Source organism: Podarcis filfolensis, assembly GCF_964270895.1.
Source record: "Podarcis filfolensis genome assembly, chromosome: 8".
NCBI lineage: Eukaryota > Metazoa > Chordata > Lepidosauria > Squamata > Lacertidae > Podarcis > Podarcis filfolensis.
Window position 1 is genome coordinate 24,835,992 of NC_139611.1, and position 254,585 is coordinate 25,090,576.

A 254,585-nucleotide genomic window follows, 5' to 3' on the forward strand; every position below is an offset into this window, starting at 1 on the left:
AAAAGTAGCACATTTTTTTTTATGAATGGGGGGAAAAACATAATTTGTTTTGCTTTAAATCATGCAGCTGTTACCTTCCGAGCCTTTGGATTTTTTACGCATGAGAGGAAAAGTGAATAATACCATACACACAAATGCCCTGAAGCTTTGAATGGTGAATTATGAAGTCATTAACATTTGCAAAATAAACATAATAGGCTTGTACAAGCCTTATGACACATTGCACAGGGATGGGAGAGGAACTCAGAATTATTTGAGCAACATTAAAAGAGCTGGATAGAGAAACTGCAACCATAATGGGAAGCAATGGACGTGCTGTAGCCTCCAGAAACAGGTTCTGACTTTTTCTCATTTTGTGTGCTGTGTCCATTTGAAGCTTTCCAGCTCTCTTGCAAAACAAAGAAACACAAAACACAGATCAGCAGCCTGGGCTTTGCATCCAACTAAGTTTACTTGGAGTAGACCCATTACAATTAATGGACCCAAGTTAGTCATGTCCATTAATTTCAATGTGTCTACTCTGAGTCAGACTAAGGTTGAATGAAACCCATGGAGACTTTCTTATGTCCTCCTCAGAGTAGACCTATTGAAGTTAATGGACATTACTAAGGTAGGTCAATGAGTCTAGGGCCGGATTTAGGTTTGATGAGGCCCTAAGCTACTGAAGGTAATGGGGCCCTTTATATGTCCAGCTGTCCTTTGTCAACAAGAAATTGTCACTATTTTTTGTGTTGAATATATGCTATATGGTAATTTATGGACCTCATATGTATCTAAAGCCATTTGCACATGCAGAATGTAGGCACCCAACATATAGAAATGAGCAAACCAGTGATATTTTAGGGAGCAGGCTAGCAGGCAGGGCCCATTACTTACATCATAGGAGCCTACACAACACAAAACACTGTTGCTGTATGCAGGTTTTATTTTATTGGTTTTTTATCTTATATTTCGGAAATGTACATCCAGTGGGTTTTTTCCTTTACATTTTTTGGGGGCCCCTAAGAGAGTGGAGCCCTAAGTTATAGCTTGTTTAGCTTATATGTAAATCTGGCACTGAAGGAGTCTACTTCTGAAGCGAGGTGAGCACCGCACCCCATAGTCGCCTTTGACTGGACTTAACTGTTCAGGGGTCCTTTACTTTTACATACTTCCGAATAGCGCTACTATTGCAGACCATCATTGGTGTGAATTGCTCTGTCATCACTGGAGAAGCTGAATGGAGAGGGGCAGTCTCTGATTGACATCTGACATAAACCTGCCAAGTATGACCCCTAGTCTAGTGTCAGACTAGAACCTGGGAGACCAGGGTTCAAATCCCCACTCAGTCATGAGGCTCGCTGGGTCAGTTATTGCCTCTCAGCCTAGCCTACCCCACAGGATTGTTGTGAGGATTAAATGAGGAGGCGTACCATGTGTGTAAGGGACGTGGGTGGTGCTGTGGGTTAAACCACAGAGCCTAGGACTTGCCGATCAAAAGGTTGGCGGTTCGAATCCCCGCGACGGGGTGAGCTCCCGTTGCTCGGTCCCTGCTCCTGCCAACCTAGCAGTTCGAAAGCACATCAAAGTGCAAGTAGATAAACAGGTACCACTCCGGCAGGAAGGTAAACAGCTTTTCCATGTGCTGCTCTGGTTCGCCAGAAGCGGCTTTGTCATGCTGGCCACATGACTCAGAAGCTGTACACCGGCTCCCTCGGCCAATAAAGCGAGATGAGCGCCGCAACCCCAGAGTCATCTGTGACTGGATATAACGGTCAGGGGTCCCTTTACCTTTACCTTACCATGTGTGCCCCCAGGAGCTCCTTGGAGAAAATGATGGGACAGAAATGCAAGGGGGGCGGGAGTGGAAAACAAGTTGTCTTTAAACACACTTTACTTCTCTGTTACTCATTGATGCTCATACTAGGGAGGATGAAATCTGTTTCATCTTCTGCCTACTCCCCCCCCCCCATTTAAAATTTGGCTCATCACATTTCTGCATCAGCTCCCCGGATCTTTTAAAATATGCCTGCATGGCCTAGTATATGCATTGTCTGTACATTATGTTCACTAATACCACCTTTTTTTTTTTTGGTAAGCTCTTTCTCCTTATATACGCATTTTGGTAGATTATTTTAGCCAGACAACTGCATTGCAAAATTGGAAGGAGTGCCAATTTCTTTGTTTTGGGTTAAGGAACAGCAAATTATCTCCTTTTGCTTTTTGGTACTGTTTTTTTAAAAACCTTTTTAGCTGTTTCGACGGTATGTACGCAAAAGGTGATGTTATGATTGCACAGATTATGCCTCTTAGCATTAAAGTTAGGACAAAACTACTTTCTCCACCATCCCAAGCTCAAAATGGCCCTCAGTTCTTTGCTGTGGGAGCATCACAAAGATGGGCTTTCCCGTTATTATTCTATTAATAAACAAAATAAACCAAAAATGGGCTTTCAGATTATAATGTGGCAATGATGGGCCTGCATTCCTGCATGATGTTGTTATTCTGTGAACTGCCCTGAGACTTTTGATGAAGGGTGGTATATAAATTTAATTAATTAATTAATTAATTAATACATAATTATAGGCTCTCTTGCTTAGCCGCTTAAAACCATACCTGCTGCTCTCTGTGGAGCTAGGAATGGATGGGTGGCAACTAAACATCTGCTAATCAACAAAAAATGGAATTTTCTGTGCCCACAAAGCCAGATGAGCCAAATTTTCAATAATTGGCAGGCTACACAAAGTTCTGGAGCTCCATTTTCTTTTATAGTTTCCCAGGCAAAGCCAAGGCACAGTAATGCCCTCTAGTGTTGGTTTCAAATCTCTCTCTCTCTCTCTCTCTCTCACACACACACACACACACACACACACACATACACACACACAAACTGTATTCTGACTAGTGACTGGCTGGCCACCAGCTAATAATAGCCAACTGACTGACTGAGCAAGAATGAGCTGTTGACTTGGTGGTGGATTAGCTCAATATAAACATCAAGTCAGAGTGTGGCAGTGATGAACAAGGCAAATTCCGTGTTTGGAATTCCTAGGAAAGGAGTTGGAAATAATCTTGTCAGAATAGCAATGTCCTTGTACAAATCTTTTGTGCTGTCAAATTTGGAATACAGTGTACAATCATTATCACCATACATAGGCTCCGACGGCTAGGGGCTGAGGCAGTTTTGGCCTGGAATTTGTATTTCGGAAAAGAAGCATAAACGGTGAGTTTATGAGTTTATCCCTCCCTACAGCAGCCAATGGCTTCTTGCTTGATTGTAGCTTGGCTGTTTAGATTTCCAAGGAGATCCTCTGCAAAGGACTCCAGGGGCTTCTAAACTGCTTCCTATTGATTTCCCTACTAAGATAGTTTATCACTCCTTGTTACTTTTAAAAAGCAATGTAATCTGTGTTGTGAACTGAATAGGGTTTATTAGACAAACCAAGCCCAGCCAGTCTAAAGGTGGCTATATGGCATCACTATTCATGTTTGGTGATTTTTTCCCCCTTAAAAAATAAAATAAAAGCCCTATATTGAAAGTGTCTCTTCCTAGAGAAGAGTTGACACCTTCAGCCAGCATCTCCCAAACTTGGGTCTCCAGCTGTTTTTGGACTACAATTCCCATCATCCCTGACCACTGCTTCTGCTAGGTGGGGATGATGGAAGTTGTAGTCCAAAAACAGCTGGAGAACCAAGTTTGGGAAAACTTAAGCTAAAGCAGATCTGGACTGACTGCAGAAGAACACCAGGTTGTCCCATAGGAAGACCCAAATGCGAGCAGCGTTAAGGGATCCGACATCATTGGATGACATGGCTGCTGTCAGGACCTTGCAATGTGGGGACAGGGACTCTGAGAATGAGGTCCAGGCTCCTTTGCCAGGAGGAGAACAGATGCAAGACACAGGCTTACCACCATCCTCTGATGAGTGCCCTGCATTGCCTGTCTCCCTTTGCCTCACAGAAGTCAACGGCTGCAAAAGAGGGCTCTTTAAGAAGCCAATTGGTTTCTCTGTAGGGTGATGGAACCTACCACATTCCAGGTCTGGCCAGCCTGGCTTCAGCTAGCTCTAGCTCCCCACAGGGACAGCATTTCCCTGTAGCTGCCTTAGGAGGAGAACACTCTGAGCAGCAGAGCCTTCTTGGGGCTGTCTAAGGTACTGATCCTGTTTGCCTTACCTGTTCCCCCTACAGCAGGCTTCCTCAACCTCGGCCTTCCAGATGTTTTTGGCCTACAACTCCCATGATCCCTAGCTAGCAGGACTGGTGGTCAGGGATGATGGGAATTGTAGTCTCAAAACATCTGGAGGGCCGAGGTTGAAGAATCCTGCCCTACAGCTTGACTCTGGTTCCCATCAGCACCTACTGAAGTTCTTTGCTCGGCAGGGTCCTTGCTTCTGAGTGGAGATGCTGAGGGAGGGAGGAATCCCAAACTGGCCAAATCCACAGAGGAGAGGGTTGTTCATAGAACTGTAGAGTTGGAAGGAACCAGAAGGGTCATCTAATCCAAGCCCCCCTGAAATGCAGGAATCTTTTGCCCAATGTGGGCCTTGAACCTGAGATGAAGAGTCTCATGCTCTACCAACTGAGCCATGAAGAACTCTAGCCATTGTGGCTACTAGTCGCAATGGCTATGTTCTGCCACCACAGCTTCAGGCAACAATGCTTCTGAATACCAGTTGCTGGGAGCCAAAGGAGGGGAGAGTGGTCTTGTGGCCGTATGCTGGTTTCCTGCAGGCATGTGGTTGGCCACTGTGATATGTGGGTGGCCACTGGACTAAATGGGCCATTGGTTTGATCCAGCAGGTTCTCCTTATGTTCTTATGGAAACCAAAAGGAGCACAAGTCATGTTCTCACCACTGCTGTCTTCTCATATGTTAAGGCTGGTCCATAGGCAGGAGTCTTTGATGAGCCAGGATTGATGGGACAAGCCAGAAGTCAAGGACAAAGTACAAACTAGGAAGCAGGATGGAGGAGCAAATCAGGAGCCAGGACTAAAGCATCTCACCTTTCACAGGTGTTTCCAGCTATCCCAGAACATTCTGAGCTACTTAACTGCAACTTCCCAGTTGTGACTGGCTGCCCACTTCAAGAACTACCATTAGTCATTTTGGCCCGTTGCCCCTCTCTTGTCCATACCCAGAACACTTCACACCAATCAGATAGTATTCTCATAACAATAATAAAGGTAAAGGTAAAGGGACCCCTGACCATTAGGTCTAGTCGTGGCCGACTCTGGGGTTGCGGCGCTCATCTCACTTTATTGGCCGAGGGAGCTGGCGTACAGCTTCCAGGTCATGTGGCCAGCATGACTAAGCCACTTCTGCCGAACCGGAGCAGTGCACGGAAACGCTGTTTACCTTCCCGCCGGAGCGGTACCTATTTATCTACTTGCACTTTGAAGTGCTTTCGAACTGCTAGGTTGGCAGGAGCAGGGACCGAGCAACGGGAGCTCACCCTGTTGCGGGGATTCGAACTGCCGACCTTCTGATCAGCAAATCCTAGGCTCTGTGGTTTAACCCACAGTGCCACCCGTGTCCCATAACAATATTATGACAATAATAATAATATTATCATATTATTATCATATATTATTGTCATAACATTATGGGGTAATTCTGTTTTCCTAATATGTCTTCATCCAAAAGAATATGTGTCACCTTCTTAGTGTTGGGGAGGATCCTATCTCACTCTGCATTTTTGGAATCATCCTTCTAATTACACACACACACACACACACACCCCTGACCCATGTGAAAATTGGAACATTGTTCTGTGGATAGAGGCACATAATCAGAACCAGGGTCTGGACTGTACTTAAAAGGTAGGCTGTAGGACATGGGGGGCAGAGATATATTTTCCCCCCTGTACAATTCTCCAGGATTGAGGCTGCACATTATGAAATACAGTCACTTCTTGGAAGCATTTTAAATTGGGAATTTTTAATTTTCAGAAACAAGGAGCCCTCCAATCACCTCATAACTACTTCCTACTTTTGCAAACTAACAGAAAGGCAAGAATCGTTTTTTTTAAGAGAAACAACAGTATGTGACTCAAAGGGATCTGTTACAATCTCACCCACTGAATGAAGTCCTGCCCACAAAATCCTCTTTACAATCTGACCATCTCAAAATCTGCCTATAAACGAGATGAAATTGAGCAAGGTTTGGAGGGGCATTGGGCACTGGGGACATGAAGCTGGCACAGGACAGAAATAATGTGATCCATCCATCATGACACCTTGTTAGTTTGTTTGACACCTTGTTAGTTTGTTTGCCTGTCTATTAATTACTGGAGGACAGGCTGATAGTAAAATATGCATAGAGTAGAGCCATCAGCAACAGCGCCACCTGCAGGTTTCAGGAGCTAGGGATGGAGGCGGAATCTGTTTTGAATGGATTCATAGACAGAATTTGGCTGTTCTGACCTAATCAAGTATTCTTTTCTATGGACTGCCTCATCTATCAACGGCCTGCTTATGTCTCAGCTGTTTGTGCCTTGTCAGGTTTTCTTTTCTTTTTGAATCAGGGTAATGATATGCAACATTATAGACACACAAAATGCATGTTCTGTGTATATCAAATGCTGTTGTACTCCAGATCCAATCAGTCTGAAACAGAATGGCTAATGGTCAAGGATGATGGCAGTTGCAGTTCAGAAGCAGTCAGTGAGACACAGACACCCCTCCCCTGATTTAGAAGTCAATGCATCCCCTGGGTTCAGCTCCACTGAAAACGAACTGGAATACAATTTGATGTAGGAACAGATGCGGAGCTTGACCCGACTGCTAACTGACTAGTCTCCTAATGAAAATAATGGATTTTTTAAAAAAAGGGTTCTACACTCTTTGCGGTGGCTTGGAGGCACATAGGATTTGGGCAACTAATTCTGTTTAATCCCTTCCAAGAAAGCCCCAAGGCTGTAATATGCAGATGAGGAAACATGGACAATGAAAATCAATGATTCTTCCTCATTGCTTATTTGCGTTGAGAAAGTTGACACAGCTGAGCACAAATGCACCACCCTAGGCTGGCAACCTCATCCGAAGTCAGATTAATTCCACACCAGCAACAATACACATTTGAAAGCTGCAACATAGGAATCCATCTGGTGTGAGTTCTAGTTCTGTGATGAAAACAAAAATATGAAAACCAGTCTATTATATATATGACGCCAACATCATGCACTCTGCTCAATTGGAGTGTATGTATCAGGAACAATTCCCTCTTGGATATCCTTTGCTAAAAGGTTGTTGCTTGAAATTTAATTCCCCAGGCACCCCCAGAATTCCCTAGTAAAGGGATGGCGGACCTGTGGCCCTCCAAATGTTCCTGGCTCCTCAGCTCCCACTATACTTCATAATTGGTCCTGCTGGCTGGGACTGCTGGGAATTGGGGTTCAGGAACATCTGGAGGGCTGCAGGTTCCTCACTCCTGCTCTAAAAATTAAATCTCTTTGGTGGGTGGATGCATCTTGTCTCTGTCATGCATTTTCCTTCATGCATGCATGCATGTGAACATTGAGGCACCATGCTAGCTCAAAGGGCAAAATGGCAGGCTGTGCAATGGGCATTTCACACCCTGAGGTATGTTTTGTACCGTGCTAGTGTTGAGTCTTTGAGTATGAGCAGCTTTTGGAATAGACAATTAGTGGGTTGGCAACAAGCCAAGTTAAACAGAGTACGTGAGAAAGTCTGCTTGGGGACAAGGAAGCCTAGCAACAGGTGTTGATTGGCTAAGTTCTTCCTTATAAGCAGTATGACACAGCAGTTTTGTTATTGGAGTGTTGAGTTTTGGAAAGGAGTTCGAATCTTGTCTGTGTGTATATAGTAACTTGTACAAAGCTGTGCTTTACTCTGCTGTATATAATAAAGCTAACTAAAAATCAAGCTACTGGTCAGCAAGTTCTCTTCCTGTTCGTCGTCCTGGAATTCACTGATTTGGCAGCTGGTAGCAAGAGTTATGGTTGAGATCCATCAACAGCTAGCATATTGTCAGGCAACCATTTTGTGCTAAAGCCTAATGCTTTCACCCCAACAATTAACAACAACAAAAAATCAATTGGGTTTTACTGTATTTTTCGCTCTATAAGACGCACCAGACCACAAGACGCACCTAGTTTTTGGAGGAGGAAAACAAGAAAAAAAATATTCTGAATCTCAGAAGCCAGAACAGCAAGAGGGATCGCTGCGCAGTGAAAGCAGCAATCCCTCTTGCTGTTCTGGCTTCTGGGATAGCTGCGCAGCCTGCATTCGCTCCATAAGACACACACACATTTCCCCTTACTTTTTAGGAGGGAAAAAGTGAGTCTTATAGAGCAAAAAATACGGTAATTTGGTGGGGGATATGCAATGCTTTTTTTCAGGGGGTACTCAAGAGTATTGGTACCTCTTTTTTGTTGTTGTTAAAATGTATGGCACTTACTGTAACAACTTCATGGTGAGTACCAACACCTATTTTTCTAGATGCAAATTTCTCCAAAGAAACTTGTATTTAGAGGGTATGAAGGATTGTTAAGGTTGGTTATTCACATGAAACATAAAATTTCACAACAAGGCTGCACAGTCTTCTGGCTCTGCTTGTCAAGGTGCACAAATAACAAGCAAATCCCCCAGAAGTTGCTATAAATAAAGCTCTATGTACCAGTTCTCTAAAGTAATTGATGAAGCATATTTCCATCCCCATGAAATAACTAGGTGCGCTGCTAGCATCAAATATATGACAAGGGGTTTGCAAACAGTACCAGCGTTAGATAATAAACATAGAGTGAAATTGGATCCCAAGTTATCTCCTGTGATGACATTAATCTCCACAACCGCTTGCTCCAAAAAGTCTTTTACTGCTGGAGAGGTCAACCAGCGATGCCAACAAAATACCTCTTTCATTGCATTTCTGCCAACACAGAGAATTACCATTGCCCTGAATGCAGGCCATTTGAACTGGTGTATAAAACCATTGGTGCATGGTCATAACAGAGTTCTCTTGGATGTTAGCAGAAATGGACGTAACAGGCTTCACGTGCTGCGTTTTACACTAGGGATCTGGCCCCGGCCCCCAAATCTTCCTCCAGATCCACTTCCCATACTGGTATCTGGACTAGATGGGCCATGGGCCTGATCCAGAAAGATATTCTTGTGTTCATACGCCTCTGCATCTTTTCTTAGAAATAAGCCCCATTGAGTTAAATGAGACTTGCTCATAAGGAAGTGTTAAATCAGTGCTTTCTCCAAACAGTGGGCTGGGATCCATCAGCTGGCCTTGAACCACTTTCCGGAGGGCCTCGATGCCACAGGCTGCCTAGTGCCTCCCCACTTCCCCAGCCCTGCCCTATAGCTGTTCCATAGCCTTTTGGTTGGACCAACACACCAGGAATTCCTTGCATACTGAGCAAAGGTCTCTGGGAGACAGAGAAACTTAGGATAGAGGAGGAGGAGGAGGAGGAGGAGGAGGAGGAGGAGGAGGAGGAGAAGGAGGTCTCCTTCCTCTGAAAGGAAAGGCCCAGAGGAAGTGTTAATCAGAACGTGACATAAACCGGTAAATTCATATCATCATCAAACAAACAACCTGGGGATGGGAAGGAAGGGAATAAGAGAGAGAAACTGTGAGAGGAATGAGTGAATGGGAAAAGGCCCTGACTGAAAGAAATTGCAGTTTGGGGAATAAGGTTCAAATTGTGCTTGAAAGGAGAATGAGAGAAGAAATTACAGGTCATGAGATAAAACAAACAATCTTTGATAGGTCTTTGGGGTGGATAAGAAGGGGACTGAAATATACTCAGAGTCGAGAGTGGATTTTATGCTCTTTATTCAGCTCATAGTGGTGAGGAGGAATGGAAGTTCCCCCAGAATGTCTGCTTTATATACATTATTTACACAATGGGCCCCACGTGATTGGCTAATTCTGGGATTCACCTGTAGGCCAATCAGGTTGCAGATTCACTTCCACCTGGAGCTGGATTGGGTGGCTCCTGTGGACCAGTCAGACTGCTGCATTCTGAATCCTATTGTTCTAGGACCAATCAGACTGCTGCCTTTTGGATCCTATTCAACTCAGTACACAACAGGGACAATCTAAAATAAAAAGCCTTCTCCACTTCGAGCCTGTGGGTCAGCAAATTATGCCTAAAATTGAAATGTTGAAGGTTGCAGTACCTCCAGAGAAGATATCTGCCCTTAGCTTGAGGAAAGCTGGGCTATGGAACCCTTTGCCACAAGGAAAACGCTGGAGCAAAGAATTTAGCAATCTCCCGAGATGGATTTGCTATCAGTAGAAAAATATTGTCATAGTGGCCAATTCATTCTGCCAAACTCTGCCACCATTTTCTGAGTGGTGCTCTCAGTCATTTCCAGCTACCTCAAGTGGGTCCTGGGAGTGGGTCCTGTTTTAAGGGATTGCAGCCTTGCGGGGGGGGGACAATTCCAAGTCCTCACCCACAAAAGCTTTCTCATTCTTGGGGGGGGGGGGAGAGGAGATGCAACCCAGTGCCCTCCCCTTTCATCTCACCTCTTGGCACTGTTGACTGCAGCCTCTGAGGCTGCTTTCCATTAACAGAGATAAAGAAGCCCGTAGACAGGCAGTGTACATAGTCAAGAGACTGCAGAAGAAGGTGGGTATCCTTGGCTTTAGCAAAAGCTGCCACATTTCCCAAAAGCTCATAGCCTCCCAGCATGCTGCTTCTCATTCCACCCTACAACTGCCAGCAATGGCAAAGACTTGCCGCAAGCCACGGAATATCCGTCCACAAAGGAAACAGATGTGTTGATGAGAAACAGAGTCAGGAGTCCTCATCTTAAAAGTCGTGTTTTGTTGCTGTCGATGAGCAGGTGATGGCAGAATAGCGACTCGGATTTGTGCAAGCTCAAAAACCGGTCCCGTTTGGAGAGGTGACAGTTATCTCCTTGCCCTGGGGAAAACTTCCTTCCTGCTGTGCCATTATGATCTCTCCAGAAACTGCCCCGATGAGCCAACACTTTTCAGAAGACATTTCTGAAGGCCAGGAGAACAACAGTAGGTGGAACCTGATCCAGGTGGACAGGCAGAACTACCTGCTGATTGGCTGGAGTAAGAAGATAGGGAGGAGAAGACTTACTGAGAGCAGACTATGGTTGGTGGATCAGTGCCCCATTTGCTTTAGCAGACCGGCTTCTGCTGCATCCTAGGAAATGTCTTGGAAGACACAGGCTGTATGTACACAATATCTTTAAAGCACATTCGAAGCACTTTCTTTCCCTCAAAGAATTCTGAGCACTGTGGTTTGCCCCTCACAATGTTATAATTCCCAGTAACCCTTAATAAACTACTGGACCCAGAATTCTTTGAGGGAGAGGAGTTGCTTTGAATGTGCTTGAAATGTATAGTGTGCCCCAAAATTATATGTATAGGTTTTCACACACACACACAGCTTGAAGACATTATTCCTAGATAAAGGAAGAGGGGAGGTTATCTCTCCCACAAAATGGCTCTTCCCTTCCAGAACAGTTTTCCTCCATTTCCTCATCATTCACAAATAGTCTACAATTTGTCCCTATGGCAACCTATAACCTTAATTTCTAACTTTAGAAAATGCCCAGCCAGACCTGTCCAACTCTTCTTCTTTTCCTACCACTTTTAGCTTTCTCTCTCTCTCTCTCTCTCTCTCTCTCTCTCTCTCTCTCTCTCTCATTCTTCTTCTTTTAAGTGTCTCTCTCATTCTCTCTCTCTCTCTCAGTCACAGAACAACAGTGGTGGAAGGGATCCCCAGAGGTCATTTGGTCAAATCCCATCACAACATTGCCAAGGGTGTGTGTGTATCATCGAGAGTGAACTTGAAAGAAGCTAAAAGTTGGGTCAGCTTGTATACAGACATCACTTTACAGAATTTGCAAATAAGAAAGACAAAACAGAGAGGCTTTCTAATGCATCAGTTCCACTTGGGAAACGAGAACAGATCAGTTCTCCACAATCCAGGCAGAGAACTAGAATTTTGGAAGCAACATACATTTGTTTCAGGGGTGTGACAGAGCCAACGGTTACACGGGTTTCCCACATGATTGGAGAAATCCCAATGCATATGCGTGGACTCCCAGAAGATCTATCCTGATCTTTAAATGGTGCATTCCCTTGGGTGCAACATTCTGATGGCTACATGCCAATAGTGGTCCCTGAGCCACAGGCAAATGTAGTTACGGCTAGAGGCAACGAGTGCCAGAGAAAGAGATGTATTTCTGATTATTTCCCTTGTGCAGGAGGCCATGTTCCAGATGCACATAATTCAGAGGTTTACACATATCAGTCAAGGCAAGCAAGAGGTATAAACACAGTTCAGGAACACATTACTTCTTCTGACTACGGGTTGCTGGGAATCAGAAGTAGTTAAGAGTGTTGTTGTGCCCATGTTCAGCTTGAGGGCGTCTTGCAGGCATCTAGTTGGCTACTGTGAGAACAGAATGCTGGGTGAGATGGGCCTTTGGCCTGATGGAGCTTCCAGGCTCCTATGTTCTCATTCCATCTAGGCAAAAACTGTCAGGAAGAACATGGAACAGGGCTGGTGAGATTGTGGCAGTGGACATGGTCAGGGTAGAGTCTCGAATGCCAGAAAGAGAAGCAGACAATGGGGGGGGGCATGTTCAGGTCCCAGGCCTATGTTCTCGCACCCCACCCCTGTTTATATAAATCCTCATAGGGAAGGGAGGGGGCTTGCATTATTTTCAGATATATACAAACAAACCACATGCTGAAGAAATGCCACCAAACTTTCCGGAAGAGAGAACTTACATAAGAGTGGACGCACTGTGAACTTGCTGAGTTTTGAGATTTCTACCATCCCTCCCCTTGTGACTGGTATGTGTCGGGTGAAACCTCAGCCCTGAATTGGAAGCCACTGCTCTCAGAGTCCAGCTCCCCTCCTTCTCCTCTCCCCATCCTGGTGGTCTCCTTAATTGCAAGATGCAATTAATAATTGCATCACTTTGGGGACAGATGGTCTGGCTTTAGAGAGGCTTTATCAAAAGTTCCGGATTGGTCCAAACTGCTACAGATCAATTTGGGTCCACACAACACATTCTGTAACGGTCTGTTGCTGCATTGACCTTAATCTGGTACAAACAGGCACAAATTGGCCCGGTTTGTTTCATGATTCAGACAAGTAAGTTGCACAGCCCTCGTTTCTGCACCAAAAAAGGATCTCTTCTCCAACTGTATTCTCCTTGTTATAATAGCAACCATGATTAGTGGTGTTGATGCAAAGGGATTAGATTTGCAGCAGCCAACAATAACACAGGCCAGGAAGCCCCTGGTGCAAGCTACATCCACAGATGGTCCCTGCAAGAGGAGAATTTTGATTGCATGAAGCTGGTTGATTCCAACCCACATTCAGGCTTCATGCTGATCCCTTTGGGTTATGCGGATCAATGCGCTTTTAGTCTGAGCATCTTAATAAACTCAGATTTCTGATCAATTTTGTACCAAAACTCAGCATGTGGAGAAATCAACGCATGTCTTGAGGGGATCAAAATCCATCTCGAACCACCCCAGCTGTCCCATTACCTGAGGGTGTTCTTGAAAGCTGCCTTTTAGGGCATCTCTGTGATATCTGAGGCTGCAGGAGAGTTTCAGATCTTGGATTTTGAAATTCATGCACCCCTTTGTAAGGTTGATGTATACAACCTGATGGTAAAGCTGGATTGTACTGAAGGCTCCTTTCTGTAGCACAGGAACAGTTTCAAAGCAAGCTTAAGACTTCAATCCTCTACTCACTCACCTGTGAGGAAGCTCCACTAAACTCAATAAACCTTACTTTTGAGTAGGTAAATAGACAGAGAGATAGATGATTGCATTGCAAATCACATCATTTCCATGTGAAAGGTATACCTTGATGTCTTTTGTCCAGGCTGCAATGTGGAACATGCTTAAGAGAGAGTGGGTCTATTCTGAGGGACTAAAGTTGGATTCAACCCAATAAACTCACATTGAACCTGGAGAGACAGACTTCTGGGCAAACTGTCAATTGCACTGTCGATGCCTGATGGTTTGCAGGGCAACATGCCAGGGGTAGGTGGGAGGAAATCCCTTCCCTATAGAGCCAGGGAGGCTAACCTGTGGCCCCTCCAGCTCCCATGATCCCTGGGGCTGATGGGAGCTGTAGTCCACAGCATCCACATTCCTGCTGCAGAACTCAACAATAGAGGGGAGGGAGGATAGAGATGGGAATGCAAGAGCAGCAGGAGTTGAACACAGCAAAGACTTAGGCTTCCTATGTGGTGCCCAACCCATGGATAACAGTGACGGAGCTGGTCTTGGGCTTAGTGTTGTGGCTAACTTTCCCCCAGCTGGACTCATGTGACGGGGAGAAATCTCCGTTTATATCTCAAGGCGGATCTATCAAATCTGCTCGTTCCAAAACAATATGAGAAGCGCGACACAGTCATCCTTTGATATTCATCATGGACCCTCTGGGTCTTTCTTGGGATTGTGAAATGTACTTGCAGTTGAGAGTGGATTTCATGCTCTTTATTCAGCTCATAGTGGTGAGGAGGAATGGAAGTTCCCCCAGAATGTCTGCTTTATATACATTATTTACACAATGGGCCCCACGTGATTGGCTAATTCCGGGATTCTCCTGCAGGCCAATCAGGTTGCGGATTCACTTCCACCTGGAGCTGGATTGGGTGGCTCCTGCGAACTAATCAGACTGCTGCATTCTGAATCCTATTGTTCTAGGACCAATCAGACTGCTGCATTTTGGATCCTATTCAATTCAGTACATAACAGACTGACAGTCACATTCAATCCGGAGCAAAGTTCTGGGGTCCACATGCAAGTGGTGGGAAGGGCCAGAGGCAAAAGCAGGCAGAGCAACAAAGCTAACCTTTATCTTTGTACAGTGGCTGTATACCCCCTCTCTATCCTCCATCCATTCAGGCAAACAAGAGGCATGGCCAGAGATCAAGGACACAGTCCCACCAGGCAAATATACGAAAGGAGGGTGCAAAATGGGCGTCTGAGGGGTGCAGCCTGAGGATAGGGGCCTGCCTGGGGAGAATCCCAAGGGATAGAGAGGGCTGCATTTGGCCCCCAGGTCTGAGGGTCCCCCCCTCTTCTGTAAGTAGTTGTCTTGGTTCCATAAAATGTATTCATTAGTGGTCTTCAGTTGTTTTTACATATGCATCCTCCGTTCTCCCTGGGTTTTTTCTTTCTTTAGGTGGGAAGTTTTCTTGTATTTTAATTCATTTGCACCCCATCATAGCTGTCAACTCTTCCCTTTTCTTGCGAGGAATCCTATTTGGAATAAGGGAATTTCCCTTAAAAAAAGGGAAAGGTTGACAGCTATGCACCCCATCCTGAGATCATAAGAGGAAGGGTGGGATCAAAGTATACTAAATAAATCCAGAAACAAATAAATCTTCAAGGTGCCATGGGACCCTTGTTTTGGCCACCACATGGGCACCCCTCTGCAAATCCTACACATGTCTACTGAGAAGTAAGCCACATTGAGTTCAATCAGGCTTATTGGGCAATATCCAATGTTTGTCACACTCTAGAGCCACGGAAATCATAAAACTTAAATAACATAGGCTCATTTTTATCTATTTCCCCTTTTTTAAAGACTCATTTTTTAATATTTTTACCTTTTGAGGGGGCTTGTTTTGTTTGTTTATCTTCCTTAGGCACATTTTTATTTATTTATCTTTGGGGCCGTTAACCTGGATTCTGCTCCTTATGCATTGCATATTAAGACCTGGTTACTCTACTGTAGTACAAAAAAAGTTATCCTAGGCTTCCTGAATTGTTTGTTTGGCTTTACAGTATTTCAATCTATTGGTAACATTTTGCAACAAATCGTATTTTCTTTACAGAGTTCTGTGTTTTGATAATTCTGTGTATTGAGAGCTGCTGTTGGCACCGTTTATTTTGGAAAAGGGGGCATGTAAATAAACTAAGCTAAGGCTGAAGCTACAGGAACACTTACCAGGAAGGGAATTCTCCTCTGGAACAAACAGGCACAGGACTGCAATCAAACCTAACAATACCAAAAGCTTTCCACTTTATTTATATAGCACCATCTGCATGGATGTCTATAAAGTTGCTTGCCACAAAAGCAAACTATTTTTAATACCATTAGTAATCTCGGCATTTTATTTACAACACTGATGAATTAATAATCAATATTGATGCAGAGTTTTTTAATAGCTTCACACGGCACCTTCTAATGGAAGAGCTGAGGAATCTGCGGCCCTCGAGAGGTTAGACTCCGGTTCCCATCATCCCTGACCATTAGACTTAGCTGACTGGGGCTGATGGGAGTCAGAGTCCCAATAATGACATCAGAAGGGATGCAGTTTGTCCAGCAATGCGCTTGGTTGCGCCACTGCCCTCAGAAGCTCAGAGTGGCCATGTTACCCCTAGGAAGACAGGGCCTTCTCTGTGGCAGCCCCTAAGCTGAGGTGTGCCTTTCCATAGAGGTGTTCCTGGCTTTTGAGGAAAGCTGAAGACACACCTCTTTAGACTGGCCTTTGACACCTGAAATGTATACTTGTAGGGCCCACTTTAGTTCTGTGATTCTAAGTTGTTTTAAACAGTTTTTCATGTTGAGCTGGGACCTTAGGATGGTGGGTGATAAACAACGCAATTCATAATAATAGATATAAAGAGGTTAAATATTTTTAATTGACTCCAATTAAATTACCAAACAATAATAATTTTAAAAATCCACAAGACTGCTTCCATAAGGTGGGGCTTCCCTCACACTTTGATTTGGAAGCTGCAGTTAAGGGCAGAATGCTGCAGCACAATTGCTGACAGCAGGGAGCTATTGTCAGCACGGAACACCTGTGCTCAGAGATCTGCTCTGGATGCTGATTTGCTACTGGGCCAGGTTCAAGGTGTCACGATTAGCTTATAAAGCCCTTAACAACCTGGGGTCAGTTTACCCACAAGATTGTTGTATCCCACATGTTCCTGCTCATCTCCTTTAATCAGTGGAATGGGCCCCACCACGGGTACCACGTAATTTCTGTTCTGCATTTGTAAGAACTTGTTCTTTTCATATGGTAGTACCTTACCCTTTGGAACTCCCTGCCTATTGAGATCAAACAGGCGCCTTCGCTGTCCTCTTTTTGGCATCAGATAAAAACTTGCCGATCAGAAGGTTGGCGGTTTGAATCCCCGTGACGGGGTGAGCTCCCGTTGCTCAGTCCCTGCTCCTGCCAACCTAGCAGTTCGAAAGCACATCAAAGTGCAAGTAGATAAATAGGTACCGCTCTGGCGGGAAGGTAAACGGCGTTTCCATGCGCTGCTCTGGTTCACCAGAAGCGGCTTAGTCATGCTGGCCACATGACCCAGAAGCTGTACGTCAGCGCCCTCGGCCAATAAAACGAGATGAGCGCCGCAACCCCAGAATTGGTCACGACTGGACCTATTGGTCAGGGGTCCCTTTACCTTTACTAAAAACATGCCTGTTCAGACAGGCCTACCCAGATACTTAGAAAGCAGCAGTAATTTTGATCTGTTTTAATATTTCAACTTTCGTATGTTTTCAAGTAGGGCCGTAAACTGACTTTACTGTTTTATCCTTTGTAAACTGCTTTTGATATTATTATTATTTTTAAAAAAACAATCAAGAGGTGTATAAATTGTATGAAACAATTAAGTAAATAAATAAAAACAACTGCAACAGATGTTTGGGGGACATCATGGGTGTTTACCCAGGGGGTGGGCAGCTGCCCCCTCCTAAATCAAGTAAATAAATAAAAAAGACTTAACTAGAAGCAGAAAGATTGTAACAGATTTTTTTTTTCTGAGGTGTCAAAAGAAATGTAAATTTAAAACTGTGGTTGAGACATTTCATTGCGAATCTGCTAGACAGAGCGAGACAGAGGGTGGTGGCAGGTGGGTGTCCTTGCCACCCCCAACATAAATCCTGGCTACGCCCATGGGGGGCCATCTGCCAGGGCTGCTTCAGCCGTGATTCCTGCATGGCTGGGGGTTGGACGAGTTGACCCTTAGGGAACCCGTGCAAACTTCTTCCAGTCTAACGCATGATAATAAAATAAAATATAAAATAAAATAAAATTAATGATGCTGTGCAAAAGCCCATAAGGCAGCTTGCATCATCATCACCTAAAGCCAAAGGGAGGGCAGTGCCCAGCGGAGCCCCCTCTCTCCTATGGGGACCCTCGGCGCGTGTGCGAGAGGCGCCGGACCCGCTTCCCTCCCTCCCGCTCGGCTCAGCCTCCTCCTCCGACGGTTGCATCGCGGGCGAAGGCAGGGAGGCGCCGCCGGGCCTCCTGCCAGCGCCCTTCGCGCCTCTCCGACGCTCCTCGCCGTTCCCCCCTCCAGCTCGGCGGCCAGATGGTAGGCTCCATTTAAAGTGCCCTCCCCGCCTTTCTCGCCGCTGCTTTCCCTGGGCGAGCGGCTGCCGCTGGCCGCGCCGCGTTGCAGGCGAGGAAGGGGGATCCAACAGGTCGCCTGCCCGGGCGGAGGTGCCCCGGTCCCCGGGAAAAGGCCCGCTCCCCAGCCAGCCAGCCGACCAGCCAGCCCGCCCGGGGTGCGCGATGCGGCGTCTCTCGCGGCTCCTGAGCCTCCTGCCTTGTCCGTCCCGCAGGCCAAAATCCTGAGCATGATGGAGGGCAACCAGCAGCTGGCCCTGCGCATCGACGGAGCCCTCCAGGCGGCCGGCCAGGAGGTGAGCGCCTTGCGAGCCGAGCTGACAGCCACCAGCCGGAGACTGGCCGAGCTCAGCGCCTGCTCCGGCGCCGGAGGAGGAGGCGGAGGAGGAGGAGGAGGCAGCGGCAGCAGCAGCAACAGCAGCCCCAACGCCACGGAGATGGCCGCGGCCGGCGGCGCCATGGAGAACAGCCAGCCCAGCCTGCAAGGTAAGCGGGGCTCTGTGCCCAGGCGGGGATCGGGGCCGTTTTGAGGAAGGGGGGGATGCTCTTCCCAATGAGCTCCTTTTTTGAGGTGGTGGGTGTATCTGTCTCTTTTTTTTGGGGGGGGGGACTAATGTATCTGGAGCATGTGTCTTAAGGATGGGAGGGGAGGGGGTCGCTGATCACCTCCGAACATCCTCTCTCTCTCTCCCACCCACCCCTCTTTTTGCTCGGCTGACACTCAGCCGGGTCTTATGCAGGCTGACTCGGGAGTAAAGTGTTGTTCGTGGCAGTCCTGGTGGCAATCGCGCGTTGGGGTTGCAGGCGCCCCCCTTTGTGCAGTGGGGTTTATTTCTCAACTCCACCCCCCACCCCAAACATTGCCTGCAGAGAATTGCAGCCTAGCAGAACGATCCTCTGCTTTGCTTACTCCAGAGCAAAGCCCGGTTGCAGTCAGCGGCGAGTTAAGCGTGCGAAGGGATGCAGCCCTCTCTGCACGCCCCCCCCCCTTTGCAATTGCATACATGTGCTTGCACGGAAGTCAGTACCCCCCTCCCAATGCTCAGCAAGACTTACTACCCAATAAGTCTGTGGAGGATTGCAAACTAGGTTTGTGTTTGTGCAAACTTTGGATTCCTCAAGGTCTTTTTCAACATCACCCCCCCCCCCTCTGCCCCAATTCCTGTGCATTATTTCCTGGAAGAATGCCTCCATTCTTGGCTTTCCCCTGGTTTCTTACAATATCTTTAAACTTGCTTTAATTCCACTTCTGTTTGAAGTTTCCCCCACCACCGTCCTTTTCTAGGGAGGCTGCAATTCATTGTTTGCATCTCTAATGTATTGTGGTAAGTTGCTGTTCACCCCCCTTCCTCCTCTTCCATCCTCACCTTGGATTTCATCCAGCTAAACAATCTTTTTGCAAGAGAAACGCGACCCTGTGCTTTGCAGGGCGAATTGTGGTGCAGGGTTGTTTATGAAGTGGACTGCTATCGTGAACCACCTTCCCTTTCTTCAGACTTCTGCAATAATGTTAAGAGAGGTGGTTTGCGTTTGTACGAAGGAGGTGCTGTGTAGAGTGTCTGGATTGAAACAGGACAGAATTATTTGACACTAGGCTGTCCTCTCTGCCTGCCTGCCTGCCTGCCTGCCTGCCTGCCTGTCTCTTGTTGTATTCAATGGGACAGATGGATCAATGGGCAGCCTTCAAAACTGGCACCTTGGAGAATATGGCCTTTGTCCAGCAGCTTTTCCTCCTGTGCTTATGCACGATGATGTCAGTGCTTTAAGAGGTGTGACAGCAGCGTTTCGGTGGCGTTCGGAGGCACGTTCTCCTGCTTTGTTTGCACCTTGGTCATCCGTAAAGGCAAATGTGAGGTGCTTTTGAAAGCCGCTCCAAACCTTGCAGTGGACCTGCTTAGACACAGGGAGTCCTGCAAATACCGTGTTGGAGTGATGATGTCATGATAGCATTTCTGGTGTGTGTGGCTCTGGTTAAGAGCAGAATCTTCCTTTGCTTTCCCCCACCCCCACCCCCAAATTAAATTGCTGGCAGAGAGTAATTAGTTTGAAATGCAGTTATCGAAATGGTAGGAATTTTAAGAATGCTTTCTTCTCTCTCCCCCCACCCCCCCTTCTCCATTTCAAATCAGCAGTTCGTGTTTTCTGTTTGCTTTCCTCTGGTTTCCAGATTTGCCCCTCTGTTCACGTTCCAGTCAATATCTTGAATCTGATTCAGAAAGTGTGTTGTTGTCATTCCGATTTATTGGTTGTGAGAGGAGGGACAGGGAGAGTTAAGGAAGCCGGGCGACCTGGCATTGCGATGAAAGCAGCTTGATATGTGATGGTGTAAAAAAAAAAGAAAAAGTGCAAGAGAGAATAGATGTGCAAAAGGCAAACGGACAGTTAGGTATGTGTGTTATAATGAGGAAATGGCTGGGAAAGTGCCTCTGGCGGGTCTGACTTCCCTGGTATAAAACAGCCGCTCCGCATTTCTGCATTCTCCCCCCTTGCTTGTGGAAATGAAATAAACTTAAGGAGACTTTGAAGCAGTGTGTCTTGTAAATTGCACAGGAATAGCTCTGCGATGTAACAAGGGGCTCTTCAGGCTGTTCAATGAGTGATTTATCCTCTTAATTTTTACATCAGAGTATGGAAATGGGAGCTGAACGGCTCCTGATCATCCCTTTAGTATCTCTTTCACTTATTTGTTGGATGGGAGGGAATCTCCCCCACCTCCCCATTATGCAATAGCGATGGAAGTAGTGGCTGGTTGTGACTCCTAAATCCATTTCATTAATGTGATATATCTAACCTGCTTTCCTGATGTTGAGGTATGTTCAGCTCTCCGCTATGCCAGCTGCAGTCCGTACCCCTCACATTCCCACATTTAAACAGCTAGAATGTTTAAAAGTGTGTGGGTGCCCTCTGTGCCGCAGACAGGCTGGCTTCACTGATTATGAATTTCAACTTGCAAGGTGATCCTGGGTAGGTTCAGTCAGAATTCTGCAGTAGGACTGTATCTTACTGGTAGATAGGATTGGAGGGGTGGGGGAGAGAATGTGGATTTAGTTTGCATTTCAAGGCAAGCCTGCCTAATCTTCACTTTCTGAAACAATGTGTGGTTTGAAACAGAGCCATCATCCGAAATTTGCACTTTGCTGAATTTTGCAATTGAGATCTCCAGCCAAGTATTGTGCACAAAGTGTGCTTAAAAATGCATATATAAGTGAGAATGAATTCTATTAGGAGAAATTGCTCTGCAAAAAAATGGTGTATTGGGGGGAAATTGCATGTGTGCTGAAACATTGGTGGCTTTTCATTTTGTTGTTAAAATCGCAAACAGATGTGGAAGACTGGAGAACGGAACTCAAGATTGAGAGAATACGAAACTGAAATTGGCCTATTTGCCCACCATACTGGCTGAACATCTGCTCTTTGAGCAGGAGGTTCCAGGTCCCAACATCTCCAGCTTCTTCAGGAAGGGCTAGAAATGTCCCCAGTCTGAAACACTTCAATTCTGATCCGGAGACAGTATTGAGATAGATGGACCAGTTGTCTGCCTTCCTAAGAAGTAACATCCACTGAATTTGGTGAGGTGGACTCCCAAATGACTGTGCAAGGCATGGCAGCCTTGGGTGGCAACCTGCCAGTGGTGTAGCGTGAGGTGCAGAGGTTGAACCAACATTTGCAAAAATGTACAATTCTGTTAAACACACACAGTCACTCATGCATGCAGACCTGGCCTGTATCTAAACATGGCCAATGTTGTACCCTCCCAATGATGTTGGACTACTGACCACTGGCCATATTGATTGGTGCTAATGAGAGTTGGGATCTAACCGCATCTTTAAGGTATCATGCTGGCTACCGCTGATCTAGACTAATGAAGCCTGATTGCTGTGAGTAGGGTTGAGAGTGTGAGCCTGGGTCTGTATGTGTTGTGCACTGCCTGACCTCTGTAGAAATTGCAAATTCCTCCTCTGCTTTGCATCCACCTTGCATACAGAAGGGAAGGGGGACTCTAGGTGCAGTGATCTCTCCTTCCCACAGCCAAGGTGCACTCACACACGAAAGCTAAGCTCATTTGGGATGGTGTTTCCCAAAAGAAGAAAACCAAGCTGGGAAACATGTTGGCTCAGGCAGCACACCTGGACCAGCCAAAGGAAGCCCTCCAAAGTTTATGATAAATGTATATATCTCCCAAGCAGGATATTCCCAGTGGGCACCACTAAATTATGAAGAAGTCAACGTTTTTTAACATGTAACTGTGGTCTGATAGATTAAGGGTTCTCAAGTCCCAACCTTTTTGGCATGGCAACCCATAAGTCTAAATTTACTTGCTATGGTGACCCAACAATTTATTACCGCATGAATTTTGAATCTGAGACCTTCACTGCTTCCAGCTGCCAGAGAGCAGTTCCCAAGTGTTAATGTAAGACTTCAGCCTTTCTGATGTTCAGTGACAAGTGTCAACACAGCATTGCACCATGCCAACAAGACAAAAGTTGTAAAAGGCATTCCTCATGCAAATGATGTATTGCAAGGAACAATGCTTTGGGTTTTCTGATAAAACCTGGGACCCATTTGCACAGGTTTTGCGAGCCACATGTCGGGGAATGCTGCGATGGACCACTTGGACTGATGGTCTAGGTCAGGCATAGGCAAACTCCGGCCCTCCAGATGTTTTGAGACTGCAATTCCCATCATCCCTGACCAACGGTCCTGTTAGCTAGGGATGATGGGAATTGTAGTTCCAAAACATCTGGAGGGCCATAGTTTGCCTATGCTTGGTCTATGTAAAATTTGCACAAGAACCCCATACAACCAACTACCCAGAAGCTCCCTCTTGAGTTCAGTGAGATTTACTCCCAGGTAAGTATAGGATTGCAGCATGTCTGTGTAGGGAATGAGTGAGATGATTGACTTCCTGTTGGCTTCTGCTGATTGTGCTTTGTGAACATCTGAATGGCTTGAATTTAATTTACAACTTGCAGAGCTAGATCCTGGTGTGTGATTACAGTGCATTTTTGGTTTAGAGTTTTGTTGTTGTTGATTGTATTATTTGCCTTTCCAAAACGTGTGTCTTACATAGTAAGTGATTCAGCATCATCTGGGACCAGTCCTACCATTAGATAAGACTGGGCAACCTGCTTCAACTGGCAGTTTTGTGCTACTCTTAGAAGTGTTTCTTAAAAGGCATAAAATTTATTATTATTATTCCCGCCCATGAACTGTTTATTATGTCAACATACAGGCAATACAAAGTAGTTCATAATATATAGCTCGCACAATCAAGCCTATGTTTGTGTGAAATAGATTTTCAGTTCCTGTTATCAAAACCTTTTGAAATATCTATCACAGTGCACCAGAAGGTGAAATTTAATCCTCTCCCCACCCCACCCTGGCCTAACTGCAGCATGGTTTTTGTTGCAGTTGTGCAGGGGGTAGGGTTAAATTCTTCTTATGCATTGTGTTGGCAGAGAAACATCTCCCTGTCCCGACATGTCCCTGTACAGTGGTACCTCAGGTTAAGAACTTAATTTGTTCTGGAGGTCCGTTCTTAACCTGAAACTGTTCTTAACCTGAGGTAGCACTTTAGCTAATGGGGCCTCCTGCTACCTTTGCACCGCCGAAGCACAATTTCTGTTCTCATCCTGAAGCAAAGTTCTTAACCCGAGGTACTATTTCTGGGTTAGCAGAGTCTGTAACCTGAAGGGTCTGTAACCCGAAGTATCACTGTAGATAAAGGGGTGGGGGACCCACAGTGTGATTGCAAGTGTTTCATTCAATTAGTGCTATTGTATCCATCCATTCTGTTACAATACAGTTTTATGAAACAACGTACATATTTTTCTGGAACAGCAAACTCTGTATACATGTTTGTGGGTGTGGGAAACATAAGAGACATCTGCTGCACCACGTCTCTGCCTAGGGAGGCCCTTTGAGAGACTATGCAATGTTTGGTGAAGTGCAAACTTGTGTTCCCCAGACATGACGGAGGGGTCTCTTCCCTCGGCCCCCTCCCCAAATGAAGGAGGAGGAACTGATGGAAGCTAGGAGAGAGGTTTCTCAGTGGCATAGCAACTGTTGTGCAGGTCACAGTTTCAGTCCCTGGCATCTCCCAGTATGGCTGGGAATGGTTCTCCTGAAACAACCAGAGAACCTCTGCCAATCAATATGGACGGTACTGAGCTGAATGGACCACACGTGTCTACAGTCTGAACCAGAAAGATAACCACAGCATGGAACTCTCTCCAGCAGATGCTGCTCTCCCATCTGATTTGTAGGGGGAGATACATTGGTACCTCACCGTTATTGCAGAGATTAACTCTCCTCTTGCTGTGTTTTTCCATTTGCAGTCTGAATGGAGGGTACAAATTCAAAGAGGTTAGGACTGCCTATGGCTACTAATCATGATGACCATGTTCTAACACTGACAGAAGCAGTAATGCCTTTGAATGTCAGTTGCTCAGAATCGCAAGTGGGGAGAATGCTGTTTTACTCGGGTCTTGCTTTGTGGGTCTCTCATTCTGACCCAGAAACTCCATTGGGTGCAGAATGCCGCAGCGAGACTCCTTACGGGGTCCTTGCTGCGGGATCACATTCATCCAGTGCTACATCAGCTGCACTGGCTCCTGGTGGAGTACAGGGTCAGGTTTAAGATGCTGGTTCTAACTTTTAAAGCCCCATACGACCTGGGACCTGTCAGTACACCTTTGAGCCGATGCCAGCTACTGGGCTCAACAACTGGTTCTGCCCTGGTTCAGGCAAACTGGAGCACTTCCAGAGATCTTCCACTCCTGGAAATTAGGTCTAAGTGCACTGGACCCACAACTGTGAGTTGTGCGCACCAAACTCAGCGGAGTATGAACACAGAAGAAAGCATAACTTCTTTATTTTCTAATAGCTGCTACAAACTAAACACTAAAGAGCTACTGGATTGCCTGAGTGTTACAGCTCTCACTCAGCCATCTAATCACTACATAGATAACACTCAGACTCCCTACAGAGTCAGGCAGGAGCAGAAGAAGTGAAGAGCAGTTTCCGCCCCCTCCTTTCTGAAAAAATCAGGAGATTCTTGCAATGGGAGGGGGTGAAAATATCCACAGGACCCTCATACCTACGGGACTGCCTCTCCTGGTATGCCCCGTGGAGGACCCTACAGTCCGTAACCAATAGCATCTTGGAGGTCCTGGGCCTCAAGGAGATTAGACTGGCCTCAACCAGAGCCAGGGCCTTTTCGGCCCTGGCCCCAGCCTGGTGGAATGCCCTGCCGCAAGAGACCAGGGCCCTGTGGAACTTGGCGTCTTTCCGCAGGGCCTGCAAGACTGGGCTGTTCGCCAGGCCTTTGGTTAGGGCCCAGTCTGACCCCTCTCCTCCTACAAGACCCTATATATAAGAGACCTCTCTAACTCCTCTCACCAGCTCGTATAAATAGCTGAGCCTGGTGAGTACCTAAGGTTCCCAACCCCTATAGTCATAATTTGATGGTTGCCTTCTGATCTTATTTGATTTTAAGCTGTATTTCAGTCAATTGCTGAATTTTATGTTTTAATGTATTTATATTTTGATGTTAGCTGCCCTGAGCCACCGCGATTATGGCTGGGAAGGGCAGGATATAAATAATTTTTTTTATTATTATTATCATTGGAGGACCTGGTTGGGCACTGTGGGAACAGTATGTGCTGGACTAGATGTACCTTGGCACTGATCCAGCAGGCTCTTCTTATGTTCATACCTTCCCTCTAGCCCAGTGGTTCTCAACCTGTGGGTCTCCAGATGATGTTGGACTACAACTCCCATCATCCCTGAGCTCTGGCCTTGCTAGCTAGGGGTGATGGGAGTTGTAGTTCCAAAACATCTGGAGGGCTGGAGTTTGCCTATGCCTGGTCTAGGTAAAATTTGCCATTGCTACTTCCAGCAAGATTCAACGTACATCCTTGCTTGGATCTGTGTTCCTTGTTGGGTAGGGTCTCACCTAGTGGTGGCTTGGCTTGGGACGTCCAAAGGTCTTCAGAGTGTCTCTTCGTTTCAGCATTGCACCCTTTGTTTTCAATGCTGTGTCTGTGTGCATGCAGTGTGCACACATTACATGTGTATGAGCATCTTGTGTGGCCCCCTCCCTCTTTGCCTGCAGGCTGCATTCCCCTCACCCTCTTCCTTACCATCAGCTGTGCTTGCATCGCCAATGCTCGTCAGTGCAAATTGATTTAGAGATTCGTTTAGGGGATTCGTTCCATCAAAGTTGTAATATTTAGCTGTTTCCAGCGTGCAGGGAGTTCTAGCCATTTAAACAAACTAATCTAACATCAAATGTGTTTAGTGCGCCGTCAGGATTTGCCCAGCAAATATTAGGCCTCTGCTTTGTAAACAGGTGGGCAAGTCAGGAACTGGGGTCTGTGGAACTATTGCAAAATAACTGGAGTTGGTTTTCTGTGTGTGTGCATATGTAAAACCAATTAGCATTCCATAAAATGGTGGCAGGATCTGGTTCCCAATGCACTGTGCATCTCTGGGAATAGATTCATACGGGGGGGGGGTACCTCCTTCCCCTCTCTGAAGTCATCGTGTTGGAACCAATCACAATATATAGGGCAGCAATCCCCACCAGTGGTCAACACATTTTAGCTGGTCAACCCAAATATTGTTCTTGCCAAAGGGCAAGGCTTGACCTCTGAGCTTGTCCTCCACTAAGGCTGATCCAAGCCATTTTATAGCCTGAAGCAAAGGGCAAGATAGTGCTGCCCTCCCTGTTCCACATACAAGACTGACAGTTGATTTTTTTCTTCAATGCTTAAGTTAGGGGCAGTTTCCTCCACTGTAAAGGTAAAGGTACCCCTGACCATTAGGTCCAGTCGTGGACAACTCTGAGGTTGCGTGCTCATCTTGCTCTGTAGGCCAAGGGAGCCGGCGTTTGTCCGCAAAGAGCTTCCGGGTCATGTGGCCAGCATGACTAAGCCACTTCTGGCAAACCAGAGCAGCGCACGGAAACGCCGTTTACCTTCCCACCGGAGTGGTACCTATTGATCTACTTGCACTTTGATGTGCTTTCAAACTGCTAGGTTGGCAGGAGCTGGGACCGAACAACAGGAGCTCACCCCGTCGCAGGGATTTGAACCGCCGACCTTCTGATCAGCAAGCCCTAGGCCAGGGTTCAGCAACCTTTTTCAGCCATGGGGTGGTCCACCGTCCCTCAGATCATGTGGTGGGCCGGACTATATTTTGAAGGGGGAAAAAAGAACAAATTTCTATGCACCATAAATAACCCAGAGATGCATTTTAAATAAAAGGACACATTCTACTCATGTAAAAACACACTGATTCCCGGACCATCCGCAGGCCAGATTGAGAAGGTGATTGGGCCGTATCTGGCCCATGGGCCTTAGGTTGCCTACCCCTGCCCTAGGCTCTGTGGTTTAGACCACAGTGCCACCCATGTCCCTTTCCTCCACTGTACCTGAGGCTAAAAGGATAGCTTAAATGGTGCAGTTCATGGGGTGTATGCAGCTGGGTCCTCCAACACCTGACCATCACTCTGGCTCTCACTTGACCACCACCACCCTGCCACAAGTCCTGCTGCCTAAGGTGGCTGCTCCACTCTGCCCAATGGTAGAGACAACCTTGGCCACATTTCTGAAATGCTGCGTGTGATTAGAGGGAAACCTGCTTTAGTGCCACAGTTCCCCAGCCCAGGGACTACAGACTACAGACTACACTAATTTGCAGGAGGGCTGGCTGAAAAAACACGACCCTTTCATTGCACAAAGGTGCTTCAGTCTGTTTAAGGGAACCAAAGTTTGAAGCCTAGGATGCAACCACTAAGTCCCGTTTTGCATTTTATCTGCGCAATGGTCTTGTGAGGTAGATTAGACTGAGGCAGGAAGTGGGCAAAAACAGTGAAGAGTAAAGTGAGTTCAAAATGTGGAACTGCACATACAGTGAGTATTTTCTTTTAGGTTATAAAGTTTGGCAAAATGTTTTTGTTTGTGCTCTGCTGAGAGTTGTGAAACAGCAGTGCTCAGAGTATTTGTAGCAGTATATAAATGTTCCATCGTGATAAATTTGTTAGACTTGAAGATAGCACAAGACTTATTTTGTGGTACATTATTTCACAGGTTCTTTCTAGGAGAGGGAGTGCTATTTTGGAAATTGCACCAGAGCCCCCAGCCACTTTAATCTGGCCTTGGAGCCCCCAAACACATAGAAAGGCGTCCATAGCTTTTATCCTATTGGATCAAAATTAATTGCCACACACTGATTGACTGGATCAATGGAAGGTTTCAGCCGTAATTTTTATCACCCACTTTTTCCATATTGCTTCTTCGCATGCACATTTTAATTTTATTTCCCAAATTAAGCAAACTGCACATACATAATATATCTGCTATGTAAAGTGAGAGACAGAATCTCTGCCACCATTTGCAGAGAATAAAAACAAACAAAATATCAGCAGTTGACTGTATTTTGAAGCCAGAATCAAATGGGAAGAGTTCGAGAAATAAATAAAATAAATCCCAATCATGTTCTGTCCAGAGTTCTGAAAATGATGGGGATCAAACATTGTAGGTGTTTTGCCAGCTTATATTGCATTGTCCTAGAATCATAGAATCTTGAAGTTGGAGGGAATGCAGGAGTCATAGCTGGAATGCAGGAATCACAGCTGAAGAAACTCTGAAAGGTCAATGTCCAACTTTTGCTTAAAAATTTCCAGTGAAGGAGAGTCCCACTACCTTCCAAGGTAGTCCATTCCGCTGTCAAAAAAACAACAGCAACAAAAACCCTCAGGAAAGATCAGTTGAAGCATTCTGCCTCCTCCATTGGCACCCTTCACCTGTGTAATTCATATCAACTTCTTTGTTTAAAACAGGGGTGGATACCCTCAGGCCTGGAAGCACATGCAGCCTTCCAGGCCTCTCAGCCTGGCTTTTGGGACTCTTTCCAAGGCTACACCTCCTCAGCTATGTCCCCTCACGACTCCTACTTTGCACGCTCCTTGGGTGTTTTTGTTCATGTGTCCTTGAACTCTGATAACACCATTTGTTTGCCTGGTTAGAGGATAGAGGGGGGGTGTGAGTAGCTTACTGTGCAAAGGTAAAATTTGCATTTGTTGCCCTGCCCACTTTTGCCTCTGGCCCCGCCCACCACTGGGATGTGGCCCCTGGAAGATTGCCTTTGGGGGAATGTGGCCCTTATGCTTAAAAAGGTTCCGCATGCCTGTTTTAGGTTCAAATGCAAGCATGTTTACTTCATTTTGCACAATGGCCTGTTGGCTATGCAAATAAAGTCTATTTCTATTTCTTCATTTTGCCAGTGTTTCTTCTGTTGCACCTGATCTCGGTGGGCACCCCAGGCTCATCTAGCCTGGCATGAGGGCATGGTGTGTGTGATCAAACCCTGGAAAATGTAATTCAGAGGAGTGTGTCTAACTCGGTGGTGGAGACATCTGTGTTGCATGTAGAACAGGGGTAAAGGACTTGTGATTCCCCAGTTATTGCTGAACGACCACTCGCATCAGCCACAATGACCACAGCTATGAGCTGTAGTTGAAGAACATTTGGAGGACCAAAGGTTTTTCCAAACGTGGTAGAGAATAAACCTGAGATCTTCTACATAGGGTCAAGGAGCTGGTGATGGGGGAAAGACCTTTCTCTGAAGAGCCACTGCCAGTCAGGTTAGATTGATGGAGAAGAACCAATGCTGTAGGGCTCCGGCGCTCATCGCATCCAGTCTGTATGGTCAATGGTCAGGAATGATGGGAGCTGTAGTCCTGGAAGTAGATGGACCAACAGCCTGACTCTGTTTTAAGCCACCATCGTATGTCTGTAGTCATCTCTTGGTGCCAGCCCAAATTGCCGGGAGCATAATTGGAAAGTGTTTTGACAGAATAGACACAGAATCATGTGGTGTTATTGCAGGAACTTGCAGGCAGACAAACTCACAAAAGCCTCTTGTATACTGTTAACAAGAAGGAAGTTTGCCCCTCCTTCCTATTTATTATTTTTTAACCTAACTTATTTGCAATTTTGTTCAGTATCAGATTTCACAAGTTTTTTTGGGGATGGGGGGGTGGGAAATGATTCTTTACGTGTTTGTATGTGTGTGAATGCACACACACAAATTGTTTTTCTGTTTCCTCTAAGGATTGCTTTAAAAGGATCAGGTTTGCTCCGTGAGAAGCGGTAATTTGATGAACGACTGGAAAGATCAGATTCCTTTGGATGCATTAGCCAGTCAGAAAAAAATGTGGAAACAATAGAATTCCTTGGTTGTATTATCTGAATAGCAGAAGGTCTTGTTTGCTGTCTGAGGACCAACCGGCAGTAGTGGTGGAAACCTCTTTGCTTTTTAGTTATAAGATAAGCTTAACATGTATTGCACAAAATTGTCAGCAATTTAATGCTGGTACTTGCAGGGAAAGTAGAGGAAAACCCTTTTCTGTGTGGTCCCAGAAGTGCTTTTGTGAAGAATCCGTTTCAATCTTCAACTTGCAACTTAAAGAAAGACAGAGAGAGAGAGAGAGAGAGAGAGAGAGAGAGAAAGAAAGAAAGAAAGAAAGAACAGCATAAAAGAAAGAGGGGAGAGGTGCTGGAAAACGTGATGGCAAAATAGAGTGAGGAAGGAGATGAAGCCCAAATATAGTGTTTTGCTAAGGGGCAACTTGTCAGAATTGGCCACTGGCCAACTCCTGATAAACAGGGCTAGCCCAGGATATTTGCCCACCTGAGGCAAAACAGAAAATGGCACCCTCACCTCTTTCACCTGTCAGGGTCTGGTTGGATGAGGAAGAGTTGTGGGAGGCACTTGCCCAAGAGGCCCCCAGGAAGGGCACAGAAGATGACGACTTAGATCCTGGATCCTGGTGGTAGGATACTGGCCACACCTCGGAGGAGGGGACAAGCTGGGAGGTACTAGAAGCTGAAAGCATGAGGCATCACAGAGTAGCAGACGTAGGCAGGTGGCCCAGCACAGGACAGGGTGATGAGGTTCCTAGTTTGGATGCAGACTCCAACAGAGACGACAGAGGGGAACCAGATCTGCATCTCTCCCGCAACACCAACAGGACAGGCTCTGCTGAAGGCTCTCGGGCCCCGCTGGCTTCCAGAACGTGAAGGATGTTCCATGTTGCTGAGCAATGAGCCAGGCAAGAACAGAGAGAGGCTCCTGCTTCTTGCTATAGCAGAAGATTATAGGGGTGGAGCCCAGAAGAAGAAGAAGAAGAGGAAGAGAAAGAAGAAGAATTTGGATTTGATATCCTGCTTTATCACTACCCGAAGGAGTCTCAAAGTGGCTAACAATCTCCTTTTCCCTTCCTCCCCCCACAACAAACACTCTGTGAGGTGAGTGAGGCTGAGAGACTTCAGAGAAGTGTGTCACCCAGCAGCTGCATGTGGAGGAGCAGGGAATCGAACCTGATTCACAAGATTACGAGTCCACCACTCTTAACCACTACACCACGCTGGCTAGAGAGCAAAGGAGGGGCTGTACACTAGTTCGAGCAACTTCTTCATGGGGGGGCGTTAGGGTTTGAGCTTGCAGCCAAACCACCTGGTGCTATGACTGCAAGCTCAAAACCCAACAGGGTGTTGCCTTTATGAGCTTCCTTGTATTCCCCCTTTTCCTTAATAAAGAAACTAATTGCAGGCTAGCCTCACGTCTCCCTCTCTGACCTGTGGATGACCTGATCTTCCTGTCGCCCCTTGACACTGCTGCTGCCGCCGCCACTGCCTGACGTGATTGGAGGAGGCCCAGGGAAGTCCCAGCATGTGACAGGGGAATCAAAAGGAGGCCAGAGAGGAAGAGGAGGAGGTGGCAGCAGCGGGCAACAAGTTCAGGGGCAAGTTGTTCCCAGATTTGCAGCCCTTCTCAGCTGTCCCCAGCTTGCCTCCTGAGCTGACTGCCTTACTGCACCTCATGAGCAGGCCAGACCTTTTGCAAAGAGTGGGGAAGGAGAGAAATTGCAGAACTCCCCCCACCCAATCTTTGTTTTCTCCCTGAAATCACTTAGGTGTATGCATGCAGATCCTGCTTCTGACACCCAGTGGGATGGAAAAGGCTTCATTTCTGCACGAAATAATAAAAAAATGACTCATAAAATTAATATAGAAGCATAATAAGTGGATACAATGTCAGCCAAGTTGGGTTGCTTAAAAGTTGTAATTCTCATGTGCCCTGGGCATGAGTCAAAAGTAAGATTCTGTTCTGGTTGCTGTTGCCAATTCCTTCTTTCCCAATAGTCCCAGGCCACAGATCGTAATCTCACCCAACTCTTGCATTAAAATCACCCAGGAGGATAGTTTTATCCTCCTTAGGTGTCTCTGATAGGATGGCATCCAGCTGACATCCTGTTGGTTTTGGTGAGTTTTATTTGAAGGGTTGAAAGTCCCTCATTAATGCCAGTAGGGACTTCTGACAAGAGCTTCACAAGATCGTTTTCAATAGCAAAGCCTACTCCATGTATTCAGCATTCTTGTTCAGGTAGACCTTTCCAGAAGAATCTGTAGCCTCCTTTTTCTCCCTTCAGTTGTCCCTCTCCTGCTCTCTGAGTTTTTTTTAAGCACTGCAATATCAATGTTAGTGTCGCAACTCTCTTTCAGTGATGAGTCTTGCATTTGGAACGTTATCTGTGTTGTCCAACAAAGTCCGTATATTCCATGTTCCAAAGATCAATTGTCTGGGTGGTGACCCCACTGGGTGCGGTAATCCAGTCAGGGGAAAGGGGAGGCAGACTATGTTTAGGGCACCTTGTCTAGCCCCTCCCCCTTTTTGAGGTGAGCAGAGTGGATCCTAAGTAGGGCTGCTCAGTAATGGAAAGAGCTGCCGAGCTGCTCAACTGCCTCATTCCTTGAGTCAGAGCGACTGAATCTGTATCCACCGCCCATGTGCTGGTTCATGACTAAGGGCTTCCAGATTTCACAGTCCTGCCCCCGTTACCATTTGCTGATCGCCACGGGACTTTGGGTTTGAGTTTGGGATGGGTTTTTGGAAGACGCCTGTGTGTGAATTTGTTTTATGTGTGTAGATCAGTGCACGCTGACCAACGCACAGTCTTTGCAATAAGGCTCTATTCCGATGGCATGAGTATCACGACGACCCGTAGATGCTTATCTGCTGCAGCCTTTATCTGACTTCACAGCTGTTGTAACATACAGCTTGTTACCTTCCACCTGTTCTGCCGTTGAGGACTTCTTGGATCATTCTTTGTCTAGCTCCTCCCCCTTGATCTTACTGCCTTGGTACAAGTCTCCCGACAGTTTCACTCACAAGGATCATAGGAACGTTCAAGCTCACACACCACAGCAAGGCATAGCTGTCAACATTTCCCTTTTTTTAAGGGAAATTCCCTTATTCCGAATAGGATTCCTCGCAAGAAAAGGGAAAAGTTGACAGCTATGTGGATCAGAAATATAGGCATTGTATCCAAGCAGGGCCTTGGTCTAAGTATTTATAAACTCATGTGATTTTTGCATAGGGTTCCATCAAAAATGACATCAGAGATCATGGCATGCTAAGTTTCCTCCATGCGTCTTCATGACACCACATCACTTTAATGTCCAAAACCAGCTCAGAGTCACAGACAAATTGGTTCTGCGCTGTGGAAGGTTTCCTTAATCTATGAATGACGGGTCATTCTGAAATTACTTTCGGTAGCGCTTTCAGCCTGGGAATGTTCTTTCGTGGTGGCAAGTAGGTGGAGCAGCCAACCCCAACTTTAAATATCCCCTGTCTATATTTTTAATCAGATAATTGTGTCAATTAATGCTTTCAGCCTTAATTATGACTCTCTTTTCTGTTTTGCTTACCAGTTCAGCAGAGAACATGCATACATGGCAATTGTTCGCTTTAATCTGGTAGTCGGCTGCCAGCATCCGTTACTACCTGCAGCTTCAAACAGCCAACACCTTAATTAGCTAAGTTTGCTGAGCACTTTGAAGATATAAAGCCCCATAAATAGTGTGTGTGTGTGTGTGTGTGAGAGAGAGAGAGAGAGAGAGAGAGAGAGAGAGAGAGAGAGAAAATATGCACGCTCTTGCTGACATTTGTGATGGTTGTTTTAGGTTCTTTCCTAAGTAGGTTTCACTTTTTGCCCGTTGCTTCTGGCTTTCAGCCAGAGCACCATTGGCTGCAAGTCTTCCAGCATAAAAAGTGTGAGATAAAGTATGCTAAATGAGCAGAATGTGTGTGTGTGTGTGTGTGTGTGTGTGAGAGAGAGAGAGAGAGAGAGAGAGAGAGAGAGAGAGAGAAGAGAGGGGAGAGCAAGTAAAAGAGAAGCAAGGGTTAGGAGGAAATTAGCTGCTGTTGCTCTCCTGGAATACTTTAGGGATACTCTTAGCATTTTGCAGCTTCATTAGCATCAGGGGTGCACTTAAGCCACAATTAGATGCTCCTGGAGATGTGTCACTGAAAACATCACTCCCCACCTCTCCTACCAAAGCAGGGGTTGGCTACCTGTGGCTCTTTCCTGTCTTCCATGCATCCTTTGGCCTCGTTTCATGTGGAGGGCAAAATGGGGGAAAGAGGGGTGGCAGGAAGAGAAAGTGGGTGGCACAGAGAAAGAGAGGAGGAGGAGATAGGGAATGGGGCTGGAGGGAAAGAGGTAGTAGCACAGGGTGAGAGGAACAGGACCAGGGAGAGAGAAATAAATGTGACTGCCCACTGCAGATCATTGTGGGGGAATGTGGCCCTCAACAGGACAGAGTTTGCCCGGTCCTAGTAAGGTAAAACAGAATGTATGGATTTGTGTGTGAGGTTCTTCCCCACTCCCACCCTGAGCGTGTCCCTTCATTGACCGCCCCTTGCAGCACAGAAACTTACAGTGTGGTGAAGTCACATTAGGCATTTTGCAATGCTCAGTGTAGACAAAGTGGATGGACTTCCCCCGCCCCCTGCTCATAGTGCTAGAACTCAAGGTTTTTTTGGGGGGGGGTCATCCAGTACACAAACTCCCACACTCACACACCCCTCAAATCATTTAAAAACCCACCAAAGCAATGAAGGACAGGGGAAAGAAAGTGCTTCATGCAGCGTGTCATGAAAACTGTGGAACTCTCCCCCACAAGACGGTGGTGATGGCTGCCATGGATGGCTTTGAAAGATGATTAGATGAATTCACCGAGGATTAGAAGAATTCACAGAGGATGAGGCTGTGGAACTCACTTCCACAAGACGGTGGTGATAGCTGCCATGGAGGGCTTTGAAAGAGGATTAGACAAATTCATGGAGGACGAGGCTGTGAACAGCTGCTAGCCACAATGGCTATGTTCTACCTCCACTGATGCCTAGGAATGGTGATGCCAGTTTTGGGGGGTCACAAATGGGGAGGAAGCTGCTGTACATGGGTCCTGCTTTGAGACTTCCCATGGGAAAGAACAGGATGCTGAACAATTCTGGCCTGATCCAGCAGGCTCTTCTTGCTTTCTGAGCATGTCAGAGAGACACAGAGACAGAGAGAATGAAGTTTTACAGGGCTGTTCCCCCCGCCCTGCCCCATCGACACTCAACATCCTCCATAATGTTTGACTTTAGCTTTCCTCAGTCTGGTGCCTTCCAGATGTTCGGGACAACGTCTTCAATCTTTCCCCACAGCACACTGCTGAGACAATTTCTCTTATCCCAAAATGATCACGAAGGAGCATATTAGTGCAACTGTCAGTTGTGCCGTGTGGATCGAAGCAGAGCATACTCCTGTGGATTTGGGTGTGTGCACACTTAGAAGGGGGGGGAACCCACATCAAAAGAGCAGCATCGATACAGCATGGTGCTTCTTTGTACCTCTGCATCTTAAAATTCCGTTCTCATCATTTCTGTGTTGACAGTGGAGGGAGCAAGACGAGAGCTTCTGATACTGCCACTGTGTCGCAAATTCCCAACATTGGTGATCTGACAAATGATGTATGTTTTAGAGCGAGCCTGCAATTACCTTTCTATAGGACGGCCTGATGAATTGGTTGATCTGAAGCTTCTCTCTCCAAACACCTGGAGAAATGCCTATTCTTCTGGAGTGGTGGCTGTCATTGCTAAAAATCTGATACTGCGGAGGCCGCTGGAGAAACTGGGGGGGGGGGCTTCAGTGCGCTAATGAAAAGGTAGACACCAGCCAGTGACGTCTGGTGCCCATTGGGACGCGTAGGCTGGACTGTAGGGAGACCAACAGTAGGGGAGAGCCAGAGCTAATTACAGGCAGAGCCAGTTGTATCCCCATCCTCCTCCTCGCTGACCTGTACAAGGACAACACTGAGACTAAGGAGGAAGTAGCTGGCCGGCAAGGCCACTCCTGGGATGGGTTGCAAGTACAAAGGCAAGGCAAGCGGGGGCTGGTTGAGGTTGGTGGGGCAATGCCCCATCCTCCCTAATGGCTCAGCCTCTGCTGAACATGGTCTCTTACCAATTTGGTGGGTTGTATTCCGTTTTAGTCCTACTCAGAGTAGACTCATTGGAATTCATGTTCACGACTCACTTAAGTCCAGTCATTTCACTGAGTCTGTTCTCAGATGGATATAACCCATTTAGCATTTTTCTTCCTTTGAAAGCAGAATTTTCAGAACATGGATAGCTCAGTTTCTGGAGCATCTTAATCTCGGGGTCATGTGTTCGAGTCCCACATTGGGCAAAAGATTCCTGCATTACAGGGGGTTGGACTAGATGGCCCACACGGTCCCTTCCAACTCTACAACTTTATGGTACTATGGAAAAGCTAAAAACGTATATCAGCCTTTGCCAGCTGCGGTTCCCTCCCCTTGCATGTTACTTCAATGCCTGCATGGCGGATGAGTTTTGAAGTCCAGCTAATCCCGCCATATGACCCTTCTCTTTATAGAGGGTATTTGTTGTTGTTGTTTAGTTGTTGTTGGTTGGTGTTGTTGTTTAGTCGTTTAGTCGTGTCCGACTCTTCGTGACCCCATGGACCAGAGCACGCCAGGCACTCCTGCCTTCCACTGCCTCCCGCAGTTTGGTCAAACTCATGTTCGTAGCTTCGAGAACACTGTCCAACCATCTCATCCTCTGTCGTCCCCTTCTCCTTGTGCCCTCCTTGAGGGTATTTACTAATGTCAAATAACTACACGGATACATAATTCTTTCTAACAAAATTTGCTGCTTTGAGACAAACAAATTGGCATATTCTGATATATCCTATCTAAACACAAACTATCGATGTCACCTTTTTTACACAAATAACACTCAAAATATAATTAAAAGTTCGGTGCATTAAGACAAAAGCTAAATTGTTCAACGCAACTGTTATCTACTGGTTTTCCTTCCTTTACTTTGTATATGAAGATAGTTTCATTGTAGATGCCACATCCCAAATCCCCAGCAACCTGTCCAGTCTTCTGACCAGGGCATTGGGTTGGGAAAGGTTTCTACAGCTAGGAGGCAAGGTTCTGTGGATCATGACCTTGATGTAGCTTAGTTGCATATGTTATATGCAGAAGGTGCTAGGCTCAATCCCCAAACAATTGCTGTTCAGGATTCCAGCCCTATCAGTCCCTATTGACAATACTGAGCTAGGAAGACCAGTGGTCTGACTTAGCATAAGATTGTTTCCTGTTCCAGGGATAGATTTGTTTAGGAGGATCTCAAGGAGTGGAATCTTACTTTAGTTTTGCAAGTGTCATAGCTATGTGCTGGAGGGTGTGCTTTGCCTGCAGCAGGTTCCAGGTTCAAACTCTGGCATCTCTAGGTCAAGCTGGGAAAGCCCCATCTGAAATCCTGGAGAACACCTTCCAGTCAATGGAGCTAGATGGACTCATGGTCCAGTCTGGTATACGACACCTTTGTGAATGTGGTTGAACCTGCTTTTGGATGAGTCTGAAAGAGTGTCATGGGCTGGCTGGATGCAGAGGATTGGTTGGAGGCACCAACTGGGGAACCCCAAGGGAAGAAGGCTCAGAGCCCAGGGAGTGGTATTGGGATGATGATGGGTGGTCAGAGGGAGAAGAGGGAACAGACTGGGAGAAGGAGGTGTTGGAAGCAGAGGAGGCAACAGGGTTTAGTGAGCAGGAAGAAGAAGGGGCAGAGAGCAGTCCTGGTTCAGAGGCTGGAGAGGAGGAGAGACAAGAGACCAAGAGAAGGAAGGCTGCTGAAGAATCTAGGGAGCCTCTGCCTCCTGCTGCGAGCTGCTTCCCTTCTCCCTGGTCTCCTGGAACACAGAGAAGTGGAGAGGGTAGAGCAAAAAGAGGCAAGATGAAGGAGCCTTAGGATGATGGGGAAGGGAACAAGGGAGGAGCCTTAGAAAGTGGTGGCAAGGCAGGGACCTTCAGTCCTTGCAAGTGCCGCATTGGGACAAGCATCCCAAGAGTTGCTGTGCTCACTAGGCTGTTTTGGTTCTTTGAATGAAGAGTTAAGTTCAGAGTGTTGCTGCTGCTATTACTACTACTACTACTGCTACTACGATCTTCACCTGTCTCCAGCTCCTTGTTAGGCTTGTTAGGGTGGGGGTGAAGTATGGCCCCAACTGCTTTGCAAAACACAATCCAGGTGTTACGTTGCTATGGTTAAGAAAGTGAGAGTAGCCTTCAGAGTGGCTCTGACAATAGGACAATGGGCCCTGTGCAGGATGTTGCAATAACTCACTGCAGTTAGTGTGTGTGTGTTTTCAGTGCCTAAGTGCTCCCATCATGTAAGGTCATCAGCAGTTGGGAAGCCTCATAACAGAGAGCGAAAATTTAATTTGCTCTCCAAGCGAGGAGTGGTGGGGGAGGGGGGAGGAATACAGGAAAAGATGCCTTTCATGCCAGCTGCCTCTTTGACATGTTGTGTTTCCTTGCCAAGCACAAGATCCAGAGAATAGTTCTGTCAATGATTTGATTGACTCCCCCCCCCCCCCCCCCGCGTTTGGAATGTACCTTCTTAAGCCTAGATCTGAGCTACCTTTAATATGGAGAACACACATTCATGAAACAGCTCCCTTATGGTTGTTGAATGTAAACAAAGGCAGATGACAGTACAGAGTAGGGACTGCAACTCCAACCCTTTCAGAGATAGGTATGATTGTAGGAAGGCTTAACCTCCTGTTCAGAGGCAATGCATTTGTACAAGTGGGAACTCTGACAAAATGTTGCAGGCCTGGAGTAGGGACCCAAATTGAGATGTCTCCTCCCTTCCTTAATAATATTTTTAGGAAAATGATTGAGGGCATTCCGCTTCGTGGCTCTTTCCTTTACCACAATGTTGAAGCTCTTTTGTTTCTGTATGCTTCACCTGTGGAAGGTGACATCTGCCATCATGTCAGGAGTTCACTGAGCCTCTTGGGCTTGCCGATCAGAAGGCTGGCGGTTCAAATCCCCGTGACGGGATGAGCTCCCATTGCCCTGTCCCATTTCCTGCCAACCTAGCAGTTCAAAAGTAGATAAATAGGTACCACTGCGTTGGGAAGGTAAATGGCGTTTCCATGTGCTCTGGTTTCTGTCACGGTGTCCTGTTGTGCCAGAAGTGGTTGAGTCATGCTGGTCACATGACCTGGAAAGCTATCTGTGGACAAACACCGGCTCCCTTGGCCTGAAAAGCGAGATGAGCGCCACAACCCCATAGTCGCCTTTGACTGGACTTAACCATCCAGGGGTCCTTTACCTTACCTTTACCTAAGTAGATGACTCTTGGAGGGGTACCTTCCAACTTTTATGATTTTATGACTTCAATATATGTTTTCTAAAAAGAATTCTGCCTCCGTATATGGTGTAGAACTCAGGGAAGGAAGGTTACCTGCCACAGGTAAGCCTCTGAACAGCAGTTGCTGAGGGTCACAATCAGGAAAGGGCTGCTAACTTCACACCTTTGCTTGAAGACTTCCTGCAGGTGGGACCCTAATTGTTGATTGCTCCACCCTTCTCAACCTGAGAAGGTTGGGTTGAAGGTAGTATCTGGGTTTTCATGGCTTCACGGCCACTGTGAGGACTTTTCTTCTCCCTCCACCTTGGACATAAGAATAGTCCCATCTTCCCCAGCACCGGTTCCGTTCCACTGCAGAGTGAAGCTAACATGTCAGAAATGTAACGTAGGGGAGCTGGATTGGCTCACGGAATTGTAGAGTTGGAAGTCCAACCCCCTGCCATGCGGGAATTTAAAATAAAGCACCCAACCTCTGCTTAAAAACCTCCAGTGAAGGAGAGAATGGTTGCATTGGAACTACTTCTTTTGATTTGTCGTCTTAGGAGCATCTCAGACAGAGTCCTGGTCTGTTCCTGTCTTGGCTCTTCCTGGTGAAAGGAAGGAGTGTTTTGTGGTGCTGAAGACCAAAGCAATAGGCACACTAATTTGCTTGCTTTGGTATTTTTTGCTGGCTCTTTAACAGGACTTTAGAAACTTAGGTTGCAGCAGGTGGTGAATGCAACCCCCTATATCTTTCTAGCTGTGTCCTTTAACTGTGATAATGCCCCTCACTTGCCTGATCTTTGCAAACGAGGTAAGAATTGCATCTATTACTCACCCACTTTTGCCTCTAGCTCTTATTGCTTTGGGCATGGAGCACACCCCCCCCCCCCAGGGAAGGAACCTTCAGGTTGCAAAAAGCTCCCCAACCTTTCATCTGGAAGATTCTGCAAATTCCACCCCTCAGCCTCCTTCCATTCCAAGGGAAGGTTTTAATTGCCTCTCGGCCACTTCCTTACGTGGCTCCTCTCCAGCCTCTGATCAGTAGTACAAAGAGTTGTTTTCTTCTTAGCCTGCGCTGTCACCGTGCAGCCGTTCCCTGATTTTGGCTTGGGGCCTCTAGATGCGGCTGTAATGATCATAATAACCATTTTAATTGGACATTTAAAGATGCTTAACTGCTTCTTTGGGTCAGGGGGGGGAAAGCCCCGCTTCGAAATGTGGGAGGTTGGCACTCTGTTTGCAGCTATGTGTGCCTGTTTGCTGCGGGGTGGCGATGGCCCGGCTACACAATAATCCTTGGGGGAAAGTTGCCAGCAAATGTTAACAATGCAGAACAAACGTACACAGACACCCTCCCCTCCAAAATAGAAGCATTTAAACTCCATCCTGTAACTTTGTCTCTCCATGTGTAAGCTTCCTGCCTAAGCTGCAAACATTGTAGCCTCTATTTGCTTCTACAATCATACCTCGGGTTACAGACACTTCAGGTTGTGTTTTTTGTGGTTAAAGGTAAAGGTAAAGGGACCCCTGACCATTAGGTCCAGTCATGGCCGACTCTGGGGTTGCGGTGCTCATCTCGCTTTATTGGCCGAGGGAGCTGGTGTACAGCTTCCGGGTCATGTGGCCAGCATGACTAAGCCGCTTCTGGCGAACCAGAGCAGCACACGGAAACGCCATTTACCTTCCCGCTGGAGCGGTACCTATTTATCTACTTGCACTTTGTGCTTTTGAACTGCTAGGTTGGCAGGAGCAGGGACCGAGCAACGGGAGCTCACCCCATTGCGGGGATTCGAACCGCCGACCTTCCGATCGGCAAGTCTTAGGCTCTGTGGTTTAACCCACAGCGCCCTGCGCCAAAACCCGGAAGTACTGGGACAGGTTCTGGGTTTCAGCGGTCGTGCAGGCGCAGAAGCACTAAATTGCAACCCACGAGTGCGCAGACGCAGGTTGCGAACACTGCGGGTTACGAACATGCATCCCGCACGGATCACGTTTGCAACCCGAGCGTCCACTGTACGTAAGATGACGCCCACCATTTTCCTGACAGGGGAGACACCAGCCACATTGACAATACAACCAGAGCATGGAGGAGGGTGGTTATCATCCTGACACGGTCTCCAGCCTCCGAGCAACGAGGTGGCTCACTTCCTGCACAGCCGCTGAGCTTGGAACACCTCTGAACACCTCTGAAGTTGCTGCACTTTTTTCAGAAGTTCGAGCACTTGGATGCAAGAGGTCCTAGCTTCAGACTCTTTCACTGAATTCCTGAGAGCACTTGTGGATCACTTCGAGTCATAGAATTGTAGGGATGGAAGGGAACAACGAGGATCAGCTGGTGCAACTCCCTGCAATGCAGGAATCGTTTGCCCAATGTTTGAGCAATTGTTCATCAGTCCAAAGCAGCATCCTCTGTGGTTTCCAAAAAATGAACTGGGAGCCATTGAAGTTATCATAGTGGGGTAATACAGCCAAAGGGACAAGCTCCAGTCAATATCCTGGCTGTCCTAATATGAACCAGCTGCAGATCTTTTTGCCTGTTTTTCAAAGCTAGACCCTTGATTAGTGTCGTCATGTTTAAATGGTAGGGACGGATAGTTCAAATCTCTTCCTGGTGCACGTGTGTTCATTTTTTAAAAAAGTGTTCTGTTTTTCTCTTCTAACTTCAATTTAAAATAATAGTGCATTTTATCACAAAATAGTCACGTATTGTATATACCATGTGCTGTCTTCCCCTGCTCCCCAAATCTTATGCCATCTTTTATGTGGAGATTTGTGTCAAGGGGCTAACGAGTAATCATAAATAATTAAATGTTAAATATAGGGGGGGTGTTATCTCTATGGCAATGTACATACCTAGTTCTAAATGTATTTGATCAATGTGTAACTTTTTTTAAAGAAAGCATTTTGGGATTTATTTGTTGCTGTTTTTTGAGCCAAGAAGCTGTTATTGTAAATTCAGAGAAGTGCCGAAGGATAATTACGTTCCGATTCATCTATTCCTTCCAGAGGTGAGAATTTGGTCAGTTTGCTGAACGGGCTTTTCTTGCCCCACAACTAACCACAACCGCATCTTGCTAAAGCCAAATGCCATTTACCGTTGATTTCTGGTAGATCTTGAGAGACTTATTATTAGACCACAATCTGCTGGAAAGATCTTCGGTGCGACGTCGGATTTATTGGATGGAATTTTCCACATTTGCGCCGGATGAGGGAAGTAATATTATTGCCTTGTTGTTTTAAAGGCAAAAATGGTGATTCTTCTGGGCTGAATATAGGGGGTTTACATCTTCATAGGGTGGCATTATTGGCTTCTTGTCCTGGGTCACTGCGGAGTGGAGTCTTGAACAGCTGCAAATCATGTCCCGGGATTCCTTTGCCTCTCTGATTTATCAGATTCATTAACAAGCTGTTCTGAAGGGGTAAACAGTCTGTTAATTAGATTTACGTGCGATTACTAAATTGGAAGCAGTTGTATTATGGGTAGGCGAGATTCGGTGCCAAGTGATGCAGAGGTCAGGATTGTGGTTAACAAGTACTTCCCTACTTTCCCTCCTCCAATAGTCAGCTTAGCATTCCCTGCCCATTGAGCATGCTCTGTCCTCATTGGTTTGTCTTGGAGTTTGTTTGTTTACACTCTTAGGATCTACGTGTGTGTGTGTGTGTGTGTGTGTGTGTGTACACACACACACACAAACATACATACATACAATCCCCACTTTTGTGCAGAGGTTTCTGATTGTTTAAGAATCCACATTTTTGTTTTGTTTTGTTTTTAATTTTGGTGAAACTGCTTCTCTCTCGCACCCCCCACCCCTTGCTCTGATCCTTCTTCTTCTTCCTCTTCTGAGATGAATTTTGAAATAAACTGCACTCTTGGGTATAATTAACAGAGTGTGTGTTCTGTATGTAAACAGTGGAAGAACCTTCAGGAAACTTGGGAGTCCTCTGAGGGGAAGCTCTGTGAAAGACAACTTCCAGGTTGAAGCATTTTTATTTATTTTTTTTCCTAGAGAAAATGCCAAAGCAAAAATGGGCGAAGTTGCCGCTGGGTGATTTTATTTATGCACGGAATGCATAAATAAATGTTAAGAGATGACTGGGCAGGGGCAGTGATGTATTTGGATATAAGCTGTCTCCAACAGTGGAGGCAGAATATAGCTGTGATAGCAGCTGATAGCAATATGCACCCTAAATTTGCCTTACTCCCCTGGGTTCTTTTGGGAGAAGGATGGTGTAAAAAACTGAAAAAATAAATAAAACAAAACATGAAATAAAGCCACCAAGTTTAATGGTTTTCACTGCATCATCCCGAGGCAGAACCGTGTAACTGTGCTCTAGTGCATCCTGAATTTTCTACCATTCAGCTTCATTGGATTGATTTATTTCATAGAATCATAGGGTTGGGACACCCAAGGGTCATCTAACCCAACCCCCTGCGATACAGGAATCGCAGCTAAAGAATCCCAGACAGATGGCCACCCAAAATGCTGGTTGAAAACAACCAAGGAGAAGCCACCACCTCCAAGGAACTCTGTTCTACTGTTGAGCAGCTCTTACTATCAAATTTATTTATTTCATGAAACTTACACAGTGGCGTAGCGTGGGGGGTGCAGGGGGGGCCGGCCGCACCGGGCGCAACATCTGGGGTTAGGGCAAATCCACTGGTTAGGGGGCGCAAATCCACGGGTTAGGGGGCGCAAATTACTTGCCTTGCCCCAGGTGCTGACAACCCACGCTACGCCACTGAACTTACACACTACTTGTAAGCAAACAGACCTTAAAGCAGTTTACAGAAAAGGATAAAACAAGAGTTCTAATATTACTGGGGGTGGGGATTCTCTTAACTTGCTCTCTCCATGCCATTTGTAGTATTACACACCTCTAACATGTCCCTGCCTTACTGAGAATTATGTAGAGGTGGAAGGGACCCTTAGGATCATCTAGTCCAGGGGTCTGCAAGGGTTTACCTCACCTGGGCAGTTCACTCCAGCGGAGACCCCTCTGTGGGCTGGATTTCTGGCATCTGCATCTGTGCAGATGTGATTTTTTGTGTCTGCATCTGTGCAGACACAATTTCCGGCCCCACGGAAGCGAGTCCCCGAGCTGCGGCGGTTTAGCGCAGTGCGCGGGGACTCGCTGAGCAGGCGGCTCAGTTCAGGGGCAGCTCAGGGGCCGGTTAAATGACCCCCATAGGCCGCTTGTGGCCCATGGGCCTTAGGTTGCCTACCCCTGATCTAGTACATGGGTAGGCAAACTAAGGCCCACGGATCAGGCCCAATCACCTTCTAAAGCTGGCCTGTGGACGGTCCGGAATCAGCATGTTTTTACATGAGTAGAATCATGTTTTACATGAGTAAAATGCATCTCTGGGTTATTTGTGGGGTCTGCCTGGTGTTTTACATGAGTAGAATGTGTCCTTTTATTTAAAATGCATCTCTGGGTTATTTGTGGGGCATAGGAAATCATTCTTTCTTTCTTTTTTAAAAAATATAGTCCGGCCCCCCACAAGTTCTGAGGGACAGTGGACCGCCCCCCCCTGCTGAAAAGGTTTGCTGACCCCTGTAGTCCAGCCCCATGCGATGCAGGAATATGTAGTAGTCCCAAACGGGGGATCAAACCTGCAACCTTGGCATTATCAACGCAGTGCTCCAACCAACTGAGCTGTCCAGGCTGTGCTTGCCTTTGTCCTGAATTTTCAATGCCGCTCACACCACATAAAAACATAACTTTAAATTCACAGTATAAAAGGTTGAAAGCAAACCTATAAAAATAAAATAAAAAGCTAATAAGTGATGGCATTAAAATAAAAGGCTGTTAGAAGCTTGCAAGCTTGAGTGGGATGTCATCATCTTGGGGGAATGGTTCCTCTGCCTTGGTCACCTGAAATTAGAAACCTTTTCCAGCCGAAGGGCGAGGCAGTTATCTTTCCACAAGGGCTGCCATTGATGCCGAAATCCAACATTGCCTGAGCTCTGCAAGTGCAGCTTTCTCCGGATTGAAGTGCAGAGTGTTTGAGGACCAGGACATTTGCTAGGAAACCAAAATGCTTATTTACAAAGCTACTGTACTACCAACTTCACTGTGAAACATGGACCACTCATAAATGCCAACTCCAACCCCCTGAAAGATTCCATCCACGGTGTCTCCAATAATTTTTAACATCACTTGGGAAGACAGGCGAACTAATGCCAGTGTTCTGGAAGAAGCAAAGATCACCAGTGTCGAAGCAATGATTCTTCAACATCAACTTCGTTGGACTGGTCATGTTGTTTGGATGCCTGATTATCATCTTCCAAAGCAACTACTCTATTCCCAACTTAAGAATGGAAAGTGTAATGCTGGTGGACCACAAAAGAGGTTTAAAGATGCTCTCAAGAAATCTTTTACAAATGTAGTATAAACACTGACAACTGGGAAACACTGACCTGCGAGCGCTCCAATTGGAGAATAGCCTTTACCAAAGGTGTCATGTACTTTGAAGAAGCATGAACTCAGGACGAAAGGCAGAAACAAGCTAAGAGGAAGGCACATTTGGCAAACCCTCACTATGACCAACTCCTGCCCAAAAACCTATGTCCCCACTGTGGAAGGATGTGCGCATCCAGAATTGGCCTCCGCAGTCACTTACGGACTCACTGTTAAGACCATATTCATGGAAGACAATCTTACTCAGCTATGAGTGATCACTAAAGAAGAAGCATGGCCAGAAATGAGTGGGTGGAGCCATGGATGTGACTTTCACCTCCGTACAGTAGGTTGCATTTCAGCGCCGCAAAAGCCAGAGGTTTCAACACACAGTCTTCTCTCTCATCCAAGCAAGCAAGCAAGCAAGAGGGAGAGTCGCAGTTCAAGGACTCTTTGCAGGCCAGCAAAAGCACTCAAAGGGAAGGTGTGGAAAAGGGCTGGAGTGGAGAATCCTGAGGGCCAAATACTGAAGGACCACATTTGAGGCTGTCTACCCCTGCATTAGAGCCTTGAGACAGATGGTCCTGGATGTGAGCTTGCTTTGACAAGGATGTACTGCATTTGGAGATGCTGGTCAAACTCCACCCTCCTACCTTCCCAGCCTTATCCCACTTAGTGGCATAATAATGCTTAGTGGAGTAAGAATTGTGGGTGGAAGAACAATTCAATTATAATAGTAATAATAGCTCTGTACCCTTCCCCTTAGTTTAACCACTCATATCTCCCAGCATATGTTTAACTGTTGAGGTGGTGAATAACTTTTATTAATTTCACATTCATTTATAGGCAGACTTCTGTAATGCCAACCGAAACAGAACCATCCTTTGAAATCCATACCTTTCTGAATTTTGCAATGTATTCTCCACCAAGTAACATGGACAAAAATGCACAGGCTAGGGTAAAGTGTGCATAAAAATTCATATATTGGTGAAATAGGATACGAAATGTATTACAGTAGGGGAAATTGGTTTGCAAAATTGTGTGTATTAGGAGAAATTAGCACTAAAATTCTGGTGTATACTAAGCAAGGGCTTCTTTAAAATAAATCAATTGCAAACTAATGTGGAAATGCAGAGACATAAATTTAAGACTGGGAAATTGAGAAAAACTGAAAGTGAAAGATTTGCCCACCCCTGGGCGGGTTTGTGATGAGCATAACATAAGGAATGAGTGGGGGAAATGCTCCCTGGGTAAATTTGAGGTTGCGTTCCGTCTGATGATATTTTGTATTTAAAGATTTTCAGCATGACAGCATGACAATCAACTTTGAGCACAACACAAAGAATACAGAGCCTGCAATGTGTGTATGTCTTTCCTAAGCTGCTTTGGGAGACTCTTGGGGCTATAAAGTAGAATATACAAGCGTACTCAATGAATAAATAGAATTAGGGAAGGACATTGTACTAGAGCTGTAAAAAAAAGAAGAAGAATGACTTTAAGCCCCCAATACACCTTACTTGTGAGAAGGAGCAAAGTAATAATAATAATGATGATAATAATAATAATAATAATAATAATAATAATAATAATTTATTATTTGTACCCCGCCCATCTGGCTGGGCTTCCCCAGCCACTCTGGGCGGCTTCCAACAAAGATTAAAAATACATTAAAATGTCACACATTAAAAACTTCCCTGAACAGGGCTGCCTACAGATGTCTTCTAAATGTCAGATAGTTGTTTATCTCTTTGACATCTGATGGGAGGGCGTTCCACGGGGCAGGCACCACTACCAAAAAGACCCTCTGCCTGGTTCCCTGTAGCTTTGCTTCTCACAGTGAGGGAACCACCAAAAGGCCCTCACCGCTGGACCTCAGTGTCCGGGCAGAACAATGGGGGTGGAGACGCTCCTTCAGGTATACTGGACCAAGGCCGTTTAGGGCTTTAAAGGTCAACACCAACACTTTGAATTGTGCTTGGAAATGTACTTGGAAAAGTGTATCGAAAGAGGCTGTTGGGGAAATGGGACCACTTTTTGCAGTGTGTTAAGGTGCTGAGAGGAGATCCCCGTCCCCCTCTCAGATCTACAATTCCCAGAGTGGCTAAACCATCAATCCCTCTTCACAAGGAACTCTGGGAATTGTAGCTCTGAGAGGGGGACGGGGACTCCTAGCACCCCTCAGAACCCTTAACAAACTGCAGCTCCCAGGATTCTTTGGGGGAAGCCACGACTTGCCAACAAAGGTCCATATAGTTAAAGCTGTGGTTTTCCCAGTAGTGATGTATGGAAGTGAGAGCTGGACCATAAAGAAGGCTGATCGCCAAAGAATTGATGCTTTTGAATTATGGTGCTGGAGGAGACTCTTGAGAGTCCCATGGACTGCAAGAAGATCAAACCTATCCATTCTGAAGGAAATCAGCCCTGAGTGCTCACTGGAAGGACAGATCCTGAAGCTGAGGCTCCAATACTTTGGCCACCTCATGAGAAGAGAAGACTCCCTGGAATAGACCCTGATGTTGGGAAAGATGGAGGGCACAAGGAGAAGGGGACGACAGAGGATGAGATGGTTGGATAGTGTTCTCGAAGCTACCAGCATGAGTTTGACCAAACTGCAGGAGGCAGTGGAAGACAAGAGTGCCTGGCACGCTCTGGTCCATGGGGTCATGAAGAGTCAGACACAACTAAACGACTAAACAACAACAACATGACTGTTTCAAGAGTTATCATAGTGTTTTGAATTTACAGTGTGGAGGTGACTTCTGTTGGGGCATGTCCTAAGTAAGGGAGCTTGGGTTTTGCTCATGGGCTGCCCGTGAACATCCTCTTGGCCACTGTGAGAATAGAGGGCTGCAGTAGCGTAGTGTGGGGAGCGGGGAGGGGAGCAAATTTATGAGGGGGCGCAACTAGGTTCCCTCACAACAAGTTCCCTCATTGAGACTGGAGCTGGGGGGAGAGAAGCCGCCCCTGAGTTGGGCCTTCAGGGCTGGGGCGCTTCCACCTCGTGGTCAGCAAAGGGACTGCTGTACACGCCCCACCCTTGGACTGGCCAAGAGGGAGGGAGGGGGAGGGAGCTGTCACCACACGTCAAGGGGGACAAGCGCTGCTGGAGCCATGTGCACTGCCCAGAGTGCCTCGCTGCAAGCACAGGAGGGCAAGGCAGCACAGCAGTGTCCCTGGCTTCACGTTTCTCTGCCTTATCTCTGTTCCCAGGTTGGGGCTGGTCCGCAAGTGGAGATTCCCTTTGCTGGCTGGCAAAGGGACTGACTGTTCCTCAGTCTATGGGGAAGGGGCAGCTCAACCCTTTCCCTGCCCCGGAAAAGGACAATAGGGATTTTGAAAAAGAGTGGGTATCTTTTATATTACATTTGCAGAAACAAAGGAAGAATATTGACCAGATGGTAGGATTTAAATAAACATTTACAACTTTATGGATGGGGAACAAATAACGTAATAAAAGGGAAAATATGATATTTGTAGAAAATAGCAGAATATAATAATGAGGACAATAAATCAGAAATGGAAGTTGAGGGAAGTCCAAAGGGGGGGGGGAGGGAGAGATGTTGTGTGGATTGTATGTTATAAGTATATTTGTAATGAGAAAAAAGAAAATCAATTTAAAAAAAACAACACTTGCCCTGCCCCGGGCATCGCAACCCCTGCTACGCCCCTGGAGTGCTGAGCTAGATGGGGCCCTTAGAAGCATAGAACTGTAGCGTTGGAAAGAACCCAAGGGACATCTAATCCAACCGTCTGCAGCGCAGGAATCACAGCTGAAGAACCCCTGACAGATGTCCACCATCTTCCCAGGGAGTCTTTTCCACTGGTGGATGGTTCTTACTGTCGGTAAGTTCTTCCTGGTGTTTAGTCGGAATCTTTTTCCTTGCCATGTGAATCTGTTGGTTTGGGTCCTACCCTCTGGAGCAGCAGAAAACAAGCTTGCTCTGTCTTCCAGGTGACAGCCCTTGGCCTGATCCAGCCAGGCTTTTCTTAAGTAAGTGTGCATAGGGTTGGGACCTTAGCTAAGGTGACTTTTCCGTAGGGAGACCTTTGCATGCCGTAGACAGAGGTGTGCTTGACTCTTCCAATGTCTTAGCAACTGGGGCGATGTCGGCAGAAGGTGGTCAGAATGCGCCGGGTTTTTCCTCTCCTCCCCGCTCCCAAAATGAGCTGGATTATCCTCAAAGCCTCTTGCCTGCCGGATCATGGAAAATTCCTCTGAGAGAGCAGCCGTGCTTGATCAGGCGCCAAGAGAAACAGGGCGCCGCCAAAGCTTTGTCCGTAGGGGCAATGACCACCGGAGATTGCTGCGAGGATCTTCCTACAGCTGCATATTAATTCCTGCCAGCAATTCTAGAGATCCAGGCATCAGAAAAATCACAGCAGAAAACAGAGCAGCCTATGACTGAAGGAAACAGTTCCAAGATAGAGGGCTCATTCATTCATCCTTTCCTTCCTTCCTTCATTGTGCTTATGTCCCACTTTTCAGGCAAACCTCACAAAGCTGTTTTGTTCAAGGTCAGTTCCTCTTACCTGAGGGATGGCTCGGCTGGGGGATCGAGGAAGAGAGAGAAAGTGCATCTGTAAGGGAAAGGGCTGGCTGTGTTGCAGAGGTGGGGAACCCCCTTCCCACCCAAGGGCTGCACATTCCCGTTGGGGTGATATTCCAGGGGCCTCATGGTGGGATGGGCAGGGCCAGGTGCAGAAGCAGGTGGTGCAACGAATTCAAATTCTACCTTTGTAGACTAGTTTCTACACACGCTGCTCTCTGTGCAAGAAGCATTATCGGACTGCAAGGACACAATCTAGCCAGGGAAAATCACCCGAGGGGCAGGCGAAACAAGGCTGGGGAGGGGTGTGGCCTTAGGAGAGGTGCTGTGGCTGGGAAGGGCTTGTGACATCAAGGGAATCCCAAGGGCGCGATAGTGACGTTTGTCATCAATAGGTATTTAAATGCAAATGTGGTTTTTTATTGTCATTGGGTTTTTTAAAAAATAATAATAATTGCATATTATATGCTTTGCAAGGGGGTTGGACTAGACAGCGCTTGGGATGCATTCCAACTCTTTGTTGTTGTTGTTTAGTCGTGTAGTCGTGTCCGACTCTTCGTGACCCCATGGACCAGAGCACGCCAGGCACTCCTGTCTTCCACTGCCTCCCGCAGTTTGGTCAAACTCAAGCTGATAGCTTCGAGAACACTGTCCAACCATCTCGTCCTCTGTTGTCCCCTTCTCCTTGTGCCCTCCATCTTTCCCAACATCAGGGTCTTTCCCAGGGAGTCTTCTCTTCTCATGAGGTGGCCAAAGTATTGGAGCCTCAGCTTCAGGATCTGTCCTTCCAGTGAGCACTCAGGGCTGATTTCCATAAGAATGGATAGGTTTGATCTTCTTGCAGTCCATGGGACTCTCAAGAGCCTCCTCCAGCACCATAATTCAAAAGCATCAATTCTTTGGCGATCAGCCTTCTTTGTGGTCCAGCTCTCACTTCCATACATCACTACTGGGAAAACCATAGCTTTAACTATACGGACCTTTCCAACTCTACAATTGTATTAATTTTATATTCCTTTTTTTTTTAAAAAAAAGTGGTTTATAAATATTGTCATTTATACACCAGTGTGGTATCGTGGTTAGCGTGTTGGACTAGAAGCTTGGGAAAGAAGATAAAGTCCCTACCAGAGAAGAATGGTGGATCAAGTTGATGGATTATGCCAAAATGGCTAAAATGACCAGAAGAATCAGAAATCAGGAAGGCCAAAATTTTAATAAGGAATGAGGAAAATTTATAACTGATCTTATAAAAACCATTGCAAACAGTTAAAATCGTTAGTAGGATTGGAATATCACTTGTAGTTTAATGGTGAATTTTGGGCACAATGGAGAAGTAAAAGATTTGAATTATCATAAAAGATGCAGGAGGAAATGATTAACAATGGGACCCACAAAGGCGAGGAGGGAAGTTCCGGAAATTCTTTAGAATCTTGTTTTTATGTTGGACGTGCCACTGTAAAATTTTAATCTGAAAAGCCAAATACCGTATTTTTCGCTCTATAAGACGCACTTTTTCCCTCCTAAAAAGTAAGGGGAAATTTGTGTACGTCTTATGGAGCGAATGCAGGCTGTGCAGCTATCCCAGAAACCAGAACAGCAAGAATGGCAACGAAAGTAGCGATCCCTCTTGCTGTTCTGGCTTCTGGGATTCAGAATATTTTTTTTCTTGTTTTCCTCCTCCAAAAACTAGGTGCGTCTTATGGTCTGGTGCATCTTATAGAGCGAAAAATACGGTAACTTTTCTTTTTTAAAATAAAAAGAAGCTTGGGAGACCTGGGTTTGACCCACAACTTGGCCACGTAGCTCTCACTGATTGACCTTGGGCCATTCACTGCCCTTCAGCTTAATTTACCCCACAGGGTTGTTGTGAAGATAATATTGAGAGAGGGAGAGCATGTGTGCCCCCAAGAGTCCAGAGGAGAGAGAAATAAATAAACAGGTCTACCTGTCCACATGGCCTTCTGGCTCATTGACTGCCTATGAGAACCGTCAGCTTTTGAAAAACTACACAGCCAGTCCATCTGGCAGTGATTCTTACGCACCGCAGGCAGCAAGCCAGCTTATAAGTATCTGTGCTTTGATCTAGTGCATGGATTTTTAATGGTTATCAACCAATTTTTATTTTTTTAAAAAAAGACCTTGCTTTAAGCGTTGATGATAATAGTCAGCAGAGTTTTTGGAGACTCACATTAACCAAATATTTCCATTTTTCTTCCTTGAGAATACGAGGGAGAGCTGATGTAATCGCCGCCTCCCCAAACACGCACATACGCCCAGTCCAGGGCATCCTTTCCTACATCTGCTTTTTCGCCTTCTTAATTACCTTCTAAATGTACCTCTCGCCACAGCTCTGGTAATTTATTTTTTATTTTATTTTCTCCTGGCGGATAAGCTCATTAGAGATAATCTTGTTTGCTGGATTTGCTTTCTGCAGAATGATCCGTGTTAATAACTCCCTTTGAGGATTTTTGTCTCTTTCAGAAGTGGACTGTGCTACATAAGGCTGGGGTGGGGTGGAGAGAAAACTAAATTTATTGACCTGTTGGTTATTTTTAGAGGAGCCCTGTTAGATCAGACCAAATGACCATGTAGTCCGGAACCCTACATTTAAATATCAAGAAGCTGGCATTAGGGTATAATGACCCCAATAACTTGGGACCAAAATATTTGAGCGCAAGAAAACCCTTGCTAGATCAGGCTGGAACAGCCCATCCACATCCTGTTTTCATAGTGGCCAACCAGATGCCTGTGGGAAGCCAGAAAGCAGGATTTGAGCATAAGAGCTCTCTCCCCTCTTGTGGTTTCCAGCAATTGGTATTCAGAAGCGTTTTGCCTCTGACTCTGGTGGCAGAGCATAGTCATTGTGGCTATACATACCCAATTCCCTCAAGAGCCAGTGTGGTGTAGTGGTTAAGAGCGGTGGACTCGTAATCTGGTGAACCGGGTTCGCGCCTCCGCTCCTCCACATGCAGCTGCTGGGTGACCTTGGGCTAGTCACACTTCTCTGAAGTCTCTCAGCCTCACTCATCTCACAGAGTGTTTGTTGTGGGGGAGGAAGGGAAAGGAGATTGTTAGCCGCTTTGAGACTCCTTCGGGTAGTGATAAAGCAGGATATCAAATCCAAACTCTTCTTCTCCTTCTATTCCTCTTTAGGCTTTGTTTCCAGGCCTTTGATTACCTTGGTCACCTTCCTCTACACATGTTCCAGCTTGTTAATACTCTTCTTAAATTGTGGTGCCCAGAACTGGACACAGGACTCCAGGTGTGGTCTGACCAAGGTAGAATAGAGTGATACTATTACTTTACTTGATCTGGATACTATTTCTGCTGTCAGCGTGGACCAGCCCTCCCTGTCCTTTGAGAATTCAGAAAGTCAAGTCAGAGGGAATTCTTCCCACAATAGCTTTCTCCAGGGTCGTGAATTCTAAGTCACCCTTGTGATCTGATTTTCATTTTTCCCCCATGTGTTGCCTTACAAATGGCTCTTGGGAGCAGGCTTTTTATTTATATTTATTATTATCTTTATTTTTAAAAATCCACTGGTATTAACATAATGACTTCTGCTTAAATGACATTCACATAATGATGCTAAATACAGACTCTCTGGATGGGAAATCTGCAAAGATAATGTTTGTCGTTTGACCTTCAACTCTGACATGAGAATGAGACAGAAAGAGAGATTTTTGGAAAGTGGGGTTATATAATGGTCTTTATTTCTGGACCTGAACCAAGACTCCTAGTGGTTAGCTAATGCCAGCGCTGGTCATTCCACTCTGTTACTTTCTTTTCTTTTTTTTTAATTGGAAACAGTTTATGCCCTATACCAAGTTTAAACAGGAAGCTACTCAATTCATCAATCACACGTACTTTGTAAATAGAGCTGGGTTGCTTTTTATGCTGAGTTCCAAGCTCTAGCCCTCCATTTCAGAAGCGTCTGAGGCCTGCTCCTTCTCCCTGAAATTAAATTTGGAGCCACTCCATTTTTTTTTAAAAAAACCCATGCATACATACATATTTATTTATTGTTTACTTGCTATTTTTATTAGGTGCTCCATCACTGCCATCAGCCGGGCGACATAAAAAGGGAATGTATACACGTTGTGGAAAAGGAAGAACTATCCACATCGGAATAGTTTGTCCTGCCCCATTTAAGGATGCTTCCCACAGAGTTGTAGAGTTGAAAGGGATCCCTAAGGGCCATCTAGTCCAACCCCTTGCAGTACAGGAATCACAACTAGAGAGTCCCTGACAGATGGCTATCCAACCTCTGTTTAAAAACCTCTGATGAAGAAGAGTTCAGCAACCTCAGAGGTGGTATGTTCCACTGTTCTTCCTAACGTTTAGTCAGAATCTCCTTTCCAACTAAGGTTTGAGGCCATTAGTTCAAGTCCTACCCTCTGGAGCAGCAGAAAACAAGCTTGGTCCATCACCCCGCATGTCAGCTCTTTAGGTATTTGAAGAGGGCTATTACGTCACCTCTCAGGCTCCTCTGCTAAACATACACAACTTTCTCAAAAGGCTTCGTTTCCAGACCATTGTCCAGGTTGGTCACGCACCTCTGCCCATGTTCCAGCTTGTCGATATCCTCCTTGGTGCCAAGACTTCTCATTCAAATTCCTCCCCAGATTTTGGCGCTCCAGAGTACCCAGTCCTGTTCTTGAAACAGAACTTGTGCTGTAGGAATTCTCTGTTTTATGCTGGTATTGTTAAACTTCTTAATTTCCCCAGAGCACTCTTATTTGCCTGGTTCATTCGTGGCTTTTCACTCTCCCGTTGCATTCATGTCTTCATTCCCATGTGCACCCCCCCCCCTTTGTTGCTAAAGTTGGTATGGCTCTTGCCATATTATAACTTCCTGTATTTATGGACTGCTTTTCACTGCAGATGGTCACCAAGCGGTTTGCACAGCAATCAACAACAACAACAAATCCATTAGTTGTACTTTTGGAAGGGGTGTATCTGATTCTTGGATGGGCAGAAAATGCCCACTACATGTCAAGACTAACTAGATGAGGGCGAAGCCAGGAGCCCTGGAATCTAGAGAGAGCAGGCAATGTGTTGTACAGCTGGGCTCACAAAAATCTTTTAATTCTCAACGTCAAACTGGCAACTCTCTCCAGGTTTTAGGAATCGCTGCTCTTTTCCTATCCTTTCCCCTCCATTAGCGAGGATCAGCAGGCATTGCCGACTTCTATGGAGTCAGACCATCTAGCTCAGTATTGTCTACACGGACTGGCAGAGTTTCGGAGTTTCAGACAAGAGGTATTCCCAGCTCTACTTGGGCATGTCGGCAATTAAACCTAGAATGAGCCACATGGAAGGCAGATGGACTGAACAATGAAAGCAGATGCTCTACCACTGAACAATGGCCCTGCAATCCTGCACACACTTCACCAGGAAGTCAGTCCCACTAGATTCAGTGGGACATCTTGTATTTATTTTTATTTTATTTGTTGCATTTATATACCACCTTTTATCTTCCAAGGAGCTCAAGACGATTTCCATGCGTCTCCTCTTCCCTTTTCATCCTCACAACAACCCTGTCAAGGTAAAGGTAAAGGTCCCCCTGACCATTAGATCCAGTCTTGGCTGACTCTGGGGTTGCGGCGCTCATCTTGCTTTATTGGCCGAGGGAGCCGGCGTACAGCCGGGTCATGTGGCCAGCATGACTAAACCGCTTCTGGCGAACCAGAGCAGCGCACGGAAACGCTGTTTACCTTCCCGCCGGAGTGGTACCTATTTATCTACTTGCACTTTGACATGCTTTTGAACTGCTAGGTTGGCTGGAGCAGGGACCGAGCAATGGGAGCTCACCCCTTCGCAGGGATTCGAACCACCGACTTTCTGATTGGCAAGTCCTAGGCTCTGTGGTTTAACCCACAGCGCCACCTGCATTCCATGGTAGTAAAGGTAAAGGTAAAGGGACCCCTGACCGTTAGATCCCGTCATGGACGCCTCTGGGGTTGCAGCGCTCATCTCGCTTTACTGGCCGAAGGAGCCAGCGTACAGCTACCGGGTCATGCCAGGATGGCTAAGCCACTTAGGACAAGCTAAAAAACAGTAACTGGCCCAAGATCACCCAGTGAGCTTCACAATGGAGTGGGGATTCGAACCCTGGCCTCCCGGGTCATATTCCAGTGCTGTAACCATTACGCCACATAGGTTTGTCCTCTTGAAATGGGGAACTATCTTTATTAAGAGTTGTTGTTGTTGTTGTTTAATCGTTTAGTCGTGTCCGACTCTTTGTGACCCCATGGACCAGAGCATGCCAGGCACTCCTGTCTTCCACTGCCTCCCGCAGTTTGGTCAGACTCATGTTTGTAGCTTCGAGAGTGGCATGATGCAAACGAACACCTTTTGCAGTTACGTAGAAGCAGGAATTTCAGCAGGCATTGATTTCCTTGATTCCAGGAGGCATCCCGAAATTCTATCTTCCTTGCAACTGTTAAAGATGCAGGAGGAGCCTTGACCCCTTCTGCATTGGGACAGTTCAATCTGGATGGGGCTTCCCTTTCACCTTTCTCTCCCAAGGATTTGTCCCACTCACCCCGGCCTGTTACAAATTTCTTAATCCTACCTTCATGTTGATGAAACTCTGGTCCCTGTGCAGGAATGTTGTGTTCAGTCAACAGAGAACAGCTTTTCAGACACAATGAGCTTTTAGTGTCTCGTCGTTCAGAACATGCCGCATATATGCGTTTTGTTGCTGCCATGACAGGAAAAGCGGCTGAATATATAAGGAGCTGCAGGAACTCTCTTGGGATTATTAATGTCCCATTTGCTTGCATTTAAATTCACTTTCTCTCTCTGTCTTAAAGCACCAGATAAACGTTCAGGGCTGGTGTTACCTAAAAAAAACAACACAGGCTGTTTATGTTCCACCGTAATGGCAGAGAAATTGCATCAATTTAAGTGTAATGTGCTGTGGGCTTGATACTAAGAAATCTGTGGGAACGGCAGTCAAATCCACATGAGGAAGGAGATGGGGATGATAAACAAATAAATCCGAGCTGAAAAAAGAAGAGGAGGAATTAACTTTTCTCCAGTACCCACAGAATAAATTTAGTAAGATGTGTTTTGATTTCAAATAATTTATAACCCGCATTCCTATTTGGAAATACTCCAAAGTGGCCAGCAACTGATTGAATAGACCAACTGATTGTAAAAACCAGTCCTGAACGACACAGTCCAGTCCATTGCCAGATATACCGGTAGTATGTTGAAGGGTACCATGGGGTTCTCATAAAGGCTATGTTCAACAGCAAAGGACATAACTTTGTTCGCAGTCTTAAATGCGGTTGCTGGGAATAAGTGTGACTTCCTTCTGAGTAAATATGCTAAGTGTTGCACTGAAAAAAAAATCTCATATGTTTAAATTTGTTTTGTTTATTATTTGAATTCAGAAAAGGGGACATATTGGGCAAGTCCTACCATAAGGCAAAATGAGGCAGGTGCCTCAGGTGGCAGATGGAAGGGAGCAGTGGTGAGGTGTTGGAGGACAGAGATGCTTGAGCCCTAAGCTAGTCTCTTGCCCTCAGCTGGGTTGGAGGACGTTGTCCTGTTGAAGCACGGCTTCTCTGTTGAATTGGGGAGACACACTCTTAATAGTGCTGCATGCTCCTGAGATGTCCACAACTCCATTCCACACACAAACACGCCGACATCGCACTGTACAGCTCAAAATTCCAGTGTTAGGGCGCATATTGCAAAAAGTAAAAATAAAAGGTGCATCTGTAAATAGTGTCGGTGATGGCATATATACAGATTTGGAGATCAAGGCGGAATCCTGCCGAATGGCAGCCTGAACGCAGCCTTGAGTGTGTCGCCCGGGAATGTGGAGAGTCTTCTCTCTTTAATGAACACAACCTTTAATTTCCTCAAGACTCTGGAGACGCTGCGTGTCTTCGTGAGATAAGAGAACAAAGTGCAAGGGAGGAAAGAGAGGATCCGTTTGCTTTTCCAAATGCTATGAACATTTTTTTTAAAAAAACGCTTTAATGGAAAATCCTTTCGTATCTTATGCTTCTAAAAAAAAAATCAAAGCATGTTTGTTTGGACTTTGAAGTGTTTACAGCGCCAAGGAAAATGGACAAGGATAGTGTAGAAGCAGGGGGCAGGCATCCTTCCCCATCCTCCCACTTCTAACATAAGAACAGAAGAAAGTCTGTTTGGATGTGGTCCAGCACTCTGTTCTCACAGTGGCCAAGCAGATGCCAATGGGAGGCCCACAAGCAAGACTTGAATGCAACAGCCTTCTCCACGCTTGTGGTTCTCAGCAACTGATATTCAGAGGCACAGTACTTCTGACAACAGAGAGCCAAGCAATCAAGGCTATTGGCCATTGACAGCCATATCGGTTGGCTTTGATTTGCTCAGTTCTCCTTTAAAGGCACCCAACTTGGTGGCTGTCACCGACTTCAGTGAGAGTGAACTCCACAGTTTGAGCTTTGTGGAGCAGGGCTTTCTCTTGTCTGTTCTGAACTTTCTGATCTCCAGCTCCATTGGGTTGGCCCGGCCAACTTTCTACAGTGGTACCTCGGGTTACATACGCTTCAGGTTACATACGCTGCAGGTTACAGACTCCGCCAACCCAGAAATAGTACCTCAGGTTAAGAACCTTGCTTCAGGATGAGAACAGAAATCGTGCTCCAGCGGCGCGGCAGCAGCAGGAGGCCCCATTAGCTAAAGTGGTGCTTCAGGTTAAGAACAGTTTCAGGTTAAGAACAGACCTCTGGAACGAATTAAGTACTTAACCTGAGGTACCACTGTAATTTTAATATATTAGAAAGGGGCTTAGTTACGTGGTTGAGTCAAGCAGTGGCTTTACCGTTATAAACCTCTTGTGTTCATAGAATACTGTTTCCCCACCTCTGAGCTAAGCTAATGTTGGGCCAAGCTCCTGGCCAGGCCACAGATTGGTGGGGGCTGGCTTTGCTGTAACGAAGCAAGGATCCATTGGGATCGAGGCAGTTGGAGACATCAGGGTTGACTCTGAGGTTTCCGGCATGCAAAGCATGTGCTGGAAAGTAAAAGGTGGTTAGAACCACCCTCTTTCCCGGCATCACTCTTTCCCCAGTCCAACTGAATCTCCCTGCCTTGCTGTGAGCTATGGATTAGCAAACACATGGAGATGATCTCTGCTTATACGGTTAAAAATGATACATCAATCTCTTCCCAAGTACACATTTGTGTGTTTAATGATGGCTCGCACGCATGTAATTAAGATGCAAATAATGAAAGTAGCAGTAAATGCCATTTGCGTGTGCCCACGTTTCAAGTCTTTAAAGAAATTGTACCCCTGTCTTCCAGATAGGATGTAGTCACACCTCCCTCCTCACTTTCAGCTGCCTTTCCAGTAGCTGCCTAACGCACAGGGATGGGATTGGTAGCAATTTTTCAGTTTCTCTTCTTCGCTCTCCCTCCCACCCACTTGTGATCCAACTATTGTTAGTTTAGCGAGCTATATGTTAGGTTTCCTTGCCAGAAGCAACTGTTGGAAAACAAGGCGCTGTGAGATGAACTTGCTAAGACTACGGATGGATGAGAAATTTGTTTAGTCCACATTTTAAAGCAAAGCAAACTAATTTGCTGGCCCCAGACGGTTCTGTGGATTTGGAACACTGCCGTCAGATCTCACACTTCTCCCAATGTTACAACACAGTTTTGGTTCAGAAATGCATTTAAAATGTGTGCTTTTCTGGGAGGTGAAATGCTAGCTTAGGGCGGGGGAGGCATCAAAACAGGTACAAAAAAATGTATTTAAACACAGAATGTTTATAACATGTGCATAATATACATAGCCTCTGTGAGTATGTGTGCTTTATTTAAAAAAAAATCAATGAAAATTGGGACGGGATTGGGCATGTGCGGAACGGGGATAGAATGAGAGAGACTGATCTGTCCATCTGCAGGTGGGGCGTCTGAAGATGAATGATGGATATAGTCCATTTCTCTGAGACCCATGGAAGGAGGATGTCATTTTGATTTTGCATTCTCAGCGGGAGAGTAGATAGAGTAAAATCGCGTATACTATACAACTTCAGTTTAAGATTGCTTCTGTACCCCCTCTCTGAAATCAGTGGCTCTGAAGAACAAAGCCACCGTAAAGATGAGAAACAGGAAGAGACCAAAATGTGTCACATTTGTAAATCCCTAATGGAGGAATTGAATGCTGACCTATGACAGAGAAGGGTGCTTAGGACAGGGGATATCAGTGGAGGATACAGCTATCAATGGCTGCTGGCCACGATGGCTATGCCCTGCCACCTCCATGGTCAGTGCAATGCTTCTGGAGGCCAGTTGATGGAAACCATAGGGAAGGAGAGTGCTCGTTTGCTCAGGGGCTGCTTGTGGGTCTCCCATGGGCATTGGTGGGCCACTAGGTGATGAAGAACAGATGGGCCACTGGCCTGATGGAGCAGAGTTTCCCTTATGTGCTTAGCACTTGCCTTTGACAGGAATGGAGGAATGAGACGTGTCAACCGGGGAGGGTCTCCTGGAGGGTTCCTACTCTATGGATTTAGCAAAGCAGGGAAACATCCTTGCCTGTGTTCAGCGCCCACATTCATTTTTGGCCTTGCCCTCATGAAGGAGGTCTGTTTTGAGCAAATGTAATATCCTTGAAGAGACATAACGCTGGAACTTTGGCTTTTGGTGCAGAGGTCAGCGAGGGTAGTGTACCTATGTGAGGGGGACGAGTTTTGAAGCTCTTGCAGATGTCTAATGTTCCCTGCTCCATAGAAACAGTGAGGTGGGCCGTTCCTATTGTGCAAGTAGAATACTGTGGCTAAGAGAGGCCTGCCCAAGGCGAGTGAAAGTAGCATCTAGACCAGAGGTTGGTAACCTTATTTGAGGATGGACCAGTCAACGCTCTGTCCATCAGAGGATGGGCCGGAGAGTGTGCGCACACATGCTCTTCCGGGTCAGAGGAGTGCCTGTGTGCGTGTGCACATGCTATTTCTGGCGCTCCTCTGACCTGGAAGTGCTTCTCCGTCCTGCATGCATGCGCACATGCTATTTCCGGCGCACATTCAGGTCGGAGGAGTGCTCATGCGCATGCACACAGGTGCCATCAACCCAGAAGTTGGTCCCTGCGCTGCACCGCGCTGTGCCAGTAAGAGCGGGGGGGATGGCTACTACCGGCCCATGGGCCTTAGGTTGCCAACCCCTAATCTAGACCTTCTAAATTTCAAACCCAAACACAATATACATGGAATGTCATCTCAGGAAGATTCCAGAATGTGTTGACGACCTGCACCCACAACCTTGTTTGCTGGACAGTCCTTTGTGTGTTTGTTTATTTTGTTTGTTTGATCTACAGAGCCTGTGCTTTCTCTCTCCATACTAATTATCTAGCCGGGGGGCACCTTGTTTTATTCAAAGAACATTAGCAGAACAGGGACATTATGCTTTCAGCTTCCCTCGTCGATGCAAAATACTTACATTTTTGCTCCTCACACCTCACTGATCCCGAAAAACCTCTTAATCACATCCTAATACCCGTCATTTGCTCAGAGTATTCCCCTCCCTCCAATAGATGGTGTTGGTATCTATCCCATACACTGTCCCTGGCTTCAAAAAAATTATAATTATCCCCAGAGGGAGTTCAGGCTGATGTAGAAAGGTAGGTTGATAGCCGTTTATTATCGCCTCACTTTGATCCATTAGCCTCTCTTTCTAATTTTGTTGAGCAGGCAGGGCCATTTAGGAATGCCAGATCTAAAGCTCCCCACCCCCTTTTCCAGCAATATTGAATTTTGGTGGAAATTTCAGCTGCTTGGAGCAAAGTGCTGGCATTGTGGTGGTTGGGTGGGGGGTTCTGTTACTTGCAGTAGGGCACCATCAGCACATTGCATTGGGGCAGGTGCCCATAGCCCTGGCCTGCAGAAGGAGCAGGAGGTTCTCTATGCCATCCTGAATGGCTTGTCATAAGACCATTAAGCCCAGAGTGCAAAATTACTTCACTGCTTAGTCCACCAAGGCTGTGTGCCCATTGCTGAAGTTCTACACCAAGCTGAGAATATGATGTTTCTGGCAAAGACTTCAGCTTCCAAAGAATGCCAGCATTTGTTTAAAAAGAAAGAAAGAAAAAACAAGTTTCTAGACCTCAGGACTTCCAAAATAGTCTTTAAACCCCTTCTTGACCACTGGAATATCTGTAGGAGTATCTCTGGTTGCCCTCTGAGTTGGTGAGGCTCATCTGATGTCGACACAGAACTGAACCTTCTGTCTTATTGGACCAGTCCTGCGGAATGCACTTCCAACAAAGATTCAGCAGGTATCTTGAGTATTAATTTTTAAACGTGTGCTGAAAGTATGCCTATGCCTCCAGACTCATGCAGACAGTCCAAGAAACCAAAGCTTTGCTTACAGTTAGCCAGTGATCTGTGATTGTTTTTATGTGTTTTCCTGTGTGTGTGTGTCCTGACGATTTCCCGCAGATTTTCTGGTTTTCTACGGATTGACATTTCTTCCAATTCAATGGTAGAGAGTTGGGTTTTTTTTCCAGGGAAAGAAGTGGGACAGTCAGAAAACCACTCACCCCCCATACTTTCTATGCATGGAACAAGCAGAAGTATCAGTAAGCCAAAAGGATCAGTCCCAGCCAGCAGTGTATTATAGGAGTTGTAGACAAACAACCGCAGGTTAGCTATCCCTGTAGTTGAGCAAGAAATCATCTCACTGCAGATCCTTTCAACCAATGAATAAGAGCTTGGTCCTTCTTTTAACTCAAAGCTGGTCAACCTCATTCTGTGTGCAATAGCAGACCTTCCAAGTGTCCCTATTTTGCAGGGACAATCCCGAATTTACAGAAACTTTCCCGGTTTCTGCTTTGATCCCGGAATGTCCTGCTTTTCCTTAAAGGTAAAGGTAGAGGGACCCCTGACCATCAGGTCCAGTCATGACCGTCTCTGGGGTTGCGGCGCTCATCTCGCTTTATTGGCCGAGGGAGCCAGCGTACAGCTTCCGGGTCATGTGGCCAGCATGACTAAGCCGCTTCTGGTGAACCAGATCAGCACACGGAAACACCGTTTACCTTCCCGTGGAGTGGTACCTATTTATCTACTTGCACTTTGTGCTTTCGAACTGCTAGGTTGGCAGGAGCTGGGACCGAACAACGGGAGCTCACCCCGTCGCGTGGATTTGAACCGCGGACCTTCTGATCAGCAAATCCTAGGCTCTGTGGTTTAACCCACTGGAGAACTGTTGGAGGGTATGCAGTAGAATTATACATAAATACCAAAGAAGAAGAAGAAAGAAAAGGGAAATCCCTTAGTAAACGAGGAAGACCTGAAGGGGGTTTGGAAGAGATTGGGGCCAGACAGAGAGGTTGTTTCCTTTCATAGGCATTGAGAGAGAAATAGAGAGGGTGAAATGGTAAGCAAGCATCCGTTTTCTTGGCTGGCTCTTGCAGATCAGTGTTCAGCAAAGCTTGTAATTGCACCACCACGATCAGAGGAACGCTGCGTCTCCCGGGGGGTGGGGGGTGAGGATGCAGAGATTTCGGGAGCCTGGGGTGGTAGGTGGAATATGATCCATATTCCTCCCCCCCCACCCTTTTGGGCTATGACATGTTGTATATTGGATGCTTCAAAACAGCAAAAGCAACATCTGATTATTAATAGGCACTCGAGCAGCAGACGAGGCGCTGCTGGTGGGCTGCGCTTAATGGGGGAAGGTTTGAAGTGCTGCACGCCAGGAAGCTGTGTGGTCTTGCTCTGCAGGCCATTGTGCATCGTCTGCAGTGAGCTTGGGCAGGGGGCAGCTCCTTTGAATCCCATCGTATATTGCAGGCCTGGTTTCAGCTGTTGGGGGGGCTATCGCTTCTCGGCCTCCTTTAAGAATGAAAAGCTGGATTGGTATTGAAAAGAAAGAAAGAAAGGGGAAAGGGCCAGAGCTCTGTAGCGGAACATCAGCTAGTGATTAGAGCAGGCATAGGCGATCTCCGCCCTCCAGATGTTTTGGGACTACAACTCCCATGATCCCTAGCTAACAGGACCAGTGGTCAGGGATGATGGGAATTGTAGTGCCAAAAACATCTGGAGGGCTGAGTTTGCCTATGCCTGGATTAGAGTATCGGAAGCCTGGGTTCAAATCCCTACTTAGCCACGAAACTCACTGGGTGACCTTGGGCCAGTCACAGGGTCTCAGCCTAACCTGCCTTGTTTGGGTTGTTGTGAGGAGAAAATTGGAGTGGGGAAGAGAGCTTGGAAAAGAGGGAACTGAGAGGAGATACGATAACCATCTTCAAATATCTCAAGGGCTGTCAACTGGTAGAGGGAACAAGCTTGTTTTTCTCCTGCTCTGAAGGATTCAAACCAATGGCTTCAGGTTAAAAGAAAGGAGATTCCGACTCAACACCAGGAAGAACTTTCTGGAAGTAAGAGCTGTTTGACAGTGGAACAGTCTCCCTCAGGAGGTGGTGGACTCTCCTTCCTTGGTGGTTTCCAAGCAGAGGTTGAGTGGTCATCTGTCATGAGTGCTTTAGTGGAGATTCTTGCATTGCAGGAGAGTTCGACTAAGTGACGCTTGGGGTCCCTTCCAAGTCTACAGTTCTATGATTCTATAGATGCCACCTTGAGCTGCTTGGAGGAAAGGTGGGAATATTAATGTAATAAATGAAATATAGATGCAGACAGTCCCCGGTTCAGTGTCTCCAAGCAGGACTGGGTGTGTCCTCAGTCAGAACCCCCAGAGAGCCATCATCTGTCATTGTAGAATACCCTTAGCTGAAGGGTCTGATTCAGTATGAGGCAGATTCCTGTGTTCCTATTACAGAAGGGAAGTAGCTAAGTAGCATACGCACCAACTTCCCTGGGGAAACGGACACCCCAGTTTTCCCTATGAGAGGACAGCAGCCAAAATGGACTGCACGATCTTGTGCAATGTTGAGCTGCACTTTTTTCAGACGTGCACATTTTGGGGCACTGTGCCCACAAAAAACTCTTGGGGGGGGCGCAATCTCGTGCGGGCCACATGATTCACACTGGTGTGTGACCCCGGATGTTAGTGTCCTAGTTTTGTGTTTGAAGGTACGCAGTGGTTGAGCATATAATTGCCAATAACCTGATATTATTCTGTGTAAACTCCTTCTAAATATCATTGTATTTATCCAAAGAAAGCCTGCGTCTGTCAGCTGTCCGTTCATACGTATGTTGCCAACGCCGTCGTGTTAAGCTGTTGATTAAAGGAAATTGTATCTCTGTTCTTCCAGTTCATCAGTACCAGTTGGCCACTGTTAGGGCACAAAGGATCCATTTCCACTGCCATGTTGTCAATTTCCATACAGTGGGTATATCGTTCAAGAGCATATGTGGCAATCCTGCAGGATTCTCTTTCGGAGGCTGTTTATCAGGCTTATCAGGCTTGCTGACTCCAATCACCTCTTTATTGCCAACCTTTTATTTTATTTTTTTGCAAAGGCGTGCTGTTAAAGTAGTGCATCGCCTGCTGGAACGTCTGCTTATCTGTTTCAAAATGTGTGTGTGTGTGTGTGTGTGTTCTGCATCTGCATCCCTTTCTTTTGCTGCTCCAATCCCACTTGGGCTGTCAAAGTGGAGGAAACGCTGTCCCTGATTGACTTGGATGGCCTTAGAGTCTTGCATCTCCACTGATCTGCTCGCAGTTTCCTTTGTTTGCTTCATTGATCCCTTGTGTGGCCTCTGGAGGTCACAGGGCGTCACATTCATTAACCCAGCCCTTGTTCTGTATACGTTCCTCCTAGCCGCTTGCTTCTCATAAATATGGGAACCTCAGGAAACATGGCGGCTGATATTTCATCTATGCAGTCAGAACAAGGATTGGGGGAGAAATTCATCTTCTCCTTTATGTTTTGCTCCAGCCGACCTGAATGGCTTCTCCCAGACTTACACAAGGATTGGAGTGCAGCTCTCAGTCAGATGATACGCTTCTTCAGATTTTGTGGTGCTATCCTGGTTCAAAAAAATGTCCACAGATTTCTTATCACGATCATTAATTTGATTTCTTACCTGCCCTTTCACCATAAGGGCCCAGGACAGTTTCAACAGCATGAAAATACAATATTAAAACAATTTGCTTTCAAAAGAATAGGGTAGATCCTAGGGATATCAGTCTATCTATTGTATCCAATGTTGGTCATGGAATACATCCATAAAAAATAATGGGCATGACTAACTTTGGCCAATTAAGCTCAGTGGGTTTACTCTTGAGTAGAACTAACAACCCTTTATCTCAGGTGTTACGAGTAAAGAAGTGTGTATTATGTGGGACCCATAGGGTGAAGAGGTTGTGCAGATGTGTATTTTGGGGGGAGGCATCAGAAAGCACACAAGATTCACGTTCTAGAGAATGATGTGTTTATACTGCTTAGAGATATTTGAAAGGTTTAGTAATGATTTATTGTAATGGTTGAGAGCGAATTGTTATTATTGGGCGAAATTCTGAGAGTACTATTTTTTGATGGTGTACTATTATATTGTAATGGATTTTTTGAACATTATTTGATATAAGTTGCTTATGTTAAGTTGTATTTTTTACTGTGAGTTATTTGTTCTGGATCAGACTGACATGAGATGTGTGAACTTTGTTGAACATTTTGTTGTTTCTTCAGCATGCAAACCTTCTTGTGCATAACATTATACAAAGACGGTATACAAATTAAAAGAGAAAATGAAATGAAATATTAAGTGGTATGTAAATGTTTTTACATAAACTAAGTGTGTACAATTTAAATGTTTTTTAATAAATAAAATGCACAATTTCTGATTCGGAGGCTATATTTTATTTTATTTTCCGTTTCATTTACTTCCTGCCTTTATGCCCAATAAACTCAAGATGGCGGACAGGGTTCTCCTCTCCCTCATTTAATCCTCACAGCAACCCTGTGAGGTAGGTTAGGCTAAGAGGCAGAGACTGACCCCCCAAAGTCGGAGCTCAATGAACTTCATGGCCAAGTAGTTTTTTGAAGCCTAGCTTCCCAAATCCTTGTCCGGAACTCTTATGGCTACACTACACTGACTATTGTGCATATGGAATAGACCATTTTCATGAGATTTGAAATGGTGCAAATGAGACCCATGAATGAGATTTTGGAGTTGTGGTAGATTGCTCAAAGATGACGTCTCCCCAGTTTGTGGTGCAGCGGTAGAAAAAAATGTAAATTCCATGCTAGGGATCATTAGGAAAGGAAAACAAAACTGCCAATGCCATCGTGTCCTTAAACAGATCTATGATGCAACCACACTTGGAATACAGTTTGGGTCACCTTGCCTCAAAAATGGTAGAGTTGGGAAAGATTCAGAAAAGAAAAGGTTGCAGAATTTGGATTTGGAGAAAAAGCGAATAGGAGGAGACACAATAGAGGTGTGCAAAACTGTGTGTGGTATGAGGCTAGAGAAAAGTTTTTTCCCTCGTAACGCTAGAACTTGTCCTTCACCCCAGTAAGGCTCCCCTTTCTCACATACACAGCCCAGCAAGACGAGAAGAATCCACCAACAGCATACGAATCAATATGGCTAACCTGATCCAAAACATCTACCCACCCCACTCAAACATGAAAACAAAGTTCACCACAGCCAATCACAAATGAACAACCGCACCCTAGGCCAACCCCCAACCTCTCTCAACACCAGAGGAAGACAAGCGAATAGCAAAGAGAACCTGCACAAGCGACTCTGACACAAAACCCCATACGTACATTAAGTAAAATAGAAACATCGCCACCCAACCTCACCCCCACTCGTCATTCCCTCCTCCACTTCTTTCCCCCTTTTCTTCCTAATGCAACACTAATGTCTCAACAAATGAAACTGATCTGTAGAAAATGTAATTTGAAAAAAGAGACATTGCACACACTTTTGTAAACCAAGAAATCTTTAATAAAAACACATTAAAAAACAACAGCATTAGAACTTGTGGCTCTCCCATGAAGCTGAATGTCAGAACATTTGGGACGGGAAAGACAAGATACTTCTTCAAACACCACATGATTAAACTTTGGAACTCACTTCCACAAGAAGCACTGATGGCCACCAACTTGGACTACTTTCAGAAGATTAGACAAATTCCTAAAGGATAAAGGTATTCATGGGCACCATCACTGAGAGCTATGTTCTTACCTTCACTGTCAGAGACAGCGTACTTCTGAATATCAGGTGCTGGAAACCACACAAGGACTGAGTGCCTTTGTGCTCTGGTCCTGCTTACAAGTTTCCCGGGACTGGAAATCAGGAAATTCAACGTCTGATTGGCTGCTATGGGAACAGGATCCTGGGCTAGGTGGTCTAAACTTTCCTGATCTAGAAAGCTCTTCTTCTCTTCTTAAGTTCTTGAATTTCATTCCATGATATATGGGACAACAAGCTCTTCGAATCTCATCTTGGACTTGGATGAGGAGTCTGTGATTTTTGCAACTTGGGACTCATTTTCTTCCTAGCGTATGCACATGCTAAAATACCCATGCCACGCTCCTTTCCGTCTTCAAGCCTTGTCTGGTGGGGAGAGGTTTGTATCTGCCCCAGGGAGGTCTGACAGGTATCCAATAGGCTGCCGATTGGAGCTCCGTCCTCTGTACCCCACAGGGAGAAAGGACCCTTCTTCCCCCTCTTGTTTTCCATGTTTGAGCGTGTCTTCATTGTCGCTCAATTCGTCCCTGGGAACAGATGGCCTCATTGTCTGCACTGTTTATCATCATCCTGTAAAGTACAAGGCTGTGAACCAGCGATGGAGGAACAAGGTTTGCTCCTTTGTTATCATGTCTGTTTCTGGTGTTACTCCCCACCCCCACCCCTTTTTGCTTCCGATTGTCCCTGTCATTGAATGCTTTCGTGTTTTTCCTTGATTTGGCAAAGGGTAGAAGGCAGCGGGACAGGGTGGGTCGGAGAAGATATGGGAAAGGACTAAAACGCAGTTTAATCCTGCGCTTTGGAGAGTTAAATGGCTGGATGGTTAAACAGAAGGGTTGAAATGCAGGACAACCCTGGGGTTGTTTTGTTTATTTGTTTTTACAAATAATTTCAGCTCAACGTTGCTGCAGCATTGGTTTGCGGGTGTGATTTCATCGATGGGTTTCTGGCCTTCAGTCTCGTTTCTGGATTTTGGACAGGGCATTGTGCATGTGCTGTTTTGCTAGAGCTTTCTGTTCATTTTCCTCTCCCCCACTGCCCACACATTGATTTAAAAAGTTGCAAAAGCGCATACCAGCCTTAATGGCATTGCGCACCACCAAGATTATTCCATGCCCCATGTTTATCAAAGCGTGGGAGTGTGTGCGCGCACATATAGGCCCATGAAACACTGCACAAGAAGAACCTTGTTGCAATGCAGTTACACTCCCCCTCCCACCTTTTTTTTCCTCGGTGGTGTTTTTAATCAGTGTACACATGTGCATCAGTGCCATAGATTGGAAGAAAACATGCAAATGGAATTTAAGCGCTGGGAAAAAAACAACCATGCATGCTCCAGGTCCCAGAGTTAATTGTAGAATTTCTGATTAATAAAAACGGGAGCTCGGGAGATGGTGGAGAGCAGGCCAGCATGAACCCATGGGACAACAAAGGAAGAGAATTAAGGAAATCCTCTCATCTCTACCCGGCTTCAGACTGCAGTGTGTCTTCTTTTTAACTCTGTGGTGGGCTGGAACATGTTGAGATTTTAATCCCCGCCCCCGTACTTTACATGCAGTCCAAAGCTGCAGTCCACAGCAGTATTGTTAAGTCCTAAGGTGACAAAGAACTGATGGGCTCTTAATATTGATATGTGTCTCTGGGGCTTCCAGAGGACCACAACTTGGTGAATAGAACACAAGTTCTGCACAGAAGGTCTCGGGTTCAATTTCTGGTAGGTTTGGGAAAGTCCAGTCTGTGAAGAACATGTAAACCAGGCTTTCCCAAACTTGAGTCTCCAACTGCTTTTGGACTACAACTCCCATCATCCCTAGCTAGCAGGACTAGTGGTCAGGGATGATGGGAATTGTAGTCGCCAAACAGCTAGAGACCCAAGTTTGGGAAACGCTGGTGTAGACCTTGCTGAGCTATATGGATCAAAGGTCTAACTTGGGTCCCAGGCAGCATCCTACATTTCTAAGTGGGGGGGGGGTGGATAAAAAATTAAAATTTAATATAAACATGATTTCCGCCCCCAGTACAGTTGTTGTTGTTTAGTCGTTTAGTCGCGTCCAACTCTTTGTGACCCCATGGACCAGAGCATGCCAGGCACTCCTGTCTTCCACTGCCTCCCGCAGTTTGGTCAGGCTCATGTTTGTAGCTTCGAGAACACTGTCCAACCATCTCGTCCTCTGTCGTCCCCTTCTCCTTGTGCCCTCCATCTTTCCCAACATCAGGGTCTTTTCCAGGGAGTCTTTTCTTCTCATGAGGTGGCCAAAGTATTGGAGCCTCAGCTTCAGGATCTGTCCTTCCAGTGAGCACTCAGGGCTAATTTCCTTAAGAATGGATAGGTTTGATCTTCTTGCAGTCCATGGGACTCTCAAGAGTCTCCTCCAGCACCACCCAGTACAGTAGTATGTGCTCATTTTCTACAATCTCACCTTGTAAGCACAGAATGTATTATCCAACCCCCAAGTCCAGAAACCCAAGAATCGTAGCTTGAGTTTCTTTGAAAGAAGTTTCTGGAACTTAACGACCATGGAAAAATTGGCTTGCAGTCAAACTTGCCTGGTAAGATTGCAGAAGGTAAACACCTGGCGGAGAGCTGCTGGAATTTCTAATGGTTTGTAGGTGCGATTACTTTGCACCTCTTTGCTTCTTCCGACTTACAGAGGCTGCATTTGTTTGCTTAATTAATGTAACATGTTTAATTCAAGTGAGTTCATTCAGAACCCCCCCTTTTTTCCTTGGATAAAGATTTGGGTGGAACGAGATGAAATTCCATTGCTTCCCCACTAGGGAGTTGTGGATTCCAGAAAGAGGAGCTCCTTCGCCACCAGTGCTTTGATGTGCAGAGGTGAACTGAGAGAGATAGGCCTGGGATATAAAAGCAAAGAGAGTAGGGGTTCGGAAGGTGGTCCTCACAGAAACAAATGAATCCATGGTGTGGAGAGAGAGAAAATATTTTTCTCCCTCCTTCATAATACTAGAATTCTGGGGCACCCAGGAAAGTGGAATGTTGGAAGATTCAGGGCAGCCAAAAGTACTTTTTCATACAGCGAACAGCTAAAGTTATGGGATTTGCTCCTATAAAATGTGATTATGGCCACCAACTTGAATGGCTTTAAAAGAGTATTTGACCAACTTATGGAAGATATGTCTATCAACAGTTATCAGCCACAATGGCAAGGTTCTGCCTCCACTGTTGGTAGCCGGTGCCTCTGAAGGTCGGGTGCTGGGGATAATGATGGGGAGAATGTTCTTGCATTCAGATCCCTGTTGCATGCTTCCTGTGGGCACCTCAGTGATTGCAGAGGTTTGGACTAGGTGAAGAAGAGGAGGAGGAGGAGGAGTTTGGATTTGATATCCTGCTTTATCACTACCCAAAGGAGCCTCAAAGCGGCTAACATTCTCCTTTCCCTTCCTCCCCCACAACAAACACTCTGTGAGGTGAGTGGGGCTGAGAGACTTCAGAGAAGTGTGACTAGCCCAAGGTCACCCAGCAGCTGCATGTGGAGGAGCGGAGACGCGAACCCAGTTCCCCAGATTACGAGTCTACCGCTCTTAACCACTACACCACACTGGCTCTACACCACACACCTCGGGGTCCCTCCCATTTCTACAATTCGGCAATTCAGCTTAGCCTGTGAGTGAGTGACTGGCCCGAGGTCATCCAGTGAGCTTCAGGGTTGAGTGGGGATTTGAACCCTGATCTCCCAAATCCTAGTCTGGCGATCTAACCACTACACCTCTAGTCCACCTCTGCCTCTTTTCACGGAAGCGCCACCCCTCTTTACCCAGGCTTCTCCGCGTTCTGGTGTGTTTACATTGCCCTCCGACAGTGCAGCTCTGCAGTAAATGGTCCTGTAATTCTTTAAAGGATTGTAGCTGTCAGCAGCTGAAGGAACTACGGCGGAATTCATTTTTTCTTTTTAAAGAAAAAGTTCTGAGTCGGCAAAAAACACACACAGAGCAGAGATGGATTGCGGCCGGTTTTCCCAGAGCTCTGCTGAACATTTGAGATGATGAGGGTGTCAGGAAAGCCTCAAGTTGTGACTTAGGAGCTACCCTAAACTAACCTGTCTGGGTAATAAACTGCTTCTCACCCCAAATGCTGATCCCTTGCTGGCTTTAGTGTTCTGCTAAACACACAAATACCGGGACGAGTTTCTTTGTAAGATTACCTCATAGAGCTGTTTTTGGACTGCAACACCCATCTGCATCCACAGGAAGGACTGTAGGGTCTCATTCCTGTCCTCGGGTTTTAAAAGCTGCTGCTGCTGCTGCTGTTGTTATTAATATTCATTTCCAAGGTGCATAAAATATTCTGCTGCATGTTGATTCAAAGATAGGAGAGTCCCTGCCTGCAGGACCACAATCAAATAGACACAGTGCTAGAGGAAAAAGCAACGAGGAGGGCAGAGAAAAGCAAGCGCTAGAAGCCCAATGAAGGTTCCCGCTTGCTGGAAGGCAGTCAGTGATAACATGAGCTCCCTCCCCCAAAAAACCAATTATTGTTATTTTGTAAATAGTTTTTATTGATCAATTTCCACATAACAAATTATCAAACCATATAATTACATACATTATTTCCCCCCCCCCTTTTCCCCTTCCCTCCTCCCCCAACCAAGGACTTCCCTCAGCTCCTCTCCCTGATTTCTCTTCACATATTTTCTCTACATATTATACAATTGTACATATCCTTACATGTCTATCCATCATATTATCAACCAGTAAATTTGTGTATGTTTATTCAAAAGCTGCCAAGGAGTCCAGTTCATTTTGTTGTCTTTTTAAATAGTTTGTAAAAAGTTCCCATTCCTCCTTAAAGTCACAGTTGTCCTTTTCTCGCAGTTTGTATGTCAGTTTAGCCAGTTCTGCATAGTTCAGCAATTTCTCTTGCCACTGTTCTTTCGTCGGGGTTTCTTCATTCTTCCACCTCCAAAAACTAATCTTAATATGGAATGGGGCCCTGTTATTTTATTCCAAAGTTTGAACTTCTGTGTGCTGCCAGCGACATCAAGAGCACAGGGGAGCTCAGCTAACTTTTGCTGTAAAAGAAGAAGAAGAGTTTGGATTTGATATCCTGCTTTATCACTACCCAAAGGAGTCTCAAAGCGGCTAACAATCTCCTTTCCCTTCCTCCCCCACAACAAACACTCTGTGAGGTGAGTGAGGCTGAGAGACTTGAGAGAAGTGTGACTAGCCCAAGGTCACCCAGCAGCTGCATGTGGAGGAGCGGGGAATCGAACCCGGTTCACCAGATTACGAGTCCACCGCTCTTAACCACTACACCACACTGGTTCTCTGTAAACCTACTGACTGCTTCCAAGTCCTAACCCACCCCCTGACAGCCACCCCTTCCCCACAACTTACCTGGTAATGGGAATAGGAATGGGGCAGTGGGGCTTAGGAACTAGGTCTGAGCTCTCCATTGTGCGCAGGAAAGCCTCCACCGCAGCACACCAGAGGCCATGAACTCCAGGTGTTATCACAGGTCTCTTTGAATGGGAAGGATGCCAAATTGGGATGGGGTGAGCCCAAACTTCAGAGGAGCTGGGCTTGGCTTGTGATGGGCTTGGCAGTGCCAAAGTGGGGAAAACGAGCCGCATGGAAAGGTGAGAAGCTGTCTTTATACTGAGTCGGACCTCAGGCCTGTTCAGCTTGAGGATGTCTTCTGCCTTCCTAGTTGGAAGGGACGACACTCGCCACTTATGAACAGACTGACTTGGTCTGGATAAATATGATAACATTTGGAATGAGTTTATGCAGAATGTAGTACACTATTAGCATCTACATAAGCATTAGGTTAATAACACTATACAGTCATACCTTGGGTTACAGACGCTTCAGGTTGCGGACCGCTGAAACTTGGAAATACCAGAACGGGTTACTTCCGGTTTTTGGTGGCTGTGCATGCGCAGAAGCGCTAAATTGCACTTTGCACATGCACCGAACCACAACCCAAGCATGCGCGAACACACCGCTGTGGGTTGCGGATGCTGCGGGTTGCGTATGTGCATCCTGCACAGATCACGTTCACAACCCGAGTGTCCACTGTATCAGTTTACCGTATTTTTCGCACCATAGGACACACTTTTCCCCTCCTAAAAAGCAAGGGAAAATGTGTGTGCGTCCTATGGAGCGAATGCAGGGGGGAGGCAGGCGGGAAAAGCCCCCAAGAGCTGCACACAAGCTCCGTGCGCTCTTGCGGGCTTTTCCACAGGAGGGAGAAGGGACTGAATGGCCGCATCAGTCCCTTCTCCCACCTCCCAGAAAAGCCAGGAGAAGCCGCGATCTCTTTAAAGGAGTTGCGCGGCTTCTGCCGGTTTTGCGGGAGGTGGGTGAATCCCCCCACCTCCCAGTAAAGCCAGGAAAACCCTGCGCAGCGTCTCCCGGCAAGGAGAGGCTGCACGGGGCTATGGATTCTTTAGCCCCACGCAGCCTCTCCCGGGAGGGAGAGGCTGCACGGGGCTAAAGGGGAAGCCAAAACAGCGAGCGGGATCCATCGCGCTTGCTGCTTTGGCTTGCTCCATAGCTGGGCGCAACCCCTCCGGCAAGGAGAGGCTTCACGGGGCTAAAGAGGAAGCCAAAACAGCGAGCGGGATCCATCCTGCTCGCTGCCTTGGCTTGTGCCATAGCCGCACGCAACCCCTCCGGCAGGGAGAGGTTGTGCGCAGCCTGTACGCTGCTCTTTGGGGCTGGGGGGGATTTATTTTTCTTGATTTCCCCCCCTAAAAACTGGGTGCGCCCTATGGTGCGAAAAATATGGTATATAAGAATGTACGTATGGGAGTATCTTATATTTCATTTCTGTATATATTTATTTTCTTTCTTTCTTACAGTGTACATATCTTCGTTTTTTCTTTCTTTCACTTCCCCTTCTTTTTTTCTGTATCACTTTATTTTTTATAAATGAAATTATTTCATATATATACATATATACAGTGCTTTTTTCTGGGGGTACGTAGGGGTATGCATACCCCTAAACATTTTGTGAGTCTAAGTTTGACCTCATTGAGGGGCAGTATTTCAGTATGAGTAGGAAAATGAGAGTACCCCCTAAACATTGTTTTAGAAAAAAAGCACAACACACACACAGTCAGAAGGGACCCTGTGGCTCATCTAGTCCAGCCCCCTGCAATGCAGGAATATGCAGCTGTCCCATATGGGGATCAAACCTGCAACCTTCTACTTTTTGAATGTTCTATTAGTTGAATATAAGAACAACATATAATCAAATACAAGCAATGAAATACAGTTTTCCCCTACTCCCCCCCCCAAAAAAAACCAGACCCAACTACGTCCAGGTAATTACATTAGTAATATAATCAAATCAAAAATTATTTCTAGGGTTGCTGGTTTAAAAAATATCATTCCACATGCTCCCATGTGTCTTAGGTGGTTTAAATGCATGTTCTTTCTTTGATGCATATGTAGTAAAGGAGGGCCACTTTATGTAAAAGTTATGTAGTTTCTCACATTGTTTTCTTTCACATACCCTTTCTGTTAACAAATTAATTATGGATGGAAAAGTTATCAGCACCATGCTCTAGTCTAACCAACGGAGCTATCCTGGCTGATCATAGGGCTCCTCAGGTCTTGGGGTTGAGTGTGGCCCCCAGGCCTCCCTCTCTGGCCCTCAGGACTCTTCCCAGGCTACACAGCCCTCTGACCCTGCGTCGCACGCCGGCTGGGAATTGTGTCATTTAGAAAGGTTTCCCCACCCCTGGTCTTCACTGATGGGCAGTAGATTTTTTCCCCAGGGTTTGGAATGGGCATCCTTTCCCACTGAGGTGCTGGAGATTGAACCTAGTAATAATAATAATAATAATAATTATTATTATTATTATTATTATTATTATTATTATTATTATTATTTATAATAATTTATAATAATTTATAATAATTTATTTATACCCTGCCAATCCGGCGGCTTCCAACAAAATATTAAAATACAGTAATGCATCAAACATTAAAAGCTTCCCTAAACAGGGCTGCCTTCAGATGTCTTCTAAAAGTCTGGTAGTTGTTGTTCTCTTTGACCTCTGGTGGGAGGGCGTTCCACAGGGCGGGTGCCACTGATACCTCTTTCGAGCAAAGCAGACCCACTGCCACTGAGCTGTGGATGAGTAGCATGTCAGAGGCTGCAACCTCTGGAACTCCTACATACTTGAGTATGTAGCAAGGGGGCTTGTGCTGGACCCATTAGGAGCCTTTCCCAAACCTCAGAGGAGCAACAAGCCCACCTTGCAATGGGCTTGGCCAGTTTCCCCAAATCCCGCAAACGCCGCCACCTCCAAGTATCTTCTCGTCTCTGAGTCAAATCGCTTGTTACCATTTTTTTTATTATTACGTTGCCTGAGCTCTCTGCGTGCTCTTTAATCGCCTCGTGTGATGCGTTGGGAAGAGAGAGGGGCCGCTGATCACAGGTATCAGCTGCGCAGACGACTTCAGTCAGCCGCCATCTAAGGAGCAGGAGACGAAAGGGAAGGGAAGAGGCGCACTCTTGGGACGCCCGCTATTGTTCATACCAGTTGACACGGCCCATTAATAACCCCTTTGCCTTGAGCGCTGTGGAGGTTCGCTGTGATGGAAGATGAATTTGAAGTGGCATTGATTCCTGACGGGCTGGGCCTTTGCTGCCCCTTTCAGCTGTCGCTGGAGGAGGAGGAGGAGGCTGGGGTCTCCGCCAGCGGCGCACTCCTTCGCCTCTCTATGTGGTGCCGTCGAAATGGCCATGCCGTGGGAGGCTGTTGGCATTACTAATGCATGGGCTGATCAGCCACGCTCATTTTCTCCTCGTTTGGCTCTGCCTCTGTGAGCCACTTGCTCTTTTCTGTAAGTGACTTCTCGGGGATAAGGCATTTCAGAAGTCCAGGGTGGTTTCCTAGAATTGTAGAGTTGGAAGGGACCTTGATCATCATCTGGTCCAACCCTCTGCAGTGCAAGAATGTATATGCAGCTGTCCCAAATGGGGATCAAACCTGTAACCTTGTCATTATCAGCACCATGCTCTAACCAACTGAGCTATCCAGGTATCTTGATTTCCTTGATTTCAGGCTGGGCCCCAGGAATCTCCCAAAGAGAGAGAGGCAGGATGCCCTCACTGATTTGCCCTCACCTTTAATTTTCTTTCATGGGGCAGCCCTCTCTATCTCATCCTCAGAGCCTTCCCCAGCCCCCACAGTTTGCCCTGTTTCGTTCCCTTGAAGTGTTTGCCTGGCTGGAATGTGTCCTTGATGTTGCCCCCATTGTTTGCCTTCTGCCCACCCTCTGTTGGCAGGTAGCCCCCAGATAGTTGCCTTGAAGGTAATGCACCTCTCGGGTTGAGAGGATAAAAAGGTTCCCCAGCCCTGCTCCAAACAGATCAGGAACAAAGTAGCTGTCGATGAAGGGCTGGCCTGTTATGATGGCAATTGTCTGGCGCCAGTTGACAGCCTCGCAACCACATTCCGTGTCTTCCCTGCTTTTAGTAATTGGGCCAGAGCTGAGGACCACTTAGATATCCTGGTGAACCCATTTGCAAAGCGCTCCCCTTGGGCTTCCCACAAACCTCGCCACATCCCACTGGTCTTGACAGCCTGTCTTCACAAATTAGGGGGAAAGCGGGCGAGAATGCGAATGGCGGGGTGATGAAGGGATGAGTCACCCATCCAATCTGCACATTTAAAATACATGAGGCTCTTTCGGGGTGGGAGTTAGTGACCTGGAAACTGCAGATGGACCATCGAGAGTCAGACGGTGGCGACTGCTGTTTGTGCAGCCTGCCCCCCACCTCCCCAAAGCAGGTGTTGCTGCAAGAAGAAAGGGACTCCCAGGGAAATGGATCTCCAGCAAAAAGATCCTGGGCTTAGGCAACAATGACAAAAGAGTCCCACCCCACCTTGAAAAAGATTCTCCAATATATTGCTGTATGAACTTCTTTGAGCAAAAATAATCCGCTTTGTCAGATGTAGCCAGGGCAGATTTTTGCAAAGCGGGGGCGGTATTAGTCAGATTTAAAATACCGTGGTACCTCAGGTTACAGATGCTTCGGGTTATAGACTCCGCTAACCCATAAATAGTACCTCGGGTTAAGAACTTTGCTTCAGGATGAGAACAGAAATCGCATGGCGGCAGTACGGCAGCAGCAGGAGGCCCCATTAGCTAAAGTGGTACCTTAACAGTTTCAGGTTAAGAATTGACATCCGGAACAAATTAAGTTCTTAAACCGAAGTACCACTGTACTGCATTCATTTTAGTGTGGTTTTCCCAAGATTTTCCTTGTGTGGGATTCTTTGTTTCTTACTTGTTTTAGATTTTTTTTTTTAAAGGTAATAAGTAACTAAGCGTCAAACTATGCATTATGCTTAATGCGCAACATGCACCTTTTCTTTATTTGCAGTCGTGTTGCGGACCAATTTTTGTGGAGTTTGCATATGCAAGGAGCGGGAGGGGTATCGCTTCCTATCCATGACCCCCACCTCCTCCCTGCAAAATTAAAAAATAATCCCACACTCCAACATGGCTTAGGCACTGGGTTTATGACCAAAGTTTCCTTTGACAGTAGTGGGAACTGTGTCTCCCCCCCCCCAAATCTCAAAGCTGATGGGGGGTGTCCCAACAGCTGGAGAAGCAATCCTCCGAATGTACTGCAGTGCTGATAACAACACCTGTGCATCTGTAAGCAATTAAAAAGTAAGAAAGAAACATAGTGGCACAATTTGCACCAAGAAATGTTTCCAGAGCACTGGCAATGATGCCATGCAAGATGAGACCACCTTTGCAATGTATGGATTTTGCCAGGGTCCATTGAGCTGCTTCAGGTAGCTTGGTGGGTGTTATCTGCCCCACAGACCACAGGTTTTCCTCCCCTTGTGTGTCACATGTTGTTGTTGTTTAGTCGTTTAGTCGTGTCTGACTTTTCGTGACCCCATGGACCAGAGCACGCCAGGCACTCTTGTCTTCCACTGCCTCCCGCAGTTTGGTCAAACTCATGCTGGTAGCTTCGAGAACACTGTCCATAGAATAGAATCATAGAATCATAGAATCATAGAGTTGGAAGAGACCACAAGGGCCATCGAGTCCAACCCCCTGCCAAGCAGGAAACACCATCAGAGCACTCCTGACATATGGTTGTCATGCCTCTGCTTAAAGACCTCCAAAGAAGAAGACTCCACCACACTCCTTGGCAGCAAATTCCACTGTCGAACAGCTCTTACTGTCAGGAAGTTCTTCCTAATGTTTAGGTGGAATCTTCTTTCTTGTAGTTTGGATCCATTGCTCCGTGTCCGCTTCTCTGGAGCAGCAGAAAACAACCTTTCTCCCTCCTCTATGTGACATCCTTTTATATATTTGAACATGGCTATCATATCACCCCTTAACCTCCTCTTCTCCAGGCTAAACATGCCCAGCTCCCTTAGCCGTTCCTCATAAGGCATTGTTTCCAGGCCTTTGACCATTTTGGTTGCCCTCCTCTGGACACGTTGCAGTTTGTCAGTGTCCTTCTTGAACTGTGGTGCCCAGAACTGGACACAGTACTCCAGGTGAGGTCTGTCCAGAGCAGAATACAGTGGCACTATTACTTCCCTTGATCTAGATGCTATACTCCTATTGATGCAGCCCAGAATTGCATTGGCTTTTTTAGCTGCCGCGTCACACTGTTGGCTCATGTCAAGTTTGTGGTCAACCAAGACTCCTAGATCCTTTTCACATGTACTGCTCTCAAGCCAGGTGTCACCCATCTTGTATTTGTGCCTCTCATTTTTTTTGCCCAATTGCAATACTTTACATTTCTCCCTGTTAAAATTCATCTTGTTTGTTTTGGCCCAGTTCTCTAATCTGTCAAGGTCGTTTTGAAGTGTGATCCTGTCCTCTGGGGTGTTAGCCACCCCTCCCAGTTTGGTGTCATCTGCAAATTTGATCAGGATGCCCTTGAGTCCATCATCCAAGTCGTTGATAAAGATGTTGAATAAGACCGGGCCCAAGACAAAACCCTGTGGCACCCCACTAGTCACTCTTCTCCAGGATGAAGAGGAACCATTGATGAGCACCCTTTGGGTTCGGTCAGTCAGCCAGTTACAAATCCACTGAGTGGTAGCATAGTCAAGACCGCATTTTACCAGCTTCTTTACAAGAATATCATGGGGCACCTTGTCAAATGCCTTGCTGAAATCAAGGTAGGCTACATCCACTGCGTTCCCTTCATCTACCAGGCTTGTAATTCTGTCAAAAAACGAGATCAGGTTAGTCTGACATGACTTATTTTTCAGAAATCCATGCTGACTATTGGTGATCACAGCATTCCTTTCTAGGTGCTCACAGACTGTTTGCTTAATGATCTGCTCCAGAATCTTCCCTGGTATTGATGTCAGACTGACTGGGCAGTAATTATTTGGGTCCTCTCTTTTCCCCTTTTTGAAAATAGGGACAACATTTGCCCTCCTCCAGTCTGCCGGGACTTCGCCTGTTCTCCAGGAATTCTCAAAGATGACTGCCAGTGGTTCTGAGATCACATCTGCCAGTTCTTTTAATACTCTTGGATGCAGTTCATCTGGCCCTGGAGACTTGAATACATCTAGACTAGCCAAGTATTCTTGTACTATCTCCTTAGTTATTCTGGGCTGTGTTTCCTCTGCTGAATCATTTGTTCCAAATTCTTTAGGTCGGGCATTGTTTTCTTTATCGGAGAAGACTGAGGCAAAGAAGGCATTGAGGAGTTCAGCCCTTTCTGTGTCCCCTGTTTGCATTTCACCATCTTCTCCTCTGAGTGACCCCACTGTTTCTTTGTTCTTCCTTTTGCTATGAACATACCCATAAAAGCCTTTTTTGTTGCTTTTAACCTCTCTAGCAAGCCTGAGTTCATTCTGTGCTTTAGCTTTTCTGACTTTGTGTCTACACGTGCTGGCTATTTGTTTGAATTCCTCTTTGGTGGTTTCCCCCCTTTTCCATTTTTTGTACACATCCTTTTTTAATCCTAACTCAGTTAAAAGTTCTTTAGATAGCCACCCTGGCTTCTTTAGGCACCTTCCATGTTTCCGTCTCGTTGGTATTGCATGAAGTTGTGCTTTTACTATCTCCCTCTTAACAAACTCCCAGCCATCATGAACTCCCTTTCCTTTTAGTATTACTGTCCATGGGATCTCACCCAGCACTTCCCTAAGTTTTATGAAGTCGGCTTTCTTAAAGTCGAGAAATTGAGTCCTAGTATGCTTGGCTGCTCCTTTCCGCTGTATAGTAAACTTCAGAAGAGCATGATCACTCGCGCCTAATGATCCTTCCACTTCTACCCCACTAACCAGGTCATCAACATTGGTTAGGACCAGATCTAAAATGGCTGTTCCTCTTGTTGCTTCTCCCACTTTCTGGACAATGAAGTTGTCTGCAAGGCCAGTGAGGAATCTGTTTGACCTTATGCTCTTGGCTGAGTTTGACATCCAACAAATATCCGGGTAATTGAAGTCCCCCATTACTACTATCTCCCTTCCTTTTGCATGCTTGGCCATCTGTTCCAGGAAGGCATCATCTATGTCCTCCGTTTGGCTTGGGGATCTATAGTAAACTCCCACAATGAGGTCACTGTTATTCTTCTCTCCCTTAATTTTGACCCAAATGCTCTCACTTTGGCTTTGAGGTTCTAAATCTTGGATCTCTTCACAGGTATACACATCCCTGACATATAACGCCACTCCTCCTCCTTTCTTGTCTGGTCTGTTTCTCTGAAATAGATTGTATCCCTCCATTATTACATTCCAATCGTGGGACTTATCCCACCAGGTTTCAGTGATTCCTATTATCTCATATTTAGTTTGCTGTACCAAGAGCTCAAGCTCATCTTGTTTATTTCCCATGCTTTGCGCATTAGTGTACAGACAATGAAGTCCATTAATCATTCCCCCGTGTCTCTTATTTAAGGATTTTTTCCTCCCACCACTAGGTCTGCGTGCTGTTTGCTCCATTCGGTCTATGACATTTGGATGATCATCTTCATCAATTGATAGACTCATACCTTCAGGAGCACTGTCTCCCTCCCCCACATTAGTCAGTTTAAAGCCCTCCTGATGAGGTTTCTGAGATTTTTGGCAAAAACATTCCTCCCAACCGTTGTGAGGTGCAGCCCATCGCTTGCCAGAAGTCCATCTTCAAGAAACTGCAGTCCGTGATCTAAGAATCCAAACCGTTCCTGTTTACACCATTTGCGAAGCCAGTTGTTCACTTCCACTATTTTTCCCTCTCTCCCTGGGCCACGTCGTTCAACTGGGAGGACAGATGAGATGACAATTTGTGCATTTAATTGCTTCAATTTCCTGCCCAGAGCCTCGTAATCTCTTTTGATCTTCTGGAGGCTATTGCTTGCAGTGTCATTGGTTCCCACATGAACCAAGAGGAAGGGGTATTTGTCAGTGGGTTTTATGATTCCTTGCAGTCGTTCAGTTACATCTTGGATCTTAGCCCCAGGGAGGCAGCACACTTCCCGAGACATCTTGTCAGGCCCACAGATCACTGCTTCTGTTCCCCTCAGTAGGGAATCCCCTATCACCACTACACGCCTCCTCTTAGGTCTGGTCGGGGTTCTTCCGTGAGCTGTCCTTTCCAAGGTCGCCTGCACATTCCCTGAGGACTAACTTTGCTGCTCGTCTTCATATACCTGATCGACTGTAATGAGGGAGAGATCCTCAAATGGAGTCTGCTCTTCGTCTTCCATGCTAGGGGAGAGGACCTCAAAGCGATTGTGTATTTCTAATCAATCAGAGCGAACCCTGGGCCTCCTACTTCTTTGAGTCACGTTTCTCCATATATCTAGCTCCTGTATTGGTGAACTAGCCTCCTTCTCAGGGGAGTCCCCTGTCTCCTCCTTGGTGGAGACGGTGTGCTCTGTTGCTTCCAAGAAGAGCTCCAGCTCTCTAATTCTTTGGAGCGTCTTTTAAGAGGGCAATCAACAAGCAATTGCTGCAGGTAAAGCTGCCTGCAACCTTTGGCAAGATGGCAAACATTGCGCAGGAACCGCAGGCGACTACAGCTGTTTTGTATCCAACCATCCACCCATGTATCCAACCATGTTTTGTCCAACCATCTCGTCCTCTGTCGTCCCCTTCTCCTTGTGCCATCCATCTTTCCCAACATCAGGGTCTTTTCCAGGGAGTCTTCTCTTCTCATGAGGTGGCCAAAGTATTGGAGCCTCAGCTTCAGGATCTCTCCTTCCAGTGAGCACTCAGGGCTGATTTCCTTCAGAGTGGATAGGTTTGGTCTTCTTGCAGTCCATGGGACTCTCAAGAGTCTCCTCCAGCACCATAATTCAAAGGCATTGATTCTTCGGCGATCAGCCTTCTTCATGGTCCAGCTTTCACTTCCATACATCACTATGTGTGTCACATAGCTTGATCCTTTGAAACCTAGGGTCCTTCCGCATCAGCACAGAGTTTGCAATGCTTTCCCTCCTTCCAGGAAGACTGAACCCTCCTCCTGTGCTTTTGGTGCAACTGCCTCTGCACTGACACAGCCCTTCTGCTTGGATGTTCCGGTTTTTATGCGCCTCCAGTGTTTTGCAAAGGTCAAGATGTAACAAACGACCTGCAGGCAGCAAGGCTTGAGCTTGTGAGAACAACATCCCAGCCCACTCTCAGCATGTGATATTGCATCCTCCTGGTGCTTGGAACATCTCCTTGTTCATGTATCCGCTACCAGGTTTTTCTCAGTGATGCTTCCTTACCTAAAAGATTAAACAAAGTCACATGGGGGGAGAGAGAGAGAGAGAGAGAGAGGGCCCAGTTCTAACAAGGACTATTAGCTATGCTATCTGAATGGAACCTAGAAACTTAGGATGCTGCTGTTATCTCAACTTAAATCGGTGGTCCATCCATCTCAGCATCATTTAAACAAATTTTAGGCTTGCAGGATCTACATAGAAAGCTGTTTTATATGGAACCACACCATTGGCCCATATTGCATTGATCAACTGGGCAGCATTTTTGATTGGGTACGTATGGCTGCTTATCAGTGTTGGTGCTGACTTATAAAGCCCTAAATGGCCTCGGCCCAGTATATCTGACGGAGCGTCTTCACCCCCATCATTCAGCCAGGATACAAAACGAAATCTTGATGCAGAAACAAGCACAATTTAGGTTTGTGGGGGGGTGGGGGTTGCAATGCTATATCACTGCAAATCTGCATGTCAGCGTTGTTGAGAGAGGATAAAAGGATGGATCTGAGAGCCCCAGCAGACAAGCACACACGCTCCAGTTCTGGAACTAATTTTAGACATCCTCCAAGTCCGGCTGGAATTCCGGAAGAGTGGAGCAATTTAGAGGAACATCAAAAGGAACAACGGAGGGAAAATCCTCCCATCCCTGACCTTTCCGTGGTTGATATTTCCCTCTTCCTTTCTTTCCTCTCTTTGCCACTTGAAATTGTGGCTCCTTTCCGCGCTCTCTCCTGTGTCCACCGCTAAACATCAAAGACAGTAGGCACTTTAATTTTGCATATCTGCTTCACCCATCAGTGCTTCTGTCTTGACATCGTCATCTGCCATTTCTTAACAGCTGTTACCTTCCCCTTGCTGACCTTCTTTCCTTTGATGCTTAGGTTATTGTCTTTCCACTGTTCCTTTCTTTCATTCCTTGTGTGATGTTTGGTTTAAGATGGCTAGACTTCTGGTTCCAAACAAAGCATTTTATTTTATTTCCCCCCACAAAGGTAGGACACTTCTAGCAGGTGATTCCCTAGACCAGATAGATGGGAGGTGGGCTGCTTTTGTTGAGGTTACACTCCCCCCTAAAGGAGCAGGGACATCTGGATCCATCACAGTTGCCAGAGGCTCAGGTGGACTCAGTGACGCAGAGTGCCGTCCATCAGTTTTGGCTAGTGGCCCAGCTATGCCCCTATCTGGACAGCGATAGCTTAGATTCTGTCATCTGCTAGCCGTGATGGCTGGGTCAGAGCCAGTATTTCTCCCAGTACAGTGGTACCTTGGTTCAGAAACACCTTGGTTCTCAAACGCTGAAAACCCGGAAGTAAGTGTTCGGGTTTTTGAACGTTTTTCAGAAGACAAATGTCCGATGCGGCTGTTGGCTTTTGTTTCCGGAGCACCTGCACCAATCAGAAGCTGCGCCTTGGTTTTTGAACATTTCGGAAGTCAAACAGACTTCCGGAATGAATTAAGTTTGGCGCTTTTGTTTTTGCTTTTTTTTTTTTGCATTTCTAGGGCTTTTTTGGTTAATTTGTTTTTGTGACTGTGTGGAACCCAGTTCAGCTACTGATTGATTGATTGATTGATTGATTGTGTGACTGCGGAAATGGATAAAAGCCCCCCATCCAAACAATGACTATCATCAGTGCAGTTAAGAAAAATAATTAATTTTAATTGTTATCATCTACAATAATTTCTTATTTATTTTATAGTACTGTACATTGATTATTGCTTTCGTTTTATGAATCAATGGTATCGTTAGATAGTAAAATTCATGTTAAATTGCTGTTTTAGGGGTTGTTTTGCATTACTTTCATTGGGAAAGCGTGCCTTGGTTTTGGAATGCTTTGGTTTTGGAACAGACTTCTGGAATGGATTAAGTTTGAGAACCAAGGTACCACTGTACTAGCTTCTAGGAATCATGAATAGAGAGTTGCTGATGTTCTCGGGTCCAGCTTGCTTTGGGGTTTCTCTTTACGGCATCTGCTTGGCCCCTGTGAGAAACAGGATGCTGAACTTGACAGAATTTAAGAGGGATGTGTTTGTTTGTTTGTTTGTTTGTTTGTTTTTACAACAATTTATTGTTTTTCCAAAAATAACCAAAAAAAATATAACAACAACAATATATAACATGAATACACACACACATCATACGTAAATTTTTAAGACATCATTTTGCTTGACTTCGCTCCACTCCCCCTCTTGGTTTCATTGTTTAATACTTGTTCATGCACGTCCATAAAACCTTATCTTCTTAATAATCTGATTTTAAACCCTTTTCATCTTAATACAAGTGACTTTTAAAAGTTATACCAGTGTATAAATCTGTACACAAAGCTTACAGAATATGCAATAAACATTTACCACTTAAAAAAAAAAAATCAGAGTCCTTTCTTTCTTGGGTTTCAAGTTATCTAAATTGTCCAGCATAGTTCAAAAGTTTATTTTGCCAATCTTCTTCTTCTTTGACAGAGGCTTCTTCCTTCTGAAGGAGCTACCTGGTCTAGGCCTAGCGTCCACTCTCAAGTACAGGATCAAGGTCTTTAGCTCTGTATGTCCATCAAATCCTGTACAGAATTTAAGAGGGATGTTAAGGAGGTGAGTTGGTGAGTCGACTGTACAGAATATCAAAACTTCTCAAGAGCTACTTGCAGGGAGTGTCAAAATTATAGAGCACCCACATCTGGCCATGTTACCCCACTCCCCTCTTTATTGATGGAGGCTGTTACAGATGTGCTGTTCCATCCCTACTCCTTCCTAAACATAAAAACACCTTGTTTAATTTAACAACTTGAAATGCCTCAGGCCCTCAAAAGGATCCCAGTGTACATTATCTACATTTTCTCTATTCACTCTACACTCTTTATATATGTATATATTCCCCCCTTTCCTTTCACATAACAACACCCAGGACATTTCCCCCCTTCATTTAGCTTCTCAACACCCCCATAAGGTATGTTAGAGTGGCTGAGAGTCACTCCAAAGTTCACCCAGTGGTCTTTGCACCTAAATGGGTATTTCAACCCAAGTGATCTTAGCCTTTGTCTCACAGTGTTTCTCGAACTTAGGTCTCCAGCTGTTGTTGGACTACAACTCCCAGCATCCCTAGCTAGCAGGACCAGTGGTCAGGGATGATGGGAGTTGTAGTCCAACAACAGCTGGAGGCTGAAGTTCGGTCTAACCATTGCACCGCACTACAGTGGTACCTCAGGTTACATACGCTTCAGGTTACAGACTCCACTAACCCAGAAATAGTGCTTCAGGTTAAGAACTTTGCTTCAGGATGAGAACAGAAATCTTGCTCCGGTGGTGCAGTGGCAGCGGAAAGCCCCATTAGCTAAAGTGGTGCTTCAGGTTAAGAACAGTTTCAGGTTAAGTATGGACCTCCGGAACGAATTAAGTACTTAACCCAAGGTACCACTGTATTTATCATTTTTAAAATCTCTGTCTGCTTTCCCAGTGCTGCATAGGCCCACTGTTAGACCTACCCATCGCCTTCACTTTTGCATATCTCAGTTTGTTATGCCCCTATATTCACGTTTTCCTGAGTTTCAGCATGGTTGCGAAATACGTATACTTGTGTTATTCATCTGACAAATTTCTAGAGGGTATGTATCTCTTAATTAGCATTTCCTGTTCTTGCCCTCCTTTTGTTCTGACTGATCAAACTCAGTCTGGTAACTGTCAACTTGGATATATTGCAAGATGGATTAATATTTTTGCTCTGCATCTCAGTGTGCCCAGAAGAAAACATAGGTGGGAAGCGTGGAATGCTTTGAACAGTTGTCCAAGCCTCAGCTGGCATTTGTACTGGCCTTTGTTTTTCATCCTTCTGTGCAGCTAAGGCATCTTGATAGTTTTCCATCTTCTCATCTCGAGCAACACAAGCTTTGAGTCTTCCTTGGATCATTTTTGGCAGTTCTTCCTCCAACTAGCTGTAACTGCAAGCTGTAACATATATATCATTATATGTTGCACATATTTTTCTACGTATTTATTCTTTCATATGTGCGTGTTGAGCACAATTTATCTTTTGGCTCTTGTTTGTTTGCTGTCATACAGGAACACTGATTCCACTGGATCCTGTCCCCACCCCCGACAATCTCTGTCCTTGTTTGTGCTCACCTCTGTTATGTCCAGGGTCATTCTCGAATCTTTGCTTGCAAACCTGTTAAAGGCAGCCAGCAATCTTTGCCCATTTTCTGAGCAGGTGGCAAGTTGGTTGCTTTGCATGCAAATAGGTGTGAGGTTTGTTGTGCTGGCTGCTGATGTCACAGTGGTGCACAGAGGCAATTTACTCTATTCCATTTTCTCAATACTCCTCTCCTTGTTTTCCATGCTGGGCATTCCACTCTTTCTGAATTCTCCCCGAGCTGCGATAATTTCCAAAATTAAACCTGGAAGTGGAGCGTGTGTGCTTTGCCACAGTGCCAGTTCACTCAATTCATTTCCTACTTTGACTTCCTCTCATCTTACGCGTGTGTTTTGATAAAACTCTGCCCAAAAGGGACATTACAGTCGTACCTCAGAAGTAGAATGGAATCCATTCTGGAAGTCCATTCGACTTCCAAAAATAGATCGCAAACCGGAACACTCATTTCCGGGTTTTCGGCGTTCGGGAGCCAAAACGTTTGAGAACTAAACTGTTTGAAAACCAAGGTATGACTGTAATCTGATTGTGGTATGCGATTGCCTCAAGATGCTGTTTGTGCAGGGTTTTTACTAAAAGACCCGTTTTATTTCTTAAGGTTTCTATCCAGCTTTTCGTGCAAATACTGTCTCCCAAAGTGATGCACATCTTGTAATGACAATAACAACGGGAAAGCTTTGTCTTCAAGTTTCGGGGAAACTGCAGAGCAGATTTGGGTGGGCACAGCAGTAGAATAATAAAATACAGTTTTAGGGACCGCAATGCAGGGATCTTTTGCCCAGTGTGGTGCGTGAACCCATGACCCTGAGATTAAGACTTTCGTGCTCTACCAACTGAGCTATACCAGCTGTCACTGACTGGGGGGAGTCCTGTGGCATGAGAAGAAGCTATTCCATTCTAAGTGCTGCCTGGTGCCTATTGGGACGGATAGGGCAGAAGGCAGGGAGACCAGCAGTAGGTGGCGCCAGAGCCAACAGCAGGCGGAAACAGGTGGATTTAGTTCTTTTGCTGCCCTTGCTGCAGATTCTACAAGGCCAGCACTAAGGGACCAAGAAGGAGAAAACTGGCAAATAGTGCTACCGCCTCCTGAAGAAGGCCGCCTCCTATGCAAGAAGGCAGGCAGGTGGGGGCTGGTGCCCCATTTGCTCTAACGGACAAGAAGTTATAGTGCAAGCGGATTGCAGGTGGCGCTGTGGTCTAAACCACTGAGCCTCTTGGGCTTGCCAATCAGAAGGTCCACAGTTTGAATCCCTGTGTCAGGGTGAGCTTCCGTTGCTCTGTCCCAGCTCCTGCCAACCTAGCAGTTCGAAAGCATGTCAAAGTGCAAGTAGATAAATAGGTACCACTGTGGTGGGTAGGTAAACAGCATTTCTGTGCGCTCTGGTTTCTGTCACAGTGTCCTGTTGCACCAGAAGCGGTTTAGTCCTGCTGGCCACATAACCTGGAAAGCTGTCTGTGGACAAACGCCTGCTCCCTCAGCCTGAAAGCGAGATGAGCGCCACAACCCCATAGTTGCCTTTGACTGGACTTAACCATCCAGGGGTCCTTTACCTTACTTTTTTACTTTTATACTGCAAGCATCTGTGGGGTAACAGGTTGGAGAAGGCTGCGTTACAAGTTCCCTCACACGATTATATTGCCTTAGCCTTCCTGTCAGATGGGCAGTTCTCATATCTGGACCTGCAAAAAAGGGATAAGGACGTAAGATCAGACCACGGAGAGCCATGTAGGGTGCAATCCCATTTTATTATTGTCATTTATTTATTTAATTTGCATACCACCCTTCATCTGTAGATCTCGGGGAGGTTTGCAACACGCTTTCCCTCATTAGCCGACCAGACGCTTCCCTCCGAGCAGAGTGTGGAGGCAAGAGCCCCTGCTGAGTTCTGAGAGCCATCACAGGTGATTTCTCCAGAGAACCGTGACCCAAGGGTCATCTAGTCCAACCCCCCCCCACAATGCAGGAATGACAACTTGAAGAATCCCTGACAGATGACCTTCCAGCCTCCCCAAGGAAGGAGAATCCACCACCTACAGAAGAATCAGAATACAGTGGTACCTCAAGTTAAGAACTTAATTTGTTCTGGAGGTCCGTTCTTAACCTGAAACTGTTCTTAACCTGAGGTACCACTTTAGCTAATGGGGCCTCCCGCTGCTGCTGCTGCACTGCCGCCGCGGCGCGAATTCTGTTCTCATCCTGAAGCAAAGTTCTTAACCTGAGGTACAATTTCTGGGTTAGCGGAGTCTGTAACCTGAAGCATCTGTAACCTGAAGCATCTGTAACCTGAAGCATCTGTAACCCGAGGTACCACTGTATTGGATGCAGTTAGGCGGTAGTTTGCCATAGGTGGGGGTTTGATGGAAGCTGGTGAGCACAGTGGTGGTGGGGGGTGTTCCTTCCCCACCCCCATTGCTTCTGTCTCGGCCCCCCTCCCTCACATTACCCTCGTCTAGGAGGAGAAGCAAGCTGTTTTCCATGAGATGCCATGAGCTGCCGAAGATGTTTTTCCAGAAACAATACCTTCTTTCTCCTCCCCCTTGCCCCCTCCCCTTTACTATGTCTGCTGTTTTAACCTCATGGGGGTTTCCTAATGAGCTGTTATTTTCAAACCCCCCCCCCCTTCCATGGAAAGAGTAGATAATAACCAGTTTGCAGTTGCTTGTCATTACTCCGGTCTTGACATTCTGCATTCCACTGAGCTGACATTCTAGTTAAAGCTGAATCCTGGCTTTTGTTGTGTTGGCTCCCCAACCCCCCTCCCACATTTCCCCTCTTTTCAACCCCCGCCCCCATATCTTTGACATGTTGCTGTAGGCCAAATTAATTTCTTAACGTTTTCCCTGGCAGTCCTGTTGAGTGAATAGGCCCCGAGAGAAGCTTGTCTTTAGCATCGGTAAACAGTCCGAGGCTGCTTGAATACACACACATGGAAGAGACTAAAGGACGAGGAAGGAAAATTGGGGAGGGGGCATTGTAAAAGTAATTAAGGGTTAATTATCTCCATTTTAGGGACGTGGGTGGTGCCATGGATTAAACCACAGAGCCTAGGACTTGCCGATCAGAAGGTCGGCGGTTCGAATCCCCGTTGCTCGGTCCCTACGCCTGCCAACCTAGCAGTTCAAAAGGACATCAAAGTGCAAGTAGATAAATAGGTACCACTCTGGCGGGAAGGTAAACAATGTTTCCATGCGCTGCTCTGGTTTGCCAGAAGCGGCTTAGTCATGCCAGCCACATGACCCGGAAGCTGTACACCGGCTCCCTCGGCCAATAAAGCGAGATGAGCGCCGCAACCCCAGAGTCGGTCACAACTGGACCTAATGGTCAGGGGTCCCTTTGCCTTTACCTTTTATCTCCATTTTGGGGGGTGAACGTTCATCCCTTACCCACGTTTGGGTCTAATTCTCTTATCCACCCAGGGCCCCTTTATTAAACCTCAAGCCCAGGGCTTCTTGGAAAAGTGAAGCCTTGTAGGTCAGGCATTGTGGTCAACACAATCATAGAATTGTAGAGTTGGAAGGGGCACCAAAGGTCAGCTAGCCCAACCCCCCTGCAATGCAGGAATCAACAGCTACAGCTTTCATCCAACCTCTGTGTAATAACCTCCAATGAAGGAGAGTCCAAGAGAGGCCGTTCCGTTGTTGAGCAACTGTTACCATCAGAAACTTTTTTCTGATGTTAACTTACAATCTCTTTTCTTGCCATTTGAAGCAAGAACTGGAATTCAAAGTTTGGAGCAGAGAGAGATTGGCTGAAAATAGATGTTAGGGCAGAACATGGGGAGCTGCCTTATCCAAGTTTAGACTATTGGTCTACCTGGCTCAGTAGTGTCTGCTGTGACTGACAGCAGCTCTCCAGGGTTTCAGACAGAGAGCCCTTCCATCCCAGTCCTCTCATGGGATGAGCCAACATCCCACCTGAACCTCACCTGGCCTCGCCTGGTCTTACGCTCCAATGGAAGCCATTCCTTGCTGCACACCAGAGCGCAACAATCAAATGCCCCTGCCACCTGTTTCAGGGAGCCATTGGATGCCCTCTGGTGGCCCCCAGGCTTCTCTCCAGCTGGGATGGGAGCTCATTCCACCATCTGCCATCTCCCTCCCCCTCTGTTGGCCACCAGCCTCTGCAGGAGGGAGTGTTTGGGCTGCCTCTCCTCGTTCCCTCGTTCCAGTTACCAAAGGCTGTTTAATACTGAAATGCCATTGCACTTTATCAAATGGTACTGAATATAAATAATAATTTCAGGTAGTTAAATGGAGTATCATTGGATTTCAAACACAAACATCATTTTATTTTATTATTTCAGGGGTGCACACCCTACTGTTTGGTTAAGGTCATTAGCAGCAGAAATAATAATAATAATAATAATAATAATAATAATAATAATAATAATTTGTTTGTTTATACATACACCACCCATCTGGTTGTGTTTCCCCAGCCACTCTGGGCAGCTCCCAACAGAATATTAAAAACATGATAAAACATCAAATATTAAAAACTTCCCTAAACAGGGCTGCCTTCAGGTTTCTTCTAAAAGTCAGATAGTTGTTTATTTCCTTGACATTTGAAGGGAGGGCGTTCCACAGGGCGGGCGCCACTACTGAGAAGGCCCTCTGCCTGGTTCCCTGTAACCTTGCTTCTCGCAATGAGGGAACCGCCAGAAGGCCCTCGGCGCTGGACCTCAGTGTCCGGGCTGAACGATGGGGGTGGAGACGCTCATACAGGTATACTGGACCGAGGCCATTTAGGGCTTTAAAGGTCAGCACCAACACTTTCAGTTGTGCTCAGAAATGTACTGGGAGCCAATGTCGGTCTTGCAGGACCAGTGCTATGTGGTCTCAGTGGCCACTTCCATGTTCTAATGAGCTGTAACAAAGCGAGTTGAAATATTAATAATAACAGCAGAAAATCCAGAAGTTTTTCTAGCATTGAAGTGCTCAAACGTTGGTAATATTTATTTAAGTGACTGAAAGCAGCCTCCTACTTACGGTAGAGGAATTCAGAACAGTGTCTCGGAGATCAGCCTTGGTGGTCAAACTTGCTCAAAGATGAGAAAGGAAGAACTTAAGGTATTTGTGGTGCCCTCTAAGTGTTGTTGGACCACAGTTACCATCACCTCTGACAACTGACTACTCTGGCTGATGGTGATGTGAGCTGGCTTCCCAAGATCCTCTGAAAGGTACCACTCTGGCTACCCTGGTTCAGAGAATACCCAAGGAATATTCAGCATCAAAAATTTTAGGGAGACAAATTTTTGGGTGAGCTTATTCCTTTCATTACTGTTCGCTGCTGCCGAACTCCAGCTAAATGATGATAACATTATTACCACGGGGTATATTTTACCCTACCCTCCTTCGAATTATTTTTGGTTGTTATTGGCGATAGACAGACAGATAGACAGACAGACAGATACACCAGAGATCCTTGATGCTGTAGTCTGCAAATGGCGAAACCAAGCTGTCTTTATGATAATGTGTCTCTCTCATCGATTTATATCTCATTAGAAAAAAAATTTATGCCCTACAATAAAAGTTGATAGTCAGAAAACAGTGGAACTTTATAACCTGTTAAATTAAGCTAGCCTTTGTAATGTAATGTAAGGAGGAGGGAATTTGCCTCAGGAGCTCTTGCATTCAGCCTTTAAAATGATGCAGAAAGGATCTGTCTGGTTCGTTCTCTTTTTCACCCTTCTGATTTTTGTAGCCTGGATTGCATATACGTTCCCCCAGACTGAATGCTGAAGGTGTGAAAGGAAGGGGTTGCCACGTTCCTGGATGGGGAGTACATGGCAGTTGGGGGGGAGACAGAGGCAAAAGTGTGCACAGCAAGACATGTTTTGAGTCTTAGCTTTGTACACCAGGACAGTTTCTATTTACATTCACACATCCTCCGCCGAGGCAAGCAAGAGGTATTATCAGAGTTCAAGGATGCATTCAAGCTAGGCCAGTGTTTCCCAAAGTGGGAAATACCTACCTCTGGGGGTGGGGGTGCTGGAATGATCTGGGGAAGCAGTGGTAGTCTTGGGTGCAATTTGGGGGTGTTGAATGAAAACAAGGGGCAGTGGAAACAAGAAGAAAGGAGACAAGAGGAGAAGAAAAATTGAAACACCGTACAGGTTTCATCTGTTGTGTAATGACTCTTTTCAGCAGGTCAGGCGCCATTGCAGGATGGTGACAACGCATTCCCTTGAACTAGCGGTTGGGCTGGAGGCGAGGGGTTTTCCAGGGCTTGGGTGAACGAAGAAAAGAAACCCAAGTGCAAATAGCTAATCGTGGTGATTTAAGAATGCTCCTGATGAAAAGAGAGCCGAACATGGATAGCAGCACACCAGGATTATTTTAAATGTTGTTCATAATTTTTATTTTAATACAGTCATACCTTGGGTTCTCGAACACCTTGGTAGTCATACGTTTTGGTTCCCAAACGCCAAAAACCCAGAAGTAAGTGTTCTGGTTTTTGAACGTTCTTTGGAGCCCGAACGTCCGATTGATGGCTTCCGATTGAGTGCAGGAAGCTCCTGCAGCCAATCAGAAGCTGCACCTTGGTTTTTGAACGTTTTCGGAAGTCGAATGGACTTCCAGTTAGGATTATGTTCAAGAACCAAGGTACAAATGTATTATCCTTCATTATCTTAATTTTCTGTGTGTGATGCGAATGTTGCTATGGTTGATTAAAAAAATTAATTTTATAATTTCAAGCTTCAAGGTGTCTTATTTACGACAACATCTTTCTTTACTATGTTGTAGGATGTAGGGAGAAATATAGGTAAAGGTAAAGGGGTAAAGGGACCCCTGACCATTAGGTCCAGTCGTGGCCGACTCTGGGGTTGCGGTGCTCATCTCACTTTATTGGCCGAGGGAGCCTGCGTACAGCTTCTGAGTCATGTGGCCAGCATGACTAAGCCACTTCTGGCGAACCAGAGCAGTGCACGAAAACGCCGTTTACCTTCCCGCTGGAGCGGTACCTATTTATCTACTTGCACTTTGACGTGCTTTCGAACTGCTAGGTGGGCAGGAGCTGGGACTGAGCAATGGGAGCTCACCCCATTGCAGGGATTCGAACTGCCGACCTTCTGATCGGCAAGTCCTAGGCTCTGTGGTTTAACCCACAGTGCCACCCACGTCCCCAGGGCGAAATATAGATATATGTAAAAGAACACAAATTTGTCACTGCATCTTTGTTTGCTTAAAGGAGGCAGATTTCCAGGGGGGCACTGAGTAATTATTATTATATTTTAAGGGGGTCGTAGGCCATATAAGTTTGGGAACCTCTGAGCTAGGGAAAAACAAACAAGGGGGAGGTGCCAAGCAGAGCCAGTGTGGGTGTGGCCAGGGCAAAGGGGCGTGGCCTGAGGAAAACCCCAATTGCCTGATGAAGAGGCTTGCGGTGGACCTGAGGTTCTCTACCCTGCTAGCTTGTCATTACACCACTTAAAACCCAGTTAAAGTTACAGAAAGGACAATGCAAAACAAAGCAAATGTCCATTACAGCCTTTGATTTATTGCTCCTGAAAGAATATATAATCTCTCTCCCTCTCCAGATGGATGGTTTTACCACTTGGTATTAACAAGGGACTCAGTAAAAAAAAAAAAGGTGTTTGTCAGATTTCTTCTGTTTTGATAACCTTTGCAATTTGAAGGATGTTTCGTCTCCCATGTTTACTTACCCGAAAATGCCTTCTCGGATTATGGAACTATGCGCAATTGCCTGAAGTCACGGGGCTTCTCGGCAGAAACAGTTTTGCTAGGTAGCACAAGCACAGCTCTTGCAGAAGCTTCTTAGCATTCCCATTTTAAGCACCAAGAAAGGGAGACAGCTGAGAAAATGAAAAGTAAATGTTAACTCAGTCTGGCCCATATTTCCTGAGGAAAAGTGTTGGGACTCAGGAATCGAATGGGTTTATTCAGATTCAGAAACCTGGAGACTTTATTAGACCCAGAGCACGTGGTCCAGTGTAGGTTGGCAAGGATGGAAAACAAGTCCAGTAGGGAATGAGTTAAAGAGCATTTTTAGTCTGGAGAAGGTTTTAAAAAGAGGGGGCATTTATTTATTGCAACAATTTATGTACTGCTTAACCCATACCCTCCAACATTCCTTCAATGAAAATAGGGACATCCTATTTCATCATCATCACATTATTATTATTATTATTATTATTATTATTATTATTATTATTCCACCCATCTGATTGGGTTGCCCCAACCACTCTGGGCAACTTTCAACATATATAAAAACATAACTTTTTAAAAACTATAGGGATACAGGGCTGCCTTCAGATGTCTTCTAAAGGTTGTATAGTTACTCATCTGCTTGACTCTGGAGTCACATAACTCCACACCTTCCAACATTTCTGTGATGAAAATAGGGACATCCTAAGGAAAAGTGTGACATTCTGGGATTAAATCAGAAGCCAGGACAGCTCCTATAAATCCGGGACCGTCCCTGGACAATAGGAACACTTGGAGGGTCTGTTAACCCCATAGTTTCTAAGGGATGTGTAGTGAAGTTAAGAAAGAGATGCAAAGATAACTCTGACACCCAAAAAGCTTGCTTAAAATGCCAGTTGAAAATAATTTTTTGTAAGTCTGATCTTAGTGGCAATGCCTTCACTACTGCTGGTAGTAGTAGTAGTAGTAATTTACCATCCATAGCTAACACAAGAGAATTGCTTCCAGTTCCACGTTTCCTTGCATATATACACAGATTGCATGCCGTGGTTCATTTGCAACAAGTGGTGTAGAGATGATAATGCAGAGGAACATTATTATTATTATTTTATACCATTCCCTTTTGGGTGGAGGAGCCCAAGAGATACTAGAAGACTGCTTCTCTGTTCAAACCGGTTTCTGCTTCAGGTTGCGAACGCACGATTCGTCAAGGTCGCTTGCTTTAGAAACGGGAAGTTTCTCTCGGACTTGCATGAACGAGCACGTTCCTTCGGCTTCTGGGGAGTTTGTGCTGCTGATCTGCCATGATTGTGCGTTTATGAGAATAAAGGAAGCTGATTGTAATCACATCAGCTCTTGTACGGTGCAGGAAGAGGGTGTCCGGTCCGTGTAGCGGCGCAGCAGGCTGATTGCCAAAGAGAAATGAGCGGAGGAGGGATACGGCGGATCACAGCGTGGCAGTTTACCAAACGGCACGCGTAATTGCAGAGTGTAAGAGAACTAGGTTTGACATGATTGCCTTGTGTTTATTTTGGGGTTATTGTCTTTTTTTCCCCTTGACTGTTTTAGACATTTATAAGCTAGTGCAGCTAATTTCTAACTGCAGCGAGTGTAATAATAGGGTCGTTCATCATCGTGGAGGGCACCTCTATGGAGGCTTGGTAGCCATGATACCTAAGTGGAATTCCCATGTCCAGAAACAGGTATACTCCTGAATATCAGATGCCAGGAGCCAGCCACAAAAGAGGGTGATGGTTTAAGACACCTGGCTCCCTGGGACATCCCGGAAGCATCTTACTGGCTGCCATTGAAATAGGATGCTGAACTAAAAGGAGTGTTTGGACTTCATCCAGCAGGGCTCAAAGATTTTGTTCGGTCCACTTACATTTTAAAATGATGTTACTAATATTATGTTGTATTATTTGTGCAATCTGTAGCCAAAATCATTATGTATTGGGAAAAGGAATCAAATAGAAGAGGCAAGAGCATGTGCAGCAGGGAAAGAGACAACAAAACAAATCCTACAGTACCGTGAATAAATTAAAAGGGGAAATGCCATAATTAACATTGTCATTCCAGAGATTTGAAAACAAGGCCCACCTCTCAAAAAAAAAATGTTTTCTTGATTATTATGTATTGCATTTCTCTTATACAGTGGTACCTCTGGATGTATGTAAGTTTTATCCTTAAGATAGTTTGCCAGGTTTCCTTAATCCATCAATTACAGTAGGGGAACCTTTATTTTTCTATATTTTGTGCAATACACGGTTTTGCTGTTGTTAGCAGTGTACCACTCAGCTATGACTTCAGAGTGAAATATCAAGGGAGCTATTTGAGGGTTTCTTGGGAGATCATACTCTCTACTTATTCGTATAATATCCAGTACTTCTGCCTTTATTCTCTTACACCTTCAACAATGCACATTTCAGCCTAAAAATAAAAATAAAAAATTAATTCTGTGTGGAGTTAAGTAGCATTGGAATATTGTTCATCCACATTTTTAAGCAAAAAGCCCGTTATTTTTTTTTAAAGCAAGCTCAGGATCATTCGGGAAATAGAATGGAACAGATTTATGAATGAATGGAAGTGAAACATACACAGCCTAGAAATGGACTCATCCATCCATCCTATTATTAACTATTTGATCTGAAGGCTGGTGAAGGGACTGTTGTATGGAAGAATCAGTGTGAAAATTGATCACCACAGTTGGTTGTGGGTTTATTTGTTTGTCTTTAAGGACAGGAGTATTTCATCCATGTTCTGCCTCTCCTCGATACCTGAAATGGGGATGCTTTCTAAAATCTGTTCAGGAGTTGAAGCACATGCTGTTTCCATAGGTCACTCAGAAGGGGAAAACGTGTTTTGCATAAGGAAAAAAGGCTCCCTGGTATCACTGGTTAATAAGATCTGGTAGTAAGATAGGATTATTAATAGTTTCTGGCTGTTCTTGCAATAGGATACAGCTATCAGTGTACCTCGGGTTAAGAACTCAATTCATTCTGGAGGTCCGTTCTTAACCTGAAACTGTTCTTTACCTGAGGTACCACTTTAGCTAATGGGGCCTCCCGCTGCTGCTGTGCCGTCGCCGCACAATTTCTGTTCTCATTCTGAAGCAAAGTTCTTAACCCGAGGTACTATTTCTGGGTTAGCGGAGTCTGTAACCTGAAGCGTATGTAACCTGAAGCGTCTGTAACCCAAGGTACCACTGTATTACTAAACTACAACACCCATCATCCTTGACTCTTCGCCATGCTCCCTGAGGATGGAGGAGGGTTGGAGAACATATAGAGGACCACAGGTAATCCGCTCCTAATTCACATCTGCCCCAGCCACCTGTGTTAGCAATATACAGAAGTTTTTTTAAAAGTAATCCTGATTGTACAATTGTATATATGATTGCATCAATACTCCTTTTTGGTCTTTTGCACACACATGCTCCCACACATTGGTAAGGCACCATAGGCAAAGAATACTGATACAATGGTTCATATTGCTACATTTGGTGGGGGTTTGCAGCATTTTGACAATGCCCCCATATGCAGGCATGCACCAGCAACACGCAAAGAATCTTCATGCCATCGTATATATTCAGTCACATTGAGCTTGCTTTGTTGCAGCCAAGGTTCGTATGCACCTTGGTAATGCAGAGGGAGTGAAAAGACAGAACTGGCACTCTATATAAAAATTAAGAAATCATTTTAATAGGCTTCCTTCAGAGGTGAAATAATCGTAGGGCTAATTTCAGCACAGGACTAGAATGAACTGGAAGGCATCTCCCGATTCATTAACTGCAAGATTATCCGGAGAAATGTCGTTTTTGAATGCTCTCAGCAAGAGAGATCCAGGGCGCGCCTCACTGAGCTGCAATCCTTGGAGCTCCTTGCGGGATGGGGGATGGTTAAACTGTGGAACTCATCCCCACAGGAAGCAGTGATGGCCATAAACTTAGATGGCTTTAAAAGAGAATTAGGAAAGAGGGCTGTCAATGGCCATTAGCCATGATGATGATGATAATGATAATAATGATAATGATAATAATAATAATAATAATAATAATAATAATAATAATAATAATTTATTATTTATACCCCGCCCATCTGGCTGAGTTTCCCCAGCCACTCTGGGCGGCTTCCAATCAAGTGTTAAAAACAATACAGCATTAAATATTAAAACTTCCCTAAACAGGGCTGCCTTCAGGTGTCTTTTAAAGATAAGATAGCTGCTTATTTCCTTCACATCTGAAGGGAGGGTGTTCCACAGGGCGGGCACCACTACTGAGAAGGCCCTCTGTCTGGTTCCCTGTAACCTCACTTCTAGCAATGAGGGAACCGCCAGAAGGCCCTCGGTGCTGGATCTCAGTGTCCGGGCTGAATGATGGGGGTGGAGACGCTCCTTCAGGTATACAGAATTGAGGCCATTTATGGCTTTAACGGTCAGCAATTGTGCTCGGAAACGTACTGGGAGCCAGTGAAGATCTCTCAGGACCAGTGTTATGTGGTCCCGGCGGCCCCTCCCAGTCACCAGTCTAGCTGCCACATTCTGGATCAATTGCAGTTTCCGAGTCACCTTCAAAGGTAGCCCCACGTAGAGCGCATTGCAGTAGTCCAAGCGGGAGATAACTAGAGCATGCGCCACTCTGGCAAGACAGTCCATGGGCAGGTAGGGTCTCAGCCTGCGTACCAGATGGAGCTGGTAAACAGCTGCCCTGGACACAGTATTAACCTACTCCTCCATGGACATCTGGGAGTCCAAAATGACTCCTAGGCTGCACATCTGGTCCTTCAGGGGCACAGTTACTCCATTCAGGATCAGGGAGTCCCCCATACCCGCCCGCCCCCTGTCCTCCAAAAACAGTACTTCAGTCTTGTCAGGATTCAACCTCAATCTGTTAGCCGCCATGATGACTGTGCTCTGCCTCTGCAGTTGGAAACAGCAATGCTTCTCAACATCAGTTGCTGGAAACCCCAGGAGGGGAGAGGGCTCTTGCTATTGGACCCCGCTTGCTGGTTTCCCACAGGCATCTGGTTGGTCACTGTGAGAACAGATGGACCATTGGCTGGTCCAGCAGAGCTCTTCTGATCTTCTTACAGGATCCGGCCCTGGGGGGGGGGAGGAGAGAGGTTGCTTCTACCCCCGGCATACGTTGGATCATTTAGACACACTTTTTAAAATTAAGATTCGCAAATTTGATCTAATGGACAACTCCTCTCTGGGGCTGTCATTTGCGTGGCAGCGAATACAGTGTGACGTTTTTAATAGCCTGTAATGACTAGAATAGGCCAGTCGCCAAATGGGCCGCCACAGCAGATGCTTCAGTGGGCTAATTTGGTTGTAACATGCCGGTGAAGTGATGTGCGATTGGCAGGCAGGCATCGAAGAGGTGGACATTTAGCATGTGCTGCCGCTGAGAAATTCATCTGCTGTTTTCACTTGAGAGCTCTGGTCAGAGCAGAGTGCGGCCCCCTAGGCCTCTCTCTCTGTGGCCCCCAGGTCCTGCTTTTCGGCTGGTTTGAGTGTTTTTTGCCAGGCTGGAATGCGTCCTCCAACTCTGCTTGTGCCGCTTGCTCACATGGATGGAGGAGATAGAAGGGTGTGAAGGAATCTGGGAGACAGCTCAGTCAGCAGAGCATGAGACTCTTAGTCTCAGAGTTGTGGGTTTGAGCCCCACGTTGGACAAAAGATCTCTGCATTGCAGGGGGTCGAACTAGATGACACTCATGGTCCCTGTGGCGTTTGCCTCCTAGTATGGGTCATAAGGAAAGGGTTAAAATAGGTGTGATGTGATTGGCCAGTGAGAATGCAAGGGGGGAATAAAAGTTAGAGTGCGAGGTTTTGAAAGAGTTGAGGTTTGGGAGTTGGGAGTTGAGGTTTGGGAGTGGAAGAAGGAAGAGGGAGGATTAGGCGGTGGGTTGGTAGAGTTGTATTGTGATATTGTATTGTATTGTATTGTATTGTATTGTATTGTATTGTATTGTATTGTATTGTATTGTATTGTAATAATAGAGTTGTATTGTGAGAGAGTGAGAGGAATTGTTAGGTGCAGTCAGATAGATAGTTGGGATAATCAGTTTGGAGTTGTTAGGAACTAAGAATAAGAAACTGCCAAGTAAAATTAACTGAAACCATAAGCTTGTTCCTGCATTTAAAAATAAACTTGATTATTTGTTTATGTTAACAACTGTCTGGACTCCGTGTGTCCCCGTGAGATACGGGGTAGTGGCAGTGGAAAAAGCAATCGCAGTGGCGGCAGAGTCAATAGACCGTCAAACGTCCGGGGGCCCTGTGTGTGATCGCCACAGGCCCTTACATTGTATCGTATGAAACTACCTTTCTGAACAAAGATGAAGCTTATATTAATTGCTGATCCCATCTCTGCTTCCCCTGCCTGCTGCTGGCATGTGGGCCCTGGAAAGTTGAGCAGAAGAGAACATAGACAAAGTTGGGTCTTGGAGGACCACATTCATCCTTGGGGCTGAGGTTCCCTTCTCTGCCTAAGATCAGTGATGGCCACACTTGTCCCTCCGGCTGTTTTGGGACTACAATTCCCATAATCCCTGACCGCTGGTCCTGTTAGCTAGGGATGATGGGAGTACATTTCTGAGCACAATTCGAAGTGTTGGTGCTGACCTTTAAAGCCCTAAATGGCCTCGGCCCTGTATACCTGAAGGAGCGTCTCCATCCCCATCCCCATCGTTCAGCCCAGACACTGATGGCCTTCTGGCGAAGTTACAGGGAACCAGGCAGAGGGCCTCCTCAGTAGTGGCGCCTGCCCTGTGGAATGCCCTCCCATCAGATGTCAAGGCAATAAGCAAATACCTGACTTTTAGAAGACATCTGAAGGCAGCCCTGTTTAGGGACGCTTTTAATATTTGATGAATTGTTGTATTTTAATATTTTGCTGGAAGCCTCCCAGACTGGCTGAAACCCAGCCAGATGGGCGGGGTATAAATAATAAAAAATAATAATAATAATAATAATAATAATAATAATAATAATAATAATAATATCAACTGGAAGATGCAAGTTTCCCTCCCCTTGGACAGAGGCTTATAAAAGGATGTGTGGTTTGTAGTGAGCATGTCAGCGAGAGTATCCTTCCTCTTTCAGAGCCATCCAATTTAACTGAAGGGCAGACGATTCTAGACAGATCCCTTCCCAGACCCCAAAAGTAATTCTTCATGTAGCACACGGTTAGCTTATGGAACTCACTGCCTCATGATGTGGTGGTGTCCATTAGCTCTGATGGCTTGAAAAGAGAATTAGACCTCCTGATGGCTCTTACGGAACCTCTGTGCTCCCGGCAAGTTTATCTCCGAAGGCTGAGATCCGTTGCCTGCATTCTCCCCCTGTTCGTGAGATTCCCAGAGACATCTTGCAGGCCACTGTGGGAAGCAGGATGCCACACTAGACGAACCTTTGGCCTATTCCAGCAGGGCTCCTTTCATGTGCTTACATTCCTGCGATTCCATGTTGCATTTGACGAGGGGGAGTCGCTTGCATAAGAATGCTCGGCGGCTGCGAAAATTAAAGAGTCGAAAGGTCCTTTGATGCGCTCTCCCAGCACATTGGCTCGATGCAAATTAACTTTAAATTGTAAAATAAAGTAGAACATGAAGAAGCAGAGGAGGAATCAATTTGCACGGGTCTTGTGATATTGAACAACGGTGACACTGCCGGAGGGCAGCAGTGTATCTGATATTCTGGGCTGGTGGCTATTGATCCTCACACGCAGCTGCCTGTTAATTTTCTTTTGGATGGTGAAGCCACGTAGGGTAATCTTCGTGCTTCGTTCCTGTCTTGGTGTTTATTTGGTAGCTGTTTGGGAAAGGGCTTTTTTTTGTACTGACTACAGCATGTACGAAAGCTGTAACCGTTCCTGGACTGGGATAGCTTGACCACAGCAGTTCAGGCACTGGTAACGTCAAGAATAGATCACTTCAACACACTCCGTGTGGTGCTTCTCTCGCAGTTTATCCAGAAACTGCAGCACAATTGCTAGCAGGAGTTAGATCCTATCAGCAGAGCCCAAAGATCTGCACTGGCTGCTAGGGCTGGGAGATATATCAATATTTCATCCAAAACTGGTTTGAAGTCCATATCATGATATCGGTTTCATAATTTTTGACCTGGCAGTATATCACAAATCATGATGTGTGTGTGTGCTATGCAAAAATCACAAGGGGTGGCGACTGTGAAGCCAGCCAGTGCCTCTACAGTGGACACTGCAGGAGGCACGTTCACAACCCGCAGCGTTTGCAACCCGCAGTGCCGCGTCTGCACATGCACGGGTTGCGATTCGGCGCTTCTGTGCATGCGCGAGTGCCAAAACCTGTTCCGGTACTTCCGGGTTCGCTGCGGTACGCAACCTGAAAACGCACAACCTAAAGCGTCTGTAACCCAAGGTATGACTGTACATAGCTCCATTCTTATTTCAGACTTTATGATATGTCAGTATTTTGCGATTTATAGCTGCTGATATATCGCGATGTTGAAAACCAGATACCACCCAGTCCTGCGGGCCGCTGATTCATTAGCAGGCCAGATTTAAGGTGTTCCTTTAGCACTGGTATCTGAAGCACTTAATGGCTTGGGATTGCTCATTTTACTTTGGGCATTGTCCCCTACTTGCCCTTTGAACCACTTCAATCTGTGGAACCTTCCCTTTTCCAAGTGCCACGCCATGTTTCCCATTTGTGACGAGTCGATCTTTTAGTGTCCTTTGGAACTCCCTGCCTCTTGATATTAGGGAGGGTTCTTGCCATATTGTTTCATGTGCCTGCTGGGAAGCTTTTCATTTCAGCAAGCATACACAGACATACTACGATCTAGTTACGCGTACTCATTTCAAAGGTTTTGCTAATTTTTCCCTGTGTTTTAATGATAATTACCTTGTGTGCCATATGGAGTCTTTGCTTGAATCTCTTGCCACTCATTTTCACTGGATGGTGGTGCTTGTTGTTTAAAAGCTCTGTGGATTTTAGCAGTATTTTATCTATGAGTTGGTTAAGTGCGCAGTTTAGAGATTAAACAGTTTGCAAATCTTTCTAAATAAACAAAAAAACACACAAAGGTGAAGAAGCCTCATCCCTGGATTATTCTCCTCTTCCTTTTGAATAAGTCTTTTATTTTATTTTCCTGCCTGTAGACACATGTACAAGACTAGATATCTGTTTAATATTATGCTACTCTTCTCTGTATCATTCCAGTTTTAGTATCTGTTATGTAAAAGCGAAATTATACAGGAGAAATTATTGCCATTGGTATAATTTATCTCTCTCCCCCCCGCCCCCCAAAAAGTGCCTAAGTGACTTACAAAAAGTTAAGAGCCAAAGGCATAACACAAAAAAACAAAATGAACACATTACAATAAAACCATTACAATATCCCATAAACATTGTCTGCGAAACTTCAACAGCAGGGAAAAAAGCAATAAGCTGCAGAACATTTATCACACTCCATCAGATGCCTGGGGAAAGAGAGGTTTCTACTGGCACAAAAATTGCCTCCTATAATGGCGACCCAAGGAGCCAACCGTGCAGAGGGGAAGGTGGGGGGTCTTTAAAGAGCTCTTGCAAGGATATTTAATGCTGTACCGGAGACCTGCAACGTAGGTGCATTTAAGTTGTGCTCATTCAGGTTTACGTGCTTGACAGTTTAAAAAAAAAAGGGAAGGGGGCAGGTGTCCAGGGGGGAAAAAGCTTTGGCAGTCTCACATGCCATTACACTCAATGTGTTTTGACTATATGCAAAATTGGCTTTATCTGCTATCCTCAGAACGTCACACACACACACACACACACACACGCCAGTATGTCTAAAAGGTATTCTATCCTGCTGGGACTTGGCCTCTCAGGAGCAGTGCAGATAGAGTACAGGCCAAGTCTGGTCAGGCAAAAGTTTTAGGCAAGTCTCCTAAACATGGCAGGGCCTAGTCAGCTCCTGGGGACCCTGCTGGCTGAACCTTGGAAGGGGTTGTCTCAGCTATGAGCTGGAGACCACCTGAGACCTCAGGTAAGGTGGCAGGGCCTGTACAGTGGTACCTCGGGTTAAGAACTTAATTCGTTCCGGAGCTCCATTCTTAACCTGAAACTGTTCTTAGCCTGAGGTACCGCTTTAGCTAATGGGGCTTCTTGCTTCCACCACGCTGCCGGCACACGATTTCCGTTCTCATCCTGAGGTAAAGTTCTCAACCTGAGGTACTACTTCCAGGTTAGTAACCCGAAGTGTCTGTAACCTGAGATGTCTGTAACCTGAGATACCACTGTACTATATTTTCCCCACCACGTTAAGGAGCAACCAAAAAGATCAAGGGGATGGAGCAACTCCCCTATGAGGAGAAAAGGCAAGTAAGTGAGTTAGAAACTCAGATATATAAGCTAGGCACCAAACGGCTCCTCAAACCAGGGTTACAGTTGACAATAAGGAATGCCTAGTTGCCATTGGGGGGCAGCCAGACAGCTCGAAAGCCGTATTTTTCAATACATCGTTTTGTTTCCTGAATTTCGTTTTGATTGCACAGATAATATATAATGGATAGAATTCTACAGGTTGCATTGCTAGTTTGTGAAAACAGTCAAGATCCAAGGATCCCCAGGCATGCGCCTCCAGATGGTGGAGACATCAGATGCCATCCTGGACCCCAGGCATCTTCGCTTGGTCGCAAGTGGCCGATAGCAAAATGCACCTGTCGAATTTTGAACGCTGGTGGTGACATTATAGAAGTTTCCAACAACTGGTTGCACACTCTCTCCAGTGATGGAAGGAGCACATAGCTATTGTGGCTAGCCGCTGTTGATAAGCTTCTCTTTTGAAGCCATCCAAGTTGGTGGTCATCACAGCCTCTCATGAGAGCAAATCCCAGAGTTTGACTACGTTGCTGTGTGAAGCAGAACTTCATTTCACCCGTCACAAACCTTCCAACGGTGTGTGTTGAATGTGATGTCTGATCCAGCCCTGAGGAATGGTGGTTCGTGGTAGGCAGGGGTGCGGACTTGCTCGTCTTTTAAAATGACCCAGTTTGCTGTTCTGTTCATATTTAGAAGGATTAAAAAAACCAAAAAAACACCACACACACATACACACACACACACACACACCCTTGCCTTCCCCCCGCCTCAAAGACACTTTAATCCGTTATAGCTGACGATCATTTTCTGTGTAATTATAGTGATTACAGAAGCGGTAATGGCGGTGGTAGGGAGTTGCTAGTCATTCGACTTCATTTCCCTCCGGGAGAGTAGGTGGTTGTGCTGAAGAAAGCTGCTATGCCAATTTGAAGCTGGGTGATCTTTGCTCTTCCACGGAGATAAGAGGCACAATTGCGTCGGTATGGTGTCTTGAAGCCAAGCACTGGGTAGACACCAGAAAACAGGGAATAGGGAACAGAGAACAGGGAAAGGGAAACTCATCCAGCTATGTGAAGGAGCAGAGAGAGAAAGAGAGAAAAGTCTTTAGTTGTGATTCCTGCATTGCAAGGGGTTGGACTAGATGCCCTTTGAGGGAACCCTTCCAACACTACAATTATCTGATAGTTTACCAGCTGAAATAAGGCACTGCTTCTAGCTGCCCTTCGCTGGAACCAGGAGTGCAGCCTTCGGTAGGGTTTGCCGCCTACCGAAGGAGTGCCTATTTGCTTGCACTTTCTCTCTTTTTTGCAAATAACCCAAATGACTACAAACAGGCTCACCGCAAGGATTTGCAGAGCTACAGGCAACCCGGCTTTGAGAGCGGGAGCGGGAGGATAATAATTGAGGTGGCTGGAAGCCGTTGAGAGCGGTGACAACAGTGAAAATTGTAATTGAGGGAGTGTTTTAACGGGACTGGGAAGATTAAGCAGGAAGGGCAAAAGGTTCGGCTTGAAATTAAACGAGGGAGTGGACAGCTCAGGGGGTTTGTAATGGGATATGGAGGCTTTCTGCTGCAGGTCACTGGTTCAGCTCATGCCTCGGCTGCTAATCACTTACGATCATTAATGTTGCTAGGCTGCACAGGATCGATCTCCCCCCAAATGGATCTACAGACACATCCCTTTAGGCAAAGAAGGAAAAACAGGAGGAACCAAAGTAAGGCAGAGGCATTGCTAGGCCAGGGGCCAAAGGCAGTGGGGCCCAGATCTCCTGTCCTCCCCCTGCCCTTATATAATATAATCTGTATTCGGGGGGGGGCCATGAAGCAATGCAAACAACAAATAATGTGCATTAGTCACCAAGTAGAAAGCAAAATACAGTCATGATGTGTAAAAGGCAGAAAATAATAGAAGTATATTAAGTTCAATAACCGTGGCCAAAAGGTGCATGAGTTACAGTGGGTGTCTAGATTCCTCTAATAAATAAAAGAAATAAAGATAAACCAATCAGTGTTGAAAGGCTCCTGTTTTTTCCTCCATGCATCGCTCCATAGCACCATGCAAGTTTATGAGTCAGTGCCAAGTATCATACCCTTTTGCATCTTGTACAGCTGTCTGCACCTTTCCAGTGTCACCCCAGCTGCCACAAGGAGGTGGTTTATCAGATTCTTAACTGGGAGTATTCCTGAAAGCAGAGCAGAGCTATTCTATTTCAATACCTCTGTGATGGAGATCTGCAAGGATTGCAAAAGTGTCCTGTCCAAATTGCTGAGCTTGTGGCAGTGCTATTATACAAGAAAAAGAGGTGTTGGAACTCAACATGAACTCCTCTTATAATGGCAATGGTGCCCACCTGAGACGTGCTAGAACTGAGTTCTGGCCGGGGGAAAATAGCCCTGGCTTTTGGGCACTCCCACCACATATGGATCAATGTACCAAAATGTTGTCTTCCTCTCCAAGGTTAATAAGGAATTATGAATACAATGGTGCCACAAAGCTGCCCATGCCCCATCAGAAATAGTCCCTTGAATATTTGTTGTTGTTGTTTAGTTGTGTCCGACTCTTCGTGACCCCATGGACCAGAGCACGCCAGGCACTCCTGTCTTCCACTGCCTCCTGCAGTTTGGTCAGACTCATGCTGGTAGCTTCGAGAACACTGTCCAACCATCTCGTCCTCTGCCGTCCCCTTCTCCTTGTGCCCTCAATCTTTCCCAACATCAGGGTCTTTTCCAGGGAGTCTTCTCTTCTCACAAGGTGGCCAAAGTATTGGAGCCTCAGCTTCAGGATCTGTCCTTCCAGTGAGCACTCAGGGTTGATTTCCTTCAGAATGGATAGGTTTGATCTTCTTGCAGTCCATGGGACTCTCAAGAGTCTCCTCCAGCACCATAGTTCAAGAGCATCAAATCTTCGGCGATCAGCCTTCTTTATGGTCCAGCTCTCACTTCCATACATCACTACTGGGGAAACCATAGCTTTAACTATACGGACCTTTGCTGGCAAGGTGATGTCTCTGCTTTTTAAGATGCTGTCTAGGTTTGTCATCACTTTTCTTCCAAGAAGCAGACATCTTCCCACAATTCTTTGAGCCCTCACATTGCAACCCTGGCAGCAACCCTTTCTTCTCCAGCCCATAATAGTGGCAAAATCAACCACATGATTCACTCCGTTGAGCAGGGATGGATAACTTTCCTGTGCTCGAGGGCCACAATCCTTTCTGGGCAACCTTCTGAGGGCCACATGGAAGTGGCGGATGACGCCAGAGGCAAAAGAGGTGTCAGCTCTGAAACCTTATCAAGATGTCAGTTGTGGTCAGAGACCAGCTTGTTAAATAATTTGCTCAGAGCATGCAATGTCTTTGCATGCCAGACACCAGAGCCCATCAAATATGATTAGATGCTAGACACCATTGCATGCTAGCAATCAGATAATTCAGTCAGAACCCCAGACGCCATTGCATGCCAAATGGTGAAGGCGTTCAAGCAGAAAAATCAAATATCTTCAAATGCCAAAGATGACGAATAGGCAGCATCAGTCTTTGCAGAGGAAAACGTTGAGTTCTTCTGTGTGTCTCTCCAAATTTGAAATTCTTTCAAGTAAATGCTTTCTGTGCCATCACCACTTTCATCATGTTGCAAGTTTCTTAAGAAAAGGGCTGTGAATTAAAACAGAACAACTTAGTGCTGAGTCTCCCATTTCCCCGTGCTTCCCCTGTTCCTTTCTGACTACTAACCTGCCAAACGTAAAGGAAATTAAGTGTAATTGTTTGCATGAATAATGGTGGCTGGTGGTTCCAGGGCATGCTACAACCAGCCGAGCCTTCCAGGGGCAGAGAAATTACGTTATGTATTTCCATTCCATTAGCCACCAGGCCTGCGGAGGAGGAGTGTTTGCAAGTTGCAGTATCGTTTTAATTTTTTGCTGTTTAAATGCCTCCGCCCTGTTATCTTTTCTCTCCCCTGCCTACTCCCCAATAAATTCTGGCTGCAGCCAGTGCTAGTCCTATTCCAAGTAGATCCACTGTAATTAACAGACATCAACTTAACGCCATTCGTTTCAATAGATCTACTCTGAATCAAATTTAGCTGGCAATGACATCTCCCACTTTGCCTCAATTTCCCATCTTCCATGCCTGCTGGGCTGTGCAAATGATGCTCAAATATCAATGCCAGGGGTGAGGAACCTCAGGCAGGGTGGGGTGGTGGTGTCAAATGTGGCCCTCCAGGTCTCTCCATCTGGCCCTATGGACTTTCTCCAGGCCTCACCTCTCTCTGGAGCTGTTTCACACCCTCCTTGAGTGGTTATGCCAGGCTGGAAGATGTCCTTCGACTCTGCTAAGGTGCTTTGCTTGGATAGATGGAGGATACAGAGATGTGAGAGAGCTATTTGTAGAAACAGCCTGTTGCAGGAACCTGGACAGACCTATAAGGTTAAGCCAGGCATCCCGAAACTCGGCCCTCCAGATGTTTTGGAACTACAATTCCCATCATCCCTGACCACTGGTCCCGTTAGCTAGGGATGATGGGAGTTGTAGTCCCAAAACATCTGGAGGGCTGAGTTTGGGGATGCCTGGGCTAAGAGCATAAAGAATGGGTACTTTGATTCATTGGATTATATTGACCTTGCTTACTTGGGGAGCAGGGTTGGGTGTTCATTTGCATGAACGTGAGCTTTCAAAACATAAAGAAAATAACAAAAGCGTGTTTTGTCGTCAGTCCCTCCCCATTTGTTTCTCGGCCCACTTTTGCACATGAGACCGTGTCAGCATCTTAATGCCTCAGCTCAGAGATCTTCACTGGTTGCTCATTTGCTTCTGGGCCAAGTTTAAAGTATTACTCATGGTATATAAAGCCCTAAACAACCTGGGACCAGTTTACTTGCAAGATTGCCTGACCCCATGTACTCGGCTACTTCAATCTGCAAAACTGCCACATAATACATATCCTGCATTTTCAAGAAATCCATCTTCTAGTGTGGCAGTGCCAACACTTTGGAACATCTTGCCTATTGACATCCAGCAGGTGCCTTCACTGTATTATTTTCAGCGCTTGCTGAAAATATTTATTATTATTATTATTATTATTATTATTATTATTATTATTATTATTTCCATTTATATACCACCCTTTCTCAGAAGATCCCAGGAGGGCAGTCTACAGCATTAAAAACACATTACAGAACAAAATAAATGGTCTCAGAGACACCCAAGGCCCAGTGTACAGAGGCCCAGAGAGCTACGTTTGTCCATTGGACCTGTGGTGTTTTCAGCCACGTCAAAATGGCTTGCTTGACTCTGAACTCCAAAAGGTGAAGGATGAAATTCAGAAGAGAGGCAGGGGGATGCAAACCTTCCTTGAGACTGCTGGTCGGATGTTTGCAAGGAAAGGCTCTCAATGAATTGTGTCTCTGGTTTGTTTGGTTCTGGCTGATACGTTTTGCTTCTGATTGTCAGCCTGTCTAGGCAATTATTTGTCAAGGCCATTGGAGTCCATGAAGAAGGCAGAGATGAGCAATGGAAGTGACAGGCACTCAGCGGTGGGCTTTGGCTAGAAGTCAGATTGTGTCATAGATGTTGCCACATGTCCATCAACGGGACAGTTACATGGATAGATACAAATATATCCATACAAATGTTTTCCATTGGTTGTCACAAAGAAAGGCCATTGCTCACATTTTTATATATATAGGAAAGGTGAGCTATATACTCACCCAGATACTTTGTGTGCTTTGCTCAGGACTTCTGCAAAAGTTCCGTTCAGGTGAAATATCTCTGCGGATTTTTTTTAAAGGATCTGATTAAAATATGGACAGCGATTCTTAGGGTGGGGCGGGTGGGACTTTTCAAGTCTTTTACTAGCTACCGGCTTCTTTCTGATGCAAAGTTGGAGGTGAATTTATTTGGTCAAAAGGATCTCTAGCAATTCCAAAAATAAGAGTTCGGACTTTGGTTTACTGGGAGTTGCATCAATGTTAGAGCCCTGGTCTAAGGGTTTAGACTCCAGGGATACCAACAGAATATCCTGGTTAGTTACACTGTATGTGGATTGGAGCCTCTATATTCCACAAACACACACAAAAATTATTGACATGAACTGCTGCCTGTATACATCTATTAAAGTAGTCTAGCCTACCTCACAAAGAGGGGTGGGGGAGAGTAGAAAACATACACAGCCTTGAGCTTGCAGGTGGAAAAGCAAGACACAAATATATGTCAGTTATCCTGTGGAACTCACTCCCAGAAGTTGGCCACATATAGGGATGGCTTTAAAATAAGATTGGACAAATTCATGGAGGAATCACCCCCCTGATCCTGCTAGTTAGGAATGATAGAAGTTATAGTCCAGCAATAGCGGGGACCCAGGTTTGAGGAACACTGGTCTAGAGTCACTGGCCAGCAGCCCTTTGGGGTTTCCGACAGAGACTCTCTCTGTCTCTCAGCTCTGCTTGGAGGTGCTGTGGGGAGATTGAACCCCACAGACAACGCAGGTGCTGTGTTGTAGACCTGCAGCCTACGATGCCACAAGCAAGGGACCCAACGTTTGCAGCCTCCCTTCCCTCCTGGTGACGTCACAGACGATCCCGGGGTGCGTCTTGTGGTGCAGCTGCATTGTGCGGCGAAATGTGTGGAGCTGTTCTCAGCCTTGCCTCCTTCTGCCTCTCTGCCTCCTGACCCCGTCATTTTCTGCATCAGACAACGGAGCAATCCGTCTCTCCACCCTCCTTTTGCTCTCCGTGGAGAGATGATGCTGAGATCTCATCATTCCCAGCCAGCGCGTTGCTTGTCTTTGAGGGACCAGCTGCCTGCTGTTGTCGGGCGTGTGTGTGAGCTGACTGAATATGACACACAGTTTAGCCCCTCAGCCAAAATTTCCTCTGGGTAATGTATCTCATTCCAAACACATCTGTTGATTGAGATTCTGGCTCAGCCGGGAGGGAAGGGAAAGCTGGTTTCGGAGAAGGTGGGGTGGAGAATAAACTGAAACCTTGAACCTCATTTGGGAAGCTTGTAATTCGGCATTCTAACACATATTTAATGCTTGAAGGAATGTGCGCCTTGCTTAAATGCAAAAACCTACAATGCCTGGAAAACGTGGAGGAATTTCTTGACTGTGTTCCAACCCGCGTCAACACAGTTTACGCATTTTTAGGAAAACTGGCATATGTGGGATTATTTTGGAGCTGAACTCAATATTTCAAAACGTAAACATTTTACTCAGGATGCATTTGTATTTGTAAGGGGGTGGGGTGGAGAGAAAAGCAGTCTCCTCTGTTTGCAAGCTCCCCCAAAGCATTTTGTTCAGGCCAGACAAGAGAAAAAGGGCTTCTTCATTCAGCACACAGGGAGACAACGAAATTCACTACTTTGTCCTTCCAAAAAGACATCTGGTTGGCCGCTGTGAAAAACAGGATGCTGGACCAGGTGGACCTTTGGCCTGATCCAGGAGGCCTCTTCTCATGTTCTTACTTAAAGGGCAGTGTCTGTGGTCGGAAGCTGCACTCCTAACTCTCCTCCCCACCCCCCAAAAAGAAGGCTGAGGATCATTGGTAGAACACATGCTTTGTATGTAGAATCACAGAATTGTCGAGTTGGAAGGGACCAGGAGGGCCATCTAGTGCAACCCCCTGAAATGTGGGAATCTTTTGCCCAATGCAGGACTCGAACCCATGACCCTGGGATTAGCAGTCTCATGTTTTACCAGTTGAGCTATCCCAGCCTTATAAGTCCCACGTTCAGTCCCAGCATCTCCAGGTAAGGCTGAGAAAGACTCTAGCCTGAACCCGTGGACACACACACACACACCAGTCGAGACAATACTGAGTTTGATGAACCAATGATCTGATCTGATTTGTTTGTTTGTTTTTATTAAAGATTTTCTTGATTTACAAAAGTATGTGCAATGTCTCTCTCTCGTATTCCCCCCCCCCCATGTAACATTTTTACAAATCAGTTTCATTTGTTGAGACATTGGGAAGAAAAGGGGGAAAGAGGTGGATTTGTTTTGAGGCAGCTTCTTACGTTCCTCCAATAGGATGTTTCCCGTTTTCCTTTTGGAGAAAGCAGTAGCTCAGTCGAAGAGCATCTGCTTTGCATGAAGAAGGTTCAGTCCCTGGCATTTCCAGGTAGGGCTGAAGAAAACCCTTGTCTGAAAGCCCAGAGACCAATTGCCAGTCAACAAGACTGAGCTAGATTAACCAATGGCCTCAGTCAGGACCTGACAGCTTCCTGTGTTCCTAAAACCATGGCACCATGCTGAAGAAAAACGTTCCGATGCATGAATCAGCCTGCAACCGTCTCAGGTGCTCTTGTGCATACCAGATTGTATCAGAGCTAGTATAATGTAGCGGTTGGAGTGTCAGACTAAGATCTAGGAGAGACCAGGGTTCAAATCCCTACTCGGAGTCCATGATGCTCATTCCATGACCTTGGGCCAGTTGCACTCTCTCAGCCTAAGCTACTGTTGTAAGGATACAAGAGGGAAGGGAGAACCATGTAGGCCAACTTGAGTTCCTTGGAGGAAAAGTGAGATATAAATGTAATAAAACTAAATAAGTGAGTCATCAGAGATTAAGTCAGGTTTTCAGGATAGGGTAAGTTGGTAAAGTTCTATCTGGGAAATGGTAAAATATAACTGTTTGGGGGAGATTTGTAATGGCCCCTAGGCCACGGATTAGATGAATCTGTCCATTTCAGCTCATCTTACTTCCTCATTTTTCCAATCTTAGGTTCAATTCCACGTTTCCACATCAGTTTGTTATTATTTTTTAAGTCCGCATGAAGATTCATCAACCTTTTAATGAAAATTTCTCCTAATAAATGTGGCTGCATGCAATTTTGCCTAATACAGTGGTATCTCGGCTTACATACGCTTCAGGTTACAGACTCCCCTAACCCAGAAATAGTACCTCGGGTTAAGAACTTTGCTTCAGGATGAGAACAGAAATCGTGCTCCGGCAGCAGCAGGAGGCCCCATTAGCTAAAGTAGTGCTTCAGGTTAAGAACAGTTTCAGGTGAAGAACAGACCTCCAGAACGAATTAAGTACGTAACCAGAGGTACCACTGTATACATGCCTTTGCAAACAAATATACTCTAATGGGGTTTATTTTTGTCTGATATTTTCACTCTGATATGCATTTTATTATTATTCTTAATTACATTTGTATACCACCCTACATCTTTAGATCTCAAGGCTGTGCACACCATAAAAATGCAAGATAAAAACATGCTTTACTCCAATATACCTCTTTTTGTATACATTACCTGCCTGGAGAAGGCAGGTAATGCAAAATTCCATAGGTGCTTTCATTCCTATACTGTATCAGAAAACGCAAATCAGTTGGGTTCGCTTTTAAATGTGACTGAACCGAAATTCTCCCCCCCCCCCAGTTCCCGCCACTCCCCGTGATACAGCAGTTGCTTTGTTCATTGTTCCACTGCTCCAAATCTTTACTCTGCTGGTCCCTCACCTCTGCCTGGTTCCTCTGTCTTGACTATAGAGTAATTCTGCAGTCATTAGAAGCAAAAACCCATTATTTTCCCAGCTCGATGTTTTGATCTGTCGCTCTCAATTCCCCCTGCCGTGCCGTCTCGAAATTGCTTCTTGTGTGTTAGGCGGCCTGCTGCTTTTCGGAGCCTGTTTTCCCAAATCTTTCAGCTCTTTATTTTTTAATGATACTGATCACCACCTCCCTGTCCAGAGCGATTGTTCAGGCTGGCAACATCTGTCCTGACTCATTGATCCCGTTGTCTAACACAGGTCTCCTGCTTTCCTACACAGAGTTCCCAGCTGTTTGGGGTGGGTGGGTGGAGGCGACAGCAGCCCGCAAGGGCGGAGAGGTATATTTAACAGTCAGGCAGTGGTCTGAAAGGCTGGTGAACATAGAGCCATAAAGTGAGCCATGCCAGATCAGACCATAGACTCATTTTGTAGCTCTGTGGTAAGCACCTGCAGAAAAGCTCCAGGGTCAGTCTCCGAACACATAGATCAGCCCTCTATGGTTACAGAGGATCTCTCCCAGCCCTACCTGCTAAGGATTGAACCGAGTGCTCTACCACTGAGCTATATCACGCTGTGACACGAAAGAACAAACCGCTTCCTCTTGTGTGTTCTCTTCTGTTCTGACTCTGTGAGCTTCCATCAGAGAGCATCCATACCACCACGGAGGACAGAGCAGGAGACTCTTAATCTCAGAGTCCTGGGTTCGAGCCCTGCATTGGACAAAAGATTCCTTCATTTCAGGGGGTTGGACTAGATGACCCCGGTGGTCCCTTCCAACTCTGCAATTCCATGATTCTATGATATCCAGCAGTATGTAAGCATCAAGAGCAAGCAGCTGTTGCACTGATGTAGTTGCCAATTCGTTTCAGCCAGGCTTGCATAAGGAACTCCGCAGGGGACCATGCGCTATCACTCCATGCCACTATGTGCTTGGACAGTTCCTGTTCACCAAGGATGGACCCTGTTTTCCAGTCAAGTAAACCCTAGTAAATCTAGATTCCTAGTAAATCCCTGACCCATTTCTTTTGCCTTTTGAAAGTGCCTTATTAGAGTTTTGTTAGGGTGGGCTGCTGACATTTTCCTCTCTTTTAGAAAAAAATAAATAAATTCCAACCCCTTTCCATGGGTCTCCAGCAGGCTGAGAGCAGGAGATTCCTGATCTGCAGTGTCTGTGTGTGAAAATGCACATGGGTTTGCATCTAGAAGGCCACATGTTCCCTAACCCAGCACTACCCAGTCTGTTGGATGCCTTGCTCCATCGACTGCAGCAGACTGCCTTGCATTGATTTAAAAGCCAAGGGAGTGTTTTGTTTTGTGGCTAATATAGTGGAAAGACATAATTTCTGCACAAATTGCTTATTTTGAACAGCTCGTGGCTGGGGCTGTCACAGTCAACAGACAGGCAGCAGGCAGCTGGCTGCATTGAACTGGGGGTGGGGGTAGCCTGCAGTTCCCCCTGTGCTGGACTACAGCACCCATCATGCATAAGCATTGCCCGCACTTGCAGGGCCTGATGGGAAATGGAATCCAACAACATCTGGGGATGCCCAGGTTCCCCAGCCCTGCTTTCCTATTAGGAATCCCTATACACCTGAGATCAGAAGGATGCCTTTGTTTGTTTGTTTGCTTAATGTGTTCATATCCTAGCTTTTTTTCCATCAAAGGAGCTCAAGGTGGCCAACATGGTTCTCCCCATCCTCATTTTATCCTCACAACAAACCTGTGATTAGGTTAGGCTGAAAGGCAGTGCCTGGCCCAAGGTGACCTTTGTGCTCCAGTGGAGATTTGAAACCCGGTCTCCCAGGTCCCAGTTCAGCGCTCTAACCACTACACCGCACTGCCTCCAAGTTGGTGGTCATTGCTACCGTTATGTTAGAGTGAATTCTCTAGTTCATGTGTTATCTGAAGAACTGATTCCTTTTGTCTGTCCTCTGGCTGAAGAGGAGAAAAAGCAAACTTAGTTCCTTGGGTGTTCCTTCTCCCTAGGGCACTTCCACCTGGCTGCAGGGCCCAATGTCTGAGGACACGGGCAGGCATATCCCCGCGCAAAAGTCCAGCACAACATCTGCCGAGCGCTCTTGGATCTTGGCTGCATCTGTCTCTCCTCTCGCTGATTGCTCTGTGGACTCTCGGAGTTTACAATTCATAAAAGGCGAACGCTAATCCAGCCCAATAATCTTTGAGTATTATCCACCACCCCTGGGGCAGCACAGGTTTTGTTATTGAATTATGAAGCGTACATAACAACAGCCAAATAATCCTATCAGTGCAGGTGATATGGATGCAACATGATTCCAGTGGCGATAAGTGCCAACAGACCCTCTTTGTTTCGCAGATGTTAGGAGCATCAAACCTTCTTATTTCCTGGCACGCAAAGCAGGGGCCGGGGGCTTTATGCCAAAGGGACTGGAGCCAGCCTGTCCTGCCTTGCATGGTTGCTTGGAGAGATCCTACCGTACCGTGGCAGCAAGAAAGAACAGTTGGCGTGTGATTCATTGGAATCCAGAAATCAAGGGTGGCATAGCCGGGCATGTGACAGCCCCTTGGCAAGACACACTTGGAGGGAGGAGGCAGGCTCAGTGAAGAAGAAGAAGAAGAAGAAGAAGAAGAAGAAGAAGAAGAAGAAGAAGAAGAAGAAGAAGAAGAGTTTGGATTTGATATCCCGCCTTTCACTCCCCTTCAGGAGTCTCAAAGCGGCTAACATTCTCCTTTCCCTTCCTCCCCCACAACAAACACTCTGTGAGGTGAGTGGGGCTGAGAGACTTCAAAGAAGTGTGACTGGCCCAAGGTCACCCAGCAGCTGCATGTGGAGGAGCGGAGACGCGAACTCGGTTCCCCAGATTACAAGACTACCGCTCTTAACCACTACACCACACTGGCTCCACAGTGAAGGAGGGGCCCTGTGGATTTTGTCTTGCAGCCAACCAAGAGCCAACATGGATGGCAATACAGAATCATAGAGTTGGAAGGGACCAATTCAGGGGTGTCACCTAAAGCATCCATGACAGATGGCCATCCAACCTCTGCTTTTAAACCTCCAAGGAAGGGAGTCCACCACCTCTTGTGGGAGTCTGTCCCACTGTCGAACAACTCTTCCCATCAGAAAGTTCTAGTCAGAATCTCCTTTCTTGTACCTTGAAGCCACTAGTTCAGGTCCTACCCTCCGGAGCAGGAGAAAACAAGCTGCAAGTTGCCTTCCATTGAGTGTGATCCCTGGTTCATCTAGCTTAGTATTTTCAACACTGACTGGCAGTAGCTCTCCAGGGTTTAATACAACAGGGCTTCCCAGTGAGCTTCTACAGGCAAAGCACATGATTCTACCATGATGTTACGGTTGCTCCAAGCAAACACTGGCAGCTGTCTTGTACTGAGTCAAAACCTTTGGTTCATTTGGCTCTGTAATTGTCTACACTGATGGGCAATGGCTCCCCAAGGTTTCAGGTAGGGGGTTTCTCCCACCCCTAATGGAAACACTGGGGACTGAACCTGGGTCCTTCTACATGTAACGAATGTGCCTTGCCACTGATGCACAAATCTTCCTCTGCCGAACTAGGTTCAAGTGGTTCACTGTGCTACGGTTCACACTAGGAATAAGGGAGAAATTTCTTCCGTTTGCATTTTAATTTGTACATCCCAATTAAAACATAAGTGAACTTTGAATGCAGATGTCACAGTTCGGCTATTGGTGGTGAAGGAAATTGCACTATTAACCAGTACAATTAGTTTGGTTCCTCGCCCCCCCCCCCCCAGTGCTATTCAAGGAAACACACAAATACATTTCCCGAAAAACAATATTGTCTCCAACTCAGTCCTACAGAGTTTTGGAAGCACCCCATAACAATACCCTCCAACGTTTCTCCAGTGAAAATAGGGATGCCCTATTCTGTTGTTGTACTATTTATACCCCACACATCTGACTGGGTTTCCTCATCCACTCTGGGCAGCTTCCAACATACATGTATATAAAAAAACTAAACATTTAAAAACTTCCCTAAACAGGGCTGCCTTCAGATGGCTCTGGGGCCGCATAACTCCTCCAACAGGAAATAGGGATGTCCTAAGGAAAATCAGAAACCGGGGCTGCTTCTGTAAATCCAAGACTGTCCCTGGAAAATAGGGACACTTGAAGGGTTTGCCATAATTTTACAAGACCCGTGTTTTGAAAACCACATGCTTCCATGGTCCAGTCCTTGTGCAGGCCTAGGAGTAAATCTGAGAAAAGAAGTTGCAGTAATTCAGCAGAGAACGGGGGATGTCACAACCCTTAATCAACTGCTCTGTCTTGCTGTCACACAGTACCATGTCAAGCGGGAAGGGCATAATCCTGCCACACTGCCTTCTCTTGCTTGCCCTGCACCAGCAAGGCCTTTCACTGTACTGGCAGCAGATAATTATTTGTCCTACCCTCCTTTTTCTTTGAGAATTGCTGATTTCATGGCTGTTACCTAGAAGGGACCGCTCAGCTTTTTCTCTCTTTTTTTGCATGATTCGTCTGCATAATTTGCATGAAAAGCCTACATGGACAGGGTGTGACCCTCGGGGACTCCCAAGCTCTCTGGAGCATGCAAGTTGCATTTCAACACGTTCCTGCTGTGTAGTTGTTGCAGTGCAGGCAGGGTTTGGTTTTTCTAGGGATGTTAGGTGATTAGTATGAGCGGAAGGTTTTCTAAAGCAATGTTTCATTAGCGTGCAGGAACACATTGCACATCAGTGAGATGCTGCTGAAAAAGGATCTTGAATACAGCCGTACGTAAGACCACATCAAAATTGCTTTGGGGGCTGTGTTTTGTCAATGCTCACTTATATATATAAGTAATATCAAGGGGTGGGAATGGAAACAGAAATGAAGGGATGGTCTGGAAATCTCTAGCAAAATTTGCAAAAATAAAAGTGTATAATTTGCAACGCATCTTCTCTTTTTTCCCAATTTGGAAGCAAGTTACTCCAGCAAGGTATTCCCAATAATTCAGCAACTGAAAACTTGTGCCTAAGTTTACTTTCATCCTCTCAATGCCTTTTACTTTTGTGTTGTGCTTCTTAGATTATAAACCGGGTATTCACCTAATCACATTGAAATTTTAAGCTTGTTTTGGGGTGAAGGGGGGTTTCTGTGGGGGTTTTTAAATGCTTTAAATGAATAAGTAAACCAGAACAGCAAAAAAAAATCAAGGAGGAGTTCAAATGAGTAGAGTTTTGGAAGCATCTCTTGAAAAAAGAAAAAAAGAAAACCACCACAGTAACAAATTTAACAAACAATAATAGTAACAGTAAAGAAGTTAGCAAACACCCTGTGTAAAGTGCTAGTGATATTATATTCTCTTGGATAGGTTTTAAGTTAAAGGTAAAGGTAAAGGGACCCCTGACCATTGGGTCCAGTCGTGACCAACTCTGGGGTTGCGGCGCTCATCTCGCTTTATTGGCCGACGGAGCTGGCGTACAGCTTCCGGGTCGTGTGGCCAACATGACTAAGCCGCTTCTGGCGAACCAGAGCAGCGCACAGAAACACCGTTTACCTTCCCGCTGGAGCAGTACCTATTTATCAACTTGACTTTGACGTGCTTTCGAACTGCTTGGTTGGCAGGAGCAGGGACCGAGCAACGGGAGCTCACCCCGTCACAGGGATTTGAACCGCCGACCTTCTGATCGGCAAGTCCTAGACTCTGTGGTTTAACCCACAGCGCCACCCGCGTCCCTTAGGTTTTAAGTTACAGGAAGGTAGATTTTGGTTGAACATTGGCATAAACTCCCATGTGGGGGTGGCAGGAGCAAGGTAAGAGGATTTAAGCAGAGGGAGGGGTAGGGCTTGCTTCTAGTTCACTTGCACTTGCTTCTAACTCTGGATTTGCTGCATCAAGCAGAGGGTGGAACTCGATGGCTCAGTGCTGTAATTCTGTAAACTCTGGGGAAATGATCTATCTCCAGCCATTTGATGGCCTCTCTGCAGCCAACCTGAAGCTGAGCTAGATTGTGACATGGTCTGGCCTTTATTTTTTTAAAAAAAAGCCAGGCTGGAGAGTCAAGATAGATAGATTTGGAATCGGGGAGGGGGGGCTTTTACCTTGTTGCCTACCATCATTGGTGGAGACACACCCCTCCTCCCAAATGTTGTTTGTAGTGGGATAAAACCACTTAAATAGTATCCCCATAGCTCAGTAGCAGAGCAACTCTTATACATCCAGAGGGTCTTGTGTTTGATTGCCAACAGCTCTACGTAAGTCTGTGAAATCCTGGAGAGCTTCTGACAGCCATCGTGGACAATACTGAGCTAGATAGGCCAGTGGTCTGACTCTGTGTAAGGCAAGAAATGCATCCAAATTTATTTGCTATATTTTATGTGCTGCTATAGAGTGCCTTAGTCTGATGGAAGGAAAGTGTAGGTTGTAGAGCATTTGCATGCAGAAGGTCCCCAGCATCTTAAGGTAGGGCTGGGGAAAGAGAACCACTGGAGAGCCCCTGCCAGTCAGTGTAGGCATTATGGAGCTAGGCAGACCCAGTATTCTGAATCGGCAGCTCCGTGGAAATTGGCCCTGATGCTCTGAAGGGATGAGAAAACAGAGTTATTCCCCTTACTTTCTTCTTTAATCTGCTAAATTGCTTACAGTGAACGGAATCCAGCAAATTGGATTAATCAAGACTTTGTTTTCTGTCTTGATAGATTTAATATCTTTTCATGAAGAACAAAGAGTGGGGGGGATTAACCAAGAGATGCAACCAAGGAGAACTCTGGATTGAGCTATTTGATTAAAATGCTCTTGGGAGGCAGCTGTGACACATCAGTGTTGCAGCTTCCTAGGTAACATGTCATCCATCCTTCCCCCCTCCCTTATATAAAACCTCCCCAAATTCTTTTTGCACCCAGTGAAACCAGTGGCACTTTGTCCTTGTTTGTTTTGCTCTGCCAGATTCACCGCAGAAACCTTGATGAGAATGAAATGCCAAAGTACAGAGGTTAAAATGGTTCAGAGCCACGTTCATTTCCATCTAGGGCATCATATGGGAACAATTGTGTTTTCTGGTTTTTTAGGTCAACGGTGTATGCAATTCCATAGGGATTGTTCCATGAGGTCATCCAAGGTTATGGAATTCCCCACCACCCCCCTTGTTCAGAAAGACTTGCTGGTTTGTGGGCCATTGGTATAAAGAATTAGGAATGAGATGTCACATTTAGCCAGTCTTTTGCCACAAGCACAGAGCCATAGAATCATAGAACTGTGAAGTTCGAAGGGTCCCTATGGATCATCTAGTCCAACCCCCTGCAGTGCAGGAATTTGCAGCTGGTCTCATACAGGGATCGAACCTGCAACCTTGGCGTTATCAGCACCACACTCTAACCAACTGAGCCGTCCAGGCAGAGTCAGTTATACCTTTCATTCCATGTGAGAATCCCTTTCCGTAAAACATCTCAAAGCAATATCACAGTAAAACCAACAATACAAACAATTTCTGAAAGATCCCTGTCTGTAAAAGCAATTCTGCCTGTTAAGACAATTCTGTACATACAGGCAATTAAAAACCAATTCCGCATATACAAATGATTGTAAATCCAATACAGACTGAGGGGTGGGGGAGAGAGAATCTCCACTTAGAAGGCTTGATGGAGCAGGAAGGTCTTCAACAGGCACTTTTCAAAGGGCAATAGAGATGGCGCCTGTCTGATGCGTAATGGGAGGAAGCTCTAAAGGACAGGCTCCAGCATGCCGAAGGCTTGATTCCTGTGTGGTGCAGACTAGACCTCCTCATAGGAGGCCTTCTCCTGCAGAGTACAGTGATCAACTAACTGTGTATCAGTTGAAGAAGTCCTTCAATGCTGTCTTTAACTAGGAATGGAAGAACCTTCCCATATACCCATGACGTTGTTGTTGTTGTTGTTGTTGTTGTTGTGTTGTTCTTTCTGCCCTATATTCCACAGCTCCTGAAATTTGGTTTAATAAAGCGTATCATGTTTGACAGCTTCAGGCTGCCCTCCCCCACATCCCCCCCCCACTGCTCAGAGTTGGAGGACAACCTGGTGGAGATGTTCTCATCCCCTCACCACCACAATGTTCTTCCAGACCAGAAGACGGGGGTTTGCCCATCTTATCGGACATAGAAGACTCTGTCCCACTTCTGCCTTAAGCCACGTTCCCACAGCATTTTACTCCACTCTTTCCTTAACTGATGATTTCCTCATTATATTTGAGCTTCTGCATGATCCAAAAGCCACTGCCAGAAATACAACTCAATATAGCACAATTTTAGCACTTATTTCCATGTTACTTGCTTCTAGGAGAAAAAAACCATTTACAAGTAACACAGAAATGAGCTCTAAACTTGCTCTACATCCCACCATATTTCTGAAAGCAACTGGCTTGTCATATGAAAGCTAAAATATAATGGGAAAATGTTGAAGAAACAGAATGTGAATGCAGCCCTCATCACCTTATTGTCACAAGAGCCAAGGACTCTAGAATAAAGCAATGGCCCTTTTCAGATCCCAACCCTTTTTTCCAGCAGGAGTGGTACCGACAACACTTCCTGATTGCCCAACATCTATAACAAGGGTGGGAAACCCTTTTCAGCTTGAGGGCCACATCTCATTGGTGTGTGTGACTATGTCAGGGACTGGCTGGATGCTGAGGAGTGGTGGCTGAATACCAATGAGTGGACACTGGGGAAAACAGGGTTGGAGACTGACTTGGATGAAGGGATTGGTGATCTGGGGGAACCCGTAAACAGCCAGAAGACAAGAGTCAGAGGCAGGATAAACTGTAGGATTGGAGAGGGAAGAACAGGTGTGGGTGGAGGGAGAGGTTGGTCAGCCTGGTGTCAAGAGCTTCCACACTTCCACCTCTCCAGGCCCACTGTCTCCCAGGGCCAGGTGAGGATTGAAGTGGGAGGAGCAGAAACAGATTACACCCTCTGTAACATTTTTTTTAGAGAAGTGTCAGTTCCTCCTCTGAAGAAGATTCCTCCAGCGGGGCCATGACAGAGAACAATAGCAATGAGGTATCCAAATCAGTGTGATTTTGAAAGGGCCAATCCACCTTCTTGATTCAAAATGGCTTCTAGTCACAGACAAACATAGTCCAAAAGTTGCTCCTTAGTCTCAGGAGTCATCGTTCCAAATTTAGTTATCATAGAAGTGGTTGAAAGCAAATAGAACAAACAGACTGACAAACAACATTCTAAAATACAGAAAGAGAAGGAAGAGGAAGAAGAAGAATATATAACGCCAATGGCCTTTGCACCTTGCTGAAACAACAGCTCCTCACAATACTGTATAGTTGAGAAGTTTTCTGCCAAGGCTCTGTCCAAGGTGCTGATAAGCTCTGCCTTGCTCTCCCAGTCTGATTCTGCTCTGTTTGCCACCTTGGTGACAAAACCTCACTTACCCTCACTTCAGCTACTGCAGCCTGATGTTACCAACATGACTCTACCCCATCTACTGGGGACTGTGGGGTGGGTGATTCTTGGTGGTCCATCATGGTGGCCCATAAGGGTGGATCCAGTTTCCCACCCCTGTCTATGTAGGCTGTCAGCATCTCTCCAGCGCTTGAGACAGGGGTCTTCCAGCTCTTGTTGTTGTTTAGTCGTTTAGTTGTGTCCGACTCTTCCTGACCCCATGAACCAGAGCACGCCAGGCACTCCTGTCTTCCACTGCCTCCCGCTGCTTGGTCAAACTCATGTTCGTAGCTTCGAAAACCCTGTCCAACCATCTCATCCTCTGTCGTCCCCTTCTCCTTGTGCCCTCAATCTTTCCCAACATCAGGGTCTTTTCCAGGGAGTCTTCTCTTCTCATGAGGTGGCCAAAGTATTGGAGCCTCAGCTTCAGGATCTGTCCTTCCAGTGAGCACTCAGGGCTGATTTCCTTCAGAATGGATAGGTTTGATCTTTTTGCAGTCCATGGGACTCTCAAGAGTCTCCTCCAGCACCATAATTCAAGAGCATCAAATCTTCGGCGATCAGCCTTCTTTATGGTCCAGCTCTCACTTCCATACATCACTACTGGGAAAACAATAGCTTTTACTATACAGACCTTTGTCGGCAAGGTGATGTTTCTGCTCTACCTGGAGATATTGGTGATCCAGATAATCTGCTCTGGTGGGGGTTTTTTGTAGTTGTTGCTGTTTTTAACACAGATAGATGTGACCCTGGTGTTTGAGTCCCTTCCCTCTTTCTCTGTTAGCTAAACCAGCCCCAGAAATCGGTCCACATGGCCTGCCTGGCATATGAAAGCTCTGCAGATGATGTACTTTGCCTGCATCTCTTTCCATTCCCAGGGGTGGACCACCAATGCAATAAAAACACTTTCTGAAAAGTTTAAAACATATATCTGTGAAGCTCTGAAGAAACTTGATGTGAAAATCCTGGCTTTTTTCTTTTCCTTTTTTTTTTTTTTGAGAAAAAGGGGTTGAATTAATGATTACAGAACACATAATTGTTCCTGCAGCTGTGTCTGATATTATGAATGCCACATGAATGGGTAACAAGCTTTCCCTTGGAGGCTTTCATTCAGGAAGAGGAGAGGGTTATTTATTTATATTCCCCCAAAGCAGTGAATGAAATACTCAGTTTCAGATCCAAATCTATGGAAGGTTTTCAGCACCTGCAGCTGAGGTTCACATGATTTGGAGGAACATGCCGTTCATAATTTGAGCATCTTTATTTTTAAACAACACATGATGAGATCGCCAAGTGCAGTCTTGTCGACGGCGCCTTGCAATTAGCTCTCGAGGCTTGAGTTCGAATCAGCACTCTGCTGTGTCTTGCGTCTCCTTTGCTTTGTAAAAACAAATACTCCTGCTCTGCCTTTCAGTTAAACAGATGCGCACGTGTGCACAGAGCCAGCTAAGCAGTAAACAAGCAGCATGAAAATGATCATCAAATTAAGGCTGCAAAACATATAAAGTTGTCAAAAGTTCCACAGCCAAACCCCCACCCCCGCACACACATACATTCCAAATGATTCATAATTTAGCCCATAAAAATAATAGATTTATAAAGTTGAAAGGGACCCTGTGGGTCATCTAGTCCAACCGCCTGTAATGCAGGAATCTTTTGCCCAACATGGGGCTCAAGCTCTCTACCTTGAGATTAAGACTCTCATGTTCTACTGACTGAGCTATACCATAGTTTTACAGTAGGTTTTACATGGAATTGGGCCTAACCTGGCACAGTCTCTCTTATTTGGACCATCTCAGAACTGCATTATGCACGTATATTTGAAGTGAAGTGCAAATTTGATTTTCACCCAGTTTCATCACATTTGCCAAGGACTAAAACTATTATTATTCTGCAAAAAAGATGACATCATCATCATCAGTAAAGGATAATCTCTGCTTTGCTGGGGTTTATTATTATTATTAATCAGGTTGCATCCAACTAAGTTCTATTAAGAGTGGGGCCATTAAAATCAATGGGTTGTATCATTGCTTGTCCTTCTCATGGTAAATCTACTAATGTTAATGAGCACAGCAAACTTAGCTTTAATCATTTCAGTGGGTCTACTTTGAGTAAAACTTTGGTGCCTGTCACCCAATGGACCTAAGTTAACCGTCTCCTTTAATTTCAGCGGGTCTGCTATTTAGCTATGATTCCTGCATTGCAGAGGGTTGGACTAGATCTAGATGACATTTTGGGTCCCCTCCAACTCTACAGTTCTTTTATTCTAAATCTATAATACTCTGAGTAGAATTAAGTCTAATAAAACCTAGTAGTAGCTGTAGTATTTCCACTCCTTGGCTCAGCCGTCTGTTATTCTTGTTGTTCATCTTGGGGTTTATTGACATTTCTAAGTTGAACTTCAACTGGGAGATTCACAGGGTGGTGAACAGCAGTCCAATAAAACACAACATAGCAAAGCATCAACATTTTTTTTGGTGGGGGGAAGCATAAAGCAATTGCTAATTATGCATTTCCCTCCCTCCCACCCCTGACAGTGTCTAAATATTTTGGTGCCTTTTGTTCTGGAGTAATGCAGGGGGCGTTTTGTTCAGAATGGGGAACCCTCACCGGACCATGGCCTGTCAGGAAGATTGACAGCTGCATTACATGGAAGCCCTCTCTAGGTATGAGTGATTAAGATGTCAGCTTCTGTTGTGGGCATCGTACATCATAGCACTGCACTGGCACCAAATTAAGGGCAAAGGGAAGCAGTGACACTGGAACTCTGGCCTCCCACTCCCAATCAAGATATGGCTTAAAGGTGAGATCAAAGCTTGAAATCGGTGGTGGAGTTTCAGTTTGGTTTTCCAAGGGACGGTGGTCAGCTTGAATATTTTCATTCTTTTATTTGTACCCCATCCATCTGACTGGGTTGCCTCAGCCTCTTTGGACAGCTTCCAGCAAAATACAAAAACACAATAAAACATTAAAAACTTCCCTATACAGGGTTGCCTTCAGATGTCTTCTAAGTATAGTTACTTACCTCCTTGACATCTGGTGGGAGGGGTGTTCTACAGGGCGGGTGCCACTACAGAGAAAGTCCTCAGCCTGGTTCCCTGTAACCTCACTTCTCTCAGTGAGGGGACTACCAGACTCCTCTGAGATGGACCTCAGTGTCTGGGCTGAACAACGGCGGTGGAGACACTCCTTCAGGTATACAGGGGCCAGGCCATTTAGGGCTTTAAAGGTCAGCACCAACACTTTGAATTGTGCTTGGAATTGTGCCTTTGTTTGTGGCATACCCATGGACCCATCTAAGGCCCTCCGCTCAGAACCAGATCATGTTGTGGAAGGTGGAGGGGCAAGAAACATCAGTCCAACCCAGTAAGGGGATTCATAAGTTCTTAAAGACTTTGCCTCAATAAAAGCAGTGTGAAAATGCCAGCGGCTAACGGCGTTTCCATGCGCTGCTCTGGTTCACCAGAAGCAGCTTAGTCATGCTGGCCACATGACCCGGAAGCTGTCTGTGGACAAACGCCTGCTCCCTTGGCCTATTGAGCGAGATGAGAGCGCAACCCCAGAGTCATCAGCGACTCGACCTAATGGTCAAGGGTACCTTTACCTTTAACTAGGGAGGTTGCTAATGGACTGAAGCTTGGAGGGACATAGCTCAGTGGTAGAGCATCAGCCCCACATGCAGAAGGTCTCAGGTTCAATCCCTGGCATCTCCAGGAAGGAATGGGAATATTCCCCACCCTGAGACCCTGGAGAGTCTTCTGGTCAGTGTTAACAATACCGAGCTGCATGGACAAAAGTCTGATTCAGGAGAAGGCAGATGCCTTTTGCCTGTCCTGAATCTTCCAGCATTCAGCTTCATCAGACGGCCCCTAGTATCATGCAAAAGGGAGAAAAACATCTCCCTGTCCACTTTCTTTATACTAGGCATGTCCAACTCCCATGAGACTGTGATCTACTCCCAATATAAAAAAAAAACAAACCTGGCAGTGATCTATCCATTGTCAATGGAGGGAGGAGGAGCATGCCTGGGGTAGATAGATTGCCCAGAGTTGTTGATCTTTTTGTACACAATGAGGATCCCGTGATCTACTAGGATCAGCCAGGGATCTACTGATAGATCACGATCTACTGCTTGGACATCCCTGATCTGCACCATGCACATCAGTTTATGCATCTTTGTCATGTGTCTCGCTCCCACCCAACCTCACTCACCATTTTGGTCAATGGAAAATCCCCAAATGTTGCAACCTTTCCTCACAAAGAAGTTGCTCCAGCCTATTGGTCATCATGCTGATTGGGCTTTGTTGAACCTTTTCCAGCTCTCAAAATGCACATCCATGCATACATTTTGAGACATTTTAACTGTGGAGTGCCATGCTTCACAGTCTGTGACTTCCAGCAGACAGCTAAATTTCCGTCTGTACATTATTGCTATTCTTCAGTGCTATTTTTCTAGAAAAAGAGGTACCAGAGCTCACCATGAACTTCTGCCTTGTTCTCTTAGAATGGCAATGGTGCTCACTTGAGAGGTGCCAGAGCTGAGCTCCAGCTGAAAAAAAAAGCCATTTCTATCCCAACTTTTTCTCCGAGGAGCTCAAGGTGTCATCTACATGGTTCTCTCCCCCCCCCCAATTAATCCCCTGAAAAGTAGATTAAGCTTGGTGACTCTAGATCACCAAGCTCCAGATGGGATTTGAACCCTTGTCTCCCAGGTCCTATTCCAACACTCTAACCACAACACCACATTGGCTTGCAGCTAGGCAGAGGAAATCATTGTGGAACAAGTCAGTTCATGCAGGAACTCTCAAAGATTGAATTTCACAAGAGGCTCCAGAGTGAAATACCTCCCTCCAATCTGTGCCCCCGCCCCCCATTTCCTTTCCTTTTTCTGTCTCAGTTTAAATCTTTGGATCCTGATTCCTGGTGACAAATAAAGGAACTGCCTGCAAATGTCCATCTTTATCCAACTCGACATGACACCCATGTGGCAAAGCATCTGTGCCCCAGTGGGGCTCCTGCTTTTTCCTTAACGCAGCTGAGAACTTTAATAACCTCTATTAGGAGCTGGTTTTGCAAAGTGCTGCCTGCTTTGCATGGATTTAAATGGGCTCGCTCCGGGATGTGCCACTCGAGCAATCTTGTTCATTTAAGGTTCTGTTTGAAGAATCATCAACAGATGCTCTTCTCCCAAAAAAAGGGGGGGAGCCAAGTGGTTGGGGACAAGCACACAAAAACAGGCTGAGTCTAGGGTTGAGAGATCCAGCTGGGTGTATTGGCGAGGGAGTGTTGGACTAGGACCTGGGAGATCAAGGTTCAAATCCCCGCCCAGTGTCGTAGTCTGGTATTGCAAAGGAGCTAGGTGGCACCGAAAGGATAGCAACTTGCACCAGCAAATGTGCCAAATGGACGGAGACCTTTTGAACATCTACCTCGAGTTTGCCTCTTCTCTGGCAAGCAGGCAGGACCTTACTCGTGTGCACCATTTAGAGATTTTAAATATTATGCAGTTTAGAGATGCTTTTAACATAAAATTCAATAAATAGCCAAGCAACCCAGGGCTCAAAACCAGGTTTAATCTCCCTCAGCTTTCAAGACTAGAATTTTGTTGTTGTTGTTGTTGTTTTAATGGGAGGGATAATGAAAACAGATTCTGAACTAACACCCAGGTACTGGGTTTCTTTGGTTTGGTTCTGGATCCAAGGAATGTACCATGTTCTTGAATGGGGCTGACGGTGGGACCGCTGACTGCTTCTTCTTCCAAAAGTTCCCTTCCATTTCTTACATTAGGGAAAGACAAATCGCAAGTCACTGCCCTTTTGCTGCTTCTTTGAAAAGGCAAGAAGTGGCCTTACAATTCATTGGCTGTGAAAAGCAAACATTAGAAAGCAGAGTTGATGTCGGGGCAGGTGTGTGTGTGTGTGTGTGTGTGTGTGTGTGTGTGTGTGTGTGTGTTGTTGTTGTTGTTGTTGTTGTTAATGATTATATTTGCATTTGCAGGCTTAAATCCTAATTAAAAATGCCTCTGCATGCATGCATGCCTGTGCTGGGGTTGGGGGGAAGTATCTTCACAATCAAACATCAACCTCTACTTTTGCTTTTTTTAAAATGAATGAATGAATGAATGATTGCCACCAGCAGATTTGTTTGCTAGCGATTTGGAGGTTCCTTTTGGCAGCGTCCCCAGTGCTTGTCTTTCTCTTTCCACTCCCTGCTTGATCCTCCGCTTGCCACCATGAGCAGCGTGTGAAGTGTAGCTTAAAGATCAGAGAGCACAAAATGCATTTCCACAGACGGCAAAAGGAGAACCTTATCGGCGGCTTCCACACGGTCCCTGAGAATTAGAAGAGCCCAGATAGGTGCAATCACAGAACACAGGCGAGCTTGGCATTTCACAAATGGAAATAGCAAGGTACTAAACACAATGCCATTAGGGGACAAGGGAGAAATTAGGCTCGGTTTGCGTTTCAGTACGGACCTACCTAATTCTAACTGCTCCACACATCATGCAGATTTTGAAGCACAGCTATCCTTCCGAACAATAAGGATGCAGGTGGCGCTGTGGTCTAAACCACTGGGCCTGCCGATCAGAAGGTTGGCGGTTCGAATCCATGCGACGGGGTGATCTCCTGTTGCCCTGTCCCAGCTCCTGCCAACCTAGCAGTTCGAAAGCACACCAGTGCAAGTAGATAAATAGGTACTGCTGTGGCAGGAAGGTAAACGGCATTTCCGTGAGCTCTGGTTTCTGTCATGGTGTTCCGTTGCGCCAAAAGTGGTTTAGTCATGCTGGCCACATGACCTGGAAAGCTGTCTGTGCACAAACACCGGCTCCCTCATCCTGAAAGCGAGATGAGCGCCGCAACCCCATAATCACCTTTGACTGGACTTAACCGTCCAGGGGGTCCTTTACTTTTACCTTTTTACCTTATCTTTCCAAATGGAATATGACTCTGCATTGCTCCTCTGGCTTTTGAGATAGAGTTTTCCAGCTCAAAGATGTGCGCACACACACACACACACACAAAAATGAGCATCTATGGAGGCAAGTGTGGGTAAAAATCCACAAAATGGCATGCAAACATACATACTGTACCTGATTTTATTTATTATTTATTTATTATTTATATGCCGCCCATCTGACTAGGTTCCCCCAGCCACTCTGGGTGGCTCCCAACAGAATATTAAAAACACAAGAAGATGTCAAACATTAAAAACTTCCCTATTGTTTGCTCTCAAGTAAGTTCAATATAGTAGGGATGGGGAGCCACATCCCTCGGGGCCAAATGTGGCCTTCTAGGCCTCAGTATCAGGTCCTCGAGACTCTCCCCAGGCAGCACTGTCTCCATGGCAACCCCCTTCACTGGCCCTAAGTGTTTTGCCTGACTGGCCGATCGAACCTGAGACCTTCTGCCTGCCAAGCAGGTGCTCAGTCCCTGAGATTCTTCCATCCCTGAATGATTATACATGAAAAATGTGGGCCGCATCTCTCTGTGTGTTTCTTGGTGCTTATTTTAGATTTCTATGCAGTATCAGGAGGGGAAAAACTAGTGCAGATTAGGCCCTCTGATTGGGGGGGGGGGGAGCTGACAGGAGACAGAGAGAGAGAGAGAGAGAGAGAGAGAGAGAGAGAGAGAGAGAGAGAGAGAGATGAAATTTCTAGGGCATAAAAAAAGTTGAGACTCCATTGCAGGTTTCAACACTCGTAAGAGGGCTTTGGGTGGAACAAAAAGTGAGCCCTGGTGAGCAGTGAACCCAATTCAGAACCCCTCTCTTGGTAAAGTGAACTATTCCCCTGCCCCAAATGTTTGTGCATGTGAAATAGATGGATTTTTGCAAGCCCGGTCCCCAAGTCATTGACCCATTTGTGTTCCTAATGACCTCTTCAGGAGCACAAGAACAACAGTCAGTCACTATTCTTAGGCACTCCTGTTTGCTTGCCTTCAGGAGTGTTGTGGCTCAAGCCCACAGAGAAAATCTGGCCACTGGGGCTTCTCCATCTGGCCCTCGGGACTCTCCCAGTTCACCGCCCTCATCTGCCCTGCTTTGTGCCCTCTGTGAGTGATTTGCCCTACTCATAGAACCCCTGGAAGGCAATAGCAGAGAAATATTCTCTTTGCCCTCTGCCTAGACTTGTTATCTGTTGTCTTCCAGCAGTGCGTAGCTATTTTAACACACATAAACACACGGGGGGGGGGGGAGTGATAAATTGTCTTTAGTGAAATTACTCTGCCCTGCCTATAGCAGGTGATTGGGAAGTGGGACATTGTGGATGAATAGGGAACATTTCTGCAGAGGTTAAATTTCTGCTTGGTGAACGGGTGATGAGCTGCTGAGATGCTTCTCCCTTTGGGCTTTTAGTCCTGACTCAACACTTTTCCCCCCTCCCAAGGGTGATTATGCAGAAACTTCAGAGCAGTAAAATCCACACCAAGATTCTTTATATAAACCCTCCAGGAAGCTCCCATATGTTCTTCTGACTAGCCAGAAATACACTGAAAATGCAAAATTAGGACACGCTTACACCGCAAAACAGAAGTGTACCTTTTTTTAATCATACAAAGTGTATTTTTTAAAAAAAAAAAGTTTGGCTTTTTGTTCCTACAGAATTCAAGTTCTCTCCTCCTTTTACTTGTCATGCTCAGTGTGGTATACCTAAAGGAAGAATGTGTACTAGTAGAAAATAAAACATATCCAGTGAAAGGCAGTGTGGTATAGTGGTTAGACTGTTGAACACAAAAAGAACCCCCCCCCCTTGGTTCCTGAAGCTTCCTGGATTAACCAGATACAAATGAGTTGAAGGATACAAATTGGGAGGGGAGGAATCATGGACACCACCTTGAACTTTCTGAAGAAAGATGAGGCATAAATAGAATTAATTAAGCAGGAAGATGAAAGACAAAACCAATGTGATTACTGGTGGGAGTTCAATGCAAAAGAAAAGAAAAGTTGATAGCCTTTGTGCATATGACTGAAACAAGATTATTTCAGGATGTTTTTGCTGTAATGTTTGCCTTGTGTGTGCATCCGTAAAAACGTAATGCACAAAAGAATCTTGATGAAGTCATACCTACAAGAGTATCACAATTGCCCTTTTTGCAGTGTTTTATAAATGCACATCAGCAGTGGCGTCGCAATGGGGGGCATGGGGGTGGTACGCCCCGGGTTCCATGTTTGCAGGGGTGACAAGAAGTCACCCCATGGGGGCTTGGGGCAGCATGAGCAGTCATCGCACCGCCGCAGCCGCCTTTGAAGAATCCTCCATTTGCAGCTGTAGCCGCGAGCAGAGGATCCGGGCGCCAGCAGCAATCTACTAAGTACAGCACATATGCGCCATCGCATGCATGCACTGTACGTAGCGACGCCGCACATACGCTGTGTAGAGGTTTGCCGCCGGCGCCGCTCCAGAACCGTATGGACGGTGCCGGGATCCCTGGAGAGGCGCCAGTGGCAAACCGCTACACAGCGCATGTGCAGCGTCACTGCATACGGCGCATGCGCCATACGTAGCACCGCCGCACATGCACCCTACGTCGTGACACCTGCCCCAGGTGTCACGACGCCTTCCTTCGCCCCTGCACATCATTTTTTTTTTTATAATATTTTTATTTTTCCATATAAACACAATACAACAAACATAAACATACAAAAACAAAAACAAAACAAAAAACATGTATCATTTCATATCCTAATTTCATATCCTATCTTCCCCGACTTCCTCATGCCTCCCCTTTCTGTATTCCAAATTCTTATCGATTGTTCAGCAAATCTTCCCTTATTTTAATTTAAATTTAGACTATTCTTCCTTATTCTCCTTATCATAACCATTGCTAATAGTAACCATTTACTTTCCAGTCCAACATCATTCTAACTTTCGTTAACTTTGTAATATTTCTTTAAATAGTCCTTAAATTTTTTCCATTCTTCTTGCGCTGCTTCTCTTCCCTGGTTTCGGATTCTGCTCGTCATTTCTGCCAGGCCCATATAGTCTATCACCTTCATCTGCCATTCTTCCAGTGTGGGTAGTTCTCGCGTCTTCCAGTACTTCGCAATGAGTATTCTAGCTGCTGTTGTAGCATACATAAAGAAAGTTATATCCGTCTTTAACACCCCTTGGCCGACAATACCCAAGAGAAAGGCCTCTGGTTTCTTGGGGAAAGTATATTTAAATACCTTTTTAAGTTCATTATAGATCCTTTCCCAGAATGCCTTAATCTTCGGGCAAGTCCACCAAAGATGAAAAAATGTACCTTCAGTTTCTTTACATTTCCAACATTTGTTGTCAGGCACATGGTAAATCTTTGCAAGCTTGACTGGGGTTATGTACCACCTATATATCATTTTCATAATGTTTTCTCTTAAGGCATTACATGCCGTAAATTTTATCCCGGTGGTCCACAACTTTTCCCAATCAGCAAACAAAATATTATGACCAATGTCCTGAGCCCATTTAATCATGACCGATTTAACCGTTTCATCTTGTGTATTCCATTTCAGCAGCAAATTGTACATTTTGGACAAATTCTTAGTACTGGGTTCTAACAGTTCTATCTCCAATTTTGATTTTTCCACCTGGAAGCCAATTTTACTGTCCAGTTTAAACGCTTCATTTATTTGATGGTAGTGGAACCAGTCTCTCACCTTCCCTTTTAATTTCTCAAAACTCTGCAATCTCAATTTGTCCCCTTCCTTTTCCAAAATTTCCCAGTATCTTGGCCACTTGGACTCCATATTTAACTTTTTAACTGCCTTAGCCTCCATTGGCGACAGCCACCTTGGAGTTTTATTTTCCAGCAAGTCTTTATATCTGACCCAGACAAGGTCTGACCCAGACCTTGTCATACCACAAATATGCATGCCACCCAAAAATGTTATTAAAACCTTCCAAATCCAAAATGTCTGTGTTTTCAAGAAGTAGCCATTCTTTCAGCCAGCAGAAAGCTGCCGCTTCATAGTAAAGTTTAAAGTCTGGCAGGGCAAACCCCCCTCTTTCCTTTGAGTCCGTTAATATCTTAAATTTAATTCTGGGCTTTTTGCCCTGCCAGACAAATTTAGATATGTCTTTTTGCCACCTCTTGAAACAATCCATTTTATCAATTATTTGCAATGCTTGGAACAAAAACAACATTCTTGGCAATACATTCATCTTTATAGCTGCAATACGGCCTAACAAGGAAAGCTTTAAGTTGGACCAAATCTCCAAATCTTTTTTCACTTCTCTCCAAGTTTTTTCATAATTATCTTTAAACAAATTCACATTTTTAGCTGTCATATTTATACCCAAATATTTCACTTTTTTAACCACAGTTAACCCTGTCTCATTCTGGAACCTTTCCTTTTCTATCTGTGTCAAATTTTTCTCCAAAACCTTTGTCTTAGACTTATTCAATTTAAATCCTGCCATTTGACCACTTCGCCCCTGCACATCAGTTGCATAGAGAGGGAGGAAATTCTGCAGGATCTGAGTGCTACAGCAAACTACGCAATACTCCTAGGGCTTGAGTTAGCATCAGACATTCTCCTGGATTTAACTGGAATTCAGAAGAAGTGGAATGAATTAGAAAAACATTTAAAAATATGTCATGGTTTCTGGTTTGGGCCCTGCTGAGGAGCCCGCAGAGGCAGCCAGGCAGATTGGTAGCTTCAGAACCATGGAGAGCACCTAGCGTTGGAAGCTGATGGAGGTCTTTTGAGCCTCTACCACCTCTCCTAAGCTCCCCTCTCTTTGGAGAATTGGAGTAGCTTAAAGGGCCAACCCTCTGGCCTGAAAACAGGCATTTCCCCTACTCTTTTGCAGTGTTGGATTTGCAAGGCATTGTGGGAAGCATTTGGTTCCTTAGTTCCAGAGGAAGGAGCCCCTAAGAGTCCTACTTTTGGTTCTGCAAGCCCTGGTCCTGTGGCTTCTGCCTGCCAGCCTTGAGTTCAGTGGTCTACTGATCACCAGGGTCAGGTTCAGAGTCAGTTCCTTAGCTGATGACCCTAAACAGCCTCAGCCCAGTATACCTGAAGGAGCATCTCCACCCCCATCATTTAGCCCAGACACTGAGGTCCAGCGCCAAGGGCTTTCTGGCGGTTCCCTCACTGTGAGAAGTGAGGTTACAGGGAACCTTGCAGAGGGCCTTCTTGGTAGTGGCACCCGCCCTGTGGAATGCCCTCCCATCAGATGTCAAGGAAATAAATAACTATCTGACTTTTAGAAGACATCTGAAGGCAGCCCTGTTTAGGGAAGCTTTTAATGTTTGAAGTTTTATTCTGTTTTTAGTCCTCTGTTGAGAGCCACCCAGAGTGGCTGGGGAAACCCAGCCATATGGGTGGGGGATTATTATTGTTATCATCATCATCATCATCATGACTTCTGGTGGCTCTATTCTGCATTGGTCAGACCTCATCTGGAGTCCTGTGTCCAGTTCTGGGCACCCTGGTTTAAGAAGAAGGAAACTGACAAGCTGAAAGGTGTTCAGAGGAGGGCACCCAAGATTATGATGGGTCTGGAAATCAAGTCTTATGAGGAATGTGTAATATATCTCCAAGTATCTGAAAGGCTGCCACATGAAGGATGGAGCAAGCTGGTTTTCTGCTGCTCCAGAGGGTAGGACCTTCAAGTTACAAGAAAGGAGATTCTGACTAATTATCTGGAAGAACTTTTCAACAGTAAGAGCTGTTTGACAGTGGAAAGGACTCCTTCGAAAGGTGGTGGACTCTCCTTCATTGAAGATTTGTAAACAGAGGTTGGATGGAAATCCATTGGCGATTCTTTAGCTCTAGTTGCTACGTTGCAGTGGATTAGACTAGATGTTCTTTGGGGTCCCTTCCAACCCTGTAATTCTGTGAATCAGCAGCCTGGTCACTGCTGGACTCTGGGGTCATGACAAATGGGGGAAATTAGAAAATTTAAACTGATGTTGCTGGATTTCTTCCCCTGCTTATAGGGGTGTCCTGGGTAGAGCTGTCTCCTCCTGACTGTGATGACCTGGGATTCGGACTTGGATGCTGAACCTGAGGGATCCCAGCCTGCACAGGATTCCCCGCCTCCAGAACCAGCTGAGCTGGGGCTGGGGCATGAGCCTGAAGGGTCCTCACCTGTGCTGGATCCTCAGCTGAGTCTACTCTGGCTCCTGAGGTGATGGAGGACCCATTGCCTGCAGGTGCTCCACTCTCAGCCCCGTCAGAGGAAGCTGAGGTTGCCTCTGGGTCCGGTAACCCTCCAGCCTCTCCTGAGCTGCAGAGGCTCAGGGCAGAGAGGCGGAGGGAACTAAGTTCCCGCAGGAGGAGTGCTCGCCTCCCGGCCAGGAGAGGCAAGTCACCTTAGGATCGAGGCCACCCTATCCCTCGGGGCAGATAAAAGCCGGCCAGCCCCAGTCACAAGTTGCGGGAGCAACATTGTTGGTTGCTAGTTCTTGCCTGACCTCTGGGCCCGCCCTTCTCCCTGCTTGCATGCCTGTTCCTGGCCCGACACCCTGCCCTGCACCCAGCTTCAGCTACTACGGACTGCCTCCACGTTGCACCTTTGACCACGGACCAGACTTGGACCTCGCCTCTCTGGTAACCCACGGGACCAGCACACTGACTTTGTTGGGTGACCCTACTTCTAACACCTGTTGCGTGCTATATTATTGGAGCTGGAGCAGGAGGAGGGGAAGTTGCTGACTCAAAGAGGAGTCCTGAGGTTGAAAAGCAGCCAAGGCAGATGCTGGCTGGCTGGCTGGCTGAAAGGATTGATTGGGATTCCGTATGCAGAACACAAGCTGAGGGGTCAATTCAAGCAGGAGAGGAAAAGAGCTTTCCACCTGCAGGAGAGAAAGCATCGTCTTTTGCAGCTGGTTAGATAGAGGATCAGCATCAACCTGCTCTCCTTTTGCCCACATTGCTATAAGCGGCGGGGGCGATGGGGACTGATGGACCAGCAGTCTGATCACGCCTGACAGAGGGCAGCATTCGAGATGTGACAGGTCGCAAATTTGTGCTGCAGGATGACATATCTCGTTGCCCTGGAAGGCATGCGTGGAATTTGTAAATCATTTGAGAACAATCATCCAGCAGAAAGGTCATGGTGAAACACACAATACCTCACCATACAATGGGCCAATGAAATGTTTTAGCTCTTGCAGTGGGGGGATGGGGGGGTTCTAGCTTTGTGGCCAGTCTTCCTTTGAAATCTTATTTGTTTCAAGATTGTTTCTCTTCATGCACTTACTCTCACCCCCCACACACACACAGAATTAAAAGAGGAACCCTATTGAATGTAAAAAGTGAGGGAGGAGGGGAATACTGTACAAATTTCCAACACGCCTTTCCAACTTAGGTAAAGGGACCCCTGACCATTAGGTCCAGTCGTGGCCGACTCTGGGGTTGTGGCGCTCATCTCGCTTTATTGGCTGAGGGAGCTGGCATACAGCTTCCGGGTCATGTGGCCAGCATGACTAAGCCGCTTCTGGCGAACCAGAGCAGCACATGGAAATGCTGTTTACCTTCCCGCCGGAGCGGTACCTATTTATCTACTTGCACCTTGACATGCTTTCAAACTGCTAGGTTGGCAGGAGCAGGGACCAAGCAACGGGAGCTCACCTCGTCGCGGGGATTCGAACTGCCGACCTTCTGATCGGCAAGTCTTAGGCTCTGTGGTTTAACCCACAGCACCACTCCTTTGCACCTTAAGGACTAGAAATTTACTTAAAAATTCAACATTCCCCCCACCACACACACACACGTCATCAGTGGAAGCCCTGAACAATGAGTTCCATATTCACAATGGGGCTTTTCCCTACCCTTGTGATCCCCCATGCTCCCTGAAATTGGCTCATGGGGTTGGGAGAGCCTTCAGAACATCCCATGCGGGGAGGAGAGGGGGGACTGTTACATCTGGCAAGGTGTGAGTGGCCGAGGGTTACTTTGCAGGCTCCATGAAAGAGTGGGTGTGGCGATCACACAGGGTCCCCGGACGTTTAACGGTCTATTGATCCCTGTGCCACCACTGTGCTCGCTTCCCCGCTGCCACCAACCAGTTACTCTCTGGTAAAACACTGTTTCCAGTCAGTTGTTAAAAGTGAACCAAAAAAGCAAGTTTATTTTACTAACATTAACAAGTTTTGGGTTTCTCAGATAATATTCCTGTCAGTATCTTAACTTTAGTTTCCTTACCGGCCTATACCTTCTGACTGATTATCTCAACTGTTTGACTGACTCCTCTTAACAAATTCTCTCCCTCTCTCACACCAGACTAGCCCAGCCCACAGACTTATCTTCTCTGTCTCTCCTAACTCCAGACTGTCTTCTCAACAACTCTAACTCACTAAAAACCTCTGTGCTTAAATCTTATACAGTGGTACCTCGGGTTAAGTACTTAATTCGTTCCGGAGGTCCATTCTTAACCTGAAACTGTTCTTAACCTGAAGCACCACTTTAGCTAATGGGGCCTCCTGCTGCTGCCGGAGCACGATTTCTGTTCTCATCCTGAAGCAAAGTTCTTAACCCGAGGTACTATTTCTGGGTTAGCGGAGTCTGTAACCTGAAGCGTATGTAACCCGAGGTACCACTGTACACCGTTAACTGTGCCACCTGGGTTCCCATTGGTTAGTCATTTTACAATTAGTTAACCCTTTCCCTATGAACCCAGTATGATGTCACACACATAGGGGGGCAAATGCCACAGTGGGGATTGGGACCTGGGGTTCCCAGGCCCCTACTCTCTGCTGCTCTAACCACTGCACCTACACTGCTCTTTTCCGCCCTGATCACAGTTGCAAAACGAGTGCTTTCTGCCTGGGTGCCCTGGTGTAGTCTGGAACCATCAGGCAGCAAAAGATTTCCCTGCCTGGAAGACCACCTGTTGGTAAAAAGCAGGCACTTCTTGTCTAATCACTATTAAAACTTTGGCGAAGCCTAGGAAGGGAGCTTCTCCTGGGGTTAATGGATGTGTAATGGGTTTATTCAACTATAGCGAAAACAACCGCAATTGCTTAAGAGTCCAGCACGAAAAGAAGTGCCCAGATACAGAGGGAATCTTGTTTCTCGCTCGAGGAAGCTGTGCTTAAAACATGCACGGTATCGAAGGGTTTGTCTTGCATTGCACCTAGCCTCCAGTTCAGCTGGTAATTGCAAGATTACAGTAACTAAGAACTAGCACCCTAGTTTGCATGGTGCCTTTTTCAGACTGTAAGCCTGTGGGAAGGGACTGGCGTTTGTAAGCAGCTCTGGAGTCAGTTAGGGGGTACTGAGTTGGGTTGACCCAAGTTACATAATCAAGAAAACAAATTTAATGAGAGGTGGGCTTTGTTTTTACGTTTCTGGCATGGCAATGGAAATGATATTTTTCATTTTAATTTATTCGCACTACTATATAGGATTTTTATGGAGCCCCCTTCCCCATTTCACAGGTCACTTGACTTAATTTAATTCTGAACAATGGTTTTGGCTACAAATTGTCAGAATATACAGTGGTACCTCGGGTTACAGACTCCGTTAACCCAGAAATAGTACCTCGGGTTAAGAACTTTGCTTCAGGATGAGAACAGAAATTGCGCCGCCACCGCCATGGGAGGCCCCATTAGCTAAAGTGGTACCTCAGGTTAAGAACAGTTTCAGGTTAAGAACGGACCTCCAGAACGAATTAAGTTCTTAACCCGAAGTACCACTGTAACAGTAATAATATTGGTTTTTAATAAAAATAATTAAAAAGACAGAGAAAAATCAGAAATCTATTTTCTAAGTGCTCAACTTTTTCCATGCATTTCCACCCTATTGCTCTTCTGCTTGTTGGTGTTATTTTCTAATTAACATGAATTGTTTTATCTATTTCACCAATGGGTCCTCGCATCCCCCCCCCCCCCCCGCCGCCAGTTCCCCTTGACCACCATTCTCTGGTCTGATCTTTGTTTTTAATTCTGCAAGCCATTTGCGTTGTCTGATTACAATGTGTGAAGACGTGAAGGATCATATCTAATGGAAGCAACTTTAAAGGCATGGATAAATGCGTGTCATTTTTTGTGGCAAAGAACAACAACATTACACCTCCCTAAAAAATCCCTTTGATGGGTTCTGAGCAGGAAATGACTCCAGGTTGCTCTGTTTTCTAGGGCTGTGATTCAGAGTGTGTGTGTGAGTGAGAGAGAGAAAAAAAAAACATCAACATTTGTCCTTCCTCGTTTGCTGCAGCTGTAACGAGGGTGGGGAATTAACGAACCTCATGACACGTCTGTCACCTAATAGCATCCTGATGAATGTACCGCCCAGTGTCCTTTTCAAAATAATTACAAGTTATCAGCTATCTGGTGCTTGCTGGGAGATGGAAGTGTGGTTTGTGGGGCAGCTCCTGGGTGTTGGGAAAGCAATAATTTGGTCTCCTTGAATTATGATCATCGTGGATTACAGGAGCACCAAGAGGCGCTCATTGTTTCAGGCACTCAGCAAATGCATCTGGCAAAAAAAGCATCCCTCCTAAAAGCTCTTATTACCCTTCCGGGTCCTTTCCAAGGTCCTTCACAAAAACAGCTGGCCTTCTCCATTCCCATACAAGTCCATATTGCAATGAAAGGGGGGGGATGCCATGTCATTAGAGTTCACCTCTTCCCACATTCATACGCACAGGGCAATGTGACCCAGGCAACATTCACCCTACAGCTCTGACTTGCACTGAGTCAGACCCATCTTTGCCTACACTGACTGGCAGCAGCTCTCTGGGGTTATAGGCAGAGCACATTCCCTACACTGACCGGCAGCAGCTCTCTGGGGTTATAGGCAGAGCACATTCCCAGCCCGACCGGGAGATGCTGGGGATTAACTCTAGGACCTCCTGCAGTCCCAGCAAGTGCTCTATAAGACTGAGTTGTGGGTGCTCCTAATAAACATAGGAAGCTGCCTTACGCTGAGCCTGCTGCGAGTGGTCCACCCAGTTCAATATTGTCAACACTGGCTGGCAGCAGCTCTCCAGTGGTTTTCCCAGCCCTACCAGTAGGTGCCCCAGATTGAACCTGGGACCTTCTGCATGCAAAGCAAGTGATCTAGCACTGAGCTACAGCGAGTCCCCGCGTGAAATTGCTCCTTCCTTACTTCCCCCTAGGCATTTTATTTGTTGATTTGATCTGGGTGCCTTTTGCAATAGAAAAGCAGGATAAAATCATAGGAATGTAATCGTAGAACTGCTGTATACCTAGTCAGACCAGTGGTCCATCTAAATGAGCTTTGTCCACCCACACCAAATGGCAGCAGCTCTCCACAGTTTCAAAGCCCTAATTTCAAGGCACTGGGGACTTGAACCGGGGACCTTCTACATGCCAAGCGGATGATGCTTTGAACCGTGGCCCTTCTCTAGGGCTGGGCAATATATCGATATATCGAGAGAGAAAAAACATCAACATTTGTCCTTCCTCGTTTGCTACAGCTGTAACGAGGGTGAGGAATTAACGAACCTCATGACATGTTCGTGTCCATATGAAGCTCATATTGTGATAACAGTTTCATAAATTTTGGCCTGGCAATATATTGTGAATCATGATCTGTGTTGGGTCTGGGTGATATATCACCCAAAGCTAGTTCGAAGTCCATATTGTGATATTGGTTTCATAATTTTTGACCTGGCAATATATCCTAAATTATTGGGGGGGGGTGCGCGTGCACACACACACACGCATGTGTGCGCTATGCAAAAATGACAATGCAGGCAAAACCGTGAAGCCAGCCAATGCCTCTTCATAGCTCCATCCTTACTTCAGACGTTGTGATATATCACTATATTACAATGTTTAGCTAGTGATATATCACAATGTAGTGAAACCATTGGAGGTTTTCCAACAGAGGTTGGATGGCCATCTGTTAGGGATTCTGTGATTTTTTTTCATTGCAGGGGGTTAGACTAGATGAACCTTGGGATCCCTCCTCACTCTACGATTCTATGTTTGCTTGGTTACAGAGAAGAGAGGCATCTCATTCCCACAGGGAAAGCAGTCTGCCAGTCCAGACTGCCATTAGATTTATGCGAGGGCAGCTCCTTTCGGCCTCTTAGAGGAAGCAAGTTCCCCTTGCCTTTTCTCTCTGGTTCTTCAGCAGCTGATCTCGGCTTGTAAAGGGGCAGGCAGGGGCCAAGAGGCAGAAGCATTTCTGGCTTGTAAAAAACAACAACCCTCCATGTCCTTTAATGAGCCATTTAACTTCCCTGTCCGCACCAGTGTCCACGTTTTGTAAAACAGAGTCGAAAAGCCTGACTTTCCCAAGGTGGTAGTGGGTAGGAGGATTGGCAAAAGTTAAAGGGAGAAGGGATGGACCTAAATCAAGACCCTCGGGAGAACATCTGAAGGAGTTGAAGTGATGCAAGGCAGCAAGAGGCTTCTGCAACTCGTGAGAAAGAGAAACGAAAGGGCAGGATTGCAGGGAAGAGTCAGGGAGGCAGTCTGCATGGTCTCGGGGGTCTCCCAGACCAAACGTGGCCTTTAAGACACTCCCTAGGCTGCACCTCCCCTCCAGCCATACCTCCTTTGCCCAGGCCAGATCCCTCAGTGACGTAACTTGTTGTCCAGAAGGAAATGTGGCGCTCAGGCTAAAAAAAAGATTCATCTCCCCTGTTGTAGTTCAACAGAATCTGGAGGACGCCATTTTGCCTTCTTTTGGAATCTGCAGCAGTGGCAACAGTGGAGATGAGAGGGGCAAAGAGTATACTCTGTGCCCAAGTGGTCCCCAAAACTGGGATCAAGGATGCAACAATCATTTAACATACATCCTCTGAGCCGTTTAAGCACCCACGTTCGCTCCCACATGATGAGCAGAGCGTGGGGAGGGTGGGAGGGAGCCAGAACCGAAGACAGTAAACTGTAGACATAATGACTGTGCAGCACGATTCATTGTTGAACCCACGGAGTGGGTTTCATGCTTGATTTGGGTAGTCATTTTCTCTTTATCTCCTCAACTGTTTTGCCTCCATTTTATCTCCTTGACTCTCTTAGCTGGTGGTGATGACAGGCTGTTTTTCGAGATTTTGCTTTGGTTTGATGTTAATTGAGGGACGCGGATGGCGCTGTGGGTTAAACCACAGAGCCTAGGGCTTGCCGATCAGAAGGTCGGCAGTTCAAATCCCCGCGACGGGGTGAGCTCCCGTTGCTCGGTCCCTGCTCCTGCCAACCTAGCAGTTCGAAAGCATGTCAAGGTGCAAGTAGATAAATAGGTACCGCTCCGGCGGGAAGGTAAACAGTGTTTCCGTGCGCTGCTCTGGTTCGCCAGAAGCGGCTTAGTCATGCTGGCCACATGACCCGGAAGCTGTACGCTGGCTCCCTCGGCCAATAAAGCGAGATGAGCGCCGCAACCCCAGAGTTGTCCACGACTGGACCTAATGGTCAGGGGTCCCTTTACCTTTACCTCTGATGTTAATATTTTCACCAGCCACACCAGTATTTTAATGGTTTGGCCAGTAAAACTGAGTTAAGAACCTGGACCGGGAAGAGACTGATGGATTAGGTTAATGGCCCATGTGGTCCATCTTCCTGTTCTCACAGTGGCCAAATAGATGCATCTGGGAAACCTACAAGAAGGACCTGAGGGCAATGGCACACTCTCAACCATCGCTTCCATAGTTTCTAGCAACTGGTATTTGGAAGCATTTTTGCCTCCAACCATGGAGGCAGAACATAGCCATTGTGGCCAGTAGCCATTGGTAGCCTTCTCCTCTGATCCTCTTTCAAAGCCATCCATGTTTATGGCCATCATTGCCTCGGGTTCCATAGTTTAACTGTACTCTGTGTGAAGGAGTTCTGTTGTTCTCTCTAATGCCTGAAGAACCATCTTGTGCCCCTGGTTTCTTCCACCATCACCACCACCATGACTCCCAGATGCACCTCCAGTCTTCATCCCTAAGCCATCAAGAATTGCCTTAGCTCTACCTACAAATAGCCAGATTCTGCAGTGGCTCCACCCATTTGGCCTTTATAAAAATCCTAGATTCAAGTAGTTGTTGAGACAGAAACCAAGGCCACGTTTTTGCCTGGGCATCTCCATTTCTCAATCTTGGACTGTGGGATAAAGGGAAGCACCCATGAGCTTGTATGGAGCCTGTTTCCCTCCCTGGCAAACTTCAGGGAGTCTCCTTGCACAGATGAGATTGAGAAGGGCTTCTGGGGTGGTTGTTTATTTAACTGCAGCATCTAGTTTCCTAGAAAGGAAGCTGCTTAAAGAGTCCCTTGATGGTGCTCTCCTGAGTTTACCATTGGCCGTAGTGGCAGAGTCCAAAACCTCTGGAGAAAACATCAGAAGATCCCTGTTGGATCACGCCAGTGGCTCATCTTGTTCAGTGTCCTGGCCAGATATTATTATTTCCTGCCCCCCAATAATTTTTATTAATTTTTTCCCAAATATCTTAAACACAATACAGCTTAACAATATTATTCTCCTTTCAGTCTATATCTTACCTGAATTAACCCTCCTCCCCTCTTCTGGCTTCTCTACATTGCTCTTACTTAAGTGCGATTACTATATATACATTCTATAAATGTCTATAATCCCTTAATAAATTTTTGTATTATACTTTAGACATACATTCCTTATTATATTACAGCATTACATCGTGTGGTCTAACCAAATGTTTCCAATAAACATTATGAGTTTTATTTCAATCCTGTGAGTGTCTTTATTTATGTACTGTTTTCTCTAAGTATACCATAAATTTGGACCATACTTTTTGGTTCTCATCATCCTGCTGTAGGATTCTTCCAGTTAGCCTTGCTATTTCCGCATACTCCAATACTTTCTGTTGCCATTTTTCAGTTGTCGGAATATCCTGTTGTTTCCATCTCTGTGCGAGGAGTAGTCTTCCTGCTGTTGTGGCATACAGGAAGAATTTCTGATCTTCCTTTTTAATGTCCTCTCCAAACATTCCTAGCAAAAATGCCTCTGGTTTTTTTATAAAAGGTGTGCCTAAATATATTTTTAAACTCATTATACACACTATCCCAAAAAGTCTTCCTGGCCAGGTATTAATATGGGCCTCGTGCAAGCAGGACCTGAATTGCAGCAGCAACACTCTCCCCACTTGTCATTCCCAGGGACTGGTATTCAGAGGCATTTCCTGTCTGCCGTCGCCCTCCCCGTTCTCTAGAATCCTGCCACTTTGTTTCGCAACCATGGCTTGGGGTAGCAACGCTGGCCGCCAGCCCACTTCTGCTAAACGTTTCCTTTCCACTGCCTCTCCTAGGCACCATTAAGACAGCGGTTCCTCTCCCCCTTTTCCCACGAGGACGACCCTTTAATTCACTTTGGTGCCATATACTCGCATTTACGTGTTGCAAGCAAGCGAGAGTCCTTGTTCTTGCAACACTTCCAACTTTTAAGTGACGAGAAGTGCATTGTGCATGTGGGGGGGAAGTCTGCTGCTTGATCGAATCAATGTCTCTCACTTTGGCCAGCTTGGGATGTGTGCGCAGGAAGCAAATGGCAGCCCCAGTTGTTAGCTTTCTTCCCCATCGGAAGTCGCTCTGTTGCTGAAGCCACCTGCAGAAAGAAAGCCTTTCGCACCAACACCTGGTCTCTGGGAGTTGCCTCACTCTCTGATCAACGAGGACATAGCATTTAGAGGTCGGGCGAATTCTGCCCCTGCAAAGCTCCCTCAGCAGCGCTTTGCAGGCACCAAGAATCAACCAGTTGCTATGGTTGCAAAGCCCTGTGCATGACTCTGGGTGAACCCTGACCATCAGCTGGTTGCCATGGCTGAACTCGAGTGTTGTGCAGCACTTTGAAGCTCTGACAGTCAGCTCAGAATATAGGAAGCCGCTTTATCCCGAGGTAGACCATTGGTCCAGCTCACTTAGTGATGCCTGCACTCACTGGCACTGTGGTGTTTGCCCGTTCTTTTTAAAATGTCTGTACAGGGGGAGAGAAAGAGTTAATAGGTAGACCAGGAGAAAAGGCAGAGGTGGAGCCTACCTGTTTATAAAAGGGCTAAGCCCAAGGTTTGGGTTGTTTGGTTTTAGTTGGTTGGTTGGGAAAGCAGTTGGCAGACAGTTGGAAATAGAGAGACAGTTAGTGCAGTTGGTTCTTGTGTGAGGGGAGTAGAAGAGTTAGAGACAGGATAAAAATAAGACTAAGAAGGTCAAGAGTAACGTTTTGAATGCAGTTAAAGTTTATTTGTGTCTGCAATAAACTACACTCTTCTTTGTTAACTTAAGAACCTGACTGAGAGTGATTTACCGGGGAGGACCTGGTTGGTGGCAGCGTATTAGTGGTGCACGGGTCAATAGTTCATGAGATGACCGGGGGCTCCGTACGAACGCCACAGGCTCTCCAGGGTTTCAAACAGGGGACATTCTCACCCCAATGTGGAGAAGCCAGGGGCAAAGGAAAGGGGGTTCGGGGTGTGTGGTCTGCCCCGGGTGTCATCCTTGGGGGGGGTGACAAAATGGCACACCGTGGGGGGCAGCACTTACCGCAGTGCACCCAAACCATGCATCTCTCCTGGGAGTGACACGGTGGCTCGGGGCCCCACAGTGTGCCCAAAATGGCAGCATGGGGCTTGCATCCACAAGGCAGACTCCGTGGGCAGCTCACTGCACCGCCCCCTGGGTGGATTGCCGCGGTGCCCCCAGGTGGTGCCCCCATGCGCAGGCCCAGACAGAGGGGGGGCCATATGGGCCACTTGGCCTGGGCCTCCAATTCCAAAGGGGGCCTCGCTCAACATATTTATCTATATTTTCCATTTTGTCTTTATATGCAGATACGGTTCAAGCCTTGAAATAAAATTATTTGTCAGCATAACTTTTGTGAAAATTATTTATATACTTACTTATTTATAAGACTTCAGTTATCCCCAGGGTAAAAAAGGGGGCACATTTTCTACCTGGCCCGGGCCTTTGCCTGGCTCTGCAAGGCCCTGCCCATGCGCAGCTGTGAGGAGGTGGGAACCTTTAGTCTCAGCAACTGGTTTCATGGAATAAGACCCAGAGGGAATGAGCTGCTGTGCTTATTATGCCTGACACTCAGCCAAGTCTGTGAAGAACGTGTTTTTGCTACTAGAAAGTTAACACCAACTTTGAATTGTATAATTTTCCGACAGGCTCACTCTGTGACACCTGACATCATTGTGGTGCCGGATCACTGAGAGGTGGGGTTGCCACACCTACTGGTCAAACTTGGGGTGGCAGAGGGAGAGATCAATAGATTCACCCTGCTGGCCTGATCCAATACCCCACTGCTAGTCAAAATACTTGCACTTGGTTTCTATGAGTACTACCTCTTAACCTTAAGGTTCCCAGGTTACTCTTGTCTCACAGCTCTTAAAGGAACAGGCACCACCTTCTGTTGGAGGAGTGTAAGGCCACCTCACCCAGTTTCAGGAAGCTACCTTAAAAAGAAGAAAGTCTCCCCAAAACTTTTCTTGTAGCAAATTGGGTGTCTGTGCCTTAAGGGGCCCGAGATGCCCAGGAAATAGATTTGCTTCAAGTGTCCATATATTAATTGCAGTAGTTGCTCTTTCACCAGCTCCATGAATTTGGAGCTAACCCCAAATAATTTCAAAGCATCAGGAAGCTGTTTGGCTTAAGGGGACTAGCAACGCAGTGGTTTGGCTGTCGATTGGAGGTCACTGGTTTGACTCTAAACCAAATTAGCATTGCTTCCTTGGATAGTTATTGCCGGTTCCACGAGGGCAGCATGAGAGTGAAAAAGGTATTGCCTGTCAGGCGAAATCCCAAGTTTCTAGATTAAAAAGATGTTTCTAGCTTCAAAGATGGCACCACCATTTGGCCTCTAACTATCTATGGCCTTTTAGAAGTGGGTGGGGTGATTTTAATGCATTTCCCCCTTGGTTTAAATGTATCCATGTGTGTTGTTTATTTGCTTGGTGGTAAGTTGCTTTGGGGACATGGGTGGCGCTGTGGGTTAAACCACAGAGCCTAGGACTTGCTGATCAGAAGGTCGTCAGTTCGAATCCCTGCAACAGGGTGAGCTCCTGTTGCTTGTCCCTGCTCCTGCCAACCTAGCAGTTCGAAAGCACGTCAAAGTGCAAGTAGATAAATAGGTACTGTTCCGGCGGGAAGGTAAACGGCGTTTCCGTGCGCTGCTCTGGTTCGCCAGAAGCGGCTTAGTCATGCTGGCCACATGACCCGGAAGCTGTATGCTGGCTCCCTCGGCCAGTAAAACGAGATGAGCACCGCAACCCCAGAGTCGGCCACAACTGGACCTAATGGTCAGGGGTCCCTTTACCTTTACCTTTAAGTTGCTTTGAGTTGCCTGGGGCAAGGAAAAGCAACTAACGAGTTTAATAAAATACAAATAGACTTGCTGGATCAAGCCAAAGGAGGCCCATCCTGTCTAGAATCCTGTTCTCACCATGATCATTTAGATGCCCCAATGGGAAGCCCATGAGCAGAACCTGGGTGCAACAGCAGCACTTTCACTACTTGCAATTCCCAGCAACAACAGGAATCTGGAGGCAGTGGAAGGAGATCATAGCCGTGCGCAGCCATCCTCCTTGCACACACTCAGGCACACATGCGATGACCGATTGCCCTACAGTTTTGCAATCCAAATAGGCCCGCCAGAAAAAAATCTTAAAAACAAGAGGCAGGCCTGCTAAAGGTTACCAGGCAAATCGAAGATACAAGCCCGCTTGAGTCTTGGCTTGTAATCCCGAGCATTACTGCATTAAGGAAAGCGATTCGTGATAGCTTACATAACAGGCTGTTGCTTCCTCGCAGTCCCTCCTAACAGGATTTATTAAAGGAGGGGAGACTTAGAGGGAAAAGTGTTCTGCTCATTAAGCCTGCCCCTTTGAGACATCAAGTTCATGCTCTTTTTAAATGTCTCCAACACAATCAATCCAGCGAAAGCAGAATCTGCTGCCGTGAGTCGCTCTGGCAGCCCAAGCCTGTTGCGATTTCTGTGGAGGGTGGTGGGACTCTCGTATCAGAATAGACAGATCTGTCAGTTTCGCTTTCTCGCAGTTTCTCATTCTTCCTTTTAAAAGAAAGGAGTTTGTTTTAAAATACAGTCAACACAACTTATATGCGTTGAACCTGCACAATTTCAATTTTATGCAGTCAAAGGCCAGACGCAATCACGCAGACTGAATGCATGGAAAGCGGAGAGCTTTTTGTGTGGGGTTTTTCCAATGTGGAAGGAGTTTTTAAGTTCTCCCTCTTGCTTAGTGGGCTATGACAGGGTCTAGCAAGCTTTCACAGGACAGCCCCGCAAGATTTCATAAGAGCCTCCCAGAGCCTGGTAAGCAAGTCTGAGAGCTTAAAAGCACTGTGCCTTGCTTAGGGGCAAGGTCTGCTCAGCACATGACTCTAGAAGGTAAGATTGCTTGCACAGGGATGATTCCAAGGGGGTGCTCTGACGGGACATGTTTTTGCTTATATTCCATTCCAGGAACATAACCCCCACACGAGTTGCAAGTCCCTCTATGAGAAACAAAATTACAATCAACAAACTTTCCCAACATCCCCTTTTCCTCCCCATACAACCAGTTGCCAGCGTTAAGGTGAGAATTAGGATGCTGTCGTTTCTCATTTTTTTCTTCAGTAATTCAGTGTGACTTACAAGTGCAGTTCAGGAGAATCTGGGGCTACTCCAGTTTGTCTGTACAAATGGTCAGGGGCACAGTGAAGATATTCAAAATCATGTAGACTGTATTTGTAAAGAAGCAGCTGTCGAGAGTTTTCCAGTAAGTTTAAAATGCTTTAAGTAAGTTTAAAATTATTTACTTACAGATTCAAGGTCTTAGTCATGCATTGTTCCCTGCAGCAGCAAGGATAATACAGGCAATATACTCTTGTGTAGAAAATACAGCAAGATAGCTTCAGCCATGTGCTCTAAGCTCAGAGCTAGCTTAGAAATGTCTGTCCTCACTGGCTACATGCTGCAGAACAAGTTTGTGTTTCTAAATTAATTGTGCAGAAACCCTAAGATGGCTCTGTTAGAAGTCATGTGCCCATCTGGACTAAACATGATCTCCTTAGATGTCCTTCTTCAATGGTTACATTGTGAGAAAGAATATGGACAAAGGAGGGACCTTGACTTCCTTCCATGGTGAGGGGGCATCACCTAACTGAGTCTATCTAGCGATAGCAGTTGTACTTAATTATGTTTGACTGCAGTGTCTCACAATGTGGTGGTGGCACTTCAAACAGCACTTTTGAGAAGTGCTTTAAGACAGCCCCCAGCTCAATTACTTCTCAAAAGCACTGTTCGATGTAGCTTGCACATTTCTTCCAGGGAACCAATGTCCCTTGGCATCTCCCAACAGGGTGAAGCTGCCTTTAGCAAAAAGGACTGGTGTTTCTTCATTTGTAGCCTTGTCCCCAAATGCTGAATCAAGTTGCCTACCCCCGAGCTGCTCCACTGGAAGCAAAAGCAGTTCAGGGGATTAAGGAGAAACCTGTTGGGTCCCATTCCAAAACCATGTAGCGCTGTGACTTCATGGAAACATTGAGAAAGAAGATCTAATTATTATTATTTTTAAATCCTCTTTTGCCATCTGCTGGCAACCACTGGGCAGTGTTTGGCTTGCCAGTGCCAACCAGTGGGAATTGTAGAGCTGGAAGGGACCCAGAGGGTCATCTAGCCCAACCCCCAACCTGATTGGACATATAATGGTTTTGTATAATTCTGTGGTATAACTGCACTTGGAATACTATGTGCAGGCAGTGTGGTATAGTGGTTAGAGTGTTAGACTAGGACCTGGGAGACCAGGGTTAAAATCCCCACTTGGCCAGTCTGTCGCTCTCAGCCTAACCTACCTCACAGGGTTGTTGTGAGGATAAAAAAGGAGCGAGGGGCAGAGCCCACAGGAGAAAATGCTGGGAATAAAGGCTTGCATTCAACTAATTCCTGCTCAGAGCAGACCCATTAAAATTAATGAAACTAAGTTAGCCCTGCCTGTTAATTTCATTGGGACTACTCTGAGTAGGCCTAGTGTTGCAGTCATTGCTAGTCGTGCTCAGAGGAGACCCACCGAAGCTAATAGGTCAATGTAATGAAGACATACAAAAATGCTTTATATGAAGAGGGAAGATTGCCTTGCAAAAATGTGTTTATTGGGAGAAATTTGCTCAGAGATAGAGGAAGAAGGAATGGGACTAAGTGCTGGCACATCCATGCTTTGCATGCGAAAGATTCCAGGTTTCAAATTTTATTTGAAACCATGAGGACTACCATCTTTACAAGACGGACCATAGTGTCTTGCATGCAGAAAACGTCCCAGGTTCAGTCCTTAGCATCTCTGGGTAGAGTTGGGAACTAGACATGTCTAAAAACCTCGGAGACCTGCTGCCAGTCACTGTGGACCAAAGGCTGCTAACTTAATGGCTGTTCTGATGTTGTAGGACTGCAATTCCCATCACTCCCTGACCATTGGTCATTCTAACTGGGACAAGGAGAGTTGGAGTTCAGCAATGTCTCTTTATATGAGCAGGTCTCTCATGCCCAAGTGCCGTCCTCCCTGACTGGCAGCAGCAGCAGCTCTCCTGAGCTGAGAAATGCCTGTTCCTGGTTGTAGTCCCCAAAATCTGGGACTGCACATGAGTGCTTAGCTGTGATTCCTGCATTGCAGGCAGTTGGGCATTGAGTCTTGGGGATCCCTTGTAATTCTATGATTAAACAGAGGTTGGGTGACCATCTGTCAGGGATAACTTAGCTGTGATTCTTGCATCACAGGGGGTTGGGCTGGATGACCCTTGGGGACCCCTTCCAACGCTACAATTCTATGATTTGATGTGCAAAACATGTGCTCTGCCTCGGAGCTACAAGCCTCTCTCTCCCCTCTCATCCCCAGCGTGACGGGGCAGTGCATTATGGGAGGACGGCAAATTCTTGTACCAAAGCTTTTCCTTCCCAGTCTCTTTCTTCCCTTTTCTTCTCCGTGATTCTAATAGTGGGGCCGTTTGGCACCTTCCCCCGTGAGAAGGAAAGGGGCGGCCTGGCTGAGCAGCTTCAAAAGAAAGAGCTGAGTCCTGAAATCTTGTTTGGTGCAGCTTAAAACCTCTGATCGGAAGGCTGAGCCAGGCAGGTGAAGTTCTCTCCCTGGGCACGCCTCCTTCCTCTTAGCTCATGCTGGCAAACTCTGCAACCTGTAACAGGGTCAGGTTCCAAGGTGCTCAGGTAGCGCAAAGGGCACTTCCTGCTTTGGTGGGGAGGAGTCAGGAGGGGAAAGAAAGAAAAAGAAAGAAAGAAAGAAAGAAAGAAAGAAAGAAAGAAAGAAAGAAAGAAAGAAAAGAAATCTTTCAAATCTCCAGGGCCGAGTCTCCCCTTCCCCTCTCCAGACTCCGCACCATGAAGTCGGAAAGCGAGGAGAACAAACCTGGTATGTGGGGAGAGATGTTGCTTCCACGGTTACCTGTCTGAAAATAGCTACCTCGTCTCGGGCCTCGTCTTTTGTGGGGCTTTTGCTGAGGGTGTTTGAACGGAGATCCCTTTTGCCACATTCTGGGCTGGCTTTCCTTGTCCTGCGAGTGAGCTTGTGTAAGTTTGTGCATTTGTTACAACAGCCTCAGGGAAACACCAGAGGCCACATGGGCAGGCTGTTGTTGTGCAGGCAAGTCTCCGCCGTCTTCTTTTTTAAAAAGCACCTTGTCAGTCGCTTTTAAACTTGCCGAGGCGCGAGAACTAGGAGCAGCCACCCAGAACGGCTCTCTCTCTCTAGGGCATGGTTCATTTTTTCCCTTCCGTGTTTCAGAGAAGGGGAATGGGAGCCAGCGCTGAGCCTCTGAAATGATAGCCTTCAGGGAGGTGTGGTTGCGACGCTACTAACAGGGCACCCGAGCCCCAAACAGTGAAGGACTTGTTGGATAGTGCCTTGTTCGAAGGCTGGGAGTTTGACAGGCCGGGAGTGGGAGGTGGGCCCTCGGTGCATGAGATAATTCTTAACGTGATCTGTGGTTGCTAGGAGCCCATTGGCACCTTGGGTTTTAATTGGGATCGCCCTTCCGGGTTGCCTCATTGCCAACTGTCTTGGGTCGGGGGCCTTCGGCACACAGGGTTGGAGAACAGCTGTCAGGAAAGGTGTGCTGCACCTGAGGGTGTGTAGCGGTGTGTGTGCCGTGGCTTGCGTGTTCTTCTCGTGCTCATGCCGACGAGGAAATTGCAGGAAAGCAGCAAAAAGAACAGGCCAGGGGGGATGTGTAGGTGATGTCAGAGGGTGGGGTCCCTCGAGCCAAATCGGCTGCAGCCTCCCTGGAACCTACACAGTATTTCCTGGCATTAATATAGGCAGCCATATATGTGATGCCCTGCAGGTGTTGGACTCCAACTCCCATCAGCCCCTGCCAGCATAGCTAGTGCTCGGGCATGATGGGAGTTGTTGTTGCTGCTGCAGGCATCCGCCTGCCTTGAGAGACAATGGAGTATGCTTCTGGGGGTGAAGTCAAACTGCTGTTTTAGCAGCACTGAAGTGACCTGGGCAGTATGTATGGAGGCCCTGGGCTGCCCAGATGACAAGACCCCTGTCTCGGCCTCACGGATGTGGTCCAAAGGAAAGCAGAGCAATACACTTGGCACCAGCTTGGCTACAGGAATTGCCAGAAGGAGGTGTACAAGGTGCCACCCAACTGCCTTAGGGACTCCACTCCGGATTTGTGTAGCGTTTACTCCTTAGCCTTTTTCTTCTCCCAAAGATATTTTGCAATGCAGCAGAGATTTAGGATCAGAGCTTTCTTTCTCCTAGATGAGCTACCTTCCCAGGTTGATGAGCCCCATCTACCTCTCACTTCCCTTTACAGCACATGCAGAAACTGCCTTCTTGGCTGTTGGGCCCACTATTGGTCCACCAGAGCCTGCCTTCGCATGCAGGGGAAGTCCCTAACTCACCAAGAGTTTGAGACCTATCGGCTACCCTCACCTGGTTTAGCTGGCTGGTCAAAGCTGTTCCCAGGGTGTGGCTGCTGTCACCTGCTGACAGCTTCTAGGAGCCCCAGGTGAGAGCTGAGTGCAAGGTGGGTAAACTACCCCAGAAGCAGCATGATGCCCAACAACATCTTGAGGGCACCATGTTGGTTACCGCTGATCTACCCCCACCCCCGTGTGATCCTGAAGGATGACAGGTGGAGTCTCTAGCCCAATATCTCTCCAGAGTTGAGGAGGGAAATCTCCCATGTACGTAGCTCAGTGACAAAGAATCTCAGTCCAGTATATCTGAAAGAGCATCTTCACCCCCATCATTCAGCCCAGACACTGAGGTCCAGCACCAAGGGCCTTCTGGTAGTTCCCTCACTGCGAGAAGCCAAGTTACAGGGAACCAGGCAGAAGGCCTTCTTGGTAGTGGCACCCGCCATGTGGAACACCCTCCTACCAGATGTAAAGGAAATAAATATCTGACTTTTAGAAGACATCTGAAAGCAGCCCTGTTTAGGGAAGCTTTTAATGCTTGATGCATTACTGTATTTTAATATTTTGTTGGAAGCCACCCAGAGTGGAAGCCCAGCCAGATGGGCGGGGTATAAATAAATTATTATTATTATTATTATTATTATTATTATTATTATTATTATTATTATTTATTTGCATCCAGGTTCAATCTCCAGGAAGGGCTGGGAATGTCCCCAGCCTCAAACCCAACACCGCAGCTGCCAGCCAGTGTTGACAATACTGGGCTAGATGGACCAATGGCTCAGTTGTAGGCAGATTCCCATGCTTCTCTATCTGCAGAAGTGTGAGAGATTTGTGGCCTTTGCTGTGTGCCCACATGAGAGTTCAATGAGAGTAGTGATGGGGTGCTTATATGAATGGATGGGTACCGTTCACCATCATAACAAGCCATGTGGCCGAAGGACAACATGCTTTCTTCCCCCCAGATGTCACTCAAGGCAGGAGAGTTAAAAGTTGCATGTGACTTTCTCTTTCCTCTAAGGCAGGGATGAGGTACCTATGTTCCTCCAGGTGTTGCTGGAATCTATCCCATCATCCCTGGCCATTATCCCTTCTGGCTGCAATTAATGGAGTCATCTGGAAAGCTACAGCTTCCCTATACCTGATCTATGTCCTGAAATCACTGATACAATACTTAGGAAGGAGAGAGAGAAATTCCTTGCTGAGATCTGAGGGGCAACGACTGGAACCTTGACCAGCTTTTGCATTGCACAGAACCTTAGCAATTGTTCTATACAAGAAGTGTTTTGCAGCCATGAGTATGTTCGTCCTCTCAAGAGCTTTGTGAATAGTCCCATTTTGCAGGTGGAGGAACAGAGACTGAGAACGAATGACTTGCTCCAGGTTACCCATGTAGCTGAAACAATGGCAGACTTTTTCCCTCTTTTCCCCTGCCTCGATTTCCCTATTTTTGTTCTTTCCTCACCTGTTGAGTTTTAAATTGTAAGCTGCTTGGGGCAAGGACTTGTCCTCCTATAAAGATGCACACAGAGGGACCTTTATAGATAAGAAGTAAATACAGCATTGCAGACAGTGAAACGGGCAGCCTAAACCCTGCTGGTCTCAAGTGGTGCAAAGGCTTTGGCTGTTTTCCTCACCCGCAATAGAATCATAGATTTGTAGAGTTGGAAGGAATCCCAAGGGTCATCTAGTCCAACCCCCAGCAATGCAGGAATTGCAACTAAGAGGCCCCCAATTTTTGAGCTTGCAGAGACGGGTGGTGATGTAGGCTCAGTGCTTTCGCACATTCATCTGTAAGATCACTTGCAATGTGAAATCATGAGGACTAGATGGTTATAATTCTGTAAATAATGAGCCATAGCGCCAAAGACTGGGAAATGGATAAACGTTTCAAAGTTCTTTGGAAACTTTTGCCTGGCTCTCATTCTGCATAGAAATCAAAAACTCCAATTATACACCAATTAAAAACAACCCCTAAAGCAAACTACCCTTTCTAAATTATGGAAGTTGTGTTTTTTTTAATCTCTTCCCTGTGTGGTCTGCATATTGTTATATCAAAGAGTAGATATTTGGAAAGTATTCCGCCTCCCCAATCTCCAGCCTGAATCCTCAGATGAAGTTACAATTTAACTTTTGGGTAGTGGACTTTGTCCTTGTATGGAAGGAACCCTACAAACACACCCATTAACTGGAAGAGATTGGGAACACTGGTCCTAAACCAACCCACCCACTTACTGAAGTTAACAAACCTAAGTTAGTTGTGTCCATTAACTTCAGCAGGTCTACTCTGAGTAGGAATAGCATTAGCCAAGACCCCATGGAATTTGGCTGACTGCCCAGACCAGGGTTTCCCAAACTTGAGTCTCCAGCTGTTTTTTGGACTACAAGTCCCATCATCCCTAGCTAGCAGGACCAGGGGTCAGGGATGATGGGAATTGTAGTCCAAAAACAGCTGGAGGCCCAAGTTTGGGAAGCCCTGCCTTAGGCAATGAAGCTGTTTGGAGGTTAAAAACAAACAAACCTAGCACTTCATCCAAACACTCCTATTTAAATTTTCTCTTATCTATATTATTATTCTTAATATCATTATCATTATTACTTACTACGTTTGTCACTTTTAACCAAAAAAAAAAGTTTTGAAGTCATTTATTTATTTCTTATGTATTTATTCATTATTGAGTTCAATGAGACTTGCTCCCACATTCAGTGTGTATATGGCTAAACACCGGCCCTTCAGATTTTATTGGACTCCAACTCCCATCATCCCTGACCATTGGCCATGCAAGCTGGTGAATGGTGGGAGTTTAGAGTCCAGCAACATGAGGCAGGCACTTGTTCACCACCCCTGTTGTGTGAAGGATTGCACCTTAGCCCCCACCCAGGAGTAGTAAAAGGTAAAGGGACCACTGACCATTAGGTCCAGTCGCGGACAACTCTGGGGTTGCGGCGCTCATCTCACTTTATTGGCTGAGGGAGCCGGTGTGCAGCTTCCAGGTCATGTGGCCAGCATGACTAAGCTGCTTCTGGCGAACCAGAGCAGTGCACGGAAACGCTGTTTACCTTCCCGCCGGAGCGGTACCTATTTATCTACTTGCACTTTGACGTGCTTTCGAACTGCTAGGTTGGCAGGAGCAGGGACCGAGCAACGAGAGCTTACTCCATCCCAGGGATTCGAACCACCAACCTTCTGATCGGCAAGTAGTAGTAGCTCCAAATTTTGGAGAGAATTTTGTTTAGATGCCCTCCCTGAGTAGACCAACCTCCTTTTTCACTCCCATCAACACTCTCTGCAGACACATCATACATTTGAAGTACTCTTACATCACTCTAACAGTCATGAAGCATTCTGGGAACTGTAGTTTGGTAAGGGTCAGAGAATTATATCTCTGGAAGGCCAACGCTCTGACAAACTACAGTTCCCTGGATTCCCTGTGGCTGTGAAAGTGGTATAAAAGTGCTTTAAATGTATGGTGTATGGCTGTGACAGGTGCTGTTTTTCTAATACTAAAAAAGAGGTGCCAGAACTCACCAAGAACGCCTCCCTTGTTCTCACATAATGGCAATGGCAGCCACCTGAAAGGTGCCAGAAATGAGTTCCAGCTGGAAAAAACACCCCTGGGTGTAAGACACTTGTTTGCCAGGCTCCTTCCAACTCTTAAGATGCTCTGATTCCTATGCCCACTTACCTGGGAGTCGGCTATATCCACATTCAGCCATACAACTCAGTGGACTTACTTCTGAGTAGAGAAGAGCCCATCACTCTTTGAAACTGGGACTGCACTCCTCTTGACATAAACGCTTTCCTGTACTCAATATTTGGGGCGTCTTTGTGAATAGACATGCATGCAGCTTCCACTGCGTACCATTCCACTGGCTGTTTGCTTTCGAAGAAGGGGTGATACACCTGTTGTAACAACAGGTCAAATTAGATCCCTCCTTCTTTTCACTTTCGATTAGTTACAAACATGGGGCATGGTTTGCATTGTCATTTTCCTCCTCAACCCCCTGGGATTGATTAGTTAGAGGTGGGCAGACCGAGAAATTGGGGAGAAGCGGACTGTCTGATGCTTGGTGTGCCAAAAGAGTCTACGCTGGCTGAGCAACGCTCGGCCTTGGATGAATAGCTTGGTAGATATAGCTTTGCCTCTGGTTATAGCAGGTCAGTTATCTTGTGCTGACCTCTTTGGATAAGTGGGCAATTTGTAGTGTCTTTTTCTTTTTGCTGCAAATCTGTCTCCTTAAAAGCTGTGGGTGAATGCTGCCGGTGTTTCACTGCTTGGGAACTTAAGAAGGGTCACATCTCAGTGGTAGAACATCTGGTTTACATGCAGAAGGCTCCAGGTTCAGTTCCCAAAATCTCCAGGAGATCCTACCTGAAACCATGGAGAGCTATAGTGGTACCTTGGGTTACAGACACTTCAGGTTACGGATGCTTCAGGTTACAGATTCCGCTAACCCAGAAATAGTGCCTCAGGTTAAGAGCTTTGCTTCAGGATGTGAACAGAAATCGCACGGCGGTGGCGCGGCAGTAGAGGGAGGCCCCATTAGCTAAAGTGGTGCTTCAGGTTAAGAACAGTTTCAGGTTAAGAACGGACCTCCGGAACGAATTAAGTTCTTAACCCGAGGTACCACTGTACTGCCTGTCAGTGCAGACAATAATTATCTAAATGGACCAATGGTCTGACTTGGTAGTAAGGCAGTGGTACAGGTTCCTCAGAATATAGGAGGAACCCTACTGGATCAGGCCAAAGGTCCATCTAACCAGTGGCCAACTAGAACTCAGAGGAGGCCAGAAGTCAGTTTCTCTTTTTTTGGTTGCCACCTGGCTGATGATATTCAGGGGTAGACTGTTCCTAGACATGGGGGTTGTATTGAGCTGTCATGACTAATATCTGCTATATGACTGATGTCAATGCTTGTCCAGCTCTTGAACCAGTTAATGTATATATTTCTGAGTGCATTTTCTCCCACAGTGTGCCTTTCTTAGCTTAAAACTGTACTGCAGAACTTGCGGTACAGCAAAATCCAAGAGATAATTCTGTTCTGTGTATTTATCTGGGAGGTGCAAATTAGGTCATCTCCCTTAAAAATGCAGAACAAAGGAAATTCTCCATATTCCTCCATAATTGAAGTGGAGGGGGGGTATAATTGCTCCCACTTACTGAAGTGGGCAGCGAGCTAGAGATACCTTCCTATACACATAAAAATGTAAGGCTGTCATCGCACAGCCCCCATTGGAAGATTTGTAGATTCAAGAGGATGGTGGCTTCATAATTGTGCAGAAGGTGAAAAGGATGCTTAGTAGTTGCAGTATGCAAGAAGAGGAAGTTACAGAAGGCTATTATGAGAGTAGTTTGTGTGCAAGAGGGGATGGGGGGGAGTAAGGGAGGATGCATGGACAATGGGGGTGAAGGTGAAAACAGGTGCACAGTGGGGCTGTGGAATAGAGGAGAGAAGTGGATTCAGATATAGGTTTGGGAATGCGAAAAACAAACTTTGTCTGTACATGGGTTGGGGAGGTGAAGTTCTTCAGGGTAAATTTGGGGAGAGTGGCAGACTGCTGGCTATCAGAGCCAGCATGTGTGCATTCATGTTTATGTGTTGGCTCAGACCAAAGGAATGGGTTCTCAATGTTGAGATTCTTCCCCTCCCCCCACTGCCTGAATTTTTTCTCTCTTCTGAAAAAGAAGAGAGTTGTTTCTAAAAATACAAACAATTATTGCAGTACAATGCTTAAAATAATACTGGTTTGCTGATGTGTGTTTTTTAAATTTCTTTTTGCTTTCAACTTTTTATGATTTTATTGTTTGGTTTCATGGTTTTTATATGGTTGCAAACCGGTGTGATGTATCTTTATGACACAGCGACACAGAAATTATATACCATATTTTTCTGTGTATAACACGCCCCCATGTATAAGACGCCCCCTATTTTGGGGGACTCCAATTTAAGAAAATGGGGGGAGATGGCCCCGTGTATAAGATGACCCCCCATCCCCCACTTTAAGCATTATTTTACAGTAAAAAAACCTAGACTTTACACAGAAAAGTACTGTCGTGTGTGTGTGTGTGTGTGTGTGTGTGTGTGTGTAAAGTAACCAGCACATAAACAGATACAACTGTGCATATGACTGTACAAAAATATTTATGTGTCCATACGTACAAAATCAGGCTACGGAAATGTTGTACCGGATGTTGACTCTTTTACGCTATACATAATTAGGTTGCATATAATTAGTTGGGCTTTTTTTTAAAAAAAGTTACAATGCACAGGCAGCTCAGGCCTAAGGAGTCGCCCTGTGCAATAGGTGGTCTAATGGGGGCAAAGCTCAGTTAGGTCAGAACTTCCGGATCCTGTGTCAAAATTTGTTTAAAATGGATTCCTCCTGCATCCCTTAGTCCACCTAGTTCAGCATCCCATTCTCACGGTGGCCAGCCAGTTGCTGGTGGGAAATTCACAAGCAGTTTCTCCCCAGCAACTGATCTGGTCCACAGATCTACTTTCTGATCTGAGCCCCGGTGTGGACTTATTTGAGTAGGTTATGTTCACTGCAAAACAAAACAAATCCTCAAGGATCTCTACTTATGACCTCACCACCACCACAAAAACAAAATAAAATCCCTGCCCCATTCCCTTCTCAGCCTCCTTTGCAAAGTACTTCCTAGCCTCTCTGGTTCCTCTGAAAGATGTGCTCATTGCCTTGTTAATAATTACCTCCAGTTGTGTGTGTGTGTTTTGCTTCCTTGGTGCAATGCAAGGATACCTCAAGCTGTTTTCCAGCAATTAACCTTGTCATACCTTTTCAATAACAGCACTGCTTGGGAGCAGGATAGACCCGTCCGTAGCCTCCGAGTCATTTTCTTTCTCTGTTTCCTTTCTGTTCTTAATTTTCTCCTGCTGCTGCTCAGTTCTTGCCCATCCAGCGTTACCTTATATTGTGTACCTTAAAATGCGTTAAAGTCCTTGGATGCTTAATTTTCCTACTACAAGTAGCAGCCATGGGGGGGGGCAATAGGAAACGGCTTTATATTGTCCATCTTGCTTCATATTGTCTGCACTAACTGGCAGTGGCTCTCCGGGGATCCAGGCAAGGATCAGACCTGCAGATCCACCTGGGCCATTTGATCTAACTGTACAACAGCTTCTGCTTACAGGAAGCAGATCACATATATACAGCCGACATTACATTCATATGGAAACGGTCGTAACTTTTTATAACACCGTGTAATTGTTCTCCAGCAGAAGTCCCTGCCTTGCTGCAATTTTCATTCCTGCGTGTGAATTTACCAGCAAGCATGCTGGGTCAAAGAGAAAGGGCGTGCTCTGATAGACAGTGGCCTCCTTAGGGAGATGGCACAAGTTACTAGACCACAACGAGTCTTCTTAGCCCTGCTAACCTTGTATTAACAGTAGCGGCCCGCAGGGTGAGGCTGCGTGGCTAGCCTGCCTTCCCAATGCTGTGCATCTCTGCTGGTTACCAAGAAGGAGAAAGAGTGGGGCAAAAAAGCTGGTAACTTGGTGTGGCATAGGCATACTGGCAGGAATGGCAGATTGGCACCACCTCTGTGGCAAACTCCCTGCTCCTTTGCTCTGCTTTGGGTAACTGGCAGCGCTGTGCACCATTGGAGATAGAGGTCAGCAGTGCAACCTGTGATCATCTCCTCTCTGAGTAAATCTCCAGGTAGCCCAGGAATGTCCCTTTTCTGGTAACCTGGTCAGTGATGACAGTCTTGAGCTAGCTGGACTGATGTTCTGACTTCCTTTGTTTGGAATCCTGGGCCTGTCTTGTTTGGATCTGTTCTCTGACGTGTTCTTCTCCTCTCTCTCTCTCTGTCTCTCTCCCAGATGTACTTGGCTGTCATATAAAGTAACAACTTCAACAGAATGGAGAAACTGCCTTAATCATTGCCTCTGAAGTTTTCAATTAGGTCGTAAAGTGTTGCATTTCCATCTCTTCATCCCACATTTTTTTTTATATCTACTTTTTTCTTTTTCTTTCTGCAAATCGCTCGGCAACAGAATCTCGGTCTTCTGTAAACATCAAGCTCTGCATCCTGGCAAATTGCTTGCAGATGTAAAGGAGGGGGTTTTTTTGGGGGGGTTACTTGACAGTGTCTTTTACAGCTTTTATGGGTTTCCAAATGGAAAGTAAAAAAAGATGGTGACCTTTAGCCTAATGAAATGATAATAGATCAACATGCACACACAAACTGCTTTCTGTAGCTGCTGGTTTGCATATTTAACGGGGGGGGGGGCTTGGCTTTCAATTGCCTTCCCTGGTTGCCAGTTTAGGGGCCAAGAAATGAGAAGGCAATGTTGCTTCTTTCAGCAGAAGGAATCTGATGCCTTCTCTCAAGGGAGGACATTGGTTTCACCCAAAACTGCCCTTGGCACTCAAAGTCTTTCTTGTATTGCAGTTGTGGGTGATGTAGCCTCTGACAGTGATTGGCTGAGCTGGCGTGGTGGCACCCAGTATTCACAAGCATTCCAACTGCTCCGGGGAGGGGAAAACATCTGGCATGTTCTATAAGTAACCATTCTTTCGATGGCTACTTGCCATGATGGCAGTGCTCTGCCTCCACAGTCGGAGGCAGGAATGCTTTTCTGAATGCCAGTTACCAGAAACTTCAGGAAAGGGGGGTGCTCTTGTGTTTGGGTCTTGCTTGTGGACTTCCCCTTGGGGCATCTGGGGTGGCCACTGTGAAAAAAGGACCAGATTAGGTTTACCAGACATCCCCGGGGACAGTCCCCGGATTTGCAGATCTGACATATTGCGTCCCTGGAATGTCCCCAGATTTGCAACTCTGTCCCCAGGAAACGTGGCAGCGGCAGCCTCAGCAGCCCGGAGCCAGCCTGGTAGCGCAGTTGGCTCTGGCTGGCTTCAGGAGCTGCTCGCTGCCATGGCGCCTGACATTTTTCATCACCGGAAGTCCCCATATGATGTGTTGCGCACAAGACACATCATATGGGGACTTCCAGGAGGCAAATTGGCTGGCACCATGGCAGCGAGCAGCAAGCAGCTCCTGAAGCCAGCCAGAGCCAACTGTGCTACCAGGCTGGCTCTGGGCTGCTGACTGCCACTGCCACTGCTGAAGGGGAACCGGGGACATCTGGCGGTACAGATCTCCTTCCCCCTTCCCCCTTTGTTTTGACTGATCAGGGGAAGCTCAGGAGTTATGGGCAGGTGGCCATTGCCCAGTTTTTTAAAAACTCTGCGCATTTATGTTTCACAGGGTGCGAAAGAAGGGCTTTGCACCTTTATACAATATGCATGTGTGCTTGGGTCCAGGATATTTTGCCTCACCATCCCCACTACTGACTCCCTGTTGCTACTCAGCTTCAAAAAAAAAGTGTCCCCGGATTCATTGAAAAAAATCTGGTAACCGTAGACTAGATGGGCCATTGGCCTGATCCAGGAAGCTCTTTTTGTATGTTCCTGATGTTTGAAGTTCAACTTCTGTGAGGAAATGGAAGGTTGTTGGGCTGGTGTGAGAGGTCGGTATCATCAGGCACGTACCACTCCCCCAGTATGGGTGGGTGGGTGTGCTGGGAACTGTCCATCCCTGGAGAGGCTTGGCTACAGTTGCCATCTGCCCTACTATGCAGAGGGTAGCCCTCTGTTTGAAAGCATCATCTATATGTCCAGTCCAGTGTGAAGATAAAGGACCATCATTTCAAAGGGAAGAATGGGAGAGAGAGGGCCCCTAATCGCATTCCCCCACCCATCATCCAAGGCTATCTCCAGCCCACGATGTCTGGAAGGATGAGAGAGAGAGAGCTGTCCCACCCATGAGGCAGAGGGAAGCAGCCATCTCAGGTGGTGGAAGCTCAAGAGAAGTGGCACCCCTCTCGCCCTCTCACTTCAGCCACTGATGGAACGCCCCCCTTTCTCTGGGTGTGTCCCGTTATGCAGCACTGTCACCCCTGGGGCAGAGAAGATGAGCAGCAAGGCCTTGCAGAATGCCCCTCTCTCACAGGGGACGGCACATTCTTGTCTCGCCTCAGGTGGCAAAACAGGATGGGCCACCACTGGAGAAAGAAGAATGCCTCTGGTTTTAATCCCAGAAAAGACCTTGTTTCTCATCCTCTTAATGGTTATTGTGACAACAGGCCCTTTGAAGGAAGGGAGTGAAGTGTAGCTGTTTCTGGAATGCATCTCTGTTGGCAGTATGAAGTCAGAGTACAGGGACAGATGATGATTTACTAAAGCTGGCTGGCGTGAGTGTTTACCTGGCTGCTCACGTTGACCTTGAGTCACTATAGCCAGTAACATATTTCAGCAAAGATAAGCTGTGCACCTGACAAACAGGCAAGAGAGGGGGGCATGTTCAAAGCAGACAGTGTGAACTGCAGTTGGCTCATTCTGTTCTGGGTGGTTCATATTATTATTATTATTATTATTATTATTATTATTATTATTATTTACTACTACAACATAATATATATTCTACCTTTCCTTCAGGCATAAATGGTTCTCTCCCTCCCTGTATGGGTGCTTTTTGTCAATATCTGAGCCTTTATTTCTTGTGCAGATCGTTGAATCAGTGTTTTATCCTCTTGCGGTGTTTATCTTTCTCCTCTATTATCGTTGTTACATTTTTATATTTTTTATGCAATCCTGTTCCTTTATAAAATGAGCTCAGAAGTATGGCTGAGGAACCAAGAGGAAGGAAAGTCTGTTGTCTCTTGTCCTCCTGTTCAGCTGTGACTCAGAGGGGAGGCGGGGGCTGTGACTTCTCTGCTAAAACAAGCTTTTGACAGATAAGTGAAACCCCCAAGGCAGAGGGTGAGGGGGAATTGTGGGGAGAGAAGCAACTGAAACCATTGATGGGGTGGGGGCATCCTTTTTGATCAGTGAATCCTGACCCAGCCACAATCTATTGAAGGCTGAATTATTCCTGCCACCTGTCTGCTTTCACAGTCTCGACAAGCTCTGTGATGGAGAGCAATATATTGAGAGCAGCATCTTCCAGTTCTGTGCAGGAAATCTCTTTTTTGTTACTCTTTCCCGTCATTTAATGAGAAAATAAATTGCATTTGAAAATTATCCAAAAAAAGGGGGGGAGAAGAAATGTTGATGAAATGTTTCATGGGTGAGGTATAGAAAATACCTTCAGCTTCTTTGCTTCATGGACTAGGAGATGAGCAGGGCTGTGAGTCTGTCTTGCGTTTGTGTGAGCACTTGTGCATCTGTTTGTCTGCCTGCATGTGTGTATGAGAGAGAGGAGGAATTTGGGCCTCACCCACTTTCTTGCCAGAGCATTTGCCACCCTGGAACATTTGCTGCAAAGCACTGAGGAGCTAAGAAGTTCCACCGCCTTTGGTCTTTGGTCTGTGCTCACCACAATCTGCACTGCTTCCGTTCCTCCGCAGTTCGGCTTCCACGGATACCTACGTTCTTCCTCTTGTTATTTGCTATGGCCGAAACTAATATGCAGTTAATGTCAGTGCATTTCCATGGAGGGAAAATACCAAAACAATGCAGAAAACAGCAGAATTAATTACACAATGTTTGCAAAGGGTTGTTCTTTTTTTAAATAAAAAAGTAACCATAGTGAAGGGACGCTGGTGGTACTGTGGGTTAAACCACAGAGCCTAGGACTTGCCGATCAGAAGGTCGGCGGCTTGAATTCCTGTGACGGGGTAAGCTCCCATTGCTCGGTCCCTGCTCCTGCCAACCTAGCAGTTCGAAAGCACGTCAAAGTGCAAGTAGATAGATAGGTACCACTCTGGTAGGAATGTAAACGGTGTTTCCGTGCGCTGCTCTGGTTCGCCAGAAGCAGCTTAGTCATGCTGGCCATATGACCTGGAAGCTGTATGCTGGCTCCCTCGGCCAATAAAGTGAGATGAGCGCCGCAACCCAAGAGTCAGGGGTCCCTTTACCCTTTACTTAACTGTAGTGAACTCTGCTCATCTTTGCTTGCACAGTTTCTGTTCCTGACCTTGGATGAACGTACAAATTGTGGCAATTTCTGCTCCCGTTTCCCTTTCTGATGGTAAACTCTGGCATCCCTGGCCTGTGCCGACTAGTGTTATGGTTTTGTGTTATGGTTGTGAGCTGTTGCAGCAACTCTCCCTAGATTCAAACTCGGGGTCGTTGGCATGCAGAGCCTGTAATTCCATCTTCCGTGCTCCATGGCTGGGGAGGAGAGAGATGTAGAAGGGGCACGATGCCAACAGCCTCCTCTGACCTGGAGATGGGCCGGAGTGCCTCCGTCTATGCAGAACCATCTGCCCCTGGCATAAGGGGGCTTGTGGTGTTTTCAGCTGCGTCCTTGCCACATGCTGAAAGCGAGTCCCTTCCCACCACGGCAGGGCAAACTTTGCCCTGCCTGGCGGGGGATTTCTAAGAGGCCACGGATGCCTGGCAGTTCTTCTGTATCCGTAGCGTGGGAAAATGTGCAAACGTTCTGCTTCCCCTCCCTCTGCGACTTGGCACGGATTCCAGGATCAGCTTCCAGATGAGAGCTCCGATTGCAGCGTGTTTGGATTTGAAAGATGGTTGCTGCTGGTGAAGCTTTCATCTGAAAGCGGGGGGAGGAAGAAACCCACAGCAACGCACACAAATCCCAGATTGCTGGAAAGTTTCGGGAGCCAATCTCTCCACCCAAGCATGTAACATTTGACTGGCAGGCTTTGCGCCTGGCATACTGGTGCATCGGTCGCTGGCTGAGCACGGATGGTGTCGTTAGTTGGCAAGGACCTTGTTGGGTGTTAGTCAGGTCCCAATCCCACACACACCCCACCCCCTCCAAAGTGCAGAGGTTCCTCATGAGAGACATTTTTATTGCATTTTTCAAAAAACCAAAAAGTGCGTCCTTTCCAGCCTTCATAAGCAAAACATTTGAAGAATGCGAAGGAGGTGTTTATTATTTCTTGGTGCAGCTGTGGCTGGAGAAGGGGAAAGAACCACAGAGGTCCCTTCCTATCGGTGGTGTTGCTTGAGGGCATGCCACCTGGGGCGGGCACACGCGTGGCAAAGGGGTGTGCATGCACCCAGAGGGTGAAGGAGCATGCCATGGCACCTCAGCCCTCACTGTCAACACCACCAAAACAATTCCACCGCATGTTGGAGCCAAGCAGGGCCGCGCGGCACTACCTGCCTGCCCATGCAAGGGAGAGCCGAACCAGCCGACACGGTACTTGGTGGGTGCGAACTAGGCGCCCCCATTCTAGGGCCTCCAGCATGGCCCTTTCCAGTGCTCCCCTCTGTGACCATTGGTTCCTCCAATGGCAGGAGAAGGGCATCACGCTGATCTGCACTGGGAGTGCCTGTGGGGGGTGCCTGATTCCTGCCACCTCAAAAATCTGTGCCCGGGCCAAGGGCCCTCTGGCACCCCAATGCTGTGCCCCTGCTTGCTATTATAGGGAGGCAGCGGTGGTGCAGTGGTTAGAGGAGGCATAGGCAAACTCGGCCCTCCAGATGTTTGGGAACTACAATTCCCATCATCCCTGGCCACTGGTCCTGCTAGCTAGGGATCATGGGAGTTGTAGTTCCAAAACATCTGGAGGGCTGAGTATGCCTATGCCTGGGTTAGAGTGTCAGACTTGGACCTGGGAAACCAGGGTTCGAAAATCCACTCAGCCATGAAGCTCACTGGGTGTCACGTTGGACCAGTCATTCAATCTCAGCCTAACCCCCCTCTCAGGGCCTTTGTGGGGATTGAATGAGGAGGGGAAGAAGCATGCAAGACGCCTCAAGCTCCATTTTGCCTACAGTGGCTAAGCATCCTAGACTTCCACTACTTTCCGTTAGGCAAAGTGAGATGGCTGCATCAGAGGGCAGGTGCTGGGACAGCATGGAGCGGCTGGAACTTGGAACAGAACCTTCTTGGTGGTGGCACCCTGGCTGCGGAATACCCTTTCCTGCAAATTTAATTATGTTTTCAGCGAAAGCTAAAATCTTCCGCTTCCTCTGGGCCTTCGGGTGAATGAAAGGTGATGTATGTAGTCAGTCACCTGGGAAGGAACAGAGGAAGTGAATTGTATATTGTCAGGAGGCTGCCTTCTGCTGAGTCAGCCTCTCTGCCCATCTAGCGCAGCACTGTCTGCACTGGCTGGCAGCATCTCTCCAGGATTCCAGACACTGACTCTTCCCCAGCCCTACCTGGAGATGCCTGGGATTGAACTTGGGAACTTCTGCACAAAAAGGATGTGCTCTGCCACCCCTTCCTCAAAACCCCAAGAGGAGGTGGCAACTTATCCATCACAGCTCTGACTTCCCTCATTGGCTAGGGACAGCCAATGACAAATGGGAGCAGCCAGGCTGGTTTGTTTAACAGAAATTGCATAGAAGGGTACCTGCGCACGATAGAAGCATAGGATTGTAAAGTTGGAAGGGAGTCAATGGGTCATCTCGCCCAATGAATCAAAGCATTTCTTTCTAGAAGACTTGCTTCAAAAAACTGTAAAAGCTCAGGCTCTCGCACTCCTGTTCAGAGGCCAGTGAAGACCTTCTCAGGTGCTGGGTTGGTGATTCCCACCCTAAGGGAAGCAGCCACCATTGATTTTAAATGGAGAGCAGGAGAAATGAAGAATGCAAAGAATGCATTTATTATATCATACAATATATCCAAAACAATGGGAGAAATTGGATCTCAAAAGAGAAGCTAGACAGGGACTGGAAGGTGTTTAAAGGATACTTGCAAAACCGTATTGAAAAATCAGAACTCCTATTAGAATAAACAAGTTCTGTTTTAAATACTGAAATACTAAATAAGATGGATAACAATGTGTAATAGAAAAAGAAGCATGAAATTAGGTTAAAGGTGTGTGAAAGAAAGTAATAGAAATAGTGGAAAGAAATTGCAATAGTGGAAAGAAATCGCAATTGAGTAGATTGGAAGTCTAACACAAAGGTGGGGTGAGGGGTGGTGGATGGGGATGGGAAAAGGAATTATCTGTGGGATTGAGTGTAGGTATGTTTGAACATTTTTAAGGATTGTATGAAATGTAAGTTTGTATGCTTGTATATTCACAATACTGTATGTGTGTATTAATGCTGAATTATTTTAATAATAAAAACTTTTCAAAAAAAAAGAAGAATGCAAAGAATGCAGCGAAACGAAATATTAGAATTCAGCCATGCCGATTCATTCTTTGTCATCATGTTTCATAGGGATCCTCTCAGTTAATGATGTAGACTAATAACTTCTGGGGAAACTTTGGCCACAGAGGGGCCTAATTCTGCACATACCTATACATCTGCCTCTGTGCAGTGAACATCTTTCTGGTTTCCAGGCTTGTAGTTTTTGGCTGAAATGCAGGCCGGGAAGGTCTGTTTGTGCTTACATCTTGTTAAAATTTAATCCGTTCAGTTTTCAATCTTTGGTCCGCAGAACTTCAAAGAGGTGATCAAATCTCTGTGGCTCTTAAAAAGACAAAAATAGAAGCAGCCTTGAAAAAGCTTGGGTAACCCAACAGCCCTTATTTTCTGAAAACTTAAAAAAAAAATCTTAAAAGGGCCCCAAGTTTATGTTATGCATGGGAAAGGAGGACTGACAAATCTTTATAGAAATTTGTTTTATTTTAAAGGGGATTAGGACAAGGGCCTTGGGTTGGGCAGCTCTGAGTCCAGATCCATCACTCGGCCAGAACGGCAGCCCAGTCCCTATGTGTGTTTTCTCAGAATTACATCCCATAGAGATCCAAGGTGGCGAAACCTGACTTGCCAGTAGTACATGTGAAAAGGATCTAGGGGTCTTAGTAGACCACAGGCTTAACAGTGATGCAGCTGCGAAAGAAAGAAAGAAAGAAAGAAAGAAAGAAAGAAAGAAAGAAAGAAAGAAAGTTAATGCTATACAGTGGTACCTCTGGTTAAGAACTTAATTTGTTCTGGAGGTCCATTATTAACCTGAACCTGTTCTTAACCTGAGGTACCACTTTAGCTAATGGGGCCTCCTGCTGCCGCCACGCCACTGGAGCACGATTTCTGTTTTCATCCTGAAACAAAGTTCTTAACCCAAGATACTATTTCTGGATTAGCAGAGTCTGTAAACTGAAGCGTCTGTAACCTGAAGCGTCTGTAACCCGAGGTACCACTGTACTAGGCTGCATCAACAGAAGCACAGTGTTCAGATCAAGAGAAGTGATAGTATCACTCTATTCTTCCTTGGTCAGACCACACCTGGAGTGATGTGTCCCGTTCTGGGTGCCACAATTTAAGAAGGATGTTGACAAGCTGGAACATTTGCAGAGGAGGGCAACCAAGCTGATAAAGGTTCTGGAAACCAAACCTTATGAGGAACAGTTGAGGAAGCTGGGGATGTTTAGCCAGGTACAGAAGAGCCTGAGAGGAGATATGATAGCCACCTTTAAATATCTCAAGGGCTCTCACATGGAGGAAGGAGCAAGCCTGTTTTCTCCAGATCTGGAGGGTAGGACCCAAACCAATGGATTCAAGATACAAGAAAGGAGATTCCAACTAAACATCAGGAAGAACTTTCTGATGGTAAGAGTTGTTCCGCAGTGAAACAGAGTCCCTCCTTCCATGGAAGTTTTTAAGCAGAGATTGGATGGCCATCTGTCATGGGTGCTTTAATTGAGATTCCTGCATTGCACTAGATGACCCACGGGGCTCCCTTTCAACTCTACAATTCACTTCATCTGCTTGTTTTCTTGAGTCCATCCAGCTCTGATGAGACATGAGCTGAGCACCAAGAGTTTTGCTGGAATGTGGGCTGTGGCTCAGCAGTAGATCACATGCCATGCATGCAGGAGGGTCTGGGCGCAACCCCTGTGGCATCCCTAGGGCTCAGAGAGATCCCTCCTCCAAACCCTGGACAGCTGCTGCCAGGCAGAGTCGTCATTTTTCATCACGTTTGGTCAAGGCCAAATTTAGGTTTGAGGAGGTCCACAGCTACTGAAGGTAATGGGGCCCTTTATAGGTCCAGCTGTCCTTTGTCAAGAACAAATCGTCACTATTTTTTGTGTTGAATATATGCTATATGGTAATTTATGGACCTAATAGGTATCTAAAGCCATTTGCACATGCAGAATGTAGGCACCCTATATATAGAAATGAGCAAACCAGTGATATTTTAGGGAGCAGGCTAGCAGGTGGGGCCCATTACTTACATCATAGGAGCCTACACAACACAAAACACTGTTGCTGTGTGTAGATTTTATTTTATTTGTTTTTTATTGTATATTTTGGGAATGTACATCCAGTTTTTTTCTCCTTTAATTTTTTTTGGTGGGGGCCCACAAGAGAGTGGGGCCCTGAGCTATAGCTTGTTTAGCTTATACGTAAATCCGGCACTGAGTTTGGTGCACTGTTTTGCCTGCTTTTTCCTCTTAACGTGTCAGGTTGTGACGCGTGAACTCGGGCAGGAGGGAGAAGATAAATGTCTGTTTTGCAGTTGGGAACATAGGAAACTGCCTTCTGCAAAGTCAGGCCTTTGGATCATCGAGCTCAGTGTTTCCCAGACTTGGGTTTCTTTGGACTACAGTTCCCATCCTCCCTGACCACTGCTCCTTCAAGCTAAGGGTGATGGGAAGTTGTGGTCCAAAAACAGCTGGAGACCCAAGTTTGGGAAGCCCTCATCTAGCTCATTGCTGCCTAGACTGACTTGCAGTGGCTCTCCAGAATTTCAGGCAAGAGTCTGCAAACCCTGCCTAGATATGTCCAGGAATGAATTTGAGATCTTGTGCACGCACGCATAGTAGATGCTCTGACACTGAGGTACAGCCCTTGCCAAAATTAAAGTAATACATATAGGAGGGGCAGGTCATTAAATCCAGGGTCTAGAATTACCTAGTAGGGATGAAATTTGAGCCGTCGTCTTGCTTCGTTAATTTTTCACGAATTAGAGAGCCCATTCCTTTGTTGCAAACTCTTTCATTCCCGCGGAGTATTTCATAAGTCTTCAATGTGCGTTTCGGAAAAAGAATTCCACCTACGTAACCAATAAGGAAGTGGTGCAGAACCGAGGGAATGGGTTAGTTGTGTAAAGTAGTCCTCTGAAGGCCAAGTGCTGGTAGCCACAAGCAGGAGAGGACTGCCACCTCCAGGCCCTCCTTGTGGGATTTCTGAAGTTAAAACCCTAATTGTGGTTTCCTCCAGCTGATTGATCCACCTTTCTCGACCCGATAGAAGCAGGGGTGAGATCTGCGCTCAGAGGGCACCGTGGCTTCAGCCATTGATTACAGCAGGGGAAACAGAACATTGAGAATGGAGATTGCTTACACTTTTTTAAAAAGGACCAATTACTTACTCTCTCTTATATATATATATATATAGTGTATATAGATGTTAGATAGATAGATAGATATAGATAGATAGATAGATGATAGATAGATAGATGATAGATAGATGATAGATTGATAGATATAGATAGATAGATAGATAGATAGATAGTGTATAACACACCCCCAGGTATAAGATGCCCCCTATTTTGGGAGTCTCAAAATTAAGAAAATGGGGGAAGATTGCCCCCATGTATAAGACTACCCCCCCTTTTTAACATTATTTTTAAGTAAAAAAAACCTAGTCTTATACACAGAAAAGTACAGTATATTTTAAAAACTAAGTAAATTTCGGGGGGAAGAAAGTCTTTGTAATCCCACAAACACATGTGGGCTCTCTTGTAATGCTCATTTGCTTTGGGGGGGGTGATGCAGAATATGTGCTTTTGTAAATAATTTTGAAAAAAGGGCAAACTCAAAGTGCACCCCTGGTCCAGAGCCTGTATTGCAAAGCCATGTTGTGATGATGGGGTGCCAGATTATATCCTTTGAAATTCACAATTTTCTGAATTTTGCAATGCAGTTCTCCGGTGGCAACATGCATACCAAAAAAATATAATTGCATGTTAAGAGAAGAAGCGCCCATAATAATGGTACTGTTCATGAGAATTGTATACAAACATTTGAACTCATTACAGGGAAATGCATGCATGAAGTGAGAGAAACACAAAAGACATGCACAAATTTGTAGGACTGAGATTGGAGGCAAATTATTTAGCGATAGTAGCTTGCCTGCACTCAGCTTTTAGTCACATTTCTTCATTTGAAATATTTCGTTTGCCACCCCCCTGCTCAGGTGTAGGATTGTGGCCTAAGTTTGTTAAATGGGTTTTCCAGTACTGAGAGGCGTCTGCACACAATTGACAACCATAATTACAGGGTTAATGCCAGGGGAAAGCCATGTAGATTTTCTGCAGAGCAAATGCCTTCCTGCTCAGCTTCTAGCATGTGGTCCTGGGGAATACTTTAGCCAGGGGAAGTGAAAAATCTAATTTTAGCGCCAGAGTTCTTGTATTCCACAACCCTTTAATTTCTCATTCTTTTAAGTCCACAATCACTCGCAGCCATGGGGCATTTCACTCCGCCCTGTGAGCCTGAAAGCTGGGCCGTGCTGTATTCTTTAAAATGAAGCTACTGTTCATTCTTTATAGCTGCGTCGCTTGTTTCAAATCAAATTCACGTATATTAGGGGAAGGGGGGAGGTGTTGGGGCTCTTGGCAGCAATTAATAATATGCAAGTGTGTGGATTTATAGCAAGCGTGCTGGGTTTGTGTGCACAGGGGGCAGTGGTTTTGTTAAAAAATAATAATACAATGTCATTTTTTAAAAGATTCTAACTTTGGAAGTGAGCCCTACATGAGCCAGTGTTGTAAACTGGTCAGAATGGTCAGATTATACCAGGCAGAGAGGCTCAGTCCTGTGTTTCAGCTGATTTACCTCACAGGGTTTTTGTAAGGATGTGGTGATGGTGGGAACTAGGTACACCTGAATTCCTGAGAGGAAGAGTTGGCTAAAAACTTAAGTAATATTAGCATAACTTAAGCTGGATCTGGACACATAAAAAAAAAATGTTTCAGGGAACCTCATAAAGGGAAATCACGTTGCCCAGAGACAGAACTCTAAAGCTCCATATGGTGTCACAGTGTTATAACCCATTTTGTTGTTGTTTAGTCGTTTAGTTGTGCCCGACTCTTCGTGACCCCATGGACCAGAGCACGCCAGGCACTCCTGTCTTTCACGGCCTCCCGCAGCTTGGTCAAACTCATGTTTGTAGCTTCGAGAACCCATATAACCCATTTAAAACACCTTTATTGTTATTATTTTTACTAATATAGCTGAGTCCTTAATCATCATCCCTCACTTGGGGGGGGGGGGAATTGAGCCTAAGGATGCAATTCTAAATGGTGACCCACAGATTGCCACTCTGTTTACAGGATGCAGCACTGGGAAGAATTTGGGAGGTTTCACGGTTGCCCTTTGAGGTTTGACCCACTTGCTAGAGCTTACTTGTGGTGCTGGGTACCACACATCCCACACAATGTATGTTTATCCACCCACAAGTCACCAAAGGGAGGGCAGGAGCCGCCACCCTCACTCTCGATTTGACGTCAGATATCACCTGGTAAGCCCTACCTCATTGGCTGTGTTGTGTCGTCACCAGCTCAGCGTCGCTTCCTGCCCTCCTTCCGGTGCTCAGAATGACCAGGAAAAAGCACATCCGCCCCCAGGATGACAAATAGCCGACAGCATATAGGTCAGGGAGGACAAACAGGCTTTCAGCTCAAAGAAGTTCCCTCAAAACCACTCGGCTCAGCCTTAACAGCAGAAGTTATTTGCCGTGACGGGAACTCCACCATATCTTGAAATCGTAATGCCCTCTGTTGAAAGCTTTTGGGTAACCAATGTGGTTTACTCTTAAGCCACAAAGAATGCCGTCTTAACGGATGCCGCCTGAGGGAATTGGAAAAGGCAATGGATCCGGTGCCAAAATTCAAGGGTGGAAGTATCCTCGCCGTGGGGTACTTTCCCAACTATCGTTCCTCTCAGCACAGCTTCTGCATGAAACCTTCTTTGTGAATCAGGCCCAGCATTTCTGCAGCCAAGAAAAGAAAAGAAAAGAGGGATAGGGTGGCCAAAACTGGTTTTGAAATCATGAGGTTTCAAAGCACCGGAGAGTTGTTTTCTAGAACTATTAAGCTACAGTTGGAGAAACACATGTTGTGAGTCAAAATATGGCCCCCAGTCCTCTCTCTATGGCCCCTGGGACTCTCCCCTAGGAGTGGGGAGCATTTGAGGGCCAATTTGAGTGGGGCCAGAGAAACAAATGCGAATTTTATCCTTGCTCAGCAGGCTTCTTTCCATACTCAAACCACAGGCAATAGTTGTTATCAGAGTCTGAGGGCACATCCCATTGGCAAAAAGGCACAAGGAAGGTGCAAAACAGGCCTGGTGAAAGGATTGTGGCTGCAGAGAGTTTACAGGACCAGATAGAGAGGCCTGGAGATCTGTAATACCACCACCAACAAAGCCTGAGATACCCTAGAAGCAAAGCGCATAGCGTCATCCTCTTGCTTCCAGCTGGCAGTTCAAGGTACTGCTCAGGCACCTTCTGAAATCAATGGGATTTACGTGCCTATTAAGCAGGCGTGGAGTCCCCGTGGGCTTTTAAGAACTCATCCCTATAAACCCCCTTGAGGACTTGGAATCATAATAATAAAAAGCGAGCGAGAACAGCAAACTGTAAGAAATGAAATCTCTAATCCATCTTCTGACCTGGCCTCCCCCTCGGCATCAAATGAAAGCAGATCCTTTAATCTCGCCACTGTCTAATTACAGCCGGGGAAAACATGCTAAGCAAAGCTGTGCCAAAGTGGCACTCTGTGCCAGGAGAGGGGGACCCACCCCGCACTGCCATCCTCTCGCAGGCATAGCCAGAAAAAACGCACCTGCCTTTGAACCGATTGCCAGGGGCCACATGCTGGGTTGCAGCCAACTATGCTCTACCCAGAGTAGACCCATTAAAATTAATTTCAGTGCTCTCAGTAGGACTAATTTTGGAAACAACCCTCTGATGCAGTGGAAAACAGGCAGGTGTCAGATTTTATCCTTGAGGTTTTAAGCGCTTGATTCTCCCACTTTGGTTGTGTCACATGTTTGCAGGGTAGACAACCTGGAAGTCATACTGACCACCCCCTTTTCTGACCCTAAGCAGTGTCTGCCCCACATTCCCTTGTCTCCTGTATGACTAAATTACTTCTGCGCCCACAGCCTTTCACTGTTAAGTAGCTTAAAGAGATAGCCAGCTGCTTCTTCCCCACTGCTAAACACACCTTGCCATGTCTGTGTGGTGATATCCTGGGATCTTCACAAACACTCCAACTTTGGAAGGGGAAGGGCCAGTCATTAAATGTTGATCGCTGCAAGGGAAGTGGAAGCCCAGTATTTTTCTGGGATAAAATCAGCTTAATCCCAAGGGTGGGAGGGAGGTGAGGAGGAGGAGACAGACCCAGGTAGGCAAGGGGAGATGCTTACACAGGGCCTGGGAACATGAAGCAGCAAGGTGGCTTTAATATTATCCACTAGATCCTGCTCTTCCTTCAGACCAGCACCTATGGGTCTCCTCGGCAGGCAACTATTATTATCACAGTTCAAAGGTGCTATTCAGCCAGGCAAAACCAGTAATGGTCCCAATTATTGCCCTGCACCCATACAGTGGGCGAACAGCTTACCTGACATGTGGAATGATTCACACCTGGGGAAGTGTCATTGCAGGCCATCCCTGCCTCATTGTATTGTTGGGGATGCCAAATGCATCAGTAGGCTGGCTGGCAGTTCCTTGCCAACAAGCCTTTAGCTGCGGATCCCCATTCCTTGGAATCATAGAGTTGGGAGGGACCCCAAGAGGCATCTAGTCCACCCCCTGCAATGCAGGAATATGCAGCTGCCCCTTATGGGGATTGAAGATGCAGCCTTGGTTTGTTTTTGTTCTATTGTGTATTTTGTGTTCTAGTTTTGCCTTTTTATGTTGTGATCCGCCCTGGCATCTTCGGATGAAGGGTGGTATACAAATTAAATCAATAAAAACTAATAATAATAGCAAAGAACTCTTCCTCCTCAGTGTTCCACCCACCCACCTTCTCCAGAGTGACCCCAGGAGCCAATCCTCAGTGGCCGACTCACCTCCTTTCACTCTGATTGGCTCCAACCAGCACAAAGGATGAGAAGACTGCTTCTGAGTGGCTTAAAAGCTCCTTCATGCTGATTGGGCAGCTCCAGGGTGCTGGAGAGTGGGACCCTGCTGCAGAATTAGTAACCCCTTGCCATCCTGGACTGTAAGAACTCCCAGCGTTGGCTATGCTGGCTGGAGCTGATGGGAGTTCAGAATTCAACTTCATCTTGAGGACCGTTTCCCCAGCCCCGCCTTGGTTGATGTGGAGCAAATGTGAGCCTGTGGATGTTTTGTGAAATTCTAGCTCATGGTTGTGGAGGGGGGGATGTCTTGTGAGGTTCTGCTGGTTGTTGCACATGATAAAAGGGAGTTCTGTATCTTGGCTGACAACCGGAGAGTCGTTTCCTCAGCAAATTCTTGGCTCGCACTTGCCGTTTGGGAAGGTTGGTGGAGCTTGCCAAGTGGAATGCGGGTTGGAACGAGGGCGGGATGCATGTCAGGAAGTCCCTGGGGGGGGGAGAATGTAGGCCTTTTCTTTCTTCTCCTCAAAAAGCAGCGCTCTTGCCTTGGGGTGGAACTGCTGGATGCCGCATGCTGTGTTGGGCGAGGGCTGAGCTAAAACTGCACACCTCGCTTCGTGTGAGCATATTTCAGGGATATATATACAGCAGTACCTCAGGTTACATATGCTTTAGGTTACATACGCTTCAGGTTACAGACTCCGCTAACCCAGAAATAGTACCTCAGGTTAAGAACTTTGCTTCAGGATGAGAACAGAAATCGTGCTCCGGCAGTGTGGCGGCTGCAGGAGGCCCCATTAGCTAAAGTGGTGCTTCAGGTTAAGAACAGCTTCAGGTTAAGAATGGACCTCTGGAATGAATTAAGTACTTAACCTGAGGTACCACTGTACTGTAAACACAATTGCATACCTCTAGTTAGATGTATATATTCATTGTGAATATATGCACAGTGTTTTGATGCTGTACTTCAGGCACAGGCAAACCCGGCCCTCCAGATGTTTTGGGACTACAACTCCCATCATCCCTGACCACTGGTCCTGTTAGATAGGGATGATGGGAGTTGTAGTCCCAAAACATCTGGAGGGCCAAGTTTGCCTATGCCTGCTGTACTTCATGCTACCAAGCTCACTTTCCTTCTGTGCTTTCACTGTCCACAACCGGCAGTGAGGGAAAGGGCTGGTGAGAGCAAAACAAAAATTAGGAAAATGATGGCAATAGGAAGGGGTATATTGAACAGCACTTAAATGTTCAGCAACAATAGTATCACTTTGGTGGTGGTGGTTATTGTTGTTGTTGTTTAGTCGTTTAGTCGTGTCCGACTCTTCGTGACCCCATGGACCAGAGCATGCCAGGCACTCCTGTGTTCCACTGCCTCCTACAGTTTGGTCAAACTCATGCTGGTAGCTTCGAGAACACTGTCCAACCATCTCGTCCTCTGTCGTCCCCTTCTCCTTGTGCCCTCAATCTTTCCCAACATCAGGGTCTTTTCCAGGGAGTCTTCTCTTCTCATGAGGTGGCCAAAGTATTGGAGCCTCAGCTTCACGATCTGTCCTTCCAGTGAGCACTCAGGGCTGATTTCCTTAAGAATGGATACGTTTGATCTGCTTGCAGTCCATGGGACTCTCAAGAGTCTCCTCCAGCACCATAATTCAAAAGCATCAATTCTTCGGCGATCAGCCTTCTTGATGGTCCAGCTCTCACTTCCATACATCACTACTGGAATAACCATTGCTGTTCTAATCTTATGAAAGAGAAAAGCTTTTCTCTGTCTGCTTTTTCCATGGCCTGTATAGTATTATAAACTTCTATCATGTCCCCTTTTACTTGCCTTTTCTCTGAACTAAAAAGTCCCAAACATTTACCCACAGGGGAGTCGCCCTATCCCCTTGCTCATTTTGGTGCCTTTTGCTGAAACTTTCCCAAGCCTACGACATCCTTTTTGAGTTGAGGTGACCAGAAAGATTTCCCTGGGGAGATGCTGGTGTTTGTCGCATGCCCTCACAGAATATCCAGTGCCTTGCACATTTGACCAGGTGCCCTCTGTTTCCCGTGCCAGCTGGAGAAGGAGGCACACAGAAAGAATCTTCTGTTCTTTCTGTCCGCCTACCAAGGTTGGCATGGGGCTGCCCTTTGGTTCCAGATCAGGCTTGCAAAAACCCCCAATTAAGATGAAACCTTTTGTGTGGCTCTCCCTTTTCCCACCGGAGCCAAAGGGCTTCACAGCCTTCCTCCCTTTGCCCGGCTCTCACAAGTATTGAGGTTATGTGGCTTGGCTTTGAAAAACATAATATTAACCCTGCTCAAAGCAACCACCCTTTTCCCCACCCCTCTCCATTTTGCTTCTGAATTACCTTGTTTTTGCACCACCCGGGTTCTATTCATTCTTTTGTGTCCCCATTGGGAAGGGCAGGCTGTTGTTCCCAAAACCGTGCCCTCCCACTGTCCTGTTGCCAAAGAACGTAGTGAAAAGTTTGGCTTAGAATAAAGGGCTTTGAATGAGGGGAAATACAGGTTTGGCAAGGAGGAAGATTGTGGCTCAGGTCACAACCCAATAACCTGCCCGCAGCAGAAAGATACTGCCCATATTTTGCAGACCTCATCCTTCCCAACTTCCTTTCCTTCTGTGTTGTGCTTCTGAAACCAACTTAGGGAAGCTGCCAAGGGTGTCAACTTGAATAAAATGGGGGGCAGGTAAGCTCCGCCCTGCAGATGTGATCACATGATGTAGCCCATGCACACCATTTGAATGACAATGCCCATCAACTTGCGGGGGCAGCCCCCTCAAATATTTTATTGGAGTTGGGGGGGATGGACCTCAGCCCCCAGGAGTTGGCTCCTATGTAAGCTGTCCTTTTTTCAGCTGAAGCACAGCTTAAAAATACATAATAAAAGTAAATCGGCCCCACTGTGGTGTTGAGGGGCTGTTCATTCATTCAGAATAAAGGTGGTTGTGCTAACCTGTTCAGGAGGAGGGGAGATCCAATTCATTCTCTCTGCCCATCCCAGCTGCACACCTTGGTAACATTGCTTGCCCTGTCCTGGACAATATCCTTCAGAGGATGCAGCAACCAGAACTGTACAGAATGCATCTCAAGCGTGGTCACACAATGGATCTGTATAAAGATTGGCAGTTTTATTTTTAATCCCGTTCCCTCCAATGGGCTCACAGCCTTGTATGTGGTCCACCTCCATTTTCCCTTCACAACAACCTTGTGCCAGGCTGGGAGTTTGTGACTGCCTCAAGGTCACCCAGAGTAGGGATTTGAACCCAGGTTCCCCTGGCCCTTGTCTGACACTCTAACCCAGTGTTTTCCAAACTTGGATCTCTAGCTGTTTTGGGACTACAACTCCCATCATCCTTAGCTACCAAGACCAGTGGTCAGGGATGATGGGAATTTTAGTCCAAAGCCAGCTAGAGACCCACGTTTGGGAAGCACTGTTCTAACCTCTGCTCCACAGATAGGAACTCTGATGCTCTCAGACATTGCTGAGCTCCAAATCCCATGGGCATGGCCTATGGGATTTGTAGTCCCAGCAGCATCTCGAAGGCCACAGGTTTCCTCATCTCTGCAGTGTTTTATATTACACCACAGAGCTGGTGCTGTTGGCCGTGGTTCCTTAAAACAGCAACAGCAGAACTGCAACGGCACTTGGGATCCTGTGACGCTAACCCTCAAGATTCCCTGGAGATCTTCCTGAGCTGAAGGAGGCGGCCAGCCCCTCACTTCCTGACATTGTGTTCCTCTTTCCTCGCAGTGCTTCTCCGGGAAGAGGTGTCCCAGCTTCAAGAGGAGGTTCACTTGCTCCGGCAGATGAAGGAAATGCTAACGAAAGACCTGGAGGAGACCCACGGCGGCAAGTCGACGGAGATCCTCTCGGCCACCGAGCTCAAGGTCCAGCTGGCGCAGAAAGAGCAGGAGCTTGCTAGAGCCAAAGAAGCCCTCCAAGGTAAGACCTGGACTTCCCTTCTGTATATTGTCATGACATGAAATGTGCATCATTCGCTCCGTTCGCCCCGCCTCTCTAAGCCCAAGCTACTTGCCTCATTTGTGAGCTTTGAGCAGCACACATTTCATTCCCTTCCCACTCTACAGTTCTGTAATTTTCTGTTCTGTAACGTTTGGGCCCTCGGCCTCATTTGGGCCCTGTTTCATCCCTTTGGCTGTGTTGCAGATTCCATGCACCCTCGACCACAATAATGTACTGATGCTACTCTAATGTGATGTCATGAAAGAAAGCTCACATGGACGACCTCTGGGCTGTTAAATGGCAGCCACTTTCTAATCCTTACTCAGAGCAGGCCCACTGAAATTAACAGATGCAGCTGACTTAGGCCCACAAGCTTCAGTGGATTAACTCTTGGCTGGGTGCAACCGAGCGTTGGCAGGTGAGGGTTAGGCCAGTGAAGGCAAAATAAAGAATGGGAATGGGAAACGGCAGTCAGGACGAAAGGTTGCTGATCTAACCTGGGAACCATGCAAAGGTGCTACAAAATGGGGAAATAGCTCAGTCGTCCCCCAAAGCCCAGAGCCAACCTTTTCCCACCCCCCATCCTTCTATTCCCATGTCCCACAAAAAGGGATTCTTTCAGCAGTGGGGAAAAGGCTGTCCCTTCACCACGGGAAACATTACGGGGCAGGGCAGAATTGGTCTCCAAACATATAAACCTTTTTTACACACCTTCCGGACCTCAAACACATACACACAAGTTCTTTTCGTTGGCACAACTGGGAGGCCAGGACGGGTGCTATTCATTCACTGTTGGAAGTTTCGCAGAGGAAGGGAATCGGGCTCCCCGGTAGGTATTTTTAGAGATCCCTGCCTGATGTGGTCAGATCCAGTCGAATTCATCTGAGCACACAGAGCTGAAGGAGGACGTGGGAAAGAGTGCCCCTCTATTAACCTCTTCCTTCAACTCTATGTCCTTTTCTAGGGCTGCAAAGCTAACCACCTTCACTATCTCGTGGGGCAGCTCAGAAACTCCGTGAGTGCCAGGAGAAGACCTCAAGGGCATCATGGCACCCAAGGTCACCACCTTGTGGAGACCCCCATATTAGGGGCTTCCCATAAGCACCTGTGGGCTAGATGGACCTTACGCTCTGATCCAGCAGGACTCTGGTGTTCATATGCAGAGTTCTGCATGGCCCTGCTGGTGCAAAAGGAGAGGGAGTTCTCTCTGCTAATGTACTAGAAGCTCAGCGTGGATGCGGCATTTCATAGCTACGCTAAACCGCCAGTCCTGATTGCTCCCATCTATCCAAATTACCTGCAGAGGAAAGCGACTTCCAGCGGTTCATGCTGGGCACCGAGAGACTCTAAATATAAACTCCAAGCTGCACAACACACCACATGTGGGTTCCTCTCTTCTGGTACCTTTCCAAAGGTTGCGGAGAAATGCCATCAAAAGACGTTAGACTCAAACATGATAAAAGCACAGTCTGTTTAGCAAGCAGGAGAAAGCGAGAGCAGAGGAGAAATGCAATGAAAATCAGTGGTAAGGAGGCAGCTTCCAAGGCCTGTAGAGCATGGGTAGGCAAACTAAGGCCTGGGGGCCGGATCTGGCCCAATCGCCTTCTAAATCTGGCCCACAGACGGTCCGGGAGTCAGTGTGTTTTTACATGAGTAGAACGTGTGCTTTTATTTAAAATGCATCTCTGGGTTATTTGTGGTGCATAGGAATTTGTTCATATTTTTTTCCAAAATATAGTCTGGCCCCCCACAAGGTCTGTGGGACAGCGGACCGGCCCCCTGCTGAAAAAGTTTGCTGAGCCCTGATCTAGGGGCTACTTAGTAGGGTCGACTGGCAGCAGCTCTTTAGTCTCAGACAGAGGAGAGGCTTTCAGGCCACTTGCTCCCTGATTCTTTTAGCTGTAGAGATGCTGGAGGTTGAACCTGACCTTCTCTTTCTTTTTTGTTAAATGCACAGTATGGTAAGACACCACTTGTTAAATTCTTATCTGTCTTCATTCTGCCTCAATTTCTCAGAATGTGAGTCTGCTGCTCTGCCCAGCCTAGTTTCTGAGGTCCAGTGCGGGGGGGAAAGGGGGGGGGAATGTGAGTCTGCTTTCAACTATGGACTGTTCTGTCCCTCCTCCACTCTGAGCACAGAGAGTTGCCAGTTCAATCCTTGGCATCTCCAATTTGACCTCTCTCTTAAAACCTGGGAGCGTCTTTGCCGGTCAGTGTGGACAATACTGAGCTAGTTGGACCATATAGAATCATAGAATTGTAGAGTTGGAAGGGGATCTGAGGGTCATCCAGTCTAACCCCCTGCAATGCAGCAGTCTCAGCTAGATCATCCATGACAGATGGCCAAACAACCTCTGCTTAAAAACCTCCATAGAAGGGGAGTCCACCCCCTCTTGGTGGGATCCCATCCCTCTGTCAAACAGCTCTTCCTGTAGGAAAGTTCTTCCTGATGTTTTATTTGGAATCTCCTTTCTTGTAGCTGGCGTGGGGAGGGGAGACTCAGAAGGATTCAGATTGTGGTGCTCCGAGATTAAGGCTGCCTTTCCCAAAGCTAATAATAATAATAATATTTTATTTATATCCCCCCCTCCCTAGCCAAAGCCGGGCTCAGAGCGGCTAACAACAGTAAAAATAGCACAATTTACATAAAATCACAGTCAATTACTTAAAATACATTCTAAAATCAATTCAGAATCGAATTAATGGCAACCATTGGACTAGAGTTCTATGAGGATTACAGGAGGGGAGAGGGAGTCAGACTGTGCCTTGGCCAAAGGCCTGGTGGAACAGCTCCATCTTGCAGGCCCTGCGGAAAGATGTCAAGTCCCACAGGGCCCTAGTCTCTTGTGACAGAGTTTTCCACCAGATCAGGGCCACGGCCGAAAAAGCCCTGGCTCTGGTTGAGGCCAGCCTAACCTCCCTGTGGCCCGGGACCTCCAAGATGTTTTTGTTTGAAGACCGTAAGGTCCTCCGTGGGACATACCGAGAGAGGCGGTCCCGTAGGTACGAGGGTCCTAGGCCGTATAGGGCTTTAAAGGTTAAAACCAGCACCTTAAACCTGATCTGCCCTTGGGTAAATAGCAGTGGCAGAGCGTGCTTTCATGGTGCGGGTGGGCAGGGTGCAGAGGGTGAAAGGAGCCCACTGTTTGCCAGCCCAGCGTCACCAGCCCTGAGCCGCTTTGTGAGGCTGGAATGACCCTTGCAAAGCAGCTCGCAGAGGCCGTCATGCGCCCTTCGTTCCCACCCTCACCCTTAGTAAATAGAGAACACAGGACATATACCCCTTTGTCTTTTTGGGATTCAGGTTAAACAAATTTGCAGAGGATTAGGTTACCAGTAGCTACTAGCCTGTCAGGATGCTGTCAGCAGCTCCCAGCTGGTTGCCCAGGAAAGTATAAAGATAAGGAAAAGTATATTACAATCCCTTTTTATTTCAGTCTTTACAGAGAGAAGCTATAGAACCCAACATCTTGGATAAGGGTGTTGTCTCAAGTGAATCTCCACCCTTCCGTCTCTCCCACTTCCTCATTCATCATCATCACCTCCTCTTCAGGTGCTGCTACATACCCTCTCTCTTCGAGTTCTTTGCTCTCCTACTTTTAAGGCTCGCCGGGTTCTGGGAGATGGAGGTCTGGGATGCTTTCTAATGACAACATGTTACTCTGGCTCTCCCACGATTTCCCAGCTTTTCCCCTCATCTGCCTCTGAGCTGCGACCTCCCTCAATCCACTGTTGTAAATCTATACTGTCTTCCTCTTCCCTGGAAGGGTCAGGATGGGGAGGTGGTCTCCACCATTCCTCCTTCTTGCCCAGTCTCTGACATCACCCCTACGTTTTCCCTTCATGGTTGGGGGCAGTCCATGCTTCTGAAAAGCAGCGGCTGGAAACTGCAGGAGGGGAGAGCTGCTGTTACACTCAGGTCCTGCTTACAGACTTCTCTCAGGTGTCTAGCTGGCCACTCTGAGGGCAGAATGCCGGACTTGATGGGCCTATGGCCTGATGCAGCAGCCAGGCTCTTTTGTTGTTGTTGTTGTTGTTTTGTTCTTAAGCTGAGGAGAGTCTGCATGTTGCCACACGAACAGAGCGCAGCAAGAGCTTGACGGCCACCTGAACTGTTCTCCTGCTGAATGTGGGTGTATGTTTGGCTATGCTTGACGGGCTCCAGTAGCGCTTTGCTTTACACAGCTCTCTACTCCCGACACAGACTCAGCAACAGCCGCAATTTTAGTAACAGATGTTAATTCTTATTTGGAGAGGGAAGACTCCTGCGCTCTGCTCCCTTTGATTAATTACCCCCCCCCCTTCCAGTTCGCTGCTTCCAAATCTGCAAAAATTGCTGAGATGCCTTGTTCCTTGAGCCCTTTAAAATCCCAGCGATCTGCTGAAGAGGGGCTTACCTTATCGTAGCCTGAATGCAGAACAGGGATTAATCGGGCCGCCTCTGAGATGCATGGAAATGCATTGCCAGGGAAGGTTTTTGATCGGCTGTTTATTGTAGTGCAAATGCTACGATAAGCCGCCTACCACCCTCCTTTCTCGTGCCGCGGAAATGAACACTTTTCCAAACGCAGGAAAAGAGTGGAGGAGATTGCCTGGCGCAGACAACTTGGGTGAAAATTATTATGTCGAGATGCAAAATAGGCTGGTCAGATGAATCTCAGGAGCTGGTGGGATTCTGGATCAGGTCACAATGATTTAGATGGTGTTAAACGGGGGATTAGACTAATTCTGGAAGGATAAAAGGTAAAGGGACCCCTGACCGTTAGGTCCAGTCGTAGCCGACTCTGGGGTTGATGTGCTCATCTCGCTTTATTGGCCAAGGGAGCTGGCGTAAGCTTCTAGGTCATGTGGCCAGCATGACTAAGCCGCTTCTGGCGAACCAGAGCAGCGCATGGAAACGCCGTTTACCTTCCCGCCAGAGTGGTACCTATTTATCTACTTGCACTTTGACGTGCTTTCGAACTGCTAGGTTGGCAGGAGCAGGGACTAAGCAAAGGGGGCTCACCCCGTCACGGGGATTCAAAGCGACGACCTTCTGATCGGCAAGTCCTAGGCTCTGTGGTTCAACCTTCTGCGCCACCTGCATCCCTTCTGGAAGGATAGGATCATAGAATTGTAAAGTTGGGACCCCAATAGCCATGTATTCCAATGTGGGGCTCGAACTCATGACCCTGAGATTAAGAGTCTTGAGCTATAATGGGGCAGGACCATAGCCCAGTGGCAGGGCATCTACCTTGCATGCGGAAGGTCCCAGGTTCAGTCCCCTGCATCTCCAAGTAGGACTGGGAGAGATCCCTACCTAAAATCCTGGAGAACTGCTGCCAGTCAGTGTAGGTAATACTGAGCTAGGTAGACCAAAGGTGTGTCTTGGTACAAGGCCACTTCCTGCATTCCTCCTTAAATCAGCCCTTTATTCAGAACCATGAGGACTAGAATCTCCCTTCGTTTTTGCAAGCAAAAGGGAATGTCTCCTGCCTGAAACCCTGGAGATCCATTGCCAGGGCTGGGGAACCTGCCCAGGGGCAGGGCAAAGGCAAAAATGGGCAGAGCCATGAATGTAAATTCCAGTTCTGCATGGGAGTTCATGCAAAGAGGCATCATCAGAGTTCAAGGACACATTCCATTTTTTATTTACTTACAAATTTTCCAAAAATAAAATACAATTGGTAAACACTTTCCAATATACGTTCCCTTGATAGCTGACTTCCCTTCCAGCCTTCCATGGCTTCCTCAAATTATCTATTGCTGCTGCATATTATAATTGACTTATGCCTTCCTTCCTTCTCCTTATTCTCAGAATGACTTTTATTGCTGACCTTACTCTAAACCTGCCAGCGTTTTAATATGTTTGCAATATTTTTTTAAAAAAATAATCTACATTTTCCAACCTTCCTTAAAGGCCGTCTCATCTCGTTCTCTATTTTTACTAGTTAAACTTTCCAATTCAGCATATTCCATCCATTTCAACCGCTACTACTCTTTTGTGGATACTGCATCCTCAAGGACCCATTCCATACAGTCAAAAACACCCAATCAGGGCGCAAAGCAGGACTGCTGAGAGTCGGCACCTGGGGAAAGAGGGCAGGGCCTGTGGAAGGTCCCAAGGACCAGGTCAAGAGACCTAGGGGGCTGCATCTGCCCTCTGTGCCTGATGTTCCCCAACCCTGGTGAGGACAGTAATAAGCTACTAGATGCACCAGTAGATTGACTAAGTCAGCTTCCTGTACTCTAAATCTTCTTATGCAGCATGGACATCTGGACAATGCAGGGACTCTGGCAATGCAGCAAACGCAGCTATTTATTCAGCTCACCCAAGGGAGGCTAAAAGAACAGGTTTGGCCTCTTGCTGAACTGACTCCGCTGTCTCAAAAACACACGCCTTTGGGTCACGGAAGGGAGAAGGGAGTCACCTTTTGCAAGAGAAAGGAACCTGGATCAGCAGGTCGAAAGAGCAGCTGGACAAATGTGCTGGGGAACAACGCCAGGCCAGGACCATAGGTGACTATACCCCAGTCTAAGCCCTGCCCCCTGAGGCCCTTGGCTGAGCTGGAGTGGCTGGGAGCTGGACATGGGAAGTAGTTTTGCACCAAGCCAGAGTGTTGGTCCGTTTATCTCAGTATAGACTCTACACTGACTTGCAGTAACGCTCCTGGGTTTCGGATGCGGGGCATTCCCAGCCTCACATCCAGGGAATGAACCTAGGGCCTTTTGCCACTGCGATCTACTGCTTAAAGGTAAAGATAAAGGGACCCCTGACCATTAGGTCCAGTCGTGGCCGACTCTGGGGTTGCGGCACTCATCTTGCTTTACTGACTGAGGGAGCCGGCATACAGCTTCCAGGTCATGTGGCCAGCATGACTAAGCTGCTTCTGGCGAACCAGAGCTGCGCACAGAAACGCCATTTACCTTCCCACCGGAGTGGTACCTATTTATCTACTTGCACTTTGACGTGCTTTTGAACTGCTAGGTTGGCAGGAGCAGAGACTGAGCAATGGGAGCTCACCCCGTCGTGGGGATTCGAACCTCCGACTTTCTGATCAGCAAGTCCTAGGCTCTGTGATTTAACCCACAGTGCCACCCATGTCCCTGCGATCTACTGCTTAGCTACAGCCTTTTCCTTTAGTGACCATCCTGGTCTCCAAGTGGTCAGAGGAGGCAATGTCACCATGCTGCTGGGGGAGAGGGGCACTGCCTTCACATCCTGCGCTGTGGGCTTCCCAAGATGCACCTGGTTGGCCAAGGCAATCAACAGGATGGGGGAACTTTCTGGTGGTAAGAGCTGTGGGGCAGTGGAATGGACTTATGTCAGAAGGTGTTGGTGTTGGTTGGAGCAATGCTTTAGCTGTGATTCTTGCACTACAGGAAGCAGAGGTGCTGAGTTGTTCCCAACATGGGGGGGAGGGCTCATCTCATGTGTGAAGTCACATGTGTGACAACGCACACATGTGACACCAGTGCACTGGGCTCGCCAGAGGGCAGGTTATGAGCCCAGCAGCCTTCCTGTGTTCAACAGAGGGTCGCACCAGAGTGCTAGACCCTCCTAACTAGCCCAGAGTATCAGCGCCAGATGGGAAGAAGCAATGGGCTCACCAGCAGGGTTGCGCCAGAGCACCAAAGGTCCGGCACATTGGTGCGCCCCTGCTGATGAGCACAGTGCATCTTCCCATCTGACACTGGTGCTTATCAGAGGGTTGCGCCAACACACACGTCACACGCATGATGGAAGAGGTCAACGGTTGGGAAAGCCAACCGTCAGGAGCTTACTCCAGCCCCTCAACATTGAGAGGGTCCAGCCAGTTGTCCAGGGATTTCAAGGGGGCTGAAGACACCCCAGCCCCCTGGAGTTGGCGCGCCTGGCAGGAGGTTGGCCTAGATGACTCGGAGGGAGTCCCTTCCAAAACTTCAGCTCTGTGATTCTATGACTAGACGGTGTTTGCTTTGGTTCAGCAGGGCTCCTCTTCCTTGGTTCTTCTGTTCCCGGATGCTTTCTTAGCAGCCACTATTCATCTATAGTGGTAATTGTTCAACTGTGCGTAATGTTTGTAGCCATTTCTATTAATTTTCTTATTAATCCTATTTGGAATGAAGTTCTCCGATGGCTAATAAATCTCTCTCTCATACTTTAGTACTAATCACTTTTTGAAGAGAAGGAGGAGACTCGTCTTTTGTTAGAGAGAGAGAGAAAGCGCAGACTATATTAATTTCAATGATTCTTTCCCTCAGAAGTGAAAAATGAGGACTAATGGTGCTTTATCTATGGGTCCCCTTATTATATATTAGGGATGAGCACTTTGTCTGAATCCAAGTAATTAGCCATTTATTTCAGATGGAACTCTTGGTGAGAACTCACTCTATAAAACGTGTCCATTAATTTGAACGGAACCAATATCTTAATAAATTAAATCAACTACAGCTGTGTGTAAATGCTGTGTCTATCTCAAGTCAAATTTCTGGATGGGAGATAGATCCTGGACTCATAAATTAACTCCTAGAAGGACCCCTACATTGGCTGAAATAGTATGACATTTAAGGTGAAGGCAGGTGTGATGTTTTACAGGCAGTAGAGGCAGTTTAGTAGTGCTTCTGCGGCTCTGAAAAAAGCAGAGTTTCTGCACCCATGCCTCTCTCTCCATCATCTATCCAAGCAAAGGTGCTGGTTTTAACCTTTAAAGCCCTATATAGCCTAGGACCCTCGTACCTACAGGACCACCTCTCTTGGTATGTCCCACGGAGGACCTTACGGTCTTCAAATAATACATCTTGGAGGTCCCAGGCCACAGAGAGGTTAGGCTGGCCTCAACTAGAGCCAGGGCTTTTTTGGCCATGGGTCCGATCTGGTGGAATGCTCTGTCACAAGAGACTAGGGCCCTGCAGGACTTGACATGTTTCCGCAGGGCCTGCAAGACAGAGCTGTTCCCCCAAGCCTTTGGCCAAGGCACAGCCTGACCCCCTCCTTTGGTAATTCTTCACAGAACTCTAGCCCAATGGTTGCCATCAATTTGATTTGAACTGATTTTATAATGAATTGATTTTAGAATGCTGTATTATTTTACTGTTGTTAGCCGCTCTGAGCCCGGGTTCGGCTGGGTAGGGCGGGATATAAATAAAAAATTATATTATTATTATTATTATTATTATTATTATTATTATTATTATTATTAATGTTGAAGGAAACATCCTGGTTGGTTTAAAGCACTTGGGAAGGGTGTGGCCAGTAAGGGGCGTGGCCTGGGAAGAGGAGGTGTGGCCTGGAAAGAGTCTTAAGACCTGGATAGAGAGCCTTGGAGGGTTTATACAGCCTGAGGTTCCCCAACTGTGTCTTAGACTGCTTTGCTTGCAAACACCTGGGGAGATTTTGTCACCTTTCCATCGGTTTTACTGTCACCTTCATAGTTTATTTCATTGTGTGAGGCTCTTCCAGCTGTATGGTCCTGAGCCAAAATGAATGAGCAAGAATGGTAATGGAGCTGGAAGTATGTATGGAGCTATAGGCACCTGGTTGTAGCTTGACCAGCTCCTGGCACAGGCATCTGGCCTAGTTGAGGATGCACAGTTCTTTGTGGGCTATAGGACATCAGTTTCCACTTCATGAATCTGCAGCTGATGGAGAATAGGGAAGCAGGGCAGCTCCGTCAACTCTGCTGAGAGTCTCCTTGAACTGTTTCCATCCCAGCTAGTGTTTGTAAGAACTTGGAAACGTTAAGAACTGAGGTTTCTTTTTTTTACTTTTCCTCCTCCCTCCTCCTTCCTGTTTCCTTTCGTGTCCTGTCTTTCATGTGTTAAGCCTCTCTTTAACTACTGATCTTTCTAAGCCACCCCGGGAGCCATTCCAGTTAAAGAGCATGGCATAAAGAAAATGCTTTAAATAAATAAATACAGTTGAATATAGGCAATAGCCTTTCTGTGCAATGGAACTGATGAAGTGTTAGGACCACTCCCCAGGCAGCAGGGATGCTCTCTCACCCCTGAGCTGCTGGCACACTCACCCCAGTGATGATCATTGGGGACTTCCCTCTTGAAGGATGATCATTAGGGTCCTGTCAGCTGCAACAGAAATCATGGCAACAATTTGATTGCAATACACGTAGCAAATAACGATCCGGGACATTTGGGGCATGCAGTCCCTCTGCTCGCATAAACATGTCTAGGTCAGGGGGAAATGGTCTGATATTGTTGCATAGGCTTGAAATATTAGTCTATTAAAAATAGCAGACAGGTATTAGTCATAAATTACTTATTGATTGGTAAGGGAATTGCTGTTTTTGATGGCTTAGAGTGGAGTGGGGGGGTTGCAGTCCCTTAAAAAAAAAAGAAGCAGAAGAAACCTCTAGTGGGATCGCACAAACACATTTTTGAAAAATAGGCTGCAGGCCTCATTCATATAGGAGGAAGTTCATCTTGACTCCCTCACTAGGATGCACACACACACACCCTCTCTTACAAAACCGCCTCCAGTCCTGTTTGTAGTTGGGCTTGGCAAATGGAACTGTTTTCCAAAATGGGGAGAAGAACAGCTCCATCTGATTTGAAGCCAGACTGGAACCCAGAGCCTGTTGCTGGGGATGTTGTGGGCTCCTACTCATTTCCCAATTCCCCACCAGCCTCCAAACCTTTCCTTTCATTCCCCCACCCATGGGCTTGCTAAAGATCTTACATATGACCTGTCAGGTGTTCCTTCTGAATCGGCAATTGGGAACCTCCAGGTCAGGACTTAAATGTGGCCCTCTGGCCCTCTCTCTCTCTCTCTCTCTCTCTAGCCCTCAGAACTCTCACCCCCCCCAGGCCACACCCCTCTCTGGCCCCATCCTCCTTGTCTACTCGGACAGCAGAGAGGAATGTGTGGAAGGGGGTACAAAACCTCCTGCGCCAAGGTAAAGTTTACAGCCATTGTTTCTCCCACTTTTGATTCGATTCTGATTTGGTTTAATATTGGCATGCCTCTTTTCCAACTAGATCTTTAGGTCTAGCACAAGAAGGAAGAGAGGGAGCATGATCAGATCCCTCTAGATCAGGGTTTTCCAAACTTGGGTCTCCAGCTGTTTTTGGACTACAACACCCCATCATCCCTAGCCAGCAAGACCAGTAACCAGGGATGATGGGAATTGTAGTCCAAAAGCAGCTTAGGACCCAAGTTTGGGAAACACCGTCCTAGAGGTAAGGAACATGCAATCGTATTGCAGTTGCCAAGAGTGCACTGACTGCAAGGGGCATAACACAGATCTGCAATGATAGATGGAAAGGTAGACTGTCAAGAAATAGATTCAGGTAGGTAGCCGTGTTGGTCTGACACAGTCAAAATATATATAAAAATAAATAAATTGCTGCATGCAAAGCTTATACCAAGAACAATCTTAGTTGATCTCTAAGGTGCTACTGGACAATTTATTATTTTATATATATATATTTCCTAAAGAAATAGTCCATCATAATATTGATACATGCATCTAAGCACAACTGCAAGGGAGTATGTTAATTGAATTCAATGTGATTTGCTCCCAGATTAGTATATGGGGAACATCAGGCCTGGGGCCCAGGTGTGATCTTCTAGTCTTCCCCAACCATACCGCTCACTGGCCCTGAGTTGCATCCTCCTTGAGTGTTCTTGCCTGGCTAGAATATGTTCTTCAACCCTGAAAATGCCTCTTGCTTGCAGTGGCAGAGCTTCATGATCCAGCACCGGGGGGCGGAGAGCAGGCGGGGACGGGGCTGCCACGTGTCCTGGGGGTGTGGTGCGCATCCTGGGGGCAGGGCGAATTTCAACTTCCGGCGAGCCGCGGCCATTGGAAAGAAGCGCGAGATAGCCCTGCGGGAATCTCAAGCGGCGTGGGGTTTTTAGAGGTCCACAAAGGCTCCTCGGACCTCGGAACCTCAAGGGGATTACCTTGAGGGACATGGCAACTGGCGGTGCCCTTGCATGCTCTCCTGTCCCTCGGGTTTGGCTAATAGATCTGAGCACGGGATCAAGTTGCGGGCACGAAGAGGGAAGCACCACTAAACCCGTGTTGCGCAGTCTCTGGCTTCTGTTGAAAGCTGCAAGTTTCCAAGATTAAGAAACGGATCTTGATTTATAATTGGATATTCATACCTATTGAATAAGGGATGCGGGTGGCGCTGTGGGTTAAACCACAGAGCCTAGGACTTGCCGATCAGAAGGTTGGCGGTTCGAATCCCCGCGACGGGGTGAGCTCCCGTTGCTCGGTCCCTGCTCCTGCCAACCTAGCAGTTCGAAAGCACCTCAAAGTGCAAGTAGATAAATAGGTACTGCTCCGGTGGGAAGGTAAACAGTGTTTCTGTGCGCTGCTCTGGTTCACCAGAAGGGGCTCAGTCATGCTGGCCACATGACCCGGAAGCTGTACGCAGGCTCCCTTGGCCAATAAAGCGAGATGAGCACCGCAACCCCAGAGTCGGCCACGACTGGACCTAATGGTCAGGGGTCCCTTTACCTTTTACTAACCTTGCAAGAGTCTGAAACATTAAATTTACAGAACTGAGTTCCGTTCAGGCACCTCTCAGAGAACAAGGGAGGTGTTAATGGTGAGTTCTGGCACCTCTTTTTCTAGAATAATAGCACTGAGTAGACTGATCCACCAGGGAGGGGGTGTAAGTTGGGGTTTCGTTTTTGTATATTTTTCCCTTTTTTGTAATTGTTGTTCTATATTAGAAATCAATAAAGCTACATTTATATGAAAAGGGGAGGGAAGTTGCAAGTTGGCAAGGTTTGTATGCTTGCTGCAAGCGCAGGTTTTGTCATGTTGTGCACGTAGATTTTTTTCCTTATTATTATTATAATTAGCTTTTCATGCTACTGTGCTTCATTCCCACCCACCCCCCCACACTTTCCCTTTCTGCCTTAAGGATGATAGGTTGAGATGCTAGCATTTAACTGAGTTAAAGAGGATTCCAGGCTAAGCTACCCCTCCACTGCATCCAGGCAGGATCTAAATTGCTAAGCAGATCTCAGCAGAGCCTTTTGACAGGCTGTTTAGCAGGTTGTGTGAAGTGGATAATTTTAAGGCGCATTACAGATTTGTTTGGGGTTCATGGCCCTCTGGCACTCCACTCCTCTCAGCTAACAAGTTTGATCCTTCTTGTTCTCGGTTAATTTGCATAAGAAATTTGTTTCTGAATGGTTCTATCAGATTAAAGTATTTCTGCATGACAACACAAGGAAAAGGGGGCAGGAGCGGGGTGAGAGAACTGTTGTGTTGTGTTGCTTATTTCCAGTAGAAGGATTTTTGAGAGCAAAGTCAGAATGCAGTGAATGTGTGTACTTAAGATGCTGTCTCTAGAACCGCAACTTCCATTATGTGTCAATGTTCCTATAGAGAGGGACGTGGGTGGCACTGTGGGTTAAACCACAGAGCCTAGGGCTTGCTGATCAGAAGGTCGGCAGTTCGAATCCCCGCAATGGAGTGAGCTCCCGTTCCTCGGTCTCAACTCCTGCCAACCTAGCAGTTCAAAAGTACGAAGTGCAAGTAGATAAATAGGTACCGCTCCAGCGGGAAGGTAAATGGTGTTTCCGTGCGCTGCTCTGGTTCACCAGAAGCGGCTTAGTCATGCTGGCCACATGACCCGGAAGCTATACGCTGACTCCCTCGGCAAGTAAAGCGAGATGAGCGCCGCAACCCCAGAGTCATCCACAACTGGACCTAATGGTCGGGGTCCCTTTACCCTTTACTTCCTATAGAGAAAATTAAGGGTCATTTCTGCAGAACCCTCTCCCTGCATCTACTGGGTTCTCCTTTGCACATTTCACCACAACTGGGCAGGGGGGATATTACGGTTGCTATTGTAGGAATTTCTGGCCCATTCTTCCCAGGGTGGGTTAAAACAATATTAAAACCAGTTAACAGTATTAAATACAGTTACAACAGTTTACAATTAAAAGAACAGGGTGGGTCCTAAAAAAAAAAAAACCAGGATAAAGAGGTGTGAAAGAATACCAGACATGCCTCTGTGAGGTCCTCTGGGGCCTGCTAAAGGGAAGGATGTGTGTGGTGCTGTCATCTTGGACTTGCCAATCAGAAGGTCAGTAGTTTGAATCCGCACAATAGGGTGAGCTCCCATTGCTCTATCCCAGCTCCTGCCAACCTAGCAATTTGAAAGCACTCCAGTGCAAGTAGATAAATAGGTACCGCTGTGGCAGGAAGGTCAACGGCATTTCTGTACACTCTGGCTTCCATCACAGTGTCCCATTGTGCCAAAAGTGGTTTAGTCATGCTGGCCACATGACCCGGAAAGCTGTCTGTGGACAATTTCCAGCTCTCTTGGCCTGAAAGCGAGATGAGCGCCGCAACCCCCTAGTCGCCTTTGACTGGACTTTAACCGTCCAAGGGTCCTTTACCTTTACCTCTCCTGGGCCACCACATGCCAATCTTCCAAGGGTGTCAGAATTATCAAGAGGGCCACATCTGCCTGTCTTAACACCTAAGATGTCTATAGGGAAAGAGGCAGTATTTGCCTATATCCGGGGCCTAAGTTGCTTTAAAGGATTTAAATGCTAACGTGAGCTTCTTGAATGGGACCCGGAAAGAAACTGGCAACTGCTGCTGCTATTTTAAAGCAGGGTTCATATGAAATCTAAACTCTACCAGTAATCTGGCTGGCGCATTTGGGGCAATTTGAATTTTTCCAAGTCATGAGAACTCACGGACGTCCAGTGAAGCTGAATGCTAGAATGTTCAGGACAGATAAAAGATATACTTCTTCAGACAGAGCATAGTTAAACTGTAGGTGGCCACCCATTTGGATGGTTGTAAAAGAGGGTTAGACAAAGTATCAGATGACAACGTTGCCCGTGGCTACTAACTATGGTGGCTATGCACTGCCTCCGCTCCTGAATGTCACCTGATGGGAATCACAAGCGGGGAGAGAGTGCTGTTGCACTCAGGTCCTGATTTGGGGCTTCTCATTGAGGCCTCTAGTTGGGAACTAGACCAAATGGGCTGTTCTTATGGTCTTAACTTCAAGGGCAGCCCCACATAGAGTGCATTGCAGTAGTCCAGTCTGGAAGCCGTCGGAGCATGGAATGCAATATGCAAGCATACATGCTTCTTTTTACTGCTTGTGTTTACAAGAGGTGCTGGGTGTCCATTGTGACAATAGGATGCTGGATTTGCCAGATTCGGCAGGAGTCTTCTTAGGAGAGAATGGTGAGGGTTCTCCTTCTGTTTCTACAAATACAGTGGTACCTTGGGTTAAGTACTTAATTCGTTCCAGAGGTCCGTTCTTAAGCTGAAGCACCACTTTAGCTAATGGGGCCTCCTGCTGCCGCCGCGCCGCCGGAGCACAATTTCTGTTCTCATCCTGAAGCAAAGTTCTTAATCCAAGGTACTATTTCTGGGTTAGCAGAGCCTATAACCTGAAGCGTATGTAACCCGAGGTACCACTGTAGTTGTTATCTGCATAAGAAGACGTCACATCAGGTTACCACCCTCCCATGACATCATAATGGAACGAAATAGGCATGGGTACAAAAAGAACATAAAAGCCTGTCATCGTCCCCACACACACACCGCCCCCAGGCCAGTAAATCGGCCTCTCTCTTTTTCATTTTCGACCTCCTTCCCCCATTCTTTGCTTTCCTTCCTTCATTCCCCTCCCCCAGGTCAATACCATTGTTCTTGGAGTTTAAATTAGCTAATTAAAATCAGGTGTTTCATTTATGGATAACTGCCGTGCGTCATTTTTACAGGGCATCGTCACGATTTCCGCCTGTGTTGCTTGTGGTGTGCTTTCAATGTGCAGAATACCTCCGGGTAGCTAAAAAAAAACATTTTTTTAAAATGCTGGAACAGCAACTCCTGGAAGAATGTGAAGGAAGGAAGCCTCTTCTGAACATGATTTAATGCTTACCAGGGACTGTAAAATGAAATGCTCCAGCTGTTCATGTTTAATAGGGACAGTCTTTGTTTTCAGATCCACGTCTCCATTAAATCGCTGTCTCCATTTTTGCTTTTTGGAGGAGGGCTGGGATTTTCTTGGTTCAAATTGCTGCGGTTGCTGCTCCTCAAGGCTCCTCTCCCTCTCCAGCAGCTCTAGAACTGCCTTCCTCAATCAATGCCCTCCAAATGTTGCTGGACTACAACTCCCATCAGCCCCAGGGAGGATTTCAGGCAGGAGTTTCTCCCAGCCCCAGTGGGAGATGCCAGGGAGTGAACTTGGGACCTTCTGCTTGAAAGGCAGACACTATGCCACTAAGCTGTGGTGGTTAGAGAACATTTCTCCAAACTTCTCTCTGAAGTTCCTCCCTCCATTGAACCCTGCTGCTGCCACATTTAACACAGGGGGCAGGCGCTTCAGACAGCGGTTTGCCAAACTGCTCTCTGAAGTGACTTTCCCCCTGTTAAAATTTTCTGAAGCTGCATTTAATGGAGGTTGCCTCTTACCCACCCCTTTAAACAGCTTGCCTGGACTGCTTGCTGCCCTTGCTGCTTGCTTGCCTGCCTCCCTGCCTGCTTGCCATTCTGTCATCACACTGGAAATTGTGTGGCCACCTGCTGCCAGCCACGTGAACTTCAGCATGATGACAGCATGACATTTTTATGTATAAAGGAAGATAAAGGCAGCCCTGCATCTGCTGCCGTATCCCTGGCATCTCCAAGTAGGGCTGGAAAAGACCTTGCAGAGCCATTGCTAATCAATGTAGACAATACTGTGTTTGATAAACTAATAGTGTATCAAGCAGCTTCCTATTTTGGAGGTGGGGCTGTAGCTTAGTGTCAGAGCATGCAGAAGGCCCTGGGTTCAGTCCTGGCATCTCCAACTAGGACTGGGGAAGACTCCTTGCCAGAAACCCTGGAGAGCTGCTACAACTCAGCGTAGGCAGTAATGCACTAGATACACTAATGGTCTGACCCCAATATAAGGCAGCTTTCTGTGTAGCATTCCGTATGAGCAAGATTCTGTCCTAGATTGCAGTGATTTGCTCTTAAAAGGAATGATGCATGGGGGGGGGGGGTGAGCTGTTTTTGATACCTGTCTTTGGTCTCTTGAGAAGGGTTGAACCAGAAAAATCAGAGCAGCCTAAAAGTATTCTGGTTGTGTATCTGACTAAGAATGGGAGTTGAAGATTTTGCTCCAGACATAGCTGATTTGAAGTTGGAAAGGCATCTTCGTCCTGGGACAAGCTGGCCCCTGAAATCATGTGGTTCACTTCCATGAGCCTTCAGCAGGCAAATGTCTGAGGTTTTTGCAAGGGGCACTTGTTTGTGGCCTGTGTTGTGGGAATTGTGGATCTGGGCACTGTTGGATCTTTCTTTCAGGCTATGGCTCAGGCCCTTGGGGGTGTTGTGATTCTGTATCTAAGATGCAACGGGGTCCCAGGCTTCTCGCCCATTCTTGTTCTTAGCTCTGACTCCCAGGTGCAGCCCTCTGTGACCCTGGTTCATGTCAGACTGCTTCCTCTGGCTCAACCCTGACAGCCACGTAATTAAGTTTGTAGCTGAAGTGAGATTTGAAACCAGCACTCTTCCAGCCTCTTCGGACTGTAACCAGAGTGGCCGTGCTGCACAAACGTAAAATCAGATACTTGGATAGGATTTGCCGTTGAATTCCATTTGCCACTGACAATATTTCAGCATTGGGTCAAGGTTTCACCCATCGTTTGGTGACTTTGTACGCAAGGCAGCTGCATACAAATACATAGTCTCCTAATAGGGCCAGGATCCCCAGGTGTGTGAAGAACCTCTATACACATTCATCGGTAGCATGCAAGGCCCGTTCTCATTACAGCTGAACAGGTGAACAGGTGTGTGGCTGATGTGTACATTGGCAGGTGGTGGGACTACGTAGTGTGACTCCACAAGTCCCATATCTGTTGGATGAGCTCCTGAGAAATGAGCTATCAATGGCTACTAGCTACTAGCCTGCACTGTCAGGGGCAGAATGCCTCTGTATACCAATTGTTGAGAATCACAAATGGAAGGTTGTCTGACCTCTCAGAGACATCTAGTTGGCCACTGTGAGAACAGGTTGCTTTGGCTTGATCCAGCAGGGATGTCTTAGATTCTTAAGAACCTAAGAAGTTTGGGGCATGGTGGCCCAGGAGAGGACCTCCTACTGTTATGAGAGAGGGAGAAAAACCTTCTCACTTTCTCCATGCCATGAATAATTTTTATAAACTTCTAGCATGTCTCCTCTTTCTAGCATGTTGCCTTTTCTCTAAACCCCAAAGTCCCAAATGCTGCAACCTTTCTTCAGCCTTTCTTCATTGCTCCACTCCCATTCTTACATTCTTAAAAAGTGAAAGGTAGACATGCTAATGAATACAATTAGATGAAGGCAGCTGAAACTCCTGTTAACTCCGTTCTGAAGCTTTATAAAAGCACCGGAGTGATAAGGTAATGGATGCTGTTAGAGTGTGGGTGTGATTGAGCATGGGATGCTCACATCAACAACCTTTCTCATATATATTGCTTGATTTTTTTCAAATAAAGAAACCTAATCTATTTACGGTATGTGTGTGTATGTATATGTATTATGTATGTATATTTTTGTATTTGAGCTTGACCAACTTTTGTGACAGGTTAGCAAGACTCCGTCCCCATCAAGAGGTGAAACACATATTGAGAAATTTCATGAATTTGGCCTGTCCTAGGAGTAGATATGCTACTTGCAACAAAAGGGGGGAGGGGAGGACAATGGCACTTTAAAGACCATTATGGCAAAAACTTCCATGGGCCACAGTCCGTTTTGCCAGATGCATGAAGGCTTTTTCTTCTAACTCTTAATTTAAGAAGCAGCCTGTTGGATCAGACCAAAGGCCCAACTAGTCCAGTATTTTCTTCTTGCAGTGGCCAATACATGATGGTCCAAGCAAGGGGGAGGTCAGTGGTCTCAGCATTCCAGGCAGAAAGGAAGACAAGGCAAGGATCAGCACCTTGGAGAGGGACCTGGGTGTTGGTTTCAGGACTCACAATAAAGAACCTCAGACAGATGGCCAACCAACCTGTGTTTCAAAAAGCTCCAGTGGAGAGCCCACCACCTTCTGAGGGAGTCCTTGCCACTGTCAAACAGCTCTCATCAGAAAGTTCTTCCTCATCTTTAGCCAAAATTTCCTTGTAACTTGAATCCATTGTTTTGGGTCCTCCCTCTGCAGCAGCAAAATACAAGCTTGCTCCGTCTTCCATGTGACAACCCTTCGGATATTTGAAGGTGCCTATATCACCTCTCAGTCTTCTCTTCTCCAGGATACACATACCCAGCTCCCTCAACCTGTTCTTTGTAAGGCTTGGTTACCAGATCCTTGATCATCTCAGTCTCCCTCCTCTGTACATGCTCCAGTTTCTCAATATCCTTCTTAAACTGTGGTGCTCAGAACTGGGCACAGTACTCCAGGTAGGGTCGGACTAAGGCAGAGTAGAGTGGAACTATTACTTCCTTAGATCTGTTCACTATACTTCTGTTGATCCAGCCTAGAGTTGTGTTAGCCTTTGACTAATGTTAAGCTTGTGGTCTACTCGGACTCCTATATCCTTTTCACATGTACTACTGGCAAGCCAGGTGTCTCCCATCTTACATCTGTGCATCTGATTATTCCTGCCTAGGGGGTAGAACCTTACATTTGTCCCTATTAGAATTCATTTCGTTCATTTGGACCCAGTTCTCCAATCTGTTAACGGTCATCTTGAATCCCAATTCTGTCTTCTGCAGTATAAGCTACCCCTCCCAGCTTGGTGTCATCTGCAAATTTGATGAGCATCCTCCCAATTCATTCATCCAAGTCATTTATACAGAGCCTGGACAACACTGGGCCCAGAAGAGAACCCTGTGGCATGCCACTTGCCACTTTTTTTCCAGGATGGCAAGGAACCATTGGTGAGCACTTTTTGGATTTGGTCAAATCCACCTAACAGCCTCATTGTCAAGCCCTTTTGCGCTGTTAAAGTCTGCTGCCTTTTTCTGCAGTCGCTGGCTTCCAAGCACCGCAGTTTTAAGCAGTGGGGATGCTTCCTCAAGGCTCTTCTAATCCCCCAAAGAGTCTGCTTACCTTTTTTTTAAAGAAATATTTATTAAGATTTTACAAAAACAAATATACAAAAACACATAATAATAAGAGAAAAAATAAAAAATAAAAAGATAAGTAAAACATACAGAAACAACAAGAAAAATTAAAAACAATTATTTTTCATAACACAAAACTCATTTGCTTGTTTCTTTGACTTCCTCACACCTCCCCTTCTTGTATTCCCATTTAAATAATCAAATCAGCAAATCCTTACCCTCTTTCATTTATCTTATCTCTATAACTTAACATTTTATAACTCAGTATTTTCATACATTATCAATTCATTTTTGCATATTCTTATTAACTTTGTTGCCAATACCACTTATTTCCAATCCAACACCATTTTAGTTATTTTTTTTTACCTAATTATACCCTTCTTCCATATTCTTAAAGCATTACAGCTGGAAACCACTTAATTTCTATCCAACATCATTCTAACATTCATTAATTTTGCAATATTTCTGTAAATAGTCTTTAAATTTCTTCCAATCTTCTTCCACCGCCTCTTCTCCCTGGTCCCGGATTCTGCCAGTCATTTCTGTCAGTCCCATATAGTCCATCATCTTCATCTGCCATTCTTCCAAAGTGGGTAAATCTTGTGTCTTCCAATACTTTGCAATAAGTATTCTTGCTGCTGTTGTAGCGTACATAAAAAAAGTTCTGCCAATGAGTCTGCTTACCAATCATTGGAATCTGTTGGCAGAGATGTCTTCTTGGGGCACAAGGAAGAAGATGTGGGCTCAGCTGACTATGGCACCACGTGGTACGGATCAGAGAACGGCCTCGTCTCCTCCTCAGGGCTTCTGTCATTAGAGGACTCTGCCGTTACAGGAAGGAGAGAAGCCTCCATCCTCATGGATGAATGAACTCAAAACTAGATCATTCCAGCCCTTACTCTCCTGCAGTCAGTTTAGCATTTGGCCATCTGGGGACAATCAAGCTGTCTTACAAACCATTAGCTGGAGGATGTTTAAGGAGCATTGTTTGTTTGGCCCTTCACATTTCAGATGCTATTTTAATACATCCTAATAGTACTCTTTTGTATCGTGGCATTATGTCCCTTGCTATTATGTTGTCCTTTTTATACCCCAAAGAAATCTCTGGCCCGTGGAGAAGCCGACATTTAATAATAAAGAAGATTTTTTTAAAAAAACAACAACCACATCCCGGCACTTTCCGTTCTTGAGGCTGCGTATCTTTAATAAGCGTTTCGCTGCTGGTGCTGCAAGTTAATCACTGCAAGATGCAGGTGGTCACCGGCCAATTGCAGGTTGCAGTTTCCATTCCGGTATCGTGGGAGAATGCTTTCGTGGGAATCTGCCGCACACGGCATTGTGGCAAACAGCCACACTTCGAAAGCGATGTGACGAGGGCCCCCACAATTGTGTTGCCTTCTGTCTACAAGCTAAGCAGCTGGGAATGTTGTGGTGCCTTGAAAGGCTAAATGTTTCTGCCTGAGATGCAAATGCAGCTCCGATGGAGAGACGGACCAGCTCGTGCCAGCTCATGATTTTATTATGATTCCACTGCTTTAAGCATGTGTAACTGAATCTCGCACACATTTATACCTTGTAACGGCCTTGGCTCCCACCCAAAAGCAGACCACAGAGGCATTTACGTGTAAGTAAAGAAGCAAACTTTTAATATAGCAGTCTCACGGCACTGGCTCAGCAGCTAGGAAAAAAACACAGATTCTATTCTGGCTGATTTTACAAGGGAGTAAGCAACAGGAAATCCAAGTCCAAGAGCAAAAGCCAAGGTTCAAGATTCCAAGATTAGCAGCAAGAGTTCCCAGGCTGTATGACAGCTAGGACGTCGTTCCAACAAGGTACCCCACCTCCCTTGCATTTTACTGAGTTAGATAGCTCAATGGTCTGACTCTGTAGAAAGCTGCTTCCTTTTTTTCCTATTCTAATAGCTTTTCATTCAGAATCATGTGGACTGGAACCTTACTTTACATTTAACCGAAGAGACCACAGCTCAGTGGTAGAGCACCTGGTGCCAGGTTCAATCCCTGGCATCTCCAGGTATTGCTGGGGGGAAAGAACCATGTCCAAGACCAGGCTTCCTCAAACTCAGCCCTCCAGATGTTTTGAGACTACAATTCCCATCATCCCTGACCACTGGTCCTGCTAGCTAGGGATCATGGGAGTTGTAGGCCAAAAACATCTGGAGGGGTGAGTTTGAGGAAGCCTGTCCAAGACCCTAGAGAACCACTGCCAGCCAGTGTAGACAACACTGGGCTAGATAGACCAGTGGTCTACTCAGTAGAAGGCAGCTCCCTCTGTTCTACCTATGATGCTGGAAACAGACAATGAGGGGTGGCAATCAACTTTGTATGAACATAGGAAAAGCCCTGCTGGGTCATCACAAAGTTGAAGAGTTGGAGGAATTGAACATGCCATCAGTTCAGCCAGTGGAGTGGTTCTACTTCCCTTCTGCCTCATTTTCTGAATGAAGTAGGAATTATGAGGACAGGAATTTGATCACTAACACTGCATTAAAGACTAGTTAGAAGGGAGGGAGGGAGGACAGTTTCTCATTGGAACTAAGTAAGGAGTTAAAAGCAAGGGAAGGCAACTTGTGACTCTTGTTGGATTCCAACTTCCATCAGACCCAGCCAATGTAGCCAATAATCAGGCATGATGGGAGTTGTAGTCCAGCAATATCTGGAGGCCCACAGATTCCCCATCTCTACCTTCATCTGTGGGAACACTTGCAATTTCCTGCAACTCTTTTGAAATCCAAACTTGCTGCCATTTGCTTCACCGTCCTCTCAGTGTTCAATCACCCTCTCTCCCTCCACGCATCAAACTGGATTTGGACTGAATACCACAGGTAAAGGTAAAGGTAAAGAAACCCCTGACCATTAGGTCCAGTCGTGGCTGACTCTGGGGTTGCAGCGCTCATCTCGCTTTATTGGCTGAGGGAGCCGGCGTACAGCTTCCGGGTCATGTGGCCAGCATGACTAAGCCGCTTCTGGCGAACCAGAGCAGCGCACAAAAACGCCATTTACCTTCCCACTGGAGCAGTACGTATTTATCTACTTGCACTTTGACGTGCTTTCGAACTGCTAGGTTGGCAGGAGCAGGGACCGAGCAACGGGAGCTCACCCCGTCGCAGACCAAACGGGGGCAACTCCTGGTTGCTTACATCCCATTATGCTCCTTCCCTTTTATGATATTCTTGTGTGGCTTCTCTCCCCCTCTGAGAGGCGAAGATGAAATTGATCTGACTGCGTTGGGCACGTGCATTCCTTCGCAGCCGTTTCCATGGCAACCGTGGCTATGTTCTCCCTCGTGGGACCTGCTAACACTTCAGACGTTGCAGGTGGTTTGGAAATAAACACCAACACCACCCCTTCCCCTTTCTCCACCCCCCTCCCCAGCCCTCACAAGTGCTTCATAGCTGCACTGAGGTGTGTTGGGATGTGGAGCAAAAATGGCAACTTAACTCATCTATAAATCTTCAATTGCTTGCCAGGCACTGCCAAGGCTGGGACTGTTTCCAGGCATCCCTGTGCAGTAAACTTTCCTCCTCTGTGCTGCTGTTGCATTCCTCAGTTTCTCATCTGTTCTGATTCCTGTTGGAAGGAAAGCCTTAAAGTATAGGAGCCCAGGAAGCTGCTTTCATATTGTGTCAAGCCTTTGCTCCATCCAGCTCAGTTTTGTTTACTGGGCTTTTCACCCAGTTCTGCTATCGCCTTACATTCATACCTAGCGGCAAGTCAAATACCCATTCAGAAATGGCTCCTGCTCCTTTTCCTGTTCAGTTTTACTAGTTCAAAACAAGATGTATACATTCAGGTATTCATATGTTAATCCACAGAACACTTCCAAGACTGCTCTGGGGTTTGGGGTTAGTGATGTCACAGGTTCTAGCCAGTGGGTGCCTTCCACAGCCACTTTTTCCCTGTCCAAATGGAACCATCCCAAAACCTTGCAGAAGTGGTTTCATAGAGCTCTCCTTGGAACAAAAAAGCAGGTGTATTACCTCAGACCCAGGAAGACTTTTGAGCTGTCTCTCAGGACTTTCCCAAAGTCTCACACTGTCCAGAGCCACATCTTTTGCCTGACTTGCACCCTCCTTAAGTATTTTCTGCCTGGCTGGAATGTGTCCTTGGGCTCTGATAATGCACCTTGCTTGCCCAAGTTGGAGGACAGAGAGGGATACGTAAGTGTTTGTAGAAAAGTAAATTTCACACTTATTGCTCTGGCCAGGCATTTTGCATCTGAAAGGTTGTCCCTTGGGACAAATGGTTGTCCCTTGGGATGAAAAAGGCTCCCTATGCCCTGGTACAGAACTAAGGTGTTTCAGACCCCTTCAAGCATTGTGTCTGTGATCTCAGAGGTTGGATGTCTTCAGCAAACATTGGAGGATGTCTTCTCAACAAGACAAGCATCAGTATTGCATACGTGCCAGCATTTATTCAATGAAAATAGGGGTGTTCTATACTATCATTATTATTCTATCCCACCCATCTGACTGGGTTGCCCCAGCCAATCAGGGCAGCTTCCAACTAATCATCATCATCATTATCATCATTAAGCATTAAAAAACTCCCCTACTTTGGGCTGCCTTCAGATGTCTTCTAAAGGTTATATAGTTACTTATCTCCTTGGCTTGGGGGTCGCATAACTCCGATGAAAACAGGGATGTCCTAAGGAAAAGCGGGACATTCCAGGATCAAATCCAGAAACCTGGATGACTTCTGTAAATCCAGGACTGTCCCTGGAAAATAGGAACACTTGGAGGGTCTGGTATTGCATGGAACGGATTCAAAGGCAGACAGAGAAATTTAGGTTTGCACAACTGAAAGCAGATTAAAGCACTCTTTTGCCCTAGCACAGCAGATCCGCTAAAAAAACGAGAGAAACAGACTTTGTGCATTTAGGAAATTGATGGGGAAATACGGTGAAAAGTGTGGAATGCCCGGATAATTAATGTTAAGATGTGTAAACGTCCTGAAAGCAAACCAGGAGCGATGCTCCTCGACGTTTAAGTTCCCTGCAAACAGATCAGAAAGCATGCTGTATGAAGACTGTATTATAATCCAACCTCTGCATAAGCTTTGTGCAAGCAAATCAGAAGGAAGGCTCAATAAAAAGGTCAGCTGGAGGAGCCCTCTCTCCATTCTTATCACTATCGGAACCTCTAAGTCAACTCTTCTTTTTCTAAACTACAAAGATCCAGGCACATAGCCTTTCCTTGCAGAGAGCCTCTGCCGTCACTCCTTAATCCCGTCCCTACACCTTCCCCAGCTCTGCAATCAAACCGAGCCCCCGGGCCACGTCAACAAAAGAGCATCAGCCTAACAGCCAGCCGGCACTAATTGGCTTCTCTCCAGTCAAAGCTACTCTTGAAAGCTTGCTCACTTTGGCTGTCTTCGCGGGGTGCTAGACAGTAGGGGGTCCACAACCAGGGTTAAGTCAGTTTTGCCCAGGTCTGTTTCCTTCATTCACTGAGGCCCTGCAGAATAAATTCCACACCTCTGCAAAGAAACGTCAGCCCACTTGAAACGTGGAGCGTCTCTCTGTGTGGGAGATTTTTTTTTTCCTTTATGGAAATTGACATGGGACCTAATTAAATGGCACTGAGTGTGGAAGACAAGCTGATTCCACCCAGTTAACAAAACATGGCTGAGGACTTGAGCCAGATCACAGCAGCAGGGAATTGTTTCGGACAGAAGCATCTCTGGCTGCGTATAAACGACGAAGGCAGCTCGGCGTGTTTGTGTGTGTGTCCCTGTGGTCATGCACTGGCATACCATCAAAATATGTAAGGAGAAAGATAACGGATGCCTGGGAAAGTTAGGCCAGATTGCCGGTTGCCATGGATACCGGATGATATTTTCTCAACTGTTTTTGCAAGCAAACGTCGCTGGCGGGTCCACATTCCTGCTTTCAAAGAAAAGAGATGCGGGCAGAAAGCCGAGGCAATGCGAGGGGAATGAACCAGTGGGATAAACATACACGAAGTGACTAGATCTGAACTGTTCGCTTGGTTTATGGGATTTGGGTGTTCTGGTTGCAGAGCCAGGGAGTTCTGGACAAGGAGCGCCACAGGAGAAGGAAAGTGGAAAAGGTGGGAAGTGAGGGAAGTGAGGGAAACAGAAGACCAGAGAAGCTCCAAGAAGATCCCTGTACAGTCATACCCAGGAAGTCGAATGGAATCCGTTCCAGAAGTCTGTTCGACTCCTAAAGCATTCAACTTCCAAAGCGTGGCTTCCGATTGGCTGCAGGAAGGTCCTGCAGCCAATCGGAAGCCGCAGAAGTCCTGTCAGACATTCGGCTTCCAAAAGAACGTTCAAAAACCGGAACAGTCACTTCCGGGTTTCGATCGTTCGGGACCCAAAACGTTCGAGAACTAGGCTGTTCGAAAACCAAGGTACGACTGTACTCTTTTCAGCACCTTCTAAAAACATTTTTGTTTAGGCACCCTAAACCAGACATGTAGACTGCTGAGATGTGTTTTGGTTTGCTTTTAGCTTACCGTCTGTTTTAATTTTTTTATATATATAAATAGATGTTTTTACCCTTTTAAAAACTGATATTGTTTTGTCATATTTTAAAACTGCTTTGATGAGTTCCCACACACACACACAAAATATCAAGCAGTATATAAATTGTATGAAATTAAATCCATTAATAAAATGATTCTCCAGGCTTTTAGATAAGAATCTCTTCCATTCCTACCTGAAAGTGCTGTATTGTCCCACCGAGCCACACAGCCCTTTCCCCAGATGCCTTGGTTTACTGCTGGCTATCTTACTGTATGCAGCATATAGCTGCATCGTCTGTTGACATCCTCTGTTGCTATTCACCTGAGACAAGAGGATGCTACATCCACCTTAGGTCCTCAGCTGTGGAACACTTCGCTCACCTGCCCACCTCCCTACAACTAGGAACATAGGGAGCTGCTGTATACTGAATCCGACAGCTTGTCCATCTAGCTCAGTACTGTCTATACTGGCTGGCAGCAAGTTTCCAAGATTTAGAACTGGGCTTCCTCCCAGTCCTACCTGAAGATGCCGGGGATTGTAACTGGAGCAATCAGCGTGGACCAACAGCTAAATGGGACCAACGACCTGGCTTGGCTTAAGTCAGCTTCCTGTACCCAACCTGTACCCATAAATTGCTTGGGACAAATGTCTTCCAAAGCAGCTTCGGAAGACGTTCTCCCTCCTCCTTAGTGCTCATAAATAATATAATGTCAGGTAGCAGCTCCGTGGTTTGAATTCAAAGCAGCTGAATGCTTTGGAGATGGTCCTCAAACGCGAGGTTTGCCAGTAACGGGCGCTGCTTAGGGGAAGAGACTTGGCTTAAGATAGGAGGGTTGCTTTGTTTTGTTTTAGTATTTCCTGGGCATGAGTGGCACACTGATACAGGGGCCTGGCATCAGAAGGAATTGACTGGAGCTTTCTGGGACAGTAAGAACAAACAACGTTAAGTTCCAAGAAACAGGGCTGCCGGAGCGTATCGTTGGGGGGTGCCAGAGGGGCTAAGACGTGGGTGTGGATTTTTAAGGGGGTTCAAAGCACAGCACAGGGCAGCCCAGTGCTTCTCTCCAATGCATCAGAGAAAACAATGCCCATGGGGAGGCTTGCATAGGGGCCGGGTGGGCAGGTGAACAGGTGGCACAGCGCAGCCCTGCTTGGCTCCAGTGGAGGGGGGTCACTCTGGTGCTGTGGGCAGCAAGGGTTGTGGTGTTACGACCACCTCCTTCACCACCACCCCCAGCTCCCTGGAAGAAAGACAATAAATAAATAGCAAATAGATACCCCCATGCATTCATCCAATCTATTTATATGCCATCTAAAGCTATCATTCTATAGCCGATCGATTTCCTTGGGCAGGCCCAACTTCCAGCGTGCCAAGGGGGAAATTATCGCAGTTGAAATTGGTCCCCTTTTTTTCTTCTTTCCTGCCCTTCTCCTAACTCAACAATAGCTCCCTATCCCCTCGCTTCCAACTTTAGCATGCGCACACTCGGCTCACACTACTTTAGAGGAGGGGTGGGGAAACGATGTCCTTGACATCCTTTGCCTTGCACTCTGCATAATCTCAGGTGACCCTCGGACAAAACAACGCAGTGCCCAGGCACTTTGAAACAGCGGCCGGGTTCAAAGGCCAAGCTTGACTCATCACGAAACCGTCCTTTTAAGCTGTTCTGTGTGGAGGAAACTCTAGAAGGCATATAATTATGGGAAGGGGGGGAAAGAGGAGGACAGACTGCTGTTTTCAGGCATCTGCAACACTCAGACAGTAAGTGGAGGCAAGGAGTCCTTGCAAAGGAAAATTGGGGTGGGGAGCCCCAGACAGCAATGCCTCTTAAACTGTTCCCAGACTTATGGCAAAAGATAAGAGGATTTTTCTCTCTCCCTCTGTTCCTTTATTCCTCTCTTCATTGTTTCACCCTGCATGGCTCTCCTCCTGAATTCTGGTTTAATAAGAAGACTGCCTTGGATTAATTCCAGAGTGGCAGCATCACACATATCAGAACAGCTTTCCATTGCATAAGATACAAAACAGACCACTGGTCCTCGTAGCTCACTATTGTCTACACCAGGGCTTCCCAAACTTAGGTCTCCAGCTGGTTTTGGACTACAACTCCCATCATCCCTAGCTAGCAGGACCAGTGGTCAGGGATGATGGGGCAGGGGTCTGTCCCAGCCCTACCTGGAGATGTCAGGCATTGAACCTTGGACCTTACGCAGGCAGCGCAGGTGCTCTGTTCTTGAGCTATAGCCCTTCTGTTAAAAATAAAATAAGATTCTAGTCCTCATGTTTCTGATTGAAGAGCTGATTTGAATAGGAAGTTGCCTTATACTGAGTCAGACCACTGACTCTATACACTGACTCTTGCTGATCTGCAAGAGGGATTCTAGCACGTACGGGAACTTTAGGTCTGCACAATTAAAAGTGAGTCAAAGCACAACAAATCTACTGTTTCTAAACAAAAAACAAAAGGGCTTTGTGAAGTTTGGAAATGCATCCGGGAATGCACTGAAAAGTATAGCAAGTGAAGGATTAGCAGGAAGTTGTGCAAACACCCTGCAAGAGAATGAGTGCAAGATGAATGCTGATTGTGGTGTAGCTGTCCCGTAGACAATCTGGAGAAATAGTCAATGAGAGCCAGGCATAGTCTGACCGCTGTGTGAGCTTTGTGCAAGCAAATCAGGCTGAATGCTCAATCCACAGGAAGACACACTCTGGCAGCGTCTCTCCAGGGTTTGAGGCTCAGGGGTCTCTCTCAGCCCTACCCAGAGATGCTATTGGGGACCTTTTGCATGCCAAACAGATGCTACCGCCTTTTCCTGGCTCTTCCTCTGACTCTTTGCATCTTTTATTCCTGCAACTTCACCCATTCACTCATGTGTGTTGATTCTTTTTTAAACACACTACCCAGAACTCCCCACTCCAAAGCGATCTTAATGGGATTATACAGGTCTATTGCACAGAAGTTCCTTTTCATTCAGTGTTTTAAAGACGTGTTGCTTTCACAGTAAGACACCGTGCAAAAGTCAACTTGGAGTCCCCAGCGAGTACGACTGCCTCAGGTCTGCGTTTTCGTACAAACACACGGTTGCACGTGCAAACCATCACACAGGATGTCACATCGATGTGTACACTCACATCAGGGGTCCGAGGCAATGCGTCGCTCAATCGCTCATGTGCATTTGTGGTTTCGAGCTATTTATTTCCGTTCGGCAAGATTGAACAGTGGCAAATTTGTAGGTGGGATGGCAGGGGAGGCAGCCATTACGAGTGACTGCTTTATATTCCAAGGATATTGGGTTGTATCAGAGTAGGCCTACTGGAGTTAATGGAAAGGACAAACTTAGGTGCATTCATTTTTGTGGGTTTTCTCTGAGTAGAACTTATTTGGATACAACCCCTCTCCTTCTTCAATCAAAACGTAAGTGTGAGTGATGTATTTATCTCTGGGGTGCCTTTCAAAACCCGTGATTGCAAATTGCAAACATGCTTTCCAGTTGTTTTTAAACAACAGTGACAAAGCAACCTGAGGAGACTGCAACTAAACATTAGGATGTCCTAATTTGGGTGGGGGGGAAAGCAGGCTAGAAATAAATAGAAGAAGAGGAGGAGGAGGAGGAGGAGCTTTCTGGTGGTAAGAACCATTCAGCAGTGGAAGGTGTTGGACTCTCCTTCCTTGGGCGTTTTCAAGCAGAGGTTGGATGGCCGTCTGCCAGAGATTCTTTAGCTGTGATTCCTGCATTGCAGGAGGTTGGACTGGATGACCCTTGGTGTCCCTTCCACCTCTCCAATTCTATGATCCTGTGAGTTCTTCCCATGTCTCCCACCTGGTAGTTCTCAAAACCACCCACCTGTCTCTTCCAGCCATGAAAGCTGATCGGAAGCGTTTGAAGGGGGAGAAGACTGACCTGGTGAGTCAGATGCAGCAGCTCTACGCCACCCTGGAAAGCCGGGAAGAGCAGCTACGGGACTTCATCAGGAACTACGAGCAGCACAGAAAAGTAAGGATGGATGCCTGGGTGGTGGTGGAGATTTGACATGGCTGAGAGTGTTGGCCGTGGAAAAGGATGCTTGTGTAGAATGGGCCCGTTGATGGTCTGAGGAAAGTCCCAAGAGCCGGATGGAGCGGTCTGGAGGCCAACATTTGGCTGATGGGCCTGAGGTTTTCCACTCCTGTTTTAGGGCAATAAGGAGTGATAATAACCAGTCCTTTGAATTGAGCCCAGAATCAGATAAGCAGCCAGTGCAATTGAAGTCACTGGATGTTCTATCTTATTTTTAGCTCTTTGGCTTGTTCACCTGTCTTTCACAGGTGGCTGCCATATTCTCAGCCTGACCACTGGTCCATTAGCTCAGCGTTGTCTACCCTAACTGGCAGCACCTCTCCAGGGTTTTAGGCAGAAGTTCCAGGCATTGAACCTCTTTTGCCCCGTACAGGGGCTTACTTTGGGGGTGGGGTGAGTTGGAAAGGGAAAGAAGGAGTATCGGAATTATACCGCATGCTCAGGTGGCAGCTACCACTGCTGGCCAGTGGCATCTCCTTCACCCCATACTGGGCCTAGATGTGGGAGGGGAGACACATCAAGAATGTCCCTGGCAAGCTGAGCCCACCTCTGCCCACCAACCAGCCACAGGTGCATCCTTTGCCCAGTGCTGGGGCTTGCTTTTTACAAAGGAGTTGGGGAGGGAAGAAAGGAACGGTGGGAATATCTTCACACACTCCAGCTGCAGGGATATTTGAGGTTTCCACATCCTTTAGCTCTCTCATATGAGGCAGCTGAGGAATGGAAGAGCAAGAGGTTTGAATACAGCGAGAAAGGAGGGAGACTGAAAGGGGGAGAAGTAGCTGTTTTAAACAACAGCAGAAGTTTGAGCAACGCAGGGGTGGAGAAACACTCAGAGGGGAGGAAAGTGGTGGTTTCAATCGATGGCAGAAGTTTGAGAGATGGAAAGACACTGAGGGGAAAGTGGCAATTTAAAACAAGGTTTGAGGGGAGAAAATGTATTTAATCAACATCCGAAGTTTGAGTAAAACAGGTGGTGAGATAGTGAGGGGGAAGTGGCAATTTAAAACATGGTTTGACTATAGCGAAAAAGGAGTTGGAGAAAGATCTGGTGGTAGCTATTGAGTGCTCATTTTTGTGTCGTAATTATCTTTGCTGTTTCTCTTCCTTAAAACTTTAGGAATATCCATCCCTGTTTTATTCAAACCTCTGCCATTGTTTAAAACTGCAATTTTCTTCTCAGTGTCCTACCACCCCTGCTTTACTCAGACTTCTGCCATTGTTTTAAACCACCACTCCCCCCCCCCCCGCCCACTTTACAGGGAAACTATCACACAAAGAAAAGTCCTTTCTTCACCTTTTCTTAACCACCCACCAGTCCCTCCTTTATCTTCCTGCCCTCTTTGCCTTCCCTTGTCCCTGCATTTAGTACCTTGGGAAACAGCCAATGAAAGCAGTTCAAAATGGCAAATTAGTGCAAATACAGTCTAAAGAAATAACTCAAAGTAATAAATCATCTGTAAAATATTAAACATTTTTATTTTCATTACGTACTTTTATTTTTATTAGCAACTTTTAAATTAAAAGCTCATCATAAATTCAGTAGAGAAGGGGAAGGGGCACAGGGAGAAGGGAGGGGTGGGAGAAACATTTTACAATGTGTGAGTACTAATACTTATACTAATGCTAATTACTAACTGTAATTACTAATCACAGTTGCTGATGTTATGGCAGGGGTCTCCAATGTGGCAACCAGGCAGAAGTCTGCCTACCAGAACCTCCTCTGGCACCAGAAAAAGGAGAATGGAATAAATATCCCCTCAAAAATCCACAATTTATGAGAGACTGGTTGCTCTTCCTGGCTCAGCCTCTTCTACATTGAATGCTCCCTCTTAAAACATGCCCACATTTCATTAGATGCCAGGATTGGACATTCACCTTCACACCCAGTCTGGAGAGACTACAAGAGCTTCTCTCTGTGATTGAGCACAATAGATGTACAGTGGCACCTCGGGTTAAATACGCTTCAGGTTACAGACTTCGCTAACCCAGAAATAGTACCTCAGGTTAAGAACTTTACTTCAGGATGAGAACAGAAATTGTGCACCTGTGGTGCGGCGGCAGTGGGAGGCCCCATTAGCTAAAGTGGTACCTCGGGTTAAGAACAGTTTCAGGTTAAGAATGGACCTCCAGAACGAATTGAGTTCTTAACCCAAGGTACCACTATACTTTTTTTCCTCATCCATGGGGCAACTGATGGGTGCCATGCCTGTACTTTTTTGTGTCCCTGCCTCTTTTTTTGCTCTTGTTGATGTGGCTGCCGCTTGCCACACCCCCTCCCACAGCCATTTTGCGCCTTCCTCAACATGTTGAATGTGCCCACTGACTCCCCCCCTCAGGTTGATAAGGATGGGGAGGAGATCAGAGATGGGAGGAGGGTAGGAAAGCAGCTTAACAGCCACCCAGCCTCCCTGCTTTGCGTCCGTATTCTGACTCTCACCCCAACTGCAGGAAAGCGAAGATGCGGTCAAAGCTCTTGCGAAAGAGAAAGATCTGCTGGAGCGGGAGAAGTGGGAGTTACGCCGGCAAGCCAAAGACGCCACGGACCACGCCAGTGCTCTTCGGTCGCAGCTGGACCTGAAAGACAACCGAATGAAGGAACTGGAAGCTGAGCTAGCCATGGTGAGTGTCCCTGCGCCCGCAGGCCTTCAAGGTCTCTCCAGAGGGCTTTCCCCCCAAACTCCACATTTCTTGTTCCCAGCCAGACAACGTTGTCACCCTTCCCAGCTCCCATACTCCATGTGAGAAAGCACACGCTAGCTATTTGTCACACTCGGCATCCACCACGTTGGCAGTTTTCGTCAGGAGACGACACAGATCCATCTACCATCTGGGGAAACCCAGCCAGATGGGTGGGGTATAAATAATAAATTATTATAAATTATTACTACCCTCTGCATAAACTTTGTGCCAGCAAATCAGGATGAGTGCTCAGTCTGGAGCACTCTGGGTACTCTGTAGGGGCCATCTGCCCAGTCTTCATTGACCTTCCATTCTGATTTGTTTACAGGGCAGTTATACAACACTGAGCATTCATCTTGTACTCATCCTGATTCCCTTATGCCAGGCTTCCTCAGCCTCGGCCCTCCAGATGTTTTTGGCCTACAACTCCCATGATCCCTAGCTAGCAGGACCAGCGGTCAGGGGTGATGGGAATTGTAGTCTCAAAACATTTGGAGGGCCGAGGTTGAGGAAGCCTGGCTTACATAGTGTTTGAATGTTTTCCTGTTACATACATTCCCTCTGCACTTTCCAATGCATTTTCTAACCATTTCTTTTTTTAAAGTGGCTTTCTTGTGCACGGGTGACAGAGCACTTCGGTCCACTTTAATTGCGCAAGCCTTAAAGTTCCACTCTGTGCTTGTGTACACATCACCGCCTACAAATACTGATGGTTGGGGGGGCGCCCAGTAATAATTGGTGCAAACCATAACTGGCACCCCAGACACAAGAGAAGTCCATTGGGAGGGAAGGGCTTATGTGTTAGAGGCCTCCAACTAAGGGCTTATCCACACTTAGTTTTTACCCCACTCTTTCCAGGTCTATGCTTAAAAGCTCAATGTCTGAGCATATCATCATCGTTTGCCCTTGAGCTTTCCCTGTGAGAACCTGCTCTTTGACGCTCTCTTAGAGCATATGTCAATTCAAGTTTTCCATGGGTTGTTGTTTGCTCTGATTGAGCTTTAAAGAATGAGATTTCACAGAAAAAGCTCTGGAGAAAAGAAGGGGGGAAAGGTTGCTTGGACACAGAGCTTTAAAGTGTTGACCATGCCTGGAAAGAGCAGAGGAACAGTAAGTGTCAATGAGCCCACTTTGCATTCACACAGTGGTTTATTCCATTTCCCCGATGTTGCCCTGTTAATTTATGCATTATATCAGAGCTTTTACATGGCATAAAAGCCACTTTCGGAAAACTAATGGAACATGGCGCATGCTTAGCATTCATTCCTGTGTTATTTAATTCCAGAAATAATCCATTTACAGTTCCCTTAACCCAGAAAATCACAGGAATAAGTGATGCAAGCATATACAGTTTTTTCCTGCCATTTTCATGGAGGAATTGGAGCAAGGCAGACAGAAAGAGTGAGGGAGAAGCAACAATGTCCAATGACGTTTGTTGTTGTGTCACACCACACCCACTGGTGTGAATGAAATGTAGCACAACGTGCCGGCATATCGGTCCAACAGCCACAGTTTCATATCACAACTGGTACCACAGTGCAAAAGGAATATTAGAAAACAGAACAGAAGCACTAGAATCACAGTCGGGAAAACTAACGCAGTATTGCCCACACCTGAATGCACCCTCAGCTATGCTCTGAGAAGCCCCACTGAAATGAATGAAACACCTAGGTTAGCATCAGGGACTGGTTGGACACAGAGGAATGGTGGGAGGAACTAGCTGGGGAACCCCCAAAGGAAAAAGCTCAGAGCCAGGGGATTGGTGGTGGGCAGAGAGAGAAGACTAGGAAGAGGAGATGTCAGAAGCTGAAGAGGTAACAGGGCTTGGTGAGCAGGGAGAGTTTGTAGCAGAGAGAAGTCCAGGAACGGAAGCTGAAGCTGAAGCAGGTGAGGGAGGCAGGAAGCAGAGATGTATCAGGCTAGTGAAGAGTCACTGGTGTCTCCCCCTCCTGCTGGTCTCCCAGAACCAGGAGAGAGATGAAGAGGGCAGTGGAGAAGTTAGCTTCATGCAGGCACCATCTCAGATTGCTTAGGAAAACCCCTGAAGAGGAGAAGACTTAGGCAGCTGTGGGAAGGTGGGGACCTTCAGTCTCAGCAACTGCTTTGCGGGGACAAAATATGCCAAATATGTGTTGCTGTGCTCATTAGGCCTGACACTCCTGTGCTGATCCTGTTTTTGCTAACAAAGAGTTAACTCAACTTACTCCCTGTGATTTACTGCTGGCTCACTTCCCGTGGACTGCAAAGGGTTTACCCCTGAATTGGGGCTAAGCACTGATGGCAACCCTGTGTGTCTCCTGCTGCTTCTCTCAGGCAAAACAGTCCTTAGCAACGCTGACCAAGGATGTACCCAAGCGGCATTCTTTAGCCATGCCCGGGGAGACGGTGCTCAATGGAAATCAGGAATGGGTGATGCAGGCCGACCTCCCGCTGACGGCTGCCATCCGACAGAGCCAGCAGACGCTGTACCATGCCCACCCCCAGCAAACGGTAGACCGTCAAGGTGAGTTTGCTCCCCTGTCTCTACCCGTGACCCACTCCACCAACACCACCCCTCCCCGGTTCTCTTCTCAAAGGTGGCACAGGCGATATGATGCAATATGATACAATACGAAATGATAATCTTTATTGTCATTGTCCCATACAGAACAACAAAATTGAAGAAACTACATCAGACATTCAAAAACCAACAAGCCTGCTATCCCAACTATCCCAGCCTGGTTAGCCCCTAAAAACTCTGATACCCCATAACTGAATACAATATACTCGCATAGAGACTACCTTACACTGCGTTTAAAACCAAAATCGCATTTGGATAGAAACTGTTTCTCAGGCGGCTAGTCCTAGTCTTTATAATCCTGTACCTTCTTCCAGAAGGCAGAAGCTGAAAGAGATCATTTCCGGGGTGCGCACTATCCTGCGCTATCTCTGCAGCTTTCTTATGGCACCTGGAAGCATAGATTTGATCCAAGGTGGGAAGAGTGCACCCAATTATTCTCTCCGCAGTCTTTAAAACCATAGACAGCATTGTTTTTTTCCCTGACCATGCAGCTCCCAAACCACACACACAGACCGTAAGTTAATACACTCTCAACGGTACAATGGTAAAATGCCATCAACAGGTCCTTTGAGAGATTATTTTTCCGGAGGATTCTCAGAAAATATAACCTCTGCTGTGCTCTCTTCCATACTTTCTCATTTCTCCAGCCCTGTGAGGTACTTATAGGTGTGGCAGGGAGGAGGAGAGAGGCTAAACCCCACTTCACCCAATGAGATTTGCAGCAGAGCAGGGATCTGAAGCTGGGTCCAGCAGGGGCGTGACCTCCTACGCCCATCTGGTTGAATTTTACATGGCACGCCCATAGGACTGGTGGTGCCATCCAGGAAGGACTTTGGCAGAGGTGACCAGGGCCCCACTCAGCAGAATGTGCAGGAGGGCCCCCAGCAAGGTTGGCTAGTCACATGTCAGGGATTAGGCAGAGGAGGAGGTGGAATGGTGGAGACTGCCTCCCCATCTTGACCCTTCCAGAGAGGAGGAAGAGGGAGACAGTATTATAGATTTACAACAGGGGTTTGAGGGAGGTTACAGCTCAGAGGCAGATAAGGGGGAAAGTTGGGAAATAATGGGAGAGGAGGAGGGAGAGGCAGAAGTGGAGTGACAGCTGACTGGCACGCTGTCATTAGAAAGCATTCCAGACCCACCATCTTCTAAAAGTAGGAGAGCAAAGAGCTTGAAGATAGAGGGCACTTAGCAGCACCCGTCAAGGAGGTGATGATGATGAATGAGGAAGTGGGAGAGACGGAGGGGTGGAGATTCACTCAGGACAATACCATTATCCAAGAAGCTGGGTTCTATAGCAGAGGTCAGCAAACTTTTTCAGCAGGGGGCTGGTCCACTGTCCCTCAGACCTTGTGGGGGCTAGACTATATTTTTAAAAAAAGAAAATGAACGAATTCCTATGCCCAAGTATAAGCCAGAGATACATTTTAAATAAAAGCACACATTCTACTCATGTAAAAACATGCTAATTCCTGGACCATCTGTGGGCAGGATTTAGAAGGCGACTCGGCCAGATCCGGGGCCCCGGCCTTAGTTTGCCTACCCATGTTCTATAGCCTCTCTCTGTAAAGACTGAAATAAAAAAGGACTGTAAGAACCTTTTCCTTGTCTTTATACCTTCCTGGGCAACCAGCGGGGAGCCGCTGACAGCATCCTGACATCATATTTGGAAAGCAATGAAATAAGACATACTATCATCTGAGCAAGGGAGGGGAAGGGCGTGTGAACATTAAGTACAGAGTCAAATATTACTTAACTGCACCACTGTATAGGCTCCCCATTTAAAGAGCACCATGCAAAAGTCCACCCACTATATAAAGCACAGCTCAGGAGTAGGGTATTTTGCTTTGCATGCAGAAGGTTCCATGGCATCTTGAGGTAGGGATGGGAGAGAACCCTAGAGAACTGTAGTATAGACCACCCCCTAGAGTCAAATCAAGACAAGCATTTCAAATACTGGAAGGTCAGAGAGACCTCAAGGCCCTTTATTGGCAGACCCCGTCATTACTGGGCACGGAATCATTTGGCTAAGATTGGGGGGTGTCTGGAAATGGGCCTTGTGGTTTCCAGTAAGGGTCCCTCTAGCATTCTCACCATCGTTCAGTTTATTAGGTTGAATTCCCTGCTGCCTGTGCCACTGGGGTCACTTGTCAAACTGTAGGCCGGATGCCCCACATCTGTATGCCCTTCCAGAAGTTGCTGGAATGCAGACCCCATCCTCCCTGACCATTAGCCAGGCTGGTTGTGGCTGACAGAAGTCAAACTCCCAACATTCAGAAAGCCACAGGTCCCACATCCCTGCAACCAAGTTGGAGCTATCCAAGGTCCTGAAATGCCAAGCCTGCTTGAGCATTTCACCTGTGCAGAAAACCCCAGTCCTGGAAGGCAGGTGATCCCATAGAGCCAATTCAGTGCCTTGAGCTTCCTTGAGCCCCAAGGAAGCTTCCGCCCGCAGCAAATACGGCGGAGACTCACCTGCCCCTCTCCGATGCTTGCCTTTCAGCGGTCCGCGTGAGCCCGTGTCATTCCCGACAGCCTTCCATCATCTCTGATGCGTCGGCAGCAGAAGGCGACCGGTCGTCCACGCCGAGCGACATCAACTCCCCGCGGCACCGAACACACTCCCTCTGCAATGTAAGGCGCCTCTGCAGGTCATTGGATGTTCCTAACACGGTTCTAACACACTTGCTTGCCTTGTTCGCTTGTGCCCGAGCCGACTCCTGTGGTCGGATGCTTTGCTGCTGCTGCTGCTGCTTTTTAATGATGGCTATGTTCTCCTTCCACCAGTCAGAGACTGTATGGCCCTGAATTCCAGTTCTTGGGGATCCCATGTGGGGGAAAGCTGCCATTGCACTCAGATCCTTTGTGCAGGCTTCCCTTTGGTGCCTCTGATTGGTCACTGTGAGAGCAAAATGGACTAGATAGGTCTTTGGTCTCACTCAGGTGCTCCCTTCGTATTTTGGTGCATACAATAAATAAATAAATAAGGGCAAATGCAATCTGCAATGGAATATTGAAGTATATCCCTTTCCCATAAGACAAATGTTCCTGTTCAGGGCTCCAGTCTCCTTGGAACAAGGAGTTACGATTTATATGGGTCAGGGTTGAGGGAGAGCATATCTAACATTTTCCTTTGCTGTGCTCAAGTTTGGGGGCTGGCTGTTGGGGAGGGAGCAGATTTTGGAGGGCGGGAAATGCATCCCCTTTCGTCTTTCCTTCCTCCTGAAACAACCCTTTGCATTTCAGGAATGAGTTCATGTCCCCGGCATGCAACCCTCTAGACTATAGCCCTCCCTGTTTGAGGGTTTAGCAGACCAATTAAATCCTCTTTCCTCCCTTCCCACCTCAACATTTCGTATGTCCCAGAAGTTTACAGGTTCAGGTCAGGCCGTTTCAAGGTTCCTTTACGTTTCATTTTCTTTTTTGAACATAAAACGTACCTAAGGAATTCTCTGAGCGTATAGAAAACCACCGCCTTATGTTTGTGGCGAGGCCTTTTCACTTACACCCCTGTAGGCACACAACCACCCCGTTTTGGTTTTTTGAAGGAATTGTTGTGCCAATGTTGGTTGTAAAACTTTTTGTTGTAAACTTCCTCAGGAGTCTAAGTTCATCGAAATACAGTGTGCTTTTATTTATTTATTTTAAATGGCTCCTTCCAAAAGAGATAAAAGGGTGGCACCCTTTTGGTAATGATCCCACCCAATGTTCGCTTAGGGTCCTCACCCTTTGCCCTATCCTATTGCCCAAGATGTCTCTCCATCCACTCGCAGAAGCTGTCATTTTCCCTGCAGATGAAAACGTACAAGGTAACCTCATTGTTGAATGTTGCACATCACAGTCAAAAGTGAAGGCTGTATTGACTCCAGGGTTAGTCCTACTCAGAGCAGACTCATTGAAAATGATGGGTGTAACTAACTTAGGCCAATTCATTTCAGTGGGTCTACTCTGAGTAGGACTTAATTGGACACAGCCCGTAACATCTCCAGATGGTAGGGAGGTCATTACAACATTTTTTTCCCTTTCTTTTTTTTTATTGGTTTTCACATATTACTTTACAATACAGATGTACCAAAGCCAACACCATTTCCTCCCCATCCCCCCATACATTTACATTTCTATTCCTCAATCCATCATATTATTCTTTTCTCCTTCCTCCCACTTCCCTCCACCCCCACTCAATTTCCTCCACATTATACAATTTACAGTAATCTTTGCATTCTACAACCTTCTCAAATCATCTATATATTCTTACTATCTTTCCTTACTAATTTTTCTTCCATCCAGCACTTCACATTTTAATCTAGGCATATTAGCATATCTTTTTTGAGCAATATTTTGCCATATATTCATCAAAACGTTTCCACTCCTTTTTTTAATTTTTGATTTGAATAAGAAGTCCGTCGAATTACAACATGTATTGACCTGTTGATCAGATTGCTAAGTGGTTATCGAGGGGGAAATGATGAACCCACCACCCAATGAAATATTGCTATTAAGGATCTGGAATATAGTTTATATGACTACCTTTCTTGCCCTCCTCTGAACCCATTGATGGGTCTTCCCCTATGGATCTCCTGCCTGCCGTCTAGTTGTGCCCTGACACTGAATCTCATTTGTGCTTTTGTTTTCCATTTGACCGCATTCCAGCTTTCAGAGACGAGAGGTACACAAAGGTGGTTGGTCCCCTTTGGGAATGGGACAGGGAGACTCACAGTAGGTGCCAGAGCCAAAGACAGACAGAGCCAGCTAATTCTAGAACTTCCTATTAGCTCTGGCTGGCTGTGTGTGTTTCAACGGAATGACAATATTTTGACATGAACCATCTGCTTACTACCATCTGCCCCACTAGACTTTCTTACCCTTCCCAAATGAGTTCTCAGAGGAATTTAGATCTTTGTGGAACCACCTGGTGATGCCAAGTTGATGGTAGTGGTGTCTGGCGCCCCTTGGGACTGGTGGGGCAGAAAACCCAACAGCAGGTGGAGCCAATAAGAGGCTGAACCAGCTATTTCTAGTTCTGTCCCCATCTTCTACAAAGCAACATTGAGACTAAAGGGGAGGAGGCAGACGTGCATCGTTGCCCCACTAGATTGCTCTTGCGTAAGAAAACAGGCAAGTGAGGGCTAGCTAGAGATGGACTGAAGTTAGTGGGGCAGTGCCTCATTTGCCCATTCTCTGTGAAGGTACAGAATAAGCCGATCTTACCCCAGGGAAGAAGCCTGTGTTGAAAGGATTGTGGAACTCCTTTGAGAGCCAACCACTGCCATTCCATCATCATTTTTATTCCTCAGCCAGCCAGTGGGCTTTTCACAGCAAAGTACAACATATCTCGAATGTCAAGGTAGGAGCTGGTCAACAATAACTCACAAGGTGTCAATGAAGTTAACTCCTTATTCAAAGAAACAAAAACAGCTCAGGCCTAGTGAGCACAGCAACTCTTCCCAGTAGGTCTTGCCTCAATGAGCTGGTTGCGAGGACTGAAGGACCCCACCCTCCCACAACTCCCTAAGTTTCCTGCCCAAGTCACCTTGTCTGTCTCTGCTCCACCCTCTTCATACCTCTGTGGGTTCTGGGCAACCAGCAGGGAGGGGAGCTGGTCGCAGCAGGAGGGGGAGACCCCCTGGCTTCTTCAGCAGCCTTTTTCATCTCTGTCTCTTGTCTCCTCTCCTCTCCAGCCTCTGATTCTGATTCTAAACTGTTCTCTGCCACAGCCTCTTCCTGCCCACTAAAGCCTGTTCCCTGCTCAGTAAATCCTGTTCTAACACCACCTTCTCCCAGTCTGCTACCTCTTCTCCACCACCAGTCCTCTGCATCCAGCCAGTCCATTGGGGAAAGGTGCCAGGCACGCTTCGGCAATGGGCATTGAGCATGCCCAGGCTCCGGGCTATAATGTTCTGCTCTGTGCTAAACTGACATTTCTCTTTCTTCCGGCAGGGAGATAGTCCTGGACCAGTACAGAAAAACTTGCACAACCCAATTGTCCAGGTAAGTACCAGATCATCCTGCGTGGCCAGACATGTGTTAAACCTATTGAAAGGGACTTTTCCAGGATGTACTATAAGGGTGGGAGGAGATCCAAGGACATTAAACTCAGAGCAGGTGGGTTGCTAGGAGGCTTTACCCACCCAAGTAAGTCCTACTCAGAGTAGACCCATTGAAATTAATGAGGAAATGTCCATTAATTAAGCTGTGTCCATTGATTTCATCGGGTATACTATAAAGTTGGATACAACCCACATTGTTTACAGGGAACCCAGGTGCATCAATCTTCTTAATTTGTAGAGGGTCCGATCCGTAAACAATATACTGAACAATGTATCTGCTACTGTCAACCTCAAGGTGCGATGAGAAGGTTCTAGACTGAAGCTCCTTTCCTTATCACCTATCCATCAGTGTCAGGGGTAGTAGAGGAAATCAGTTCTCGTCTCACTTAGAGTCAAGCTTGCATAAGTTGTAGTTCCTGAAACAATGTATGGACCAAAGCAAGGCCATCCTTAGAAATTCATATTTCTTGGCAGTTCTTCAGCCAAGTAGTGAGTACATAAATGCATTTGCCAGGGTCAAATGTGCATGAAAATGCATATAGTGCTGAAAATAGTATTTTTAAAAGGATTTTTTTATTGCAACAATGTGTGTGCATTAGGCAAATGTGTATATCAGAAGAAATTCTCATTAAACTTGCGATGAATTTTCATTAGGATACTTGGGGGGGAATTCACTAAGCAACTTAGAAATGGAGAAGCAAATGTAAGAGTAGGAAAATAAGAAACCCAAATAAACAGAGTTGCCCATCTCTGACTGGCAAGCTTGCTTTCTGCTGCCCCGGAGGGTGCGACCCAAACCAATAGATTTCAAATTACAAGAAAGGTGATTCCAGCTAAACATTAGGAAGACCTTTCCGACAGTTGGAGCTGTTTGACAGTTAAACGATCTCTTTCAGGAGATGGTAGCCTCTCCTTCACTGGAGGTTTGGAGAGGTTGGATGGTCCTCTGCCAGAGATTCTTTAGCAAGGATTCTGGCATTGTGAGGGGTTGGACTGGATGACCCTTGGCTGTCCCTTTCAGCGCTATGATTCTGTGACGCTTTCCATGAAAAAACCTGCCGTCTCCTTCCTCCTCAGTCTCTAGAGGACCTCGAAGACCAAAAACGGAAAAAGAAGAAAGAGAAAATGGGCTTTGGATCCATCTCCCGCGTCTTTGCCAGAGGGAAGCAACGGAAATCGCTCGACCCCGGGCTCTTCGATGGTACCGCCCCCGATTACTATATCGAGGAGGACGCCGACTGGTGACGGCCTGCCTCTCCCGCTCCCGCTTCTGGTGTGCGTGCGTGTGTGGGAGTGTCTGTGTGCGCAAGCAAAAAAAAAAAGCCTCTAACCGAACCCAGCGGATCGTGAGCCCGTGGCCTCTAATGTAACCCGCTGTACATAAACCCCCAGCGATCCCCTGTGTGAACCCCCTGCCCCGCCCCCCATTAACTGTTGTCTATGGAGCGATGCCAGTCGTGTTGTGTGACCTTCCCTGGTTCTGTTCTGGGGTGTGCTTTCTTTTTTATTTGTTTTGTTTCTCCCTGCCCCCCGCCTCCTCCGACCCTGCTTTCCCCGCATTTCTTTTTTACTCTTCTTTTTCCTCTTCGTCCCCCCCTCCCCCTTTTTTTTACGAAACTTGAAAAACTTGAAGGACTGCTGTGTATCTGTAAATAACAACAACGACGAGGAATATTGTGCACTGTGTGCTTGTAAATGTCTCCTGTCCCCCAAAAAGCTGTTCTCTCCCCCCTCCCCCTCCCCCCTTTTTTATTGCATCCCACCCTGAGATGACGTCTGCGTCTCGTGTGTTTTTGCCAAGATGGCTGCCGAAAGGGAGAAATGGTGTGTCCTGTTCTCGTGGGGCGGACGCGCTATCTCATGGCGAGCCAGCAGTTCAGAAGTGTGTTTGCGGCAGGGATGGGCAACAGCCTTGTCTTATGGGCAAGAGATCCAGCCACCAAGTCAAGCTTGTTGGGCTAGACTGGAGAGGAAGACCACTCTGTTGCATGAAAGCTTTTTTCCCAAAATGCAAATGGCAGGTGTGGGGCCCCCAGTCTGGATTGAGACCTTGGTGTGGAATAGCTTTTTGCTCTCCTTGCAGTCCTGCTCCAATGCAAGTAGGAGATGCCAGACACTGATTTGGATTGGGTCCACAGCAAGCAGGTGGGGGTGATGAATTGAATCCCAAACCCCTCCCACCAGGGTTCTGGTCCAGCCTGCAGACACCACCTCCCATTCTTGTAATGGTTGGATATGTGGATGGCGTCCCCTCTGCTCTGATCACTTTTGAAACCTCCTACTGAATTTAAGCCAAGGGGTTGTATCCCTACTCAGAGGAGACCTGTTGAGATTAAGGGACCTAACAGAGTCATGTCCATTAATTTCCATGGTCTGCTTTGAGTAGGTGTTATACTGAATGGCATCCCTAAGGTAAAGGGAATTTCTGTGCTGCCATATGGAGTTCCCTAAGACTGGAGAGGTTGGCCATCCCTGCTCTTGCACAATCGTATCGCCAGAGAAATCTCACCGTGAGGCAAGGAGTCCCTGTCGGCAATAGGTTGCCTCCTCTTATAAATATGTCGCTCTTGAGGTGGTGAAACCAGGGCTGTACCTATAGGAAGAGAGGCTGTGAGGACCAGCCCCACTTTCAGAATACTGGAGGACGCGTCCCAGTGCTATTTTTCTAGAAAAAGAGGTGCCGGAGCTCACCATGAAATTCTCCAATGGCGCAATGGCGCCCACCTGAGAGGTGCTGCAGCTGAGCTCCAGTGAGCTCCAGCTGAAAACAAGACCCTGCCACTTCCTAAATGTGCAGTGTTAGTTTTTAAAATGTACGTTTCTAGTCCTTTTAGTTGTGAAGATATCAGGGAAACCAGGAAGAAGAGGTGCTATCCTGTCGCTCACTGCAGACATTGCTGCCTTCCAGTGAAAGCAAAGAGATGGTAAAGGTAAAGGTACCCCTGACCATTGGGTCCAGTCATGGCCGACTCTGGGGTTGCAGCGCTCATCTCGCTTCATTGGCCTAGGGAGCTGGCGTACAGCTTCCAGGTCATGTGGCCATCATGGCTAAGCCGCTTCTGGCGAACCAGAGCAGTGCACGGAAACGCCGTTTACCTTCCCGCCAGAGCGGTACCTATTTATCTACTTGCACTTTGACGTGCTTTCGAACTGCTAGGTTGGCAGGAGCAGGGACCGAGCAACGGGAGCTCACCCTGTCGCGGGGATTTCAGCCAACAAATCTTAAGTGGAGAGGGGGGAAAGAGAGAGAGAGAGAAAGTTAAGGCTGCCATCTTGTTCCTGGGAATATTTCCTGTTGAACTCAGTGGGGCTTACTTCTAAGTAAACTATGCTGTATCTGTTTGTTTTCTAAAACGGACTGTGATTAAATAGCAGGTATCCCCAACCTGTGGCCCTCCAGATGTTTGGGGACTACAACTCCCATGATACCTAGCTAACAGGACAAGTGGACAGGGATGATGGGAATTGTAGTCCTAAACATCTGGAGGGTCAAAGGTTGGGGATGCCTGACATAGACATATCTGTAGGATTGAGGGAGAAAATCAGTCTCATTCACATTTAAAGACAGACTTCTCTAATTCACAATTCCTGAAACAGTAGGGAACCTAAGCCCAGCCGCTTTGCAAAATTCACACTTGTCTGAATTTTGCAATGTGGCTCTCTGGCCAAATAATGCATACAAAAATGCACTAACCAGGGTAAAATGTGCATTGAAAGGCATAGGTTGGTGAAGATAGCATACAAAAATGCTTTCTATTAGGGGAAATGGCTTGTAAACATGTGTACATTAGGCACAATTGAATTAAAAATGCATATATTGAAGGGGGTTATTTAAAAAATCACAAACTGGTATAGAAATATAGAGGACTGAATTTAAGATTGGAAAAATTAGAAACTGAAATTAGAAACCCTAATTAGCAGAATATGTAGGCATTTCTGGTTGTTCTGGGCTAATCTCACGCATCTGCTTAGGTCCACCACAACTACTACAAAATGCTTGCGTGAAAGCTCTGGGTTATATCCAGCTAAGTTCTCCTCAGGGTTGACCCATTCAAATTCATGGCCTTAAGCTGGCAATGTTCATTAATTTCAGTGGGTCTACTCTAAGGCGGACATAGTTGGATACCCCACACTGTGTCCTTTCCTTTTTATCTGTAACTGAAAACCACCACACAGAGGTGCATTTGTAGGAGGAAGTAACAAGCAAAATGGTTATAAAGACGGACAGCATCACTGTGAGCTTTTTCTGCGAGCGATTGTGCAAAGATACCCTCTGGACCTTTCTTTTCTTTTGCATGTGACAGACATGATCCTTCAGCCCACAGTGGGCTTCTGAGCCAGACTTGTGGCAAACGAAACATTTATGCTGCAGTTCATAAGTGACCATATTCTTACTTGTGGTCAGAGTGCAAAGGGGAGTGGGCTTTGGGTGCAAAGCCACCCCCAATTCCAAAAATAAAAGACCCCAAACCCCAGTAAGATGACCTCTTCCAGGCCAGAATACCTGGAAATCATATGGATGTAAAGTGCTCGCTCTTGCTTATCTTCCTAATTTTTCTATTTTGTTTTTTAATGCATACTCATCTGGAATAATTCCTTAACCCTCTTTTTTCTCCCTATATTGTTTTAGTTTTTAATTTATTTGCACAATACAGAAGATGTATTCTAACTAAATTATTACATAAATATTGGAATTTATATTTTTCCACGTTGGGTGGGGGTTTTGGACGGGTGCTGTTTCTACTTCCCTGCTCTCTGGGAGTTGAATTTGCAGAGCTGAAGTATGATGGATTTGATGCCAAGAGAACAAATGTTAGTTTCCCCCATTTTCCTTCTCCCTGCCTCCATCCACCACCCCCCCCCTCCTCTCCCTGACTCTCTGCCGGAACACCCAACCAAAATGCCAAATGTGCATTTCTGTCAGTTCAGGTCACTTTCTGGTTAACTCACATCAGCTGCTGCCGCTGCTCAGAGCAGCACAGTGATGCGATATTATTACTTATTTCCCTAGATAGTTTGTCATGGATTGTGAGTGACTGAAGTTCAGGCCTTGCAAGAACATCCAAAGCTGCTTTGAACTCTGTCTCAACCCCTTGCTTGACATTGTCATTTGTCCCCATCCCGCAGGCAAGATCAGGGATTTCACACACTGATGTTCTGAATGTGCATTCAGATCAAAAATGAGTGAACTATAATTCAGCCACAAAATGGCCAGCGTCTTCCTTGGATTTCAAATGTCAAGGAGACTTCAGCGAGAAAAGGCAAGTGAAAAATGGACTTGAAGTTGCTTCTGTAGGACCAAGGTATGGAAGCAAGCAATGGCCCATTGTCTAAGGTGATATTTTATGTCAACAAAAATCTATCGCTGCTTCACACAGTTGAAAACACTGGCTTGGCCCATTGACACAACTACTGGGAATGTAGTTTTGGTTTCTTCTCTCCACCCACCAGCTCAGTTTCCACCAACAAGAGGAAACCCAAGCAAGGTGAAGAAGCATAGGCCCAGGGATCTGGAACTGCCTTGGTGCTGAGACAAGGCCAGGACCCTGATCAAGGGCAGAGATGCTGTGCAGAGTTCTGTAGCTGGCATTCAGGACCACGGATAGCAACCCTGCAGCTGAGACAGGGAGATCATGTTGTCTCAGCACTAGCCTGAAGCAACTGCCAGGGCTTTGTAGTCTGAACTGAAGTTATGGGAAAAGTCCAACCCTTGGAGTGTTGCTGATGGCCAGTTAAAGGACTAGTGCTGTTCAAGACAACTGCTGGCTTCTTAGCAGTGGGGTTTGGCATTTCGAGTACTCCTTTAGGGAAAGTCGCCTGGGTATTCTTGAGCCTCCAAGGAATCTGACCACTACTGATTAGAATCCTGTGGGAAAAGTACCTCCTTGAGTTTCAGGGGCTGGTGTGTGGACTGCGTTGCCAGCAGATATAGCCAGGAAGGATTAGGGATCCACCTCCTTCTCAGAGTTACTATTGCTTGATGACTTTACATCCAAGGACTGCTGGTCCAGAAACCATGGCACTTCTGAACTTGATCGTATTTCCTTGGTCAATTGATCATTAGCCCTTCCAGATCCTCTGGCAGAATTGGGAGAACTCTGGACCAAATTTTGTAATCCTGCAGTTGAGACAGAAGGAGCCATTTGTCTCATTTTCCTAGGGGCAATGGGCAGTAAATGCAGTTCAAAGTAAGCAAGTGTCAGGTTGGGGCGAAAAACCCTAAATTTCACATATCCACTCATAGGGTCTGAACTGGTAGTGACTGACCAGGAACGAGACCTTGGAGTCTTAGGGGATAGCCAGATGAAGGTATTGACCCAGTGTGCGGCAGCTGCAAAAAAAGTGAATTCCATGCGAGAGGTCATTAGGAAAGGAATCAAAAACAAAACTGCCCATATCATGATGCCTTTAGATAAATCTATGGTGAAGCCACACTTGAAATACTCTGTGCACCTCACCTCAAAACGAGGTGAAAGCTTTCACAAAAGGGCAAACAAAACAGATCAAGGGTTATAACATTTGGGGGGAGGGTTAGTTTCAGGAAAGGATGACCAAGAAGTGACAGGATAGAAGTGTGCATGATACAGGGAAAGTGGATAGAGAAAGTTTCCCCCCGCTGTCTCATAATACTGGAACTTTTGGGCATCCAGGGAAGCCAAGTGCTGGAATATTCAGGGCAGCCAAAGAAAGCACTTCTTCAGACAGCTCATAGATAAACTATGGAACTCACTACCACCAGAGGCAATGATGGTCAACAATTTGGATGGCTTTTTAAAAAAAGGATTAGACAAATTCATGGAGGGTCAGCTTCTTCGTAGCTTCCAGCCATAGTGGCTCTGCTCCCAACTCCCAGAAGCAGTGTGTCTTTGAATGCCCATTGCTGAGAACCACAGGCTCTTATACTCAACTCCTGCTTGCTGGTCATTCCACAACCAGCTGATTGTCCATTGGCAATAGCACAGGACCGGACTTTCTTGACAACAGCAGTTACTTTCTGGGTTGCTCCCTCTTTGCATAAAGCACAAGGCAGAGATTGTGAAGATCTTCAGGTGCCTCTTTAAAGCATGTGTCATTACTCAGGTTTCCCAGGACTCTCTCTTTTACATTTTGGGGGCTGCATCTTATGCGAGTCCAGGTCAGATTGCATGCATTGAAATTAATGGGCATGGCTAACTTAGGTCCATTCATTTCATCGGGTTTACTCATAGTAAAACCTAGTTTGATATAGCCCTTGATTTTTGCTCAGGGCTCAGTTTTATTTATGATACACAGTTGTGTTTTTATCCCAGTTTTTATGTAATTTTGTTGAATTTTTGCATTTTTATCACTGAACTCTTATTTTTGCAAACTGCTTAGGGATTATTATTATTTTACTGTGCTGAGCAGTATATATTTTTTAAATTAATAATGAAAACAAACCATGGTTTTCATTCTTAGCTTGCCAACAACAAACAAACCATAGTGAAACTTCTGAACTGGGCTTGCACCTAGCGCTAATAACTATTGGTTATTAAGCCATGGTTTAGTGTTAAATGAGAAGCAGAGTTTGTTTGGTGTGTGTTTTCCCCTGGCATTTTTTCAAGGGCACCCAAGTTTCTTCACCTTATTTACTTCTACAGTACCAATGAGCATATGGTGGAGGGGCTATAGCTCAGTGGTACAGCATCTGCTTTGCAAACTGAAAGTCCCCAGTTCAGTCCTTGGCATCTGCAAGTAGGGCTAAGAGACACCCATGGCTGAAATCCTGGAGAGCCACTTCCAGTCAGTATAAAGAGTACTAATAAATATGGCCTAGTGGTATAAGAAAGCTTCCAACATTCCTGTGTGCATTGATAAATCACTGCCCAAAAAGTGGTGCAGTTGTGATCGCGTACATGATTGCATAAGGTGTTTTGTGCAGTGTTTTAGTGATGGGCGCATGTGCTCTGGCATATTGCTTGAACACCACACAAATAGAACCAGATACCCCTACACAAATAGAACCAGATACCCCTATACAAACAATTGTATCAGATTTGCTTTTTGGCAGAGATTTGTCAGTCCACAGGTGTGTATATTTACATCATTGAAACCACACACGCACAGGTCTCAACACCCACACAAAAGATCTTGACACAAGCACGAGGTTGCAATTATCACTTTTTTGCAGGGTTTATCAAATAATCAGGTGCAAATTTGCAATGCGGAGGATAGGATTCAAACAAACTGACAGCTAAACATGCCTAGCACTGTGGAATATTTAGAAATAAGAAACAGGGTTCCAAACATACACGTTCCGTGTCAGTAACAAGATGAGAAAACTAACTGCCCTGCTTTTTGGCCTCTGCAGCAGCTGCTGCACTGTTGGTGCTAAACAACCATTTCTTTGCAGGCATAAAAACAGGATTGGAGAAGGTGCAAAGGAAGATCTGCGGACCCTGAAATAGCAGTAGCTCATCAGCATGGTGCCCATTTAAGGGTGCAAGTGAGCTGCAGGGTAGAGAACTGGATCTGCCTGGCAGATCCCTCATTTCTCAGTGGCCTAATGGCCTGACAATGGTGCCAAAAGCCCAAGCAGACAACCAGCTGATTGGCAGAGTTTGCAAAGAGCCACACACCAACAGATGGTCGCTTGCAGAGTACAACGCCCAAGGCTTTTGCAAGTGCCTCCAAACCCTCTTTGGCCTAGACACTCCTTCACCATCAAATTTGGGGCATGTGGGCTTGGCCAAACATCACTTTGTGGACCAAATGAGTCCCAACAGGCCTGATTAGCCCTGTAGGCTGAAGGTACCCCACCATGGGCTTAAGGTCTCCATTAGGCCCTCTGTTCCAAATTTCTCGGGATCTCTGTTGCTCCCTCCTACATGAGCTGGGACACAGGCAAAGGGCTCTTCAACAGAGGGGGGCAGATTGTGGCCTACACCTAAGAGCTGGCAAATATGGTAGGGAGCTAAGTGGGTGAAACTACTGTTGGTGGCCAATACAAAATATTGATTCAAAATTCCTATTAATATTTATTTTTAGAAACTTGCTGGCCAGGGATGTTGAAATCCACACAGGAACAGCTGAGCCTGGAATCTTTCAATTTAGACTCTGCCTCCCCTTGGGGTGAAGTATTTGAAAGTCCCCTGGACTGTGGTGTCCTCCTGGGCTACAGAGTGTCTTCACCCACCTAGGCAGTTCATTGGTCCCCCTTGACCTGGTAGGGCTACAGAAGCTTCCAAGTCAAGCTTTGAATTTCCCTGGGCAGTAAAAAAAAAAAAAGGTAAAGGGCCCCTGGCAGTTAAGTCCAGTCACAGACGACTGGGGTTGCGGCTCTCATCTCGCTTTACAGGCCGAGGGAGCTGGTGTTTGTCCGCAGACAGTTTTTCCGGGTCATGTGGCTAGCATGACTAAGCCGCTTCTGGCAAACCAGAGCAGTGCACTGAAACGCCATTTACCTTCCCGCCAAAGCGGTACCTATTTATCTACTTGCACTTTGCCTGGGCAGTAGCCAGTGTCAAATATCGTAGTAAGACCTCTTTTTAACATAGATCTCCCCCATGACCTCCGCCTGCTTAGGAGTGACAGACAGCCCCCCCTCTACTCTCAGTTCAGAATTTATTGATCCAACCAAGCTTTTTTAAATTAAAAACAACTCTTCTTTAAAAATTAAGAGGTTTGGGGCCCCCCCCCAAAAAAAGCCACATTACACAGCAGAAAATATCAGGAGGATAACAGAGCTTGATCCCCTCCCTCTCTGAGCTGCCCCCAAACCCCATCCACAGGCTCCTGGGCCATGCCTCACTGCCTCGCAAACATAGGACCCAGGAAACACCCCAGCAAGGCCTTCATTCATCCTTCGCTGCCTGGACACCAGAACAGCAACACCCCTGGGGTGTGTAGATTTCCAGCAAGCAATGTCCTTTGGATTGCATCCCCCAGACTCCCTTCCATCCAGGGTGCTATAGTGAGGACACTCAGCCATGTGACTGCCTTGGGTGCAACTCTCAGGGCATGGAAACTTAAGCACGTTGTGGCTCCTTGTTGATCTGTGCGTGCCGAGAAGCTTGGTTCATTTTCTCCTCTGGAGAAAAATGGCTCTGGGGACATGGCGCTCAATTCAGGGCACTCAATTCATAGCACGAGATTGGTTTCCTTATGGACTTTGGGTCATATCTCGCTATCTCCTTGCCCCCTGCAGCTCAGCATTGCCACGGGCACACGCTCCACACACACCCCCATGCAAGGAGCACATCTCTGGCAATAAAGTTTCCCCTAGTTACACAGTGGAGTCATTTTAGCCAAGCTTGGGAGTGACTCTCAGGAGGAGACACATTTGCCTTGAAAATGTCATGTGAGAATCCAAGTTCTAACAAGGGGCTGCAGCCCTGTGGTCTTTCATCCCCTGCTTTAGAAGATGGAGACATTCCTGACGCCAAGTCAAACGCGCTGTCAGCAGAGGGGAGTCTGTTTTAAGAACAATTAATACATGAGGAGATCCTGCACTGGGCTTAAGTATTTTTATCTGATTCGTTCAGGAGTTCCTCCCCTCCCAAGGAGCTGTGTACAGTTTAGTTCTGGCCTGTGACCATTACTGCAGACATAGGTACCTCTGTTCCCTTATCCTTGTCCAAGTTTCTAGACCTTATGGTTATGGAAATAATCTCGAAAGTGTGCAACAACGGCTGATAGAATCTCAGAAGGGTTGGAAGAGATGTGCTAGGCCTCTACGCTCCTCCCGTATGAGCTGAAGCAGAATAAAATGGTGCAAGGCAAGTAAAGAAGATATGCAAACATGCTTTGGTTTGTCATTTTTATGTCTCCTTGGTTCCAGCACATACACAGGAACTCTGGAGCTGTTAACTGCCTCAGACCCGTTTTGTTGACATAAAAAAAGCCTCCGCTTCTCTCTGTCCCAGAACACAGCGATTTCCAACTCCCCTCTGCACCAGCAAGACCTCACAGGTGTTACAAATGGGCCATTGCTTCCTTCAATCGAGCATTTCTGCAACCAAATCATATTTTTTTGACAGTGTCATCAACCCAGATTTTTTCTAAATCCAGGGGGAGGGGGGAGGGATAGTGGCAGGGGTAGATCTGCCTTTCGCCCGGGCTCTTAGTAGGAATTACACCTCAGGCAAAAAAAAAAAGCTTTGGGAGGTGCTTTCAAAAGCCACCCCATCTCTTCCCTGTCCCCAAGACTTTGATTTTCCAGTTAATAGGCAGCTAACCCAACCCATCATGTTGCAAGCTTAACAAATGCCTTTTGCCACTCTTCATAGTGGAAGGCAATGGATTCTCTGGTGCTGGGCTGGCTTTTGAGAATCCCATCTTTTTGGAATGGAGGCACCTTGTCTTAAGATTGCAAGGAGGACTGCATGAAGGTTCTGCTACCTGGGGAAAGCGGAAATGGACCCTGCCAGCCAATGTTGGTATGAGCAAGGGGTATCTTACAGCTCAACTAGATATTATGTTAATGGCTACATGCATGTCCTTTGTTATGTAAAATTGCAGTTGCAGGGAAGCCAGGGGGGTGAGCAAGTGGAATTTAACCCTTTCTCAACCCCTGCCACAATCCTGACAAAAATTGCCTCTCCAAAGCTGCTGTTTATATTTCAGAAGGAAGTTCCCATTAGCCTCAAGTAAACAAGAGGCAGAACATTTCACTGTGGGTCACTTCTTTGCAATATGCTACACATTCCTTCCCTCCCCACCCCCATCCCTTCCCCCACCTTCCCTTTTAATCAGAGTTAAAAAATCCAAACAGCAAAACTTCTGGAATATATTTAGACATTTCTTCTTCTTTTTTCCATTTCAGCTTTCTTGTTTTCTCTCTTTAAAACAAAAAACTCCCCCCTTTTTCGGTTTTGTTTTGTAAATTAGGAAATAATTATTTTAAAAGCAAAACTAAGAAGGTGATTTATTTAAAAGAGAACTACTACCATAAAATAGCTTCTGAACTATGGGTAACATTAGATTTAACTTTCTTTTCTTCCCTCCCCCAACATGTGTGGGGAGAAACAATTCCTTGAAGGCATGGATGCAGATATGAAAATATTAAAAAAAAAAATACACAACAACTAAATAAAGCTTATTTTAAAGTACGTTCTGTTATATGTGACATGATTGTTTGCTACTCTTTGGATATTAGAGCCAAGACTGATGGAAGAGCTGAGAAGATGAAAGAAGAGGGTTTCATTTCTGTGGATATTTTTGCTGTGCAAAGTGTGTGGGGCAATCAAATTAATTATTATTATTATTATTATTATTATTATTATTATTATTATTATTACTACTACCACTACCACTACCACTACCACTACCACTACCACTACTTTTCACCCTAAGTTCCCAGGATGGGTTACAGCAATATAAAAATGTAAGATTAAAATCAGTGAAAATATTTCCCAATCAGAGGAATAGTGTGGGCTCCAAAAATATGGATCTCTGGTGTCGAAGAGTTGACAACTTCAGCGCACAATGGAAGCTATACAATTTGGGCACCAGATGCACCTGTGCGAGGAGGGAATTCTATGGCTTAGGGGCTGACACAGAGAAGGCTCTGTTATGGGCCGCTCCACCTAAGCTTCTGAGGGCAGCAGACCTGTGAATTGGGCTCCCTCTGTCAACCTTTGCACCCAATAAGACCTTAGTTTAGATGGCCACCATGAAGACATTGCTAATGCCAACATGATTGAGAGATAGCCGCCTGCTCATCCAGCAGCAAAATGGGAGGCATAATAGCTGCAGAAGCTGGCCTCTCCATCGCAACAGAAAATACTCCCACAGAAGCCCTAACATCTCCCTGCTTCCCACCAACCTTGAGGTTGCTCACTGACCACACTTCCAAACTGGCCATATGTGGCATGTCCTAAACCAGGGGTGGGGAACATCTGGTGCCCTCCAGATGTGACTGGACTGTCACTCCCTGACTATTGGGCCATGCTGGCTCCCAGGTCTGATGGGAACTCGAGTCCAGCAAAGCCTGGAGGGCCACATATTCTTCTCTGTCTTAGAGGAAACAAAGACTGAGAATGTTTGTTGGCCATCAACTCATTGGTCCACTTTTTCCCAGACACATCCTCTTTTTCAGGATTAAAATTTCTGTCCCTATGGATTTTTAAAATTTGACAAAATGTCCAGTTTTTGTTTTTGTTTTTCTTTACAGTAACCCAAGAATTTTTTTTCTAGTGCATTATACTCAAATCTAAGGCACCCGGCTAAGCTAGTCTGCAGCAGAGAATCACAAGAGAGCAGCATCTTAAACTAGCTAAATACTATATTGACTGGTAAGTCCCTTATCTAGTGGCAGAACTAAAAGAGTCTGGGAGGGCAAGAGTTAACATCCCCTTGCCCTTAAGGAGAGTCTATATATACATGTTAAACACTTTAAATAAATTGTTGTGTGCTAGGGTTGCAAAATATTTTTAAAAATGAAGTTTTTGAGCTATTTTGGGGAAAATTCACCAAAATCTAGAATTTCCTGGACATTTTAGTGATTTCTGCCTGGACACTGCTTCCAAGTGCCATATTCTTTCTATGTCTGGGAAATTCTGGATGTATGCCAACCCTATGGTGTGCACACTTATGTTCACCAAGATGTGAACATGAGCCCAAATACTTTCACGTGGCAAATGAGGGAGCAATATGTATTATTTTTATTTTGTTGTTGAAAGTTAAGAACATTACTGCTAGCTATATATCACAGCTTCTATAGCCTACGTATAGTTAGGGGTATTTAAAATGAGAGTCGTCAAAGCGATCCACACTTAGAAGTTGGAAAATGTGTCCTCTTTTTTGCTCTTCTAAATTATGGGAACCGTATCTTAGAGCAAAGAATGAATTAGAATGGAGTAGAGCCAATTATGTCCTACTCAGAGTGGACCCATTGAAATTACTGGATGAAAGTGACTCATGTCTGTTAACTTCAATGGGTCTCCTCGGAATAGGACTAACACAGGGCACCATGCAAGATCAATAGCATATTATTTATTTTAAGGTCTGTTCTAAGAATACAAGAGCCTTGTTGCTGCTGATGAGGCAAGGTCAGCAACCAGGCTTCCATTCCCTCTGCCCTTTCAGGAGAGAGAGCAGACAAAATATGGAATAAACCAACCCATTTCAGAGTTGCTGGGAGAAGTACTGGACATTTTGATGTATTTTTAATCTTTGTTGGAAGCCGCCCAGAGTGGCTGGGGAAACCCAGCCAGATGGGCAGGGTACAAATAATAAATTATTATTATTATTATTATTATTATTATTATTATTATTATTATGTGAATCTGAATGTTGGAACATTCAGGCCAGCTAAATAAAAAGTACTTGTTCTCACAGAACATAAACAGTGCAATTCACACTCATAAGAGGTCATGAGCCAAGCTGGCTCTGAAAGAGGTTTAGACAAATTCATGGAGGGAGGAGGCAGTCAATGGCTACTAGCCACAATAGCTACATTCCACCTCCGTTGTCAGAGGCATTACCGCCTTTGAATGCCAGTTGCAGGGGATCGTGTCCCTGCCCAGATCCTGCTTGCAGGTTTCCCACTGGGGCATCTGGTTGGCCACTATGAGAACAGGACGCTGGACTAGGTGGGCCTTGGCCTGATCCAGTAGGCTCTTCTTATGTCTTTCGATGACATTCTAAAGCATCCTAGAATGAGGCAGAAAATCACAAGCCTCTTTTACTGTGGCCCAGTAGGGGTGGGGTGGGGCAGGGGGTGGTTAGGAAGAAACATATGAGAAACTGGAGAGCAGCTTTCAGCCCGGCACAAGATTAAACCCAGGACTTGTCCGCATGCACACAGTATCATGTGATCTACCACTGAGCTAAGGCTGCTCCTTGGGGAGAATAATAATAAACCAAGATTCCATTAATCCAAAGCAGAAATTTGAAAACTAGGTTTCGTAGCTAAGATGAGGGTTGTCCTCATTCTAGCAGGGGATATAACGGGGCTTTTCTATGGATGGAGAACCAGGCTGCAGAAGGACAGACATGCTCTTGAGATGCACAAGCTCTTTTAAGTCAGTTTGACGAGTGCCCTGTATTGAAGAGGCATCTTCCAAACCAGAATTTGTCAGATGTGCATTGGGTAAGCCCTTAAGCCAGTAGTTTTCAACCGGTGTGCCGTGGCACCCTGGGGTGCCTTGAATGATGGTCAGGGGTGTCGTGGGCAACACTGGCCTCTGTCCCTCTTTCCTTCCTTCCTTCCCTCTTCTGATGCCCTCTCGCATCTCTGCCTCCCAAAGGCTTGCACAGCTGTTTGTTGCAACAGCCCAGGCTATAAGCCTTGCAGCTAAATGGTGCCTCTGGGAAGCACCTCTCTTTGGGGCAGGGCGGGGGGCAGCTCAGAGACCAGGGACGGCAGCAGCAACTGCCCAGAGGACTCCCACAGAGAGAGGAGGACACTCCACAAGGGAGGGTGCTCGAAAAAGGGTGAGAGGCTGCCAGCTCTGCAGGCAAGGGGTGATGTAACTGGGCTCCTGAGCCCCACAGGGGTGGCACAGAAAGAATGGAGTTGGTCAAGGGAGCTGGTTGAAAACCTCTGCCTTAAGCAGACAAGTGCTCCTTTGCTTGCGCTACAGAGCAATGCATCCAGTTGCTTCTGCAGCTCCAGGAAACTTACATTTTTTATTACATTTTGATCCCACCTTTCCTCAAAAGAGCTCAAGGCCTTGTGTGTGGTTCTCCCTTCCCCATTTTCCTCCTCTATGGCTGCCATATGTCTGGATTTTTCCAGACATGTCCGGGATTCCAATGATGAACTTAGCGTCTGAGGGAAATTTGGGGGAATCAGCAAAATGTCCACTTTTCTGAAACTTTCCCCAAAAAAGCTCAACTTTCCCAAAAGTTGTGTCCGGATTTTTACTTCTTGAAATATGGCAAGCATACCTCCTCATAACGACCCTGTGAGGTACATTTGGCTTCAGCACAGCAATGGACACGACATCTCCAAGTCAATTTCATGTCTGAGTTACGAGAATTTGAACCCGGGCCTTCCTGTTCCTGGTCCAGTACTCTAACCACTGCACCTTGCTGCCTCCCATTCCATTTTTTGGGTGTGTGATGAGGGCACCCCCTTCTGTTGATGCTTGTTTGCAATGGCTGTTCCTCTGCCTGATGGAACAATGCCTGTGGGGATTTTAGAAGTATCCTTCTTTCCTCAGGTGCAAACGTATGTAGATTTAATCAATCAACCAGCAAAGACTCATAATTTAATCAACTATGCTTCCTCCAATAGAGTGGCGGCCCTAAGGTTAGGCATGTAAGAAGGTATCAGTGGGATCTAATGCCATCTCATGTCCAAAGGCAGGAAATGCAACTCAGAATCACCGCATTAAAAACCCCTTCTATGTCCTAACTAAAGACCATTTCATGAAAAGACTGACTCAGGATACGGTGCAAGCCAAAGGCAACATGAAAGAGAAGGATGGGAAAACACAGGCACAGAACAATACAGGCAACGAGAACTGAACTCTACTCCAGCAAATATGTGCACAGAAAAGTGCACAGAAAACATGGCCTTAGCATGAAAATGCAGAAAAACCTGCCCAAATGAGTTGCATGCTAATGAAGTAACACCCAGATTAGAGTTGAGACTCCTGCCTTTTACGCTAACACCCGTTGTTAACAATCCTCCTACACAGGCTGAGGGAACACACACAGGTCAGGGCTACGCTGCAACATTCAGGGCTGGCCCAAAACATTTTGTCACCTGAGACGAACCACACAGCGGTGCTGCCTCCCCAACCAAGGAAGAATGGGGGGGAGTAGAGATCTATATCAGACACAAGGGGTGGAATCCAATCAACCCTATCCAATGGTTGATGTGGGAATCAAAGGCCAGCATGGGAGGGGCATACCCTCCAACATTTCTCTGATGAAAACAGGGACGTCCTAAGGAAAAGCAGGACATTCTAGGATCAAATCAGAAACTGGGACAAGTTCTGTAAATGCTGGACTGTCCTTGGAAAATAGGGACACTGGGAGGGTCCAGTTTAGGCCTCCAAAGAGCACACTGCAGATATCACTGTCGCCATAGCAGGAGGTGCCCCAAACCCCTGGCATAAAAAGGTAAAGGGACCCCTGACCATTAAGTCCAGTCATGATTGACTCTGGGGTTGTGGCGCACATCTCGCTTTATTGGCCGAGGGAGCCAGTGTTTGTCCACAGACAGCTTCCGGGTCATGTGGCCAGCACGACTAAATCGCTTCTGGCGAAGCAGAGCAGCGCACGGAAACACCGTTTACCTTCCCGCCGGAGCGGTACCTATTTATCTACTTGCACTTTGACATGCTTTTGAACTGCTAGGTTAGCAGGAGCAGGGACCAAGCAATGGGAGCTCACCCCATCGCGGGGATTGGAACCACCGACCTTCTGATTGGCAAGTCCTAGGCTCTGTGGTTTAACTCACAGTGCCACCTGTGTCCCCTGGCATACCTGGTGGCAAATCAGTATGTCAAGTCCTCAGTTCGGAGTCAATCCATGTGTCCAAAGGGAAGCACAGTCCCACAGGGATCCAGGAGCATCCAAGCTGAAGTCCATCAACAGGGGCAGTTGAGCAAACACAGCCCCTCAGCTCTGCTTCCCTTGTGTACTTGGCCTGCTGATTGCAGCAGCTGGGCTTGATGAGGCAGGTGACCTTCATCTGTTCCAAACCTACTCCAGCTGAGGAATCCCACCCCTCCTCCCAGACCTAGCGAGCCCCACCTGGCCAGCTAGGGAGCTGGGCTGTGGGACTTTGCTTGCCTCAGCCTCCAAAAACATCCCTTCCCCTGCTCCCTACACCTCAGATTCTGCCCTGTTCATGGAGGGAGGGGTGCCTGTGGCTCTGGTGATGAGTCCTGCTGCCTTGGTTCCTGTGTGTTGACCCTTCGCCATCCTGTGAGTACCTCCTCCCCCATCCCCTGCTTGCCCCGTGTTTCCCTGTCCCGGCTACATCCTTCTTTCCTGTTGCCCTGCCAGTTCATGACAGCAGGCAATGCATTCCTCAGAAGCCAGATCAGCCGCCCTTGTGCATCTTGCCACCTAAGGTGGTCACCTCACCTTGGCTCATGGGTGGGCCGGCCCTGGCAACATTTTGGGTGGCATTCAACTAAGTTTCACTCAGAGCAGACCCCAGTGTACTCAATGGATCTAGGTAAAGGTAAAGGGTAAAAGGACCCCTGACCATTAGGTCCAGTCGTGACTGACTCTGGGGTTGCGGTGGTCATCTCGTTTTATTAGCCGAGGGAGCCAGCGTACAGCTTCCGGGTCATGTGGCCAGCATGACTAAGCTGCTTCTGGCGAACCAGAGCAACACACGGAAACACTGTTTACCTTCCCACCGGAGCGGTACCTATTTATCTACTTGCACTTGACGTGCTTTCGAACTGCTAGGTGGGCAGGAGCAGGGACCAAGCAACGGGAGTTCACCCCGTCGCGGGTATTCGAACTGCCGACCTTCTGATTGGCAAGTCGTAGGCTTTGTGGTTAAACCCACAGTGCCACCTGCGTCCCTACTCAACGGATCTAGTCATATCCATTAATTGCAATAGATCTACTCGTGAGTAGAACATACCTGGTTGCAGATGATCGCTTGTTGTCAGGCCTGTTGCCTGTCCACAACCTTCCTTTGCTGAAATGACTTTTCAAGAGCAAGAGGAAAAGGCATGCTTGCCCTCTGATTACTGTGTCCACCATTACCCTCTATTAAAAATAGTGAATGTACAGGAAGATGCCCTATATGGGAGTCAGGCCATCTAATTCAGTAATGTCTGCCCTGGCTGGCAGAAGTTCGCTGAGGTTTTCAGACAAGGGACATTTCCTGTCCAAACTGGAGATGCCAGGGATCCTTCTCAATGCAAGGGGGATTCTCTACCCCTCGAGTGTGACCCTGTCCTTCTCAAGAGTGCAGTTCTGGCAAACAGCCCTGCCTCTTCTCCTGTTCTAGAGAGATAAATATAGTTTCTCTTTATTCTCCTGCTCTACTCCCACTCAGGGGGTTATATCACATCCTCCAGTGAGGTTTATGTGGACAATAATTTTCACAGCGAGGAAAATGGGAGAGCTCCGGTGCTTTGTGCGAGAAAGATCTTGCCCATCTCAACCTGAAATCAGTGCCAGCTTTTAGGCAACCTTTCCCCTCGCCAGAAAGTTTTTTAAAAAAATCAAAGTGATGGGCAGAGACTGAAAAAATATTCATTGTTGTTTCTTCCCCCAGCACCCCGCCCCCCAATTCTCCATCAGTTAGTAAGGGTGAAAATGCACTTTTAAAAATGGTATCAAGGGGAGAGAACATTTCAATGTAAATATAATGGTGGGATGTGAGAATGCAGCAGAGTTGGCTGATGACATGATGGCCCAGTGATGCTGTTTGTTAGTTTTGTGTCATGGGACATGGTCAGGATAATTTTCTGTGTAGGTTCAAAAAACAGTGGGACCAGGCAAGATGAGGAGTGGGTGCCTATGTCACCTCCAGATTTGAAACACTTAGGTGTGGCTGCCTTCATCGTAAGCAAATATCTGGAAGCCCTGGGTGCAGAGTTGTAGCTACAGGGGGGCTAGCAGGTTTTTTTGCCCCAAGTGAAGCCTCCAGCCATTGAGCCGTTCAGCCTGTGTGTGTACACAAATGGGCATGGGTGGTGCCAAACTTGGTCTTTGACCAGGATGAAATAAAGCCTAGTTTCGCCCCTGCCTGGGTGAAGGAATGAGTTCTCACAGGTTGAAGCTGAATGGAGACAAGATGGAGTTGGTACAGGGTCTCTGAGCTGAGCCAGACAATGCTCACACTCCACGTTTGATTTCAAGCCCGGAGAAAACTGAAGAGCAATTGATCACTGCTATATCCCTCCGTATTGCTGTGTCTTTTAATGCTTTGGCATCATCCAGATTCTTTGCTAGCAGCTCCAACTGGAATAACTTGTCATTTGCTGTAACCCTGAACATTGCTGCAATCTGAATTTTGATGCCGTGCATATCCATGCAGGCAGGCCGGCCTGTTCCGTCATACTCTTGTCTTGCAAGGTAATTGTCGGTTCCTGCACAGCTTTATTCAAAAAGTAGATGCTCTTCCAGGGACAACTGCCCCAAGTTTTCATATCCTTGTTGTGTTCACTAATCTGTTAATGTAGGCTGGATGTTTTTAATGTATTGGGGGTGGGGTTATAACTCACGTTGTGTTGCCCTGGCAAGCAAAAGTGACTAATAAATTAAATAAATAATGAACAAAATTAATTTAATATTTTTATTATGAATCTCTGTTGGCCTACTAGTAGAAGCAGGGAACCTTTGGCCTCTCAGTAGTCACACCAGTAGTTACTGGTAGCTCAGAGCTCTGGAATCGATCGCCAAGTCCTGCTCAGCAGACCCAGAAGCTCAGCCCTCCTGAACAAGCCCCTTACGCCTGAGTTCAAGCCACACATTGTGTTGGTATTTTAGTATTTTTTTTGGTTAAAGAATAAAAAGAGAATTCCTTGGGTGCCTAGATCCACATTTGGGTCAAGTACTCTTTGGTCAGAGATCCCCAGTAGAAATTTAGAATCACAAAATTTGCAACAAAGTAAAACATGGAAATAATAGGCTTTAAAACATCCCCTTTTAAGTTTCCTCCAAAGTTTCCCAATTTTCTTAGCATAGAAAGAGGCCACACATTTGGTAAGTGGAAAATGGTTTACTTACAAACTCTTCAAAGGTCAGGTTCATGCGCTGTTCCATACAGCAGCAAGAAAAGACAGGCAGTACAGCTTAGTTTCAAAAAGTGGTAAATGTTTCTATGTTATTTGTACAGTGGTACCTCGGGTTACATACGCTTCAGGTTACAGACTCCGCTAACCCAGAAATATTACCTCGGGTTAAGAACTTTGCTTCAGGATGAGAGGAGGAATTGTGCTCTAGCAGCGCAGCGGCAACAGGAGGCCCCATTAGCTAAAGTGGTGCTTCAGGTTAAGAACAGTTTCAGGTTAAGAACGGACCTCCGGAACAAATTAAGTACTTAACCCGAGGTACCACTGTATAGAAACACAAAGATGGCATGCGGTCTATGCTTGGAGCATTCAGCTTCAACATCCTCACTGGTCAGTTCACATAGTGGGGAAAGAAAAGGTGTTTGATATTCCTTCCTCCCAAGGTGAGGGGTTGTGACCTAGCTAAGCCTGGCAGGACAGCTTACTTTATGGTCTTAACCCTTTTGTGCATTACGTTAAGCATGTTGGTTATACGGGCTGATTTATCCCACATATTCTGTATGGCTAATGCTTGGTTTAGCTAGAGCTGAAGGCTGGGTTGCAGTATTAAGGATGGACATGTCTATCAATTTCTGTTCCTTGTTTTTTCAGTCTCACATTCACTTCTCCACATGTCCACTTCAGTTTGCAATTTAGAAACAAAGCGGGGGAAGGCCTCGTGAGATTTCATCTGTAGCTTAGTGCGAATTTCCTCTGATGCAGTACGATCACATTTTGCGCCGGGGTTACATTCAGGAAATGGAGTATATAAGCAAAAACGTATATAACCTTCCAAGCAAGGCGAAGAGCTCTCCGCCTACTTACCGGACTCTGGGGTGCTCTTGCAGGGGGTCTGAGAGGCTCAGCTTTTGCACAACTGTCCAAGTTCTTACGAATGCGAGAGTCTCTTAGAGTCCTGTAAGCAAGGTGGTGAGCTCTTCACCTTGCAAGCCATTAATTTGTGGGATTCCCACCGGCCCGCTTTCAACCATGCAAGGTTGAAATTGTGCAAGTGAATCACATGTAAGCTGTGACTGTATTGTATGCACAAATGTCTGTATGCATGTTTGCCTATTACACTTTCTCTCCCCCCCCCCCCCGCAAAAAAAGAAGACAGTGCTCCCTAACATATTGCAATTTTTGGTACGCTCTTCACTATTAGATACATTTTCATGCACCCCAGCATATGCAGTTTTTGGATACAGTACTTGGCCAGAGAACTGCATTGCAAAAAAAATAATAATAATAAAAGTGCAAACTGAGCCACATTTCTCCCCATCCCTAGTTCCAACTAAAAGAAAAACTCACATTTTGAGTTTCATCTACCGCCCTCCACCCCCAACTGCGAGGATAGTCGCAGCATATCCATCATCCCCTTGCCAGCCTCTCCGGCTTCCAAATTGGATGTCAGCCTTCGGTTCTAAAAGTCCCCCATGATAAGTCCTGCCTGGCCTGTCACCATCTCTTAATTGGTATAATTAGCATGATGGATGGGAAGGTAATTGTCTGGTCAACAAGGAATCCCAGTCTGGGGATCCGTCTGGGAGCATTGGCAAAGTTGCCTTTTTCTGTGTTTGGAATATGAATTTTCCTTCTCCTAGTCGCTCCTTCCTTACCTCCGCTTGGCCCCTGGCCTGCAACAAATCTCAGGGAGTTGCGGTATGCTCTTGACCCATGCTGGGGCTAAGCTAAGGAGCTTGATGAGAAACTGCCCAATTTAGATGACTTTGCGCCAGCAAGCTGGGGCTGGTAATTGTTGCAGTGAGGGCACTCTGGAGGGCCAAGGTTAGTGAAGGCTCTCCTGAACCAACAATCTGTGTTAGTTGCTGCTGTTCTTTCTATGATTGAACTGAGCCGCTCCCCCCTAAAAAATCTAAAGAGTTCTGTGTTGTCCCCAAACCTGCAGACTCTGGATCAAATGTTTTGCATAGTGGGTTATACTAACTCTCTGTAAGTGCTGGTCCGCAGGCACTGTGATTATTAAAGCGATTTATTTGGGTGATGAAAGCATTTAATTTGTCTTGTGTGGTTTTTTTAAACAAATGGCCCTTGGGAACAGTTTTGAGTGCTGTTATGCTGACATCTTGTGGCCTGTGTCTCTATTGCTAGAGACACTCACAATATCATTGCTGGGCAGTGATATATGTGCATACGTAAACAAGCCAAGATGCGGAACCTTCACACCTTACCCGCATGCTAACATAAGTTCCGTCAGGTCAAGTGCTTAGAATGAGGAAGCAGGGAATTTTGAAGTTGCAGTAAATGGAAATTGCACCACGCTGTGGGCAGGGACAGGGGAAGAGATCTGGAAATAGAAAATGAACTAGTGAAGAATCCCCCTGTGTGTTTTGGTTCCACTTCCCAAGTAGATCCCAGGTAATCTGGGAGTCCAAAACCTTGAGAAGAAATCTGATCGAGGAGAGTTTTGATAGCATCTGCATTTATGAGCTGATCCCACAAAGTGACCTTGCCTGGGGGCATCTAGTAACATTTCTCATACCCTCCAATGTTTCTCCAATGAAAATAGGGATGTCCTATTCTAATAATAATAATAATAATAATAATAATAATAATAATACTTAATAATATGCCGCACATCTGACTGGGTTGCCCCAGCCATTTTGGGTTGTTTCCAACATATATGAGAACATAATAAAACATTAAACTTTTTTTAAAAAAAAACCTTCCCTGTACAGGGCTGTCTTCAGGTGTCTTCTAAAGGCTGTATAGTTACTTATCCCCTTGGCTTGGGGGGGTAACATAACTCCATACCCACCAACATTTCTCCAATGAAAATAGGGACGTCCATAGACTTGCTAGCAAAACTCCATGAACAGATTCTCTACACCGGCTTTCCTCCACAGTTGACCATTGGCTATTCTGGCTGGAACTCGTGGAATCCAGTATCTTGAGGGTGCCACATTGGGAAAGACTAGTTCAAATATCAGTCCTAAAGATGAGGAGGCTGTTTCTTCCCTGTAGTGGCAGTGGCTGCTTTTGTGAGATACTCAGCATGGCGGAAGAGCGCTTCCTGTTCTCGCCTGAGCATCTACAGGTGTCTCACCAGAGATCTGCATTGCTCTGAGGACTCAGCACGTCGGGTGAGGGGAAAGAAGTCTAGTGGGGCAGATGGTGGGAAGCAGATGGTGCACGTAGAAATATTATCTTTCTGTCTGCACACAGCCAGAGTTAATATAAGGCTCTAAAGATCCATTCCACACATGCAGCCCTGTACGAGCTCTGGAACATGTTGAGGAAAAGGATATCATGTCCAGAATGTCAGCTAGGAAAATGAGAGGGAGGGAGAGATTAATCATCAGTCTTAAAGGGCTGATATTCCTCTGAGATTGTGCAAATGACCAGCTTGGTGTTGGGTGTAGCATTTGATGCCCTGACCACCTTTGGCTTCATTCAGAGCAAAAAGCCATGTTCCTAGTCCCCATTTGTCTATATGCCTTGTAGCAAACCATTTCACAACAAAGCGATCTTGACATAATCAGTGATGCCCATAAATATTCTTCAGGCGTGGAGTTTAACTGATGAAGATGCATACGCCAATGAATGCTGGCAAAAGCAAAAACAAAACCATCTTAAAGTGTTGGGTGCACGAGTTTATCGAGAAGTAAATCTGACAAAAGTCAGTGGGATCTAATTCAATGTTGGCATGCATAGATTTAAATGCCCAAACAGCAAAGGGCAGTAATTCTGGACCAAACAAAACTACAGAACAATGTAAAAGCCAGCAAAAACAATACAATATAATGTGACTTAATACAAAGTGTTTTGTGTTGCTGCTGGCAAAATATGGGCAATGATCCAAAGCATCTAGAGTAGATGGGTCATAGCTCTGTGGTAGGATATCTGCTATGGATGCAGAAGGTCCCAGGTTCAAGCGCTGGCATTTCTGGAATAGGGCTGGGAATGTACACTGTCTGAAATCTTGAGGAGCTGCTGCCCATCGGTGCATCCCATACTGAGCTAGAGGAACCATTGGTCTGACAATATAAGGCAGATTCCTACGTTCCCTGAGTGTTTTTCCAAAACAGTTCATTTACATCATGAACTGCCTCAGTCCTGTATACCTGAAGGAGCATCTCCACCCCCATCGTTCAGCCCGGACACTGAGATCCAGCGCTGAGGGCCTTCTGGTGGTTCCCTCATTGTGAGAAGTGAGGTTCTCGGTAGTGGCGCCCACCCTGTGGAATGCCCTCCCTTCAGATGTGAAGGAAATAAGCAGCTATCTTCTCTTTAAAAGACATCTTAAGGCAGCCCTGTTTAGGGAAGTTTTTAATATTTAATGCTGTATTGTTTTTAACGCTTGATTCGGAGCCGCCCAGAGTGGCTGGGGAAACTCAGCCAGATGGGCGGGGTATAAATAACTTATTATTATTATTATTATTATTATTATTATTATTATTATTATTATTATTAAAATAACCCTGGGAGGCAGGCCAGGATTTCGTTTGTTATCACAGGGATGGAAGCAGAATTTGCATGGTTCTTCCCTCTTAGCAGTGGATTGACCCCATCCAACACTATCAAGCTTATTTGTGGACAAGAACGCAGTTTCCTATCGGATTATGCACTCCTCTGGGTTTTTATGATGCCATTTTAGTACAAAAAAAAACCCACACGCAGAAGCATATATTTTGCATAAAAGTTGCCATTGCTTTCCTGCCCTACTTCTGGGAATCCCCAGGCCCAGGAACATCTAACCAGCCACAGCAGGATGCTGAACCTGAGGAGCTTGAGAAATCTGCTCTTTGAGAGTTTCCATGTCAACTGACTTGCTCAGCACCCGCCAGACTAACGTGCGGTTTGGGATGTACTTGCCCTTTAGATTTTGCACGTCTCCGAGTCTTGCAGTGTGAAGTCATTGACTTGAAAAAATAAACAAATGCATGTTTTAAGAGTTAAACCAAAATTAGAAATGCATGCCTTTAAAGAAAATACGTTTTGAAATATGCATTTGATGAGAAAATGTATCCAAAATATGGTTTTCATATGCATTGTTAAATGTGCATTAATGCAGAAATGGGATGGAACAGACTTCATTCATAACACATGGGAAACTGATGAACTGATCTGTTCATCCCTGCAGCTTGACTAGATGGTCTGATGCAGCAGAGGCTCTTGCCTTCCTAGGGAGCGAGGCAGATGCATTGTAAGAACTGCAGCTGAATTTGGCAAAGAGAAGTCTCTCTGGCATTTTTTCCATCCATACATTGTGCGTGCTCCAAATTATTAATTATTATTATCACTTCTTATCCACCTCCAGAATCATTCTGTTCAGGAGACAGAGGCTAGCCTTTGTTGGTCATTCAGTTCAGCAGAAGACTGTGGTCTAGGGTTGGGGTGGTCGATTTAATTTGATTCATGTTTTAACGGGAACCCGCCAAATGTGCACTTCCTGAAACAATGCAGGAACCCAAAGGCAGTGGCACTTTGAAACTGGCACTTCTCTGGAGCAGTTATCCAACCATAAATATTGTACAGAAATGTGTGCATCTGGGGAAAGTGTGCACAAAAATGCATTTTTCATTTAAAACGGGGGGGGGGAATCAGTTTTATGTAAAGGAGCCTATTTTGGCATTAAGGGGCATCTTATTCATTCTTTCATTTTTATTAATAATGTGGTTTGAAAAATGGGTATATTTGACAAAATAGCATACAAATGTGTACATTAAGTGGTATATAAATTAAAGTATCAATCAATCAATCAATCACTGACAAATTCTGGTGAGTGCTTAAAAAGAAAGAAACATAGCAAACTTTTTACTAAAGATGAAAGCAGAACTGCGCTGAGGATGAAGGAAGCCAATTGGAAGAAAAGAAGAATTGAAATATGGTATATAAAAGGTAAAGGGACCCCTGACCATTAGGTCCAGTTGTGGCCGACTCTGGGGTTGCGGCGCTCATCTCGCTCTATCGGCTGAGGGAGCCGGTGTACAGCTTCCGGGTCATGTGGCCAGCATGACTAAGCAGCTTCTGGCAAACCAGAGCAGCGCATGGAAACGCCGTCTACCTTCCCGCCAGAGCGGTACCTATTTATCTACTTGCACTTTGACGTGCTTTCGAACTGCTAGGTTGGCAGGAGCAGGGACCAAGCAACGGGAGCTCACCCCATTGCGGGGATTCGAACCGCCGACCTTCTGATCAGCAAGTCCTAGGCTCTGTGGTTTAACCCACAGCGCCACCTGTGTCCGAATATGTATATGGTATATATGTATATGGTATATACACATCGTTTAATATTTGTTTAGTATAAGTGTTTGTATCTACTTTTGATATTGTTTTTTGTTTTTACCTTTCTTTTATTTTTATTTTTTATTAGTGTGTGTGTGTTTGTGTTGCAAAATCAAAATAAAACATTTAGAAACGGGGAGGGGGGCATAGCAAACTTTACTTAAGAATGGAACAGAAACTGGGAGAAACCCAAAACAACAGTCATCCATCTTTCCTTAGTCTTCTTTTGTCTGTCCTTGCCTGCACCTTTCCAAATTACACCGCTAGGGAGGACTCCTTGGATGATATATAGGCAGCCATGTCCTGCTGATGGCGGGAGGAGAGAGCCAAGTTTGCTTCTCTGCCTGCTTTCAGGTATTGTTGAGCGAAGCCGGCTTTGTTTCGTGGCTTCGGATCATGTTCCGCTTCTGCAGACAGGTTGGACCGCGGCAAAGACAAGGGGCCGCTTCATACAGGAGACTGCCGCCTCCCACCTTTGCAGCAGAGACGAGGAGATAAGGTAACAGGGTAAAAGTGGGAAGCTGGTTAGGCTGTTCGGAAGTGGCCCTTTTATGATTCATCCCTGCATTTAATGAGAACATCCTGTGCAAGACAGAGGAGGGTTTTGTTGCCTCGTGATCCCTGAATCAGAGTGATGGCATCTGGAAGAACTCTCTGCCTTGGCATGCACTCTTGCACAGCCCCTGTTTACAGCTTCCCCGATCTCTCCATCCTTGTGTAACCTCCCACAATGCGGCTTTCATGAGTTCCCACAGCCAGTCATTTGAATGAGGCGCACTCTCCGAGCAAAGGAGGAGGGCGGATCCTCATGCAGAAGGAACTCCAGAGCAGAGGAGAGCAAACTTTTTGCATTAGCGTTGTTGCATTTCCTGCCGGGCAACCTTCTCTGGAGGCTAGGGGTGGGCGGGGCCAGAGGCAAAAGTGGGTGGAGCAAGGAATGTAAAATTTGCCGCTCGGCAGTAGGCTCATTTGTGCGGGGACGCGCAAAGACACCTCCATCCTCCGTTCAGGCAAAGCAAGAGGCATTACAGTATCAGGGTTCAAGGATACAGTGGTACCTCGGGTTACATATGCTTCAGGTTACATACGCTTCAGGTTACAGACTCTGCTAACCCAGAAATAATGCTTCAGGTTAAGAACTTTGCTTCAGGATAAGAACAGAAATCGTGCTCCAGTGGCAGCAGGAGGCCCCATTAGCTAAAGTGGTGCTTCAGGTTAAGAACAGTTTCAGGTTAAGAACGGACCTCTGGAACGAATTAAGTACTTAACCCAAGGTACCACTGTAATTTCCAGCCAGGCGGAAACATTCAAGGAGGCTTTGAAGCAAAGCTGGTGATCATAGGGGCCAACTCCCTGGGGTCCTGGGTGCTGCGTGAATAAATACTTAATGATGATGATGATGATGATGATGATGATTTATTTATACCCCACACATCTGGCTGGGTTTCCCCAGCCGCTCTGGGCGACTTCCAGCAAAATATTAAAATACAATAATTCATCAAATATTAAAAGCTTCCCTAAAGAGGGCTGTCTTCAGATGTCTTCTAAAGGTTAGTTGTTTATTTCTTTGACATCTGAGGGTAGGGTGTTCCACAGGGTGGGCGCCACTACCGAGAAGGCCCTCTGCCTGGTTCCCTGTAACTTGGCTTCTCACAGTGAGGGAACCGCCAGAAGGCCCTCGGCGATGGACCTCAGTGTCTGGGCAGAACGATGGGGGTGGAGACACTCCTTCAGGTATATATACTGGGCCGAAGCCATTTAGGGCTTTAAAGGTCAGCACCAACACTTTGAATCGTACCCAGAAACGTACTGGGAGTCAATGTAGGTCTTTCAAGACTGGTGTTATGTGGTCTCAGTGGCCACTCCCAGTCACCAGTCTAGCTGCTGCATTCTGGATTAGTTGTAGCCCCACAACAAAGGTAGCCCCACATAGAGAGCATTGCAGTAAGGCTGTTACATTGAGGTTAAGGCTGCATTCTCTCGCATAGCTGGCTATATCTTCCACATAAGCCCCATTTGAAATCATCATAGAATTATAGGGTTGGAAAAGACTCCCTTGCAACACCTTGCAATGCAGAAATCTCAACACACAGTCCCTTGCCCAATTTGAAACCTGCTTAGCTTTGCAAATGTGCCAGCAATTTCATTGCTGCGCCACCGAATTGTGAGTTGGCCTCTCCACAACTGTCTGGCTGCTCTTAACCAAAGATCTTGAATCACACTGGGCTACTCAGAACTTGCCAAACAAGAGTTCATGACTGGATTGCCCCATCCCTGAACTCATCTCTACAGCAGACTGGGGAAAGGGGTGCAGTTCACAACCAGTTGTCACTCTGGCGGCGGTTATTAACACTGTGAATGTTTCCAGGGGAGTTTTGTTGTTAATAATAATACAAAGGAAACCGCACACTACCCAGCAATACACAGGAGAAAATGAGGAACAGCCACGAGCAAAGAAGAGGAAGGAAGAGGAAAGGAAATAGCA

General features: G+C 46.3%; 1 protein-coding gene across 2 annotated transcripts; it reads left to right on the plus strand.

The window, feature by feature from the left end:
- The first annotated feature begins 18,244 nt into the window (after positions 1 to 18,244).
- On the plus strand, positions 18,245 to 237,259 carry LOC310769442 (kazrin-like). Of its 2 annotated transcripts, none has more exons than XM_083628825.1 (8): positions 18,245 to 18,827; positions 183,121 to 183,312; positions 213,703 to 213,839; positions 216,354 to 216,524; positions 218,898 to 219,087; positions 221,648 to 221,778; positions 225,082 to 225,132; positions 226,269 to 237,259. In XM_083628825.1, exons 1-8 carry the CDS (start codon positions 18,572 to 18,574, stop codon positions 226,434 to 226,436), a joined length of 1,296 nt encoding a protein of 431 aa, XP_083484951.1. In that variant the 5' UTR covers positions 18,245 to 18,571; the 3' UTR covers positions 226,437 to 237,259. The 2 variants fall into 2 exon arrangements, with proteins under 2 accessions (XP_083484951.1, XP_083484950.1); XM_083628824.1 differs by lacking the exon at positions 18,245 to 18,827 and adding an exon at positions 154,734 to 154,909.
- Positions 237,260 to 254,585: the final 17,326 nt, after the last annotated feature.

Coding starts and splice junctions, on each gene's coding strand:
- LOC310769442 (XM_083628825.1), top strand. CDS start 18,572: ATGATGGAGGGCAACCAGCAGCTGGCCCTGCGCATCGACGGAGCCCTC. Junction 18,828..183,120: donor CAGCCAGCCCAGCCTGCAAG/GTAAGCGGGGCT, acceptor CTTTCCTCGCAG/TGCTTCTCCGGGAAGAGGTG. Junction 221,779..225,081: donor GAACACACTCCCTCTGCAAT/GTAAGGCGCCTC, acceptor TTCTTCCGGCAG/GGAGATAGTCCTGGACCAGT.